This window comes from Clarias gariepinus, chromosome 24 (assembly GCF_024256425.1).
Source record: "Clarias gariepinus isolate MV-2021 ecotype Netherlands chromosome 24, CGAR_prim_01v2, whole genome shotgun sequence".
NCBI classification, from domain to species: Eukaryota; Metazoa; Chordata; class Actinopteri; order Siluriformes; family Clariidae; genus Clarias; species Clarias gariepinus.
In genome coordinates, this window is record NC_071123.1 from 13,785,848 (window position 1) to 14,028,043 (window position 242,196).

Here is a 242,196-nt window from a genome sequence, read left to right on the forward strand (position 1 = left end):
CCTGTGTTTTCTTACATCTTTCTTACAGTAGCTATACATACAATATCTTGTTACAAAAGCAGCTGAAAGTGGGTGTTATATATTACACAGCAAGTGAACACTTTTCCTGAAGTGAATTTTTGGAAGCAGAAAAAAAAATGGGCGAGCATAAGCATTTAGCTGACTTTGACAAGGACCAGCTTGTGATGACTCTGGGTCAGAGCAACTCCAAAACTGAACCTCCTGTGGGATTTTCCTTGTCTCCCGTGGTCAGGACATGCCAAAAGGGATGCCATGGAAGGAAAACCGGTGAGCTGGTGACAAGGACATGGGTGGCCCAGTCTCTGTCACTGATGCACATGGGGAGTGAAGGCTGGCCTGTGTAGTCAAACAGTTCATGCTGGTTGGGATAGAAAGGTGTCAGAATACAAAGAGCATCACTGTTAAGGTGGCAAAGGTGGGACCTGCTTAATATTAGGTGGTCATATTGTTATGGCTGATCAGTGTAGTGTATGTGTGTAAACCAAAGAATTTTGTGTCATGACTTCTGACTCATAAAGGGATAACAGCTTCTAATAAAAAACTTCTTATGAATGCGAGACAAAAAGAAGCATGTTCTGATATAATTTTTCAGATGCAGAAAGTAACATTTTTGAAAGAAATCTCTGAAAATATGTAATACAAGATCTCACACAATAATACAATATTACATAAACAATACTAGATTACTGTGCAATACTTACAAGTGGCCCTGAGTCATATTCTTATGGTACTTACTGTTTTAAGAGTTTTTTTTTTTTTTTTTTTAAAAAAAGATTATTATTATTATTATTTATTACCTTTATTCTTTATTACCTTACTTAGTTAACAACTGTGAGCACCTGTAACCGAGCATAAGCAATTTCCCTCTGGGATTAATAAAGTTATTTGAATCTTGAATCTTGAATCTTGAAACTTTGGTGGTTTTCTCTGCTAAGCCCTCACAGTTCCCGTCTCTTAACATGAAATTAAGCTTTTTTTTTAACCATAATATTTAACCCCTAGACAAAGCTGGCTATTTAACAAGTTTGGATTATTACACATTTGTGACATTCCCGAAGCCCTGCAGATAAATATCTTTCAGTTCAGGTGATCGGTTTATCTGTGCTCCTGAACCAGTGTGCAGTGTGGTGGGTTGAGCAACAGGTGGTGAGCTTTTACTTGTGTCCCAGCATTGGTCTTGTTGATGTTTTCCGTAGGGTGACAGCAGCAGGACTGATCAGACAGACAAGCGATAAGGCTCCAGGAACAGATAAGAGATCTCATGACGAACTAGGAAATATGATGAGGGACAAGTAGACATGACTTTACTAGACTGAAGTTTTGGAGAAAAAGTCTAATCATACAACAGCTGTAACAGCCTTACAACTAGTGTACAATATTTGAAAATATTGAAACATTAGATGACTGGAAACACATCCAGACCTTTATATGGAAGTCCAAGCCATTGCTTTTGACACATAGATGACACTTCTCTTTATTTTTTATTGACTTTAAACACATTTTACTGGATGTGATTGCTTACAGTTAAGTTAAACACAAGCTTATACAATTTATGTTTACCTGGAATATATCATCAGTGGAAGGTGGGTGGTCTAGACAGCTCCTTAGTGAGCTGGGAGTCTTACTAAGTGGGAGAGTGCTGAGAGCGTGGAGGAGGAAGAGGAAATGACAGAAAGACTGCTTTTAGACTTGATTATTTCTCACCCATTGGTTTTGTGTAAAAGCTCATATTAAATCTACTAAGACTTGACTATTTCACTTTTGTGGTGGCCTTTGATAGCTCATGGTAGTCAGACCCTAAATGCAACTGCCCAGGTTATGCTTCCTCTAGATTCCTCGTGTGCATTAGGGCACAAGGCAGGGTGCCAAATCATCGCAGGGCACACGCACATACAAACACTCACACACTATGGGGAATTTGGGAACGCCAATTAGCCTAACCTCCTTAAAAACTTAGATGCACACAGATAGGAATCGAGCCTGGCTGGGAATTGAATCCGGACTTTGGACGTGCAAGGCGACAATGCTAACCACTACACCACTGTGCTGCCTGCTCTAGGAACCAAAAATGATAACTTTCTAAAAGATGTTCTGCTAGCCTAAAATTGTTATCTAGGGAGCTGCCTGGCATGTGACTTGTAAAGTTGCTTTGTGACAATAACAATTAATATAAATAATTAATAATAATTGTTAAAAGTGCTATACAAATAAAATTGAATTGAACTGCCTAAAATGGCATTTTAATATATCAAGCTGCATAGGAAAATTTTTCTTCTTTACTATTTGAGTTAGCATGAATATTTTTGTATGATTGCTTATGCGGCACAGTGGCTAGCAGTTTGGTTTGCACTTCCAGGTCCCGGGTTTGATTCCTGCATTGGGTCTGTGTGCATGTAGTTTGCATGTTCTCCTCATGCTTGGTGGGTTTCCTCTGGGTTCAAAGAAACGTCCAAAAAAAAATGAAATAACAAATACACTGCTCACTGCGTTCTTCAAGCTGTTTCCATTAATACTATTTATATTGTGGTGATAAAATCTAATTTATATTTGCCTAGCTGTCAAACCAGGATATTCTGGATTCTTCTGTGGTTTGACAGCAATGCAAATACAGAATTAATTTTAAAATGGGAAAAGCATTTACAAGTACTCTCTCATAAACATATTTTTATTAACGCTTTTAAGGGGTATTTGATTGTCTGTTGGTTCAACCACTTGCTCTCTGTGGAACCAAACAGCATTTTTGTGGACAGACAGGAACCAAACTGACCTTTTCTAATAAACCAGGCTGTAAATAGTGCGCATGTTACAGGTCATGTTACAAGCTTAATAATTAAAATGTTCCACAATATTTATTGACTTCCTAACTGTATTTAATATGTAAAGCATACAAGCAATAAATGCACTATAATAGAATAGGGTTATCCATAAATTGTAAACTTACTGTTCAATTAATTTAATTAATTAAAAGGATCACTTAAGATTTATCCAAATATAATCATGGCGACATTTGCGGAGTTCTTTTTTTTTTATTATTAAAAAGATTTAAGATTCAACAACACTAGACATTAACAAGATTGAAAGACAGGCATGATGAAGCAGTGCACAAAGTACATCAGGGATCATGACAAAATTACAGTCATAAACAAGTCCAAAACAGAAACAGCAATAACTGCAGTGGTGATGATTCCAACCTTTATGAAAATCAAGTTTTTCTCTTACTTGGCGTCGGAAAGTTATCGACACAGAATTTCACATGTCAAAGACATGCAGAGTGGGCTAAGTGGCATTCTCAAATTGTGTGTGAGCAAATAGTTTGTTTGTACCTATCAGCTATCCAATTACAGACCGATATCAAACCTCCCCTTTATCTTAAAGATCCTGGAAAAAATACTGTAGTAGCGCAGCAACTATGTTCATATCTATATAGGAATAGCATACACAAACTGTATCATTCAGGATTTAGGCCCCACCATCACAGCACAGAGACAGCACTTGTTAATGAAGTAAATGATCTCCTATTGGTCTCTGATCAGGGTTGCTTGTGTTACTTGACCTTAGTGCAACTTTTGACACCACTGATCATGATATCCTCCTTCATGGATCAGAAGGTAGTATGAATTGAGGAAACGGCCCTCTCCTGGTTCAGATCCTATTTGACTGATCACTATCAGTTTGTAGATTTAAATGGTAACTATTATGCATGTTCCCAAGTAAAGTTTGGTATTCCACAGAGTTCGGTTCTTCGGTTCGGCAGTTGCTCAATAGTCCAGGACTGAAATTACACACTACCTGACCCTCCAATAAGGAACTGAACTCCATATTAACATCTGTTATATCCAACTACCCAACACACAGTATGACTGCAAAACAATTCCTGCTATCCGTTATCACCCAAATGAGGATGGATTCCCTGTTGAGTCCTCTCAAGGTTTCTTCCTATTGCCATCTCAGGAAGGTACTACTACTACTACCATTCAGCCGGGAGGGCGAAGACTATCACGTGTTTCCTCCGAACCGCGTGGCGCCAACCGACCACATCTTTTCGAACTGCTCGCTCACGCACCGTTAGGGGCGGAGTAACACATTCAGAGGAAAGCGCTAGCCGCTCCTTCCGCATGCGCGAGCTCATAGACGCCCCTGATTGGCTGTAGAGCCGTGATTAATGTGGGAGCACAAAGTACCTCTCATCCCTCCCCTCTGAGAGAGCTCGGCCAATCAGCTCCCTCTAGACCTCCGGCTGTGAGAGGTAACAGCATCACCTGGATCAAACCGGCGATCTTCAAATAATAGGGCAAGCGCTTTACCACTGGGCCACTCGAAGGCCCCTGATCATTTTTGATTCATACACATTTTTCACATTTCATACAAATTTCTATAATTTTCCTTTGATAGTGTAAAGCTGCTTTGCGGCATTGACCATTATTAAAAGTGCTATATAAATACAATAAACTGTAATTTAATTAAACGTTACAGTTAAATGTTCTCCCCACTGTGCACTAAAAATATGTACAATATAAATATTTGCAATAGGTGCAATATTGTGCAATTTCACTGATATTTATTTGTTAATACCCCACATTCAATTCTTCTTTTTTTAGTATTTTGTTGTGTGTGTTTCTATCATCTATGCAAACTTATGTCACCAAAAAAAAATCCTTGTAAGTGCATAAATACTTGGCAATAAATCTCGTTCTGATTCTGTGCCCTGCGAAGGATTGGCACTCTGTGCAGGATGTACCCATGACCTGAGACCCAAGACCAAAGTCTCCTGGGATAGGCTCCGGGCTTCCAGTGACCCTGTACAGTATAAGCAGTATAGAAAATGAATAAATTAATAAATAACGTAAAAATAAAGCATTTCATAAGTGATCATTTGGGCTTAAGAATACACGATATGGAGGGACACTGAGCACTGAGTCTCTTCCTGTCTAACGATGTCTAACAATGTTGGAGAAACTTGCAGAGAGATAATGTTCTATTAACAGTTTTTCAGTCGAGGACATAATTATTGCGAAATACTGTGTTTCTTTACCCATTTCTGTGTGGATTTTGTTAGAAGTTTTATCTACGGCCCAAATTAAACCTTTTGGCAAAAGTAACAAGCTTTGACGGTAAAATACTGTATCGTTGCACTTCCCCAAATCTACTGGATTAGCCACCATAAAACAGAACTTTTGTAAGAACCTTGGGTTATAGTTAGTAACACTTTCATTCTGTGTATGCTTTCTAAACATGTAGATGTTGTGTTATGACCAAAACTTTTGATCTGACCACATCACACAGGATCATTTGTTATTCTAATGACACTGTGTAAATTTCATATGCCCTCTGGAAAGACTTCTTTCTCGCAATGTTTCCAAATAAATGAAAGTGATAAAGCATGGGAAATGACTTTTTATTTGCATAGAGACAGATAAAATATAAAAATATTTAAAATGAGCTCCAAGCTGTTTGGTGAAATATAGATAAATAGTTTCACATGAGTGGAAAATTGTATTTGGTATAGCTTATTTTATGGTTGCACAGTGGTTTAATGTTTATCACTGTTGCATTACACCTCCAGGGTCAGGGGTCTGAATCTCCTACACCTCCAGTCTCTGTTTTTGTTAGACTTTCTCTGGAGACTCTCCACAATCAGAAGATGTGTTGTTTGATGATTGGCATTTCAAAATTACCCACAGTATATGAGGGGGTGCATGAATGGGTCCTCAGCAATATAACTTCCCCTTAAAGCAATGACTGATGGTAGGAAGTCATGGGTCAATGCAGCTGACCATCCTTCAAGATGATGTGTTGAAATGATGGATGGTTTACTTTACACAATCATTATTGCTCCCTCTCTCTCAGACATCGAAAGGGTGCTTTTCAGAATTAGTGAAACCTTCAATATAAAAGTAACAAAAAATTTTAAGACCTGAAGGTCAAATGGTCTGGAACACTTCTTGCAAGAACAGTATTGTCAAGTGCATTTGCTAAACTTATCAAGTAACAAGATGAAACTGGCCCTAAAGAAAATTCATGCCAGGAAAGCAAGACCAAACCTTTTTATTTATTTTTTTATTTCACTATATAAACCGTTTCTTTATTAATGCACTTATCCCAGTGTTTCACTAGTGCTTGGTTGCCATTGATGTAGAAAGTTTCCTCAGTATGCTGGAGCCATGATCAGACGGCTTGCATCAGGTCTAAAAGGTTTGCCCCATAGGGACTCCTCTAATAGCCCAAACATGAAGAAATGGCTTTGAGAGGTCAGGACCATACAGTACAGTGGATGTGGCAGTAACTCCCAGCCAAGTTTCTATAATGTGTAAGTGGTGTTGGTGAATAATTGTGTGTACAGTCCTCAAAGACCAGAACGTCTGTTCCACAAGTTGGTGACAAGCTTTCCACTAATTTTCAAAGATCAGGCGTTCCACTCACGAGTGTACATGGTAACGATTGCAACGGGCTTTGAGCCAGCTGGAATCGTCATTCCCCCAATACAGCCTTCTTTTACCGTTGCTTTTACCGAGTCTCGTGACTCTACTGTGCTTGGTTACTGGGTGAAAATGAGTGGAAATTTCATGGAGTCTGAATTCTTTCGAATATTTATGCTTAGTTTAATTATAATTGATTTCTTGTTCTGGTCATATTGTAATCATACATCATTGTGTTCATCTTTGTTATAGTCTGTTAGCTGAAATGATCCTGTTATTGTAGATATTGATGGAGTTTGTAATTTTAATCCATTTTTCAAAGAATGACGATGCTATATAAAGTCTGTACACATGTAGGAATTAAGCCATGTGTAAACCCATGCCTGCTGTGTTCTTTGGCACTTATTAAATATTAAATTACTGTCTGTGGTACTGTAATACTGTAATTCCCACCTGTTCCTCCATTCGTCTCACCTCTTTTTCCTTTTGAGGGGCCTTTTGAGGGGTTAGAGAATGGAACAAGGAAACTCTACAAATACTACAAACAAGCCCATTATTATACTAGTGAGCATTTCTTCGTTTAAATGCTCAATTGCTGTTTATTGTGCTTGCACTAGCATTTTCCGTGTGCATTCTCACTGACACTTGTACTGCATGAAGGCAAGTTAATTGAGGAAGGGAAACTCCAAACTTTCAAAACAGAACAAAGGCATTCAAGAACAGATCCTCTTTTTCAAAGTTCAACACGGATGTTTAAAGGAGAAGCTAGGAATTACCCGCTGTCATTTAAGAGTCACATTTTGCAATTCTGAACCATAGTTCAGAGGTTCAAATGATCAGATATTTACAAACAAAAAATGAACAAAGTGTGTGCTTTAATATCCATACAATAATATAGTATCTCACAAAAGTGAGTACACCCCTCACATTTCAGCAACCAATTTATTATATGTTTTCAAGGGACAATACTATAGAAATGAAAATTGGATATACTTTAGAGTAGTCACTTTTGTGAGTGGGTGTACACATACGCATACTGTACACCAAGTCAGAATATCACTGTTACTGTACATGTTGGGAAAACATTTTTGACAGTGTATGATGGTAAAGATGTCCAACTTGTCCAATACAGTACAAATGAAAATGATTAAATACTAGACATATACAAATACAAACCCTTCTAATTGTTATGGTCACATGAGGTTTTTTGTCACACATGCACAATACGAGTGTAATGCAATTATGCCATCTGTCTCTTTATTTGCATTAAAAAAAAAAAACATGCAGTCCTTGTGATACAGCCCACATGACTTTTTCCATAAAGTCTTTATGCTTTTTAGCAAATTGAAGCCTTTTTTTCTTTTTTTCTGATAAGCAAGCCGAGGGTGACGGTGGCAAGGAAAAGCTCCCTGAAATAGGCAGTAGGAAGAAATCTCGTGAGGAACCAGACTTAACAGCATGATAATAGACAGCAGCCATACTGAAATCATACTGTATGTTATGCATCAAGTAGTAAAATATAACAGATGTGTTTAGGTTAATATGGAGTTTTATGCAGTTTTATTATTGGAGGGTCAGGTACAAAACTATAGGAAAATTTGTCCTGAACTAGAGAACAGCTGTCTGCATCAGGACCGTCTTCATGGTGAAGTGAAACTGTCTCCAGTCACTACATGCACCCTAAGCAGACCACATGGGGGCTCTATGCAATAAGATCTCAAACCAGAAGTGGGAAAACAGAATGTGTTAGGCAGATCCAGAGGGCAGAAGCGGTTTGGATCGCTGGCAGCTCAGGAATGCCATGTGTAGCTTGATGGAGAGGTTTTCTTATGGCCACACATGGTCGGTTCTTGCCAGTGAGAACTGCCATAAGACAGTTCTTAAGCCGTCTCATTAGTTGTTTTCTTTGCTTGATGGGGTCAATAATTGAGCCTTCTAAAATAGACATTTCTTTTTTTCATCATCATGTTACAGCAGGTCATTGCTGGAAACCACAAGCTCAGAGGCTTAATGGCTAAGCCACCAAAGCTCATCACTTTTTTATTACAAAACCATACACAATAAAGTGTTTCACAAGCAACTTCCGGTGTCACCATAAGATCTTTATTTCCTTTGGTGTTTGCACGAAAAACAAGTGTGAAATACAGAATAAAAAGCCTGCATTCTTTATGCTGAAAGAACTAATAAGAGGAATGTAAAAATTCTAAATTAAGAGTGCAACTGCTAATTTCCAAATTTTGTGCTTTAACTGGAATGAAAAAAAAATTCTACATAAACTAAAAAAACAAAACAATAAAAAAAACAAAAAAACAAAAACACAATGATTTGAAATACATACTGTAAGCCTATAGGCCAAGAATCAAGACACATGAGAAATGTGGAAAGATAGAAGTTCACTCAAAAATTCAGCTTCTCTTGTTACAATTAGTTAGGAACTACTGATATGTAAAGAATTATGAAATAAATATTACAAATTGAAGCATTTAGAACATAATCAGCGAGTTAGACGGAAGATGTGGATGTGAGCAACAAATTTAAAGATTTGCACACAAAACCAGTTTGAACACAATGAGTATGAATTAGCTACATCAGAACTGTGAGAGGCACTTGGAAAGCCTGATTTTAACTCAAGTTACAGTAAGCTGAAGGTGACCCTGTTTAAACGCATGTAGAAATATGGCATTTTTCCAAGTGTGATGCATCAGTCTCGAATATAAAAGAGACCTCTTAATCCCTTGATGTGTGAAACAAACTATACATTGTCCTGTGATTTAGTGATGTTGTATTAAAATAACAATCACATTTTAACTAAGACAAAACACCTAGATGGGGGGCTGGGTGGGGTGAAATGAACAACAAATGGACGGCTATGAGGTATTTAGACTAGAAAGTTAAAACCTGCTACTGATGCAGTTAGTAAAAGCCTGTGAATCCCATTCCTTTGTTTTTTTTGGACCCTTTCTCCAATGGAAATTCAGAACACAAAATAATAAGAAAGGAAATCCTCATATTAAAAGAGCATGAATAGATACATACACTCACTGCTGTCCACTTAAATAGTGAACACTCGTTAATGCATAAAATCATGCACATACAGGTAACAAGCTCAAGTTTGCTTAAGCTTAGGAATAAGTAAAACTTGCAAGCTTAGTGACTACCCATGCCATGGTTTTGGAGTTTTATTATTGCAGAATCTGTTACTGAAATATTCTGGGAATTTCAACAAAATCTGAGGCCATAATTGACACAAACCCAGAAATTGAATACTTTAGAATTAGAGAAATTGCCACAACTGACAGTTTTCGGGTTACCCTCAGATTCCTGTTTTTTCCTGCTCAGAACGGTTATAAAATGTGGTTACTGAAATTGTATAACCTTTTTGTCAGAAGAAATCAGATGGCCAGTGAGTGTAAATATTCTGTCCCACTATAAAATGGTCTAAAAGTATTATTGGCATTGCCTTACAACTTACATGGCTGGATATTGCAGCTAAAGGTTAGTGATGCATTTAAAAAGTTAATAAAACTAAATGTTTAATTTTAATTAGACTTATCTAGCTAACTTAAAAATAAACTTGTGGAAATAGAGACCTTAATCTTAATTTGAAATTAAAATCTTGTAACATTTTCGGGAATAAAATGGTCTTATCTCACACACTACAGTAAATACATGATCAAATGTTACACACTGCACTGTTAACAAACACGCTTTGTTCATTTTCATGAAACGACCCCATTACAAGGAATAAGTACACTTCAAAAAGACCTACTTCAATATAAATATATACATTTCTTGACTTATAAAAAAGCTAATTAGCAGTTTGAACTCTTCACAGCAAATTTATATAGATATCTCTGTCTTTTTCCAACTTTCTCTTAACCTCAGATTTTCCCTTAGGTTCTTAGAAATGATGTTGGTTAAGGCTATGTACACTTAGCCCGCTAGATTTAAAATAGGTGGGGACTGGTGATCTATACTCCCATAATGCTCTAGGGTAGGCTGGTGATGTCACGTTTTGGTGGAGGACCATCTGGTTTGCAGGCCGGGCTGTTAGCCTTGTCTTCGAACATCATCACCCTGAAACGAGAACGGTTGTTAAGCAAAGTGTGTAAAACAGGACACTGAAATGAAATCACACAAGGTGTGTTGCTGATTCAAAACCATGTGGCAGTTTAGAAGCTGTATAATAACAGAGTGAAAATACTATTTACAGTATTTAACTGGTGACAGAGCAACAAATAGCAATCATGGAAGAAGTGGCCTCAAGTTCTCAGGGACAACATTAAATAACACTTGAATGGCAAAAGCTACAGAGTTAAAGCAAATACCTTTAACATCCCCGCCAAGACAAGTGGTGTGATAATATGGAGGTGGAATGAACCATAAAGAATCATCTGCAGACAGGTGTGCCACAAAAGAACGTGCTGTCTGACTAATGATAAGGAGGATAAGAAGGAGTCCAGCAGTCACTTGAGATGCAGAACACTAAGGCTCATGACGCTTGGAGAAAGAAAAGTTGAACACCAGCCTCACAGTAAAGCATAGAGGTGAGAGCATGATGATACAAGTCTACTTCTCATCACACAGTAATGGGACATTACACATATTGAAGGAAACCTGAATAGCTTGGTGAGCTGGGAAAATTGGAGAATTTAATACCACTGGCTGAGAAGGTGTTTTAGTAGAGAAGATGGAAATTTTAACTAGACACTGGCCCCAAACGTACAATCAAAATAAATAAGGAAGGTCTTGCATGACCTAGCGAAGCTCCTGTCTTACGTCTCTCTAATGCAAGTCCGTCAAAACCACAAAGACCTTGGGGAACTAAAAATTATGTGCTAAAAGGAACAGGTCATAACTGAACCAAAATATAGCACGCTAGTTTCTTGTTTATAGCTAGTAGCATCTTACTGTACATGGCTCAATGTTATGATTGCTACAACAGCTTTGAAAAAAGTTTAAATTTTGCTAATCTGTGGTGTCTAAAATTTTGAATTTTAAACTTATTTTTAAACCTATTTAGATTTAATAAGGTAAAACACATTGTCTGTTTGTAAATTTGGAGCATCTACTCCATATGCAATGGAAGAAAAGCAAAAAAAGTTCTATATACTTAATTTCTCTTCACTGCAATGACTTTAAATCATTCTGTGCAATAACGGTAACTAATCTACTCAATGTTACACCAAAAATACTGTATAGTTAACTTATTGTAGAAACAGCAACTTGGTAATTCTTTCCTATCCATCCAGGAAAAAGAAGGACTGTCACTGACTACATGCGTCTCTTATTGTACAGCAATGACCCTGAAACAAAGTAGCACCCTACTGAGTGACAGAACAGGATATGTGAGAGGGAATGAGTGAGAGAGACACTGACTGTCTAGTGCAAACAAAAAAAAAAGGAAAAAAAAGCTGAGACAAGGGGTTGGCAGGCATCCACACAGTTTGGACCATTTTACTGTAGATAACTATGTTAAACAGATAACAGCAAGATTTGTGGCAACAGTTTGGAGAAGTGCAATGTATGGATGTGATGTACATGATGCATGGTATGGTCGAAAGATTGAAGACGCATATGGCCATCATGTAGTGTAGCTGTTTGTGAAATTCACTCCAATAAAATACCATGTGAAAGTCCAGGTGCCTTCACAGTAAGTATTGCTTACCATGTGAAAGTCCAGGTGCCTTCACAGTAAGTATTGCTCACACACCTTGAGTAATGATCTGAATGTCTGCAATTGCTCTCGCATGGACTAAGAGAGCAATGTAACTGATGATGTGAAGCTTTCTTGACGGATCTATTCAGAGGTGTCTTTACTTTCCCTTTCTGGTTAATCAATGATAATCTCCTCTAAGCGCTTAACAAGCCCTGTATCCAACCGACAGCCAGCAGCATTTATCCCTCTCCCAACTAACATCAATAAAGGCTGTGTTAAGATTAAAGGTAGAAGTCCTTTAATCAAACAAACCCCTTAGTGAAGTATTCTTATTTCGTATATACACCTAGAGTACTAGACAACTTGGACTAAAAATAAGGGCTGTAATCAGAATTTATTCAAGAGTAAATAGTAACCATGAGAAAAGAGCCATATGTCCTGTATCACAGAGCAGTTGAATACTTAAAACTGATATCAACGTTCATAGAAGGAGTCCCCAGTATCAGCGCTTTGTTACAGTCAGTGCATTTCCTGATGTGGAAAATTTGTGCGATTTTGTCATTTCTTATTGGATATTTTTGTCTTTCATATAAACACAGAGAGAGAGAGAGAGAGAGAGAGAGAAAGAGAGAGAGAGGGAACTACTATTTATATCTCTTACAATGCAAGTGATAACAGGAACTGACATGCTTCGAGATTGCTGCACGACATTAAATGTAACTAAACAGCTTAAAAATGTGTTCTTCAGTTAAAATCAGGATTCTTTTCTTGCATCTTGTATAATACCAGACTCCTTATTTTCTCCTAATTATAGCTTTTGTGTCAGTGTTCCTTTAAATCTAAAATACTTTCCCATCGAGCACCGCAGGCCTACTTAAAGCCGTCCTACATTTCTTTTCTGTCCCAGTTCACTCTTCTTAAAAGGACTGACTCCATGGGACCTGACATGATACCTTCATGTGGGTCAAGGGAATGGATTTACTCTTACCAAACTGCTCAGGTGGAAATGATGTCCTTTGGGGTGCTTTCTTGTGCTTACTGAACAACTTCACTGCTGCCTCAGTAAATGTTGAGGGAGTCACAAGGGCAGCACTGTTATTTCATTTGACTTTTGCTGACTTATAAGGAAATATTTTTAGAAATAGACTGCTCAGAATGTTATTAACAGAACTGAATGCCAACACCCAGAATAAGAATAATAATATCTTAAATAATTTTTGAAACCCAAAACTTAGGTTTGTTGCACTACATAATAACATGAGGGATGAGAATGAGTGAAGCTGACTGATTACAGCACTTAAAATCTGACTGCACAATGCAAAGGTTAAACACTGTAAACATTATAACAGCATTTTACCTTTCACATCAACCTAATCTCAAGGGGTCTGCATGAGTCAGACACGATGCAGTCAGAGTAAAAACTATGGTGAGAAACTCTGACAGCCCTTTTACATTACTTTTTTGTCAGTCAGGATTGTTTGAGAGCTTTTGAAATGCATGGAGAAATAAATGTCAAACTGAAGCTCCACTGAAATTCTGCCTGCCCCCAGAGTCTTCCTCTGCACACAAACACACTGGTTCTTACTAGTACAAATAATGTAAAAAAAAAAAAAAAAAAGTTAAAAATGTTTTTTAAAGTTTAAGCCATGTCTCAGAACACAGCTGGAAAACCCCTTCTCCTGTCAAGAGTGTTTTGCTGTATTCGGATTAGTTATTTTATAGACACACCCCCCCAATTCCCCTTCAGATATTCATAAATCAGTATAACGAGAAGCTGCATGTTTAAAGAGATGTAACTTTTACTGCACATAATACTAAAGAAAAAACAAACAAATGCGCATGACATACTGTACTACATACATACACTCAAATATATGCACGTATTTATATATAATCAAACTACTTAAAAATTTTTTGCACATCATATCTTGTATTTTTTTCTTTTTCCTGCTTTATATTTCAAACCTAGCTCTGCAGATGCAATTTCAGTATTTCAACATTACTACAGCTGTGTCCTTTGGCTCTGTTTGCTACCGCAAACACAAAATATGTTTGGTTCACTTTCTGGGTTTATTTAGGGTCAAATTGGTTTTTCACAAGCAACTCAACTCAATCCACAGGAGAGTTTACTTGGACAGCACCTGAGTGTGATTCATAATTGCCCCTAAGCCTGGCACAAACCATGACTTTTTTTCATGGTTCATCTGTATGACTGTAGCTCTCCCGGCTTCTTAGACTCACTTGGCAAAATAATGTGATAAACATTGTATGCTTTGTATATCTAAAGTTAGAGAATGTCTAAAGAATATAGCAAGACTGGCAAACGCTCTTATTAGATACACCCTACACTGCTACAACAGCTGAAGAACTTGGCATAAGTTCACAGTTTTTCTTGTATCAACAAGATCTTTTTTGCAAGCCCAATCATCGCCAAGACTTTATCTCTTCCAAAGAAAACAGAGTAGCCAAAGCCAAAATCTTCTGTTACTGTTGCAGAAAATAAAAAAAAAGGAATAGGGAGAGGGTGAAACAACTTTGGCCAAAATGGAGTGTCTATAACAGCATAAACAAGTTAGAGAATTGGAGAGATATCCGTCTTGCACATAGTTATTAAGAGGATGGACGGCAACCTACTGTAAACTATACTTTAACACCATGTCTTGTTTATTTATGTAAACAAAGAAGATTTTAAAAAAAGGCATCCTAATGTGCCGCAAAAAAGTGTGATTAGACACTACATCTGAGTCTACTTCTACGCATCAACAAACTAATATACTTATACTTACATGTATGCCATGTAAAACTGTGTGCATAAGAGCAAAACGTGTAAAAGTCTTGATAAATGTTGCAATGCGATATTTCTTTCAAAAACTGGACTAGGCCCACACCCCTGTTTGCTTATAAAAAAGTTATGTAATGAAAGATTCACATATGTGGTATGTGGAAAAACGATGATGCATGTCATGACATCCCAGAGATAACGGTTGTGATAAAGGAGCTGTGATCGCGTGAATCAGCAGCAGATTTGCTGACCTGACTAAACATGCGCATTTCCTACAGAGAGCCCTGCCAAGCAAAAACACTCAGCACAAAAAAAAAGTGCCCATGCAGCAGATAAACTTACAGTTTCAGCACAGCTGAGCGCTTCCCCAGCATCATCTTGACAAAATCTCTGTAGTTGATGGTGTCGCTGCTGCCGCCAGTCACCTCCGAGATCATTTTCTTCATCTCCAAGTGAGTCTTAGGCACACCAAGCTTCTCCATCATCCTTTTCAGACCCATCATATCTGCATGACAAAAACAAGGCAGGTTTTTACACAAACCATCCAAGAGTACTTTGACGAAGGTGAAGGAGACAGATACACAATTGCTTCTCAATGAAACATGCAGTACAGCTTTACAAAGTGTAGGGTCTGCAGACTCCTTATAAAAAAATAAAAAAATAAACATCTTTCTTGCAGCTGGAACTACTGTAAGCACAAATGTTTTTGGAGGAAATAATTTAACCATAATTATAACTTTATATATATATATATATATATATATAAATAAAAATACACACACACACACACACACACCTCTATATCTCTGTCTATCTATCTATAAAAAACTTTTTTGAAAAGAAAATAAATAAATTAAATGCCCTAAAATAGAATGGACAGTCTATGATTTATGGCTCTTATTTCTATTGCAATAATTTAAATTGTTTTAATAGCATTTTTCTGCAACTCTACAGAAGGTGCCATTACTGCACTGTGTCTTTATGAAGTTATAGAAATACAATATAAATGCCTGCCTTAATTAATTAGCCATGGCAATGTTCCATTGTCCAGAAAGCAAGAACTTGATAAACATGCTCTACATGTAATGAGTCCTTGGCGGATTTTGAGCAGGACAGCACACACAGACAGGACACACAACCCATTTGTTTGTTTTATAGATCAAGCCATTGTGTTATTAACTTTAAAATGGTTGTCGTGAACAAAAGTTTCATAATTGTTAAATATTACATTCCTGATTATTAAAGAAACAAACATTGCTTCTCTCTTTATGCTTTGCTTTACAACTTTTATGTTTACAGCAAAAAAGATGTAAAAGCTATTTCACCTAATGATGCCTGAGAGCGAAGGTTGCATGATTTAACTGCACTGAGAAACAAATCAAGGTTGCTTTTAATTAGATTTTGGCACAGCCCTTGGTAAAAGTACTTCAAAAACATATGCAAATAAGTCCAAATACAGAACAACCAGATTAAACTAATGTATACTTTCTCTCAAACTCATTGTCTGTGCATATACACGTCAAGAGAAGTGTTGTAAAAGTACACCACTGCAGTTCACCTGAAAGCACAGTGGAAAGATCAGTAAGAAAAAAGTCCACACTTCATCTAAGATCTGGTAAATCTGGACTCATCAGACCACATGATTTTTTTTTCCAGTGCTTCACCAGTCCATACCCTATTTGAAGCAATCTTTTCTTCGGGGCCTCACTGATGAGTGGTTTTCTAAAGGCTACACAGCTGTTTAGCCACAATTCTCTTCATGTGAGTGTGGAAATGCTCTTACATACACTATTTAACATAACTGAATTCTGTTTTTTTTTAATGATTTGAACTTTTATCATGCTCATACAGGATGCTTTTCTGATCACATTTATTAGTTTTAGTCCTTAGCTCTTTTCTTTGCTTGATGCAGGACAATAATTTAACCATTCTGAGTAACATCTTTGTCAGGACCATAGGATGTATCTTCTGACATGGTTGTGTAAAAATGAGACACATTGGCGTACTGCATCAGTTACGGTTAAATAGCTTCCCAGTTGAAAAATATTAATAATTTCAGTAATTATCCAGTGGAAGGCGCTTAACTATTTGCTTAGTTAAATTAAGATTGTGAGGGTTTTTGGCTAGACAGTGTATGTATAATATTTTTTTACCATCAAAGGTGAAAATTTACCTAAAAGATTGTTAACGTAAGGAAACATCTCTGAAAAAAAGCAGTTCATTTGTTTTTATGTACCACAAGATGTTAACTGTCTTTCAATTAAATATCCAAGCCATTTGCATCCTGAAACTAGCTAGTACTTGCAAGTAATTTGTACATATTTAGTTGCAGAGATTAAAAATGAATAAATGCATATACAGTACTGTAAAGACAAAAGCATGTGGTCACCTGACTAGGCCATTTGTGCTTTTTCAGAGATAAAACAATAAATGTGTGGTTTAGCCATTAAAATTTAATGTCGATTTCGGGGAATTTGACTGCTCAAGCGCTGACAGTCGCTTCACAATCATGAAAATAGCAGTGTTCCCTAAAGTGCTTTCTAAACCTTGCTGTCAAGATTCATGTTAAAAGGTTACAGTTGAAGGACATGATGACAATGCAGATTTCACATGTGTGTTTAAACAGTTGCCATTTGCAGCTGTTTTCTTTGGGACAGGTGGATTGTACATGTTGACATGCAACATGGCTGACATCTGCTAGATAACTCCCGTTTTGCCGTGGCAATTGTTTTTTTTTTATGCCGTGATAAAACTGATAAATAGTAAGGTTATCATTCAAATTATGATTACAAATTACAGCTCCATGTCTCATAATATATAAACTTAACTGTGGACAATATATGACAATAGTATGATTTACTGGATTGTGCTAAAATATAAACACTTTATAATAAGCAGAGCAAACAATGTCGGTTTCAATTAAAGTATTTTTTTATATAAAGAAAAACAACAAAAATATAACTAAACAAAAAAAATGTACAGTGTCACAGCCATGGCAATTTTTTTTTTCAAAAACAGCCCTTACACATCCTTTAATTCTTAAATGGCTATAAACGGTGCTGTTACAATTTTAGCACAACTCCCTCATTGTTGACAATGTAAAAGAGGATCGTGTCGTTCCTAACCTAAAATGCAACTGCAACCCATCTTCCCCATTTTACAGAAACTAATTCGTACAACATTAGAATATAAACAAGGTAAAACTTCACTTTTAAGGTACTACTTCTTTTTCTAAACAAGTAATGTCATGTATAAAACAAACACTTATGCTATATATTTTGTTGTACAAGATTGTAAAGGTGAAGAAAATTTCCTAATAAAGGAAGTCATGAAACCAAATGACTTTTGCGACTACAGTAAGAGTCACATCACTTGTTCCTGATATGTTTGGGACGTTAAAGGAGTTCCTGGGAGGCCAGTGTTTCAGATACAAAGGAGGCAGTCCAATCATTACTCTTGCCTACTGAGAAATCTTTTAACCTTGTTCTTATCCAAGTACTTATGAAATGGTGGGATAAGTGCATTAGTGTAAAGGGGATTATTAAGAGAAATAAGGGAGTCTTCATGCTCATAAAAGATTTCCGTTATTCTGTGCAATCCAAAGTCCTGGTTGACCTGGTTAATTACATGTTGGTAGCTAGTTTAATGAAGTGTATTTACAAGGTAAGGTAGATGAATGATTATATGGCTATGGTTATGATTATTTTGTAGCACATCGCATTGGGAACTTGGACAAAAAAAAAAAGTTCATGCCCTTCGCTAATAAGCTATTGTTAAACTATGATGTGACTGCTTGTAGTAAGCAGGATACAAAATTTGTTTGTCCCAGTGAGCTACTACTGATTTGTTCACCCCAGAGACTATACCCGTCTACAGCAGCTCATACCCTATAAATACATACTCATGTCTCACTGTGTCACTTTCACAATGAACATGAAATCTAGACTGTTATTCAGCCTTAATCACACACAAATACACACACACACACACACACACTCACTTACCAATCTCTCCCTGGTCATTCAGGTCAAATTCTGCATATTTGTCTGCAAAATAAATGGAAAGACAGCAAATTAAATAATGCACAATGTCCAATATACTCTCTTTGTAACTATACTCCATCACTGACTCTCTTGCTCACACAAATGCACACAGCTGCCAGTAACAGGTGAGTGCAACAGCCCAGGTCATTATGACAGCTGGAGCTGGGACAGAGAAACGAATTGGAACAGGTGGACCTCAGTGCTGAGGCTAAAACAAAATGGTCAAACTTTTTTTTTTTTACTTTTAAATCTTTCTAGGATTTGGTTTCTGTGCCTTCTTTACTATCTCTACACTCACGCCGTTTTTCCATCTGTCTCAGTCTCTGTCTGCCCCTGCATCACAAAGACAGCGCTGTTGGAGCGGGGATTGTAACGGTGTCTCTGGAAGAGGAGGAGATGCAGTTACAATGGCCCCCCTTGTTAATTCCTTCCCCTGAAACTCAGGACTATTCACAACAAAACTGTGTGGGGAGAAAGAGAAACAGGAGTGGGGGGTAGACACTGAGACAGAAAGGAACAGAGACATGCTAAGTTGATTTGAGGCCCTACAGAGAGCCCAACACTGGTAAGTAATCCTTAAAAACATTGGTTGGGGCAGGAATGCCAAAACCTGCATTAGTCCAATTGATTTATAAGCAACCGACTAAGTGCACAAGATTACTTTATACAACTGTAAAATGAAGTCCAAGTTTTTTTTCAATATTGCTTAAATTTTTCTTCTTGATTGAAAAATAATTCAAAATCAGGGCATCACATGCAGGCAGTCCTGTAGAAAAAAAAATGTAGGGATAACTTTATCTTGCTAGCTACCTCCCCCATACCAGAGATTTAGTAAAACTATAGTGAATGACAGCAGAAAAGGAGGGAGCATGCCATGCCATCCCACCCACCCCAGATAGCATGGCCAATTTTGCTATATTGGAAAAGGAAGAGAGTTTTCATTTGGGGTCTACAAGCTGACTTTCTTTCAATGAACTTGGATTTTGCAGTGGTATGTAACATGCAAAGTACAGCCTACACATGCTTATTACTGGCTAAATCAAACATGCAGGCTATCTTTGGTTCCTTCATATTAATAAAGGCAAATTATTCTACATTTAACCCAAACTGAAAATGAGTGACTGGGAAGGCTTCCAAGCAGTTAGTGTGTGTGTAAATACTAAACAATTTTTAAGTTCCTACACAGTGTAGTATGGTTGATCAGCCAGTGGATATTGTGTTTAGATTATTAACTTATTACAGTTTATTCTGAGGTTTTAACAGCATGCTGTTATCATGCTGATTGTCTTTTTTTGTTGTACAACAGGAAATCAATGGCCCTCTATGGCCATGCTTCCTCATTTTCTCTCTGAGCTGAAAAACATATCTCCTCCCACACACACACCCACCCACAAGTACATGTGGGTCTAACACTGTGGCCAGCACAACGGCTTAGGACATAGTGAGTCCCAAGCGAGTGTATACTTTTGCGAACCATAACTGAAACTAAACAAAGACTTCATTTCAATCTGCCTGGATGTTGTACTTGGTTTTTCTTTTCCTGTTTGATATGAACTGGGCTTTTGCACCGTTTTGTTCTGTAATGATCCATAAGCTTTATTTTTCTAAATCTGTAAATAATCACACAAAGACATGCGCATGCCACACAGTGTCAGAAATAGAGAGTGGGGGTGAGAAAGAACGAAAGTGAAAGAGAGAGGCTTTGACATGACTGAAAATTTTGTTCACATTTTATATACAGTATAATCTCTCTCATCCACAGACCTGCTCAGTTACATTATTTCTTTCCACCAGTATTTATTTAAAATACAAGCATTCCTGCAGAACCAGACTGCAGTGATCTCCACACACACGGCTATGCTTCTATAAACAACTTCACATATGCATGCATACAACACACGTGTGTAGGAACCTCACAGAATGTTTATACGTTAAAGTCATTCATAAAAAGCTTTTAGTCTTCTAGATTCTTACTTTTGAAGGAATCCAGCTTCTCTGCCAAATCCTCCTCATCACGGTACTTCTGATCTTCCATAAACTCCTTCAGAGGAAAAAAGTGATGTAGTTAAACTATTTTCAATTATTGACTAAGGTTATGTCCAAACACATAGCTCTGTTCACAGATGGTAACAGTTTGTATATGCGAGTTTGTTGTCGCAGATTGCCAACATGTCTTTCACATTTGCATGTAAAATAAAATGTAATCCCAGTGACTATGCAAGATAAAAAAAAACAAAAGCCACAATTGTTTCCCAACTTTATTCAACTTGGGGATGACATGATAAAAAGACAAAATACTTAAATTATGTTGTTTATAGTGTTCCTTTAGTTCTCCACTGCAGATTTATTAGTTTATCCCTGAAATCCTACTATCTGATGGCCAAAAATGCAAGAAAACCCCATAACTGTGGTTACATTTTACTCCACTTCAAAAAGAGACATTTGGAAGAAAAATAAAACTTGGGAATATGATGCAAAGTTCCTTGCTGCTTCTGGTAAGTTAAGCTTGTTTGGCTAACCTGCTGAAGACAACCAATTGCAATTCATAATACTGATAAATTTCATTGTAAAACAGGAAGTGGAAGTGATATCGTGTTAAAGCACTTGGCTGACAACAGACAGTAGCATTTGATATAAGCCACATTGCCAAATTGAAAGATTTCAGATAATAGCTAAAACTAGAGAACCTCTAAAAAACATTTATTGGAGCCTTTTATTATGTTAAAGGCAAAAAAAAAAATGTATGAAATTGGAAGAGTATTTATGTCTGGTGTTCTAGCTTTGAAGAAACCCAAGTTGTTAACCACTTCTCCAATTATAACCTGCACTTCATTTTCTACAAGTAGTGATTACAAAACAGAACAGTGCACAGTAAGATGCGGAAAGAAAGGCCAGAAACTATATAACACATTGCCACTGTCAAGAAAGATCTGCCTCAGAGTGTGAAAAGAACAGTACATGGTACATCTTTTTTCATTATACAGTACTAGTTTCTCAACATCGACACACATTTAAGTCTGTGGACTGTTAGTCAAAAGTTCAATTTTAATTTATACAGCACTTAAAACCGATTATGGAAATTGATAAAGAAATAATTTGTTACAAATTTACTTTTACATTTTATTATTATACATAATGTAATAATAAAATGCAAATTATTACCCCACCCAAAAAGATAAGATTTTTAAAAGAAAGGTTTCAAATGCAAACTAGCTCTAAAACAATCATGTTATTAAACTAAAAGGAGTCCAAGCAAAACACAATGGATGTTTCTCTACAGGGAGGTTTTTCAGAATTGTAACTATTTTTAACCTTTGGACATCGCTGACTAGAATAAACAGTATTAGCCAGTGAGATCCAAGCTGGGAAAAAAGAAATCTAGCTAACAGTATAGAGTGAGTGACAGTTTCACTGTTTGCTAGCATTTAACAACCTCTTGTTTAATCAGCTGTTTTCACTTTCACTGAGCTATTGCAGCTTTAACAGGATTTTACATTGGCTTGATTGAGGAGGATAAATGTTGTGCATCATCTAGGAACCAAACAAAAAATTATATCATTTCAGATGGTATGACATAGGAATAGTCACAATTATAAACCCAACTGACATATTATAAGTACGTTAGAAGTCCTATCAGGTGATTAGTCACGGTTGACGTCTTTCATAAATGTCTGTTTATCGCAAGCAGCTCAGCAGCATGACTTATGCGCAGAAAATAAACCTCTACATGTCTATATAGAGCACGGTTTTGCATGTCTAGACATTTTGCACTCTTATTCTAAAGCAAAATGTAGAATATACAGTGCACTTAATACACAATACACTGTGATAACAATGTACAAATTATGCAACCAAATGAAAAGAGTTTCCATGGTAACTGAAGTGAACAATCAGGCACAATTTCAGACTTTTGGAAAGTTGTGTGCATTTGTTATCATGCACACACACCCACTCTCACACACCATCCTGTATGGGGGAAAACAAGTACAAGACAAAGAAAGAACATGATGGGGAAGACTGATAATAAACAAAGTTGAAGAAATAGAAACTTAAAATAATTCAAATTAAGGTCAGAGGAAGTGGGACTGGACCAAACTAGACCTGACCACAAAGCACTACTAAAGTGCTCACTTATCTGATGGCATCATGTAGGCTAAACATTTAGCAGTCAAAGGGTATACTTATTACAAAGGGGTGACAAACACATTGCGCAGCACCAGCCAGGTGAAGGTCCTTATTTATGCAATCACAACTTTTTTTTTTTCTTTTAATTTAAAAGGAATCTTAGGTGCTGAAGTGATCTAAGAAGTGCATTTTGTCTCTTTAACCCAGAAAAAGCTCTGGGCTACTTTCTGCCACCCTGTTATCAAGGCCACCAAAACATGTTCTGGAATTTGACACACAAACGTCCAAGTGATAATTATAGGTAGCAGCTTCAAAGACAACCCCGATGCAGCAGTTATTGATGTTACAGATACAGCTTTATTACTATCTCCAGGTCAGGTCTATATTGTTTAACAATCACTCCTCAAACAGACCATCTTCTTAAGCTTCTTATTTTTTTTCTAATTCTGTTAAACACTAATGTAACACACCTCTGTGAAAATCCAAATTAGAACCAGAAGCATGTTTCAGGGTGTAAACATGTCCAGTTGTCTTTATCGCACCAACTTCGACAAAGAGTGTGCAGAAATATGAATACTAAAGAGGAACTTGTTGAAGCCAAACTTCAATCAATATGGTCAATTGAATTTGGAGACTTTTTAGATGTTGGCCATGTCCTGCACTTGATACAGCTCTCCAGTTCACATCCCTCTGCTGGCTATAATAGTCAAGAACTCATGACCACTCAATGTGTAAAGCTTGATTGATTTGAGAGTGCATGAGTGTTTCCAACGACTAAACACTAACTACTTTTGTTCGTCCCACCCATGCAACGCTTTTTTTTTTTTTATACAGAGTTAGAGTTAAGCTACAACTCGCCTCCAGCCAGTAAATGCCACAGACTAGAAATTAAAAGTGTTTGTTAAATCTGCAAGTCTGGCTATACTACTGTTTTGAGAAAGTAATCATTAAATTAGATTATTTTGAGAGCTATTATGCATATATAGCTACCACTGGCCGGCTTATTCTTAATATGCACGCTATTATCTGCTGTTGTTGCTATGCAACAATAAGTTTAGTCTAAAATGACGCATGAGCGTTTGAAGTTTACTGAAGGGAAAAAAAAAAAAAAAAAAAATAAAAAAATGCACCAATAGCCAGTCTTGTTTTCAATGCTAACCATGTGCTTTAAATAGTTTTCTAGCAAACAAGACACTGCGTCATGGAGACATCGATCCCCCTCCCTTCCACCTAACCAAACCCCCCCCCCCCCCACCTTTACACATCAATGGTGCAAAATTGCGAAATTACATCACTACTACTGGCAAATGACCACATACAAGGAACCCATACTCTTTAAATTTACATGTTTTAAAAGTTATGATAACTTTGGCTCTAAATGATGTATCAGAAAACCCAAATGCATAGTGTTAATGTCTGAAGCCTCTTTAGTCAACAAACACTGGCAGAACCTTTGTATAAGCAGCCATTGACCAATGCCGTGTTGCCTTTTAAGAGGCACTTCCTGGAATTTTTAAAAAACCTGTTCAATACGCAAAATGGTGTTTCTCTGCGGAGGATGTGCAAGTGTCAGACCCTTTATTCTTTTTATTATGGTAGCTGGCATATACTGCATTTACCGCCTTTCAGGACACTGCTCTCACTGTAGCGAAATAAACAGGTACAGGAGTGGGAGAATGAGAGGGAACTGACTGCTACTAGTTAATAGATTGTGGATGGCATCATTCTCCTAGACAGATGAGTAAAAAGGCTGACTGAATATACTTGGGTGGCCATCAGTATACCTGGGCCGAAAAAAAAAAAAAACTTGAGCAAAAAAAAAAAAAAACATTTTATACCTTAAAAATCTGTTTGCTTGGAGTTTACCTGGTTCCTAATTCTCACAATAAAAAAAGAAAAAAATTTATTTTGGAAACAACCTTACATACAGTTTGTTCGTAGCGTAATGATATTAATTAATTGTGCTCTTAATTAATTCGTAACTTTCTTTGGTGCGCCTTTTGGCCCGTGTGCATGGAGTTTGCATGTGCTTGGTGGGTTTCCTCCAGGTACTCCAGTTTCAGAATAATTAATGCTTTTATACACAGCGTCTTTACGAAAACAGAAAAAAAACTTCTCTTTACGTAACAAGTTTTTTTATACGCAAACGAACACGACGACAAAGCATGAATATGCAAATGAGCACGTAACGCCGTACAGCGCCACCTAGCGCAACAGCTACATTACTGCCCACCTGAAGAGTTTAAACAACGGTTTCATTCATTCTGCCAGACACACCTGATCTAAACACGCCGGCGACAGCCATGGAAATGCGCCTCAAATAGGCTGGCTTTATTAAAAACAAAACAAAAAAAAACGACTTGGGTCTGCGATTTGTGCCTTTTAATCGCTTTATAAGGTTTAAGATTTGTGTTTTTTACTATAATAATAATAATAATAATATAACTCCATAAATACAAGCCTGCTCAGACAAAAATACATAACTGATAAAACAAGCCGATACAATAAACGTATTTAATAAAAAAACTATACTACACTTTTTTTTTTAGCTCCATGAATTGTAAGAATGTAAGCTCTTCAGATTGATAACCGAAGGTCAAAGCCAAGTCCAGTTAGCTGAGCTAGCTAACGTTTCCCACCGCAAACAATGTAGAAACAACCGCTATACACCATTCATCCCTTTACCTTGTTCACCTCCTCGAGCTTCTCCCTCTGCTGCTCCTTCAATAATCCAAACGCCTTTCCACCTGGAAAACATAAATAAATCACTCAGCTCCGTTGAACGCGTCCTCACGTCGGTGCACTTGCTGTTGCGGTAATAAAGAGCAGCGAAGAAACAATGTAGCGTTCCAGACCAAGCAGGCGCGCGCGCGTAAAACACACAAAGAATTTGAGATTTAAATAAAATGTATAATAATAATTATAAAAATTATACGACTTACCTTGTACATTCGACGGCATGATTGAACGGATTGTTGCGGGTCGGAGAAACAGCGGGACTCCTGTTCTCTCTTGAGGAGGCGGAGAAGAATAAACGCAAGTCGCAGGAGTTCAGTGAGGGGCGTCCGCTAGTGAATCGCTCTTTGTTTTTGAACGACTCAAAGTGTCGACTCAAGAGAATCGATTCTTAAAATTAAGCTGCTCAAACGTTATCCCAGATAGATTAGATATACTGTATTTTCTCCGCGTTGGCTTTTTTGACGTGACGTACACTTTTATTCTATAGCAGGATTACATGGTTCTTTTTTTATGTTGACAGTAAAATCTGACTGCAGACAATTTGTTATTACGTAGACTGAAATACTTCTTACCAGGATAAACATTAGGTAGATATACATGCAAAACTACAGTGATTGTCATTTCCCATATAGCATTACCTACTTTTTGACCCACACGTTTTAGCCCGTAAAGTTTTAAGATTTCTTTTAAATCAAATCAAAATTCGGCTTGTCGACTCATTTAAACAATACTTTTAACAAGAATTGAATCTTTAAAGTGACTCGTATTTACGGAATGACTAAATGTGTAATTTAATCAAACACTCAGAAGAATCTCGATTAATGTGAACGAGAATCGAATCCGTTAAGTGATTTATAATGTCCGTCGTCTTATCTGTTGGACTCCCTGCGCCATCGTGCGACCAAAAGAGGAATAGCAAGAAAATACAGGTTACAAATATTAAATTCTAATTCCTAATTTTGGATTTAAAAAAAAAATCTGCATTTATATGGAAAATGCATTTAGCATCGTACAGATTAAGGCCTGAACAAAGTAAGGGATAAAATGTAAGAAAAATTACTATATGACTTCCTGCATCATATTAATAGAAAATAAGATGTTTTAATCATGTTGTAACACAATATATTTTGTATACAGGATAGCGGGTAGCTTGGGGCCTACCCCAGGAGACTTAGGGAATGAGGCAGGGAACACACTGGAAAGGTTGCTAAACTATCGAAGGGCACAAACACATACAGTGCACACACTCATTCACAAACTACATGCAATTTAGAAACGCCAGTTTGCCTAATCTGCATCTCTTTGGACTGTGGGAATAAACTAGTGTACCTAGAGGAAACCCACCAAGCATGGGGAGAACATGCAAACTCCATGCCCACAGACCAGAAGGAATCAAACCTGGACTCTGGAGGTGCAAATCTCCAAGTCTCCAGTGCTAATCACTACAACACCGCCACTCAATATACAATTAAACTAAAATGTAATCACTGGACCTGCTTAATGTTTAAAAGACTCATCTGAATTCAATATTTTGCCAGATGATTTTTTTGGTTTGAAATTTATTAAAATAGAACTACAAAATGCTGCTATGTTAGAGAGTATATTTGCATATTGCAACACATTTGCAATGTTTTAATGTATGGACTTTCAATATATTTGAATATATTTGACCATTTGGATGGTGTACTAGAAGATGTTTCTGGGTATAGCTTTACTGACTATTAATAGATTGCTTTTTGCTTTTTTTTTTTTTTTACACAAACTCTATGATCATAGCACTGTACAGTTCTTGCTGGCAATATTGCTCTCCTCTAAAACCTTATATTGGGCTTGGACCAGTGCAGTCTACTCTGCTGATTTTTATTTACCTTTAAGTATGAAGGCCAGAACCTTTGTCTAGACCCAGCCAAAGGGAGCTCATTCTCAATTATTCTGTTCACCCCTATGTAAAGTTCAGAAGGGATGAGCTTATGAGGTTTGTAAACAATGTCAGTGGAGGCTTGGGGAGGTTGATTAAGCACTGACCTCAGTAAAGTAATTCTCAAAGATGTTAGAGGGCACTGTTTGTAATTCAATATTGAGACAGAAGTACTTATCAGTATTATGTGAATTTAATCATTTGTTATATGATGAAATGTGATTTTTGAAATGTGTATTCCCATAGTGGAGTAAATGTGATAAAGTGCAATCTATGGGGCCCCTATAGTGCAGCAAATATGACACAACACAAAGGTCCTCCTTTGTTGGAGCAAACATAAACCCTGCTCCCCTAGGTGCCCTCAAAGTGTCTAAACAATGGAAAAAGATATCAAACTAATGCCCGTCTTAGTAACGTGTAATAAAGGAAGCGTACACAGGTATGTGAGGGTGCAGAGTAAAACAGCCAGAAGTTGATCATTGGTCATAAACATGAATTTCATGGTGATATTGGGCTTTATTATATATATATTTTAAATGAAACAAGAATTTGGACCATATGGTTTTATTCATTTAGTGTTTTTCTGAAATCAACACTGGGTCAAAATTGTGTATACAAGATAAAAAATATACACACACCCTCTTAAACTGGTGCTGAAATGTCTCTTCATTTGACAAGCCAAAGGCCTCTCAACTTTCTGTTAGTGATCATGATTGACGACAACTGATAGCTTTTCTGTACCAACATAAAAAAGGATGTGTTTGACAGCAGTCCCTGGATTGACCAACACGCTACAATGGGAAAGTCCAAGGTGCTTAGTGCAGATTTGAAAAAGAGGATGTTAGATTTACACAAGTCAGGAATGTACAAGTTATTGGGAGCTGTAACCACTTTACCAAGCTTTACCAAAGAGTTTTACATAATCATAGACCATTCTACCACAGACAGAGAAATAACTGAAAACCCAATATTGCCATGAAATTCATGAACTTAATGAGTGTATGAAACTTCTAAATAAACAATCTAGAATGTGGCAATCTGAAATAAAGTGCACCTATGGGTGACCTTTTAGAGAAAGAAAATGTGATAGCACCCTGTATGTGTGAAATGGTTTGAACATGAGGTTTGGTTAGAAAATGTGAGCCACCACTGTAATATCCTTTGCTGCATGTTCTGTTTAGCTTCTAGTAAAAAACAAATGGAAAAATCAACGTGTCTTTAATGTTAACCTACTGACATTCATACACATTGTCCTATTGTCTTCAGGTCAGTGCAGGTCAAATTTTAACATTGATCCTAATGCAATTCGTAAAGTAGTAGGTCCATTCCATAAAAGGGAATATTAGTAGGGCTGCATTAGTAATCTCCATAGACTCGAATTTCTATTATTGTTTACTACTGAATGTACAAACCTTTAGATTTCTCACCTCTGCTCCTCAGACAGCCTGAGCGTCTGCTAAGAGCATGGTCTATACTGTATATATTTCTTAAATCTAAAAAGAGGGCGGTGAAAAGGTAGATACTTAATCCACATAAATATGGACTACTGTTAATTTATTCATTGAAGGTTCACACTTTACAAATTACCCTAATTTATGACTGAATGAATTTTAAACACATAATAATAACATTATTATTAATATTATTATTAAATGATTTCTATTTTGCTTTCTTTATTAAATTAACGACTCAGAGCCTATGATAAAGATACTTTGATTTTCTCATTACAAATAAAAAAAATATAAATTATGTTTGGAAGCTGCTTTTGCAACTTTGTATCATAGACTGTATTAAGACTGCATTTTAGATCTAAGGTTTATAAAGATAAAAAGGAGATAAATATGTTGAGTTAGTATAAAGTGTAAATGTATGTAATGTACTGTAATTATATAAAGAATAAGTGTAAAAAGAACAAAAATAGACACTAGAAAATTTTAAATAAAAAATGACTTATAGTGCATGCTTATACATTTTTTTCATACGTTTACGTTGTAAAAGTTAAAAACTTTTCCCCAAGAGTTTTCTAATATAAGCCAGCAGACATGCATTTTTGACATGCAGACACGCATCAGATATAGCTGGATTTAGTTACAAGACTCTAAATTGAGACTAAAAGTTACACAATTTGGTAGATCATAATAAAAACCAAATAACTAAAAAAACATAAATAAAGACTTTCTCTTTTATTGAATTTCAGTATGGGTTATAATGCATAGGTTGCAATTCAAACATGTATGGTTTAACTGTATATGTAATGTCAGAAACCAAATTTTTATTAGTGCTTGTACACCTGGTTGTGTGACGTGGAACTGCATTAACGATTTTCAGTGAGCACACCTCACCTCCACTAGATCCAGATAATATTTATTCAATCAAATATTTAACAATGAGTATGCCAAAGATATAGTTTGTCTTTTCTAGCCTCTTTTATTTCTCCTCTCTGGGCATTGTTTGGGCAGATTCTGAGCAATATCATTCAGGCTGTCCTGCTCTTCTTGGATGTCCTGCAGATTCTTTTCAAGCTCCACCAGCTGCTTTTCTTGAGCCTCAGCAGCTCCAAGAAGTATCTGGAACTTCTTGGTCAGTGCTGGGCTTTCCACACTGCCTCGGAGTACTCGGAGACGTGCAGCTGTCTCATTCAGCACACGGTCGTACTTTTCCACGTCTATGTTCCTTTCTGCTTGGTGTAAGACATGATTGAGATGCAAGTTTAATCATACAAAAAACACCCAGTGTAGGATGTAAATATGAAGGGAAAAAAGGTGTGCAAGAAAATATTTATACAGAACAGAAAAGAATACAACAAAAAAAGGGTGGGAAAGATATGTTGAATACAGAAGAGTCAGGGACGTCAGAAGAAACGAAATGCAGGAGTAAAAGAAAGGAATGTACAAAAAATGTTCCAAGTTTTGGAATGTACCTATCTGACCAAGCATCTCGGCTAGCATGTGAGTAAAACCCTCCAGCTGGCTCTTGGCTGACTCCATGCTGCCCATCACTCCCTTTAAAGAAATATCAGCCTGTGAAGCAGAAATGAGCAGAGAATTGAGAATTCAAAAACGAGAGTGAAGAGTAAAATGGTCACACAGTGTTAAGTAGCTTTAACTGCTATTTCAATTTCAAATTAATTTCACTTTTACATCAGCATTACTTTACAGTTCATGCACCATACACCAGGGCCAGTATTCACAAAACTTATTAACCCCAAAAGTTGCTCCTAGTGATGAAATTCTTAAAATTATGCCATTTTCTTAGATTTATTAATTTCCCCTTAAATTTAGGACAAAAGTTTAGTAAGATCAACAAACATCAATCTAAAATAGATCACAAGTAATAAAACCAGTATGGTAAATTAACATAAGAACTTAAATTTAGTAACTACTGCATGGAAATTTGTTTGCTTCGAAAGTGTACAATTTTTCAGTATTTGTTTTAATTTAAGATATTTAGCCTATAACACACTTTGCATGAAGTATCCTGCATTCATGAGTATACAATTTCTTCTATTAATTCTATTATCAAAATCTAGTATTCGATTTTCACAAAGAAAGCATTTTAAGACACCTTCTCACTAAGATAAAGGTTTTTGTACTTTCCTTACTCAGTTGCTCTGAGAAAAGAGTTGCTCTCAGAAGTTTTCTAAATCAATTTTAGTCTAAGACCCCCAGATAGGTCTTTTTAGGCTAAGATAGGAGCTCTCTGAGAGAATTCTAAAAAGATTTTTGAATACAAGCCCTGATATCTCATGTCTGTGCCACACTCAAAGTTGTAGAATATTTTATAACAGTTCCAAATGCTTATTCATGAGTGGTTATTATAGCATACAGCACAGAGGATCACATACACAATTTCCAGTGTCAGTGAAAACCCCTTACTCAATGTCCAGCAAATGATAAATCCAAAAGTTGCTCAATATTAAAAACTCAACATCCTTAAAAGGGGCCTTCCTTAAAAAAAAAAATACGTTTGACAATATATAACCAATAACAGCTGAGTTACTGCACATCTTAAACGCTTAACCTAATATGAAGTCCTCTTCGTTTTAAGTTCTGTAGGTTCACCTTGTTGATTGAGATTAATAACGATAATCTGAAAATGTGTGTTTTAATCTGACCAAATCTTGTAGTGTACAAGCTCAGTGGTTAAGGCATTGGACTACGGTTCAGAAGATCCCAGGTTCAAACCCCACAACCACCAAGTTGCCACTGTTGGGCCCTTGAGCAAGGCCCTTAACCCTCAATTACTCAGATGTACTTCTCAAAAAATTGGTCCTGGAGGAACGTTGTTTCGTTTCACTGTGTACTAACTGTATATGGTTGAAGTGACAATAAAGCCAACTTGGATTGTTCCAATATATTTATACCAGAACAGTGTTGAATTCTTGAATTAGATTAGAAAGAATTGGATTAGTCAATTTAAATATAACATTATCATTTCTATAGTAACAGCTCATTCACAGAGATTTGTGCAGCAGATTGATAGAGCTGAATAAATCTGATGATACTTAATATAGTATGTTGTACACTGCCTAGCGTCGGAATGGTCAAACCATTGGCCTATATTAAGCAAAGAAAACAATTAAGAAGACTTTGTGGAAGAAATGTGTTAAAAAAAAACATCATGCATGGAAATCACTTAAAAACCTGGTGCTGTTGCAACAGGGAAAACAATCATATCACGCAGTTTGAATAGTTTTAATGTAGTCCTTTGCTTCATCAGCCGAAAGACAATCTTTCCCTACACCATTGTAGGTTATCCTCAGCCGCGCTGGATAGAACAGGTCGTAGCGCGCGCCCTCAATGCCACAGAGTTGTCGTCGGACCTCATTAAAAGAAGCACACGATTTTGCAATTTTTTCTGTGTGGTCGGGAAAAACAAAAATACTAAATTCCTTAGAATTTAATCTGCCCTAGCTCTCTGGAACGCCGTAAAACATCAAGGCATTCACTGTGGTAGTGAAATCTGGCCACAACAGCTCGAGGTCGTTCACCAGGCTTTGGTACAGGCTGTAGAGTGCGATGAGATCGGTCTAAAGTCGGCTCCTTCTCCAGGTAGAGTGCCTCTTTAAGCAACGCAGCGATACTAGAGGTAGTGCAGTTGTTAGGACCCTCAGGAACATCGATTATGCGAACATTATTACGACGTGGTCTGGCGTCCAAATCTTCGCATTTGTTATCCAGTTTAATTAAATCTGCTGTAAGACGTTGTATCTTACTTTGCATTGCAGTACTATCATCAGTACAACTGGAGAGCGAACGCTCCATCTCACCTACGCTACCCTTTAGCGCAGACAGTCCAGCATCAATGGCGGCCTTGTCATTAGCCAGTTGTGTCTTTACAGCCTGTAATTCTGATTTAATTGTAGACAAGTCATAACCCAATGCAGCACGCAGTTCCGCCTTAAAAATATCCGCGATTTCCTTCCTTAATGAGGACAATATCTCGAGCTTCAGCGCACCCGTGTCAATTACAGAGACTGCCTGGTGAACGGTGGGGTCAGCGCGCGGCGGTGAATCATGCGAAGGTGAGGCCGTGACCTGTGGATTAGGCCTCAGTTGTGACTGCGTTGTGCTACGGGTTTTAGTGTTTTTACCGGACATTGTAACCACCTTTAGAGACAAATGTACAATTAAAACTGTTAACGGGGAAGAATGACAGTAAAATTAATACTGGAAAGCGCAATTTAATAACAATTTTAACAATAATCCTCCGGAGCCTCACAAAACACGTCCTTCTCCATCATAAGCTCAACAGCGCCCCCCAGGGAAAACAATCATGACAATGTTTAATAGTGAAAGTAAAATGAGATGTAGGCTCATAGGCCTGGTATTAAACAGCTGTGTGTAACAAAACCAGAAGGTAATAAAAAAACAACTTGCTAGAGGGCATAACGATCAGACTTTAAAGCAATGCAAAAGTGTCATGTGGTCTGATGAGTCCAGACTGACCGTATTCCAGAGCGATGGATGCATCAGGGTTAGAAGAGAAACGTATAAAGCGATGCACCGATCATGCATAGGGCCCACTGTACAAGCATCTAGAGGTAGTGTGTTGATCTGGGATTGTTGCAGTTGCTCAGGTTTAGGCTCAGTAATGTTATGTATCAATAAAAAGAAATCAGCTGACCTCTTGAATGTACTGAATGACCAGGGTATCATGTCTATGGAGTTTTTGCAAAGAGTGGTTCAACCAGCCACCTCTTCATATCAGTCAGTAATGTTTTTCATATAAGAAAGAAGCTCACAGCTGATAAATGACTGCCATAACTAATTAGCTTTATAAACATTTCACAAAAATAAATGTAGCTACAAATCATTTAAAAAATCAACACCACCAACAACAAAATGTTGTTCTTTGGAAAGTCAATGTCATGTAAAAGGATAAGAAGAACATTTTATGTGTTGTGTATGTAAAGGTTTCTCAAACTATACTAAGAAACTATTCATCGAATTCTATTTATGAAATAGAAACAAGTTATGTAACACATTTGTTTACCTCATCTGGCATTTCTGCTGCCACCTGAGAAGCTAAGACCTCCTGCTCTGTCAGCTGCTGCACTGCTGATATCACACCCTTCTTCAGTTGAGCAGACACCTTCTTTGTCTGCTTTGCTTGTGACAGAGATGCCTTAGCCTCCTAAAAGAGATTAGTGTATGGATTTATCTTCCTCTTACTTTATCTAGATGAAATACGGGTTATAATCCTAAGTAGGTTATTATTACTTTTACTGCACACAAAACATTTTTATGACACATATCCGATCATCTATACTGTACGTGACATTTCAAATGATCAACTGCTGAGGCTTTATATTTTACTCTTTTCATATTTCCATGTATACATAATAGGTGTAGATGATTGGAATTGTGATACCTTGAAAAGGTTAATTTTCTTAATTTAGCTTTAGTCTAATCAGTCACATCCAGCACTCCCTCTAATACTAAGAGCGCTAAGATCTTTGCATATGGGCAAATAAGTATTTTGGAAACTTCTCATTTGCATGAAATACCATGTCAAGCTTACCTTGGCCACAGAATTAGCCGTCTTCTGAGTCTGCAATGCTTTATCTCTTGCTTGCGTTGCATTCCCCAGCGCAGGTCTGAGCACTCTCTCAGCATGCCTCACCTTCTTGTTCAGCTCCGTCAGGATTTTCTTCTCCACAATGCCTTCTCGCTTCAGAGCTTCGCGTGTTGTAGTGCGCAGAACAGGCCACTCCTTCTCTATGCCTGTTTTAGAGATGAAACACATTACAACTTTTTTTTTATTCTATTTAACATTAAGTGTGTTAGCATTTTCTATACAGTATGTAAGGTAGATCATCAAGGTTTCTATGTCATGCAAAAATATGTTGATGTGATGTGGCCTAATGTATAATGACTACTATAAAGTGCTGACACTGGAGACGCCTTCCAAAAATTAAAAATAGACTAAAATCTACAATATAATATAATCTATATATAATCTCATTTTTCTGAAGAGGTAAAGATGTAACTTTTCCAAAATGCAGACGCTAGGATGGAAGGATTTAAGATTTCTTGGTTAGCAAGTGAGTGAACTAATCTGTTTCTCCTGAATGTTCTCATGGAACTATAAATGGATAAAATGTACAACATGTTGTTCTTTATTAAAGGAAAAAATTAAAAAAATAAGTTAGCTGTAATATAAGATAAATGAAAACATCTGTTATTAGTTTAGTGTGGAAACTGTAACTCCACTTCATGCTGGGCTGCAACACGCTGTCACGCATAAGAGTTAGAGCAGATCCAAGTGGAGAGTGAATTTTAATAAAGTGCTTTACAAGAATACATAATCTAAGATGAAAAACAAGAACGGCATTAGCATGGTAACATCACAACGGTTCGTAGCAACAAGAACAACTAACAACAACAGGAATATGATAAAAATAAAAAACATCAATAGCTTTGTGCACTGGTGGACAAAGGATGTTGGAACAGGAAGGGGCCATCATCCCCCAAGCTGTTCCCACAAATTTGGGAGCATGATATTGTCCAAAATGTCTTGGTATGATGAAACATTAAGAGTTCCTTTTACTGGTAGTAAGGGGCCGAGCCCAACTCCTAAAAAACAACCCCACAACATAATTCATCTCCACCTAACTTTACACTTGGCACAATGCAGGCAGACAAGTACCGTTCTCCTGACAAAGGCCAAAACCAAACTCATCTATCGGATTGCAAGACAGAAAAGTGTGATTCATGCTCTAGAGTTCAGTGGCGGCGTGCTTTACACCACTACATCCGATGCTTTGCATTGCACTTGGTGATTTAAGGCTTGGATGCAGCTGCTTCTATTCCATGAAGCTCTCGATGCACTGTTCTTGAGCTAATTTGGAGATCAGTAGCTATTGACTCTGCAGAAGGTTAGTGACATCTGTGCACTATGCGCCTCAGTGTCCATTGACCCCGCTCTGTGATTTTACATGAGAGTTGCTGTTCCCTGTCACTTCCACTTTGTTACAATACCACCAACAGTTGACTGTGGAATATTTAGCAGCGAGTGGACGACTGAACTTATTGCAGAGGGGGAATGAATCTGTTTTTATCTCCAATATATCCCTGCAACTTTTATTCTATTCTATTAACTCTATAAAATATCTTACTCAATCTTATGATAATGTATATAACTGTCAATTCTTTCTTTCTTTCTTTTTTTTTTACATTTCATTCCAGAAACCCTGCTTACAAAATGAAACTGTTGGACATTATGCTAGAAATAACAGTGCGGAGTGTTGTGATGGAATAACAAAGAAATTAAATGTGAATTGTGTGGGGACTGTATGGTTACAAGTTTTACCCTCTATATGTTTATGAAGAGAGGATGCCTCCGATTCTATCTTCTTTCCTTCCACCACTGAAGTGAGGGCTGCCTCTTTGAGCCCCAGGGCAAGATCTGTCAGCTTTACAGAGACAGATGACATGACGGAAAGACAAAATGTTAGCAACTAAGCACAGCAGTGACAAACTTGTCATGAGAAACTTATATAAACTACTATATAAAGCATAGAGCTGTTAGACACTGTGTGTTTTGTAAGATGAATCAGTTCCTTTTGTATTTGTATTGTAATTTTGTATAGTGTTTTATAATATTAGATAATATGGTATTCAATTTAATTGTTAATTTAAGTCCTACCGTAAGATATGCTACAAGTGAGCAACCAATCTAAAATATTTCAGCATTTAGCATACAGATAAAAATAGACAACAACAGTTTGTCTGCTATATGCTAATACATTTAATAAGTATAGAATAAAGAAATAAATTAGTTAATATTTAATGTTTTTAAATAAACATTTAGTTAGTTGGATGGTTTAGATAGTTGGATGGATATACAGTATGTACAGTATACATATATATATATATATATATATATATTCATTACACACAACTGAAGTAGTTCAAGCCTTTTATTGTTTTAATATTGATGATTTTGGCATACAGCTCATGAAAACCCAAAAATCTAAAAAAAAATGAGCATATAATGAAAAGGTTCTCTAAACGATCTATTAACCGAATCATCTGAATCAACGAATTAACACTAAACACCTGCAAAAGATTCCTGAGGCTTTTAAAAACTCCCAGCCTGGTTCATTACTCAAAACCGCAATCATGGGTAAGACTGCCGACCTGACTGCTGTCCAGAAGGCCATCATTGACACCCTCAAGCAAGAGGGTAAGACACAGAAAGAAATTTCTGAACGAATAGGCTGTTCCCAGAGTGCTGTATCAAGGCACCTCAGTGGGAAGTCTGTGGGAAGGAAAAAGTGTGGCAGAAAACGCTGCACAACGAGAAGAGGTGACCGGACCCTGAGGAAGATTGTGGAGAAGGACCGATTCCAGACCTTGGGGGACCTGTGGAAGCAGTGGACTGAGTCTGGAGTAGAAACATCCAGAGCCACCGTGTACAGGCATGTGCAGGAGATGGGCTACAGGTGCCGCATTCCCCAGGTCAAGCCACTTTTGAACCAGAAACAGCGGCAGAACAGCTGACCTGGGCTACAGAGAAGCAGCACTGGACTGTTGCTCAGTGGTCCAAAGTACTTTTTTCGGATGTAAGCAAATTTTGCATGTCATTCGGAAATCAAGGTGCCAGAGTCTGGAGGAAGACTGGGGAGAGGGAAATTCCAAAATGCCTGAAGTCCAGTGTCAAGTACCCACAGTCAGTGATGGTCTGGGGTGCCATGTCAGCTGCTGGTGTTGGTCCACTGTGTTTTATCAAGGGCAGGGTCAATGCAGCTAGCTATTAAGAGATTTTGGAGCACTTCATGCTTCCATCTGATGAAAAGTTTTATGGAGATGAAGATTTCATTTTTCAGCACGACCTGGCTCCTGCTTACAGTGCCAAAACCACTGGTAAATGGTTTACTGACCATGGTATTATTGTGCTCAATTGGCCTGCCAACTCTCCTGACCTGAACCCCATAGAGAATCTGTGGGATATTGTGAAGAGAAAGTTGAGAGACGCAAGACCCAACACTCTGGATGAGCTTAAGGCTGCTATCGAAGCATCCTGGGCCTCCATAACACCTCAGCAGTGCCACAGGCTGATTGCCTCCATGCCACGCCGCATTGAATAATAATAATAATAATAATATCTCAGTTTTATATAGCGCCTTTCAAAATACCCAAGGTCGCTTTACAGTATAAGGCGTGTGTAATGGAAGCATGTAAGGGGGGGTGGGACTAGAGGCCAAAGGCTTCTGTGAAGAGATGTGTTTTGAGGTACTTTTTAAACAGGGGTAGTGAAGGGGCACATTGGACATGAGGGGGTAGCTTGTTCCAGAGAGTGGGGTCAGCTACATTAAAGGCTCTGTCCCCAAAGGTCTTGAGTCTGCTGCGGGGGACGATCAGCTGGCCCTTGGAAGAGGACCGCAGGGACCTCAGAGGGGTGGAGGGGTGGAGGAGGTCAGTATGGTAGTGGGGAGCCAGTCCATGGAGAGATTTGTAGGTGAGGAGGAGGACTTTGTAACTAATGCAGGATTTGATGGGGAGCCAGTAAAGCTGTTTGAGAATGGGAGTGACGTGGTGCCAGGGCCTAGTGCCTGTTAGAACCCTTGCAGCAGCATTCTGGACGTATTGCAGTCTATCCAGGGCTTTGTTTGGCAGACCTGACAAGATGGCATTGCAATAGTCCAGACGGGAGGAGATGAAAGAGTGGATGAGGGTCTCTGTTAGTGAAACAGAGAGTGAGGGCCTGAGTCTGGAGATATTCCTTAGGTGATAGAAGGCAGATTTGGTAATTCCTTTGACGTGGGACTAAAATGATAGGGTAGGATCCAGGATGATGCCCAGATTGCAGACTTCAGGGGATGGAGTGATGGAACAGCCATCCACATCCAGGTGGAGGTCCGCAACCTTCCTAAGCAGTGGTGCTTGTGCCACCACCATGAGCTCCGTTTTGCTGCTGAAATATGCTAATTTTTTAAGATAGGAATTTTGGGTTTTCATGAGCTGTATCCCAAAATCATCAATATTAAAACAATAAAAGGCTTGAACTACTTCAGTTGTGTGTAATGAATCTAAAATATGTGAAAGTCTAATGTTTATCAGTACATTACAGAAAATAATGAACTTTATCATAATATGCTAATTTTTTGAGAAGGACCTGTATATATTTTAAACTCTGGTCAAAATTCACATTCACATACTATAGGCAATTTAAGAACTTCAATTGACATAATCTGCAAGTCAACTGTGGGAGAAAACAGGAGTACCAGTAGAAAACCCACCAAGCACCCCCAAGATGGGATCGAACCCCGACTCTGGAGGTGCAAGGCGACAGTGCTTACCACTGAGCCACCATGCCGACATTACTGATATATATCCATCATAAATAGCGATTTTTGCAGTTATTTGCAATCTACATGTCATTCTCTATAGAATTAAACAATGCACTAGAAAAAAAATTCCAGACAGTCCTAACAACTGGAATTTAATGGCAATTTCCTAGGCTGTTCATACTTTATGTAATGTTATAGTATGTATGCATCATAACTATTATGATGAATTATAGATAAATATATACAATTAGTGATTAAAAGGAATATAATTTTACCTATTAAAACATTTAATACATTAAATGTTTATTTCTTTATTCTATATTTATAAAAAGTAATAGCATAGATCAGCAATTCTCAACCCCTGCACATTTTAGTATTTTATCAGCTCCCAGCAGACCTGATTTAAATAATCAGTGAACTTTCGCAGCCTTTTCTGAATTGAAGTACAGTGATGCAGGGGCACCACTAAAACGTGTAGGGAAGGGGGTCCTTTAGGACCATGGCTGAGAACCTCTTGCGTAGAAGACCATAATAATATAGGCTTGTCAGTGTTTGAAGCATACAGGCCCATGTGAACTGTGTATTTGTTAACTTTTGACTGTAACCCAGTATGTGTTATTTGTCAAAAGGACATTTAAATTTCAAGGTACTTTTCTAAACTCACCTGGTGGAACTCTTCAGTGGTGTTTAGATCATTAAGTGCATTTGCTAGTCTTGGTTCTAACTCCTGCCTGGTCTTATTTAGCAACTGTTCCTTGGACTGGATCAGCAAATCCAACTCTGTCGTCCTGTTAGCCAGGTCTAGGCTCTGAAACCAAAGTGGTTGTTTTATCATAGTTAAAAAAACAGCTGGTTCTGATGGCTGATGTACACAATTTCTGATTTTCCTCTTTCCAGTAAAAACAGTTTTTATAGCACTGTAAAATAATTTAACTTTTCATTGCCTTCTACAAAAACTATATTGGTATAAGCCTTTAATGATTTAGTTTTCTACAGCTGCTTCAGTTAAAGGACTCTTATTAATATTGCATGCGTGTGCAGCTCATGATTCTGAAGGTCTGTTAGGGTGATTAATTAACGTGTTGTGTATTTTGTCCTTCCAAAGTGATATGTGATTAAACCTGGATCAGCTGTGCATCCTGTGTTAATGTATTATCTGCTTCATTGAGCTGCTCTGCAAAGGTTGCGTTCACGGGGTTGTTATTTATGTCCTTGTGCTGCTTGGGGAGAGTGTCGGTAACATTTTGTAAAATGGCCTCTGCTTCTTTGTTCTGCTTCTCCACTGACAGGTAGGTGGCATGGGTCTCATTTGCCTGTCGTGTAAGATTCTCCTTCAGCTGCTGCATCTCTGACAGTCTGATGCAAGCATGTTCACACACACACACACACACACACATACACACACGCACACACACTAAATCAATATGATATTTACTTAGTAAAAAAAAAAAAAAGAAAACACCAAAAACATCATAATGACCCACTAATATACCACTTAAACTGCTTAAATTCTTTTATTTTAAGCAGAACCTTTTCCACAGGCTCAATCTAAATACTGCTGACATCAGGGGCGAGATCTCTATAAAGTGTATCAAACACGAAACCAGACTAACTACAGTAATAATAAGGTAAAATTTCCTGGAAATATTCTTGCTTAAAGTGATGTTTATTCAATGCATTTAATACCTGCCAATCATGGGTACTAATTTGTGCACACACACTTGATAAACCTCGTTGCATAAACACTGGCCTGATTTTGCTCTAAATCGAATGTTCAGTAAGAAAAATTTAAAAAGCAAAATAGACAATGTATTTTAGACATTAAATACACCATAGATGTTGATAAAACATTTTTTTTCATTTGCATGTCTTCAAACAGCCACCATCAAGTCCTGCGTGAGGTGTTAGGAGCATGTATTGTGTGTGTTTAAGCTTTCACTGACTGAAGCTAAAGGTATGGTAAAAAAAAATGTCAGTTCAATTTATTCCAAATAATTCTTGGAAATTCTTTTTAATAAAATGTAAAAAATTATGTAAAATATTATCATATTCTTAAGTATTAAGTGTCAATAAAAATATATTTCCACAATCACTATTTTAGCATGTTTATAATTTACACGCATCATACTCACCGCTCAGTAAGCTCTTGTATATGATGCTCTGTTGAGTTGTCCTCTAGTAGGTCCAGCAATATCAAATAGGTTTTGTTAGAAACTTTTAAAGCCTCTCCTGCTAGCCCTTCAATCTGAGCAGCCATTTTGTTTTGACTGAAAAAAAAAAAAACTCTCAAGATTAGGTATTTCCTGAAAATGCTTATATTCCAATTATTTTAAGTGCTCATTTTTAAATAGCTCATTAATATATAAAAATGTATTGCATTTGTTAACTAAATATCAGTAAGTTAGTATTTTACTAACACCTCTGCATATGTCATGCCTAGATTGCAGACATGCATTTATGCTTGTTTTTTATTTACTAAAAGTGAATTTCAATGTTCTGCCAAAAGCATACTGTGTGTTGCATAGCATTCTATTTTCTCATTGACACCTTGGGGCGAGTTTAAAAACAGTGATACCTTGGATTGCAAGTAACTTGGTCTGCAAGCATTTTACAAGGAATTTTTAAAATAAAGTTTAACTTGTTAAATTAGTGAGGTCTTGATATTCCAGTACTGTAGTATGTCTGTTGTCTGCCAAATGTCACGTGATCACAACTAAGCTAAAGGTTCTCCTCTCTCTCGCGCTGTGGGATTGTGGGTAATCACTGTATAAATACAGATCATTTACTGCTTTCTGTTTCACCCAAATGAGGATGGGTTCCCTGTTGAGTCTGGTTCCTCTCAAGGTTTCTTCCTATTACCATCTCAGGGAGTTTTTCCTTGCCACTGTCGCCTTTGGCTTGGTCACCAGGGACAAACTGACCATTGTGATTCATACAAATTCACATTTCATACAAACTTAAATAATTCTTTTGATTGTGTAAAGCTGCTTTGCGGCAATGAAAATTGCTAAATGCGCTATACAAATAAAATTGAATTGAATTGAATTAATCGTCTCCCATGCTCTGAGTGTGCATGCGTCACCCATATAGTCACATGTGCCCGTAAAGCATTTAAAAAGTTTTTTTTTCCAAGTGTAGTGACTGTTCTCTATTAACTGTATTTCAATAACCGCCCTTGTGAAGATTTTTTTAAAAAGGCTGTAGCAGTGCAGGAGACGGCTTTATTTATTTTTCCTTAATATTTTGTATTAACAATTTTTATATAAATATTTTGAGTTGTGGAATGAATCATCTGAGTTTCCATTATTTCTTGTTGGGAAATTTGCTTTGATATATGATGTATAAGCATGCCTCCGGAACAAATTATGCTTGCAATCCAAGGTTTAACTGCACTGGCATGTACATTCACCCTATCAGCATGCTTTTGAACAGGTTCACAGGGGGGCTATTGAACATAAGAATTAAATGTAAAACTAAAGAACCAGGAGGTATGAGGCAGCAATGCTACACATTGTACTGCCCTGCTTAACAAATTAAACATATAATATTATCAGTACTGTCCTTTAGGCAACTCTTCAGAATCATATTTTATTAGACACTTCTAACATTGGTGTAATTTAATCAGCTAAGAACATGTCACCCTAATCAGTCTGGAGCCTTTTATTAAAGTTGATCTTAGGTCATTTAATTCAAATTGCTGTCTGAAAACCAGGAATAGTCAAAAGAATCTCATTTCTTATTTTTAGCATTTCGAGGCCCTTTGTGAAGCCAGCAGTTTTAAGAGCCCTTATCTGCTTCATTACTCCAAGGCACACATTCCGTTTTCTTCATTAGTCACTTAAATGAATGGTAGACACTAATGAGCTGACATGACTGCATTTTCATTGCAGTTTAATTTCCCAACCTACCTGCTAACCAAAGCTTCTGATTCATTCACAAGGGCATTCCATTCAGTTGGTCCTTTTGGGATAATGAATGGAATTACCTGAAACAAGAAAAGGGAAATTAACATGGATATTACGCTTCACATTTAAACTACATGACAGGAACATGACAATGTTACAAATATTAATTATTATAAAATATTAGAAACAAATATTAATTTAAATTGTCAACACTGTCAGTGACTGCACATTATGATACAATTTGGCAATTTTTGTATGTTGGGACAATAATAGTACTTGATTGTATTTAAAGGTTATAAGTACTTGAATGAAACAATGTTGGAATAATGTTGTCAACATGACATTGGGACATAAACAATGTCCCTAAAAAATTGTTGAGAAAACAAATTTAAAACCAAACTAATGGCCTAAGCAGGTCTCCAAATCCAGAGCCTTTGGTGGGAATGCTGCATGCTAACCACTGGACCATTAAGGAACATGCTGTTGTAAATTGTCCAGTGTGTTCACTACCTGACAAACTGGACCCACTACAGTTCGCTTACCGTCCAAATCGTTCTATTGATGATGCCATCTCTCATCTCCTCCACACATCACTCACTCACCTGGACACTAGAAGGGGGAATTAAGTTAAAATGCTCTTCATCGACTACAGCTCAACATTTAATACTATAATTCCCTTCACACTCACCACCAGGCTGAAGCGCCTAGGACTCAACTCATCTCTGAGCCAGTGGATCTCTAATTTCCTAACTGGCAGACTACAGGCAGTAAAGATGGGCGAACATGTCTCAGCCTCCATCACTCTCAGTGTCACGACACGTCAAGCCACAGCCCCATCATGATCACCTGAGAATCTCCCATTCCATGCTTCCAACCACCTCTTATCTCTTACTGCCTCACTCTCCGCTCTCCACACACCTGTATTTAAGCCCCGCCATGACACCATCATGTCGCCAGATTATTGTGTGCCTTTTTATAGCCCAATTCTCCACAGCATGGAGCTTAACCCGCGCCTATTCTTTAATCCACTCGGCCGGCTCAGTCTGCCCCACACAAGCACTATCACGAACATATCACTTGTCACTCGGAATCACCGGTTTGCCACGCCACGCCTCCCTGCTCCGCCTACCTATGACGAAAATCCAGCCACATGTCGCTCTTTTTTATCCCAATGCTCTCTCGTTCTGGAACTGCAGGCCACATCATTTCCCACAGAGCGCCCTAAGGTCGCCTACTGTACATCATCACCCTTCTCTCTGGAAAGGCGAGAAAGTGGTTTACTTATAAAACTTTTAATGAGGAAATGAGGAGGGTTTTTGATCGTTCCTTCACAGGACATTATGCAGCGAACCAAATACTTCAGTTACGCCAGGGAGCATGTTCTGTCTCTGACTATGCCATTTGGCATCAAGACTTTGGCTCCCTCTTGTGACTGGGACGAAAAAGCTCTTTTCGACTGCTTCCTCCATGGGCTTTCAGACTAAGTTAAAGACGAGCTCGCAGCTCGTGAACTCCCCTCGGATCTGCAGGGACTTGACCTAGCAACACGTATTGATGCCTGCAAGCGGGTTTGCCGATCTGAACGGCAGCCCTGTCTCCAACATGCACCCCTGCACCAGCCTTAGTCACCCCCGAGGCACCCCCCGAACCCATGCAGATAGGCCGCACACGAATCTTACCCAAGGAACATCAGCGCCGCCGAGACGATGGTGCCTGCTTCTGTTGCGGCCAGACCGGTCACACCGTACGATCCTGCCCACTAAAGGGTCAGGCCCCCCCGTAATTCTGGGGATACAGAAGGGGCCAGCTTCCGGTTCGTCCCCGGACCAGCGATCATGTTTTTCAGTGACCTTGACCCATGGTGACCGATTCTATGCCACTTTTGCTCTAGTGGACTCTGGGGCGGACCAGAACTTAATTTCCTCCTCTATTGTCTCAGAGTTTCAGATTCCACTTACACCCCTACACCAACCTTTTACTGTTCAGGCCCTTGATGGTAGCAGGCTAACTCCCATTACTCATCGCACCACCCCCATTACCCTACAGTTCTCAGGCAATCACATTGTAACTATTACATTTCTAATCATTCAGAACGCTCATGCACCCATTTTGGTGGGGCTCCCTTGGCTAAAATTACATAACCCCCACATTGATTGGATAAAAAGGAGCATCCTTGATTGGAGCCCCACCTGTCTCTCCTAATGTTTACACTCCGCTCTCACGGGCCGGACCACGCCTACGCCACGAGAGGAGATCCCCGATTTAACCAAGGTTCCGCCTGAATACCATGACCTGCGACAAGTGTTTAGCAAATCACGGACCGTATTCTTACCACCTCACCGCCCCTACGACTGCGCGATTGACCTCCTTCCCGGCACCACCCCACCCAAGGGGCGACTCTATTCCCTTTCTCGGCCAGAGAGAGAGGCCATGGAACAGTACATTGATGAATCGCTTACAGTAGGGATTATTCGCCCATCATCCTCACCGGTGAGGGCGGGATTCTTCTTCGTTGAAAAGAAGGACAAGTCCCTCAGGCCTTGTATCGATTATAGAGGTTTAAATGAGATCATGATAAAGAATCGCTACACTCTCCCACTGATGTCATCCGGCGTGTCTTCACCAAACTAGATTTACGAAATGCCTATTACCTTGTCAGGATACGGGAAGGCGATGAGTGGAAGACTGCTTTCAACACACCCACGGGCCATTACGAATATCTCGTTGTTCCATTTGGTTTGACCAATGCACCAGCTGTGTTCCAGGCCCTCATTAATGACATTCTTAGAGATTTCCTCAACGTCTTTGTCTTCGCGTATCTAGATGATATCCTAATATTTTCACGCTCTACAAAGGAACACAAATGTCACGTACGCCAGGTCCTGCAACGGCTGTTAGAAAATAAACTGTACGTCAAAGCAGAGAAATGTGAGTTCCATTGTACCTCCACCTCCTTTCTGGGTTACTCCATCTCCCTGGCAGGCATCCAGATGGACCCCACCAAAGTCAAGGCGGCTCCCTGAGTGGCCATCACCATCCTTAAGACGCGAACTTTAACGGTTCTTGGGGTTCGCTAACTTCTATCGTCGCTTCATTTGAAGTTATAGCATGGTGGCGACCCCACTTACTGCACTCACCTCATCAAAGACTCCATTCCGATGGAACTCACTGGCTGATAAGGCCTTCAAGGAACTTAAGCGGCGCTTCACCACGGCCCCAGGTCTCATTTTTCCAGACCCTTCCCTCCAGTTTGTCGTTGAGGTAGACGCACCCGAGACAGGAGTAGGGGCTGTCCTGTCACAGAGAGCTTCGGAGGATAACAAACTTCACCTAAGGCAGCTCATTTTATTCCACTACCCAAGCTTCCGTCCGCCAAAGAAATGGCTGAACTCCTATTTAAACATGTTTTTTGACTCCACGGACTCCCTATCGATATTGTCTCTGACAGGGGTCCCCAGTTCTCCGCCCAGTTCTGAAAGGCTTTTTCCAACCTCATTGGTGCCACCCCCAGTCTCTCGTCCGGTTTTCACCCCCAAACTAATGGCCAAACAGAACGGATGAACCAGAACCTAGAGAAATCGCTAAGGTGCATGCCCTTCCGGGACCTATCCTCCTGAAGCCGCTTTCTCCCCTGGGTGGAGTATGCCCACAACACACTCCCTACTTCCCCCACTGGCATGACCCCTTTCTGTCTGGGTTATCAACCACCCCTCTTTGCCCAAGAAGAGGAGGTGGCTGTCCCATCAGCCCTAACATTCGCCCGTCGCTGCAAAAAGACATGGCAACGTGCCCGCAATCAGCTGCTACGCACTGTAGGCATGTTCCAGCATCAGGCTAACCGTCACAGTTCGTCAGCACCCCGGTATCGCATCGGTCAAAGGGTCATGCTGTCCACACGAGATCTTTCCCTTAAGACCACTTCAAGAAAGCTCTCTCCAAGTTTTGTCGGTCCCTTCACAATCAACCACATCATTAACCCATGCTCTGTCCGACTCTCTCTACCCCTCTCCATGCGTCGAATTAACCCCACCTTCCATGTCTCCCAGATTCGCCTCCCCCACCACCTGACTAATTGATGGGGTCGAAGCCTTCATGGTCCGCAGGCTCCTCAAGTCTCGCCACTGCGGACGTGGCCTCCAGTACTTGGTAGACTGGGAGGGTTACGGCCCCGAGGAAAGAAACTGGGTACCCGCTAGATTCATTCTAGATCGTTCTCTAACCACCGATTTTCACAGACTACACCCCGAGGCACCCGCAAGAATGCCTCGAGGCGTTCATAGGGGGGAGGGTACTGTCACGACACGTCAAGCCACAGCCCCATCATGATCACCTGAGAACTCCCTTTCCATTCTTCCAACCACCTCACTCTTACCACCTCACTCTCCGCTCTCCACACACCTGTTCACTATCAGTCATCACCCATCATACCTATTTAAGCCCCGCCACGACACCACCATGTCGCCAGATTATTGTGTGCCTTTTGATAGCCCGATTCTTCAGCGTTAATTCCATGTCTACCTGACTACCTGTTACCGTCTTCGCCTCGTGCTTGTTTCATGTTTGGGTTCCACGCTCACAGAATTTTGTTATCGACCTTTGGATTTTCCACAACGACTACGAATTCGGATCACAGACTTTCTCTCATCTCTTTGGCTCTGAACCTCGCTTGCCTTCGGCGACGAATAAGCTTCGCGCAATCCGTCACCAACTAGTGTGACATCTCCATTCTCTCACCGGCTCTCCACGTCTCTGCAACACTGCGCGAGTCGCGCTGCACACAAAGCTTCCTCACCGGCTCTTTGCACTTCCGCATTCCTGCTTATGACACACAAGGCGCTCTCGCCGACTCGCTGCGCTTCAGCATTCCTCCCAGGCCCACGACGCACACAGAGCGCTTCCGCATTCCAGTGAGACTCTCTGCTCACACCACAGCACGGAGCTTAACCCGCACCTACTCTTTAATCCACTCGGCTGGCTCAGTCCCACACAAGCACTATCACGAACATATCACTTGTCACTCGGAATCACCGGCCTAATTCTGCGCTTGGATCCATCACGCCCTCTAGCGCCCCCTGACACTCAGCACTGGAGCCCCCCAGGGTTGTGTTCTGAGCCCCCTACTGTACTCTTTGTACACATATGACTGTGTGGCCACTACCAGCTCCACCACCATCATTAAGTTTGCTGATGACACCGTCGTGGTGGGCCTGATCTCTGATAACAACGAGACGGCCTACCTGAAGGAAATTAGGAATTTGGAGAACTGGTGCCAGAGGAACAACCTTCTTCTAAACGTCAGTAAGACAACGGAGTTGATAGTGGACTTCAGCACTAAGCAGGAGAGAACCTACCAGACCCCCATCATCAACGAGAGCCCAGTGGAGAGAGTGGACAGCTTTAAATACCTCTGTGTTCACATCACGCAGGACCTGTCATGGTCCTGTCACATTAACACCGTAGCTAAAAAGGCCCGGCAGCGTCTCTACCTCCTCAGACGCCTAAGAGACTTCAGACTGCCCAACAAGGTGCTTAGGAACTTTTACTCCTGCACCATAGAGAGCATCCTGACGGGAAACATCACAACCTGGTTCGGGAACAGCACTATGCAGGACAGACGAGGTGCGATCAGCAGAGCGCACCATCCGCACCGAGCTCCCTGACCTGCACTCGATCTACAGCAGGCGGTGTATTTATTTTAATTTTTAATTTGATTTTATTCTTTCTTAGTTAAATTTACCTTCTATTTTATTTTTCATATTTATTTCCTATTCATAGTCTTTTATTTTAAGGTCACGAGCAGTTGTCTAAGCATTTCACTGCATATCGTACTGTGTATGACTGTGTATGTGACAAATAAAATTAGAATTTGAATTTGAATACAAGACAGCAAAAATCACAATCATGTTACAGTACAGTAATTTGGAAGCTAGGATGCACATTTATAAGTATTAATGGCACATGCTGTGTGTAGGAAACATGTTGTGTCCACCTTAGTCTCAGAATGTTATTCTAAACCCTGTTAGAAACTTAAGGAACACTGTGTGGATGGATCTTAATCGGCAAAAATGCTCCAAATAAAAGTTTGTTGCTTTGAGATTTTATGTAAAACATGTTGTTTGGGTCAGTCATTTAACATTATCTCAACATCATTTTATTAAAGTAATTTCTAACTTTAAGGCAGGTGTCTTAGTGGTTAAGGTGTTTGGTTACTGGGTGGAAGGTCCCAGGGTCGAATACCAGAACCACTAAGTTGCCACTGTTTGATTGTTGAGCAAGGCCCTTAACCCTCAACTGCTCAGCTGTAAAATAAGATAAAATGTCAATTCTTTTGGATAAGGGCATCTTCCACATGCCATAATGTAAAACTTTCCAAAACAAAATTGTCTAATTGTCTTAATGGTAGGATAGAGTTCATATAGGTAACATTTTCGCCACCAAATTACAATGGTTATTAAACATTAGTGTTCCTGTTGCCAATGGTCAAAAAAGGGAAGATTATCTATATTAGATTCAAGAACAAGAATCTTAGCCTGTCTTAGCACAGATGTACAAAAATTCAAAAGTTCAGGACTGGATAAGACTTTTTCCAGCTAATCTTTAACTCTTTGGCCTTGTACCCATTAATTCTGTGATGCTCAATGTCCAAAAATGTATTTTCATTTGCCAGACAGAAGGCCATTAAAATTACTGTTAGTGATCATGATTGACTACAGCTGGCTTTTTTGCCAACATAAAAAATGGTTTATTTAACAGCACTCACTTTGTCAAGGTTTTGAAAAAACTGAAACGGTCACCCAGAATTTCACATTGGCATTAATTATTACTGTAGGAAGCCAACAAAAAAGAGGCCGCTGCTAAAAAAATCAAGTCCTTTAAGCTCAACTAAGATTTGCAGCTGGCCAAATGGACAAAATAAATAAATAAATTAATTAAAATAACCTTCACATTTTAAATTTTTAAATCATTTCTAGAATTCATTGTAAGTCAAATGAAATTCATGTTCATGATAAATTTTCTGACTACTACTATAAGATACTTGACTTGTATAATTCATATTAGGTTTATCAAGTGTATAATATGACACACACATAAACACAACGTATGTTTCCTACACTCACACAACCTATACTCCTTTTGTCATTTTATTCTTTTATCATCTAATTTTACCTTCACCTACTTTACTGTGATGTCTTTTGTTTTAAATTACTCAAATTTATATTTATTATATTAAAGGCACTGGAACACCCCATGAATGTAACAGAATGTAATATGTATGCTTCACACATTGTGAACACTTACTAGACTGTTAAGGTCTAAGGTCATCTTCTGAAGCTGTGAGTGCGATTGGGTGACAGCAGCAAATGTGTCCACAAGAGCTCGGCACTTATTTATTGACTTCAACGTCATATTGCTTTGCTCACGGCCAGCACTTCCTTTTTCCTTTAGGAGGTTGCAGTTAATTATATTGGCAAAGTAATGCAGCTGCAGCTGTAGGGCTTGTGCAGATGTTTCCAGCTGTGTGAGCTGGCTGATGAAAGCATCTCGTGCCTCTGTACAAAAAAAAAAAACATAATTACTATTGCTTTACTGAGCCAGTTGAAGCTGAACTTTCACAGGGACTTTTTCCCCAATGAGCAAACCCTTGAGACAGTGACATTAAAGTTGTAATCTTCCTTTAATTAATCTTTCATTAATTAATCTACCTTTCATCTTTACAGCTCACAAACCCTGTGAGATAACAGCACAAGTCTAATTGCCTAATAATTAAAAACGCTCCTAGATACACCAGCACACATTTTTCGGGTGAGTGAAAAAGTAGGCAATTTCACCATTTTACCTTTTATGGCTTTTAATTTATTTTACCTTGGATGGCTAGAAAATCCTCCAGTGCATTGGGTAAGTAATCCTCCCCTTGATGCTCATGCAAGTGATTGTCGAGCTTGTGACGCTGTCGTATGTGATTTGGACGCACATAGATTAGTTGCCTCATGCCTGGTCTCCTGCAGTCATAGTTGGAAAGCAGTCTCTCTAAACTGTACAGCTGGCTTTTAAGTTTAGTCACCTGTGGGGTAAAAAAGTTAAATAAATGTGGTGGTGCATTATTACTGTATTAGTTTTTTTAATGCACTGCTCATGTTTAATTGACATCAAATAATCAGCTGCTGCTTGCAGTCCCTTCGAACCATATCAAAATCAAAGATAGATATATTTTTTACAATATTATAACAATATATTGTAGTTACTGTATGATCAGCCTATAATACTGTAAAAGTTAATACTTTTCGAGCAAAAATTAAGAAATATTCAATGCTTTTGTAGCATATACAGTACAGCGCAATAGAAGCAAAGTCAGAGGATGTTAGTTTGAACATTTGCTGTAAATTATATATTTTTTATACAATTTTGCCTATGGATAAAGTCTAAAAATCACCCTGTGTAACATTGATTTTTTTCTTTTCTTTTTTTTTTTTTTTAAAACAATACATAGAAGATAAAAAAAGTTTCCAGAAAGTTCCACAGGGCATCTAGTTAAGCACTTAAAGTAATGTTTTTAAAAATTATGTTAGAATCTGTGAATTAAAATTGCCCCTTATTCCAGTGTTTCAGGGATAGATCAAAGGTTAAGCCATTGGACTACGATTTGGAAGGTCCCAGGTTTAAATCCCATGACCACCAAGTTATCACTTTTGGGTCCTTAACTTTTGGCAAGGCCCTTAACCCTCAACTACTTAGCTGTATAATGAGATAAATTAAGAAATTTCCCCACTGTGGGACAAATAAAGGTGTATCTAATCTTCTAGTGCATAGTTGTACAATTTAAATTGTTCATAAATGTTCATATATCATAAATTCAGACACGGGTTTCACTTGCATGCTGTAACATTACAGTTATATAACAGGGTGATATGATAATGCCCAAAATGAATGGAATTCATTCTTCCAACCCGAAGGTTAATTTTCATTTTTAAAACATGTCCCAAATTGTTTTATTCATGTACCAGAGCAATTTGATAATAATTACAATTTGTATTAATTAATAAAATGCATCATACTTTGTATTTGTTGTTACAATAAATGCTGTGAAATCTTTATGTTTTTCATAAAGTACAAAATCTGTAATTTACTCTGAAATGGCATTGTCCTTCTTTCCAGACACTAGACACTAGAGACTCCTTACAACCCTCTACACATAAAACTTATATTTATATATTTAACCATAACATTAACCATACCTTCTATTTTATGTAATCTTTTTAATTTGTATTCATCTGTTTATGTAAATCATCTACTGTGTGTAGTACTGTAGGTGTTTCTGTAATTACTTCCTTAGATAACATACAGGAATCAATAATTATATTAATAGAAATATTCGCCATACTACCATAGTCCACATACTGTATGTAAAGAGTGAAGGTGTAAAGAAAATGGTAGATCAGTAAAAGAATGTCCCTTTACCTGAGACTTGATTTATGTTCCTTACTTTGGCCTAATTTTAATAGCTGTGTAGTTTCCCTGTTGATAGTTTTAAGCAGAAGATAATTAGATCTGAGGTGAATGTTACTGAGGTACTGTTATTCAGACATGTTAACAGATTTATTTTAGTTCACCTTCCTAAGTCAGTTGGTTGTGAAATACATTATTGCATTCTAAATAGTCATTGAGATGATTGAGATAATGGTGATTAATGATTAACGTTTGGTTTAACACTTTCCACATAGCTGAAGAAACTACATTTATATTTTAATATTAGGAAAATATTTTTTTTTGTTTCACCATCACCCTAAAAGACATTGATCCTTTTCCCCCTCATCATTTTATGCACAATACACCACAATGACAAACTAATAAAAATGTTTGAGTGTTTTGTTAATTCCTTTAAAAAAAATATCATTAAAATAAATATTCAGACCCATCACTTAGTACTTGGCTAAAGCACCTTTGGCAGCAATGACAGCCTTCAATCTGCTTGTGGATCATTCTACAAGCTTGGCACACCTGTCTCTTGGATTGTTATGGTGGCATGCTTCGGATTGCTGTCTTGTAGAAATGTAAAATGTTGCCCTGTCTGAGACCATGAGCACTCTGGAGAAGATTTTTACTCAGGATAGATCTTTATTTTTTAGCATCTTTCTCCCCCTCTGATTCTAACCTCCCAGTCTCAGTTGCAGAAAAAAATAACTTCACAGCATGATGCTGTGACCACTGTAGAGATGTTTGACTGTAGGGATGATTTTAATTAGGTTTTGCACAATGCCTAATTTCCTAATTCATAATAATTAAATGTTTGTGGAATCAGACAAGCTGATTTTGTTTCACATGATCTGAGAGTCTTTGAGGGGATTTTTGGTAGACCCCTAGATGGCTGTCACATGCTTTTACTGAGAACTTCTGTCTAACATCGAGGCCTCTCCCATCTCCACAAGGGTCACTGGATCTCATTTGTAGTGACCCATGGGTTCTTAGCTACCTTTCTGACAAAGGCCTTTTATCCCTAACTACTCAATTTGGCTGGGTGGCCAAATCTGGGAACACTATTGGTTGTTCCAAATCGCTTCTATTTGAAAATGATAGAGGCTATCCTTTCCAAGGTATGAGGCGCCGTATAGGGCTTAAATCAAACTTTATTCATGCACACACATATGAAACACTTGCATACACATATATGAAACACTCACACATACATATATACTACTAACTGCTCAAACAACTACATATGAAATGCGCGCGCACACACATACATACTTTCCGCGCACATACATACATACTTTCCGCGCACACACATACATACTTTCCGCGCACACACATACATACTTTTCACGCACACACATACATACTTTCCGCGCACACACATACATACTTTCCGCGCACACACATACAAACTCTTCTCGCACATTCACCTATGAGATTCTCAGTGTAACCGGAAGGCATTTCAGTGTAACCGGAAGGCATTTCAGTGTAAAAGGAAGGCATTTCAGTGTAACCGGAAGGCATTTCAGTGTAGACGGACTTGTCGCTTCATTCTCCCTGAATGGTAGTACTGGTTTGTATCATCACTGCTCAATCACATATTCAGAACTATCCACATAATGTCTGAATATTTCAGCGGCAGAAAACGCAGGTGATGATTTGCAAAAAGAAAATTAAAGCACGAAATCTGTGGCTAATATGTCGGATCCTACAACAGAAAGAAATACTGTTTTGTGAAATGTGTTTCCTCGCCTTCGCTAATATGAACAACTCATCGGAATCCCACGGGACAAACATTGTTCCGACCCCCCATATCACCCACTTTTGTGGTGATAAATAAATCACTCGTTGTCTTCTAAACTGTCCATTAACGGTCTATTTAAGAAACGCTACTACTAATCAGGGAGAATGAAGTTCATATACATTGAAATGACTACTCCCTACACCCTACTCCCTGCGCAGGAAATGTCTGAAAAGGGAACTTCACTCTACAAAATTCCACCATTCAGAACACCATGCAACGTCACTTCCTCCTTGCGTTACCATGGTAACACAAGCACCTCGGATACCTGCTGCTGTGGAAATTTCACGCTACGGACATTAAATATAGATTATTTATTGAAACAAAAACTGATACCATAAAAAAATATAAAACGTATTATTTATTTATTTATTTTTACAGATTACTAGCCTATATAATACGAATGGTTTCTTTATTAAATCAAAATGTAAATTATTGTGTCCTATTTATATGATGTCCTCGCCTCGATAATAATTATAATAAGAATATAAATTCTTTTTCGAGTAAAATTTTTTCACACTCCAGCGATATGTAATGACTTATAGGAAATTATCCATTCCCTTTTCCGCTAAACTAAAGATCCGTTGTTCACTCGTTCCCTACACCGCTACAGTTGGCTTTGTGCGCGTGCACAGAAAGTATTTATGTGTGTGTGTGCGTGCGTGTGCGCGGAAAGTATGTATGTATGTATGTGCGCGGAAAGTATGTATGTATGTGCGTGAAAAGTATGTATGTATGTGCGCGGAAAGTATGTATGTATGTGCGCGGAAAGTATGTATGTATGTGCGCGCGCATTTCATATGTAGTTGTTTGAGCAGTTAGTAGTATATATGTATGTGTGAGTGTTTCATATATGTGTATGCAAGTGTTTCATATGTAGTTGTTTGAGCAGTTAGTAGTATATATGTATGTGTGAGTGTTTCATATATGTGTATGCAAGTGTTTCATATGTGTGTGCGTGAGTAAAGTTTGATTTAAGCCCTATACGGCGCCTCATACCAAGGTCTGTGTCTTGACACCATCCTGTCTCACCTTCTGTTTTTATGGATTTTCATTTTGACAGGCTTTTTTTCACTCTGACATGCAACATCTATTGTGAGACCTTACAGTGAAGTCCATACATTTTGGAACCTTACAGAGAGGTCCATAGTTTGCCAATTGTCCTCTGTAAGTGGACTTTCAGCTGTAATTTAAATTTCCTAAATAAAAAATTCGGTCATGTTAATTGGTCCAGACTTCAGGCAGTCATTGACTGCATTCATTTTAAGTATTAAAATCAGTCCTTACATTTGTAATTATTTTAGTTTGTTCTATTATTTATGAGCTCCCAAAATGAATGTGTAATAAAAACAGCTGTAAATCTTTTAAATAAAAGCTGAAAGTATTAACTTTTCTGATGTGAGTGTTTAATTTCGAAACCACTGTGGCCTAATGTATTATTTCAAATATTTCTTTCAAAATGTATGAACGTGACTGTAACTGTATATAGTCAGGTGTGCCTTTTCTAATTATGTCCAAAAAATTCAGTTATGCACAGGTGGACTCCAGTCAAGTTGTTTCTCTAGCGTCGTATTCCTGTTTGGCAAACACAAACCACCTTGGCATTGGCTTTCTGTTTGAATGGAGAAATAATCCTACATGCCTCAGTAATTTTCTACTATTAGAAGTAAATTGAGCTTGGTTGGAAAGCACTCTTGGCAAGATATGATAGTGGGATCAGAACAGTAAAGTGGGAAGCTAGAATACACAGGCGGGAGACAGAGATAAAGGACTGAATGCGTACAATGATGGTTCAGAGGTTTTTGCAATACTGTCACGCAGCTTGTATGAGTCACGTTCACGTACAGTACAGTATGGTTGTGTCTAACAGCATCAAAAAATCTGAATATTATCTAAGCTATGAAGCCTGAAAGCTGTAAAAAGGCTTGGAACATGTCATTTTATATACATATTGCAAATAAAATATAGATTTTTTAATTTATGAAATGAGTTTGCATTGTTGTGAGCTTGACCTTCCCTCTCCTCCCACACAAACATTTCATGTAAATTCGGCCCAAATATTCCCAAGAAAAAATATTTTTGCATTGCAACATGGACTGAAGTGTGTTATTTCACTTATACCACAGAAAATTTGCCAACAATTACAGGGTTTTATCTATTAATGACACATAGAGACATCAAGCATTTTAATGATTTATAGTTGGATTTTTAAATAATTAGAATAAATAAAATATTTTAATATCCAATATGCAATGTTCTAGCAATGATAAACAGCCTTGAACACTGCATTAGTTTAGTCATGCCCTTTGACTTACAGTAGAGCAAGAAGAAGAATGAACAAAAATAATGTTTGGGTGTAGTGACAAGAAATATCACTAAACTAAAACTTTATTTAATTATTCATCATTTCTGTTTATTTTAGCATTTTTGGTATTTCATCTGGCCTCTCCAATTAGGGTTTATCACAGTGGATCATTTATGATTTACAGTTTTGATTCGGCACAAGTTTTTTCTGCCAGATGCCATCCAAAGGCAACCCTGTCATTTTATATGGGCTTGGGACTGGCACAAAGAGTGTGTTGGCTTGTGCAACCTTAATGGCTGAGTTTGCTCCATCAGCCAGTAAGCAAACTTATGCCTTTTGCCTGGCAAGCGAGGACAAATGTTAAACCAAAAAACATGCATAATGTTTCCCAGGGGATCGAAAAAAACATGCTACCATCACCACTCTCTTTCATTGTTATATAACACATTGCTTAATCTCTGTTGAAAATTTTATGTTGCTCACTCTTACTGTCATCAACTTTGTCTTTGGGACAAGGTACTGGAAGCTCACAAAAATACAATCTCTTACGGATACAATAACTCACTTGCAACATGCTATGGACTGTGGGTTAGAGAAAATCCTTAACATTAACATTTTACAAGAAAAACCTTGTGATCTTAAAAGGATATAAAAGTTTCTTAAAATCGGCCACTGGCGATATACAGATGTACCAATGTTCAGTATATCTACACTCTTGCTTGTGCAGTACTGCTTATAGATCATATTAAAAATAAACAATTTGTTCGCCTTACAGACTCTGTTTGATATGGAATGTTCAAACATATGGGAATATACAGAGAAATTCACTCAAGGGCCATTTAAATAAGTACAACTTGCTACCTTAGTACTTTGTTGGACCACCTTTTGCCCTCAGAACTGCCATCCTTCATGGCATAAAATTAAAAGGGTGGTAAAAACTGTCCGTAGAGATTGTGATCCATATTAGCATGATAGCATCATGCAGTTGCTGCAGATTTGTTTGCTGTACATTTATTGTTTGAATCTCCTGTACAGGTGCTCTATGGGATTGTGATCTGGTGACTGTGGTGGTCATTTGAGTATCAGTCTGAACCATTCTGACCATTCTCCTCTGACCTCTTACATCAACATGGCATTTTTACCAAGTGAACTGCCACTTACTGGATATTTTCTCTTTTAGGACCATTCTCTGTAAACCTCCCATTAGGTCAGCAGTTTCGGCAAAACTCTTCAGAAAGGCACTTATGGTATCTTTCTTTATTTAACCACAGTTAGTGACAGTTAGTCTTGTAATTCCTATAAATTTCTCTTTATATTTCCATTTATTCTGCTTTAGTATACCAGCTCTGTTAACTGTTAAGTGTTTTTTTGGACAGGCAGCTTCTCTCTCCCCAGTATGGCGAACCCCAAGGAAGGAGGAGTAATACATACCGCTTCTTGCAATAGTATTCATATGCCTTAAACTTTTTCACATTTTGTCACCGTAAAATTACAAATGTAAATGTATTTTAGTGGGATTTTGTTTGTTAGATCAACACAAAGTGGCACATAGTTATTCAGCGGAAAGAAAATGATAAATAGTTTTGATAATGATAAAATTCATCATTTGTATGCATGGGTTAGGGCATTGGCATCAGTGGTTAGGGCATTGGCCTACAGTCCAGAAGGTCCCAGGTCTGAACCTCACCATTGCCAAGTATCTCCTGTTGGGTCCTTTTACCCTTAAACTGCTCGGAAATAAAAACATTAGTTGCTTTGGATAAGGGTGTCTGCCAAATGCTGAAGATGTCTGTATTCAGCTGGCTTTACTCTGACACCCCTAACTAAAATCCAATGGAACCAATTGCCTTCAGAAATCACATAATTAAAGTCCACCTGTGTGTAATTTAATCTTAGTATAAATACAGCTGTTCTGTAAGGGTTTGTTAGAAAACATTAGTAAACAAACTGCATCCTGAATCCCAAGGGACACATCAGATAGGTCAGGGATAGTTAGTTGTGGAGTAGTTTAAATCAGTGTTATGTTATAAAAAAAATCATTTGAACATCTCATGGAGCATTGTTTAATCTATCACCAAATCTACCAAGACAGGGCTGTCCAACTGAACTGACAGGCTGAGCAAAGAGAGCAAAGAGAAGCACCCAAGAGGCCCATGGTAACTCTGGAGAAGCTACAGATATCCACAGCTCAGGCAAAATCTGTGCACAGGACAACAATTAATCGTGCACCAAATCTTGCATTAATGGAATAGTGGCAAGAATAAAGCCATTGTTGAAAGTAAGCCATAAGAACTCCGATTTGCAGTTTGCGACAGGCCATGTGGAGGACACAGCAAGTTGTAGTTTCTCTGGTCAGATTAGACCAAAATGTACCTTCTTGACCAAAATGCTATGGTTGGGGAAAAACTAACACTGTGCATGATGGTGGCAGCATCATGTTGTGGAGAGGCTTTTTTCAGCAGGGACAGGGAAAGCTGGTCAGAGATGATGGAAAGATAGATTGAGCCAAATACAGGGCAATCTTAGAAGAAAATCCATCCAGAGTGCAAAAGACCTGAGACTGGGGCAGACCTTCCAACAGGATGTCGATCCAAAAAATACAAGTTCAAGGGGTTCAAGGGGTATGAATACTTTTTTACTTATTTTAAAAGACCTGCATTTTTTCCCAATTTGCATGTTACACATGTATTTACAAAGTCATACAGAAGTACAGAGATATTTGGCACAGAACCTGCAAACGATACTCTGCAGTGCCAAAAGTGGTTGCAGTCCCCTGAACACTATATTCACATTTACTTTTTAATTCTTTCATTTACAGTTTTATTCCTGTTTAATTTTTTTACTCAATATAGTTGCAATTTCTTACCAATCACCTTATTATTCCTGACTTCTCTGATGATTTTATTACCTGTTCTACATTTATATTTTATACAGTATTATGCAAAGTGTTTAACTATCAAGAGTTGATATTTTTGGTTGTCTGCCTGTGTAAAATTCCTGTTAAAATAAATTTGAATTTTCTCTCCCTCTTCCATCTGATAAGATTCTTATCTTATTTTAAACAATAATGTATTTGTTTTTGTAAAATCTAAGACTCGCATGGACACACATGCATGCACGCATGCGCATACACACACCTACTGTACCTGGTCTCTGATGAGACTGTAGCACACAGGGCACTCCTCACACTGGTGGGTCAATGGGTTTTGGTAGTGATTCAGCTCACACTTGTCACACTTGTAACCCACAAAACCTTGGCGACACAGGCACGTTCCGTTGGCATGGCACTGCATGGACACTGATCCCATTGGGTCACAGTTACAGGCTACAGGAAAGTCCAAAGTAAGAGTTTTAAGATATTTTTGCATAGTTACTAGTTTCTGTCTGAAATGCTTTTCATTTTTACATATACAGTACCAGTTGAAGTTTGGACACACATGATTCAATGTAATGTTAATTCAATGTTTTTTGTTTAGTGGTTAATTTTTTACATTTTAGAAGAACACTTAACCTAAAATTAGGTAATTAAGTCACCTTTCTTTCAAGAACAGAATTACTTCATTGTACTTGCAAAGCTCATCAAGCACCATGATGAAACTGGGTCTCATTTAGACCGTCCCAGGAAAATAAGACCAAAACTTACCTCCGCTGCAAAGGAGAAGTACCCCCATTTGGGGGCCAGGGGTAGCTCAGTGGTTAAGGTATTGGACTACGGTTCGGAAGATCCCAGGTTCAAACCCCACAACCAACAAGTTGCCACTGTTGGGCCCTTGAGCAAGGCCCTTAACCCTCAATTGCTCAGATGTATAATGAGATAAAATTGTAAGTCGCTCTGGATAAGAATATTTTTCTCAACCACAACACAATACAGCACTAATATCATCTCTTTTACATCCAACAGTGGGCATTCATGGACAGTATGGACACACTCATGCACAATTTTTGCACTATATACTTATACTATTCATTATGGACCACTGCACAAAACAGTTTAATAATAAGACACTTTAAGAAGTCAGTCACTTTATGCATATTTGCACACCTCAGCCATTTTTTAAATAACTTATGGACAAATTTCTATTTTCTTCTTTCATATTTCTATATTATTTATATTTTACCAGTTAACTTTATTTTCTACCGTATTACCTTTTATTTATATTTATTCTTATGTTTAAGTTTTTATTTTAAGGTCACTGGTAGTCGAAAAAGAATTTCACTGCATATCGTACTGTGTATGACTGTGTACGTGACAAATAAAAATTTTAATTTGAATTTGAAGTTCATTTAGAGTTACCAGCCTCAGAAACTTTGTGTTATAATATTAAAGAAATAAAAATCAGGAAAGACCATTGATTTAGAGGGTGTGTCCAATCTTTAGACTGGTAGTGTAAGCTGCAGTATACTGCAGTAATGTTCAGTAAAGTCAAAGTATTATTTGAGGAATAGAGACACAAGAGAGAGACACAACAGATTGTGTACCTCTGCAGCCTCTGGATGAAAATCCAAAAAATCCCATGTGACAGGCACCACACATTCTGCCCTCGATACCTGTCCGACACATACACTGGCCTGTGATTGGGTGACACACCTGGGATGAGGAGCCAGTGGGATTGCAGTTACAGCTGTAAAGAGGTAAAAGAAAGCTGTCTGATAAGATGTTCATTTATATTGCTTACAGTACATTATTAAAAGTGATGCAAATCTAAAACAGAACATGACATGTGACATGACATCAGTCCTTTCACATAATATAAGTATGTTTTCGTCACAACCAACACCCATGAACTGAATATTTTATGCTGAATAGGTATTATTGAGTTACTAGATTAAAGGTTTCCCCAAACTGTGTTTTGTGATCCCATGTGGGGACTCTTAATTTTATAAGGGGCGTTCAAGTCGAACTGGGACTAAAATTCTTTGATGAGTGAGGGCGTAAAACCGATTGACATCTGCGAGTAATGATCACAGCCATGTTAGCTCAGAGCCCACTGCAGTACAATGTCTGATCCTTGAAAATGAAGCAATAACCTGGCATCAAAATGAGAAAGAGACATCATGGCTCCGGCGACCATGGCTCAAGCGTACTGAAAAACTTTGAACCTTGATAGTATCTAAGCACTAGTGGAATAAGTGCTTTATTGTAGCAGCGGATTATATGAAGAAATAAAGGTAGTTTCTCCCCTCATGTCTGTCTTCTGTTATTATACACAACCCAAAGTCCCAGGTTGGTTAGAAAAAATAAGAAAAGCTCACAATTTCTTTTTTTATTTTATTCCTTCAAGTAATGTTAGAACTATTAACTACTGATTGTGTGATCTTTTAGTTTAAAACTTTTTTAACTATCCTGAAAAGCTCCTTTCCCTCCAGGGTCTGGGTTCGATTCCCGGCTCTGTGTGCATGAAGTTTGCATGTTCTCCCCGTGTTTGGTGGGTTTCCTTCCACAGTCCAAAGTCATTTAGATTAGGCTAATTGGCGTTCTCAAATTGACCGCATTGTGAGTGTGTGTATACGAGTGTGCTCTGCGATGGATTGGCCTGCCTCGTGCCCTAAGTCTCCTGGGATAGGCTCCAGGTCCCAGTGACCCTGAATACAGGATAAAGCGGTATAGACGATGAGTGAGTGAGTGAGTGAAAAGCTGCACTGGTATACTTGACAAATGTGCTTATACATCAACTTAAAAATACCACTATTGCATCTTAAGTCATATTTTATTCATTATTCTAGACAACTACTGAGATCTTATATTACTGACCCCGCCCTCCTAACAAGGCTTTAAGCCAACAAGCCTTTTTTTTTATCTTCTTCATCTAATTGTTTTTCTTTTTATAGTCTGTGTTATGAATTATAAAATTCTTCTGAATTATAATAACACTTTTTTTGTCACAACTCACCTCTCACAGCCAAGCCCTGGCTTCAGGTTGAAGTAACCAAACTCACACTGTCCACAGTCTCTTCCTGTCACATGCCTCAGGCACAAACATCTTCCTGTGCGAGGATCACACTCATTCACAGACCCCAGAGTGCCAGCCGGGTTACAGACACAGGCTGAAAATTACAGATCACACATGTCTAGTTCAGTTTGACTTTCACCTAAAATTAATATTTACAGTAAGTTATTATTAAGGAATAAAGTAAGGAATAAAACATAACTGGGCATGTTGGTAACAGAAAATAATCAATAATTTGGGGATGAAATCTTATCCTGAATCTGACCCTGAAGTTGAGTCAATACAATATCATTTTGGTTTTTTTTTCTTTTAATACCAAAAACAGTTTGCTATTTGCTATTATTATGGATATATTTTTAAAATAAACATAAATATATTCACACAAATATGAACACACTCACGCAGACATTTTTGTGAAGGATTTAGGGTCCTATCCAGAGCATTTCCGTAGTAACCACTTTGGCATTTTTCACATCTGTCCCCATCTGTGTTTCCTATACATTTGAGGCAGCGTCCAGTCACATGATCGCACACACCCACGGCATTGGGGTCTGTGTTTTCATTACACTCGCACCTTACACACGACCGTACCTCACCATGCCAGCCAAGTGGGTCACCGTAGAAACCATCTTCACATAACTCACATCTCATTCCTTCAAATTCATTGAACCCACATACAAAAAAAAAAAAAAAAAAAGGTTATGGCATTTTGTTAAAAACTAAATCCGGAATTTCCCAACACATGATTCTTTGAGCTGAACAGTGTAAAAATAAACTGTGACTCACCCCTCTGTCCTGATGGGCAATTGGTACATACCACCTCCCCTGTCTCTGGCACCTGGGCACATGTGGTACGGCCTGGGCATGGGCAGGGCACGCAGTCTCCTGGGCTGCCAGTCACTGCGTTCCCATAGTAACCATCCTGACAACGCTCACAAGAGGGACCAGTTGTGAAGTCTGTGCAGTCACAGACACCTGCATCAACACACATATGCATACATTTTAATGTATACACTGCATACACACTGGATCATTACATCCACCCTTTCATGTCCTGGGTAACATTGGCTTCTTACACACACATCAAAAAGAGCTTCAATAATTTATACACACATGCTTCGCAGGAGTGCATAAGCCTCATGAATGCAATATGAAAAAAAGATACATTGTAATCTGTCAGAGGAATGGGTGACCATGTGGCATCCATTTGGGTTCTAACTGCATCCTTGCACACTGTCAGATACCTCTACAGGAAAACACACACACACACACACACGCACACACGCACACACACACACAATCACACCATGACAGAATACATCACTGACAAGGGAATGCTTCAGTGACATTCTCTGCCGACAGATTCAGGGCAGAACGTGTACCTCTTTCTTTCAACAGTAGAGGGCAATGTATCATTACCATCCAAAAAAGTGTTGGGGGATGGGGAGAAAGAGGCAGAGAGACAGAGAAAGGCAGAAGGAGAGAAGCAAGCCCATGTGTGGCCAATTCAGAATCTAAATCCAGTCCGACTGTAATTGCTTTAGAGACACATTTCAAGAAAAAACAAATCTAAGAGTAAAAATGTGAGGAAAAAAAATCCAGATAAACAAGCCGTCATACAAACCTCTGGGGCCAACTGTGTCCCATGCCTGATTCCAATATCAAAAAGTCCTTTAGAAAAAAAGAAATCCCAAACAACATTCTTTTTATAACCTTGTTTGCCTCACTCCTCACGGACAGGGCACTAAAATTGATTTTAAGTCACGTGTTTTCAGAATCAAATCCTACGCTCTGCTAGCATTGCGTACAGTATAGCCCTGAACTGCAGATGCATGAATGACTCACAAGTGACTTTGTTAAGCATCCTAAGAGGGCCAAGACGCTTTGATGGTAGTTCAGTGGTTGTGAGTTTAAATCCCAGGACTGTGATAGAGCTGCTGTTTGGTCCTTGAACAAGCCCCTTAACCCCAATGACAAAGCTAGGTAGGTATATGGCTGGATTGCATTTAACCTAACCTGAGCAAGAGAGAAAGAAACTGCTCCTGGAAAGCATATTTGGTCGATCAACATACAGTAGAAGGTACATAAATCCTGTATAATTCCTGTTTTATTGTTTTACTGTATATAGAGGTCCATTTAAATGGAAACATTAGCAGAAATCTCACACAGCCTGGAATCAAATCTGCTGATTTTAATAGGTTAATATTTCCTGTGCTCATACAGTAGCAACCATCCTTTTATCACATTTACTACCAATATATATATATATATATATTTTTTTTAGAAATAAAGAATATTTAGGTATTGTGTATATGATTGTCCATGTTATTAGAAACGTCCCCCTTATTCAGTCACCTACACTTTTGGAAAAACATTGTCTGGTCTTTTTTCCAATTGAGCCTGTGCTGTATTGTAGCCTTAGATTCATGTTCTTGGCTGACAGGTATGGAACCCCATGTGGTCTTCTGCTGTTGCAGCCCATCTGCCTCAGGGTTTGATATTTTGTGTATTCTGTAGTGGCAATGGCAGTTATTTAAGTTGCCAAAGCATTCCAAAGTTTGAGTCTGCCTGGTCACTTTCATCTTACAACAAGGAGTTTCTGGCAAAAGAACTGTTATGTATGAAAATCCCAGAAAATCAGCAATCAGAGGTTTGAAATACTTAAATTAATCCTCCTGACCGCAACAATAATGCAACTTTAAACGCCATTGAGATAATATCTCCCTTATTGTGATGTTTGACATGAACATGAATTGAAGGCCTTGACCTGTATCTGCATGATTTTATGCAATGCACTGCTGCTGCCAGCAGACTGGCTGATTTGATAAATGAGCAGGATTACACATGTTTCCATTATAGTGACTTAAAAAAAAAATTAGGCCATTCGTATGAAGTATGGATGGGCTATGGCATTAATGGACACCTGGGAGTTCAAAATCAAAATATTATGGAAATGGGTTTAAAAAGTGCGAGGTAATATGTATAAATTATAATTATCAGATTGTCCCTGATGAGCAAGCTAGGAGAGATTGTGGTAAGGAAAACTCCCTGAAATGCCAATAGAAAGAAACATTGAAAGAAACCCAGCTGAAGAGAGAACCCATCCTCATTTGGGTAATATTAGATAGCAACCATTCTCATTGATAATCTTTTTTGGTGGGTAAGTCCTTTTTCCCCCTTGCAACCCTTGTATGGGCATACAGGTAAATGCATTGCCCAAGGGCCCAACAATGTCAACTCAGCAGATTGAACTCCTGACCCTCTAATCAACAACCCAGAGCCTCATCCTCCTGAGTCATCGCTACACCATTATAGTGGCCGGTGAGTGTTTTTTTCTCATAAAATATCTATATAATATCTTTTTTCTATATGTCTTAGCTTCACATATAAGACATACACTACATGTACTAAATGTTATAAATCCTAAAATAAAAAAAAATATTAATAATGATAATGGTGACAACACCCTTACTAACAAATACAGCATATGGCATAAAAAGGAAACAAACAAGCAATGTAAGTAACAAACAATAAAAAATGGTTAAATAAAATATTAGGCTTCAGCAATAGCAATGTCCAAAGTTATCATTTTGTACTCTGACTTTAGCTGTGAACTGTTGGTCTTTTGGCTGCTCCCGGCAAGGGGGTCGCCACAGCGGAATACCCAGTCCGCACTACAACTTGGCACAGGTTTTTATGCCGGATGCCCTTCCTGACGCAACCCTCCTATTTTATCCGGGCTTGGGACCGGCACTGCATCCAGTGGCTGGGGTTTGGGCACTGGCTGGGAATCAAACCTTCCGCATGGCAGGCGAAACACCTACAGTACCACTGAGCCACCAGTCCGCTTTCTGACTTTAGCTGTATATCTTGGGTATAATGATGTGTAGCAAATTGCCTAAAGATTGCTATTAACTTCTTATCCAGAAATCAATCCAGACCCTGCTAAAAAAAACTATATAAAAAAACTATATACATATGTTTTTGTTTAGTAATTTATTTTCTACATTCTACAACAATACTGGGGATTTCAAAACTATAAAATAACACATATGGGATTAGGTAATTACGTAACAACAAGAAAAACAACAGTTAGTTGTTATTTTAAGACACAGAGGTCAGCTTTTCTGTAATAGTTCTTGCAAGAACAGTATTGTCGAGTGCATTTGCAAAATCCGTCAAGCACCATAATGAAAGGCCATCCCAGGAGGGCGAGACCAAAACCTACCTCTGCCGCAGACGAGAAGTTCATTTAGAGTTATCAGCCTGAAAAATGATCAATTAACAGCACCTCAGATTAGAGGCGTTATGAAGTCTTTACAGAGCATAAGTAGCAGAAACTTCTCAATATCAACTGTTCAAAGGAGATTAATGCATTTTCGGACGCCTCCAGCATTCCTTTACAATGTAGAAAGAAAGAAAAATCAGGAACCATCATGGAGTTAGAAAGTGTTCTAAAACCTTTGAACGGTATACAGTGGGGAAAATAAGTATTTAATCCCCTACATCTTTTCTAAGTTTGCCCACTTACAAAGAAATGAAGGGTCTATAATTTTTATCATAAGTTTATGGTAAAGGATTGAGACAGAAAATCAACCAAAAATCCAGAAAAAGCACATGATACAAATGTTATGAATTAAGTTGCATGCGCTTCTTGTTTTAACGCAGAGTGTCACGTATAATCAACATCTGTGCACGTGTGTACTATTTACTATAACACTGTGACCATGTGTGTGTAAAACACATTTTATTTTGTGTCTGTATGCGTGTGTTTGTCTCACACATACACACTTCCAAATATTTTCTTTTCTTTTCTAAAAAAAAAAAAAAAAAAAAAAAATCTTTATTATTATTTTTTTTTTTGTGAAGCTGGTTTGGGACAATGACCATTGTTAAAAGCGCTATATAAATAAAATTGAATTAAATTGAAGTGTGTGTACAGCGCGCGTGATAAATAAAGCAGAAGCAAGTCTCATTAGAGAGACTAAAAATCCATTGTCTCTTTTATTATTTCTTTATGTGTCTTTGTGCACACGCATGTCATTGGACACCGTGCACCCCTAAACACATACACACACACACAGACCCCTCCTACTTTCGCCTTCACGGACACACAGACACTCTTTCTCTCTGCTCCACACAGAAACACTGCTCTGTAGCGATTCTTTTCAAAAGTAAAGTGCAGGTTAATTTGTTTACTTTAGATTCATACACACACACACACACACACACACACACACACACACACACACACACACACAGCGTCTGAGTGCACAAACGGAAACACTTATCTGTCGGGATTTATTTTTATTTATTCTAACTTGGTTTTTAAATATTTTTATCTTCTGACTGTCCCACCTTGGGAGGGTTGTAGTACTGTAGACTTAAAGCACTTTTTCATCTTCCTAACCACACACTTGAATAATAAGCATGACATCTCTAGAACTCAAAATCTCATGCCCATTCCTGACAGCTATCGGTCGGGAGAGAAGAAAGTGGCAGATGGAAGCAGAGAATGTGTGAGAGACCTCCTTTAATGAAAAATAGCTGTTCCACAGGAAGACTTTGGTCTTTAAATAAAGATCTGAGCTTGGGGGGACGGCTCACTTCCCGTTTTCCTGCATCTCCCACTATTTTAGTTTATTTGTTCTGCTAAATTAGATTTATGAGGCATTTGAGTTTTCAGGCATTCAGGAAGTTGTTCTCTACATATGAGTGTGTGCAGACTGCACAAATCCAAACAGCACTCAGGGCAATATATTAATTAAAACAAAGAAATGCCCCAAAGTCAGCACATAATGTACAGACAAAAAACACCAGCAACAACCCTTATTTAAAGGTAGAAAATACAGCAACAGCCTGACAAATAAAACAAATAAAAAATATGAATTCATTCCCAACAAACAGCATATAATGGTGTATTAATTCATTTAAGGTTTACTTGTTAGGTACTGACACTGAACATGAGCTTAGCTGGTGTTTAATGCACCTTACTTTGTACATACTGGGATGAATTTACTGGACAAGCAGGTTAGCTGTTACATGCATAATATCTTTTATATTTTTCGGAAAATAAGCCCTATTATTATTAATCTCCCCCAAATTAATTAAATATGATTTGTATAAAGTTGAATATGGTTTGTATAAAGTTAAATATGATTTGATATGATTTGTATAAAGCTAAATATGATTTGTAAAAATGTAAAGTTGATTTTTATAAAAATATAAATTATTTTCATGATTTTCGATTCATGCATCAGTGATCTCAAGCATGTGAAAGGAGAAGAATAATGTTTTTTTACACAGCATGAGAAGTTGTAAAAGATGTGGTTGGCTGAGTTTGCATCATTCAGAGGAAGTGCATGTCACTCCTCTCTCTCCTGGGTTTGTAGTTGTTATATGAAGGGAAAGACCTTTACAGGTAGGTGAGAACTTGCTAAAACTAAATCAGAGCAAAAGACTTAACATCTGTATTTAACAGATTTTTTTAAACCTCTTTTAACATTTGACCATCTGGCAATTCGTGCATTGCAAACTCCTCATGCTGCCAACCTAAAGGTTTCTCCTAACAAAATCAGGAGTATTTAGCCATTTTTCCAAAAGTGGTCACTCTGTTGCTTAATTACGTAGGTGTTTCAAGATCAGGCAATCTCAACTTCCTGCACGCACATCTTTTAGATCCAGAATGCAAACACATGACTGGTTCTGCATCCACCACAAAGCTTTCCCATACACAGATGCTTGCTGATAAAGACAACAACAACAAAAAAAGGAACCCCATGTACCAGGAGGAAGATATTATATAAAAATCTTTGTTCTCTGTTCTGGTCCCCAGATGGTGGAAGGAACTTCTGAACAGCTGAGGCATTGGACTAAAGATCGACTCCTATACAAAACACTTTAATAAGAAAAAATCTTAAAAAGCTGTTGTTGTTTTTTTGTTAGTTTTTTTTTTAAAAATCTCTCTCTAATATGTTTTTTTTTTTAGCTTAATGGGATTTTTAAGCCCTGACTTATTTGTACAAATTCATTTTTGACTGCAATTCGATAAGTCTCTATGATAATAAGAGAAGGCATGTCAGAACAACGAAATTGATTCAATTATGTGTATCACATATTAATTAAATACATACACTCATTAGATTGATAGTGCTGGAAGTACCATTCATTTCCCTGTATTGAAAGAGACTGATAGAGAGAAGAGAAGGAGTAAGTATGAGAGAGTGAGACAGAGAAAGAAAATGACCCATGCACCTTTGCTTTGTGGGTTCCTTTCTAAAGAAGATGAACAAGGAGATACAGAGAGGGAGAGTCATCACTAAAGGGGAGAAAGAAATGGAGATAAATAGAGAAAGTAGAAAATACCAATTGACAAAAAAGGAGAGATAATGGCCAGTGTACCTCTTATAGAAAGTAACACAGAAACAGTTGAAGCTGCTTCATTTACTTTGAATGTACGAATAAAACTCTTATGTGATTTTTTTTTTCCTTTCTTGGAATTGGTCACCGGTAATACAAGCCATATGTGGTGTTCAATGATGGAGCAGATGCCACACACAAACACACACACAGACTCAACATCTGTGCACCATGGGTTCCTGTTTCCGTTATTTGCTTTCTTTCCCTCCAATCTTGTAACAAGAGCAAAGAAAATTTTAAGAATGTCTGCAAAAAACCCTTCACATGGTCAAATACATATACAGTTTACACATAGTCCATTGGTTATTAAATATAAGTCTGAAAACTACAGGTTTAAAAAAAATGATGGGCAGCTGACTGTGTATTACGGACATTATGACAGAAGGTATCAGATAACTGAATTGATTATGCTGAAGCCTGATGTTTTATACTATGCAACTGGTAAAAGATGATCAAATCATGATAATATCACAGCCTGGAATTTTTTAGACAGACTTCAGTGCATTTACTGCTGCATTTATTAAACTGAAGCTTTTGATCCAAACATGACTCTCAGTGTAAAAATAAAGGATAGCAAAGGGGGAAAAATCAAGTATAGATTTAAAGGAAAGATTTGTCTCATTGTAGTAAAATATTTATATGTACAGTATGTGCTTTCTTCAAGTAGGATGGTCAGGTATATTGTTGAGGAATTAAACTAAAAAAAAATCTCGGCAGAATTTTGGCTTTCTAGAATGTAATAAATGTTGATGTGTACCAATTTTATAATTTTTGACAATTTCTATTAAAAAAAATTAAACTGTATCTATTGATCAGGTCATACATGCACCCCAAGTAATATTGAATTTTGCTTAGCCAAAACAGCACTCCAAATATTAATTAACACAACATGAAACAGGATGCCACCCTCTTTTTTATTATTATTATTTTTTATAATTTTTTATTTTTTTTTACCATTTTAGCGACTAAGCTCACTGGGCAACCTTACTTAATTTCTGACTTTATTTTTCCTTACCTCTCTTCAGGTAGAGTTTATTCCCCTCTTCCCCTTGGTCCCTTCCTGACATTTGTATGTCTCACCATGTTGAATTATTCAGCATATTTTGCATGGTTAAATGTCAGCACTTCAGAACAGCTCCTTATTTTTTGGAGCTCTTTAGGAAGAAGAAATAAAAAATGAGAAAAAGAAAATGTCACTACACGGAAAATGTAGATGAAGACTACAATACAGCCTCCAAGAAGAGTAAGTTGCTCAGGTTTACAGTAAACAGTGGTTGTTTAAGTTACTGTAACCTTCCTAATAGCTTGAACTAGTCTGACCATCTCCTCTGACCTCTATTATCGACAGGAACTGCAGATAGACAAAAAAATATTACTCTTTTTTTTTTTTTTTTAAAGAAGATATACATTTTCCTTTCTATGAATGGATGCTCTACAAGTATGCTTACAGCCCTGAAATGTACAAGTACTTAATAAGTTCTTAGTAAAACAGGTTTCCTTCTATGAGTAGTTTTACTGCACCATACTTTTTACTTTTACTTGAGTAGATTTGTGAGGAAGAAACGCTACTCTTATTCCGCTACATTCGGCTACACTCGACTCGTTACTTTTCTAACCTTTTATTCTACACATGCTGCCGGTAGATTTAACACTTGGCTATTTTACGAATCAGACGCAGCAACAACAATCACATGACTCTGTTTGACCAATCAGCCGCAAAAACAGTAACCATATGTAGTCACATGACCACACCCAAACCGGCAGCACAGCTGGCATCCAAGGCATCATATACAAAGCATGTTTTTGCTTGCAAAATAATAGCTTTATACTGCGGTGTCTTCTCTATCTGCCAAAACAGACACACACTCCAGCATATAAAGCTTCTAACCTGTCAGGACGATGATCACGGAAAGGCGTGATGTCCGTCGGTGCGTAGAGGCGGGTCCAAACGCAGGTGCAGGAACGAGGCGTTGTCTGGTCGAGGATGGACAACTGATGACGCGTCGCAGCTGGGATACGTGGAAAGTGGGGTGAATCCGTCGCATGGACGAGGGGAGAAGTCGTCGGACCGCGCATGGGTTGATTATCCTAGTTATCGTGAAAGGACCGACGAAACGGGGGGAGAGTTTGCGTGAGAGAGTCTTCAAGGGGATGTCCCTTGTGGCGAGCATGACTCGGTCTCCCACACGGTACTTGGGGGCTTTGATGCGGTGGCGGTCCGCCTGTTTCTTGTAAGAGGAGATGGCACGTAGTAAGGTTCGTCTGGCGCGTAGCCACGTTTGCCTGCAGCGGCGGACGAAGTGTTGGGCTGACGGGGTCTCCACCTCTATTTCTTGGACTGGGAAGAGTGGGGGTTGGTAGCCTAAGCAGCACTGGAACGGGGACAAGCCTGTCGAAGCGGAAGGCAGAGAGTTGTGGGCATATTCGACCCAAGGGAGAAACTTGCTCCAGGTGGTAGAGTCCCGGGTCGTCATGCAGCGGAGAGAGACCTCTAACGCTTGGTTCATGCGCTCAGTCTGTCCGTTGGACTGGGGATGGAAACCTGACGAGAGGCTGGGAGTAGCTCCAACAAGCCAGCAGAACGCACCCCAAAACCGCGAGGTGAACTGAGGGCCCCGGTCTGACACGATGTCTGTGGGAAGGCCATGAAGCCGAAATACATGGAGGACGAGTAGTTCTGCGGTCTCCTTGGCGGATGGCAACTTCGGAGGGGGCACGAGGTGCACCGATTTGGAGAAGCGATCCACGATGGTCATGATACAGTTGTGCCCATCGGAAGAGGGTAAGCCGGTGACAAAATCCACCGCAATGTGGGACCAAGGGCGTCGGGGAGCCGGTAGAGGTCTGAGAAGGCCAGCAGTCGGCCGGTTATCCCTCTTACAGCGGGCGCAGATGTCACAGGCTGCCACAAATCTGGGCACGTCCCTCCTCAACGTGGACCACCAGAATCGTTGCTGGACGATGTAGAGAGTTCGAGCAGCGCCTGGGTGACACGATAGCTTGGATCCATGGGCCCACTCCAGAACCTGTGAGCGCAGGCAAGGGGGAACGAAGAGACGGTTGGGTGGGACATCACTAGGTCCGGGCTCCTGGGTCAGGGCCTGCCGAACCTTGCTCTCTATGTCCAGTTCCATGGCGGCGACGAGGCAGTGGGACAGGAGGATAGTATCCTCGGATGTGGGTTCCGGAGAGGGTGAAAGCCCTGGAGCAGTGTCTCCACTCCTCCAGGGCTAGCTTGATGGCCAAGAGTTCTCGGTCTCCCACGTCATAGTTCTTCTCAGCTGGGGTTAGCCGACGGGAGTAGAATGCGCATGGGTGCATCTTGTTATCCTAGGTGGACCTTTGGGAGAGGATCCCACCAACCCCAGTATTGGAGGCGTCAACCTCCACCACAAACTGAAGAGAAGGGTCAGGGATAGTGAGGATGGGAGCAGAGGTGAATCTTTGCTTGAGCCTAGCAAAGGCTTGATCAGCTTCCTTATCCCAGCAGAACCGGGTCTTTGTGGAGGTTAGCGAGGTCAGGGGAGCGGCGATGGTGCTGAAACCTCGTATAAAACGGCGGTAGAAGTTGGCAAACCCCAGGAACCGTAGGAGGTCTCGCCGTAAGGTTGGTGTGGGCCAGCTAGTGACAGCCTGGACCTTGGCTGGCTCCATCTCCAACATGGACGGGGAGATGACGAACCCCAGGAAGGTGGTGGAGGATGTGTGGAACTCACACTTCTCCGCTTTGACATAGAGGTTATTCTCGAAGAGTCTCTGGAGGACCTGGCGAAAGTGGTGACGATGTTTCTCCAATCCTTGGGAGAAAATTAAAATGTCATCCAGCTAAACAAATACAAAGGAGTTGAGGAAGTCGCGGAGAACATCATTAATGAGAGATTGGAAGACGGCGGGAGCGTTAGTGAGGCCGAAGGGGACCACCAGATATTCATAATGTCCCGTAGGGGTGTTAAAGGCTGTCTTCCACTCGTCTCCCTCACGGATACGGACAAGGTGGTAAGCATTTCTTAGGTCAAGTTTCGTAAACGTGTCGGCCCCCTGGAGTAGTTCGAAGGCAGTCGCCATGAGTGGAAGTGGATAGCGGTTCCTGACGGTAATTTCGTTGAGGCCCCTGTAATCTATGCATGGACGAAGGGACCCGTCCTTTTTTTTCACGAAGAAAAAGCCTGCCCCCGCAGGAGAGGAGGATGGGCGGATGATACCGGCAGCGAGGGCCTGTGTGATGTAGGTGTTCATGGATTCTCTCTCTTGGCGAGACAAGGAGTAAAACCGGCCTTTGGGCGGAGAGGTGCCGGGGAGAAGGTCGATGGGGCAGTCGTACGGGCGATGAGGAGGAAGCGACATGGCTCGGGTCTTGCTGAAGACCTGCTGGAGGTTGTGATACTGAGCAGGGACGTTGGCAATATCTGGGGTGTACTCGGCCCTGGCAGTGGTTGGAAGTGTAGGGAGTGCAGAGTGAAGACATGACGTGGCGCAAGAGGGACTCCAACCCGTGATCACATGCTTGATCCAGTCAATCTGGGGACTGTGAAGAGCTAGCCACGGAAGACCGAGAACTAAGGCGGCGTGGGACTTGTTAATAACGAAGAAGGAGATCTCCTCAGAGTGATTCCCAGATGTTCTTAGGGTGAGTGGAAGGGTTCTGTGAGTGATGGCTGGAAGAGGGCTTCCATCTAGAGCTTGGACGGACAGGGGATGATCCAGCGGCGTGCAGGGGATCCGTAACGCCCTGGTCGTCGCAGAGCTGATCAGATTCCGATCAGAGCCGGAGTCGATGATCGCCTGAATGGGATGAGTCTGGCCGCTGATGACTAGGGTTACCGAGAGCAGTGCTAGGGCTCCCAGTCTGACTAGAGGGGGCCTCCTTTTAACGGACAGGCCTTCAGCATGTGACCTGAGCCCCCGCAGTAAAAGCAGGCTCTTTCTAGGCGGCGGCGACGTCTCTCCTCATCGGAGATGTGGGTTCTGCCCAGCTGCATAGGTTCCTCCTGATTAATCTGCGCGCGAGGAGAGGAGGGACGGGGCGCCCTGGGGGGCGAAGGTCTTCTGGTTGGTGGCGACCTCCGGGTTGGCTGCCTTGAGCGAAGGCGCGAGTCAATCCTCCCAGCGAGATCCATGAGCTTGTGGAGGTCAGAAGGAAGTTCACGAGAAACGAACTCATCCTTGAGTGCCTCCGACAGACCTTCCAGGAAGACGTCGGAGAGTGCTCCGGCGTTCCATCCGCTTGAGGCAGCTAAGGTCCGAAACTCGATGGCATAGTCATAAGCGGAACGCGACCCCTGGCGGAGGCGTAGTAGCTTGGTGCCGGCCTCTCTGCCGACGTGAGATCGGTCAAAAACCCTTTTCATCTCTGCAGAAAAGTCAGCAAAAGTGTCACAGCATGGGTCGCGCGCGTCCCAGAGGGCGGTGCTCCATTCCCGGGCCCTACCTGTGAGAAGAGTGATCACGTAGGCGACCCTGGATTTCTCTGAAGAGAAGGTGGAGGACTGCAGTTCAAAAATCAGAGAACATTGTGACAGGAAGGATCTGCATGTACCTGGCTCTCCGCCATAAGTGGGAGGGGCTGGCACGCGTGGCTCTCGTGGAGGGTCCGTGGACCGTGCTACGGGCATCTGAAGACGTTGCATTTGAGCGGTGACGTCAGCGAGCGTCTGTCTGGTAGTGACCAGTTCCTCCTGATGTTTACCAAGGAGAGCGCCTTGATTCTCCAGCGCCTGCCTCATCCTGTCTAATCCTGCTGAATCCATCGTATGGCCAGATTATTCTGTCAGGACGATGATCACGGAAAGGCGTGATGTCCGTCGGTGCGTAGAGGCGGGTCCAAATGCAGGTGCAGGAACGAGGCGTTGTCTGGTCGAGGATGAGTGAAAGCGAGCAGAGCAGAGAAATCTGTCAGCGTGGTGTCTGTGCCGAGACGTGAAGATAAGCCGTAGTCAAGAGAGCGCGCGTTGAGTCGGGAGCCGTGTAATCCGTCAGCGTAGCAATCAAATCAGAATCGAAAGGCGAGGAGGGGAAAAATGAGAATCGGAAACAAACTTGGCAACGTGAGGGCTATCAAATTAAACGCGAGAAAACTGGTACAATGGGACACAATAATCTGGCGAGGATCCAGTGCGCTGCGCTTCCTTATAAGCACAGATAAATCAGCGCTGAATGAGAAACCGGTGTGCAGGCGGGGCGTAGCGGGGGCGTGGAAGTGACATGACAGCGTGGGAAAACAAGGGCGCGTGATGAGGAGCTTGACAGCGTGGGAAAGGAAATGTCAATTGACAAGAGCGGTCTTAGATCAGCGCGGAGCGCTGAGAGCATGACATAACCTGTATATTTATATATATATTTATATATATATATATATATATATATATATATATATATATATATATATATATAATTATCATAATTTCAAAAAATAAATGAACCGGACATTAAGATGAAACTGTTATTTAGTACTTAAGTAGTCTTTTCACAGAATACTTCTTTATTTAACCTTGAGTAATACTTCGGATGACAACTTTGACCTCTACTTGAGTAATATTATTTTGAAGTACAGTTACTCTTACTTAAGAAATTTTTTTGGCTACTCTAAGTTATCCTACACAGTAGCCTCCCTCCTCATTCTCTCCTCTCTTTCTTTCAATCACTACAGCTACTATTCTTTTCAAAGTTAACATGCAGGTTATTTTGTTTTATTTTTATTTATATTTAAATTTTTTAATTAATATTTTTGGGTTGTGAATTATCAGAGTTTTTATTTCTTGTGGGGAAATTTGCTTTAAAATGAGAGTGATTTGATATGCAAGCACACTTCAATAGCGAATAGGAAAGAATTTGTCTGTACATTGGTCAGAATTTACTCTTTTAATGTTATCCTTTTATTTCATACATTGGAGAACTGAAATCATTCTCAAAAAATGTTCTGTATGTCTCTCTATCTGTGCCTTTTTTTTTCTAATTATACCTGCAGAAGCCCAAGGTGAGGGCATATAATACCCGACCTGAGAGCCCAGTGTTATCTGCTAAAATGACCCCCCCAGATTGACAGATTGCCCCCCTACATAATCGCTATAAAATATATATTTTGTCACCCAAAACTGGCTACACAAAATTTTATGAAACTTTGGCAGTACTTGTATATTTGCCTGAAGTTTAACCTACACCATAAGCGAAATTTCAAATAAATGTTAAGTAAAAGCGATGTTATGAACATTTATGTGCGAGACTTAATATTCTCTTGTAATATAAGCTTCCAATAATTTACTTGCTTAATCTAAACAAACACCTGCATCAATAGATATTAATTAGAAAAGCTAAACTAAATATTTTTTCTTGGGATTACTTAATATTTTCACAGCTGAACTTACAGTGTTGATCTGTTTTACAGTATGTTAATTTTAATGCTCTGGAGTCATTTCAAGACAAAACTAAATCTTTCTCCGATCTCCTTTTTTTGATTTCCTCTCCGATTACTGAACAGGAAGTGTATTTGGCTGATGACGAAAGAAGTACAACTTGGCATAAACATGGGCGTAAGAGACTCAACCTTATGAAATTTTATTACTTTGTATTAATAACGACGAGTAATTCTGCTTGCAAATCATAATTTAAAAATTATGTGTTTTGCTTTTAACCTTGAGTAGTTACTCAGTATTCAGTGGTGGCAATCAGTGGTAGGTAATTGGCTGTTAATGAATGATTACTAATTCATTACTGTTCAAAAGTGTAAAATACCCCTAAATATAAAATTATAAACTCAAGTATGTTGTTGTAAATTTTATACCTAAATATTTTAAGGTCTATTGTTCCATATGTAGTTTTCATTTGAAATGAGATATTCAATGCAATTTGCAACGTGGTTTCATCCTTTGAGAATTATACAATGGCTGTTTTAAAGCTGAAAGTTATAAATAAATATACTGTAAAATTTTAGATTTTGTAATTTAATGTTCTGAATCTGTGTTTTTGCCCTTAGATCTAAATTTAAAAGTAAAAATGCAGTTTTCTGAGAGGTTCTTCTTAATTCCAGATCTCATTTTTTTACATGCAAAAGTTGTCATTTAAAATATCACACACTGTGTACATACATATGTACTGTTGTAAACACAAGCAATATGAAACCTCAGTATAGATGTTACATAAGAAAAAATATATTTATACCAAGGCTGGCTTCCAGGATATTATACGACATGACATATTTGGTGGTTGTGAGGGTAAACCACTATTGTTTTTGAGGAAATAAAATGATAAAAAAAATGTTTGGATTATTAGTGTTATGAATGATGCATAAAAGATTTATAATTAAAAAATTGGCTGTTTGGAGATACAGTAAGGCATCTATGTATATTGTGCAACTGCCTATAATTCATTGCTTAATTCTCGTTCACAGACTCTAATCAAATTATTTTGTATGCTCAGTGAGGAGGGAAAAAGAGGAGACTAGTGAGCATGGGGGAATAAAATGGGAGCATGATGCAACCTATTTGTTTAGAAGATAAATGCATGTTTGTACACAGCTGTTAATAAAAGCATTCACACAAGAAACAGTTGCCATTTTTCTCTTTGCTTTCTCTATCAACAATTTATTTCTTGCATCATCCTTCCCCCCAGTCCCTGCTCTGCTCCCACTTTGTCCTCCATACTCTGATTTAATGCAAAGCAAGTCTTAAATGAACAGTTAGGAAGAAAAATACACACCAAGAGATGTGCAATCACTTGCGTGCACATGCATGCTTCTGAAGGACATGCTTGACTTTATTAGTCTCCTTTTTCTGAATAAGTAGTGTCCTGTTTTTGTGTCCCTAAATATTAACCTTTTTTGCAATCTGTTGTGTTGCTGGCAACGACACAATCTGGAGAACTTTTCATAAATCACAATTATGAACATGCTGTGCTCAGCCAGAAACATCACTCCTTTTTACACCCAGTCTCAGCTGAATGAATTTATTAGCTATTATCCAATTAATAGTCAATTACACCCAATTTGCAAGTCCAGCAATTCCCATCTCCTATTCATGCATATAGAAATGAAAAAGTGTTTGCTTTTAGTGCTCCATGCATGCCATAAGCTGGATTTAATACTGTCAAAAGAGCCCCAAAAATGTAATTGGGTTTAAAAGAGTTTGAAAAACTTTATATTTTGCAATACAAGGGAAATGGAAGATTGGCATGTGTATTTGTTAATGCAGAGTGAGGCCATTTTCAGCTGAGATTCATCCCAAGCTTAATTCAATTTACTAAGCTGAAAAGAATGTAAGCAGCTAAATGGCCCAGAACAACCAACCACCATTCGATTGCACATTGAAGTTAAACAGATTCATGAATAAATAAAGACTGAGCTCACTGAGCTCCGCCTTCTCTCCTGGGACGGCATTGCTTTTAGTTCCTACATGTGTATTTATACTTCTGATTCCCCTTCAATCTACTTATACAGTACACCTGCCCTGACCTTTTGTTACTCCTCACCACAATTCAGCTCAAAGTGCTTTACTAAATGCCTCCATGGCTCCTGCCTCACACTAATCTGTCTCTCCTTTTACATACCAGCTTGTGTTTGACATTAATTTAAGGCATAATATTCTTGTACTGAACTAATCTTTTTCATGCTCATAAGCAGGACTAAGAAGGTTTAATTTGCAGCATGTTAAAAGAGTCCGAGTTTCTGGTAAGTGTCAAGAAAGTAAAGGGAAAAACAAACAAGGAAAAAAGAAAGATGACAAAGAACAGGGACCTACAGTACAGTATGTGTCCTGTCTACCAATTCCCACTCATGAGCTACACATGTGAAGTCAACTAAATACTGCTTTTGCTGTATCTCAGGGAATCGTAACTCACCTAAAGGAAAGCTCTATCTGCCCTTTTATGCATACACGAGCTCACAATTGGTTAGTCACTATGATTGAGAGGGAAGAGTGAGTTTGTTATCCTTCCACCCAGAGAGCATGGCCACCTTTTCTCCTGAGACTTCTGACCAAAAATGACTTATGTGTAGACTAGATTAGAACTCTAACTAAATTCCAACAAATCCCATACCCCCCCTCCATTTAGTAACCCAATGGACCTGTTTTAGAAAGTGAAGAAACTATGAAAAGTTAATGCATTATTTTCATCATCATAATGCAAGGCCAAAACAAATTGGCATGACTGAATTCACCTATATAGCACTTGAAAGAGACAAAGAGAAAAAAAAGAGCATTACTTAAATAATACAGTTAATAATATTGCATTTAGAGTGGTAAACTCCAATGACCAGGGTACTATAAATGACCAGGGAAACAATTAATGTATGTAATAATGTATGTAATATTGTATCATTGCAAACAGTTAGCATTGGTAAATGACTGAGGGAACAAGTGTTGTATTCGTGTAATATTGTATTCTTACAGACAGTTACCACCCACATACAGTAGTGTAAACATTAAAGAAAAGAGTTGCATACTGTAATTGTATGGCCATTGATAGAAAGGAGCTCCTGTGGCACTCTGTAGAACACTTAGCAGTAATTAGTCCTCTGGTTGAAAAATCCCACTGAATAGTGGTAAGAAGGATTGTTCAAGATGGATTTTATTTTGGACAGAATGCACCTCTTTGCCACAACCTCAACAGAGTTAAGTTTCATGCTTAGCACAAAGCCAGCCCTTTTAATAATCTTGTCCAGTCTAATTTTGTCAGACACCTTGGTATTGCAACCCTAATAAACCACAGCATAAAAAATGAATAGCCACAACGGATTTATATAACATCAAGAATGGTGTAGTAGACGTTAAAGGACCCGAGCCTTCGCAGAAAATACATCCTGCTCTGTCCTTTCTGGTATTGTACACAGTGAAATGAAATACTTTTTCAGGACCAAGGTTCTGCAGGAAACTGCACCGGACCGCACTTAATTGGATTGTTTACAACACAAGACTACAAAAAATGCATGTGTGCAAACATGCAAACAACGCACAACATTACAATCACTACTAAAAGAAACCAATGGGCACAGTTAAGGACAGTATAGCACCAGATCATATTTGCAAGTTGGTCAGCACATTCTCTGAACCCTTTGCCAGGAACATTCTTAGGTTCAACAGCCTTCCGTGGGTTAACTCTGTAAAAGGTTTTTCTCACGTCAGCTGTGATGAGACATAGTACTTGTTAATTAGGAAGTGAAGTGGTCTTTCTCACCAACACGCCATTCTTAGCCTCAAACCACATGATATGTTTAGTGCCTCTGAAAGGGAGGCAGGTAAAGTTGTTCTGAACGTTGTGACACCCTGGATGCCTTGCCACATGCACCATGTGTCACCACTGTCCTGTAGATTCTTGGGTATTTGCACGCTATGCTTTTCTGAAGCTGTGACACAATTAAGCCATTTTTAAAACATCAATAATGCCTACCCTTTGTCAATAACTTTTTTGTTGATTTGTTACAATATGAATAAAATCCAAGAGATCCTTGAATTTTTTCCAGTTAAAGGGTTAACTTATTAATTTAATTTCAAACTTTTTGACATCCTTCATCCAAGAGAAGGTACATAAACATATACACCAGAACAAGCAGGTTCAGGTCCAGCTTCCTTCCCATAACCATCACACTGCTAACTCTACACTAACACCATTAAACTACTTAAACCACTTATACTGTACCTTTGACCATAATACATCTCACAACGGCATTACTTTTTCTTCTTGTTCTTTTTCCGCCTATTATCCACATTTATTTAAGCGTAGATTCTTATATATCCCTAACTCTCTTAATAAATACACAAATTTTGTCTATATACAGTACATTACATAAAAACACAAAATACATAATTTTGTATTTTTTGTATATTTAATGTATATTTTCTGTATATGCAGTACCTAGATACACACACACACACACACACACACACAAAACTCTACTTATTCAACCCACACCTGATTCTTTATTTCATTGCTGAGTACCTAATATATGCAATGACAAAGTTATACCTACTGTACATACCTGCCAAATTCTATACATCTTTACTACAGCAACATTTGTTATGTACCGTATAGATTAATTTCGTCGATTTGTTTAGTTGGGTGAAATATGGTGCTTTTATTGAAGTAGGTTTACATGAGTTACAAATACTGCAGCACAACAAGACAAAGAAATGGGGCAGGACTTTTAAAGGTTTGCTTAATGTCAGGAAAATAGGGCGACACAATAAGCTCCTTCACAACTCCAGAGTTGCAGGAAGGTTTCCTCTCAACTCCCAAAGGTGGAGTGGCTGATCTAAATTTGATCTAGCTCTGACTGAGTGTGTTTGCACGCATGGTGCCCAGTGATAGACTGGTGTACTCCAGGGTGTATGTCTGTACCCTGTATTCCACTGCAGCTCAGATGAGTATTAAACAGTCACTGAAGATGAATGGATGAAGACAAATGTAGAAAAAAATTATTAAAATGCTCCAACACAAACGGTCTGCATAAAAAAAAAAAAAAATTTCTTGGGTTAAATAAAAAGGAGGCCACATTTTTACCACAAGCCACATTTAAACATGTAGTTTGCATAAATAATACTTTCTTATTTTCAGCATAGTCCTGATGTATTAATATCCAGACTTTATAAATAAAGAACATCTGACACACACACACACACACACACACACGTAATTCAACTTCTGCATTAAGAAACAACTGGTTTTGGACCGTGAATAAACTCACTCTGACTAATCAGCTACACTGGTCGTTTTCATTTGCTTCAGATTGTTTGCAAATGCATATGTTTTAAGAATTGAACATCTTCCACCAAAAAGTGATTTTTCTTTTTGTTCAAATACAGTGTACAGTGTATTAAACAACTTAGAACAAGTCACAATTTGTTTAAACCCATCCAATTTTTAAGTGCTTAGAAATATTGGAACATACAGTATGATGGATGTTTGCCTGGGTGTAACTAAAATAAAATAATAAAAAAAAAACCTACCAAAATGACAAGTGACCAGTCTATCAACACACATTAATCTAACTGAGCATGCATTTAACCCCCTATAGAGGAAACTGAAGAGAAAACCCCACAACACCCAACTCAAACAACATTACTAAACTAGAGAGGTACATTTCCTGAAGAAAATGTGAGTGGTGCTTGCCGTGGCGAAACTGGCCCTCCATATCACTACGACAATGGGATCTTGATAGCAACATGCTAATATAGCTAGGATCAAGCTAGCAGCATGCTAACCAGCTAAACATCATGCTAATCACACTAGCATGATGCTAGGAACATTCTATACATGTTATTAGCGAAATGCCACTAAAGTTAGCATAATGCTAGCGACATGCTAATAGCGTTAGCATCATGCTAGCGATGTGCTGATGAAATTTTGTTAGCATCATGCTAGCAAAATGCTAATCGCGTTAGCATCATGCTAACAGCATGCTAATGAGGGTGCTAGGGGGCGTGGCTTATGAGCATGATGATAAATGCAAAAGAGTGTCTCTACGACAGTCAGATCCACAGTTAAATCAATGTTAAGTCTGTAGGTGGTTAATTGCCCCACCCACCCCTTACAGAAGTCACAGCACCCCGTTCCCGAAAATGGCCCGCACGGTTTGACACCTCACTCATGGGACTCAGTCAAAGTTGATCTCAATGTTAAGTCTGTGGGTGGTTAATTGCCCCCTGCGGGGGCAATTAACCATCCACCCCTTAGAAAAGTCACAGAACCGCGTTCCCGAAAGTGGGCCGCACGGTTTGACACCTCACTCATGGGACTCGGTTAAAGTTGGTCTGAATGTTAAGTCTGTGAGTGGTTAATTGCCCCCTGCGGGGGCAATTAACCACCCACCCCTTCAAACAGTCAAAGCAGCCTACTCCCGAATAAGCCGGACGGTTTGACACCTCATTCATGGGACTACGACGAACGGTGCAAGACTCAGTCAAAGTTGTTCTCAGTGTTAAGTCTGTGGGCGGTTAATTAACCACTCACCCCTCAGAAAAGTCACAGCACCCTGTTCCCGAAAATGGGCCGCACAATTTGACACCTCACTCATGGTACTCGGTCAAAGTTGGTCTCAATGTTAAGTCAGTCACCCACCCCTTCAAACAGTCAAAGCACCCTACTCCCGAATAAGCCGCACGGGTTGACACCTCATTCATGGGTCTACGACGAACGGTGCGGCACTAGTAATTTTTTTAAATTCCCATTATAAGTCAATGGGCAAAGTCACCAAATTCCCCATTCAAATTCTATGGGGCAACTTTGGGGACCTCTCTTGCCCCGGGGGTCGAACTTATCCCCCTGTGCCGGGTATCTTCTGACACAGGCTGCAAACCTCTTCAAATCTGGTAAGTTTGATGTCTCTACAAAATTCACTCTCTGCGCTATAATTCGTCAAAGTTGGTCTCAATGTTAAGTCAATGGGATTTTTGGGGCGGTTAATTGCCCCCTGCGGGGGCAATTAACCGCCCACCCCTTAGAAAAGTCATAGCACCCCATTCCCGTATAAGCCGCACGATTTGACACCTCACTCATGGGTCTATGACAAACGGTGCGGGACTAGTTACGCGCCAAACTTTTGTACGGAAGAATTTTGCAAGATAACAATAGTGATGCTTTGCAAGCACCACTAATAACAATCCAACAGTTTTGGTGACATCAGTGGGTCACTGCCATAATGGACTTATTGCAACCAAATATTGTTGCTGTTATTTGATATAATTTACTTGATAACTAGATTGATAATAAGATAAAATAGTTTTTATGTTTTGCTCATCCAAGAATTTGTAGTCCCCACTAAAGGTGCCAAATCCCAATGTCTTTAGTGTTCATCGAAAAGAAAATAATTGGCCTTGCAACGTCAGTACTTGCAGAGGTGAGGGGAGAATTCCTTGTTTTCCTTTATGGCATATTTCATGCAGAATACACCCTGCTTTTTTCCATACTCATTGCAGCCTAATTTGCACCTGAAAGCAGCCAAAAACAGCTTAACACATTTGGCCTATCTTTATCACTGTCTCTTCTCTCTCATTGTCACATGCTCACATTTGTACAGGTCTAGCCTATATTTGCATTAATTAGCCAGGGGGCTGGTTAACAAAGCTAATGAGAAAGATGGAGGTGGCAATGAACTCTGCCTCTCTTGTGCAGGCAGTCAACTCATTATGCAGTGCAGTAACTGGGCCAGGGAAGAAGAGGGACATGGAGAAGCAAGAGTGGGCAAACTGAAAAATAAATTAGCCTGGTATAGAGGTGTAAATAACTAAAAAGACAATATACAGTATAACATCCTCTTTGTAGAGTAGACACGCCAACACTTAATTGCAATTAACATCTGAAAGACTCTCACTTTCCGGTCTTGTTCTGGACAAACCGACCCATTTAAAAAGTTTTCCTGAAATGAAAACCAAGCTGCGCTTGGTCACATTCTTTCTAATTGCCAAGCAAACATAAGCACTTTAGGGTCACACAGAGATTATATTCATATCATTTTGACCTGAAAGAAAAGCAATTTTAATTTAAACTGTATGAAAAGGTGTAGATTTGTTTTCCCTATGTTATTTCACAGACCTGTTTCAGGATGGCACGTCCCGTGGTGGTTACAGTTACATGGCACACAGGGTGAATATGGACCACCATTAGGATTATCTCGAGTAAAACCTGGTGCACACTGCTCGCAGAATTGTCCAATGAATCCTGGTGGGCATGTACACACCTCAACCCAGGGGGCAGGTGGAGCAGAGGGGATGTAATAGTAGGATTCAACCACTGTTGCAGAGGTCAGTGTCACCCCAGAAAGCTGGGAGGTATCTGTGGGTAAAGAAAAGGATGAGTTAAAGGCGGGTTGCATTGGTCTGAGACCGTTCTTGTTTTCTACTTGTGCCTTCTTAATAGGAGATCATTCAAGGCATTTAAACAGTTTATGTAATAGTGCTGTATAACATTGTATGTAGGGCTAATAATACTGCAAAAAAGCTTTTAATGTTAAATAGGGTACATATGTACAAAGATAATCATGAGCATTGCACAATGAATAAGTTGTGCAGAGAAACTGGTGTATATGAGAACACTTTCACACTTCAAAACTTTAATTCCTGCCTGCCCCAGGTGTACTTTACACATCAAGTACAATTCGCAGCAACTCATGTTTATTTTTAATGACCGCACTCACGGATACTGCTTTGTACACCCTCAGTCAGGGAACCTCACACACGCTATTGTAAAGAACCTCAGTTAAATTACTAACATTTAACCCCATAAAATAAAAATGAACAATACACACACACACACACACACACACACACACACACAAAACAACAAAAAAAGGAAACAATTCCTAACTTTAAAATTTAAAAGTATGTTAGCAAAATGAATAGTTAGAAAAAAGTTTTTTTTTTTTAGACCAAGAACTGCCAGTGCAGGTTCTCTAGCACCCGTGTTGCTGCTTCTGTATACCAGGAGGTATTGTCTATTTTGGTGTTTAGAGTCAAAAGTTTGGCGGGCTGCAGACTATTACCACTAAACTGACATGTTTTTTAAATTCACAAAGATTAATGCCACTCATTTGAAAAGTGGAGTGCAACAGAAAAGTCATTTTATTGTTATTAACAAAAAAGGCTAAAAATAAAAATACCTATTTTTAATATATATCTAAAAATGGTCATAGCATGAATTTTCTGTACCATGTTTAATAAAGTTTATTTATTTAAGTTACAGTATACTGTAATTTTTTTTCTGTAGATAACGTAATAATTGAGGTTTAAATGTCAAACTACTTAAACTGAATAATTAATAATAATTAAAGTGATTGATTGTGTAAAGCTTCCTTGCAACAATGTCAATTGTTAAAAGTGCTATACAAATACAACTTAATTAATTGTTAATCAACTAATACATACATCTGAGTATAAAATAAATAGCAAGGATTTAAAGGACAAAAAAAATAATAACATAAAGTAAAACATAAGTTATCCAAGTTATGTCCTCACTTGCATCAACTCCATTAGATATTTTCCCAATCCTGAGTAAATCAGGCCGGATCTCTTTCCTACTTCCTGCTCATGGAGAATGCAAACATACAACACATGAGGTAATAAAGTTTACATGTTTGGGTATTTTTAGCAGTGTTTATGTATCTGCTTTTACAGTCTTTCTATTATAATATATTTTTTGTAAGAAAACTTATTATTGGTTATAGGGGAAGCTAGGAATGGAGTTTAAAAAATGTAAATATAATAAACAGCTTCAGTATGTAAAGCATGGTGAGAACGAAAACACATTTTATTTTGTTGATGCCAACAGATGTCAACTTCCTTAAGTTTTATCTCTGAGTTACGTGAGTTCACACGTTTTCCAGAAAGAAATTATATAATATTATATAATATAATATTCGGAAATATGAAGAAATTTTATTGCACATACACATTTATACATTGGCCTGATTTACATACCTGGAAAACTTTATCACATATTACAGATGCAGAACTTGAAAACACACACGCACACACGCACACAAACACACAAACACACACATATATATATGTGTGTGTGTGTGTGTTTGTGTGCATGTGTTTTTAAGTTCTGCATCTGTAATATGTGATAAAGTTTCAACATGTATACCATGTTCATCTGCTCTGTACTGTAGGTTTAAATTAAGATTTTCAAAAAAGATTTTTTCTAAATTCCTAACATTTTATTTGCTAGATCTGTACTGTAGGCAAGCATGACTAGAAATCAACTGAATAAAGCAGCAAATATCAAATAAAAAGAAGCAAGAAATTAACAGTGGCCTACACACAAGGAATTTTAAGATGGAAGGACAAAGGTGGGAAAAGGATTTAAGCAAAAAAAAAAAAAAAAAGGACTATCAAATAAACAATCAATCAAAAGGTTCAGACAGTAAAGGGCAGTAAAGCAGCAAGTAGACATACTGTAAAATAGTCCACTAGAGTCGTATGTGGGTGAGCCAACTATACTCAGACAGTGGTTTGAAAGTAAAAATGTAAAAAATAGAAAAGGGCATTCAAAATGAAGAAAAGCTTCCAAAGAGAAAATGAAGAGAATTAACAAAACAGCTAAATCAATAGAGACAGCAAAAATGGCAAAAATGGCAAACTGATGAAAGATCAAACAGCAAAGAAAATACAAGAATAAAAATGTCAGGAAATTCTCCAAATACACAAAACGAGAAGTTAGTATCAGGAAGCTACTGTAACTTCAGAATCCTAGCCATTCTCTTCTACAACATTATTTGCTAAAAACCTTACATGATCCCCAGATATTAGAGATAAATCAACTAATCAACCAAACAATTATTGCCTCGTAAATAGTTTGGTTTGACTTACAAGTTAAAATTAAAAAATAAATCCAGAAATAAGACAACTTAAACAGGTTCCATCAACAAGAAAAATACATTGGGTCACTCTAAATCAAAATAATCTTTTCCTTACACTATTTTGATAAAGAGTGCTTTAATGCTTTATTTTGGCTCCTTTCTATTTATATGTCTACAGTGGTGTGAAAAACTATTTGCCCCCTTCCTGATTTCTTATTCTTTTGCATGTTTGTCACACTTAAATGTTTCTGCTCATCAAAAACGGTTAACTATTAGTCAAAAATAACATAATTGAACACAAAATGCAGTTTTTAAATAAAGGTTTACGTTATTAAGGGAGAAAAAAAAACTCCAAACTACATGGCCCTGTGTGAGAAAGTAATTCCCCCCCTTGTTAAAAAATAACTTAACTGTGGTTTATCACACCTGAGTTCAATTTCTGTAGTCACCCCCAGGCCTGATTACTGCCACACCTGTTTCAATCAAGAAATCACTTAAATAGGAGCTACCTGACACAGAGAAGTAGACCAAAAGCACCTCAAAAGCTAGACATCATGCCAAGATCCAAAGAAATTCAGGAACAAATGAGAACAAAAGTAATTGAGATCTATCAGTCTGGTAAAGGTTATAAAGCCATTTCTAAAGCTTTGGGACTCCAGCGAACCACAGTGAGGGCCATTATCCACAAATGGCAAAAACATGGAACAGTGGTGAACCTTCCCAGGAGTGGCCGGCTGACCAAAATTACCGCAGATACAACTCATCTGAGAGGCCACAAAAGACCCCAGGACAACATCTAAAGAACTGCAGGCCTCACTTGCCTCAATTAAGGTCAGTGTTCACGACTCCACCATAAAAAAGAGACTGGGCAAAAACGCCCTGCATGGCAGCTTTCCAAGGCGCAAACCACTTTTAAGCAAAAAGAACATTAAGGCTCGACTCAATTTTGCTAAAAAAACATCTCAATGATTGCCAAGACTTTTGGGAAAATACCTTGTGGACCAACGAGACAAAAGTTGAACTTTTTGGAAGGTGCGTGTCCTGTCCTGGCGTAAAAGTAACACAGCATTTCAGAAAAAGAACATCATACCAACAGTAAGATATGGTGGTGGTAGTGTGATGGTCTGGGGTTGTTTTGCTACTTCAGGACCTGGAAGGCTTGCTGTGATAGATGGAACCATAAATTCTACTGTCTACCAAAAAATCCTGAAGGAGAATGTCCGGCCATCTGTTCGTCAACTCAAGCTGAAGCGATCTTGGGTGCTGCAGCAGGACAATGACCCAAAACACACCAGCGAATCCACCTCTAAATGGCTAAAGAAAAACAAAATGAAGACTTTGGAGTGGCCTAGTCAAAGTCCTGACCTGAATCCTATTGAGATGTTGTGGCATGACCTTAAAAAGGCGGTTCATGCTAGAAAACCCTCAAATAAAGCTGAATTACAACAATTTTGCAAAGATGAGTGAGCCAAAATTCCTCCAGAGCGCTGTAAAAGACTCGTTGCAAGTTATCGCAAACGCTTAATTGCAGTTATTGCTGCTAAGGTTGGCCCAACCAGTTATTAGGTTCAGGGGGCAATTACATTTTCACACAGGGCCATGTAGGTTTGGATTTTTTTTCTCCCTAAATAAAAAAAACATCATTTAAAAGCTGAATTTTGTGTTTACTTGTGTTATCTTTGACTAATAGTTAAATGTGTTTGATGATCAGAAACATTTTGTGTGACAAACATGCAAAAGAATAAGAAATCAGGAAGGGGGCAAATAGTTTTTCACACCACTGTATACTAAGGAGCAGCTGACAAGTGCAAGGTTCAGAAAGAAAGGTCTTTGATCATGTTAATAGGGTAGATCAATGAGGTAGGAGGTTGTCTCAAGGTACTGGAAGAACATAAACTCCTTGCACACAGACTGGAGACAAGATATGAACAGTCTTGAGGTGTGAGACAGCATTGATAGGCATACATCGATAAATATCAGTTGACCAAAAGAAAATAAAAATCAGTTTTAGTAAAAATTTGTTCTACTACAAACATTTTCATCTGAGTCCTTTGTCTACAAATAGATCAATTTCAAGGTGATAGAGCTGTTGAAACTGCTGTCAATTCTTTTTTGCATATCAGAACACAGAAACATTATGATTCACATGATCAGGGGTCTCCAAATCCAGTCCTGGAGGGCCAGTGACCAGCACAGTTTGTCATTCACCAACACCTAAACACACCCACTGAACCTAGTAATTAACAGATTAGTTAAATCAGCTGTGCTTGAGAAGAAGAATCACCAAACGGTGTTGGACATTGGCCCTCCTGGATTTGGAGACCCCTGCACTAGCGCATCAATGAAGTCAGGTACTTATGTTAGCTGAGTAGGCCAGATGTGCGGTCGACATTCAGTTAATCTCAAAGGTTTTTTTTTTGTGTGTGTACGGTAGTTCTGGTCATGGTTCTGTGTAAGACAGTTTATTTTACCCACTTCAGTCTTGGCAAACCATGTCTTTGAAAAGGGATTTTGTTAATTTGCAAACAAGGGCATTGACATGCTTGAACAGGTTTGAATGGCTTATAGTGCCAGTTCAAAAGTTTTTTTTTTTAGATTTATTTTCTATATTCTAGAACAATACTGCATTTTTTTGTGAACTACGGTATGTGAAAACACATATGGAATGAGGCAACTAAGCTACAACAACAACAGTCAGTTGATATTTTTTGACATGAAGGTCAGCTGTTCTGGAATAGTTTTTGCAAGAAGAGTATGGTCAAGTGCTTTGCAAAAGCTATCAAGCACCACAATAAAACTGGCTCTCATGAAGACAATCCCAGGAAAGCAAGACCAAAATGTACCTTTGCTGCAGAGAAGAAGTTTATTTAGAGATACCCATAACTGCATCTTAGATTAGAGCTGTTGTGAAGGCTTTACAGAGCATAAGTAGCAGACACATCTCAATATCAACTGTTCAAAGGAGATTATGCATATTTTAAGGTATGTCCAAACTTTTAACTATTAGTGTTTTGATTCTAGTAAGCAAATGGGCAAATGCTAAAAAATGATTTAAATGCAAGACACTTACGGTAGTATGAATTTTATGTAATGGGCTTAAAATTCCAGAATGCAAAGGCTGTATGCTCGACAAGTTGGTGAGTGCAATGGACTTAAAATTGACATTACCATGGAAGCTAAAGCTGATCTGGTTGAGCAGCATTAACATGCGAGTTTCCTTTCGAAGGCTACACTCGAGGCTGCATGAAAACGCTAGGGGAACATCTTGTCATGTTGCCGGTTGTGAAGCATGTGTGTGTCAAACACGCCAAATTTTGGCTTATATAACCTCGGTCGGGTAAAGTCATCTGATGAGACGCACCTGCAGGTTATAAATAGGAGTGAGCCAGAAACATTCCTCAGATTCTTTGTCTTCACCGACATTGTGCGCGTGTGCGTGTCAGCATAAAATGCATTTAAAAGACATTTAAAAGCAGAGTGTGAGCACTGTGATGATCTTCTGATGAAGGTGCTTCGCGCGCACCTTGCGTTCTTCAGGGAACCACGAGCCGCACTGCACTCTTGGGGATCACAAGTTGATCTGGCTGAGACACAAGAGACGGAGCCCTTCCTTTCTCTCGCCTTCTCTCCTGATCACAAAGTCTCTCCTTCCACTTCACGAATGCACTTCGGTGCTCCTCGTGGGTGTATGGAAGAGATTCGTTTTCCTGCTTCTGTAGAAATGGAAGTAGCTACCTTAGAACGCTCCTTTAAAGATGATAGGGAGTATGAGGAGTTGCTTGAAGTTATAACACATGCAGTCGAACGACTGCACATTGATTGGCCACAGGAGCTAATCAAAAGTAGACGACAGATTTCTGTCGAGAGGGCCAGGAGAGGGCGCCACAACGCCGCTCTCTTCCCTCTTTTGATGACCTCCATAACGAATTATCTCGTTCTTGGAATAAACCTCTCTCATCCTGTATTTTTGTACCATCGACTTCGTTCTATTCAAACATCGTTGATGCAAAAGCACAAGGTTATGTGGGGATGCCTCAGATAGAAGAGACGCTTGCGGGCTATCTCTCTCCTGGAACATCATCCTCATTAAAGAAGCCAACCCTTCCCTCCAAGCCGTGTAGAACTTCATCTACCCTGGTAGGGAAGGCGTTCCAAGCAGCAGGTCAAGCCGGCGCTTCCTTGCACACCATGGCGGTTTCGCAGGCATACCAGGCTGATCTGCTGAATGATTTGAGCACGAGCGGCACTGTGAACCAGGAAGCATTCACAGAATTACGCCGGGCTACTGATTTGTCCCTACCGCGACTAAACAAACAGCCCGTGCTATTGGCCGTTCTATGGCCTTCTTGGTGTTCCCTGAGAGACACCTATGGCTAAATCTGACAGGCATCAAGGATAATGATCGAACATTCCTCCTTGATGCCCCTGTCTCACCCTCTGGCCTATTTGGTGACGCGGTTAATTCCGTTGCCACCCGGTTTCGAGAGTTTAGGCTATTAACAGGATTTTGGGAAATTTCTCCCACTCAAGAGTCGAGGCTGTCGGCCACCCAGCCTCGACCAGATCTGATTCTTGCCAGGCGAGAGGCGCAGAAGGAGAGCGTTAGTAGCCGGGCACCCCCCTGTAAGGACTGGGGTACGGCTCGCCGCCCTTCACAGACCACCTCTAAAAGAACAGATCGCCCCCGAGGAGGGGCATGTAACTTTCTTTTCCATAAGAGCATGCGGCTTACCAGTGTTGGGTCCTTCCATTTCCATAAGAGCATGCGGCTTACCAGTATCGGGTCCTTCCATTTGGTCTAGCTCTCTCACCCGCACATATATAAAATGCATGAATGTAGTTCTGGCTCTTACGACTCTAGGGTATCTGTATTAGAATTACATACATGACTGGCTGGCCCAGTCTCAATAGCTAGTGCTTCAACATTAGCATGTCGTCCTAGCTCATCTTTGTTTCTAGGATTAAAACCCAAAAGTCGAATCCATTCTCAACACCCTTAAGGAAATCAAGCTAGACCAGAAAGTGACCATCACTTTCAGAGATCTTAGCTCTCATGGCAGCTGTATCCACGGTGACACCTTTGGGCCTTCTGCACATGAGAGCATTTCAGTTGTGGCTAAGACAGGGGATTTCACTCTAGGGCCAATCCCCAATAAGGGTTACGCGCCAGGTGCTTCGTACCCTTCCTATGTGGTTTAGACCCCAAATGTCCCCTTTGCTACTCCCTGACTCTTCCAGCACCCCCCGGTCTGGACACCTTGGCCCATACGTGGCCCAGGTTACGCCTTTATGTGTTTTTCCTGATAGCTCTGCTCCCAGGAGTCTTGGCGCTTAGGCGCAGGAGACGATATTTTAGCTCCGGCCCGAGCTTTGGAACCTTCACGTTTGGTCCCTGAATGGCCAGTGATCAATTAAGTCAAGCTGGTCTTCCAGCCAGCGTAATTAAGACTATTCTAAGTGCTAGGGCTCCCTCCCCTAGAAGAGCTTATGCCCTCAAAAGGAATGTATTTGAAAGTTGGTGCATGACGAAGCAGATAGACCCAGTCCACTGCCGAATTGTTTCAGTGCTAGAGCTTCTGCAGGAAAAGTTGTTCTCTGGCTTGTGCCCTAGTACTTTCAAGATGTACGTAACTGCTATTTTAGCCTGCCACGTCCTGATTGATGGGGTTACTGTGGAAAAACACCCTTTTAGTTACCCATTCTATTTATGGAGCTAAATGGTTGAGGCCACCCACTAGAGCCACGGTCCCTTTTGTGCTCAAAGGTCCAATTAAGACACCTTTTGAACCACTAGAGTCAGCGCCTCAGGTTTCTGACCCTTAAGATGGTTTTTCTAATCACCGTTACCTCTCTAAGAGGATTGGAGATCTGTCAGTCTCCCCATCCTGCCTAGACTTTGCTCCTGGGCTAGTCAGGGCCATTTTGCATCCTGACTGAACTATTTCCCGAAAGTTCCATTCTCAAAATGCACCCTATTGTTTTTGAAGCCTTCTGTCCACCGCCTTTACGCTACACAACCTTGGGTCCAGACACTTGCAGTGCGGCGGCGTTGGTACTCTAGTTCCCATAGCGTTTTCACGCAGCATCGAGTGTAACCTTTGAAAGGGAATGTCTCGGGTTACTTTGTAACCCTGTTCCCTGAAAAGGCGGGAACGAGATGCTGCGTCCCAATGCCGCACTGCCTACATGACCGGATATCTGTTCAGACAAATCAATCTGAGGAATGTTTCCGGCTCACTCCTATTTATAACCTGCAAGTGCGTCTCATCAGATGACAGATCACCCGGCCGAGGTTATATAAGCCAAAATTTGGCGTGTTTGATACACACATGCTTCACAACCGGCAACATGACAAGATGTTTTCATGCAGTATCTCGTTTCCGCCTTCTCAGGGAACAGGGTTACAGCAAAGTAACCCAAGACGTTATACTGTAATAGATGGACAGACTAAAGGCTATACAAGAGTTGCATTATTTTTAGGTACTGTAGATATGAAGCGGGAGCAAAATCCCACTGGCAGCAAGATTTGTAAGGCGCATTGTAGGTTTGTACAGAAGATTCAGACACACATGCATTGAATATCTCCCTGATCACTGTTAACTGTAAAGTATTTGAGTAAAAAAATATATACCCATTGTGCCTTTAAAATTATGTACAGTAATCAATTAAAGAGGATGCTTTTAGAGCCAGTATTAGTTGGTGTGATTGATATTTGAAACTTATTTTAAAAAATTAAAAATACAAATCTGAACATGAGAAAAAAAATGAAATACCTGATGTTGGCAGAAAATTCCTAACAGTAACAGGAATAATAAAACACATTACTGATTATGTTTATGCAGTGCACATATTTGATTTTGACATAAAGGATAATAGACAAGTGAATGATAATTTCAATGATAAATAACAAATGGTTTTTTAAAGTTTGTTTTTGTTCATAGGATCAAGTACACATTTGCTTTTCTAAGCATTTCACTGCATATCGAACTGTGTATGACTTTGTATGTGACAAATAAAATTTGAAATTGAATTAAATTTGAATTTATTGGAAACATTAAAAAATGGAAATCAATGTTTTAACATTCTCTTTCCATTTGCTTGGATGCTAGTTAACTACATTTTGTGCATTTTTTATTTTGCATGTCAATGTCATTTAGTATTCCATTGTCAATAGTCACCCATAGCCTATGCAATTCTGGATTGTTGTTTATTATTTATTATTATTTGCCATTGAGTTTTTTTTATAATGCATTCTATAATTGAGCTTCATTTCTAATTTCCAAATTTCTTTAATTTCCTTTGCAAATCTTAGACCTTTATTAAATAACCAAAAGGCTGTCCCTCTCTCAGTCAGACACTCACCCACTCATCTTCTACAGTATACTACTTTTTTCTGTATACAGGGTCAGGGGGTGCCAATCCATTAAAGGACCAACAGGCTGATTACAAATTCATACAAACTCCCAAGATCCTTCCCCTACCTTCATGCCTTTTTTCTTTCAGACTACTGTTGCTGGTAGAGTGAATTTTGGATATGTATATAAATAAAGGAAGCAGTGATTAATTAAACAGTATAGACTGAAAGGAGCAGAGGAGAAATATGGTGAGGAGAAAGAATTCTTATTCCCCAGGTACCTACGGCTCAAAACAGTGATAAAGTAACACACACACACACACACACACACACACACACACACACACACACACACACAAAACATGCTGCATATGCTTACATATGCCACATTCGTACACATGTATACAGAGCTGAGACATTTTACAATGTTATAAACAATCCTAGACCTGGGGGCTTACGCTTAGCCACTGCTACAGCTACAGGGAAAAGCATATATGTAAGATAAAGCAGCAGCACACTCAGTCCAATGTTCATGCAGCAGTACCTCAAGCTCAGTCAGTGTGTGTGTGTGTGTGTGTGTGTGTGTGTTGCAGAACAAAGCAGCCAAAGTTATAATGGGACATTTGACAAGTGAATGATAATGCCAGTCTAATCCATTTCCAGTGGAAGAGACAGTGCAATGGCACTGAAATTGAAGCTTGCTCTTTGTTGAATGTTATTTCTTTTCCAAACCCTTCGGGTGCCAAGTGACCTACAAGCTTGTTTAGGGATTTATTTGGGACATGCATCATTACCATTGTTTCCTTTTTATAGCCAGGAAATCTGTTTCTGTGCATGTCTGTGTAAAAAAAATAGCTATTTCAGAACATTTAAATTATTGGGCTGCATCAAGCAAAAACAAAACAAAAAAAAAAAAACCAGAGCTAACAACTATGCCAACGTAACTGGAAGAAATTTGGTCAGAAAAAAATCATGAACGACTGTAATTGAAACACTTGGTGAAGTTCCATGGTAAAAAAATACATTAAAACCAACAGTACAAATCATAGCCATGTTTAATAGTTAAAGTAAAAGCATTTCTCTACACACACTATGTGATGAGAACTCACAGGATTGGGACTAAACAGACATGTGGCGATAAGTTAGTGAGGATCATCAGAAAAAAGTCTTCAATTTGCTAGGAAGCAAAAACATTGTACTTTAGAACAATAGAAAAAGGTCATGTGATCTGATGAGTTTAGACTGACCCTATTTCAGAGAAGTGGGTGCATCAGGGTAAGGTAATTAATCCACCTAAAGACTTGGATTCTGCCTTAAGCAGATGTTTAGGTTTACATCAGATGTAGTGACAATGCAGCTTGCGGCATGTTCCTATATCAGTAAGTAAAGCCTTTAACACTAGCTTTGCGCATGCTCAGGTGTATTTTTACCTTTAAGTCTATATTTGCTTGTTGCAATTGCCATGCTGGTGGTTTCTTGCTCAAGACACTGAAAAATGCAATACCCCTGCTATGCTGTGCAGAGCATTCCCAAAACAGCACATGGAATTTGTTTTAGAATCTGGTCATATTTCCAAACTAGAATTTTTCATCTAGGGCTCATTCATTCATTCATTCATACAATTGTCATTTCCTGACAGTGTTCACTAGAAAATAATGATACTGCCAAAAGGTAGGATAATTTTGGACTAATTTCCTCCAAAAGTAAGAATAAAATATGGTTTGTTTTAGTAGACTTAAATGACTAAAGGTATCTATTAGCTCATTATCTAATACTATAGTGCATACTCACTCAGGTTTCTTATTAAATCATGTCATGTAGACACAACCTTTAATTTATTTAATTTTGACATGGTCACAAGCTGACACTTAAAAAGTGATACTCACAGTTTCGTCCTCCTACATTGCTGATGTGTAGTGCAGTCAGGTTGTTGAGTAAACGTTGAAACTCAAATTCGGTAAGTGATGGATTCACCTCTGTTTCGGTTAACCTATGGATAAAATAATAATAATATTAATAAAAAAAACAGGTTCGTAAAATCTGTTCTTTATATAGGCAGGTCTGTAGCTTGTGTAAACATCTAGGAATACAGTAAGTCACAATACATGCATTTTTCTACTAATTGTCATGTCATCAATGTAAGTGTACTGGAGCAGCATATTGATAGTTTAATGAACCCTAACTATTCTATTGCTAATAAGAAAGTAGAACTCATGTAGAAGTTAGTTAGGTTTATCATGCATATGTTTACCAAGCCATCAGTAAAATGGAATAATGGTGCCAATTCTAAGAAGAAATGGAACTTTACCTTATAGTTATTTTTAAACATCCTGCCTAGTTGGTGAAGATACATGTTTTCACTAAGTTAGTGTTAAAAAAAATGTGCGTGTCTGTGCATACCAAAGATTTTGCCTTTATTGGTGCAAACACATAGCAAAAATCTAAATCACAGCGTCAATATTGGCCAATACAGAATTAAAGCCCAGAAACAAGACTAGCAAGAAACAATTAAGCAACAAAATGATAACAGGACAGGTATTTACACAATATGACTTAAAATAATAATAATAATAATAATAATAATAATAATAATAATAATAATAATAACAAAAATAAAAAAAGCACATAAAAAGACAAACTTAACAGGAGCTAAGAAGAAGGCAGCTAAATCAGTCAGTCAACAAACCAAAGACAGGCTAGGATAGGATTGCCTCTATAATCCCCCAAAATTGTTTGCTTCTTGCTGTGTTTAGCCTGACAAACACAGCCATCTGTCCTCATACTGTTTTCCTCCTGTTAAAATTTCTTTATGGAATCAGCTCCTGATCTCAATATTGACCAAAGAGCTTTGTTTATAATTACTTAGCTTTACTGATGGGAGTTGGTAACTATTCTCGACCACCGGTAAACTAATTAATTAATATTCAGTTTAACCACTTGTACTCACTGTTTCCTTAAAATCAACCCCACTGTTTACTAGAATTTCCTTCAGTGGTGATTTACTTGTATTAGTTTTCCTAAAAGCAAAGTATGCCCACATCAGGGCGTTGTTGTTGGGTGGCCTTCTACATTGGTATAATTTACATATCTTCAGCAATTGTGATTCATGCTGTATTTTGACACGCTCTGCTTCCTGCTTATTTGTCTTAGCCATTTCTTCTTTTTCAAGTGACCCACATCATGGCACCCACAATTTTTATTTATTTATTATTTAAAATTTTTGCCTACTTCTTTTTTTTTTTCACCTGCCCTCATCTGTTTCATCTTGCTCATTTTCATCACCCTATTAAAATTAGCCCTAATAACACATTTCCTGTGTCAGGGAACAATACTGTCAATGACGCATGTGTTCTCACAGTCACAGATGTGGAACTGTGAATGCTTCGTTGCACAATCATAAAACCCACACCCTGCTTATAAACAGATTTGTAATAGCAGATAACTAGTATACATCACAAGACTTGTCCAAAATTGTTTATTCTTCGCATTAGGAATTCTCCAAAAATGTTTCTGGAAGTCTGCTCTCTTCCAGACTGAAAAGTCAGGTGTAAAACAGTTTTATGTCATGGCTTGTGGCTAGGAGCAGATCATCCAGGAAGAGACCATTTCCATTTGAACACAAATGTTTACTCATTAGATGAAAATGGACAGTCAGCACAATAACCTTCATAGCATAACAGTCCACTTTATTTATTTATTTTTTGTTTGTCATACGACGGCCCGGTGGTGTAGTGGTTGTAATGGTTGCACCGCCACTGTCGCCGACACCTCCAGGGTTCGATTCCCGGCCAGACTCGAATCCCGTCTGCTTACTTCCTGTACTCATGTTTTTATATAATTTTTCTCTGGGATAAACAAAGTATTTATCTAAGTATACGTATGTATGTATGTATCCATCTATGCATGTGTGTATGTATCTATGTTTGCATGTATCTACAGTATGTATGTATGAATTAATCTACAGTATGTATATATCTATTGTATGTATTCATCCATCTATTCATCGATCCCTTCAGTTTGAGTTTTAGTTCGAAATTAAATTTTTAGTAAATTACCAATCACACAGCATGGGCTTGGCTGCAGCAATCTGTAATGCACTGTGTGTTCTGACTGGCACCTATTAGAACCAGCATTATTTTTTCAGCAATTTGAGCTATGATAGCTCTTCTATTGAATCAGACTACTCCAAATGTACAGACCGATAAAATGCCCTGAGAGCTGCAGTATTGGAATTGCTCTGGCTCAGTCATTTAGTCATCACATTTTTGCCCGCTACGAAAACAAAAAATGCCCAGAAATTCACGTTTTGTGTAATGTTTTCAAAGGGAAAACCAGGCAAAAAAAAATCCACTAAATGTACAATTTCTTTTTATTTTTTCTTCTTTTTCAAGTAGATGGATTTTTCAATTACTGATGTACCCTCCTTTATAATGTATTGAAAAATAAATTAAATTATAATCCTGACGTGTTTGGGTCAAAGTTTATTAAGAGCAAAGTGTGCAAGGGTATTGTAATTTACCAGCTGAGTCAAATGATTATTTAAAAAAAAAAGAAAAAAAAACCCACAGAAAATAGTTATTTTAATTTTGTTCTTTTTCTTGAAAGTATAAATAATATAATAACCTTATAAACTAGCAGCATTTTCAACTTCATTTAAGTTTTTTTTTTTACAAATTATTTTATGACAAAATTAATTTATATTTCATTTGATAAGTGAAGTTCAAAACTTATACATTTTATAAACACCAAAACACATACCTGAGGGTGAAGATGTTACGGGGGGCTTGGCTAGGCACATTATCCACATATTGCTTCGCAAACACATTAGCGCTAACTGACAGTCCAGATCCTTTAAGATCCACAGTCACAATCCTGGGCAACAGCTCACTTGATTCAGCCGTGAACGACAAGGTAAGGTGCTGGCCGTAACTTAGCAGTTGGTTCCCCAGAAACTTTGCTGTTAGACAAACAAAGCAAATATATTCATTAGCTCCTTTTAAAGCCTGATATTTTTAGTTCTCTGATTCTGTGAATGTTATGTGGCTGTAAGCAGGGACCTGATGTGTTAATATGTGTGATGAAGACTTACAAGGGTGTGAAATCCCGTAAGTCACAGAAACAAGAGGAATAAGAGCTAAATCCTTGCTTTCAGATGAGTGGGTGGGTTCTCTGATGCCCTAGCCATGTGTCCGCCCAATTATCTGTGTATGTATAAAAGGATGGTCTTGTAATTGGCTTTCATCTCCTCTCCTCTAATTAAAGACTTCAAAAAGCCCCCACAGAGTGCTCTTCCACAGACGTACACTTTTTTTTTGTCCATTTATCCTTGCTAGGACCTTAACCAAAACTGTTCCCACAAATTCAAATCAATTTCTGTTCTTCTGGGAACATTTGGAATCCAATCTAAGACCTAAAACTTGGCCAAGCACATACTGATGTAACACATTTCATAAAATATTGGCCCTTAACCCTGTCTGCTCCAGGGGTGCATGGCTGACCCTGTGCTCTGACTTCAGATATGCTGAAATATGGGAAGAAAGAATTTCACTCCGTACTGTTTATGTGAGGACAAAGGCTTAACTTAACTTCACGTAGTATTTATAAGCATTGGGTTCACAATACAGCTTTGAGTATATTTATTTTTTTGCTGTGATTGAAAAATAGATTTTCATTAGATTTAATGCCCTGCTTTTATAATGGCATTAAAAGTAATGGAATCAAAAATGTTGTTTTTCAGTCCTCTGCTAACATTCATTTAGTCAGCAATTGGGCAACAGTCACAGCTGGTTAGCACGGAGAGCAGTTAGTCTTGTTGCTTTAACTTACCATGTACATAACAGCTGATTCATTTGTGCAAAAGAAAAGGGGTATTTGCAATAATCCATTTTGTAACATTCTATAGGTTCATAAGTATACAGGATAAGGAATAAAAAAAATATAGTAAGAAAGAGAATGCCATAACATAAGAAGCATGTATTGATCAACTGTATATAACTGCAATAATGGAAGTGATAACAGAAAACATTGTTTCAGACATAAAATACATCATATTCCATATAGTGATCATCATGTGACATCTATGCTTTTTTCAGGTGACACAATACACTAGTCTTGATTTCATTGCTTTTCCTAAGGTCGAAAGGGTGTAATTATTATTAAGTGTTGTGCACATGTCTACACACACACACATATATATAATATTTATTATATTTTTTAATTACAAGTTTCTCCTAAAAGAAGAGCTTATTTTAACAGTAATGGGACTAAAAAGCATCTGTGGGTGTGATGGTCCGGTAACCAACACCTTTTAGTCATTTTTTTCCCATTGTGGTGAGTGTTTCCCACATTTACTCTAACCCCAATTAAATAAATTAACCCCAATTTTCCTACCAAATGATGAAACCGATGTGGAAAATCTTCACGCTTCACGTATTTAATGTAAATCTTTTTGAATATTTAAACAATATGCTGCAAAAAATCACACAAAAACTGAATATTAACCGTTACATATCATACCAATAGTGACTAAATAAATGAATATAAATACTTATACTAAAGTTATAAGCATACCTTGATATCTAAAAATAGGCACAGTTGTGTTACTAGGTCATTAGCATAGAGGCCATTCAATGGGTTTTACATACCACACAGGGAGTGACAGGGATTGGACAGAGTAGAAGAAATAAATTACAGCCATTGTGGTTAGGGGGGAAAAAAAACTGTGTCTGAAAGATAAGAAAATGAAACGGGACCAAAGAGGCCCTTGACTTCTAGAACTCTCTGTTCCTGCTGCTGTTCAAGAACAACCCTGATGAAACACAGGTGCTGACCTTCTCCTCATCACACAAATTAACTGTCACCAAAGTGATGAAACCTGATGACATTTACTGAACTTTGTCTGAGCTAAGCCTGCAATCACACTACCAACCAAAAAGTCATTCCTGTCATTCTCACATTGCCGCTTGGGGGTGAACATTGTTCACTTAATTAATAAATTTATTAATTTATTTATAACAGACTTTTAGCGAAAAGCTATAACTAAAATGATGGCCCCAACCAATGCTTCAACACAATTTACATTCACATTTAAATTATTTTGAGCCTGGAAAATAATAATGAATATAAATATATATTATATATCCTGTCCTAACAGTATAAGCTGCACTTTTGGGGTTTAGATATCTGCTGTTGTGCTGTTGCGACCACAGTGAAAATATAGTGAAAATATTCTCATGCTGACAGGTGAACACACTGTTTTCTTAGCAATTTCACTTAAAATAAAAAAAAAAAAAAAAATGCTAAACCAAGTAGAAATTTTGAATAAAAAAAAAATGCAAAGACATTTAGCACCCAATGGAAATGATCATCTAAATCGAAAATTGTGTAGAAAATGTGACAAGCCGCCATGGCTCTTTAATAACCTATAATTATAAGAATCGTTTTTAATCTTGCTCAAGGAAATATGCAATTATCATTTTTAAACCCCTTCCTCAATAGAAAATTCAAAAACATTAAAGCCACCATGCACACCCCCTTTCCTCACAGTTTTTTTCCCCTTAGCATTTATCTTAAAAAATCATCAGTGTGCAGTTAAAATTGCGTGAAATGTAGCTTTTAGGAAGGCCTTATAAGTATGAAAGGACACTGAATAGCAATCATAAAGGAATATTCATTGTGCATTGTAAATGCATATTAGACCACATAAAATATGAAATTATGCAAATTTCAAAACTTAACATGATAGTACTTAAAATTAGTTTTTTTAACAACACTCTTTTAACAAACATTAAATGACATTAACAAAGCATTGATCCTTGTTAAAATAACAAACTACACTAAATTATATACATAACGATGAGGCATTATCACCACCTGCCTAATATTGAGAACTTTCCCCGCAGAACATTGCCCAAAGCATCACACTGCCTATGCCTGTTTGACTTCTTTCCATAGTGCTTATTGGTTGTATGTCTTCCCCAGATGACATGTCTTATCCTTAAGACCAGGCCACCTTCTTTCATTGTGTTGATAATCAATTCTGTGATTATAGATTTCCGCCTTTCATTTGAAGCTCATGTAGATAATATTACCAGGATAGCATTCTTTCACCTTAGAAATATTGCCAAGATAAGAAATATATTGTCGCTAAACCACGCAGAAAAACTAGTTCATGCTGTTATCACCTCTAGGTTGGACTATTGTAATGCCCTACTGTATTGTTGTTCAGCTAGGTGCATAAATAAGCTTCAGCTAGTCCAGAATGCAGCAGCGAGAGTCCTTACTAGAACCAGAAGATATGAGCACATCACCCCTATCTTATTTTCACTGCATTGGCTCCCTGTGAAATTTCGCATTGATTTTAAAATACTACTCTTGACATATAAAGCATGTGATGTTTGCAGATGACATTGTGCTCTGTAGCGAGAGCAGGGAACAGGTGGACGAAAATTTGGAGAGGTGGAGGTATGCTCTGGAAAGCAGAGGAATGAAGGTTAGCCGCAGCAAGATGGAATACATGTGTGTAAATGAGAGGGACCCAGGAGGATTGGTGAGGCTACAGGGAGCAGAGGTAAAGAAGGTGCAGGATTTTAAGTACTTAGGGTCAACAGTCCAGAGCAACGGAGAGTGATCAAAGGCGGGTACAGGCAGGTTGGAATGGGTGGAGAAAAGTGTCAGGTGTGTTGTGCGATAAAAGAGTATAAGCGAGAATGAAAGGAAAGGTGTACAGGACAGTGGCGAGACCAGCAATGCTTTACGGCTTAGAGACAGTGGCAGTGAAGAAAAGACAGGAGGCAGAGTTGGAGGTAGCAGAGCTGAAGATGTTGAGGTTCTCTTTGGGAGTGACAAGGATGGATAGGATCAAGAATAAGTTTATCAGAAGGAGAACCCACGTTAAATGTATTGGAGATAAAGTCAGAGAGGCCAGATTGAGGTGGTTTGGTCATGTTCAGAGGAGAGATTGTGAATATATCGGTAGAAGGATGCTGAGGTTGGAGCTGCCAGGCAGGAGGTCTAGAGGAAGACCAAAGAGGAGATTTATGGATGCAGTGAGCGAGGACATGAAGTTAGTTGGTGTGAGAAAAGAGGATGCAGAGGATAGGGTTAGATGGAGGCAAATGATTCGCTGTGGCGACCCCTGAAAGGGAACAGCCGAAAGACAAAGAAGAAGACTCTTGACATATAAAGCATTAAATGGGTTTGCGCCGCAGTATCTGAGCGAACTGCTAGTGTCTTACGAACCGCCACGCCTACTTCGATCAAAGGATGCAGGCTGCTTGACAGTACCGGGTATTATAACACAGTCTCAGTGTTTAAGTATAGGCTAAAAACCTATTTATTTAGCCAAGCATTTTTATAAATAGATTTGCCATAGGTAAAGGAGCAGATCTGGGGGACTCATGGACGTAGAGTATTATGGTGAACTGGTATGTTTGGATGCTGTCTTCCTCACTCTCATTGATCACTCAGGTTTGTTGACGGTGAGGTGATTGTTTGCTTTACATCTCAGGAAGCCCTCATGTTTGTGTTTCCTTCTGGCTTTCCCTTTTAGTTATGCTGTCATAGTTAGTCCTGCCGGAGTCTCTGCTTGCACTCTACAGTTAACATACATTCACATTATGCATTGTGTGACTGTGACCATAACTAACTGTTATCTCTCCTCTTCTTCTCTTTCTCCCCCTCTTTCACTTTCCTCTCTCCCCCTGTCTCCCTCTTTCACTCTTTCTCTCTCTCAGTCGAGCTACACATGTCGTTCCTGAGCTGCAGTGATCATTAACTGCTTTCTGTTTCACCCAAATGAGGATGGGTTCCCTGTTGAGTCTGGTTCCTCTCAAGGTTTCTTTCTATTACCATCTCAGGGAGTTTTTCCTTGCCACTGTTGCCCTCGGCTTGCTCACCAGGGACAAACTGACCATTTTGATTTATACACATTCACATTTCATACAAACTTAAATAATTCTTTTGATTGTGTAAAGCTGCTTTGTGGCAATGACAATTGCTAAAAGCGCTATACAAATAAAATTGAATTGAATTGATGCTCACATTCCCACATGGCACATGGGCACACTGACCAGCTTGCAGCTATGAAGTTCCATGTGCAACAAACTGTGATGCCCTACGTGTTCAAGCACCTCTTAAATTCTTACACTTGACCTTTTTTGGCTACCAGCACATACACTTTGGGGAGAAAATGTTCCCTTGCTGCCGGGCACTTTAAGGTAGCATAGGTTAAACATACTATGTAGTGCGCCTATAAATTTCAAAATTCACATGGTCTCTTTCGCCGTATGTCCTCGCTCAGACACCCTAAAACCTGGCAGTAGAATTTGTGATTGATACTTTGATGATTGATGGATTATCATATTAGACACCTGTTACTGATATGTGGAAAATCCCTGGTTTCTGGTTTCAATGCCAATACATTTACAACTACTTGATAGATTTTTCCAATGACTTTCACTTGAGAACGTTTGCATGGATACGAGTTAAGTAGGTATATAAAATAAATGTATGTATTTGCAAGTAATCCTTTTTGTTTAATGTGGCACCAAAGGACATATCAGATGTCACAAAAGTAAAAAAAAAAAGTGAGTAAGCAGACGTACACTGTAACAGCAGGCATGCCTCCTTTGGAGATGGTGTGGCCAGTTGCTAGGTGACAGGTAATCAGTGTACAATGCTTGCCACCTGGCTGTGCCTCTTTAAAACTGCCTCACTCCACATAAGTACATCGTTCTGTGCCAGATTAAAGAGCAGAACCAAACTCTGGTTTCAAAAATTTTATTAAGAGGACTAGTATATTAAGTAATGTTTAGAGGTAAATCATTCTTAATAAGGGATCAACTGAATTAAACTTTTATAATGAGAGTAGGATTTAACTGATTAATATTTTGAGTTAAATCAAACTGGGCTGAGAACATTTGGTGGTAGGAGAGTGTAGAGCTTACACTGAAATCACTTAATAGAAGGCACAGATATACCATAAGGATGAGTTTCACATTTGTGAACATTCCTTGCATATCATCATTCACCCCACTTCAGTAATTGATTCCGTGAACTACTAGTCATCCTCCCAGGCATACATTGGCCACATATTGTGCTTTTTCCATCCTTTGATAAACCCTGTAACATGCATACCTTGATATAATACTTATTTTACATCTCCATGGAGAATAGGAACATTCAAATGTAAGTTAAATCAAAATGGTATTTCAGTAGAAAACAGTCATTTTGATGATGTTGGTCTGAAACCCTGCTGTATAAAAGCGAGGTGGACGTGAGTGAGCCAAACTTTAAATAAATTCCAGGCTTGCTTTCATTTAGTCTGTGCTGTTAACTTTTAAGGCGTAACGAAACCAAAACAACTCAAAAGAAACTGGTTTGTCCTTTACACATACCGTAGCTTTTGCTTCCTCAAGTTCAAGGTTGGTCACAAGTGTGTTTGTTTGTGTTTTTTCATGTCTCAAAAGCCCTGTGATCTATATCCAACTTTCTGTCTAGTGATGGGAGTCACCAAAAGCAAAACAAATTCAAATTCGTGGTTATAATTGGGAGAACTCAAAGCATTAGAGGCAGAAACACAGATGGTGACAGCAAAGGTGATGAAACAAAAATCTGCAAGAGATAAGACAGCTAAGCTTAGCTTTTGCAACATAATGAGAACCCTCAGCAATCTCATTTGTAAAGGGGCTTCTTTTAATCAAGGGTGAAGTGAGGATTGGTGGTAATTACTGCATAGCTTCCAAGTGTACTTCCTCCACCCATTCTGTGGTCATGAGCCTGTTGCTGATCCCAAACATACAGCTGCAGGAGCTTGGGCACTTTCCCTTTAGCACCAAAGCAACAGGCAAGTGAGAAGGTGCAAAGACAAACAGGTGGTATTGACAAATCCTGATGTCACAGAACAGTAAAGGGTCACGCAAAATCAGGGTTAAGGAGGAGCGTAAACTGGAAAGTGCTATCTTGAGGTCCTGGAATGCATGCTCAGTGGCCTTGGTTGAGTGCACTTACTAGGGTTAGTCTTTCTTAGTCATATCGGAGAATGGGGAGGATTTTAAATGAGAAGTTTGACAAAAAAGACCTATAGTACCCTATAAAACCCAGGAAGGCATATACCTATTTTTTAGTGGTGGTTCGAGGATATTTATGGGTAATTTAGATTTTGTGGATGCAACATACTATGACTGACGCAATAGTCCAGGTATTGTGTGCCGGTCAGCCCCAGGTGACATTCTGAGTGGTCACTGTGAAGATGGTCGTCTGACTGATCTATTCTAGACCTATTTAGGGGATGCAATTGAGTCAGGAACACAGTCAAATACATGTGATAGAAAAAACAACGTTGTATATATTTTTTTATTTTCTGATTCTTTTGAAACAGGATTTCTTTTGTATCCAGGGTGTGTAAGAAAGGGATTTATTTAGCTTGGTGCATCATGGATTGTCCTGTAAGAGAGTGTTGTCAGCAGAGTCTGTGACAGAGAACACTGCAAAGCTTAGCTTCAGCAACATCACAACAGTCTGATTGGAGTCCTTTTATTTTCTCCCAGTGCCAGTGAATGGTGTTGATTAGTGGCAACTATGGCATGCCAGCTGAGTGGAGTCTGTGTGTCTGTACCTGATCCAAAACATGGGAAGCTGCGACTTTAAAGTGGCAGGTGAATGACGAGTGAGAAACCGAAGGTATAGACTGATCCCACCATCACATAAGACATATGAAAATTAATACAAAGGAGAAAATAACTAAACTATATAACTACTAAATATGTTCTTTTTATCTGTGTTAGACCATTTAAGCTCTGCTAACCAAAATTTTTTTTCTCTGTTTGTCCCTTGGTTCCTCCAGTTATGATGGTAAACCACCATATCCATGCAAGACATTGTGACAAGACAAACCCAAATGCATGATAAAAGGTGCATTCTGAAGCTGCAATTTTTTAAATCATTTTAAAATGGTGTACCAACTATACAAACCATATTTTTTAAAATCATACAAATCTAATTCTGACCTGTGTAATTTGGTAGAAAAACACCCAATAATGTTACACAACTTTAATTGTAAAGTTGTAAAATTGTAAAACTTTAATGTAATTTTTAACATGATTTTGGCTTCTTTTTTTGGGGGGGCTAGATAGGTGACTCAGCACTAGACTCTTGAGAAGCATCTTCAGAAAATTATATATCAAGGATTCTATGCTGTGCAGCAACTCTTCTGCCTGAATCAGCCTTTTTCCCCACAAGGTCCCGACTGTGATCTGCTTTGGTATCATACTGTCTGTCTTGAGCTGTTCATCTATAACTGCTGCCTCCGCTGCACTGCCTGAAGCAAGCACATAGTCTGGATGCTGCTGTCTCAAACTTAATCTCAAAGAACTCTGACTTACTGACTCAAAGAAAAGATTGGTATATTGTTTACTGGTAGCCGTGTGTTATACTAAAAACCACTTTAATATTATACAAATGTGGCTCAAAAATATCCACAGTTTGGCTGTGGAATTTATTAGAATTAACATAATTTTTTGGTCTTGCTTTCAAATTCCGTAATTAAAAAATGTGTTAGGCATTCCAAGTAAATAATTTCTTTTGGAATAACACTATAAAACCTTAGATTAATATTTATTCTATCACTCTTAACATTTTAGTGAAGTTCATCAACTGCTTTTGTGTTTGCCCATTTTTAACCTTTTAAAGCTGTGCCTTACTTCTAATTATTTATTTATTTATTTATTTATTTATTTATTCATTCATTTAATTTAAGAAAGACATTTCTGCACTTCACTAATACCTCATTAGGAAACAACAATTAAGGTAAATAGCATCCTCATTTTTTTAGCATGGGCAAAATATCAGGGTAAAGTAGTGATTATGTGTATACAGCTTTGGTAATGGACATTATTGGTCCCTTAGGGAGACAGTATGATCACTAATTCTGGTATAAGGGCCCATGGCGTGGGGAATAGGTGATGATTAGTGACATATTTGCAATGCCAAGGATATTAATAAGGATTGGTCACCAAAGCATTACTTCCTTCTAATATACATATCTTGCTGATTTATCCAACATAATGATGCAGTCATTGAGAAGCTTATTAAAAATAAAATACAAAATTACCTACAGTAGGCCATTAAGAACTGTACTGTACGTTGTTGCATAATCTAAGCATATTGGGAAAGCACAGAGTGTGATGGTTACCCATTAAAATGTCTTCTTTAATATTATTGTTTTTGAAAAAAAAAACATTTATTTTGACAATTTAGACCCTCAGATGGCAGTGTTTGTGTCTGTTTTAGACCTCGTAGGGGTAATTCAGAATATAACAGGGCCCACGCATCACAGGACACATGCTTGATTTAATACTGCACCTTATTACTTGGCCTTGTTTCACTTCCCGTAGTCTGGTTTCTGGACAGGCACCATTTTATTCATTGAATCTTATCACGAGCCTAGTGTCTATAAACTCATAAATACCAGAGAGAAGTGTTGTGTTTTCAGCAGAACTACAAAGAAAAACACATTCATTTGTACTGAATCCTTGCCAAGTCTCACTCAGATACAGATACAAATCTATGTAGAAGGTATTACATTGATTTGACATTGCTCTGTCTGCTATGTGCTCTTGTCACACATTCACTGTGTCCATCAACAAGAAACTCAATTTTCCAGACTGTCATGCAGGCCACAGACATGGAAGGCATGGACTACAGAACCCTACAACAATCTTTTCTCCATTCGGTTGTAAATCCTAACCTTGGGGTCTCACTGAAACTTCATTTAATCACATTCAACCTTCTTTTATCCCTTTCTAACCTGTCTAACCCGCCCCTAGCACACTCCTTCCTTTACCCCTTTCTCTCTCTCAGTGTGTGCCGGATTGTGACTAGATTCTGCATGTGTGTGTGTGAAGGTGCTGTCTGCGCACGTTTCTTATGACTCAACTAGATAATTTTTCTACTCTGCTTTCTCACTATGGGGCATATGGGCACACTGACCTGCAGAAGAACATAGACACGTGCAGAAATTGATTTGGCCAGCAGACACTAAAATCTTGGCTGAGATGCTATGGTGTCTCTCTGCCTGTTGCCTTGCTTTGACTGCATCTAAACTGAAGTGGCTTTGCAAGTGTAGAAACATGCTGCTTCGTTTAAAACTCACAAAACCCTCACTACCTGGGCTGTTATTTTATGCCATTACCACTAAAGACTAGTGAATGTATTGTTCATTAGATTGCAGAACTGCAAGAACATACTTTTCCATAATCCCAGCTCAAAAATAAGTGATATGTATATTAGCAAATCAAAGAAAATTAGCTCATCTTGCTTGTTCTTGCCACATGGTGTGGATTACCTCTCTGAGTGCAGCAAGCAACGTTGGTTGAAAAAGGGATAAAAGGGTCGACTGTAGTATAATCTTTGAAGGAAACCAATTTAAGGGGGGAGAAGTGAGCATAAGGGGGAGAGATGAGAGAAAATGTGATTGTTAATGGTAGTATGGTAGCAATTGATCTTCGCCAGTGTTACACGGCCAAAGAAGCACAAATGAAGCCTGTGGTTTAGTGATAAGAAAAAATTTAAGTATTACAAAGTCATCTAAACACTGTTAAACAGGCTGGTGACTTCAAAGATAGATGAGTCTATAGCATGCACACACACACACACACTGACCATTTGCCAAAAGAGTTCTCTTGATCATTTGTCCTTAAAGATGTGCATTAAGGCAGATGCCAAAAGATATATTTTGGTGTTCACATTTTGACAGACATCTGAAACAATGTCTTTGAGTAGGATATGCTTTGGTCATAATTTGAACTAGAAGCTTTAAAGACATGCTGTAACAGGATTGCTCCTACACTGATCAGCCTGAGATGATTGGGGTAAGTGTTTCACGATAACGCTAAATTACACCGTTATACAGTAGGAGCTGATGCAGGGTAGACAAATTTCTTATCCTTTTCAGTGATTTCTAGTACATACTGAGGATAGAGAGCCTTAAAATAGTTCTTTTGGCTAATGTCCATTTACAGCTTGTTTAAGTTTCTAATACCAAGGCCTGCTTGTTGAGGCTTGCACAGCATCCAGTTTATAAAATTAATACAAACAACAATTAAGTAACAAATGGAGACTATGTTAGGGAAGATTTTCAATATATTTTTTATATACACCTCTTTCATAATTTGAACAACTACTGGCTGGGGGAGTTACTCAAGTAAATTCAAAATTTACCACTACAGGGTGATTCACTCATCCCAATAGGTTTGCACTATGAAGACGCGCTGCTCATTTTTTGCTGCTTTGTTCTAGGGAGAGTTATTACAGAATAATCAGGCCTTCTTGCATACCCAGCCCTTGACACACATACACCCACCCTGTATAATTCCTGGAAACAATGGGTTCGGGTTCCACAGAAAAAATGAGAGCAATTTCAATTTGAAGTGGGAATTCTAGTTCTGACAAAAAAAAACTTAAATCTAAAAAAGAAAATACCCTAAAAAAGTTGTATCATATTTTACAGTAATTTAAAAGGTCAACCTCTTATATTCTAAATTCATTACACACAGTGAAACATTCCAAATCTTGTTAGAGCATATATCAGCATATTCCGATGATTACTGTATGTCTTAAATAACAAGCATATGGCTTGATTAACAAACAAAATGCAAAACTTTCTTTCATCTGACAACAGGACTTTGGAACACTTTGGAACAAGATGCTTTTGACCTTGTCTGTGTTCCAGGAAAAGCCCATTTCCTGAAGACATGTGCATGGTAGCTCTCGATGCACTGACTCCAGCCTCATTCCTTTCCTTAAGAAGCTCTGCCAGGGTTTTGAATCAGCTTTACTGGATAATCTTCTCACGACTGCAACCGTCCCTGTTGCTTGTGTACCTCTTCCTGCTGCAGTTATCCAGTTACCTTACTATGAATATGTTTCAATATAGCACTGTGAATGACTGGCCTTCCTGTGGGCCTTCTGGGGCTTACCCTACTTGTGTCCTTGTGAAGGGTATTACTGATCACCTTCTGGATAGCTGCCAAGTCTGCAGTCTTTACCCTTGGTTTTTGTTGTGTGTACTGGACTAAGAGATAACCATCATTAATATTGTATGAATAGTAATTTACTTAAAAATGAAATATTCTAATATTTTGAGATACTGCATTTTTTAACCATTTAAAAGGCTTAAAATATTTCACTTTGTGTTGTGAATCTAGAATATTTGGGAATTGGACATTTTGGATTAAATTATTAAAAACAAAAAAGCAAAAAACTTTTTTAATGATGCTATATACAGTGTATATAGTACACTGTACTTCAACATGATCTTTATTTGATTTAGGAGTTGCATACTGTAAAAGTAGAGACATCTAGTATAAAAGTGAGACACCTAGTAACATTTTTTGGTTAGTTTAATATGTTAATTTGTCGGCTTTAAACCAATAGCAGATATATGTCATATTTTAAAACTAAAATATGAAGTATGAATAGACCAGGTCAGTGCTGTATAAGAGAAATAGAAGATGTGTGCGAGAAATTTATAATCTACTTTAATAGAGACACCTGTATTCTTGTTTATTTATGCAGTTATCCAGTCATGAAATCATTTGGTAGCACCAATATGCATAAATTCATGCAGATACAGGCTAAGGGATTAGCATTAAAGTAATTTTAAATATTTACTGCCCACTCAATTGCCTCAAGAGTGTCAGTCATGGCTGTAGTTAAATTGACAGTAAACCAATTTGCCTACCTGGTGCTTTATAGAAGCCAATGTCCTCCTCACTATAAGGTAGCAGGTAGACTTCTCCCTCTTTCCATATTAAGGAAGCTTCCAGATGTCCTGAGAACTCACCAAGCCAGCCATCGGTGTCTTAGGACACACACACACACACACACACACACAAAGTTTACAATCCAATCAAGCACCTGTGAATCATTAAAAATTTATTTAAAAAAAAACATTTTTTTTTTATATTTCTTTCCAGAAACTAAAAAAAAAAAGAAAAAAGTATAAAGTATGCTCACATTCCACTCCTAAGCTGAATAACTCGTTTTTAATTGTATTTAATTTTTCTTGAAGAGCATGAATACTTTAAAGGCTAATGTGTAACACTTGGATGAACTACAGCAGATTATTCTGAAGCAGATTTAATCAGTCACATATGGCTTTTACAGGAGTGGCTTTAAGATATGTATTTTTATCAGCACAAAATGTGGAGTATAAGCTTTCACAAGCCTAATTATATAATAACTAGACACAGTAAACTTTTTCACATGTGTTTTCTTCTTTAAAAAATAGAGAATAAATAATTTTGCTCATGCCTTGATGGGTCAAAGTTGTTTTGGAGCACAAGGGAAACCTGTACAATGTCAGGCAGGGGTTTTTACAGTATGTTCTGCCCGATCAGTGGTCAACTTTTTTTTTTCTTATGCTTTGTCCCTACATAGCCTTATATCTTCTGATCTACAAGATCTGGCTGGGCCTAGAGTCAAATAGTGAGGTCAGGCTAGGAGGATTTTCTCTTATGTAAGGAAGTGCCTGGAAGAATATTAGAAGCTGAATGCAATCATGATGGATGCTAAACTAAGCTGGAAAAGAAATGATGGGCCACAAGAGTGGAGTTATCACAAGGATAAAGGCTGTCAACCTGAACATCATGGCAGTGCACTGTATGCTGCACTGCCAAGGATTTATATTTAAAGGTATGACACCAGAGCTGCACTGTTTGGACACTGTTGTGACCACTGTGTAATTTATAAAGCATTACAGTCATGCTTGTTTGGTCACCTTTGCTAGAAGGAGGGTGCAAATCATAATGCACCGGCGTTTCATTTTAAAGTGCAAGAGTTTATTAAGAATGCGATGCTGCAAAATATTTTTTCTGACCCGAAATGAGTGTTGAAATTTAATCTGGCGGACACCTAACAACCACAATCTGTCTATCCAAGAAGGTTATACATCTGCACTGGAAGTCACTGACAAGATCACTGCCTTTATTGAAACTTACTGAGCTGTGGAAGGTGAAATTCAAGCAGGTATCTCACACAGAGGTTTGGCAGACTCTGAAGTCCTGAACTGACTTTTAAGGCCATGAAAATATTGCTCCCCTTCCCTACAACTTACCTTTTTGTGTCATCATTCTCCACACTGACTGCAATAAAGACTGAACACACGGCACTGTTGCCAGTGGAAAAACGACTTTAGAGTCTGTCTGTCAAGCAGAACTCAAATAACTGACAAGCTACGTACTGTATGTAACAAGAGATAGGCAAACACATCTCACTAATTTCAAATAATCTATTGTCATTGCAAACGAGAAGAGAGATGAATTTATGCAGGATGTACAGAGATATTTTGAAGAAAGAAGTGTCTTTTGATGTTATATTTATGATGAGCTTCATATAATAGTTATTATAGAGTCTTTCAAAGAAGTTTTTATTCTCTAAAGGATTTCTGGCCTAAAAAGGTTTGATCTTTGTATTAGGATACATAGAACTGCATTAGAATTTTGAACAAGATGGTTAACAATGTGAATAATTCGTCTTGTTCAGGAAAAACTGGGTGTTGATTTTCAGACATTGCCCCATACACAGCCCCATACATGTATAATCCAAGTTTGTAGATAATCTGGTGTAGTAAACCCAAGTGGGAAGCAGTCAAAAGAACAATAATAATAATACTTATGATCAAGGTTTAATCTCATGATACCTCTTAATATATAATTATATAATATTACGATGCTTAAAGCAAATTTTTTACCTTCAAGAAAGCTGGAAGTGATGTTAAATTGGACATGATGATTGGAGGATGAACATGCCAGTGAGTGTCCAAAGCAGAAGCACATCTGACAGCCATGTGCGTTCCCAGGCTGAAGGTTGAAAGAGCCAGGTTTGCACCTAAGCTCGCACACACACACACACACACACCACAAATCACATGCCGTAGGCTACCCAGCAACTGTATCCACTCTTAAACCCGTATTTATTTAGTAAATGTAAAAAAAAAATAGATACATAAATCTGGTGAGATTGTGGGTGATAAAAAAAATCTACTTCACATTTAACTAAATAAAAGTAGCTTTACTCATATTTAAAATCATATCTTGTTTAGCATTGTTGACTGCATTATTATCATTCGTAGCTTAGGAAATAAAAGAAAAAAAACAGTTGATGGTGAATAAGATTTTAGGATTAAACTGTACATTCGTTAAATTATGTGTGTGTGCCCGTGCGTGTGTGTGTCACACCTATCACATGAGTGCCCTTCCACATTGGGTTTGCAGTAGCACCTTCCATCTCCAGCTGAGCACACACCTACACTGCCCCTTTCATCACACTGACACAACCTTTTACCAAACACAAAAAAAATAACCAAAATGTATTACAAACAAATCTACTAACACATTGACCAGATATGGTCTCAGAGAAATACACATGAAAGCATTGTCTGTATTGTGCAAATGCATACATTCTCACATACTGCCTAAAAAAAAAAAGTGGTAATGGCACATTTAACAAGGATAATAAGATGACCGAGGAAACATCACCAGGTATGCTGAAAAGCAAGAATAATTATAAAAAGCTTCTAAATGGATGTTTGGATAAAACCAAAGTTGCATACTTGAGGTACCTTCAAGGGAACCTATTTTTACAAGAATAAATTAGATGTAAGAAAGCCTCTGAAATTGAGGCAGTTGGAAGAAGCTATTTTTATTGCACTTACTGTTACGGTTAAACACCAGAGGGCACCATGCTCTCGGACTCCATTTTGTGTTTTTCTTTAGTTTGAACTACATTTCCCAGAGTGCACCTCGGTCAGGTGATGGGAGCGCACCTGAACCGAGGTAGCTAATTGTTTAGTTATAAATAGTCTTTTGTTCTGTTGCTCTTTGTCTAGCATCTGTTCAGTTAAGTGGGTGTTAATAATCACAGTCCTTGGTGTCATGCCATTTCCATGAAGGTTCCTAGTTCTTCGTGTCATACCTTTTTCCTTAACTCCTGGTTTGTTCTGTTCTTGATTCTGTTCTGTTTATGTACTGATATGATTAGTTCTTAGTCTGTTATGCCTTATGTCCTAGTCTGTGTTGTCTCCTAGTCTTGTTTATATCTCCTAGTCTTGTTTAGCTCTGTGTATTGTTTTCCCCCTTGTCCAGTCTAGCTGTTGCGTCAGTTTAGCCCCTTGCTTAGCTCTTTGTGTTAGTTTAGTTCTTTGTTCAAGTTTAGCCTCACAGTTAGACTAGCCCCAGTTTTGCTCAGTTCTTGATTTGTTTAACTTCTGTTATATTAGAGCTTGTTTGGTTATGTGCTCTTTCCTTTATTAAAGACCCTTCCTAAATGAACCCCTCTGCCTATATATGCCTTATGTTTAAGCCCACGGATAGCACCCGTGACACTTACAGGTGACCACTGACCATCAGTAAGTAACCATAACTACCTCAGTGTAACAGCACACCTATTTAAAGACAAATAGCAACTGCACTCATTCACTCTGGGCATCTTAAAAATGACTTTTTGCCAACGCATTTGCTAGCCAGTTGCGCTAGCCAGGTTGAAAAGAAGATAATGGACATAATACAAATCTGAGTATTTTAAAATTGTGATTAATCGTAATCAGCACTAATATACTACAGTATATACATGCGCATCACAATAAACTAAAATAAAACTGAAAAACCTATTCAAAAGTGAAAGTCATATCATACAGTATATATTTATTACACACAGACTGATATATTTCAAGTGGTAATTGATTTAAATGATTTTGGCTCTTACATTTAATAAAAACCCAAAATTCAGTATCTCAGAATTTTTTTTATATTGTTAAAATGTTCAATGTTGGAGACTCATGCTTTCTTTAATCAGCTCATTAATTAGCTAATTAACTCAAAACACTTGCAAAGGTTTCTTGAGACTTTAAATGGTCTGGTTCCGTAGTCTGACTGTCTACAGAATGCTGTATCCATGGCAATAGATGAAAAGTTGAATGGTAGGAAAAAATGTAGCAGAGAAAGGTGCACAAGCAATAGCAATAACCGCAGCCTTAAAAAGATTATGAAATAAAGCATATTCCAAAATTTTGGGGAGAATGGAATAGACTGCAGGACTGCAGCTGGAGTCGATGCTTCAAGAGCCACCACACACAGACCTACTCCACCACAAATCTTATCTGGGCTAAACACAAAACGACTGGACTGTTTCTTAGTGGGCCAAAGTCCTATTTACAGATGAAAGTAAAATTTGCATTTCATTAAAAAAAAAAAGTCCCAATTTCTGGAGGAAGAACAGGAGTGGAATAGAATCCAAGTTGCTTGAGGTCAAGTGTAAAGTTTGCACAGTAAGTGGTAGTTTGGCAAGCCATGTCATTTGCTGGTGTTGTTCCACTGTGTTTAAGGTCAGTGTAGCAGTCTACCAAAAAGATTTTTGAGCATTTCATGCTTAAATAACCTATAGGGTTTTGTGGAGAGGAAGATGCTGCACACCAGACCCAACAATACAGAAGAACCCGCTATCAGAGCACCCTGGGCCTCCATAACACCTCAGCAGTGACACAGACTGATCGCCTCCATGCCACGTCGCATTGCTGCAGTAATTTATGCAAAGTGGGCCCCAACCAAGTATTAAGTGCTGTGCATGTTCATACTTTTTAGTAGTTCAACATTTCTGTGTTAAATGTTTTTTTATTGGTCTTAAGTGATATTCAAATTTTCCGTAATACTGAATTTTGTGTTTTCATTAACTGTAAACCATAATAATCCAAAATTTAATTAATAAACACTTATATATATCAGTATACAGTGAAACCTTGGATTACGAAGTGGGCTCATATTTCAAAACATTCGTAAATCTAATTTTCCCAAAAGAAATCATGAAAAAATATAAAATCAAATTATTCGTTCTACAGCCTAAAAAAAATTAATACATTAAAATAATTAATACAAAATATAGAGTAAAAATCAAACAAATTAACTTGCACTTTACTTTTGAAAAAGGAAAAATAAATCCTGACAGTAAGTGTTTCTGTTTATGCGGTCAGGTGCTGTTTGTTTGTATTTGTGTCTGTGTAAGAACCTGAAGTAAGAGGAGAGGAGCAATCAGACCCCCATTGCCCCCATCCTCTCCCTGTTATATGTCACGGTGTCCAAAAGAGAGAGAAAATGTATCTTTAACCTCTCTAATGAGACAGTCTTTTGCTTTACACGCGCGCACACACGTGTTATAATAACACATTATAACACATTATGTACACACACGCATACAGACACAAAATAAAATATGTTTTACGTGCACACACGTGGTCACAGTGTTATAGAAAACAGTACATGCGTGCACGGGTGTTAATTATACCAGTAAGAGACGCATACTAAGACTCAGCAAGAGAGATGATTACCCACAATTCCGCAGCGCGGAACGTTTTTTTTTAAAGAGAAAAAAAACGTTGGCTCAGTTGTGATCACGAGACGCTTGGCGTCAAAACAAGAAGCACATGCGTGATACATGATACTGGCGCTCTTAAACCAGGACTTGTTCGTTTTCCAAGTCAAAATTTATTAAAAGTCTTTGCTTGTCTTGCGGTTCCACTGTGTGTGTGTGTGTGTATATATATATATATATATATATATATATATATATATATATATATATATTAAACTAACCTTCTGTCTGACCTAGTTCCTGATCCTGCCTTATGTCTTGGATTTATGTCTGCTTGTGCTTATTAAAATTATGATAATCTGCAATTACATCTGTTAAAGCCTCTCAATCCTGACAAGTTGGATGTAAATTTAACAAGCTTAAAAAGTAAACAAGTAAAGTAAATTCTTTAATTACCGTTGAGCTGAATTTAAGGGTATTACAGATGTATTGTACACAAACGATAATAAAAATCCATCACATTTATGCATTGTCTGGTACACTTTTGAGGTCAGTCAAATAAATCATTTTGATTCTGATAGTAATTAGCATTTGTGTTTTAATAAGTTAGCTATTACTTACAATTTAATTGTTAAACATGTTCTCTCTCTCTCTCTCTCTCTCTCTCCTTGTCAATTTTAATCTGTTCTGCTCTGCCCCACCAACCTAGCCAATTCACACCGCCCAATATTGGCTCACATGGGCCAGAAGAGAGGCAAAGAGAGCACTAAAGCACAGGTGTTTGCATTTGATTTGCTTTATGTGGTGTGCTATAGTTCTATATTGTATAATACATATGTTTAAATGTTAGTACCCCTCTTTTAAATTCTATGTTTTATATGTAAAAAATAATAATAAACATCTTATTTACAAGCTGTTGAATCATGGAGGTACTTATGTACTGTATGTCATAAAAGTACATATAAAGTATTTGTGTATGATTATGTGATTATATGATTTTACATGAAAGAATTAAATTTTCTGGTATAAGTAGTAGCTGCACTTAGCTTATGATGCTCAAATGTGTGGATAGTTTACTTGCGCACTTAAACCTTAGCAATATGGGACCTTAAGTAAACAATTTGGGCATTTAAGCTTCAAGGTTGGCAATGGTCTAGACAAACATACATCTTTAGGAGCCTATGACTCCTGGCTGGAATGACTGTACCGAAGAACTTCTATTGGTCATCCCAGTCTCCGTATCAATGGCATCTGATATAAAGGATGCAGGGTTTGGATAAGCAGGGAGTAAGAAAAAGTCTGAAATATTTTGTTTGGCTTTTTAGTATTCTTGCCTGATGTCAATTTTCCTTAAGTAACGTTAATTTTGGCTGTCTATCCAACTAAGCTACGCCAACCACATCAGTTAACATGGCACTGGGCAAAAGCTACCATAAATAAATTAAAAAACAAAGAAATTATCCAATTTAATTATCCAATTCTATTATTGTGGACAGAGCATGAGAGTGAAGAAGAAAGAGTACAGCAGACTTACTTTCCAGCAACACAAGTGCTTGCAAAATGTTCACGAATGTACAATTGAACGGCTTGATAAACTGTCAAATGTTTGCGAGTGCTCTTGTTATTGAACACAGCCCTGTGCTTCTGCACTCTCATGCTGGGCAGGTAGATGCAGCAGTTGAGAGACTCTATCATAGTATTAATGATTGCTGCATGCCCTTTTAATTTTTCTTTTTTGTTGGGGATGGTTGCCACAAAATAAAAACATTAGGTGCACTATTGACTATATCCATCACCATCTGGTGCCCTGGTTAGACATGCTAAAGAAAGAAAGTTAATAAAAAATGATATATTTATAGGGGTTGGACAATAAAACTGAAACAGTGGCTAATTTGGATCTGTCTTGTGCTTGGATTTGGACTCTGTTGATAATGTGGCAAGGGGGAGGATTCTGTCCAAAATACACGCAATCTTGAACAATCCTTCTCACTCGCTATAGTTCTTTCTGACCAGAGGATCAATTTCGGCCACAGTCTGTCAGATTATGACCAGGTTTTTTACAGAGCGCCACAGGAAATCTTTTCTCCCAATGGCCATAAAATTATATAACTCATCTTTGTTACTTTTTCACTACAGCATGGGGACTGTCAGTAGTAACGGTTCAATAATACTTTATGACACTAAGTGCAATATCTGATTACTGGTACATTTGTGCAATATTCTTTCTGTTCATTTACACTACATTTCAAGTGCAATGTCAGTATATTTATTATTTTTAGTGCAATATGTAACTTACTGTGTGCTATATTTAATTCTATTTATACTTATTTATTTATTGTTGTTTTTCTTTACATTTTTATTTCTCTAATTTTATTTTTTTTCTTGTCTAATAAATTTTTTTCCATTCTTCCCCGTGAATTAATCAAAGCAACTGCCTCAATAACAATAACCACATGTAATCAAATCTTTTTTAAGATTGGGAAATTTGTGTTTCTTGTTCCTTAATTTGCTGTTTTATTAACTTATTTAATTTATTTAATTTATTTTATTATTTGAAAATGTCATTACTACTTTATTTTAACATTTTGTTCTTAAAATAAATAAATCAGACATTTCTTAGTACTTGAGTATCTTTGTACCAAATAGTTTTTTTACTATTACTTAATATTTGTATATTTATAGTATAGATGTGTGTGTGTGTGTGTGTGTGTGTATATATATATATATATATATATATATATATATATATATATAGAGAGAGAGAGAGAGAGAGAGAGGAAAGAGAAATATTTTGAATGACTACTCTTAAGTTCTACTTGAGTTATATTATTTTAAAGTACAGCTACTCTTACTGCATGTTTTTTTCCCTGCTTGGTGGGTTTCCTCCGGGTACTCCGTTTTTTTCCTCCCACAGTCCAAAGACATGTAGGTTAGGCTTGATTGGTATAGAAGATGAGTGAGTGAGTGAGTGAGAGTAAGCTACTCTTACTTAAATACAATTTTTGGCTACTCTGCTCAAATTAAAGCAGTAAAACTATATAGTTTTAAAAGGCTTTTTCCTGAAAATAGTGGTAAACTGACTCATGTAGTGTTTTTTTTTATGTATTAGTATTTTCAGTGGGGAGTAAAAATGACCATAGAGACAGAGTTTGAGAAACAGCAGTGGTTATTAGTGCTGTCAGTCATTTACCTGCAGCCTCCTGGTCCAAGGGAGTGGAAGCCAGGCCTGCAGACATCACACTTTACCCCCATCACACTTTGCCTACAGAGACACACACCTTCCTCATCACATTGGAGACTCACAGAGCCTGGAGAACGGTGGAAAGAGAGAAATGTTTACATGTACATTTACAAATATTTGTATTTGTATTTTAATATCTGTACAGTATTTAAACAGTAGTTAATATAAGGAAAGTATAATATAGTATAGTGTAATATAGTATAGTTCAGTTTAGTTCAGTATAATATATCATTTTGTTATAGGATATAAAGTTCAGATAATAATTACTAATTTTTTTAATAATTAAAAGTGTTGACCAATATGTGGTTTAGATGGATTGTCTTGGAATTTGATGTTATTGCTATTTAGTTACTGCCTACAGCAGAGGTTAAAAGAATATTATTTAAACTCTGTGGGAGCTACTGTGTTCTTAGCTTTCATTATCTGGATCATTTGCACACATTGAAAAGAAAACATTAATATTTTATTGTTGCAGGGTCATTTTGATAGTTCCGTAATAAATTGTGTTTGTTTTACACAGAACACAACTTTTTCTAGGGGGAAAAAGGTATAAACCAGCGTTTCCAAAAAGGCTAAGGTTAAAATACCGGCGAAAAAAAAAGTAACAGGCCAGTGGATAGCTTATACTGTCTTGTGTGCTCGTGCATGTGTGTGTGTGTGTGTGTGTGTGTGTGTGTTGTGGGATAAAGTGTTCCAGTTAAGATTTTTACATTTTATTCTATGGAAAAATTATGTCATTCTTAAAAAGAAAAAAAGACTGTGCTTCTTTACAAAAATATGTTGTAAAAGTTATTAAGGTCAAAGGGGAAAAGAAATCCTGTACATTTATATTTTGTTCAAAAATTTTGACATTGGTGTATTCTGATGCCATTTTTTTTTTTGGTTTTACTTTATTCCTGTGAGATGTTCAGTGGTTTTCTGCTGCACTGCTGTCAAAAGTTGAAATTGCTAATGCAGTTACAGAGGTGTTTTAAATAAGAATATTTCCAGGGAACTCAAACTTACAGGATAGGATATTAAGGGCAATTTTGAAAAGCATGTCTTTGGACTGTAAGAAAAAAACTGGAGCACCTGGAGGAAACCCACCAAGCACAGGGAGAAGAAAAAAACACAATGCACGCAGACCCAAGGCAGGAATCGAACCTGGGTGCTGGAGGTGTAAATAGACAGTGCTAACCACTAAGACACAAATTCCAGTGATCCAACAGAGACTCTATTAAAGAGTTCTAAATCTATTAGTGTGTGTGTGTGTGTGTGTGAAAGTCGTCCTACACAGTAGCACACCTTCTTTTTTCTCTCTCGTCTTGCTTTAACAATAGTAGGTAAGATTTTAGGAGTTTAAAATGGTGGCGGGGCGCATGCGCCGAATTGATTTCTCTTTCCTCAGATAGTAATGCCTGTGCATGTGGCCTTGATGACGTATTTTTGACAGTGGTTAAACGCACAGCATTCGTGGCCGTAATTTAGCAATTCGCCCATGAAACAGAGGAGTTGTAAAAATGAGTTTTGTGTCTGTAAACGGTCATATAGTCGTATATGTTTGCAACAAACACACAAAATCCCGTGTCTGTAAGCTGTCGTGACCGTAGATTTTGGAATCGAACTCAGACAAAAGACAGAATTACACACAAATCTTTTTTTACGCACAAATATTTTTGACAGTGATCTTATTTCATAAGGTGCAGGTTTATTTGTTGTATTTTTACATAAGATTTTGTATTATTTATTGTTACCTAATTATTTTTGAGTTAAATCATTCATCAGAGTTTCCATTATTTCTTGTGTGGAAATTTACATTGATATACAAGTGCTTTGGATTACAAGCATGCTTCTGGAATGATTTATGCTTACAATCCAAGGTTTAACTGTAATCAGTAATACTGTGTTCTCTTTGTTTGAAACTTGTCATAGTTTTAATGGTACTGCTTGCATTTAGCAAGGAAAGAAAAATCACAATAATAATTTAAAATTAAGTGAAGATTTATGTCTGTTTATTTTGTATTCATATGTCTTTTATAAATATTTTGATTGTTTTCATATGCAAAAACTGATTAAAGTGTTGGAAATTTTTGGGTCGCTGGAACAAATTATTTGTGTTTACAAAGTTTTCTATGGAAAAATGTGCTTCACTAAACACTTAATGTCTTCACAACTGATTAAATTTGTATGGCAAGAGTCTTATATCTATTAATTAAACATTAGTGAAGCATGAATAATATTATAATTGATCAGTTTTCACTTTAAAAATGCAGCCCTGGCCATACCATAATCACGTGCGATTTTATATTCATCCTTTTACTGTGTCTGTGTGTGCACATATGTCATCTCACCCATAGTGTTACAACTGCAGTTGTTGCAAGGAAGCAATGGAGAGGATCTGTAGAAGTTTTCTCTGCATCGTTCACAATGTGGCCCTGATGTGTTGTCTCTGCAGCCAATACACCGCCCACCACTACCTGTACTGCGGTATTGCTCTATATCAAACAGGCACTGGTCTGCACGGTCACTGCAGTTACATTCTGGCTCAAATATAAAATGAGAGAGGGATAGGAAGAAGAACAGTCAGAATAAGAAGTGACAAAAAGAAGGCAAAATAGGAAGGAAAAGGAAAAAGGAGAAACAAAAAAAAGGCCTATTAGGAGAAAAATATTGAAAAAGCAATTTTTACTGAATGCTTCATGTCAAACAGCTGGGCCTCAATTTGTCCAAAAGAATTTATCATTCATCAGCTACCTCGGCATTATTGGAAATGACATATTTTATTTCAAATATGGCTTTTTCATCTGCAACAATTGTAGATCAGTCCCTATTGTATTGTAATGTCTGTGCCTGCGGCTGTACTGTTTATTTCTTTTAGGTTTTGTCCCGTACACATGATCAGCAAAATGCAATTTTATAAAAACTGAAGTGCTTTTTATTATATATAATCCAGGAAGTATGATTAAGAAACATAGCTAGGTTCAATGTCCAATAATAATAATAATTCAAATCAACAAGTACACAATGAAATGAAATGCAATAAAAAACAGGAGCTGAAACAGAAACACGAGGGCATATACAGTACTGTACAAACTGATCCAAGGCTTAAAATAACACATTAGGATAATTAACCAGTGACAGGACAGAGTAGAGATTATAATATACAAAGCCAAGAGAAGTCTGAGGCTTCATTGAGTGCAAACCTCTAAAGATACCTGTAAATTTAATTGCCTCCAATTGGCAATATAATTTTAGTGGTAACTTATATTGGCACTAGTAACTTATAGTGACACTTATAATTATAAGTGGTAAATATAATTGCCTCAGAGTGGCACAGCAGTAATAAGCTCATCCAATCACTCGGAGATCACAAGTTTAAATCCTGGGAGATGTTATGGCATTTTGACATCGTCATGGTGATGCTAGCCAATCGTGGGCAACTGTGTGCTCACAGAAGCATAAGGGTTCAATGCTATTCTGTAAAGGGTTTTATGCCACTCCTTACTGTGCATGAGCAATCAGCTCAAAAAGATGCGATCGACAGGTTTCAAGTGCCTCAGAGGAAACATAGGATAGCATTTGCCCTCCCTGGTTGTTGGTTGGTAATTAGGGTAGCTAATTAGGTTCTTTCTTAGTTAGCTAGTTTGTTTTGGGAAATGTATGTTGTACTGTATGTAGCACCTTGATCTTGAAGGAATGTTTTTTGTTTACTGTGTACTGAACTGTATATGGTTGAAATGACAATAAAAGCCTACTTAATTTGACTCGATAGTCTTGATGGGAGACTGCCTCTAGTATAATGCCCCTAGTAGCCCTTGTCTACTAAATCTAGTACATAGATTATGTGAATAATAGTGAACATAATTTACTGTGTCTAAACAAGTCATTCTTAGCTGGTGGGTTATGTCCCAAAAGTGAGCTGTAAGTAACTTAGGATTGGGTCATGATTGCTAGAAAAAGAATACTACAAGCAAGTGATAAACCATAATAAAACCATAGACACTTTAAAAAATGTTCCATCTCCATCACTTGCCTTACAGACTTACTGGTCATTGACAGGTGGTTTTCGCAGAAATGGAAGCAGGCACACTATTGACCCGAGAGGGCTGGTAAATTACAAGATTGCTGACCAGCACTAATAGACAAAGCCAGACTATTTTGTGGATGCCTAGGATCAGTAGCACTCCCAGAGGTAACACTCTTCACTCTGGGGTGGGATCTGTATAATCTTGACCACTATAAGCACCAGGCTACAGTTTTCAGAGAACGGTTCGACTGAAGTGGACTCCATCTCCTACTTACACAATTTTCCAGCTAATGATTCAACACACCTGGATTTTATTACAGTCACTCACACACTTCATAATGTTTAAGGACATTGAAAACACTCACTTGATGCAAAGTAAACATTCATTAAACTGTGATGTTTCCAACCAGTCATTTCCCAACCCCTGTTTTTCTGTTTGTCTACAAGTATTTTGACCCTGTCTCAATTTAACAATTCTTGATTCTGTCCAGCCCAGTTTATGTCTTTTTGCGGTTTGCCTGTTTGTCGCCAGTTTTCAAGACCTTTGCTACCAATATTTGCACCTTAGCATTGTTGATAAGTTAAAGGTTTAACCTATTTGTACCACCATCATGTCTTTAACAAGCAGTATGAGCAATTCAATTAAGTATTTCAGGTGACTTAAAATTACAACAGGAAGTCAGCAGAGGTGCTTTAATACGATATTTAATTTTCTTCTAGTTTTAGCAAGTACTGTAAATACAATTTATGTATGAGAAGAACATTATTGTGTACCTACACATCTATAGGTCAGGCATTGCATTAAATGTAAATGTAAATTGCTTCCCTATGCATAAAAAATGTAAAAACCCGCACAGTCAGAATTTTCAGCCAAAAAAAAAGTTTCATGACCAGTTTCGATTCACTCAAAACAGCTTCCAATTATCATGACAGAAAGAGCTTTGGTGCATCTTTCAAACAACATGTGCATGGGCCAAAACCTGTGCCCATTAATGTGAAGTTGGGAGAAAAAAAAGAGTTTTAAAAAGTGTTGTTCATTTTAATTATACTGTTCAGTCTTATTTTCATTATAAAAACCTACTCTTTTGATTTTAGAGGTGGTTTCATTATAAAAATGATATCTTGGATATCTTCTGAAAAACGATAGTAAATTATGATTTTTTTTTTTTGGCATTTCCATTACATCTTTTTATGTCTAACATCTGGATTACATGATCTTATTATATGTTATATTTATGACATCATTTATGTTTTTCTTTTGACCAACCAACAGATTAAAGTAGAAAATTAAAGATTTCCAGGTACAAATACTTTGTCTTTAATATGAAAAATTTTAAAGCACTGATTATGCATACGTATGATGATCTACAGTAGATATTATGAGTACTTACTAACACACTGATTGGCAGAGTCTCCAGTGGCACGAGCCCATGGCCGGTCCCGGTAGAATGGAGCACATTGTTGGCAATCTGTCCCAGCAGTGTAGTGCTCACACACACACACCAAACGGCCTTGTTTATTTGGTACACACTCGCTGCCGTGCCCATTACACTTGCATCTGTATGGTTTAAAAAGTGACCACAAGGGGAGGTGGGGGTAGAAAAAAAGGTCCCTTAAATAAATTAAGAAATAATGTAGAAATAATGCATTTTTGTATTTGTTGAGAATTTAATGGGAAAAGAGTTGTGCAAAATAGTTTTTTTTTTCTCTTTTTTTTTAATGCAAAAAATGGTAACAAGTACTAATTCTTAAAACTTGTACACATTTGTTTGGCTGTCTAAGCGAAGCGACCACCCAGGCACTCAGACACACACACCCGCATACACATAGACCCATGTCTTCCCAGACTCCACACACAGCATTCCCTTTACCATATCCTGTTTACAATGTAACAAAACTTTAATTGAAACAAGCTTTGTTTCTGCTGCAAATCAGATTGTAGGTTTATAATAAAAAAAAAAAAAAAAACGTCTTTGTTTATTATACGCATCTTAGTATACACAAATGTATAAGTGTGCTGCATGTGAGTGTGTTTGTGTGGGTATTTGTATGTAAGTGAATTTTGCATTGACTCACAGTTTCAATAATATCTCATATTGTTTTGTATGTGTGTGTATGTATGAAATGTACTGTATGAATGTATAAAAAGTGTGTGTTCGTTTGTGCTTCTTTGTTCATCACCTGCCCCCCACAGAAAAGTCAGAGATAGCATAAAAGTAGGAGCGCAGCACTTTGGCGTCCTTGAAGAACTCGTCTCCAAAGGTGTTAAGTCTGTTTAATGAGATCAGTAGGTCTGTAGCTGTCACCCATTCCTGTGGATAGACAAAAAGGGGAAAACAAACAGGGTCACACTTATTCCCAAACTCATTCACAGCAATGGGCATGCACATTTTTGGGAGGCTGTAACAATAGCACAGAAACCAGAGGAAAAACCCCAAAATAGTGCATGCTGAACGCTATTAACCAAAGCTTAAGGTTGAAACCAGCTACACTACTGTGCATTCCTATCATGCCAATTACATCCAAATTTGTTGTGCTGTTTTCCCCCCTTTTTTTCTTAACCTATCCTGTAATGCTGAGATTTTTAATTGCATTTAGATTCATTTTGTTTGTGGGCAATGTAAAAAAATTTCAATATTGAACATCACTGTGGGTTATTAAATAAAAACAATTATGAAACCAGCATCAATTCAAATTAGAAAGAAATTAATTCTGCCATCTTGTACTAATGGTACTGTGATTAGTTACTACTTTTTTATAACATGTGTCAACTTTTTCCTTTGTTTTACTAATCTTGTTTTACCTCTCCAATATCGTCATTATATTTCAGACAATGTATAACGAATGCAAAACATGACCCAAATGTATACCTACTTCAGGCTATGTTAAAGTTATTCTTTTGTATTTTGACCCTGTCCCTGAGAAAGAGGGAGGAATAATATGGGTACTGCTTGTGGTGGGACAGAGAGGTGGGAAGAATGGAGTAATGCCTTATGTTGAGCATGCAAGATTGAAGCCAAAGAAATTAAAAGAGAACGGATGAGATGGAAAGTAACTGTATCAGTCCTAGAGGATAGTTGAAGGATGATTTTACAAATTTATGTGTTAGCACCAAATAATATTAGTTAAACACATAGAAAGATCTCAATCATTAGTCATTACTAGCGTGAGTACCCATCACTGACAAGTAAAGAGTTTCTAGAAATAGTTAGAACATTAAAGCTAAAAAAAAAGAATAACCTAATCAGCTTTAATCTAATCAATGATAGTATTATTTCAGGTTGAAGCCCATGTACATGCCTCCCTGTCTTTCTGGCAAAACTCTAACTTATTAATACAAAGAAACACAATTTTGTAGGTTGAGTATACGCCTTGTTTATGATAATGTTGTACCACTTTTGTTGTCAGCCAAATACACTCCGTTCGGTCATCGGAGAGTGATTTACAGATGAGAAATCGAAAAGGAGATCAGATAAAGATTATGTTTTGTTATTAATTATTGTTATTAAATATAAATTTTAATTAATATTTAACTATAGGTACAAGCATTTACTTAAATTGAGCAAGTCACTTATTAAAAGCTTTTTAAGTAGATTATTAAAACCTGAAGTTTATTTCATTTACTGTATGATGCAGGTTTAACTTCTGGCAAATTAAAAAGTACGGTCTAAGCCAGTTTTGCGTAATGCTGTAACAAAAACTGCCTGGACAGACATAATGACAGAACATTTTCTGAGACTGGATCTAAGTCCTCCAATCTATAAAACAGAAAATGATAATTGAAAAACAAGTTCTGACAAATGTACAGATCCAATCTTTTTTTTTTTTTTTTGACAGAGTCTGCAGTTCTGCTACTGTTGGGTCCACAAGCAAGGCCCTTAACCCGGTCTGCTCCAGGAGTACTGTTATTTGGTACCATTGGAGCAGAACGGGTTAAGGGCCTTAGTCTAACCCTAACCCTAACCCTACTTTTCCTAAATAAGGTTCTTTACTAGAATGATGTACTTTAAATCTCATAAGCATCTCACTTAGCCAGAACAGCAAAGCAAGACCAAATGTACTCCCCTATCTTCATTCTAGAAGCCATAATGTTAACAGGGAATGTGTTCTGGCATATCAACTGCTGAATGGCCACATTTCAAGTAATATTGCTGATTCAAGGGCAAGCCTTTAAAAAGTGAAACCTAGTGACCTAACCATTCCCAGCTGAATATAAGTGTGTGGACCGTGAATGAAGAATTGAGAAAAAGAAAAGCTTCCTTATCACAGCCCGACCTTTTAGCTACTGTATTGTTTTCATTAATGGAGTTTACCCTCAGTTGGGCACGCAGAAATATTAAGGACATTCATATTTCCTGCCAAAGAATAAAAACCAAGGGAGACTAATACACAAAGATTTTTAGGATCTTAATGTGGCCAATTTTTTTTTCAACAATGTGTAAAGACAAAACAATTTTCAGAATTCTTCTTTCTTAACCTTTTTTCTTCCCTGTTGTCAAGAGTGGATTTCAACACAGGCAATAGAGCATTTTTTCTTATTCTTTTATTTTTGCATTAAATATTTAAAATCTCTGTCAAGTTTTCATTATGGCTCAAATCTGAGATGCTGTAAATTATAATTTTTGAGGCTGTTTACTTCAAATAAATTGGTTGGTCTTCCTTTTCTGGGATGGTCTCCATGAGAGACAGTTTCACCGTGGTGCTTGATGGGTTTTGCAAATGTAGTGCTCTTACGAGAACTGTTACAGAACAGATGAAGTTTATGTCTTAAAATAACAACTGACTGTTGTTGTTATTAATCACCTAATGTCACATGTGTATTTTCATAGTTTTGAATCTAAGACTTGACTAGCACCTCAACTCACCATACCACTTTATTCAAGGGCCTTTTATAAATAAAATTTGGGGGATGCATAGACAATGGAAAGGTGTATTTATTTAATAAACTTCTTTATAAAATCAACTTTATTTAATAATCTTCTTTATCTAATACACGTTATTAATTATTAGTATTTAAATTCATTATATTATGTCATACAGTATGTGACTACAGTATGTGTCTCACTTGAAAGGTCACATCATACATTCACTAAATGTTTCATGGTGAATCCCATCACTCTTGGAAGCTATCTGAGGTTCAGAGGACCGTAGTTACATAAAACCACAGCTTAGAAATAAAAGTATCTCCTGATGCATTGTAAACAGGAAAGGTGGTATATTTTTAGGTTCTGAATAACTCTAAATAAAAATAGAAAAAGAAATTGCCTGATAGGATGCTGATGACTCATCTCTGGCTCATAATTTTGCTTGGAGTTTTGTGCGCTTGTGAATCACTATGTGCTGCTGGGAATGGTCCTGCTAGGTGCACTGAAGGTTCCAGTGGATCATACCACTAAGACATCCAAATGATTGCGCTCACCAAACAAAACAATAACTTTTCACCAGATTCAGCCCTGTCATAGTAGATAAAATTGATTTGGACACTAAATATTTCTGCAATTTCGGTCTCCGAGTGGTGCAGTGGTAAAGTGCTCGCCCTATCATTCGGAGATCACTGGTTCGATTTGCGGGTGATGCTGTAACCTCTCACAGCTGGAGGTCTAGAGAGAGCTGATTGGCCAAGCTTTCTCAGAGGGGAGGGATGAGAGGTACTTTGTGCTTCCACATTAATCATGATAATATGAAAAATAATATATTAATCATATATATATATATATATATATATATATATATATATATTTATATATATATATATATATATATATATATACAGTTATATATTTTTTGTATATATGTATATATATAATGATGTTATCATAAAAATTACCTGTGAGTTTTATGCTGTTGGTATTAAATAAAATAAAACACAAATCTGACTTTAATTGAATTTAATCACATCAGTAAAAGATGCTAAACTACATTTACGCCATTTTGCAGACACCATTATCCAGAGCAACTTAAATTTTTACATCCCATTCGAGAGTTAAGGAGCTTAGTCAAAGCTGCAACTGTGGCAATCTGTGACCATCCAATCAGTAGTCCTTAACCACTGAGCTACATCTGTTTCACTTAACTGAAAAATGTTGCTTTTCACCACTGTTAACATCATCAAAATGTGTTGTGAACTTACACCATGTTCATAACAGACTGCATCAAGATAAGAACCGAAAAAAAACTAAAAGCGAATGAAGAAAATAAATCTTTAGTTACTTTGAACCCATGGTTTTGTGTACTTTAAACATTTGGCCAACCAGCTGGATGTAGTTTGGTGCTAATTAGTTGCTAAGAAATCTTTCAAACATTCTTGAATTTTATTCAATTGTCTTCAGACTACCTGTCAAAAAAAGTCTTCCTTTATCTTTTAGTTGAAAAACATCAATATTAAATACTAAAACAAAACAAAAAAAAGAAACAGGCCCAAGTTTTATATGTAGAGTATAAGCACTTTAAGTTCGACACTATTCTAGCAGAAAGAAAAATGTAACAATTACTTGTTAAAAACATTTAATATTGCGGTTAATGTTGAAATACTGTATAAAGAAAATTGAGATGAAGTCTGTGATACCAGGGTCGTGGTCTAGTGCTGTTCAGTGAGACTGTGAGAGTCACATAAATGAAAGGACGCACAGCGGAATTGAAGGTGGCTAATTAGGGTCTGTGTAATCGTAACCTGGAAATGAGACATTGTTTATACAATTTCTGATTCTTAGGCCAGGAAGTGTATAAACTCTTTTACTTAATGTCCTATGCTGAACTCTAGGCTGCAAAAACAACTTTTGAATAGGAATTCCAAGCTAAGGGTGTGTGAAGAAAGTGTTAGTCTTTGATCCTAAGCCTTTGTCTACCATGTAATTCATCTACCATGTCTCTCCTAAAAATGCATGACCTCTGGAGCGCAAAACATGACAAGGAAAGGTTTTGAGAGGGAAGTGGTGCTCTCAGTTCAGGGAAGCATAGTGCTGTGTGAAGAAGGTTGAAAGAGCTATGTCCTCAGTGAAACAACAAGGTGGAATGATGTGATTGGCAAAGCATGGAGATGGACTGATGTCCTCAGTAATGCAAGGGGATGTAACAACTAAAAGGAGTAGGAAGGCGGAGTGACATCCATTCGGAGACAAGTTGTGTAACAACATTCGATTTAAAGCAGCAAGATGGTATGACACTCATAACATGGCTGTGAACAGACGAAGTACCACTCTTTGTGGGAGGTCAAGGGGATGTTCTTGGCATAGCAAGAAACTGGAGAGACATCCTCATGGACAGGTTGGAAAATGACTCTGCCCCGAACAAGGGCCCCTTTCAACATATTTTGTGAGCCATTTCCACAGGGTCTAGTGTTCATATGATTTTGAGGTGAGGTTAGATTCTAGGCAAATAATTTCACTTTTATAGCAATTAAAACATTAATAAAGTAATTAAACCAGACTATAGACATGATGAAGAATATGACATTCACAATTCCTATGGTCTTAAAAATCAGCAATATATGCAACAAAAATGTAAAATGCTTGTCGCTGCTTTTTTCTTTTCCCCTGCTGAATTTTAAATGACTAAATGTTAAAATATTTTTAAATATTGCACAACCTTTCAACCTCATCATTACTAACAGAACAGGTCACAGGTCATTATTATCATAACATTAAACATTAAATATTTGTCCCTTTTCATTCACAGAGTTTAATGGCAACCACTTGAGTGTTCTTCTGAGCACAAAGATGTGGGAGGAATAGTAAAGAATGATGGAGCATGTAAACATACACAAATCTTTAGGGATGGAAAGTAAAAGAATCACATTATGATAAATGTGCAGCATATGGTATCTACTTACAAATTTGCACTTTTAAATGATATGTGAATGAAAAAAATCATTGCACAACTGTTCAAGTATTAAATTATGAGTCAGAGAAATGTTTTTATAATGCATTTACATAACAATAATAACTGTTGCTCGCATATTCAATGGTAAAACGCCATCGCTGAAATATTTAAATGTTTACCTCTTTGTCTGTTTTACACTAAGGCTATGTATTACTCAATTCAGATTATTCACATATTCAGACTTTTATCTGACTCTAATTTGGATGTGTCTGTCCTCTGAAACAGTACACATGCGCACACTGATACGTCTTTGCTCATGCTATCTGGGCTGAAACAAATCATGAGTTCATCCGAACAATCATTAATTTTAAACATTGGATGCAATGTCACCAAAAATATGCTTGGGATTTTTCTCTGCAGGATGGGAAGCTGTTAGTCAGTTGTGCTTGTTGTTGTCCAGAAGAAGGAAGAAAGCGAGACACCTCTCTTTATCTATTTTGTAACACTTTCATTCTCCTTTAACTTAATATTTAAAATTAACCACTTAATTTATCATTTCTCCCTAGTTTTTTGGTAAAGCACCTAATGTACACCGTGCAGAAGCTCATTCCACATTCGAAACTTTATTTATTTATTTTTATTATTTCAGTTTGTGGTGCCTTTCCGTCTTTTTTACACTCTCATTTTCATTCTCCTTTAAAGCTAGCCTTCCAGTTTAACACACAGCTTTTCATGCTCACTCAGGAAGAGAAGAACATACCTGGCAATTTAATAGATTACAAAACAAATCAAATTTAAATTCCTGAAGCAGCTTTCATTTTTGTGTGGATCTTTAATGGAGGGGAAAAAACCTACAATAATGCCATACAAACTGGAAAACAGGTCCCCTTAGAGATATTGAATTAATTCTGCGGAAATAGCTAAGCACTGGGTTACAAGGTGACCGTTTGTTATTCCAGCCAATTTATTTAGCTATAATGAAGTGAGAGAAAAAAATCCCCAATACATTCATGCGTCTACTCTGATATCAAGATAAACAACACTGACTGAAAGAATACCAAAATTCAAAATGATTGCAGGAACTTAATCAAGTAAAATAAACAAATGAACAATAGACTGTTATTAAGAACATAGGGACAAAGTAATTGTGCACGAAGATAAGTGCAGCAAGCAGGCAGGGTAAGTGCTGGTCTGCATCCACCCTGCTCTCCAATGTCTCCTCCATAGACAACAAATATGACTTTATCAAGATACCATGGAGACTTACTCAAGTACTGTACTCAGGCTACTGTAAAGACTGCTGTAAAATGCAGTAAAGTGAAGTGTAATACATGAAATCTCCTATTATTAACACAAATATACAGTGGTGTAAAAAACTATTTGCCCCCTTTCTAATTTCTTATTCTTTTGCATGATTGTCACACAAAATGTTTCTGATCATCAAACACATTTAACTATTAGTCAAAGATAACACAAGTAAACACAAAATGCAGTTTTTAAATGATGGTTTTTATTATTTAGGGAGAAAAAAATTCCAAACCCACATGGCCCTGTGTGAAAAAGTAATTGCCCCCTGAACCTAATAAATGGTTGGGCCACCCTTAGCAGCAATAACTGCAATCAAGCGTTTGCGATAACTTGCAATGAGTCTTTTACAGCGCTCTGGAGGAATTTTGGCCCACTCATCTTTGCAGAATTGTTGTAATTCAGCTTTATTTGAGGGTTTTCTAACATGAACCGCCTTTTTAAGGTCATGCCACAACATCTCAATAGGATTCAGGTCAGGACTTTGACTAGGCCACTCCAAAGTCTTCATTTTGTTTTTCTTCAGCCATTCAGAGGTGGATTTGCTGGTGTGTTTTGGGTCATTGTCCTGCTGCAGCACCCAAGATCGCTTCAGCTTGAGTTGACGAACAGATGGCCGGACATTCTCCTTCAGGATTTTTTGGTAGACAGTAGAATTCATGGTTCCATCTATCACAGCAAGCCTTCCAGGTCCTGAAGCAGCAAAACAACCCCAGACCATTACACTACCACCACCATATTTTACTGTTGGTATGATGTTCTTTTTCTGAAATGCTGTGTTACTTTTACGCCAGATGTAACGGGACACGCACCTCCCAAAAAGTTCAACTTTTGTCTCGTCGGTCCACAAGGTATTTTCCCAAAAGTCTTGGCAATCATTGAGATGTTTTTTAGCAAAATTGAGACGAGCCTTAATGTCCTTTTTGCTTAAAAGTGGTTTGCGCCTTGGAAATCTGCCATGCAGGCCGTTTTTGCCCAGTCTCTTTCTTATGGTGGAGTCGTGAACACTGACCTTAATTGTGGCCTCTCGGATAAGTTGTCTCTGCGCTCTTGGGGTAATTTTGGTCGGCCGGCCACTCCTGGGAAGGTTCACCACTGTTCCATGTTTTTGCCATTTGTGGATAATGGCTCTCACTGTGGTTTGCTGGAGTCCCAAAGCTTTAGAAATGGCTTTATAACCTTTACCAGACTGATAGATCTCAATTACTTTTGTTCTCATTTGTTCCTGAATTTCTTTGGATCTTGGCATGATGTCTAGCTTTTGAGGTGCTTTTGGTCTACTTCTCTGTGTCAGGTAGCTCCTATGATTGAAACAGGTGTGGCAGTAATCAGGCCTGGGGGAGACTACAGAAATTGAACTCAGGTGTGATAAACCACAGTTAAGTTATTTTTTAACAAGGGGGGCAATCACTTTTTCACACAGGGCCATGTAGATTTGGAGTTTTTTTTTCTCCTTTAATAACGTAAACCTTCATTTAAAAACTGCATTTTGTGTTTAATTATGTTATCTTTGACTAATAGTTAACGGTTTTTGATGAGCAGAAACATTTAAGTGTGACAAACATGCAAAAGAATTAGAAATCAGGAAGGGGGCAAATAGTTTTTTCACACCACTGTAACTTGTAAACATACAAATTTGTGTAAACAGTTGCAAACTGGCCTAAATTTCATAAACTCATAATGACTTTTGTTGTACAAAAATATTAACATAGAATTTAATACTCTGATCTGCTATGATACAAACAATCTCACTACCCACCACAGTTATTATCACACATTACATACTGTATGGCCCATTTGCACACAGTCACAAAACTGTAAAACCACATTTGCACATTTTTCTGCATATTCTGCACATTGTTTTGTCCATAACTGGACATGGTTTCTACATTCCACTTCAAATCTTCTTTATTTTATTATATTTTATTGGTTTTTTATATTCCTATTTTTATTTTATCATATTATTATTGGTACATAATGTAAATTTAAACAACTTTTTTAGCTAAAGCTTTTTCTCGATATTTTTCTAAATTCTAATTTGTAAAAAAAAAAAATATTTACATTCTTTAAATTCTTATTGAAAACTATACTTTTCTTATTTTAAAATTTTTAAGTCAGCAGCTGTCGTATAAGCATTTTACTTCATATATGTGTATTACTGTGTATGTGACAAATAAAATTAGAAATTTAAATTTGATTGCAGCAAATAGTGCAAATATCGTTCCCTTTCAAAGGCTACATTTAATGCTGCATGAAAACACTGTGGGAACGCTCTCTGCATGACCAGTTGTTCAAGCTTGTGTGTCAAACACGCCAAAGATTTTGGCATACGTATGTAAACTCGGTCAGGTGACTTCATTTGATTAGGTGCACCTGGAGGTTATAAAATAAGATAAGATATAAAAAGATAAGAGAAACTTTATTTATCCCGAGGGAAATTCTTTTGTCACAAGCATGCTCAATGCAGCCAAGGAACAATAAAAATTAAAATATACATTAAGTAATAATAATAATAAAATGAAAACAGTATACATAAGTACAGTAAATAGTAATAACAATAGTGGAATAGTGCAAATAGATAAAAATAAAATACAATAAAATACAGTAATATAACTATTGGTGCAAATGGTTCTGAAAAGTGACAGTGCAAAATGAATAAAGAGAGTAGAAGTATGTAATAGTGGGATGAAACAAACATTTAATGACATACATATGTGTAATATTGCACGATTTGACTGAGGACAAAGTAGCATTAGTATTTATAATAGGATTTCCTGTGATTTCTGCATTTAGAGGCGATGAGTCTATTGCTGCGTGTGCTCCGATGGCCCATCAGAGAGGCATGCATGGGGTGAGAGGGGTTGTCCATGATACCGAGAAGCTTTTTTAGCATTCTCCTCTCAGTTACCTCTGCCAGGTTCTCCAGACTGACACCCAGGACAGCACCAGCCTTTTTAATCAACTTGTTCAGCCTGTCTTCACCCCACTGTCCCAGCACACAGCAGCAAAGAAAACGACACTCTCTACCACGGAGTGATAGAACATGGTCAGCATTTTCCTACATACTTTGAAAGACCTGAGCCGCCTCAGTAGGAAAAGCCGACTCTGCCCTTTCTTAAAAACAGCATTGGTGTTGTTAGAACATTCCAGTTTACAGTCAATGTGTACCCCCAGGTACCTGTAGACCTCAACTACCTCGACATCAGCCCCCCTAATGATGACAGGGGTGGAAGGAGGAGCCTGCCTCCTAAAGTCCACAACCAATTCCTTTGTCTTTGTGATGTTAAGCTGTAAATGATTTAGCTCACACCACTCAACAAAGCTGTCCACCACACTCCTGTATTCCTCCTCCTGTCCATCCCTGATACAGCCCACAATGGCAAAATTATCAGAGAATTTCTGCAGATGACATGACTGAGCCTTGTGCCTGAAATCAGACGTGTAGAGGGTAAAGAGGAATGGTGATAGGACGGTCCCCTGTGGCGCACCCGTACAGCTCAGGATGTTATCAGAGCAGCAGCTCTTTAGCCAGACATGCTGTGGTCAATTTGTTAAATAGTCCGTAATCCAAGCTACCAGTGAGTCGTTCACCTGCATTTCCGTGAGCTTATTCTTCAGCAGTGATGTTCTGATCGTGTTAAAAGCACTAGAGACGTCGAAAAACATAACCCTCACCGTGTTCCCAACAATGTCTAAATGAGAATAAGCCTGGTCCAGCAGGTAAATGATGGCGTCCTCCACACAGATACTGGGTCGATATGCAAACTGTAGAGGATCCAGCCAAGGCTCAACCAACAGACGCAGGTGTTTCAGGATGAGTCTCTCCAGCATCTTCATGATGTGTGAAGTCAGAGCCACTGGTCTATAGTCACTAGGGGTCGACGGGTCGATTTGTTTGGGGACAGGAACCAGGCAGGATGTCTTCCATAGTGACGGGACCCTCTGCAGTTTCAGTCTCATGTTAAAGATCTGATGTAGAACTTCAGACAGCTGGGCAGCACAGCACTTGAGGGCCCCGGGACTAACACCATCAGGGCCAGCAGCTTTACTGGAATTGAGTCTGCACAGTTCCCTTCTGATGTCATCTGCTGAGAGGGACAGAGAGAGACAGGCTGAGGGAGGAGAATGGAGAAGGTGGTAAGAGCTGAGAGTGGGGACAGGAGACGCAGGGCAGTCAAGTCTATTGAAGTGCAGATTTAGGTTGTTTGCACATTCAACATCTCCATATATCCCAACACCTCTCTTCTGTCTCAGGCCAGTAATGGCCCGCATTCCATTCCACACCTCCCTGGTATTCTTCTCTTGAAGTTTGCTTTCCAGCTTCCTTTTGTAGGACTCTTTTCCCTCTGCAATATTGTCTCTGAGCTCCTTCTGCACCAGTCTCAGTTGTTCTTTGTCACCGCTTCTGAAAGCTATCTTTTTATTGTTTAGTGTAGCTTTGATGTCTTTGGTTACCCAAGGTTTATGCCTCCGTAGCATTGGCATGGAACAGGTCCAATGTTTTATTGTCTCTTGTTTTCCAGTCCACATATTGCTTAAACGTGGGTAGAACAGTGATGAGATTTGTGTGGTTGAAGTCGCCCGTTAAGGCTACAAACGCTGATGGGCATCGATAAAGGCGGTCCGCTGTCGCAGAGCTGATGACTTCACCTGGGCCGCGTTCGCGTCAGGGGCAATGTAAACAATGATGATTATGGCTAAGGAACACTCTCTAGGCAAATAATATGGTCTAAGACAGACTGCTAACAGTTTAATGTGTTTGTTACACACAGCCATCCTCACCTTAACATGACTAGGGGAACACCAGCGGTTGTTTACATAAAGAGCAAGTCCTCCTCCCCTCTTCTTTTCGCTACTGCCAGGGTCCCTGTACGTTCTCACACACGTAAATCCATTTAGATCAACCACCGGATCCGGGATGTTTTTATGCAGCCATGTCTCCGTGAAACACATGACACTGTATTCTCGGAAAACTTTCTCTTTCCTTGTTATTATAATAAGCTTGTCCTTCTTATTTGCTAGCGATCTGATGTTACCGATCACTACTGATGGGAAAGCAGGACGAAATATTTTCTTCTTCAGTCGTCGTGCTTTCCCAGCTCTGCAGCCACGGTATCTCCTCTTGATCTCCGCGGGGATGTCGTGCTGAACAACATCGCGCATCTGTTCTGTCGGAGTCCCAGCAGCTGATCCCGGCTGTAAACGAAGGGGCAGCGTGGCGTCGCAGTCATTGCAGATGAGTTTTTGTTTTCGAAGAATTGCATGTCCGAACCGATAAAAAATTACTTAACAGTGCGCAAAAATTATAAACTGAAAAACTTCAAAGAAAGAGGAAAGTAACTTAAAAAGCAAGGAGCATGCAAGACATGCTGCTGTCCGAGACAGTGACGAAAGTAGCATTACAAATAGAAGCAAATAGGCAGGGAAACATCCTCAGCTTTGTCTTCAGGACTGCATTGTTATGTGTGTGTGTGTGTGTGTGTGTGTGCAAGCACTTTTTCAAAAAGAAAGCGAAAATAGAAAGTGTCTTATTACTCACCAGAAAGATGGCAGAGTTAGACACGAGTCTCTCGCGCTTTCCTCGCCGTCTTTAAAACAAAACCGTGTGCCACGGTGCATTTCTCGCCCGAGCCGGAATCTTCCTTTTCTCTCGCCGGATCATGAGCCTTTTACCGTCCATTTTTTAAGCGCGCCCCGGCGCTTCTTGTGAAGCGGCAGAAAAAACATTTTCTCTCGCTTCCGCAGAGATGGAAACTATCACTTCAGAGCGCTCCTCTAGTCATGAGCAAGCGTATTAATACTTATTAGGTGGTAACACGCGTGGTCGAACGCGTACACCTCGATTCGCCGTAAATAAATAAATAATAAAATCTCCCAAACGCTCAAAGTTAGACGACGGGTTTCTGTTGGGTGGCCCCAATGTTATTTCTTAACGATGGCCCCTCCCCTTCTTGGCAACTTGAATGATGAGTTAACTCTTTCATGGAATAAGCCGTATTCATCCTGTGTTTTTGTGCTATCGACATTGATTTGTTCCAATGTCGTTGATGTGAAAAGTGTGGTTTTATATGATGATGCCCCAGATTGAAGGGACGCTTGTGGGCTATCTCTCTCCTGGGAGCTCATCCGCCCTGTAAAAAAATAAATCCACACTCCCCACCAAGCCGTGTAGACTAACATCTTCGTTGGTGGAAAAAGCTTTTTCAGGCAGCGGGTCAGGTTGGTGCTGCACTGCACACAATGGATTTGCAGGCATACCAAGCTGACATACTGAGAGATCTGAGCATTAGCAGGCCTTAGTGAGATTTTTCCCCCGCCATGCTCAGGGGTCAGGACTGTCGGTCACCCAGTCCTGACCAGGTCCAGTTCTCGCCAGGCGTGAAGCGCAAAAGGTGTCCCGAGCCAAGCATCCCCGGGTAGATTGGGGCAGGACTCGCCACGCCTCGCAGTCAGCTTCATGGAAGCCGTGGTTCAATCTCCGCCACCACTGGTGTGTTGGGGAGCAGCAATCTCCAGTGAAGTGTTAGGTGTTCGGTTCCATTCTGCCGTGTTTCAGGATGCCGAACATCTTATGCCCCCCCCTGAAGGACGCATATTTTCATATAGCAATATTGCCACAACACAAAGTTCCTGAAGTTCGCTTTTGGGTGAAGCCTACCAGTATCAGGTCCTTACATTTGGCCTAGCCATGTCACCCAACATGTACAGATGCAGCCCTGCTAAATGATTCCAGGGCATCCATATCCTGAATTACACAGATGACTGGCCAATTTTGGCTCAGTCTTAGCAGCTAGCGCTTTGACAGCGAGATGTCATCATAGCTCACTTCAAGTCTTAGGATTGAGATTCAACGCCACGGAAAGCGTTCTCTTTTCTGCTCAAGTACGACATATTATGGATGTCATATGAGATTCGGCCGCAATGCGGGCACAGTTGTCTCCTGCGCGTGTTGAATCTATTCTTAATACCCTAAAGGAGATCAAGCTAGGCCAGAAAGTAACTTTTACTACTTTCAGAGAGTGTTATGTCTCATGGCAGCTGTTTCCACGGTGATACCCTTGAACCTTCTGCACATGAGATCGCTTTAGTTGTGGCCAAAAGCCAGGGTATTTCATTCAAGGGCCAATCCGCTGAGGCAATAAGGGTTACGCGTTGAGAGCTTCGTACCCTTTCTATGTGGTTCAGACCCTCGTCCTTGACCCTGGGTCCCACTCTAGGTCCGTGTTGTTGTCGCCAGCTGCTAACGACAGATGCTTCCCTCACGGGCTGGAGTGGGGTCTTAGATGGCCGTCCAGCCCAAGGGATCTTGATCTTGATTCTCACGAGGCACATAAAAGAATACTCTCTTCAGCAGTTGAGAGGATACCATGTCCTAGTGCGGGTGGACAACACTATGGTAATCTCGTAAGTAATTGCCTGGCAGACTGTGCTTGCGCCACTAAGCTAGCGCACCAGATTCTGCTTTGGGGTACAGGACAAGTTCCTGTCCCTCAGGACGATTTACATTCCAGGGCAGATGAATATGGGAGCAGACTTGCCCCACCCCGAAGTAGTCTGTCCTCTAGAAGAACCTATGCCCTCAAATGGAATGTATTAAAAATTGGTGCACAGCACAGCCCCTGGGCTGGTCAAAGCTATTTTGCATCCCTTCCCCCAACCATCTTCCAAAGGTTCCATTTTCGACTATGCACCGAGTTGTTCTCGAAGCCTCTATTCTCCGCCTTTACAGCTCCGGAGCAGAAAATACTTCACACACTGTCTCCACTTCGTGCTCTTCAGATAAACAGTACATCCACTGCACTAGCCAGTGACATAAATCAGAGCAGGTTTTTTTAGACATTGTGGGGACCGCAGCCCAAGGGTGGCCGTCACTGGACAAATGCTGTCACATTGGGTGAGAGATGCTATTGCCCTAGCCTTTGAGGCGCAAGGAAGACTTCGCCTCTAGTAATTAGGGCCCATTCAACCAGGGGGCTTGCCTCATTAATTGCTCTGCAAGAGGCATCACCTTGCAGCAAGTGTGTGATGTGGCAGGTTGGTACTCTCCGCACACATTTGTCAGATTTTATAGTTGGATGTCCATGCAATGCTAGCATCCCAGAATTATGGCTGAGACCCGTTGGGGGACTGTGCGCACACTACACAACCCTGGGGGTCCAGACACTTGCAGTGTGGCGGCGTTGGTATTCTCGTTCCCATAGCGTATTCACGCAGCATCGAGTGTAGCTTTTGAAAGGGAACATCTCAGGTTACTTTGCTGTAACCCTGTTCACTAAAAAAACGAGATGCTGCGGTCCAATGCCGCACTGCGGGTGGGACTGGACGTCCTTTCAGACAAAATTGACCTGAGGATGTTTCCGGTTCATGCATATTTATAACGTCCAGGTGCACCTAATCAAATGACGTCACCTGACTGAGGTTATATATGACAAAATCTTTGGCGTGTTTGACACACATGCTTCAACAACCGGTTACGCAGAGAGCGTTTACACGCAGCATCTCGTTTCTGCTTTTTCAGGAAACAGGGTTACAGCAAAGTCCCAGACTGCACCTCGGTCAGGTGACGTAAGCATTCACCTGAACCGAGGAAGAGTAATTAAGTTGATGACTATAAACAGCCTGACTGAACTTCAGTCAGGCGTCTAGCTTTTGTTATCGTTGTAGTTATTATGATTTATGTTGGTGCTGGTTTTTGTGAAACTCAATAAAAGCTTATATTGAACCGCCAGCTTGCCTCCGCAATTATGACCCCACACAGACACCGATTGAGGAATCATGACGCTTACTTGCAAAAATATCAAGTTAAATTTATACCATCTTTGCAGGAATTGGCTTTAGTTTACTCAATATACAGATGTTTCACTTCTTAAAGCATACAGTGTACTGGTACTGTACAGTTCACTATTTAAGAAAAAAATATTTTTTTTGTTAGTTTTTATGTTTTTTTAAATATATTTTGTACATTTAAGCCCAACTCTGACTTTTATGTGTTCTGAGATTTCAGGTCATTAGGTCAAGAGTGGGAAAATGGATTCATGATAGGAGAAATCTTTAATGTTTTGACTTGATCAGTTTGCTAATAAACAATCTCTCCGTTTTTACAGTATGTCAATAATTATTATTAAATCAAATAATCCATTACACACATACAAAAAATAATGCTTTTTCACATGTTTTATGAGGTTAACATTCCATTTACTAATTGTAATTCAGCTGCATTAACTAACTAAAGAACATTATATTCTGCACACAAATTTCATAAGCTCAATTTTATGAATTCAATAAACCATTTAAGTTCTATGCATTCTATACAAATCCATCATTTTGGAGAATAATACCTTATTTTAAAGTATTTTACTATTTTTAAATATTGATGATTTATATTACAAAAACAATTCTCATTATCTTCTTATTTTTTAAATGTCATTAAAATATTACATTTTACTTTCGTCTCAATATTTTTGACCACCACCATACGTACATAGCAAACTATTACATTACATTTTAAAAAAAGAGGAAAATTTTTATTTTATGTAACAGCCCACATTTTCTATCTCAATTTTTTTTTTCAATTGCTTGTGTTTATGGCAATAATCTCAATGCTTTTGAGCAAGATATTGTCTGAAATCCGGCAACCATGTAGGCATGGACTATGTACAGTACATCCAGGTGAGTTTTATAATATGACAAACCCCCCAAAAAATTATTGAAAAGGCATGTACTATTATTACCATACAACAGACCACTGCAAAGCTAGTTATGTGCACTGGACTACACACATTCATGTACATGGGTGCATATAAATAGTAACTTTTAGTCATGGTTCAGTTAATGGAATAAATGTCCTCTAAATACATATTTCCACTGTAGAGCTCAAAAAGCTGGTTATTGTCACACAAATTCTTAAACTGTTTTTATTTATTCTATTTATTTAAGTACTCTTCTGTTGACCATTAAAATAAAGTGAGTCATTTATACAGACTTTATATTGGAAAAAATTTGTAATTGGAATACAGAGATATAAATAAGATGCACACAAATAAAATTTCCCATGAGTGCTATTAGTAAATCATAATAAAAACTGTATTTTAAAAAGAAATGCAGCAAACATACTGTGTCCGTTGTGAATGTAGCTAAGATTTTTAGGCCATACAATAAAATAGTTCAGTATGACAGACATGACATACTGTGCATGACCAACAAGGGAATGATCAATGGTAGAAGATACTGTAGATTTTTTTTTTTAAAAAAAAAGGGAAAAATATGCCAATAAGTAAGAGAGTAAATGATAGTAAAAATAAATTGTGAAAAGCAAGACAGATAAGGTGGAGATTGAAAGCCAAAAAGAGATGCAAGAGCATGTACTTGTACATGTACTACATACTGTACAAATTTTTTTATGAACCACAATTGAGATTTTTTGTACGCAGAAAAAGATCTAGAAATCTTTGTAGCCTTGTCCCATTCTTTCATAAACTTTCATAAAGACTTTAAGAAACACTGTGTAAGGAATATGATGGAACATTATATAAGGAATAATACATCATGGACTATGATGCTATTATTTTAAAAAAAGATATGCATTGGGGTTGAAGTGGATATTTGTATTTTGTAGAGTCTGGAGTGAATTATTACACTTTTTCTTTAAATTAGGTAATAAATGATGCTGCAGATTTTTACCACTTTTTAGTTTAATATGGTGTCATGGGGCATTAATCAGAAAAGTTTCTGTTACCACAAATGTTTTCAAATTATAACAACACTAATTGAGTTACTCACTAATCATGTCTTTCTCTTTCTCTCTTAATAATTACAAAAACTCACAGGTTCTATTTACTGACAAATTGGAAACTTCTCTTAAGACTTTCTAGTGCAAGGAAACTTTAAAAAGAACACCTGGGACTCCTTCCATAAAAGTTAAATAAATGTCTCCTTCAAACACATTCATAAATTATTAATCTTAGACTATGTGGCGCATCCACCCTATGTGTCCTTGTGCAAGCCACTAATAATAAGGTATTGCAGCCATTACTTGAAATATTTCTTTAAACCTAGAATGATAAGCAAGTACTGTAAGTGTGCTAACCTGAAGCACTGGGCTCTGGTCAAAGTTGTAAGCACTGGGTCTTCCTTCGAGAGTAGAAAAGGCTACGTTTCCTCCTGTCAGGGGAGAGATGTCACTAAACTCATCTGTACAAAGTGCCGTTCTTTCTTCTTCTCCAGGCCGAATGAAGCCCTTGGAATTCCTCCCATAAGTCTTACGACAAGATGCACTATAGTACTGGTATGGCTGCCAAGGTGCTGTCTCATTTGTACGCTTGTAAATGGCAAAGCTCTCTGGGCGGCTGGTGTAGAACTTCAACCGGACGTATGTGATCTCATAGGCTTTACCTGTAAAGAGCAAACAGTTTATTCAGAGGATTCGAGGAGGATATAATTCTGCAGTCACTTAACTCAAACAAGATACCACTGCCTCAGTTTTTAGTGCTATCTCTTCATTGCTTTATAGTACCCTTAATTTGATTGCCTATGGTTACTAATTTTTATTACCTGTAAACCATTTTCAGTTCTAATGAAGTCAATGAAGCAAAGTGCTAATTTAGCTTTTACAATCCAACAAAACTGTGTAATTACATAATTAGCCCAGAGCATTATTTGACTTGTGCTGGCATGTCATGTTCTTTACTTCTTCTTTGTCTTTCGGCTGTTCCCTTTCAGGGGTCGCCACAGCGAATCATTTGCCTCCATCTAACCCTATCCTCTGCATCCTCTTTTCTCACACCAACTAACGTCATGTCCTCTCTCACTGCATCCATAAATCTCCTCTTTGGTCTTCCTCTAGACCTCCTGCCTGGCAGTTCCAACCTCAGCATCCTTCTACCGATATATTCACAATCTCTCCTCTAAACATGTCCAAACCACCTCAATCTGGCCTCTCTGACTTTATCTCCAAAACATCTAACGTGGGTTGTCCCTCTGATGAACTCATTCTTAATCCTATCCATCCTTGTCACTCCCAAAGAGAACCTCAAAATCTTCAGCTCTGCTACCTCCAACTCTGCCTCCTGTCTTTTCTTAAGTGCCACTGTCTCTAAGCCGTAGAGCATTGCTGGTCTCACCACTGTCCTGTACACCTTTCCTTTCATTCTCGCTGATACTCTTTTATCGCACAACACACCTGACACTTTTCTCCACCCATTCCAACCTGCCTGTACCCGCCTCTTCACCTCCTTTGATCACTCTCCGTTGCTCTGGACCGTAATGTCATGTTCTTTACTAAAAACAGAAATAGTACAAGATTCTTCAAAAATTAGGTAAACAAAGAAGTACCCATGCCAAGAAATATTTTGTTGTACCTGGTGACATTTAATGCAGTGTATTTTATGTGAGAGGTCTATTAGAAGTTTTCAAGCACACACATTAAGCTCCCCTGCACAAATTGAATCTTTAAATTGAAGTCAATTAATGTAAACTAAACTACAAGGCTAAATGTATTTGGACACCCCTCCTAATTAGGGATGATTATTAAGCAGATAGCATGTCCTGAAATATACAGTAGCGCTATTCTGGGGCTAATTTGGTTGTATTACTTGTGTGAAAAATAAGTGGTTGCGTGTTACATGGACGTTGCTAGGACAGTTAGAATGTTGGTTAAAAGGATAAACATATTAATCTAATTAATAAAAATAATTTATGGCCTCAAACATAAGAAAGAACATGATAAAGGATTTTGCTTTTTTTCTTATATATTGTTTTTTATCAATGTTTAACTCCATTTCAATGCAAAATATTAAGGATTAAATAGGAAAATGATTTGCCTGTCCTCCCAAGCCTGACAGAATCAGTATTTTCATGATGAGCAATGCAAATGGAAAACATATACAAAACAAGCTCATTCAAAGGCCTCACATTACCCAGGGTAAAACATACAAACTTGAATTTAACGATACAGACAGCTGTTGCCTATGCACCTTGGGGAGCACTGACGATTTATATCATGCCACTTGTCTTTGCCAACCAGTTCACTTATTTTGGAAAGTGGTCACAGAGAAACTTTTTCCACAACTCTAAGATGTAAAATGCACCCATGTCCATCACCCAAGTCTGCTTGTTAATGTTACAGAACTCTTCCAATTAAATATGGAAACCTGCTCCTTATTTCTCTATCACTGAGCAAACAATACTTCTGAACTTAAAATCTAAAATACTGTATCATTACACATCAATCACTGAATTTTAAAATAATATATTACAGTAGGAAAATAATTCACCCACAAAAGTAACATCAGCCTTTAACAATATCTAGAACCCATTAATTATTAATCTCGAATTATACCAGAAACCTGGAACTGAAACATTGCACGTTGCAACAACTCCATAAATTATCCAACAAGAGGTTTATATCACTCATATTTATAGCACTTATATTTTCTATTTATCTGTACAGCTTATCTGTCAACTCAGCAGCTAAATGTATGTGTTAAATATGTGTGTACTGTATAATTGGTATGATTTTTTTTCTCTCTCATAATTTCTTTTCTTTTCTTACCCGACTTTAATCTCCAATCGCTTCCTGATGAGCAAATGTGTGCATTTGTGTAGTGGTGTGGAGGTTGTGATGTGAGGGGTCTGGCAGATGTGTGCCCTGGGCTTTGGTTGGTGCTCGTATTGAGATGTGGTGGAAAAAATGGGTCTCTTTGGCCTTGGCCATGGCATACAGTAGGTGCTTGTACCAGATTGGCTCGTTTTGGTTTCTTGCTAGCTGCAGCATAATGTGGTCTTCTACTGTTGATGTGGCCCATCCACCTTACATTTTGGATGTTGTGTATTTTAAGACAAGCCCAGAAAATGTGATCTCTCAAATGATATTCTAGCCTGCAGTCCTTCCCTTCACAGGATGTGTGTGCAGGCTAAGGGGAATAGCCTTTTTCTGGGACATCTGGCTGACCTGGCTGGTGGTACATTTACAGTAAATGCTGCTGCCTTAAGGGCTAATTCTTATTGGCATCATTATCAACACAGTCATTGTGGAGGAAAGCATAAATTCATTTTGCAGGCCATTGAGTGGTGATTGACATAAGACTCTCTTCTCTATTTGGTTTAGTGCTTTATTTTGTGGGTTTGTATCTCCCCTGACATCATCTTGTAGGAGGGTCATGTAGGTCACATCAGTGGTATTACAAATTGACAGGATTATTCTTCTCTTAACTTCTCAATCTTAAAAATGCAATGAATTAAATTTTATACGTTTACAGCAGACACCTGAAATAACAAAATTCTGTGTTACAAAAAAAAAAAAAAAAAATCATAAGGGCGTAAGACACTAATCTAAGACACGGGCAACAGAAAACAAGAACTTGTACTGAACTATCTGTACAAGAACTGTCTTATTATGTTTCACATTTTAGTCATAAAACTCACACTCAAGTTTAGCACAGTTAAATTTGTAATTTAGTCCCCTAACTAGTACCCTGTACATGTCACCTTATAAATAAATCTCTTACATGATTTACAGATTATCTGAACCATTATTCTTTTTATAGTTACCCTTCAAACACATTTTGGTTTTATTCTCCCAGGCTTCACCGTCTGTTATTGTTATCCATGTAAAAACCTTAAATAAAATATGTAGGGTGGGCAGAACAGATCTTCAGAGAGGTGCTACAGATGGGAAAGGAATGCAGATCATGGTGACTGTTGAGCAGCCTGATGTTTGAAGCCACATTTCAGGAGATTTAACCATGCAGGAATGTTGGTTGAGCCTAGGACATATTGGGATACCATTTACATTACTCACTCACTTACTCACCGTCTATACCACTTTATTCAGTATACAGGGTCGTGGGGGGTCTGGAGCCTATTGCTGGAAACTTAGGGCATGAGGCGGGGTACACCCTGGACAGGGTGCCAATCCATCGCAGGGCACACACATGCACACTCCCACACACTCTATGGGCAATTTGGAAGCACCAATTAGCCAATATGCATGTTTTTGGAGTGTGGGAGGAAACAAGGGCAAGATATCCATCAAGCGCAGGGAGAACATACAAACTCCATGCACACAGAGGTAAGAATCGAACCCGGACCCTGAAGGTGCAAGTCACAAGACAGTGCTAAACACTAAGCCAGCGTGCCATCGGTCTATTTACATTAAAATACATCTAATTGTCTTAAAAGTTATTTTATAAATTACTCCACTTGTGTAATATGTAAATAAAAGAGAAAGAACACACTTATGAAAAATTACATCCATTGCTGGGGTCATAACAAAGGCAGGCAGCAACGTACACAAGAGCTCCTTTTACACAACTTTTTAAGGGATGAATATTGGGCCGTTATTGTGCATGTATTTTCTAATGGAAAGAACAAAGGCAGGGTTGGGGGACATAGCTGTCATTGCCTTTAAGCCAGGTCAGTAGCTTTAAAAAACAGTAAACAGCCAATCCACAGATATCTTATACAGAGTAAATCATATGTTCCCACTGCACCTGATGATTATTAAAGCCATAGTGGATCAAAAACAATTAACCGAAGGATTGAGTGATCAGCACTGCGAATAGTTTTTTTTTTAGTTCACATTAAAAAAACTTTTTAAATGTTTCAAAGAGCAATTGACAGCACTGGGCTCCCTGTTGCATTAAAATTCAATGTAAGATGTAAGAACAACCTTTTTCAGACAAATCCTACCTTTTCTGTCATTGTTGGTTAAAAAAATCGATTGGTTAGCCCATGACAGGCTGTAACATAATAGGCAATCTTAGAGTGCAAAGGCAAAGTTTTTTAGCACAGTTAAGAGAGCGGTGAATGATTTAAATGTGCATGGCGATCAAAAACACCTCACCACTCAGTTCATCTGCCCTTTTTTTTTAAATTAAAGCAACAGTATGCATGGATTTGGCACATTTTATACGCCACCCTTAAAATCTTTAATGTTGTGTTGAACATCACACTTCTTCTAATTGCAGAGGGCTGATAGGCTCCTTAAAAGCTTTGGGCTACCGTCCCTGTCCCATTATACAATTATACATTATTCTACTGGCTGAACTAACATGTTTACATGTTTATAAACTCCAATTTCAGTCTAGCTAACACAGTTAGCATGGACCACCTAATGCCTTGTAAACATACTGGCTGTGTGAATTACATAGGGATATTGCTAATTGAGGGGGTCTTCTTATCAGCCTCACAGTGCAATTTCTGTGTGAAACAGATTTTACCAAGATGAAAGCATTGTTAGACTTTGCACTCTGATGAAGACACAGTGAGGTATAACCAGAATCTTAACATATGTGTTATAATGGATAGCTTTTTGCTTGAAACAAGTACAAGGCGACCAATGGTCATAAGGAAACCACATTTATTTTGGATTTAATTGAACAAATATTTATCACTGAAACATCCCAAATATGTCATAGATAAGTGTTGAAAAGGCATATCTTGAATACATTTGCAAGGGTAATGGTCGCAAACACACTGGATTGTGATGATATAATAATAATAAGTTAACAAAACAAAAAGCTCACATTATTCAATCAAATTATTAAAATATGGTCCTTTAAAGGGGTCATACAGGCCTACATGCACTTTTTTTAAGTTGTTTGGACTGAACTGTGTGTTAAGAGAGTGTGTACACAACCACTCTACGATGATAAAGAGCCGCCCAGTGGTTTTCTTTTCATTTATTACAATAGCATGCCCCTTCTGAAATCAGGCCAATCGCAAACGCCTGTTGATGTGACGCCACACCACAAGAGGCCGCTCCTACACTAGTTGATTGACACTGGTGTTTTAGCAAAGACCCGCCCCGAGTGGAAAGAAGCTGTTGGCCATTGTTGTTCGCCGCTGGAGCAAAATGTCGCCTAAGCGAGTGTTGTGTACAGTTGTTGGGTGTAATAGCGAACACAGCAGTCGTCATTCACTACCGATATCTGAGCCACTGAGGACGCAGTGGCTAAATTTAGTTTTTAAAGCTAACGTCCCCGCCGATCTACCTAAATGCGTTCATGTTTGCACTAATCATTTTTTAACAGACTGCTTTATAAACGCGGGTCAATATAAAGCAGGTTTTACTGGGAAGCAGCTCCTAAAGAATGGATCTGTACTAACGCTTCGTGTAAGTATACTCTCATAGAACATGGTTATGGCTTCTTCTCTATGTACATCCGTCTCTATATAATCCCTAATCGCCCGTTTATAATAAACAATGCATTAAGGTGATTGTCTAGTTGCAAACTGTGTACGTAGTCGGAAAACTATTTTATGCTTACCTTTGTTACTTTAGATGGTTTATAACGATGTCTGGTGAAGATTAAGAAGTCATGTAAACACATCAGTAAACACATCGCGTCCGTATCTCTCTCAGTAAGTTTCTCCGCTTTTGTTGTTGTTGCTTACGGCAGCGTAACAGCCCGTTAATTCATGCCCATGCAGTGATGAGAAAGACAAATCGAGTCGATGCATGTCCATTCTTTTAATTTCTGCGTCGTCAGGCGATATTACAAACTTCCGCGTAGGTTCCGTACTTAAATCAAACCAAAAACGACTGAAGAAAACAGGCTCAGGCTCTATATTCCAGCGTTTTCCAGTTTGGACTGCATTACCCACAAAGCACTGCGTCTCAGCAGAGATCATAAGCATTTAAAGGAACATGTACTGAAATGGGATGCTGAGAACAGAGTTTTTACCAGTTAAAAGTAGTGTTTTTGTTTACACAACCATTGAGAATTTTTAATTAAATATATTACAAACTTTTCATTAGGACCCTAAAGATCATATTAACATTTAATGAAAAATGTTTCTGGATGACCCCTTTAAAGAATACCAATACATCTCTGAACAGGACTAACAAAAAGAAAACATTTGTATGTTTTTTCACTTAGGAAAGTATACAGTGATTTTTTTGGAAATACGAGACACAAATGAGTGGATACAAACAAACTAAAACATGAAGGCCTGAAGGTCATCTTTGACAAACCTACTTCATACATTATTATTATTATTATTATTATTATTATTATTATTGCTGCTACCAACATATAAAATAGCCACCATATGAAAACATACTGTACAAAGAATAAAAAATAGAAGTGAATTAAAAAATATAAATAATTTCACGTTAGATTGTCACCAGGTGTTCTGCTGCCTTTCACTGTACTAAGTATCTGGGTTGTATTTGCCAGGCATCTCTCATGCTAACATGCTCTTCCATCTCTTATGCACCAACATAAATTGCCCAATGACTTGCTGGAGAAGCAGGAAGGCCTGTGCCATAAAGAAATGCATTTAGGTACGCATAGCACATGCAGGGGATTTACACGACATTGTAAATAGAGACATACCATATTGAGACATGACATTTATACTCTAAGAATAAATCAATAATTAAACCTAACAGTATAATCCATACCTAAAATTAATATAAAATTTTTCTACCATGGATTATATATTTGCATTTCTTGTGTAAATGATTTTACTAATTATTTAGAAATAAATAAGTGAAATGTGCGGGCTTGCGTGTTATGATTACAACATCTACCACCACAAGTCTAAACACTAGTGTGTTACTACAGAAGGATGTCTAATTCTTGTTTATGATTCAGTAGACTAAACTATCTTGTGTGTGCAATGAACTTAAGGAACTCAACTACTATATGTCTACGTGTCTTAATTAAGTACTTTCATCCAGACATAGAATTTCTATGAGTGTCACATCCTGGAATATAATATTATTTGAATACATAACCATCTAAACCTCATTCCTGTCTGCCACTTATGGGAAGCTTTAATCATCATCAAATAAAATTTGACTAAGCTCCATCTGAAGTAAGAGTTTCACATCTTCCTCTGCAGACATATTATGAATTCCTATATATATTTAAAAGACATTTATCCACAGAGGGGCCAACATCACTAACAAGAACATCAGGCATATAATGGGGCGAGGGTGGGGGGTGGATGAGTGAACTAAGATGTTTTTATATTTAAATATCAGTCTTTAATAAAGACTAAAAAATGGTCATTATACTTTTATTACTTAATTAAAGAGGAAAATATTTAAATAAATTAATCTAAACAATAACTATACATGGTATACAAATATTTATGTATTTTAAATAAATTAAGACTGCATACTAAAATGAAGTAAACAAAAAAAAAAAAAAACACGATCTACTACCCTGTATTCCCTGAACAAATGCTCCTGAGACGATGTCTGTGGGGCTTACACTCTCAGGGTTGCATAACAAGATACTTCTTTGTGTGAAACCTTCAAAAGCACTGCATGGCATCTGTCTCTCATATTGGTTTCTAGAAGGTCGTTGAGGGAAAACTACAATGAAAACCAGATGGGTGAGGTATTCTTTAAAAGTGTGTGTGTGTCTGTGTGTGTCTGTCTGTGTGGGAGTGTGTATCTGCGTGTGTGTGTGGGAAAGACCTGACCTGAAATCTATGCAAGGGGACCTCTACAGCTTTTTGTGTTTGTCTTCTTCTTCGTAGTGTTTTGTTTACCATCTCTGACACACATGTGTGTGTTGATGCATGTCTGAGCCTAGGAAGTAATTTGTTTGGTTTGGAGGCTAAAGAGCTGAACACAGACCCCTGACTAGAAGCCATCCGGTGATCGAAAGGAAAAAGTAGAAACTAAGATGAAAGAGAAAGCATAACAGACTTCCTTTTATGATTTTCTGTTCAAAGGTTCATGTCTTGGCACCAGGGCTGTTGGTTCAGTAAGTACACCTTACATCAATAGGGGCCTGCTGCCACATGGTATTGCTCGTTTAAAGACAATGTTATGCTATTCAGGATTTATCGAACAAGTGACATTTAACTCTCTGAGAGCTCATTTTCATAACCTTTTTCACAGTAAAAGTAAAGCACACCTTTAATTTTACAACAACAGAATTCCAAGTCTTATACTTTCATACTTTGTCTGTAAAAGACATTTGGAAATTAATATCAAGCCCAGCCAATAAATGTTATCTATTGTAAGGTAATAAGGAAGAATTCTGGCCCAGTTAGTATGTGCACTGATTATCTAAAATAATTAAAGAGACATATACAGAGCATTGTACCAGTAATTTGGACATGTCAAGATTTTCAAAACTATTTAGGGTATTGACTTTATAGTATATAGTTAGGGAACAGTAATGATTTATAATCTGACTACAGTGCTAAACCCATTAGGGATCTTAATAAAAATCTTTATTTGGATTTCTGCAACATTGCTTTGTGACAATGTTCATCATTTAAAGTACAATGCAGCTCTATAACTAAAAAAGTAATTTAAATTATTTTGTTTGGAAAACTATCCTGATGTATATAAAGTAACATTAACTGTTTGTTATAATGTAACTTGTTATAATGGGCTGAGTGTTGTATTCCGATCTTGTGTCCCAAAATATATGCTGTGTGATAAATAGTATGCCAGAACAATAATTGATCCAGAGCCCATATTTTGCAAAACTGGACTCAAGGTGGGAATGCACCAATGCAACCCCTGTCAAATTCAAATTTTTATGTCACATACACAGTCACACACAGTACGATATGCAGTGAAATGCTTATATGACAGCCAGTGACCTTAAAAAGAAAATTAAAGCTTATAGATAAGAAAAAATATAAATAAAAAGAAATACAATAAAAAATAAATTTAACTAGGATAAAAATAGAAATATACTGTAAAAATAACAAAATACAGAAAATATAGAGAAAAAAAGTGTTTATTTTAAGTGACTTATTAAGGTGTTTTGCACAATGGTCCAGAAAGTGAAACCATCAATATGTAAGTGTAAGTGAGCATAAATAGTGTCCATGAATGTCCAGTCAATTTTGAATGTTGAAAAGACGGTATTAGTTCTGCATGGTGGTGTGGTTGAGAGACCTCATCACCTGCGGGAAGAAGCTTCTCTTCAGTCTCTCTGTGTTGGCCTTCAGAGAGCAGAATCACTTTCTAGACCGCAACAGAGAGAACAGCCTATTGTTGGGATGGCTGATGTCTTTCACAATCTTCCTGGCCTTGGTCTAGCACCGCTTGCTGTAGATTGAGGGTAGTTCAGGGAGCTCGGTGCAGATGATGCACCCAGCTGATTGCACCATGCTCTGTAGAGCTCGTCTGTCCTGCATGGTGCTGTTTTTAAACCAGGTTGTAATGTTTCCTGTTAGGATGTTCTCTATCGAGCAGGAGTAGAAATTCCTGAGCACCTTGAAGGGCAGACTGGTCTCTCAAGCGTCTGAGGTGGTAGAGACGCTGCCGGGCCTTTTTCACCACGGTGTTAATGTGACAGGACCATGACAGGTCCTGCGTAATGTGAACACCGTTGTATCCGAAGCTGTCCACTCTCTCCACTGGGCTCCTGGTCTGGTGTTTCCTCTCCTGCTTTGTACTGAAGTCCACTATCAGCTCCTTTCTCTTGCTGATGTTCAGGAGGAGATTGTTCCTCTGGCACCAGTTCTCCAGATTTCCAATCTCCTCTAGGTAGGCCGTCTCGTCGTTGTTCACGAACAGGCCAACCCCAGCCGTGTCGTCGGCAAACTTGATGACGGCAGTGGAGTTGATAGTGGCCACGCAGTCGTAGGTGTACCGTAAGAGTACAGCAGGGGGCTCAGAACACAACCTTGGGGAGGCTCCAGTGCTGAGAGTGAGCGAGGCTGAGACATGTTTGCCGCACCTTACTGCCTGTGGTCTGCCAGTTAGGAAGTTGGAGATCCACTGACACAGAGATGAGTCCCAGGTGCTCCAGCTTGGTGGTAAGTGTGGAGGGAATTATCATATTAAATGCTAAGCTAAAGAGCATTTTAACATAATTCCCCTTTCCGAGTGTCCAGGTGAGTGAGTGATGTGTAAAGGACATGAGAGATTGCATCGTCTGTGAAACGGTTCAGGCGGTATGCAAACTGTAGTGGGTCCAGTGTGTCAGGTAGTGAAAGATGATGAAGTCTATGACCAGGCGCTCAAAGTACTTAATCACTACTGAGATGAGGGCTACAGGGCGGTAGTCATTGAGAAAAGCAGGATGGGGTTTCTTTGGGACAGGAACAATGATGAACTCTTTGAAGCATGTGGGAATCACCCACTGAGATAAAGAGAGGTAGAATATCTATAATACACAGGTGCTAGCTGGTCTGCGCAGGCTCTGAGAATACGATCTGAGATGTCATCTGGTCCTGCTGCTTTCCTGGTGTTCACTCTCTTGAAGGCTCTCCTCACGTCATGCTCGGAGATGATGAACACGCTTCCGGTGCTGGCAGTGTCTTCCTGTCTGCAGCTGTTAGCGCCGCTAGCATTAGCATTGCTAGCATCTTTAGTTGGAGCCTCGAAGTGAGCATAAAAAGTGTTCAGCTCGACTGCCAAAGTCAAGTTCGTCATACCGGTTATTGTCCTTAGTCCCTGCCACAGGCTCTTAGAGTCATTCTGTTGGAGCTGTGACTCTAGTTTCCTGCTGTAGCACTGCTTCGCCTCCTTCACCGCTTTCCACACGTTATAAGACGCAGCCTTGTACAAGTCCATGTCCCCCGACGCAAGTCCTGCATTGTAGTCAGCAGTGCGATATCTCCAAGCATTGTGAATGTTTTTATCCACCCACGGTTTCTGGTTGGGAAACGTTCTGATAGTCTTTTTTCACGGTTTCATCCACTAGTTTCCCGATGAATCCCACAACTGCTTCTGTAAACATGCCGACATCATCGGAGCTGTTTTGGAACATGTCCCAGTCTGCGTCATCAATGGCGTCCTGTAACGTGGCCACCGATTGGTCCGTTCAGCGCGCGACCTCCCTCTGAACCGGAACTTGGCCCTGAGGTCATCGAGCTTGTTTTCCAGTGACTGGACGTTGGCTAGCAGGATGCTAGGCAGAAGTGTGCGGTATGCACGGGCTCTCAGCCTGTTTCTGACGCCGGCTCGTTTTCCTCGGAGCCACCGCTTCGTGTCGCGTTTTTTGTTCTCTCTCAGAATCTCACTCGGCCAGCTCGGATCCAGAGTTTAAAACATTGAATTGTGAGTACATTATATAGCAATAGAAAAGAGGGTCAGAGCAGTCGTGATGGCAGCCGACCTCACCGGCGCCATCTTGGTAATCCGTCAATGTCAGACTGTCAGTCTTATCCAATACATGTACGAGATGCCAGTCATATCTCAATCAATGGGCACTATATATTGGTTTAGACTATAGACTATTTGTCTATAGGTCTATAGTTTTACAAATCATATATGGTGGACAGATTATAGTTTGGGACTCAGTGGACCAGGATGAAACACAATTTTATGTTTTATAATTTTATGTTTAAAATAATTTTATAATAAATATAACACTTATTACTAATTTGGAACCTTTCGTTCCTGCATATTCTCACTTTTGCTGTCTACCATGGCTCTGTCTTTACCATGCAGATCACGCTTGGTGCACTTAAAAAAAGGCAATATAAATAGCATATGTGTATGGTAAGAGACGTAAGAGCATTTGCACATGTACACTGTATTAATATTTGAATTAAAATGTGTAGACAAATACATAATGTGTCTGAAGAAAACCTTACGTTACTTTACAAAAATCCTAAAATAGAGTTACTCTTGGCAAAATGTTACTCCAGTAGAAGTCCTCTATTTACATTTACACTTGGCACACAGATTTGTTAATTCAAGTTCATTTACTTAGTCTGACATTGATAAATATTATCATGAGCAGTCAACACGCAGGTAAGTAATTTATATTAGGATGATTTAAATGGCTGTAAAACAAGATGATTTTCTGCACATGGCTACCATGCCTTCTCTAGATAAAATTATTAATAAAATAATAATAATAATAATAATAATGATAATCATCATCATCATCATCATCATTTTTAACCAAATATATCATTATCAGTCCCCCACTCTTTAATGAAAAAAGGTTTATGTGCTTGGTATGCAGTAAATGTACTGAGGTTCTGGATTGTTTGATAAAAATCCAGTATTTTAGTAGATCCTAATTTAGCAAAGATTATGATCGAACACAGTGGAAGATCTTGATAGCTATCTCAGTTGGATAAATTAGATCTAAACTCATTAGACCTGAAAATTTTTTAGCATCATCAGCTACATGCAAAACTAGTACAACTAGATTTATTTACCCACATCAAATGTTTACCACTTCGTGAGATGAGAGCATTCAACCAATACATTTTTAAAACAACAAATGGCCAGATAGTTAACTAATGGCAATACATAAAACATTAAACTCTAAATGATTAAATCTGCAGCCTGTGTTTCTGATACTCCAGTACTTTTGTTTCTGATTCTCCAGTACTTGGACTAACCCCCCCGAAAAGAAAGAAAAAAAAAAAAACTTGTGTTGGACTAATGGTACTTAATTATTAACCTAGTTAACCCAGTGTAAGTATGTATCCAATGTTGTAAACATTAAAGCACTTTTTGTAAGTCGCTCTGGATAAGAGCGTCTGCCAAATGCCTAAATGTAAATGTAAATGTAAATGTGATACTTTTGGATTTTTCAATGGATTCTTTGTACTTTTTGTGCAGTTTTTTTTTTGTGTGTGTGTTGTAATGCTTTCCTTTCCTATTACTTAGCTAATTACCTGAAGAGGCAAACAACACAACGGTAAAAGTATTTATTTAGGATTTGCTGCTAATATTGCAAGCTAACATTAGATCACCCATTAAAGAAAATAACCACTAGCACAATAATGGGTTTACCTCTATGTTTCTTCAAGCTTAATGGAGAATTGCTTTATGGAGGCATGTCAAAAAAGCATTTGAAAATAAACAATTCTTCTGTTTTTAAAAAAAGAAGAAAAAAAAATGAAATAGGAACATGGGTGTTGAAGTGGCAAGTAAGATTAAAGACTCAATATGCTTAATATTGTAGACTGTTGTATTCTTATAATAACATTCTATGGTGACTTAAAAGCTGTTGGTTGTGCCTTTCAGACGTACCTACCTAGCAAAGCAGACAAAATAAATATGGCACTATACCCTGTCTGGTGTCTTTTTTTCCCACTCCTAAGTAAAAAGGAATGATAGATGTCATGTAATGTAGTAAAACATAAGTTCCCTAAAAATTTAAATAATTACATAGGTAAAGATACTTTAAAAATGTTCTTCAGTAAATTAACAAATTAGTTTTCTTTTGTTAATGTCCACCACTGGTTGAAGTAGGTTTTTTATTTAAAAAAAATATATAAAAAAAAATGCAAAGAATGCAGAAAATGCAAAGAAGATTTAAATAAGTAAGTTTAAATTGAGTCAGGCTGTTTAGTGTAGGATAAATAGAAAGACTGAATTAAAGGGTTTTTGCTTTGTGACCACTCTTTCCAAAAGTCCCATGTAATGGCTCATTTGGTTAGCAAATATATATCTTGTTTACTGATCTTGCAAAATAAAAGCTTTAGCCAATATGACAATGTGCCTATTCTATTCATTTCTTTCCTATACTATCATGATGTCAAGTGCACAGTGCACTGGGAATCAACCAACGTGATTATCAAACCAAAACTCAGTTCTTGCTCAAACATAGAAAAGAACACCCTTACCCAAGTGTAATGTTAGATTCACAGAGTTGGGGTACTGCACTCCGTAGAACATCGACTGGCTTTGCCACCATGTAGGTTCCTCATCACTGTGGAAGTCGTTCAGGTACGTGGCATTGTGGTTTGTCTTAAGGTCTAAAGCATCACAATGCCGACAGGAACGCGTAGACCCTGTCTGCATGCAGTAGTCCTCAGGTGGAGAGCCACACATGTTTGAAACAATTATGGTACGATTGAAGGCGGCATTCTCAAATTTAGGCATACAAACACTTGGCGTGCCTTCCTCATTGTGGCAGGAGTCCATTCCAGCAAAAACATATAAAAATAAGTGGAATAAAAAAAAAAGAATGTAGACAACAGAGGAAAATGTAGTGGAAAACATGGTTTATGCTGCAGTAAAAGTGGTTAAATAACTACAGTGAAAAATTTAGTGGACACAAGAAATAGAGATAGGAAAGGTAAAGTCTGCCTCAGACACATAAAAAGAATTTATGATTATTAACACCATATTTATTGATACAAACACACATTTAGATATATTCACATGCATGCTTGAGCATTTAACCACAATGTTAATATCAGTGGCAAAGTTAAATAATATGCATTACATAGAAATGAGCAGTGCCATGCAGTTAAACAAACTATGCTTGTTAAAGAAATATAAAAAAAAAAAAAAAAATAGAAATATAAAAGAAGCTTTAAAGACTCACATGCATGTTATAGAAACATAAAAAGATGTTAGAAGTTTTGAATGTTTCTCTTTCAAGTTTTGAATGTTTCCCTTGTTCTTATGTGGAGCAATCCTCATTCCTTCCGTTTTTTCTGAAGAGTGAAAAAACATGTTTCCCCTCTAAAACATTTAGTGGGACGAGCACACACACACACAGGCACAGATCAAAGGGAAGGGCAAATTAGGCAAGAGTCAGCATGATGGGGGTGTAGACGAAAAGAGGAGGAGTAAAATAAAATGAAAAATGGGGGTAAAAGGACTAGGGAAGGCAGCGCCTCCTTTTTTTGATGTGGTAGTATTGCAGTTTATGTTTTATATTTTCTTTTTCAATTGTCTACATTAAAAAAAATCCACTATTTATCAAATTGAAAAAGAGAGCTTTGTAGTTCATGAATGTAGTTCATTTGGAAGTCCTTGAATTCATGCCTTAAGGTCACAAAAGACTAAGTGAAGAGTATAGCATTTGCTTTACAGATATTTAAGAATGCTAAAACTTTTACAAAAATCAACATTAGCTATTAGTTGTCTTCCAATTTACTTTTATTATTATAATTATTATTATTATTTAATCTATTTGAAATGAGATCTCCCCCCCTGCCCGTTGCCATTCTTTAAGCATTTCTGAACATAGCAATCACATTCAGGTGCATTGTATACAGAATAATGAGTTGGTCCCAGTCTGCTTCCAAGTGAAATCTTGACATACACTAGCCAAAAATAAAAAAAAAACCACACTGCCACATTTCATTTAATCACTATTAGCTGTGATTACAGCAAACCTTGTCGTAGCCAGTTACTGTTTAAAAAAAAAAATATTCAAAAATCCACTTTTTCACATTTTGGTCTAGGAATAGGCCTAGAAAATGCCCTCAAAAAATAAAAACTCAATTGGTGTGATCACATGGTTATTTAGTACGTTCAAGTCATTAGCTGATTTCATTTCACTGCCACATAACATTGCTGAGCCTAGACCTGACTAACTGAAGGTACCCCAGACCATCAGCTTTCAGCGTCTTGTACAGTGAGACCTATACATGATGGATGCATTGCTTCATTAGGCATCCTTTTTTTAAAAAAATTATAATTTTGTTACATAAACAATCATACACATTATGATATGCATATTTAGGTCATGAACAATTGTATGAAATGTTTATACAATTTTTTGTGACCTACAAATTAGAAAGAAAAAGTAAAATAAAAAGGTAAGAAGAGGCAATTGCACTAGAATTTTTTTTTTAAATATGAAATCTACAAATATACGATATACACTTACAATAAAAATAAAATAAGTCATTGTATAGTATAAACTGTATAAATTATATAAAATGCGCAAAATAAAAAGGGGTATCAAAGGAAAAGATATGACATGTAGGTATGACAATAGCAGTATGAGTGAAACATGGAGTATAAAATGATAATGTGTGTGACAGCATGAGTGAGATTGTACATGTTTTAATGGACTGCTGTTTGTATTCATGCTGTTTATATTATGCATATTATATTAAACGTTGCTAATTTTCCACCACTCTTATCTTTTTGTTTCCTCGGGAAGGGCACTACAGGTGCACGGTGGTGTGAAAGTAAAGGTGAAGCTTTGTCTCTTTTCCTCGCTAGGGAATGATCCCCGCCATATCCTTGTCCAATTTGGACTAGAGAAATTTTCTGTCTTTGGGTGTACAGTACATTGGGGAAGGCTTACAAGTGCTTTGGTACGTGTTGTCAGCCATGAAGAGGACATCTCCACCTCCAGAGAGGTGGAGTAAACCATCAGAACAGCCTTTTGTGCTGGGGAAGCAGAGAAGCTAATGGTGGAAAGTTGGCTAACGTAGCCGTGGTAAATTCCAGATCGATAGCGAACAAGACCTTCATTCTAAACTAATTCTCCACTTCCTGAAAACTAGATTTCCTATTCATAACATAAACTTAGGTAAAAGCTGGTGAGTTGAATTAATTTATTGACATTTTACCAAAGGACTGTACTTACTTTACTTCCCTAAAAACATGTGGGCATGGAAGTAGCGGCTGGTGTTGGACTTCAGCTTTGAACAGAACATACTGTATTAGAATGAAATTATTCTTCTAAAATATTATGCACTGTGTTATAGAATACAAGTACAAAAGTAATTTTCTCCAACTTTTTGGTTTGAATCATGTTAAAATGTGACAATGTTTAAATTCTAGGTTATTTTATTATTCATGTTTTTTGCCCTAATAAGCCATTTGTTGTTAATTTTTTGAACCTCATTGAATCTTTTATCTTGACTAAGTTTGTCTCTGGCCCATATCTCGTTTTATCACATAGACCTTCTGTTGTGAACCTGGAAATTAGTGATGCACTATTCTCTAACCATATGCTTGTACTTTTTGAATTATCACCCTCCTACCAAACTGTAAACTTGAAAGGGTTGGTGCGTCGTTGTCAGATTTTTAATTCTTCCTCTGCTGAACAGTTGGGTGTTGCTTTCAATAATGTCTCTAACTTATTTTTAGAAAGCAACCATTCTGTTAATTTAGATAATTTAATCTTTCTGATGATACCATTTTAGACAACATTACCTTGGGTAAATGATAATATGCTATCTTTGCATGCAATGTTTATGTCACATACACTCCACAAACATTATGAATCTTTGGGGATTAAATAATTTTTGTGCCATTTACCATCTGCAACCAGATGCCTAAAAACATAATTTATATGTTTGTTTACAGTGATGCATGGAATTGAGATAAAAGGCTAAACCCCTGATATTCAAAGTATAAAGGGTCCCATAAGCTTCCAAATGGTTCCAAAATTCTAGAAGTCATAAGGAAAAATCCTTTTTTCCAATAAACATGACATTCAATATGTTCTTAACCCGGAAACTAAACTCCACACACTGGGTCGATTAACACAGAAGAATCTGGTACTGTATATGGACCATCAGTACCAGCTGAATAACGGTACAGTACATGGAGAGAATTTGCACCAAGAGAAAATTAATTAATTTATATAACTAACCATGGTGAATTCACACTTTTTCACAAGATGTCAAGAATCTTAAATCTGTTAAGGGAAGCAGTCCCTGTGCCTCTAGTGATGATAGTTCTTGAGAGAGGAGAACTGGAACCAAAGTTAAGACTCAAATTGTCCAACTAGTATTACCTTGCTCCTCTGTAGTGAACACCTCTTAATGTCACAAACAGCACATGTTTTCGAGTTGCAAACCATGTTTTCCACCGGTCTGTAACCTCTATCTGGTTGTTCTAATCTCACAGAGCACCACATCTAATGTACCTCATCTGGAAGCTGCAGGACAGTAAGTACAGCACCTTAAAGAAAGATTATCTGGCCAAGTAAATGGTCCTCACCCTCCACTACTAGTTGCTAGGAAAAGCCTGGTATCTAGCACTCACAACTCACATCTACTGCCTGCCTCCATGCCAGATATATATATTAGTGGTGGGCATAGATTAATTTTTTTAATCTAGATTAATCTCACTGTAATTTTGGAATTAATCCAGATTAATCTAGATTAAAATGGCTCATTTGAAGTCTGCCGAAGACATATATGTGTGCAACCCAAATAATGACAAAAAGTAAGTCTTTGAGAACGAGAACGGGTTTGCATCACAAACTGCTCGAGAAAGCTGTTCTACTATGATAATTGGTGATGAAAATAAATCATGTTCAATAAGATGTACTTGTGTTTACTAACTGTTTATTCAGTTAAACATGAGTTTTGAACTGTAGGCGTACATATGAGGTCGTGATAAACTGTTTACAGTCAGTGGCTTTGTGTCAATCAGTTCAAGCTCTATTTCTGCTTCATCAACCAGTCACTCAGGCAGACCAGCTTGTTCACATTTTCTGGTGACAAACCAGATCTCCTGTTGTGCCCAATATGGCCTGCTAAAGAAAAAAGTCTCTCGCATGGGACAGTTGTGGCAGGAGTCCCCAAATATTTACGGGCAATGTGGGCCATCTTACCATAGACAGCAGTGTGCTCCCACCACCACTTCAGTGGACACTGATCTAGACTAGCACTCGGCTCCCTCTCTGCTCTGAGCAAGCACTTGAGGTCCTAGAGCAGTCGCCACCTTTGATGAATAAAAAATAATTATTATTGATTGATGAAAATTTCACCAATTTCCAACCTCCATATATTTTTTCATGACTCATTCATCTATTCATTGACCGATCTACTGGCTTAACAGTCTATAATGGTCAAACAATGCAGTTATCTTCTGGCAGGATCATGATCTGAGATTTTCATTGCGTGCTGGAGGTGGCACAGGGCAGGTAGAGCCGCAGAGCAGGATACATACTTATCCCCACCAAGGAGCTCAGTGATGTACCTACACAGACAGACAGACAGAGACACACACACACACACACACACACAGACAGACAGACAGAAAGAGACACACACACACAGACAGACAGACAGAGACACACACACAGACACACACACAGACAGACAGAAACAGAGCAATAAATAATTTATGACTGATTAATTTAACTCAGATTACACATTTTTAAAGTTCTTAATTACATTACATTTAAGGGCACGTTATTCTTAAATACAAAGTGACATTTAAAAAAACTTGTATGACAATTCATGAACATGCTATCTTTGTAGACCATACCTGCATGGCTCCAGCAGTTTCTCTAGCTTTGCCAACTTCTCATATTCAGCATTTGTTGGGAGGGCCAGATTGTGCTCCTGCTGAGACAGCGTTGTGTGCAGTGCATTTTTGTTGCGCCTCACGCGCTCGATCATCTCAAGGGTGGAATTCCACTGTGTTGGAACATCTTGCACAAGTGGCTCCTGAACTTGGCCAAGGGAGGCTTGCTGGACATTTAGCTCGTCTGAGTTGGCCGGACTGTGTTTGAAATGTCCGACCACTTTACTCACTTGGCCAGTGCATAATCAAAACCACCTTTCCGAGGTGACATTACAATAGCTCTTTGTACAACATGCGCCACACAGGGCAAATCGAATGGCAGTATCCTCCCTGCTGCCACCATATTAGGAACGCTGTCTGTTCCAATAGTGCTGATTTTGTCAGCTATCCCCCACTGATTAGCGACGTCGAGAAACTGCCTGGCACACGATTCTGCAAAGTGACGCTCCTCTGTTTTCATCACACCTAATGGACAGACAAAGTAGATCAGAATAAGTTCACTACTAGTAGTAAACAACTAGCAATCATCAAGCAAACATAATGTGGTGGTAATTCATGGTGTCATGGTAATTAATATGCTAAGTAATTAAATTAAATCATATAATTTAAAATTACATAACGTAGCCTACCTAAAGCCAAGGAGTGAAGTTCCCAGCTGGCATCGATGAGGTGTACGGTAACACCGAGGTAGTTATTGTTGTTGACAGATGTCCAGTGGTCCCCAGTCAGTGCTACACACCTCGCCTCTACCATCTTCTCGTCTTTTGCGGCTTTCTCTGCGGCGTGCTGGTCATGTATTCTCCTCATGATAGTTCGCCTTGCAGGTAGTTTGTAAGATGGGTCACCTGTTGCCGCCTGGAGAACAAGCTCGAGCCTATCATCTTCAACCCCGCTGATGGGCCGGCAGCTGGTGGCAATTCACTGAGCGAGGAGATTAGTTAGCTTGGCTGATAGAGCTGTGCTGACGGGCTTGCCTCGGTTGCACTCAAACATAGTAGTTTGACGATGACTCTTCCCCTGTACTACATTAGTGCTTGGCCCGGCATCTTCCGCATTAGCTAAGGGATGCTTTGCGTTTAGGTGGTACTTGAGACTGGAAGAACTCCTACAGTAAACTAATTCCGCATTGCACAAGGTGCAAACAACCTTAGTCTTGTCGAGGTTTCCATTGGGAAGTTTCTTAAAAAAAATGTTTTCCTGAAGCAAACCCGGCGGCTTCATAGCTGCATCCATGTTAGCACGTCACGTGTGATGCGGTAATTCACAGTCGCCCCCTACAGTGCATTTCGGCTAGGTATACATCCGCGCTAAAATGTCAGGATGAAAGTCATCATAGCTTGCGTAGTATAGACACAGCTCCCAACCCAACTTTGTGAATAGATTAACGGCGATATATTTTTTTATCGCCCGATAAGAGTCTCACGTTAACGCAGCACGTTAACGCCGATAACGGCCCACCACTAATATATATATATTAGCACATTCTCCACGTCACACACACACCACACACAAACAGGGCTGAAGCCACTAACCCAAACACCCTTCCCCAACATGATGAACACACAGACATCCCCGCAAGGCATGATGGTCGTCAGCCGCCGCCCCGCCCACGCCACACTGCCCCCACCCGAGCTGTGACCGTCCCTGGTCACCATGACGATGGAGCACAACTCGTGCCCGCCCCGCCAACCGCACCCAGTAGAAGACATCGGAAAGCTGAGCTATTACTGTACAGGGGCCCACCCAGTGGGACATAAGCTTGGCCGAGAGCCCCTTTTTTTCTTCCGGAGGAACACACCCATACCTGCTCTCCAGCAGCAAAATCTCGCTCCCCTGGCTGTGAGTGTCCAGTGCCCCCACCCGAAAGTCTTGCAGCGGTGCTCGCGAGTGCTGGGTGGGGTCCTTCTGCTTGGCGATGAGTGGATCACGGTCCAGCTGTGACACCAGCGAAGCGACTGCGGGTAATGCTTTGAGTGATGCAGTAACTCGGCTGCACGCTGGCTCAGACAGCTGATCATTGCCGGAGAACCTGGAGGACTGCACGGGGAGAATGTTCGGCGTTGAGGGTTCTACGTCGCCACGACGCTTCACTTACCCGCAGTACCGACCACGCGCTTTGCTGCCCGGCCGTCGGGATAACGCGCTGGCGTTAGTGTGTAGGTTTCTGGCGCGGTCTGCTACCAGAAGTTCCGCCCCCTGGGTGTGCGCTACCAACCTGTCCAGCTGTGGCTTGGGTCCCAGCAACCTGGCTACCCCGAAGTTACCACGCAAAGTTCCGCTAGACAAATTCAGCAGCGCACCCCATCTCTCCAGAATGTCCAACCCCAAAATGCAATCCTCAATGTTCCCCACAAAAAAGTCATGAGAATAAGCTCAACCACCCACCTGGACTCGCACCGTGCGACACGCCCATACCTTCACGTAGCCCCCAGTAACGGTGCGGACGTTGAAGGCAGGATCATGCAGTCTGCAGACGCGCTTGCTTTGCCCCAGTAATCCACAGCGCAGCAGCGAAACAGTGGAGCCGGTGTCCACGAGCGCGCGTAGTAAGACGCCGTCCAGCACACAGTCGATGTAAATCCCAGCGCGGCTTCCCAAACGTCCCCCCGGGGCTAGTTAAGTGGCTGCTGGTGTACGCTGTCCCTCAGGCCTGAGGACGTTGCAGCGGTAGTCCCGAGGTCCCATGCCTCGGCATCGCCAGACTTGAAGTTATTATAGATAATTACTGCTATTATTATAACATACAGTATAAAAAGATTTGAGGCTGTATATCTTTTTAATTTTAACGCTATCTTATTTGAATAAGAAGACAAAGAGTGCATCTAAAGACAGTTGATAATAGAGATGAATGAAAGAAGTTGAGAAGCTGAGTGATGAATGAAGGCTTTGATACATAGATAAAATTTCCTGTTCATTTAAAATTCATATGGCAGGACAGAGACAGGAACACTTGTGGTTCAAACAAATGCACATAGGTTTCAGGTAAATTAGAAATCAAGAGATGAAGGGAGAAATTACTTGTGAGGGAGACAATGAGAGCAAGAAAAAAATAGGCTGGATGAAGACAGGTAAAAAAAAGAGGTTTTGTGTGTTTAGACAAGAAAACATAGGATAAATAATAAAGGGAAAATAGTATTAAAACTTTAGTGTCCACCTGCTTTGCTTTATGTACCAGACAATGTTCACACGTAACTCACCTTTCACCTAAGCCACATTTAGCTAAACATGCCAATTTTTATCTTTTTTTTAAACGTCAGCTAGACACTACAGTTAGATTATAATGTGCCTGTGGTGATGTTCAGCGGACTGGCCAAACAAGCACTAACAACAGCTCAAGGGCTTGTAAAAAATTATTTTTTTACTAGGTAATTAAGTTCACTAGCTAACGATTTTATTTGTATAAAGAACAAACTGGTATATAGCTTTTGTTTGTATCGGTTTATTGTTATTATAAAAGAAATTACAATTAAAGACATCAAAATTTAAATATAGAAATAACTGGGACAATAGACCTTTAAAATAGAACATTAAAATAACAATTTTATAATAATAATAATAATAATATAATAATAATATTAATTATATTATATAAATATATAAAATATATAATAATATATATACTTCTATCTTGTATAATATGGTTATAGTATAATATATCTCTTATTTCCATTTAATTCAGGTTGTTGTTCTTGCAGTGTTACTGTGTGTGCTTTTCAATGTCAGACACATTCAAATGCAAATAATACACCCTCCCCAGGTGTGAATAATCTTTTCTCACCTTTACACTCAGAGAAACTAAAATGCACCCCTCCCCACTGTGCATGGTTTCAGCAAATCGGGGAGGATCTTGGATCTTGCTTCAGGCCTCTTCTAAAATTTGTGTAAATTTAAAATCTTCTGTATTCTACATTCTAAAATTGATATTGTTACCGTTTTTAATCCCTGGAATGCGATTTTTCTTATCATAACATGCATGCTTTTAATTACTCTACAATGTTTTATTTTAGATTTTATTTAAAAATAAATAAATAAACCAAATTAAATTATTCTATTTGTATTTACCCTTGTAAAATAGCATTAAAAATGATGGGTTGTGTATCAAGAGATTAAAAACAATACAAGACATGTTATGATAAGGAAACTTTCTATCTCTTCCATTCCAGTGATTAAAAAACGGCTCACCAGCCGTGCCTAATTCCGTCATGTCACGTGTCCTCCTCTTTAATTTACTACGTAGTCTAAATCAGCGTTCAGCCGCACGCAAATAGTTTTCCAGAGGGCACCGGCAAAAGTAGACTAATGATTATGAAAGCGTCGGGAAAACAGCAAGCAGACTGACTCTGACGATTTTAAAAAACGTTTGCGTTTATTTTCTGATGCGCTCAAGTTCACCAAAAACAATACAGAACAACACAGCTTATTTCCTTTCAAACATATACAAAATTATAAAGTTTTTTTCATTATTGTGAGTGTGCTTAAATTAAAGTTGAGTCTTATAAAGGCTATGTAGTCTTATATAGTTTTATCATATAGTTTTTTCACATTAATCAGAGTCCTCATCTGTTACATTTTTTAGCCTGTCACGACGTGCGCCCAAATCAATATCGCTCCTCGCTCACTAGTTAGGCAGCCTGCCCTTCAGATATGCGAAGGAGCGGGGCCGCGGAATTAGGTACGGCTGGTGAGCTATCCTTGCTAATGATTACAGGCTTGCACCCTGCGCTATAAAATACTCGGGGTTTGTTGGTTTACAGTGGATTTTACCACACGGTGCGAGTGCGACACGGGCGCAACAACGCGGAAGTGTGGCATGCAAGCGTGGCAAATGGAACGCGCCCCAGGGACTTCAAAGAAGCGAGAGATGGAAGGGGCCGGCTCGGCCATCCATGGAGACTGCGATCGGATGGAGGCAGGAACTGCTGTCCTCGCGGGCCCCAATCAGGGCCTCTTATTCCTAATAATCCTGGGTTGTTGTTCTTTTAGTGTTACTGTGTGTGCTTTACAATGCCAGACAACATTCAAATACAAATTATTCACCCTCCCCAGGTGTGAATAGCCACTCTGTCCGCTGCCCACCGCTTACCAGCCCGTGCCCGCATGCCAACCAAAGCTGCACGTGCACATTCCTTCCTTTCCATCCTCACTCCTTTAACCCTTTCCTTCCTATTTTTTCCGTGAGACCTCGCCTCGAGTTCGTGCTTCATGGTGCCGCCTGTGCACTTAGGGTCAAACCCGTTACACGGCCCTAATGTAGTCAACAATATAAAAAAATAAAAAAAAAACATTTTATTCTTGCTTTTAATGTTTTTTGCATGTAAACGAAATAGTAATAGCTTAAACCATAAAATTTATATTTAATTCAATTTTCAATTAAATTTTATTTGTATAGCACTTTTAACAGTTGCCATTGTCCCAAAGCAGCTTTACACAATCAAAAGAATTATTTAAGCTTGTATGGAATTTGAATGTGTATGAATCAAAATGGTCAGATAGTCCTTGATGATCAAGTCGAGGGCGACAGTGGCAAGGAAAAACTCCCTGAGATGGTAGTAGGAAGAAACCTTGAGAGGAACCAGACTCAACAAGGAACCCATCCCCATTTGGGTAAAACAGAGAGCAGGAATTGATCTGCATTCATACTGTGTGTTAGTTGGCAGGCAGTTCAGCATAACAGCTGATGTTAATTGATGTTAATATGGAGTCCAGTTAGTTATTAAAAATTTAGGTAGACTTGTATGAACTATCGAACTGTCAAGTCCTCAGAGAAACAGCTGCCAACACCAGTCGAGGCCAGAACCGTCTTCTAGGTAGCGAGAACCACCCCCAGACACGAGACGCATCCCAAAGAGTCACACAGGGCATCCATGCGACGAGATCTCCAACCAGAAGTGGGGCACCAGGATGGGTCAGACAGGTCCGGAGGGCAGAGGGAGTCTGGATCACTGGCAGCTCAGGAACGGCATGTGTAGCTCGACAGAAAGAGGGAAAGAGAAGGAACAGGAAGGAAAGCAGGAGAGGAGAGATAGCAGTTAGGTATAGTCACAGTCACATAATTTATAATGTGAATGTATATTTACTGTAGAGTGCAAGCAGAGACTCTGGCAGGACTAACTATAACAGCATAACTAAAAGGGAGAGCCAGAAGGAAACACAGACATGAGGGCTCCCTAGGATGAAACCAACCAATCACTTCACCGTCAACAAACCTGAGTGATCAATGAGAGTGGGGAAGACAGCATCTAAACATACCAGTTCACCATAATACTCTACGTCCATGAGTCCCCCAGATCTGCTCCTTTGCCTAAGGCAAATCTATTTATAAAAATGCTTGATTAAATAAATAGGTTTTTAGCCTGGACTTAAACACTGAGACTGTGTCTGAGTCCCGAACATTATTTGAAAGACTATTCCATAACTTTGGGACTTTGTAAGAAAAAGCTCTGCCCCCAGCTCTAGTTTTCATAATACGCGGTACTGATAAGCAGCCTGATCGAAGTAGGCGTGGCGGTTCGTAAGACACTATCAGCTCACGCAGATACTGCGGCGCGAGACCATTTAATGCTTTATATGTCAAAAGTAGTATTTTAAAATCAATGCGAAATTTCACAGGGAGCCAATGAAGTGAAGATAAGATAAGCGTGATGTGCTTGTATCTTCTAGTTCTAGTGAGGACTCTCGCTGCTGCATTCTGGACTAGCTGAAGCTTGTTTATGCACCTAGTTGAACAACCAGACAGTAGGACATTACAATAGTCCAACCTAGAGGTGATAAAAGCATGAACTAGTTTTTCTGCATCGTTTAAAACCGGCCTAAAACCAAACCCTGTGGAACACCAAACTTCACTAGAGAACATGCAGAATAATCACCATTTAAGTCTACATACTGATACCGATCGGTCAAATAGGATCTGAGCCAGGAGAGGGCTGTACCCTTAATTCCTACTACATTTTCTAATCTGTGAAGAATACTATGGTAAATGGGGTCAAAAGCTGCACTAAGGTTAAGTAATACCAGCATGGTTACACAACCTTGATCTGAGGCCAATTGGAGGTCAATTACTACTACTACTATGATGAGGCCTAAATCCTGACTGATACAGTTCATGAATGTTATTTCTATGTAGATATAAACATAGTTGCTGTGCTACTATCTTTTCCAGAATCTTAGAGATAAAGGGTAGGTTTGATATTGGCCTGTAATTGGACAGCTGTCAGGGGTCAAGGTCAGGTTTCTTAATAATCGGTTTAACACTAGAAGCGCAGAGCAGCGGTCATTTGACCGCAAGGGGGTGAAAAAAAATATATACTTCACACTCGATCAAATTCCAGGGCCCTCCTTTCATGACTTTTCCTAGTTCCGTGAGCTTAATCACCCTGTATGCTTACATTTTCAAAATCGCACCAGTAAAAGCCAGTATAACCCTATTTTGCTCTTATTTACGTGAAATCGCTGACAGCTGCGCGGCGGCATGACGTTTCCTGTCTTTTCCAACCTGCGATTCTCATTTCGCTCAGCAGATGGCGCAAGGAATCACGCATACTATTTATGCGTCATTCAGTGCGTATATGTAACTATCACAGGTTTCATTCCATATATGCAGTTTACTATATATATATATATATATATATATATATATATATAAGCTTCCGTGAAATATCGACAATTCGCCATTCATTCTGGCGTTGATAATCAGCGATATTTTATAAGACATTTAGGGGATTTCGCTTTACTTAATTTTATAACGTTTTGAGAAAATTCATTAGTCTGTTCATTCTGTTAGAAGCCTCCGTGAAATTATCTCTAAAACAATATTGTTTTACATATTACATATGTAATGACCCCTCCTGAGGATATAAAGCCTCATTATTAAATTTGTATAAATCAGATCTACCACAGCAGATAATAAACTATTAAACTATTATTATATAAACCACGATTATGCCTCCGTTTGTTCAGTCGAAATCGGCGGGAACGTGGTTCACTTTGCCGCGGTGTATTATAAACCTGCGGAATGTTTGACTGCTTATGTTCATGTAATAAAAGCGAGGGAAATGTGGAAGTGATGTGTGGCCACTGAATGAGAACTAAATCAAAGATTTCGGTAACTACACTGTAACATCTGCGTAGTGACACTAAACAGCTGAACAACTTCACTTTTCTGTTTACCTCTGAGAGAAAAAAAGCTGTATTTTGTTTGTTTATATTTAGAATGTTTATAAAAGTACACGAAGTAGGCGCGCACACACACACACTCACACACACCTCCCCTGAGCCCTCGGTCAACATCCAATCACCGTCGATATGCAAATGAGTCAAGACGTAGCCTAACGTGGTGTCGTGTCGGATTTCAGCGGTCACGGAGTGGAAAGACTTTGAAGCAGTTGCAGCGTTTTTTCAGTTACAACAAGCACAGCGGTGAGTCCACGTTGTTTCACTGGTTATGACATAGTGACACTAAACAGCTGAACAACCGATTAGGCTCGTGGTTCGTTGCCTAGCAACACTGAACGAAACGAGGCATAATCGCGGTGTTTGCTTTGGTTATGCAATAGCATAGTTTATTATCTGCTGTGGTAGATCTGATTTATTAAAATTGAATATTGTTTTAGCGATAATTTCACGGAAGCGAGGTGATCATTGGTGAATAGTCTTTTAATGGTGAAACCTGAACATAAATGGTCATCTAGAAAAGGAAACTCACGCAACAGGAACATGAATCATGAGGGACAACAGAGGCTAACCAGGCTAAACAGGAACTAAACACTACAGGCTAGACATGGACTACACGTAACAGTCTAGACATAGACTACACGTAACAGGCTAGACATTGAGAAAACTTACAGATCGGTAACATAAACAGCACAGTAACACAACAGGGTAAACTTGAATGACTCAGGACTTAGGGAAGTGATATGACATCAAGACTTAACTAACAGTTTAAACATGAGTGACTCAGGAACTAAGGGAAGTGGCTTGACACCGAGACTTAAGCTTAACACCCACTTAATTTAACAAAACAGATGCCAGACCATGAACCACGGAACAAAGGACTATTTATCTCTCTCAACTTAATTTGCTTCCTCGGTTCATCACCTGACCGAGGTGTAATCTGGTGTTCCACCGTGACATTACCCCTCCAAAGGCGCTACTCCGGAGCGCCAAAAAATGGGGGACCAGGGCACCCTCCACAAGGTTCAGTGTTGGCCCTCCCGACAGAGAGGCTGCAGCCAAAGTTCCCTGGGCAGGGTTGCAGGGCAGGTATTGAAGCTGGATCGTCGCCGAGTCCAGTCGGCGGAGCGAGGAGCACAGGATCTGAGTCGTTGCCAAGTCTGGGCGGCAGAGCGAGGAGCACAGGACCTGAGTCGCCGCGGAGTCCGGGCGGTGGAGTGAGGAGCACTGGCGCAGGGTCGTCGGCGATGCCGGGCGGCGGAACAAGGAGCACTGACGCAGGGTCGTCGCCGAAGCCGGGCAGCGGAGCGAGGAGAACGGGCGCTGGGGCGTTGCCGAAGCCAGCAGAGGTTCGACCTTGATCCTAGACAGTACGGATCGGGAACTGCACCTCCAGCACCACCACAGTAAGCACTGGGGCCCCACAAGGCTGTGTGCTCAGTCCCCTGCTGTTCACACTGCTGACTCACGACTGTGTAGCAACACACAGTTAGAATCACATCATTAAGTTCGCTGATGACACAACCGTGGTGGGTCTCATTAGCAAGAACGACGAGTCAGCGTACAGAGAGGAAGTGCAGAGACGGACTAGTGTAACAACAACAACCTGTCTCTGAATGTTGACAAGACAAAGGAGATGGTTGTTGACTTCAGGAGGACACGAGGCGACCATTCTCTGCTGAACATCAACGGCTCCTCTGTGGAGATTGTCGAAAACACCAAATTCCTGGGTGTCCACCTGAAGAAGGATCTCAACTGGTCCCTCAACACCAGCTCCCTGCACAAGAAAGCCCAACAGCGCTTTCACCCAGCTTCCACCACCGATCCTGACCACCTTCTATAGAGGGACTATCGAGAGCATCCTGAGTGGCTGCATCACTGTCTGGTTTGGGAATTGTGCCATATCGGACCGCAAAACCCTACAGCGGATAGTGAGGACAGTGGAGAAGATCATCGAGGTCTCTCTTCCCTCTATTGAAGACATCTATACCACACGCTGCATCCGCAAAGCCACCAGCATTGTGGCTGATCGGACACACCCCTCTCACACACACTTCACACTCCTGCCATCTGGAAAAAGGTCCTGAAGCATTCAGGCATACACATCCAGACTGTGCAACAGCTTTTTTCCACAAGCCATCCGTCTTCTCAACAAAAAGGGACTGAACGGATAAACACACACACACACAAACATTATCACTCATCTTAACTTAACTACATCGAAACATCAATACATCAAAACTTTGAGACTGGACTGACAAATCAACAAAAGCGCAGACACAGTGACCTACACCACCAAACTATTGTACACACATCTGTAAATGCTTCACTGTTTATCTCTTTCTTGCACAATATTTATTACTTTTTGCACTAATTCCTCAATTCTTGCTGCTATGTTTACTACCTCAACACCATATTTTATGTTCTTATATGTCGTTGTCGCACTGTCACTTTGTTGTTGCTCATTTGCACATTTGGACGTGCACTTTATGCTGTCTGTTGTCTGTAAAACCTGTGGTTAGTTTTAGTTAGTTAGTTAGTTTTAGTTAGTTTTTGTTAATTTATGTTGTAATTTATGTTAGGACTATCTGTCTTGTCTCTGCTAGCCAGCTAACTAGACCTCTTAGTTAGTTAGTTTAGGTTCTCTGTTAATTTATGTTGTAAGTTTATGTTGCATGTAGCACCTTGGTCCTGGAGGAACGTTGTTTCGCTTCACTGTGTACTAACTGTATATGGTTGAAGTGACAATAAAGCCTACTTGAACTTGAACTTGAACCATGTCGACGAAGCTGGGCAGAGACAGAAACTCAATGTCGTTGAGGTCGACGTAGATGGGCAGTGGCGGAAGTTCACCGTCAACGTTGGGCTGAGGTTCGCCGTCGGCGAAGTAGGGCAGAGGCGGCAGCTTGACAAGGCTGGGCAGAGGTGGCTCGACGGGGCTCTCTGGGACGACTGGAGCCCTCCACGGGGCTCTCTGGGACGACTGGAGCCCTCCACGGGACTCTCTGGGACGACTGGAGCCCTCCACGGGGCTCTCTGGGACGACTGGAGCCCTCCACGGGGCTCTCTGGGACGACTGGAGCCCTCCACGGGGCTCCCTGGGACGACTGGAGCCCTCCACTGGGCTCTCTGGGAGACTGGAGCCCTCCACTGGGCTCTCTGGAACAACTGGGCCCGTAGCGTGGCTGACTGGAGGTTCTGGGCTCTCCTGATTAAGCTGGTCCTGGAGCCGTTTACCCAACTCCAGCAGGGTCTGCATGCGTTTGTGATCCCCTGTGGCTCGGCATGTGCCTATCTGCTCAATGAGCTCGCCTGCCAGTTGTCGAAGCATTTGCCTCTGCCGTAGCTGCTCCACGCCGTGTCCCTTCTGCCGACACACCGACTGGGGTGTTTCCCTACCCCTGGTTTCGTCGTCCTGTGCCCTTGGGGTTACGTGTCGTATTGCCAGCCAGATGTGACCCGCTCCAATCTGGCTGCGTTGCTCGCTTGCCCTCTCCAGTTTCTCTCTGAGCACTGCAGGGCGTCGCTCCTCTCGCTCCTGCGTGCTCTCTGCTGTTCCATCGGATGGCAAGTCGACTACCCACGGGGTCTGCTTGCCCCAACATCACGATCATAGCCCCCCCAAAGAAAATATCCAGGGGAGGCCCCTCCGCTATACTACTGGCATTCTGTAACGGGTGCTACGTGTGGGTTTTTAGGAGGGCATATATGCAGAGGTGATCGTTGGTAAATAGTCTTTTAATAGTGAAACCTGAACATAAATAGACATCTACAAAAGGAAACTCACGGAACAGGAACACGGGGCTTGAGGGACAACAGAGGCTAACCAGGCTGAACAGGAACTACACCTAACAGGCTACACATGGACTACACCTAACAGGCTAGACATGGACTACACCTAACAGGCTGGACATGGACTACACCTAACAGGCTGGACATGGAGAAAACAACAGGGTAAACTTAAATGACTCAGGACTTAGGGAAGTGATATGACATCAAGACTTAACTAACAGTTTAAACATGAGTGACTCAGGAACTAAGGGAAGTGGCTTGACACCGAGACTTAGGTAACATAACACCCACTTAATTTAACAGAACAGATGTCAGACCACGAACCGTCTTTCTTTGGGTGTTTTTCACAGTCAGTAGACAAGTCTCTTTAGTGTCCTGCATTTTTAGAACTGTTACCTTAAATGCCTACTTTCTGTAAGCTGTTATGATCTTAACGACCATTCAACAGGTGCATGTTATTTAATTGATTATGGTTAATTGAACATGCATGGAAAACATTGTTTAAACCCTTTACAATAAAAATCTGTAAAGTTATTTGGATTTTTACAACATTATTGTTGAAATACACAGTCCTGAAAAAGAGGCGTTTCTTTTTTTGCTGAGTATATAATCTTGGTCAGGTGACGTCATCTGATGAAGTGCACCTGCAGGTTATGAATAGAAGTGAACCGGAAACATTCCTTAGATCAATTTTGTCTGAAAGGAGGTCCTGTCACGCAAGCAGTGCGGCATTGGAGTGCAGCATCTCGTTCCCGCTTTTTCAGGAAACAGGGTTACAATAACGTAACCCGAGATGTTCCATTTCAAAAGCTACACTCGATGCTATGTGAAAACGCTATGGGAACGAGAATACCAACGCCGCCACACTGCAAGTGTCCGGACACCCAAGGTTGTGTAGCGTGTGCTCACAAGGGCCAAGGAGGTCTCAGAGCTCGAGGATCCGTGAGCCCAGAGTAGCATGAACATCCCGACTATAGAATCTGACAAATGTGTGCGGAGAGGACCAACCTGCCACAGCACACACTTGCTGCAGGGTAACACCTCTTGCCAGCACAATAGATGATGCAATCCCCCTGGTCGAATAAGCCCTGATTTGTAGAGGCAAAGTGAGCCCATGCGCCTCATAGGCTAGGGCAATAGCATCTCTCACCCAACGTGACAATGTTTGTGTAGTGGCGGCCGCCCTCCCGAGGTTGCAATCAGAACTTCGAGCACGATAGATAAGTTCCAGGAAGGGACAGCGGCTCTAGTGGGCGGCCTCAAACGTTTAGCTTCACGAATAAAACGGGCAACTGGAGGGTGCTTACCTACGGAAACCCTATCAATCAGAACAGAGAATTACGTAAAATCTTTCCCAAATTTGACTGACTACTTCGGGATGGAGTCTTCATTCCCCGTGGGTCACAGCTTGTCTGGATAGCAAGTCTGCTCCCACATTCATATGCCCAACGTATGTTGTCCACCCGCACTATAGGACATGGTAGCCTTCAACTGCTGAAGGAAGTGCTTCGTGGTCCAAAAATAGAGCCATCATTTTGAGGCAATTGATGTGCCATGCAAGAAAATGGCCTCACCTTGGGACGAAGTCCCTGGCGCGTAACCGTCATTTGCCTTTGGGGATTGGCCTTTAAGTGAAATCTTCTGGCTCTCAGCCACAACTGAAACGCTTTCATGTGCAGGAGGCCCAAAGGTATCGCCGTGGATGCAGCTGCCATGAGGCCTAGAGATCTTTGAAAGTGATGAACAGTCACTCTCTGATCTAGCTTGACTTCCTTTAGGATGTTGAGAATAGATTTGACACGAGCTGGAGACAACTGAGCTGTTCGGCATTCTGAACATGGCAGGGAAAAAGCAAAAAACTAACATTTCTTGGAGACCGGACCGTGGCCAAATACGAAATTGTGATCGCTCAATCGCATGCGTTACTTACCTGCGGAAGCGAGAATGTCCTTCCTATCCATTCACAAGAAAAGTGGACTGAAAACTTCTTGATCCGGCGAGGACGCGAGAGAAAGGGGGATTCCCGTCTCGTGCACGTTTGCCAGATTGCACTTTTTAACCCAATAATGCGCCCAAACAACGGTGTGGAAATCGCGCTCCGAAAGAGCAGAGGGACGGATCTCCTAACAAACTTCACCATATCGGTGAGTTAATACTTTTAAATTTGCTTGGACACATCACACGCAAAGACAATATTCGGTCCTTTGAAGACAAAAAGATCTAAGAAATGTTCCAGGTCACTCCTATTTATAACCTGCAGGTGCGCTTCATCAGATGACATCACCTGACCAAGGGTATAAAGGTCCTTCTCAAAAAATTAGCATATTGTGATAAAGTTCATTATTTTCTGTAATGTACTGATAAACATTGGACTTTCATATATTTCAGATTCATTACACACAACGTCTCGGGTTACTTTGCTGTAACCCTGTTCCCTGAAAAAGCGAGAACGAGATGCTGCGCGAAAGCGCTATGGGAAACGATTCCTCGTGACCGGTTGTGAAGCACGTGTGTGTCAAACACGCCAAATATTTTGGCATCTATAACCTCAGGCAGGTGACGTCAACCGATGAGGTGCACCTGGAGATTAGAAATAGGCATGAACCGGAAACACGCTCAGGTCAATTTTGTCTGAAGGATGTCCGGTCACATATGCGCACAGTAAGGAGTCCTAGACCCCGCAAGACATCGGTCAGGCGTCATGGTTGGATGCCAGGCTTGCGGGGTCTAGGACTCCTTGGGGGTACTGTGCGCACACGACACAACCCTGGGGGTCCAGACACTTGACGCATGTGTGACCGGACAGCCTGCCGCATGACATGTTTGGAAGCCCCTCTTGCCGGAGCAATAGAAATCAGGCAAGCTTCCTGGTTGAACGTCCCTAATCACTAGAGGCAAAGTATGCCACGCGCCTTATAGGCTAGAGCACTAGCATCTTCAACCCGACTCGTCTAATGGTGGCGGCCATTGGGCCGCGGCCCCACGACATATGAAACCCTTTTTTTTCTTTTTGCAGAAACTTCCAGCACTGTAACAGTGGCAGTGGACTGGGTCTACATGTTTTATGTCCTGAAATGTAAAAGATCCTGAAGGACAAAATTTGTCCTGTCCTCCTAGGATAGGGCACTAGCATCTCCAACCCAACTCGTCTAATGGCGGCTGCCCTTCGGCCGCGCCCCCAAGACATATGAAACCCTGCTCTAATTTACGGCCCTGGCTTAATGCAGAGGTGCGCTGTAAATTGAAGAGCATGAGCTGGACACAGCGACTGAAGTCTTAACTGCTCCAGAGCTAGCGGCGGAGGACAGAAGGCTTCGACTGTGGAAGATAGTTGGGCTGGAATGTAAAAGGTCCAGAGGGACAGAATTTCTCCTGTCCTCCTAGGCTAGAGCGCTAGCATCTTTAACCCGACTCGTCTAATGGCGGCTGCCCTTCGGCTGTGGCCCCAAGACATATGAAATCTGCTCTGATTTACGCCACTGGCTAGTGCGGTGGTGTACTGTAAATACTAAGGAGCATGAACTAGCATGAACACAGTTAATGAAGTCTTACTGCCCCGTAGCTGTAACGGCGGAGAACAGATGCTTCGAAGACAACTGCAGAAGATAGTTGGGTGAGGATGCAGAATAGCTCTAGCTAGCCAATGGCAAAGCCTAAGCACAATAGAAAGGCTGATGAGGCCCGTGAATAAGCCTGCAACTAAGGGGTGCTTTCCACCAGCCCCATTAGTCAGGACATAGGCGAGGAGCAGCCTGAGGTAAACTTTCTTGCAGAAGCTCCAGCACTGAAGCGGTTCGGCAGTGGACTGGGTCTGCATGTTTCGCCATGTTGTATTGTAGTTTTCTACGCTAGGACATGTTAACCTCCTGACTGCTGGAGGGAGTATTTCAGGGCCAGAAATAGAGTCATCGTTTCGGGGCAATTGATGTACCACACGAGCAGATGACCTCTCCAGATCCCTTGGGCTTGGCGGCCATCTAAGGCCGCACTCCGGCCCCTAAGGGAAAAACGTCTGCCGTTAGCAACTTGCGACGACAGGACAGACCTAGAGTGGGACCCAGGGTCAAGGACGAGGGTCTGAACCACATAAAAAGGGTACGAAGCTCCCGGCGCGTAACCCTTATTACCTCTGGGGATTGGCCCTTGGATGAAATCCCCAGGCACTTAGCCACCACAGAAGCGGTGAAAGTTACTTCCTGCTTAGCTTGAACTCCTTTAGAGTGTTCAAAATGGACTCGATGCGCGCAGAAGACAGCTGTGCCCGCATTGCGGTCGGATTTCACATGACACTCAATGTATGCTTTGTGTGGGAAAAAGAACGCTTTTCGTGGCGTTGAGACTCGATCCTAAAGAAAACGAGGTGAGCTACGATGACATGTTAATGCCAAGGCGCTAGCTCCATGAAGAGGGTACAAAGCTCACGGCACGTAACCCTTGTTGCCTCTCAGTTGCTGGAGGGAGACGTTACCACCTCGCCTAGCTTATACTCCTTTAGAGTATGCTTTAATGAATTCGGAGCGCGCAGGAGACAGCTGTGCCCGCGTTGCGCTCGGATTCCACATAACACTCATCCTCATACCTCGTGTAGGAAGGAGACGCTTTATGGCGTTAGGGCTCCACCCTAAGAAGTGAGGTGAGCTAGGGCGACGTATTGACGCAGACGGAGGGGTGGTGATGGTGGTGGCTGTTAGGTGTTCGGTGTCCTGAAATACGGCAGGAGGAACCCGAGCAACTAACACTTTGTCCTGGGGATACTGGTTTTCCACAGTGCTTCGTGCTCAAGGAGACATAGCTGGCAGTAGGTTCCCCGCTGCCAGCCTATCTAAAGGTGCACAAACTTTAACACCGCGGCTAGATGGGTATGTCACTGGAGACCGCTGCTCTCCGAAACACCAGTGGTGGCGAAGATTGAACCACGGCCTCCTAAGGATGCTGGTCATTTTCATAGCTTCGTACCTAAAGAGACTTAGCTGGCAGTAGGTCTCCCGCTGCCGGCCTCTCTAAAAGGTGCAGCTCTCAGTAGGTGCAGCCCTGCACACAATGGCTTTGCAGGCATACCAGACTGACCCGCTGCCTGAAAAATCTTCTCCCACCAACAAAGATGTTAGTCTACACGCTTGGTGGGAAGTGTGGATTTTTCCCAAGAGGATGAGCTCCCAGGAGAGACCTGGGACATCATTATAAAGGACCGCACTTTTATCCATGACACTGGAACAAATCAAATGTCAATAGCACAAAAACACAGGATAAATATGGCTTATTTCATGAAAAAGTTAACTCATGGAGGTCGCCAGGAGGGGAGGGCCCATCATTGAGGCCCCTCCTCCTCCGGCCACCCAAAAGACACCTGTCGGCTAACCGTGAGCGTTTGGGGGATTTATTTAATTTATTTATTTTTACCGTGAATCGAGGTGTACGCATCAGCTCATCAATAGAGGAGCACTCTGGAGTGATAGTTTCCATCTCTGCGGAAACGAGAGAGAAAGTTCTTCCCCCCCTTCACAAGAAGCGCTGAAGCGCGCTGGAGAAGTGGAAGGTAAAAGACTCATAGTCCGGTGAGAGAGCGAGAGAAAAGAAAAATCCTGTCTCGTGCGCCTCGGCCAGATTGCATGCCATAAATGCGCTGTGAGTCGCGGTTTCACTTTAAGACAGCGAACCCGAGCGCGCGGGACTTTAATAGGGAGAAAATCGCAATACTTACCTGCTCCCTGAAGCCCGAGGATAGCGTGCTCCTCCTTCAAACACTCAAACAGAAAACGCGAAGATCGCCCTCAGCGAGATATTCTTCTACACGGAGGGACGGACTCGTGTCTAACCCGGCCATCTTTCTGGTGAGTATTAAGACACTTTCTACTTTCGCTTTCTGTTAAAAAATGCTTGCACACACACACACAACATGGATCCTGAAGAGATTTTGGCATGCAGCTCATGAAAACCCAAAATTCCTATCTCAAAAAATTAGCATATTTCATCCGACCAATAAAAGAAAAGTGTTTTTAATACAAAAAAAGTCACTCTTTAAATAATTATGTTCAGTTATGCACTCAATACTTGGTTGTGAATCCTTTGGCAGAAATGACTGCTTCAATGCGGTGTGGCATGGAGGCAATCAGCCTGTGGCACTGCTGAGGTGTTATGGAGGCCCAGGATGCTTTGATAGCAGCCTTAAGCTCATCCAGAGTGTTGGGTCTTGCGTCTCTCAACTTTCTCTTCACAATATCCCACAGATTCTCTATGGGGTTCAGGTCAGGAGAGTTGGCAGGCCAATTGAGCACATTAATACCATGGTCAGTAAACCATTTACCAGTGGTTTGGCACTGTGAGCAGGTGCGAGGTCGTGCTGTAAAATGAAATCTTCATCTCCATAAAGCTTTTCAGCAGATGGAAGCATGAAGTGCTCCAAAATCTCCTGATAGCTGCTGCATTGACCTAGCCCTTGATAAAACACAGTGGACCAACACCAGCAGCAGACATGGCACCCCAGACCATCACTGACTGTGGGTACTTGACACTGGACTTCAGACATTTTGGCATTTCCCCTTTCCCCCAGTTTTCCTCCAGACTCTGGCACCTTGATTTCTGAATGACATGCAAAATTTGCTTTCATCCGAAAAAAGTACTTTGGACCACTGAGCAACAGTCCAATGCTGCTTCTCTGTAGCCCAGGTCAGGCGCTTCTGCCGCTGTTTCTGGTTTAAAAGTGGCCTGGGGAATGCGGCACCTGTAGCCCATTTCCTGCACACGCCTGTACACGGTGGCTCTGGATGTTTCTACTCCAGACTCAGTCCACTGCTTCCGCAGGTCCCCCAAGGTCTGGAATCGGTCCTTCTCCACAATCTTCCTCAGGGTCCGGTCACCTCTTCTCAATGTGCAGCGTTTTCTGCCACACTTTTTCCTTTTCACAGACTTGCCACTGAGGTGCCTTGATACAGCACTCTGGGAACAGCCTATTCGTTCAGAAATTTCTTTCTGTGTCTTACCTTCTTGCTTGAGGGTGTCAATGATGGCCTTCTAGACAGCAGTCAGGTCGGCAGTCTTACCCATGATTGCGGTTTTAAGTAATAAACCAGGCTGGGAGTTTTTAAAAGCCTCAGGAATCTTTTGCAGGTGTTTAGAGTTAATTAGTTAATTCAGATGATTAGGTTAATATCTCGTTTAGAGAACCTTTTCATAACATGCTAATTTTTTGAGATAGGAATTTTGGGTTTTCATGAGCTGTATGCCAAAATCATCATTATTAAAATAATTAAAAGGCTTGAACTACTTCAGTTGTGTGTAATGAATCTAAAATATATGAAAGTTTAATGTTTATCAGTACATTACAGAAAATAATGAACTTTATCACAATATGCTAATTTTTTTTAGAAGGACCTGTATATGCCAAAATTTGGCGTGTTTGATAAACACATGCTTCACAACCGGCAACACAAAAAGATGTTCCCATAGCTTTTTCACGCAGCATCGAGTGTAACCTTTGAAAGGGAACAGCCAGTCGTCTATGTAATTCAGGATACGGATGCCCTGAAATCATAGAGCCAGGGCTACATCCGTACATTTTATATATGTGCGGGGTGACATAGCTAGGCCAAATGGAAGGACCCGATACTGGTAGGCTTCACCCCTGAAAGCGAACTTCAGGAACTTTCAGGGTTGTGGCAATATTTCTATATGAAAATATACGTCCTTTAGGTTGATTGTCACAAAGCAAAGCTATGGTTAAAAAAATTAAAAAATAATATATCTGTGGCTTGCGTAGCTCCGCAAATACTGTCGATAGACCTGCCAGTGCTCAGATCTCTCAGTAGGTCAGCCTGGTATGCCTGCAAGGCCATAATAAGCAGTCCAGCCTGACCCGCTGCCTGAAAAAGCGTCTTCCACCAACAAAGTCTACATGGCTTAGTGAAGAGTGTGGACTTTTTCAGGGAGGATGAGCTCCCAGGAGAGAAATAACCCGCAAGCGTCTCTTCAATCTGAGTCATCATCGTATCAAACCGCGCTTTTGCATCAACGACATAAGAACAAATTAATGTCAATAGCACAAAAACTGAATACGGCTTATTCCATGAATTAGTTTCTAAAGAGAGAAAGTTTCTTTCGCCCCTTTACAAGAAGCACCGGAGCGTGCTTGAGAAGTGGACGGTAAAGGCTCATGATCCGGCGAGAAAGAGCAAGAGAAAAGGAAGATTCCGTCTCATGCTTCCACCAGATTTTGCCACGAGGAAAACGCAGCGGCTCGCAGTTTTATTTTAAAAAAGGCGAGCCAAGCTTGAGGGACTTTAATAGGGAGGAGATCGCAATACTCACATGCTCCCTCAAGCCCGAGATAGCGTGCTCTTCCCCCAAACGCTGAAAACAGAAAGCGTGGCGATCGCCCTCAGCAAGATATTTTTTATCCAGAGGCATCTCCTGTCTAATTCTGCCATCTTTCTGGTGAGTAATAAGACACTTTCTATTTTTGCTTTCTTTTTGCTTTGAAAAAGTGTTTGCATACACGCGCACACACACAATGAGGTTCTTGAAGACAAAAAGACATGAGGATGTTTCGGGTTTAGTCCTATTTATTACATGCAGGTGCACCTTATCAGATGACATCACCTGGCCGAGGCTATATAAGTTTTTGGCGTGTTTGACACGCACATGCTTTACAACCGGGCAACAAAGAGATGTTTCCTATAGCGTTTTCACGCAGCATCGAGTGTAGCTTTTGAAAGGGAACAACAATACATGCTTAAATAAATGAAAAAAGAAAGATAAACAAACAGCATGTTGCTATGAGCAGAGCTCTGAGAAAAAGCTTTACATAACAGGTTTGGAATTAAGTCTAATTATTTTATTAGCCTTAAGATAAAGGGTAGGCACAGGCAGTTTCATCTGAGTCAATGTTTTATTCACTTGCTGTTCAAAAGATTAGTTGCTTTTCAGCAGTTTGAAATCTCATATTGTACACATATGCACAGAAGGAACATAATGTGCTGGGCATACTTGCTTTTTCATATTTTTCTCCTCTTACTGCAAAAGACGAAGACACTTATTACACATCCCCATCAGGTGTGCACTCCGTTCTCACCTGATCAAGGAAAAAAATAATCAAAACCCCTGGGAGCTTCTTAAAGATTGTTGGAAAACCATTCCAGGTGACTACCTCATTTGGCTGACTGAGAGAATGGCAAAAGAGTGCAAAACTGATATCAAAGCAAAATGTGGCTATTTGGTAGAATAAAAAAATATAAAACACATTCTGGGTAATTTAAGATGCTTCTGTCGCACTTTGAATGTCTTCAGAATTTGTATACAATGTAAGAAAGCAAAAAAAGAATAAAAATATTGAATAAGTATCATTTGAAATTAAGTATTAACTAAAATAAATTAACTTAATTACTTAAGTGGTTGAGGGATTGTAAAATTATGTACTAGCAACAAATGGGTTTGTTGTTAATTTTTATGTTACAGTATATCTCTATATGTCATTTAAATGTTGTTGTTTTTTGTAAGTTAGGAGAAATCAAAAACAGCGAGGGCTCAATTGTCCCAGGCACCAGAAAAGAAAAGTGCATACATACACAGAGAATCCACAGCTAATTCAATGACAGTGTCAACATAGGCTCATGTGGCAGGCCATTAAATTCTTAGCTCTGAGTGCTGCCAGATCTATGTATGCGTCTCCCATGTTCAAGTGCTTTGTTAAAGTTCTTAATTTTTTACATTTTATGGCCAAAGGAATGTGGAGCTGACCATCACACCAATACATATGTATGTACAGTAAGATGCCTGTGTGTGAGAAAACTGTTACCACAAATTTGAAAAAATGTACCAATGCTAAGTGTCTATAGCATTAGGATTTGCCTTTACTGGCAGTAAGTGGCCAGCACCAAACCTGAATCTGTGCAAAACATACAGTTTGTAAAATTAAAAATAAAATAAATGTGTTGGTGAAGATTATTAAAATGGCAAGCAATAAACATATTCTCCTTTTTCTGCTATACATTATGGTTTGGTAAAAGATATATACTGTCAGTCCAACAAATTTTGCAATTTTGCATGTACAAATTATAAATGCGAGTTCTTAGACCCTTTCAAATTTTATAATTTTACATATCAAACCTATTTTAAAATGGATACAAATCCTTTTCTTTTTCATAATTCTACACAATCTGCCACAATCGCAAGGTAAAAAAAATGGCATTTGGTGTGCTTTGTTATTAAAAAACAAAAAATATAGACAGAAATATCCCATTTATGTAAGTAGTTCCTTGGCACACCTTTCCTACTGAAGTTTCTTCTACTCTTCTTGACAGAATCATTCAAGCTCAACCAGGTTGAATGGCCACAGTCATTTTCATGTTCCTTCAGAGATTGGGTTCAGGTTCAGACTTTGTTTTTTTGTAAAAATGTAAGCCATTGCCTTAGGCCTGATTTGCTGAGCACTCTAGAGAGGGTTTTTACTTCTGAAACTTTATTATTGTTTTGCATCCATTTTTCCTCTACACTATTTTAGTGACACATTATGTAGACAGGGGTATGCCTTTCCTGATCATGTTCAATGAATCTTATCATCTCTAATCACAGGTGGACTCCAATCAAGTTGCAGAAGAATTAAATGAATGATTGCTTAGAGTAGGATTCCCCAGAGTTTATTGCAAATCTCATAAACGAACTGAATATTTATGTAATTGGGATACATCAGTCTCAACAGTCCATCAGTCCAACCACCTGTTTTTACTTTGTCCTTGTGGATTATTGTGTGTAGAATGATAAGAAAACGACACTGTATACATCTGTGGTCCACTGAGCTCAAAAATCAAGCGAATGTAACCAGACAAAGCAAACACAGCTTCCCATACACAAAACATGTATCTCATGTCTCTTGTCTGTTTCTTAAGTGTTGTAGTATTCACTCTCTCTTGAATTTTTTTGAATTTTCTTTCATATCCATAACTGTAAAGTGCACCATGGCTTTGAAATGAAACACAACCTGTGCTTGTGAGAGCTCAAGCTTATTGTAGCAATAGCAATTTTTTAACAAAAATGTTTTGTTATAGACAACCTTGTGTATCTAAGGGAAATAATTAGCTAAATAAAAAAAAAAAGTCATAAAAACATAAAAAAAATTCTCTTTTATGTCAAACTATTCCTATATAAAGAATAAGCCTAAAAACAGAGGCCTAAAACAGAACTGACCACCAAAGTAAACCTTAGGATAAAGACAAATCACCTTTACATCTTCATGTACAAACTGATAACAAACAATCAAAAAAGACTTAAACCTGGAATAAGCTGCCCCTTAACCCCAACAGCATTTTCTACTCTATTAAGAGAGAATTATATGATCAGTGTTGTCAAAAAAAGTTAAGCAATACAAGCAAGAAGACACAACTCTCACCAAAGGCCAGTAGTAGGTCATTTACCACTTTAACTACTATTTGTGACATGATGAAGCATTATTCAATCAGTTATTCTATCAGGAATTTATAAAATGCTGTCTTAAAAGTTTTAAATGCATAGCCTACACTATAGGATTTACTGATTTCTTTTTTTTAATGGTTAGATTGCTTTTGGCATTAGCTAGAAGCATGAAGGCATATTTTGTATGCAAATTGTTTTATAGAAACAATCTGCATACATAATATACCTTCATGTTTGCAGATTGCTTTATAGAAATAAAAAGGTAAGGGATCCAGTACTCAACTTGAATAATATAATTGACTGAAATGGAAACTCAGACAGATCTGAAGACATAAGGATATTTGGGGATTTCAGCAATAGCCTTATGAATTTTATTATGAACACTGCTTACAATTTTGCCTATAAATAAAGGGAAGTGAAGCCCTTGGAAGCTAATTGAGCTGTTCTCTTAACCCCAGGGAGTTGCTGTATTTCTTTCTCACTCTCTCTCACTTTCAACCTCACACACACACACACACACACACACACACACACACACACACACACACACACACACAGAGTCTTCTCTGAATACAAATACCTTGACCAATCTACGTATCCTGGCAACAAATTGCTCAACCTCTAAAGTCCTGCAGTGCTCCTGGAGTCAAGTGAAAAATATAAGGATTGAAATAAAAGGATTAAACTGAAAAAAAGAGTGAATATGTAACTGATTCTCTCTGACTCTGTCAAATGCATCAGATACTCACTCAGCACAAATGTGGTCAAACGTCTTTCTAGTGCCCTAATCAATTAACACTTTTATCCTTCCTTTTTCTGTTTGAAGATGAAATGAATACATCATTGGCTTAGTAAAAAGGAGAGAGGAAAATGCAAAGGTCAAAAATTAATATTATAACGGAAGAACCCACATTCCAGCAAAGAAATTTGATTTAAACTATCATTATCTGAATTCACGAAAAGTCCTATTATATTTAATAAACATAAATTCGATATATATATGTTGCAGAAAATGTACACCTTTTTTTAAACAAAATTTGTTACAATTATAAATAAATCATAAATGTTAATGTAACATTAAATTTTCTGGCACAATTAGTATGCATCCTGCACATGAAATCTTTTGGTTATGTAAAACCAAACATGCACCACTAGTATAACTGTTCCGGATGAAATATGTGTAACAAGAGAGTAAAATCGTAGAGTAGTGGTGAAGTGCACCAGATTATAGCTTCTAAACAGTAGCGGGTGCATGTTTATTACAATTCTATTCTGATTCGCATTTTAATAGTGTTTTTCACTAGTGTGTTTCTATCCTGGATACTATGATTATAACATGTATATCATCAAAATATACAGTGGAACCTTGGATTGCGAGTAACTTCATCTACATAATTTTGCAAAGCGAGTAATTTTTTTAAAATACATTTTAACTTGTTAAATGAGCGAGGTCTGAATACACAAGTAGTATGCATTTGCTTTGTCTGCCGAGCCTCACGTTATCACAACTAAGCCAATAGTTCTTCTCTCTCACGCGCTTCGAGATTATGGGCAATCATCTTCGATGCTCAGTCTCAGTGCGCGTATGTCACTCCTATGGTCAACATCCGTGCACATGTGTTTATTATAACATTATGACCAAGTGTGTGTGTGCGCTCAGGTTAGGCAAAAAAACTTCAGTATATTATAATGGCACTGGCAGTACAAGTTCCTCCAATTAAGCTTCCATGAAGCTCCAGCAACTTTTTAGCAGCTTATGGATATCATGCTGTGTCTCCTCTGTTCATATGATGTTGCCTACCTGTTGATCAACCTTAGCTATTCACTTGTGCAACTGGGAGAAGCACTTTTGCCACCTGCAAAGAGTGCTCAAGGATCTTAGGAAGGCAGGGCTCACTGCTACCCCAAAAAAGTGTCTTTTGGGGCTTAATAAAACACAGTACCTGGGTACTAGGTCAACCTTGGCTTATTAAAGTTCTAAAATACAATGTCTTCTCCTCTGTTGCAGCACCTCTCTTTAATCTAATATTTGGGAAGGGACAGCCAAAGAAAATTTTATTTTTAATTTAAACCTAAAATTAAATTAAATAAATTAAAGAGTACAGTTCATCCTTGAAATGCGAGCATAATTCGTTCTGGAAACATCCTTGTATTTTTAAGCACTCATATATTAAAGCAAATTACTCCATATTAAGTAATGGTAACTCAGATGATTCATTCCACAACCCAAAAATATTTATGTAAAAATAATTAATACAAAATATAAAGTAAAAATTAAACAAATTAACCTTTACTTTAAAAGGAATTACGGCTGAAGTAAGAGAAGAGTGGAGAGTTGGAGGAGTTGGGGTATTACTGTGTAGGACACAGTAAACACAGTGGTATGCAGACACATACAGTACAAACAATGCCATACTGATAAAGTTGGCACGATCGCGTGCCACGATAGCTTAGTGGTTAGCACTGTCGCCTTGGACCTCCAGGGTTTGATTCCTGACTCGCCCTGGAGTTTGCATTTTCTCCCTGTGCTTGGTAAGTTTTCTCCCACAGGACAAAGACTTGCAGATTAGGCTAATTGGTGTTCACAATTTGCCCATAGTGTGTGAGTGTGTATGTGTGATAGATTGGCACCCTGTCCAGGGTGTACCCGCCTCATGCTCTAAGTATCTTGGGATAGGGTCCAGACCTCTGTGTCCCTATACAGTATAAAGTGGTATAGACAATGAGAGAATGAGTGAGTGAGTGAGTGAGTGAGCAATACAGATGGCATCGATGATACAACAACTGACATTATGAGCATGCTTTTCAACTCATCTATAATTTTGAGCAATAGACATACATAGCATGCAACAGGACAACCAAGTTAAACTCTTTCCTTTCTTTCCTCCACAGTGTGTGGCTAAACAGAAGATAATAGTACATTCATTCATTCTTTTTCTCTATCGCTCTTAATAGAATGCCTAATCTCTTTCTATCTGTCTCCTTCTTTCTATGTAGGCCAGTGCAAAGTAGAGTGATTAGAGTGCTTTTACACTTAGAGATTCATTTCACTGTCTGTTACTTTAGGTCCACAGATCATTGGACAGATGGTGTTCACAACCCAAAGCGCATTTGACCTTTTTGAACATAATATCTATGCAATTAGGGCCATATAATGAGTATTACATTGTGCTTGACATGCTGCAACTCTGGTCCCAATTACTGGCTTAAGCAGTGTTGCATAATAAAAAGAATTTGTCTGGAAGAAAGCTAAATTAGATTAGATTTAGATGTAAATAAATTTTTGAGCTATGTAAAGGTAATGGAAAATTATTATTATCTTCTTTTACTCTTATCAAATAAAGTCCAGTTAAATTTCAAGTTCACCCCAGTTAAAAAAAAATTACACTTTAGTGTATTACAAATATATCGAAATCCTCGCTAGTACAGTACATTGCAAATATACTAACAAAAAATTGTACCATAAGTTAATATATAAAAAGTATACTTACATCATGCTTTTACCAAATTTTGGAATTAAATTTTAAATATACTTCATAATAAGTGTATTATAGTACACTTTCCAAAAATATATTATTGAAAAATATACTTTAAGTAAAAGGTTGGTCTAATTTCCAAAGTATACTTATTTAAACTTTTATTATTTTGGTATATTTAAAAAAATGCTTGAAATAATCATTGTACAAATGCACAGGAAGTATACATTAGAATACAATTTTTAATATACAATAGTCTTAGTATATTATCAGTTAAATTCAAATGTACTTATTCATATGTACTTATATTTAGTGCACTACTCTCTCGTGCGTGCACGCTTTTAGACTCGTTTTTTGCACACTGAATCTTTCTCTCCCACGCGTGCTCTCAAACTCGTTTTTGTGCGCTGAAAATCACTTTTGCCCGTTCAAGATAATTTACGTTTATGTATTATGTTTATGGTTACCCTCTCACTCATCTATGCGCTCACTGACATAAAGCTACACTTGCACAAACTGCAGCAGCGTTATAACGCTGCAACTATTCCAGCCAACCAGAGACTAAAATCAGCGCTACACCAGCCAATTCAGATTCAGACTGCCTGATTGGCTCCCCAGTCCCCCGCTTCTAGTTTGAACGGCTGAAGCTGCATCATTGCATGCGATAGTTTGTATCATTATTATTTTATTTTCATCGACACAAGGAAAATTTCATGGTTTTTGTTAGGTAATTTGTAATTAAGTACATACTTTAAGCTATAGAATGTATTGTCTAATGTGGTATTGCTAAATCTTATGTACTTTGTTTTCAGTCTTTGTGTAACAGCTAGAATCAACACACCAGGTTTAAACTAATACTACCTGTAAATTCTAATACTAATGTCTGTCTGTGTTCAGACAACAGTTTAAATTTTAATTTGTGTGTTTGTGAACACATTTTGTTAAACACAAATAAACTATAGTAGTGCTTTTTTGTAACCTGTTGAACTAATAAATCTGCCTCAAAATTACTGATGTAATGCTTTTCAAAAACATGTTATAGTGTAGAAAAAGCATTAAGCATTTGTAAAATATCCTAAACACCTTTAGTGTACTGGTAACACATTTGCAATACTGTAGTATAAAAGGTTGTGTGTACTGTATGATATACAGTAATAAAGTATATTTGTATTACCCACAAAGTGTACTTTTTTAGTATTTGTAATTGACCAGAAGTATAACAGCATGCTACTGCTGCAATAAGAATATACGGAGAATTAATATACTATATAAATATACTATATATTAATATAGGATATTAATCATGTATTTTGTAAAACAGTAAAAAAAAAAGCTGTAATGTACTTATTGTCACGATCTGGGTGTAAAGGCAGGTGTTGACGCCGTGGGCGGAAGGAGCAGGCATAGAGGCAGAGGGGTGGTGTAACCAAAAAAAAAGAGTCTTTTTAATGATAGTTAAACAAAGTATAAATAAAGATACAACCAAAGGAACAAACAAACTTAAATGATACTTAACTTTGTGCTAACAGGAGCTCTCTGGCAAGACACAGACAAGGGGAGACACCTAACACGCCCTGCGGCGAGACACCTAACACGCCCTGCGGCGAGACACCTAACACGCCCTGCGGCGAGACACCTAACACGCCCTGCGGCGAGACACCTAACACGCCCTGCGGCGAGACACCTAACACGCCCTGCGGCGAGACACCTAACACGCCCTGCGGCGAGACACATAACAGGGGGACAAACACAACAGGACATAAACGAGGTGTGGAGCTGAAACGAGACACTAGGGAGAACAGGAGACACAGGAGACACTGGAGACACTGGAGAGGACAGGAGACACGTAACGACGAGACGAGAGACCAAGAGAGGGACAGGACAAGGGCTAAAGACATGGCAATCAGCTAGGCATGGCTTCTAGCTAAACATGGTTAAGCATTGCTTAACCATGGCAGTTAGCTACACATACACCTAGCTAAGCATGTCTTCAGCCCCAACATGCACTAAGCTATACTTACCTACTAGCTTAACCACACTAGGGAATAGGGGCACAGAAACACAGACAAAGACTACCCAGTGGCTAGGCGAGGCAGCCCTCCAAGGCTAAGCGAGGCAGCACTCACAAGCTAGTCGTTACTCCGAAGCCCGGAGGGACCGCACTCTAAACCTAGGCACACTGGGACGCTAGGGGGAGAGGAAACACAGACAAGGGATACCCAGTGGCTAGGCTAGGGGACCCTCAAAGGCTAGGCTAGGGGACCCTCAAAGGCTAGGCTAGGGGACCATCATAGGCTAGGCTAGGGGACCAGCAAAGGCTAGGCTAGGGGACCAGCAAAGGCTAAGCTAGGGGACCAGCAAAGGCTAAGCTAGGGGACCAGCAAAGGCTAGGCTCAGGACACAGCAAAGGCTAGGCTCAGGACACATCAAAGGCTAGGCTCAGGACACATCAAAGGCTAGGCTCAGGACACATCAAAGGCTAGGCTGAGGACACATCAAAGGCTAGGCTAGGGGACACCTAAAGGCTAGGCTCACTGGGCAACTCGGGGGAGAGGAAACACAGGATAGCTAGAGACACAGAAGGGCTATGGCTAGAAGCATGCTAGTACTGTAACTGTACTATAAACTCAACATAGCATTTAGCTAATCATGCTCCTAGCCACACATACACCTAACTGCTTACCTGCTCTAGCTAACCACAAGAACACAGGAGGACAGGACTGAATCAGCTCCACTAACACAGACACACAAAACATACACAGAGACATTGCCAATAGGAGAGCCCAAGTTAACACAACTAAAATCAAAGTACAAATTAAACAAATAAAAACAAACCAAAATGCCCACATAACTGACAGTGGTTTTACCCAAAAAATGCTCGACCCAGTTTCCCAGTCTAAACAGCTATTTATAGATTGGTTGATGGCTACCTCGGTTCAGGTGTGCACTGCATCACCTGACCGAGGTGCCTGCTGGGAAACTGAGTTGGCCAACAAAACTACAAACTAAAAACAGTGACCTCTAGTGGACTTCCCTGGTGTCCCTTCACCCGACCCCGACGGGCTAGCTCCCGTAGTCAACTGTGTGGCGGAGGCAGCACCGGATCGCTGTTGTAGGCCGGGCGGAGGGGGCAGCACTGTATTGCTCTGAGAAGTAGAGCCCCTGAAGACAGTGCTGTGTTGTCCCCCAATCCGGGCGGCCGATGCAGTACTGGCTTTTCCTCCGCCGTGCAGCGGTGGGTGCCCGACATCGAAGCCGGGTGTTAGACGCTGTGCTGGGGTGTCGCTCCGAAGGCGGTGAGCCTTGACTAAGGGCTACTGGACGAAGGTGGGGGCCTCCACATGAGGCCTGCTGGTGTTGCTGGGACCTCCCCGTGAGGCGCTCGACGACGCTGCAGCCGGGACCTCCCCGTGAGGCGCTCGACGACGCTGCAGCCGGGACCTCCCCGTGAGGCGCTCGACGACGCTGCAGCCGGGACCTCCCCGTGAGGCGCTCGACGACGCTGCAGCCGGGACCTCCCCGTGAGGCGCTCGACGACGCTGCAGCCGGGACCTCCCCGTGAGGCGCTCGACGACGCTGCAGCCGGGACCTCCCCGTGAGGCGCTCGACGACGCTGCAGCCGGGACCTCCCCGTGAGGCTCTCGACGACGCTGCAGCCGGGACCTCCCCGTGAGGCTCTCGACGACGCTGCAGCCGGGACCTCCCCGTGAGGCTCTCGACGACGCTGCAGCCGGGACCTCCCCGTGAGGCTCTCGACGACGCTGCAGCCGGGACCTCCCCGTGAGGCTCTCGACGACGCTGCAGCCGGGACCTCCCCGTGAGGCTCTCGACGACGCTGCAGCCGGGACCTCCCCGTGAGGCTCTCGACGACGCTGCAGCCGGGACCTCCCCGTGAGGCTCTCGACGACGCTGCAGCCGGGACCTCCCCGTGAGGCTCTCGACGACGCTGCAGCCGGGACCTCCCCGTGAGGCTCTCGACGACGCTGCAGCCGGGACCTCCCCGTGAGGCTCTCGACGACGCTGCAGCCGGGACCTCCCCGTGAGGCTCTCGACGACGCTGCAGCCGGGACCTCCCCGTGAGGCTCGCGACGACGCTGCAGCCGGGACCTCCCCGTGAGGCTCGCGACGACGCTGCAGCCGGGACCTCCCCGTGAGGCTCGCGACGACGCTGCAGCCGGGACCTCCCCGTGAGGCTCGCGACGACGCTGCAGCCGGGACCTCCCCGTGAGGCTCGCGACGACGCTGCAGCCGGGACCTCCCCGTGAGGCTCTCGACGACGCTGCAGCCGGGACCTCCCCGTGAGGCTCTCGACGACGCTGCAGCCGGGACCTCCCCGTGAGGCCTGAAGGGTGCTGCAGCCGGGACCTCCCCGTGAGGCCTGAAGGGTGCTGCAGCCGTGGCCTCCCCGTGAGGCCTGAAGGGTGCTGCAGCCGTGGCCTCCCCGTGAGGCCTGAAGGGTGCTGCAGCCGTGGCCTCCACGTGAGGCCTGAAGGGTGCTGCAGCCGTGGCCTCCACGTGAGGCCTGAAGGGTGCTGCAGCCGTGGCCTCCACGTGAGGCCTGAAGGGTGCTGCAGCTGTGGCCTCCACGTGAGGCCTGAAGGGTGCTGCAGCTGTGGCCTCCACGTGAGGCTGCCGCTTTAGTCCCAGCCCCCTCTGCTATGCCTTGGTTGGTCGAGCATTCTGTCACGATCTGGGTGTAAAGGCAGGTGTTGACGCCGTGGGCGGAAGGAGCAGGCATAGAGGCAGAGGGGTGGTGTAACCAAAAAAAGAGTCTTTTTAATGATAGTTAAACAAAGTATAAATAAAGATACAACCAAAGGAACAAACAAACTTAAATGATACTTAACTTTGTGCTAACAGGAGCTCTCTGGCAAGACACAGACAAGGGGAGACACCTAACACGCCCTGCGGCGAGACACCTAACACGCCCTGCGGCGAGACACCTAACACGCCCTGCGGCGAGACACCTAACACGCCCTGCGGCGAGACACCTAACACGCCCTGCGGCGAGACACCTAACACGCCCTGCGGCGAGACACCTAACACGCCCTGCGGCGAGACACCTAACACGCCCTGCGGCGAGACACCTAACACGCCCTGCGGCGAGACACATAACACGCCCTGCGGCGAGACACATAACACGCCCTGCGGCGAGACACATAACACGCCCTGCGGCGAGACACATAACAGGGGGACAAACACAACAGGACATAAACGAGGTGTGGAGCTGAAACGAGACACTAGGGAGAACAGGAGACACAGGAGACACTGGAGACACTGGAGACACTGGAGACACGTAACGACGAGACGAGAGACCAAGAGAGGGACAGGACAAGGGCTAAAGACATGGCAATCAGCTAGGCATGGCTTCTAGCTAAACATGGTTAAGCATTGCTTAACCATGGCAGTTAGCTACACATACACCTAGCTAAGCATGTCTTCAGCCCCAACATGCACTAAGCTATACTTACCTACTAGCTTAACCACACTAGGGAATAGGGGCACAGAAACACAGACAAAGACTACCCAGTGGCTAGGCGAGGCAGCCCTCCAAGGCTAAGCGAGGCAGCACTCACAAGCTAGTCGTTACTCCGAAGCCCGGAGGGACCGCACTCTAAACCTAGGCACACTGGGACGCTAGGGGGAGAGGAAACACAGACAAGGGATACCCAGTGGCTAGGCTAGGGGACCCTCAAAGGCTAGGCTAGGGGACCCTCAAAGGCTAGGCTAGGGGACCCTCAAAGGCTAGGCTAGGGGACCCTCAAAGGCTAGGCTGGGGACACATCAAAGGCTAGGCTGGGGACACATCAAAGGCTAGGCTGGGGACACATCAAAGGCTAGGCTGGGGACACATCAAAGGCTAGGCTGGGGACACATCAAAGGCTAGGCTGGGGACACATCAAAGGCTAGGCTGGGGACACATCAAAGGCTAGGTTGAGGACACATCAAAGGCTAGGCTGAGGACACATCAAAGGCTAGGCTAGGGGACACCTAAAGGCTAGGCTCACTGGGCAACTCGGGGGAGAGGAAACACAGGATAGCTAGAGACACAGAAGGGCTATGGCTAGAAGCATGCTAGTACTGTAACTGTACTATAAACTCAACATAGCATTTAGCTAATCATGCTCCTAGCCACACATACACCTAACTGCTTACCTGCTCTAGCTAACCACAAGAACACAGGAGGACAGGACTGAATCAGCTCCACTAACACAGACACACAAAACATACACAGAGACATTGCCAATAGGAGAGCCCAAGTTAACACAACTAAAATCAAAGTACAAATTAAACAAATAAAAACAAACCAAAATGCCCACATAACTGACAGTGGTTTTACCCAAAAAATGCTCGACCCAGTTTCCCAGTCTAAACAGCTATTTATAGATTGGTTGATGGCTACCTCGGTTCAGGTGTGCACTGCATCACCTGACCGAGGTGCCTGCTGGGAAACTGAGTCGGCCAACAAAACTACAAACTAAAAACAGTGACCTCTAGTGGAGGACCCTTACACTTATAATACATTAAATATATACTTACTGTCAGGTATGTAAGTTAGTACACACACATCCATATACTTTAAGTGTACTAAGTATACTTAAAGTTGTCTCAATTTAGCACATAAAAGTACACTAAATACACTTAAAGTTATACTACAACTTAATTACAATTAAAATATATTTAGCATAAAATTGGTATGTTGAAAACAGCACACTTCAAATTAACTAATCATTAATACACTTAAGGTATATTGACAATTAGTATGGCTGCAAATATACTTAGCACATTTTTTCACTAGGGCACTCTGCAATATTAAGTCCTTTGGCATTAAGATAATTTTTTATTAACTTTTTTAACTTTAAAATTTTGCCTCCTCTTTTTTCCTGTTAAAGTTTCCTTATATATGTACACAGATTAGTCATAACATTAACATCACATTACTTTAACACACTGTGGCAGCAGGCATAAAGCCAGCAGACAACTTCACGTTCAACCGGAAAAAGAGAGACATAGCATGCGTCCAGCACCATGGACAGCTATTGTAAACATGAGAAGGGGGTGGAGTGCCTTAACTCACCAAGGGCAGCAGCTTGTTTCCATCTACTGTCCTGCTGTCATCCACTGCCTATTAAATGCCAAGGACCTTTCATCCGGGGAGTGGGATACCATATAATTCATATGTGTCTCCTGTTCCTGTAGACCCTGAAACCTCTGGCCAGCTATCAGAGAAGAGCAGAGCCCTGTGGCCTTGGAAGCGGGTCCTGGATGTGCCCCACCTGCAACTCAAGTATGACTTAAATATTGTTCAACTAGAATGGCTGTCATCCTTGGTCCACCCTTGTGCACACTAACATTGTGTTGATTATTTATGCATTTAAATCACAATAACATTTCCCCCTATCCTTATTTCTTTGAAGTGCATATCAAGAAATGCACCCTTACACGGGTTCACATTAGAAAGGCATAAGAAGTGCACCACAGCACATCGCATCCAGTGTACCAGAGCACACTGTACACAAGGCATGGCAGGCAAAGAGTGTAAAGATGCTGACCCAGCCTCCAAACATCCCAGATATCCAAACAAATGAGAACCCATGGGATGCGCTGGACAAACAAGTCCACGGAGGCCATGCCCTGCAAAGGTAGGTACCTGGTATCGTGCAGGTGTTAAATGTCAAGTCTTTGCAGGTCCTACATGAAACTTGGTAATTACCTCATATCACCAGAGGCCACTGAACGTCCTGAAAATTGTCTCATGTTTTGCCTCATCTTCGAATATGTTAAAAAAATCACTAGAAGTAAATCAGAACATGGCAGGAACCACTAATAACGCTGGTCATACTTTTGATTTACTATTAACCTATGGATTAAATATAGAAAATAGTGACATTTCACAGTCCGAAGTGATATTTATCAGATATAAATACTCACATTTAAAGTGTGTCTTGGTAATAATATATGTGCATTGCTACTCACAATAAACTTTTACATTTATATCAACTACTGCACAAAGCTTTATCAGTGACCTCCCTTAATTATGAACTATGATTAGATCACTATCTGACTCCACATAACTCAGGTATCTGAAAGTTTAGGGTCAGCATTCCATTCTACTGATAATGTAGGTTTAATAAATAAATAAAAAAAATAATTAGAAAAAACCTGATATAATCACGACCTGCCTGCTACGGTTTAGACTTCCTGGTTTTGATCCCCGCTTCCATCTTTCGAACAGGTTCTCATTTCACGTTGCAGTCACTTATCTGCTCTTCGATTCCTCTAGTTCTGCTCTGCCCCATGACAATGATCACACATACACCTTGAGTTATACACTAGAAAACTAGAATGTTAATTATATTAAACTAAATTAGCACTATTTCAAACAGCATGGAAGAAGAGTCCTCAGAAAAAAGCTGCTTTTTACTGCTGCGGCATCAATGTATTTCATTCAAAAGTAATCCTACATTCTTTTTTTTTAACTGTAGGGAAATTAATTAGAAATTAGACTGCAACATAAACATTCACTGGTCTGAAGCACTGCACAGCTACAATAAGTTCATTTATGAAACACTTTTAAGTCAGAGGCTTCTGATGAGCAACTACAGATAGTACTTTGCGTAGAATATAGGAATTACTAGAAGCAATGTCCAGAAAATGTAGAAATGGTTTTCTGTACCATTTCATGGTTTTAGACATACACATGTTTTGCACAGTATTTAATGAGCTGAATGGTCTTCTAGCTCTAGAACAAACGACTCGGACTAGAAGACTCATGTGAAGAACTGCTCAACTCTGTTTCCTTTATAATGCACTGCATAGCGTCTATGAGAGTTATGTGACAAAAGAACAAACAATTTGGACCAGGAGATATAAGAGGTGAGCTGCTCATTCTGTTTATCATAATATGTCCTTAGCTGCATTGTTATGTTTCCATTACTGGAAGCATAGCCAAAATGTGTTAGGGTTAAATCCTAGAGGGTGCCTAACCCCCAAAGACTTCGTTTGCGTTTTTGTTGTGTCCCAGACTGCACCGCCATCAGGTGATGGAAGCACTCACCTTAATCAAGGTGACTCATTAGTTTGATTTCTATAAATAGCTGATTTAAGTTAAGTTTAATTATCTAGCATTTGTTATGGTTGTCACTGTGTGTTTGCAGTTATCGTTGTAGTAGTTATATATATTTTTTATAGCGCTCTAGAAAAGTTTTTTGTTTTAGTTTTTCTTTAATATAACATTAAAGAGAACATCGTTGCCATCATTTCTGCCTCTGAGTTTATGCCACGGCGACACAAGACCCCTGAACGGGACAAAATGTGTGTATGTAGACGTATTGGGGGTCTGTTTACTGAAAATGCAACATTTAGTTTTATTTCTGATCAAAAGAATGAAATGAACTAAATGATTCAAAAAAAGATTTGGTAATTTTGATAAATGAAATTGAAAGAACTGAGTCACTAAAATTATCCAAAGTTCCCATCACTAGTGTCTTTATCTAGATATCATCAAGCTACACTTGCTCGAACTGCAGCAGCATTAGCTCTCTGCCACTATTCCAGCCAACTAGAATAGGAGCAATATCAGTCAATCAGAAACTGCAGGGGGGATTGTTTTGTTATTTCATTTTTATCAGCATTAGGTAAATTTCTTGGTTTTTGTTAGGTAGTTCAATTAAAATTAAAATTTTATTTGTCACCTACACAGTCATACACAGTACGATGTTCAGTACCACCCATGATCTTAAAAATAAAAGGATTTTTAATAGAAAATAATTATGGAATAAAATATGAAATTATATATTCCAATTTCTGGCATCTCTTACAGCAAGACAGGCCTGAAATTTTTGCACATTTTGTGGTAATCTTTCTGCTTAGGTCTGTCCCTTTTGACATGAGATTTGGAGAAAAAGGGGAAATGGGTGACGTAAAAACATTTTATATAGGCAAAATACTTATTATATACACTCTATAGCACCATGTGAATGGGCTTTTGCTGTCAGTAAAGAAGATAAACCAACTAGCCACTGTCCCCGCATGATAGGCTGCTCCTTGCCATTTTAAAAGTATCGGCCCCAAGTATCAATAACCATTTATTGATATGGTCAATACATAGCATTTTTCAGTACTCTTCACAAAACCGCAGCTTGCACAGAAACCAAAACAAAACGACTCTTTAGGTGAGGTGATCAGGATGTTAAATTAAAGTGGTAGGCCATGAGTGTGTACTGCTTTGCTTCTTTGAAATAGAATCTGCTGAACGGGTGCTGTCCACTCTCTACCATTCCGCTGCCAGTGCGAGGAGCAAGCATGTGTGTGTCTGTATGCCCACTATTATTATTTTATTTTTTTTATTTTATTGTTAATAGTGCTTTTAATGCCAGGCTGCATTGGGAAAATAAAATTCAGGTTTCAGTTTCCTTTGAACATAAAAAAAAAAAAAAAAAAAACAATGTGAGTTCTTGAGCAATCCTGCAGGAAGTCATCTTTTAGACTATAAGTGTTCCATCGTGGATTTCAGCAGCACCAACACAAGCTCTTCCCCTACTCTTTTTAATAGGATTCTGGTCAAAGTTACAGGGATAAGGGATTCCATTAAAAACTTTTTGGCAAATGGTCCCTCACACTGGAGAGCAGAAATTCTGAACCTCTGCATTCATGGCATGCCTTTGCCAGGGTTCTCTTCCCCAAAGCAGATGAGAATGGGTTAGTGATCAATAAGTCGATCTTTGACATGGGTACCACCAGAAAGTCACACAACTGTCCAGGTCACTCATTGTGGTAATATAGTCATGTTAAAAAGTTAATACCCCATCTTGTGTCTTCTAAGTTTTTTTAATGTTAAAATGTAGTAAAAATCATCTGATCATAACAGGTCTCAGTATTAGGCAAAAATAAACTTTTGTGGAGAAATCTTGTGGCTCATTCTTCTTTACAAGATTGTTTCAATTCATTGGAATTTTTGGGCATTCGCTTATGCACAGCTCTCACCACAGTATTTTAGTTGGGTTCAGATCTGAACTTTGACTAGACCATTTCAATACCTCGATTCCTTTCTGATGTAGATTTACTGGTGTGCTTTGGACCATTGTCCTGCTGCATGACCCAATGTCAACCAAGCTTTAGCTGTCAGACAGATGGCCTACATTTGCCTCTAGAATACTCTAGTATACAGAGGAGATCATGCTCAACTCAATAACTGTAAGATGCTCAGGTCCTAGAGCTGCAAAAACTTGCCCAAATCATTATCCATCCACTGACATGGATGACAATGGACATGGGGTGTTTCTGCTAAAATGTTCTTTGTTTTTCGCCTATAAGGCCAAATTCCAGTTTATCATTTTCCCATGGGACAAGGTTTCAGAACCCTTGTGGTATGTTCAAAGTCAGTTTTGCAAACTTTGTTCATACCTCTGTTTTCATTTAGACAATTTTTTTTCCTGCCAACCCTTTTAAATAAACCATACAATACTTGTTCAGTCTTCTTTTAATTGTGCCGAAATTGACTTTTTAACATGCTCACTAAGCCCTGTAGGGTCTGAGATGCCCTCTTGTTTTTTGGGGGATTTCTTAAAAAGAAAATTTTAAAAATTAATATTTTTTCATTTATTTTTATTTTTACTTAGTTTTACCAGGGTAGTCACATTGAGACAGTAGTCTCTTTTGCAAGTAAAGTCGTGGCCAATAAAATGTTCACAAAAAAGTAAAAAGACTCAAAAGTGGAGACACAAATGAAAGAGAATTGGAACCTCTTAAAGGGGAATAATGTCAACTCCAGAGGATGAGAGACAGTTTTTTTTTTTTTTTGTACCAAAGCTCTATCCTATTTTAAGAAGCTAAGGAAGCTTTGTGTTTTGTTCACATTTTAATTTCAGTTCCTTTTAAGTTTGAATTAATAAACCCATATTATGTGCTTGGTTAGGTTTTGATTTTTTTTTGTTTTTGATAGATTATTATGTTTCCTCTGTTTTTACATTCTACCTTTATTCTATCCTCGATGCAGTCATCTAATCTAAAGTTTTTAAAAGAGATCAAAAGTTAAGTAAAGAAAGCAAAAGTTACGTTTTTAAACATTAAGACTAGCACCGTCAAGCAGCCAAGCTACCCACTATACAATCCACAGTTTAATCAACATGACACTTAGGCATCTCATCACACTAACTCCATGCAATTTTGAAGATAATTTATATAGAATTTAGCTGCAGGCCAAATTTAAATAATGGAGTTACTTTATATACGACTTTGCATGGTTTTAAGAAATTCTTGTTAATGTAAAAACAACTTCTTTTATATATATATATATATATATAAATGAAAGAAAAAACTCAGAAGCATTACAAAGATTTTTGGAAACCCAACTCAGGGACAGCTTTGTATTTTTTTATATATATATATATATATATATATATATATATATATATATATATATATATATATATATATATATATATATATATATATATAAAAATTGATTTTTAAACCATTAAAGTTTTATTTTCTATACTCACTGAATGCTACAGTACAGACATTAATGACTCATACATTTGTGTGGAGCTGTAAGGTAAGATAGAAGTGGCTGGATGTAAATGCTGAGAACAGCATTTCTTAGAGCTTTTCCAGGAATCAAGACCAGCATGGATCAAGACACAGGCAGACAGGATTAATGAAGCAAAGCTATAGTACTAAACCACAGCACAGTAAAGGGCTGAAAAAAGTATAATAATTAGAAACGTGATAAAATTTTTAACAAACTTCTTAGAAAATGAGAAACAAACAATAGTAAATGCATAACTCATGATCTAATCCAGTGTAAAACAGCTACTGTAAATATAAAGCTAATTTAGATTTCAAAATTTCATGTAACAGATTTTGTTTTGGGTTTTTTTATTGAAAAGATGTTAATGCAGTCTCTCTTGAAAATGGAAAAATGCATACTATTTTCGGCAAACATTGATGCATAGTTACTTCTTATGCCATATATTAAACAAAAATAAAAAATAAAAACATTATTATGGCACAAACATTTGGGCACTCTTAGAGCTCCAAAGTCTCAGATTCTTTTTACAAGGTTTTAGACCTGAATCAGCTCATTAGATCTGATGTACTGCAACAGCTGTCATTAGTAAATGGCAATTTCAAAGCTTTACAAATACTTTGACTTTTCAAACCTGGTGCACACACTTGTGGACAATCATCAACCATGGGTTCTTCTAAGCAGCTGTGTAAGACTGAATAATAATGCAGGAAAAGGCTGCAAGAAGTTAGCAAAACATTGTTAGCTTGCAGTTTCCACAGTGAGAAATGTAATTAACAGATGGCAGTTTAAAAACTGTTATTTATTAATGGGTGCCTAAAGTTTTGAATAAGACTGTATGCTGACAATGTGAGCTCATTGGTTTCATCCACACTGTCGCCTTGCACCCACAGGGTCCGGTTCAATTCCTGGCCAGGGTCGATTCCCACCTCTGTGTGCATGAAGTTTGCATGTTCTCCCCGTGCTTGATGGGTTTCCTCCATGTACTCTGGTTTCCTCCCACAGTCCAAAGGCATGCAGATTAGGCTAATTGGCGTTCCTGAATTGCCTGTAGTGTGTGAATGAGTGTGTTTATATGTGTGTGCCTTGTGATGGATTGGCACATTCTTATCAGGTAGTTAAAAAAGACGTTCTTTCTGCACTGCCTCGCAGATGTTTCTGGTGGCTTTCCATTCTTGAGGACCTCTAATTTCAAACAGCCTGAGTAATCAGTGCAGGCTCTGTCCTGGGAATCCTCAGGGGACAGCCGCAATTGGCTCACAGCGGGCCCTCCACCCCTTCCGCCTGCAGTCCTCCACCAGTTCCAGATACTTTGCCTTTTTCCGCTCAAAAGCTTCCTCAATCCTGTCTTCCCAGGGGATTGTGAGTTCCAGTAGCACCACTTGCTTTGTACTCTCAGATGTTAGGACCATGTCTGGCCTGAGTGTTGTGTTGGTGATGTGGTCTGGAAACTTCAGTTGCCTCCCCAGGTCCACCTTCAGCTGCCAGTCACCTGCTGTGGATAGCAGACCAGCTGGGACCTTTGGCTGTGACTGAGGCTTCTCCCCGGCCCTGACGAAAAAAATTTTTGGCCTTGCTAGGGGCTGGTGTTTGCTTTGCTGGATTTCAGCACAGATGGTGTCAGCTACTGCCTTCAGCACCTGGTCATGGCGCCATCGGTACCTCCCCTCTCCCAGTGCTTTCGGGCAGCAGCGCAATATGTGCTCCAGCGACCCTCTTGCAGAGCACAAAGGACAGGATGGTGCTTCCGCTAGGCCCCAGCAATGCAGATTGGCTGGGCTCAGTAGGACATCATACACTGACTGGATCAGAAACTTAAGTCTTGCTGGCTCTGACTTCCAAAGTTCTGACCAGGTGATTTTCCAAGTCAGTGCATATTCCCAATTGGTCCAAGCTCCCTGCTGACGCATAGCCACCGTTTTACTGCGCCGCTCCTCTTCCACCTCTGCTTTGACCTCGCCCTGAATCATCTGCCGTCTATTCCTCCCCTGCGCTCTGTCATAGCGCGGCGTTTTATGACAGCCAAGTCCTGCTCGCCCAACCGCCACAGACCCTACTAGCACACCATGCCGCAACCTTGCCTCTGCCAGCTGGACTGCCTCCTTCCCCCTCCACTTCCTTCCCGTCCTGACCTCTATGCCTGCAGAGGAGACTCTGGTGTCAAATGAGTCTCTATACAGTAACACCTCCCTGACTCTTGTTACTTTAAATTCCTCTGTGAGGCCTGAGAACAGGAGCTGGAGATTGTTGGTGTGCCCATACAGGGCAATGCAGCTCAGGCTCTTCGGCAGGCCCAGCCACCTGCGCAGGAACTGGCTGATGTTTTCACCGTTGTTATTGGGACCTGGTACATCAACAGTGGCCACAAAAGCCTTGGCAAAATGCCATGCTAATATATCCAGGCTTTAAATTATTTTTATGCATTATTATTATATATATGCTTATTAATATTCACTTATTATTATTTTGTTCAACTGCAGCATAATGCTATTAGTAGCTTGTAAAACACATATCATGGTCACAGCACCTTTGTTGCATTACAGTTGCATTCAGTGCATAGACAAGTGTCTGCATCTCGTTTTTCCAACCTTACTGTAAGTCACACTTAAACCCCCAATTTATCATTACCCTGGTTATCATCATCTAAACATTCTGGAGATAAAGGGGAAAATAAAACTTTAAATTTTATGGCATCAAAACATCTCAAAAAAGTTAGGACAAGACCATGTTTACCACTGTGTGAAATCCCCTCTCCTTTTTATAACAGTCTGCAAACGTCTGGGGAGTGAGGAGACAAGTTGCTAAATTTTAGAAATAGAAATGTTGTCCTATCCTGTCTAATACAGGTTTCTAGTTGTCGACTGTCTTAGGTGTTTTTTGTCGTCTCTTTCTCTTTATAATTTGCCAAATGTTTCCTATGGGTGAAAGATCTGAACTGCAGGCTGGCCATTTCAGTACCTGGATCCTTTTCCTACACAGCCATGATGTTGTAAATGAGGCTGTACAGTATGTGTTCTGACATTGTCATGTTGAAAAATCTTCCCTGAAAGAGAAAAAAACATCAAATATTTTTTTGGTGTGTTCTTTGAAATAAACAACTTTACCAATATTTTGTTCGCTATTTCAATTCTCTATACTCTATACCTTTGTGTATTTAATACAATGGAGAGGCAAAAAAACATTCCATGGCAATCATGTAACAAAAACATTTATTGCACAGTAAAGTTAACACAAATGTCTGCTGTGTTTTGTTCAAGTACCAAATAAGTACACCACAACATTAAAACCACCAGGTGGGTTTAATGTTGTGACCCTGACAGGTCTGTAGCTACACCGTACCATACACAGCAAACTGCCAAGCACTGTGGTTATAATCAGAAAGCTTTAGAACCTACACTGTATTGTTGCTTGCTGCATATGAGACTGTGTATCCTTATACCAATCAGAGCCACATTAAATCCACCTAATGGTTGATCAGTGTATAAACATGTACATTCAAAAGTATGATATAAAGTGCACCGATGTTGAAAATAACATTTTGCACAACTTAAAATAATTTTTTTCCCTAGACCTGCAGTAATCACCTATGGTATGTAGAACCAAGTGCGGGTAGACCATGGAAAGGAGTTATACTTGACACTGCCCATGCAGGAGATGCTGTCACACCATCGCTTCAATCAGAAAAAACTGCCTTATCTACAGACTTCATCTACAAGAATAAGATTTTAGTACTACTAACAAAAGAAAATCTTTCAAATCTATACTTGTAAATAATTCAGGCCGTGTTTATTTTTTAAATCAGAACCACACAGTTGAACGGCTTTGGCCTAAGATTAACAATCGTGTCAACTATCCCTTGAAAACAGCCCTTTTCCAGCTGATGGGCAAAGAGGAGATCGATATGGAGGACAGCCTTGTAAGATACTGTGTGTCCAACCTGACTTGTAGGCTGTGTCACATTAGTCTTGCAAGCGTGGCAGAATCATGGAATGCTCATAGGATTCCACATAAGTTATTCATGATTCAAATAACTTTATTAATCCCAGAGGGAAATTGCTTATATAGTAGGCAGTATACCTTGAGCACACTGATCCTCATGTAAAATGTTTGATACACTTGTTCTTTTGGTTCTTATGCTACCAGGAAAAGGCATACCAAATCACTTTGCCGAACCTGGGTGTAAACAAAGAATTTCATCAGAACTCTTGCCACATTCACTTGGAGCTGCAGACCTTTATAGACAGCATGTGGGATCTACACTGACAACATACTCAACATTTGGAGTTGATCCCTTTACAACAGAACAGGACAAGCTAAGAACAGAGAATAATTTCTCTAAAAAAATCCAGACATTTCACATTTGTTGTATAGAGCAGTAAACAACAACTTTGCTCCATATAAAGAAGCCTTGCTTTATCTGATAAACATAACTCAGAGAAATGCACAAACTGGAGCATTAGCAATTTACAGAACATACTGAACAAAAACAATACATAGATGTAAGGGTTTACCTTTCTGTGGGTAATCAAAACATTACTGTTCAATAAAAAAGGATTTAAAAATGAAAAAGCAGCAGTTAGACCTGCAATTTCTATTGCACTGTAGTTGCACAGTGTGGAGAAGTCTCCTTCCACTGCTCCAAACATGTCTTGCAGCCAATAATGCTTCTGCAGCACAGCGACAGCGTTGGCTCTTCCATAATATCTGCAAAAGTAACGTGACAGAAGACTGTTACGTTTACAGAATATTTTCTTTTCTCCATGTCTATTTATATGCCGATACATGTTTGGTCATGCAGTTATCCCACATATTGATTTGCAAACATTCATCTATTTACTCAGTTTATTGTAAGTGAAAGGTGAATAAATCAAGCCCACTCTGCACAAAGGCTTTTAAAATCAATATCCTAATTGAGGCTTCCGCAGTCTTTTTTTGTTATACGTCTTTGCTGGTCGATGGTCTGTGGATAGTATACAGTGCTGTAAAAACTATTTGCCCTATTTCTTGATTCAAGAGGTCTGGCATTAATCAGGCCTGGATGTGGCAAGTGAAATCTAACTCACCTTTCCAAAAATTGGGGCAAGTACTGTTTCACAGCACTGTACTTCAAAGAGTATTGATAGAAAAAGACAAGAAATACAAAATGTGTACTAAAAGGATGAATTTTCACTTGATTCAACTAAACCAAATTCTGCATAACAATGAGTCTCTAAACTGAAACTGATAAATAAAGAACCTCACTGTTGAAAGATTTAATTTGCCTTGAATGCAATGAATAAAGCTATTCATTAAATTATTTTACAAATGTAGGAAATAATTTAAATCTGTTTAGATGGATTAAAGCAGTGGTTTCCAACCTTGGTCCTTGAGGATTTCTTGCCCTGCACATTTTCATATTTTCCCTGCTCCCAGCCTACCTGGTTCAAGTGATCAGGTAACAAACAGCATTCTCTGAAAAGATTTGTGTATGATAGAGCAAGGAAAACACTAAAATGCATTGGGCAGGGGGATCTCCAGGACTAGGCTTGCTAACCATAGTACAGTAGTGAAGAAAAAGTAAGTCCCTTTTCCACTGCATATTACTGGCTTAACTCTACTCACAATTATGGTTTTCTTCATAGCAAAACCAACTGAAATCCCACCAACACATGCAGCATCACTATGACTATTAATCTAGTAAGTGAAGACCATAGATTATCTGCAGCAGAACCAGAAACACTTCGAAAAGGGTTGAGTCAAGTTGAGCTGGTACTATTTGGTGGAAAGAGGGCAATAGTATCCCAATTTTGTACACACTTCTACAAACCACACAGCTTCCTTAATGGTCTGTAACTTGGGGCAGTGAGAAAGACTCTCTGGGTAACAGCAAGATCAGTGAGCTCTTTGATTGCTGCTGTAACAGCTGGCAGATTTTAAGATGCCATCACCAACTCTTCTATTTTGTCACTGACTTCTTTCAAGCCAGCAGTATTGTCATCATTAAAGCTGTTAAAACAAAACATGAGCAATATAGTAAAAATCAACTGTTTATGGGTAGTGTCAAACAAAAACATTATTGCATATTACTATTCCAAGACACATTCTACTGTACATTACAGTTTTTCTTAAGACTATAATCTTAAAGCATGTACGTTTTTGCAGTTTGTTGCACTGCAAAGTGATAATTTGAATGCATACCTCAATCTCTTACTCTTTGTTCCCTGGAGGCCTTTAAAGTCTTGTTCTGGTACAGCAAGAATTTTTCGTGCATTTTGTTTTCAGTATTGTGACCCTAAGGAATTTAGGTGTGTAAAAAATGTACGTACTGACATTTAAAAAAAAAGGTGAACTGTTCACAAGCAAATGCCTAAAACAAGGCTTAATTTTACAAACAACTTTATATGACAGGTGTTACACCATCTTTTTGTAACAACCTATGTAACATTTATTTATTTTAATAAAGGCTTCTGTGACTGACCTGTTGTACCTTCTGACTCCAGAATGGCATTGCCCTGGGCATCTGTCAAAATTAAAGGGGTTGTAATTGCCAATGGCATCTTGCATGTTTCCTATTATCCCCTGAAGGGAAGCTTCACACTCCAGATAGCATACCACCACCATTCTACTGGGAATAAACCTCCCACTAACCACCTCAGCAAGGTAAAATGATCTGAAAGACAAAACATGATTTTACAATTATTGCAATAGTGGTTTTGTTATTCCTTCTAACTATTCACATTAGCTATTCATGTGTTGGCCTAGAGATTATTTATGGCCTCTTTTTGCTTTTTCTTATAACTAAATTACAAAAACATTAAAAAGAACAATACTCCTACCTCTGAAATGTTTTGGTGGCCGTGGAGGGACAAGTAACCCGCAGTGAAGCAGAACCAGCAGAAGCCGCTGGTGGGTACGCATGAATGCAAAGCGCTGGCTGGTAGAGCTTGCTGGGGTCGAATCCATGTCTTCGCCATGGACCTCATAGTGACCCTTAGGTATTAGGTCTAATGCACTAAAAAAACAGAGACTCATGCAGGGAATAGGGCCACATTTGAATCATCAGTGAGGTAAACAGTATTAGCTGAAACCAAAAAACATTCACTCATTTTACTCACCTAAAAGTCTGAGATAATATTGTGCAGAGGTAACATTAACTGGGAAAGTAAATAACTGTTATCACCTTATGAGAACCCGATAGTTGATTAAGGCAGAGACACGGTTAGGGTCGCTGTGATTAAACTGCGTCTTGTTCACATCGTAACTTTAAAAAACCTCCCTCCTGGTATAAACCTAAATTAATCCACAGCCAAATACAGGAGCTTGTACTTATATACTTAAAGTTACATAAAGAAAATATATTTGCAAGACAACTGGTAATCACCAAATCTGAACAAAGCTGTCAAATTAAAGTTTGCACTCTAGATAAGGCAAACTTGGAATTTGCGGCAAAATTTAAGTTAAACGGGTAACATTTTCTTGGCAGTAATTGACGTTAATTAAAATTACATGGTAAATATTCAAGTTTTTTTTAACCTGAAATATGCGACTTACCTTTTCAACCGTCATGTCCTCGTCCCTGAGTGACACTCTTTTATTGTTCCTGAAAACTGCTGTATATAGTGGTCCATGTTTTGTATCATCCAGGTGAATGTAATAGCGGCAAGAAGGCGACACATTGCCACAAACAACAACAAAAAAAGAGATACTTCTGGTTTTAGAGAAAAAAATGCAGCTGTTTTTTCGTTTCTAGGCTGTAGAACTTTCTTTATTCAAGGTACAGTATAAACGAGAAAAGAAAATTAAGTCTAATTTTTAAAAGGTGTCTGACATTTTAAAATAAAAAACAAATATAATTTTTAATTATTTCTTTTTGTTTATAAAAAGAAACTACAAATACCAAAAAGTACACGGACCATTGCAATTTGGTTTTTATTAACAATTTGTACAGTGTCCCAACTTTTTTGGAATTGGGTGTGTATATAGAAATCTTTGATAGAACATTGCAAATATACTAACAAAAAGTTGTACCATCAGTAAATATATAAAAAGTATACTAACATCATGCTTTTACCAAATTTTGCATTTACACTTTAAACATACTTGAAAATAATTGTATTATAGTACACTTAGTACACTTCCAAAAATACATTATACTTTAAGTAAAAGGTGGGTCTAATTTTCTAAGTACACTTATTTAAACTTTGTTTTTTAAATTATTTTTGGTATATTAACTAGAAGAACTTTAAACAACCTATTTACATATTTATTACATGCCTCTTCTGTAAGTATCTCAAACCAGAATTTATTAGTGGCAGCAATTAAATCTGACCGTATACCAGTCATTATACATGTGAACTGAGGAAAGCTGTGTCCGTGTATCTCTTACACAACTACCTCCCTTTTCAGGGCTTTTACATTTGGAGGCACCGCTGGGATGAGGGAAGTGAGGTTCGTATCCTGAGCTTGAGAAAAACCCCACTTTACTCGTCCCATAAAAATAACCCAGGTGGTGAAGGGTGTAGTTACAGTCGGCGTGTTAGCCAAGCCAAGGAGAGTGTGCATCCTGAGGTGCAGAGTGTTCACCAAGGGGCGCAGCAAAAGTCCAAGGTAACAGGCAACTATACCTTTGCGTAGTTCTGGTCGTTCCTCACCCGCCATGATGAATTCGGAAATTGAGAACCTGCAGTTTGAGATTAAGGGCTCTCTTTTCCAACTCAACAAAGAGCAGTTGATGCAAATAACTTTCTTGAAATTTCAGGAATAGATTGAGATAAGGTAGCTGGCAAGACTTGTAATGCCCTTGTCTCGTATGTTATCCGACACGTTGAACGCGATGAACTAAGTGAACTTGAAGATGACGGCATGTCAGAACTGCTGAGTTTAATGGACATGATTAAAACTCTGCAAGACACTAACAAAAATGTTATACCAGAAACAACAACAGACAGTGTTGAAAGCTTATGGTGCAACAAAAGGAAACCGAAATGCATGAACTAGCTAACAGACAGCATATTGTAATTAATCAAACCATACCAGTTTACACAGCCCCAACCATTGTTAACAGTCCCTCTTGGTGAAGAGATTATAAAATCTCAGGTCAAATTGGCGAACCTGGGCAAAAGGACAGACTCACCTTCTCTAGCCTGGCCCGCCAAATTGAGAATGGACTGAGTAAATGTTACCCTGAATCAGAAATAGTGGACGCTGTTATCAGAGCCATTGTACCGGGACTCCAACTGCGGAGTTACCTGGAAGGTAAAAGCAATCTGTCCCTGCCCACTCTTAGAAGAATTCTCCGCTCACATTATTAGGAAAGGAATGCAACCGAGCTATACAAACAGCTCACCACAGAGGTCCAGAGCAGTAAAGAGACCGCACAGAACTTTTTAATTCGAGCAATGGATTTAAGGCAAAAGATATTGTTTGCCTCACAGGAAGCGGGATCTAGTCTCAAGTATGACCCTGCACTAGTGCAGAGCATGTTTATGCACACCATACTTACAGGCCTACAAAATGACAACATTAAAACTGATCTCCAACCTTACCTTTTGCAACCAGCTACCTCGCATGAGTTACTCTTGGAACGGCTCAATACGGCATGTGCCAATGAAAAAGAGAGGCAAGATAAAAAGAGACAGATCACGCCACAGCCTCACACTGCTGTCCATGCAATTCAGTCTAGTGACATAAATGGAGATAAAAAAATTACAGCCCAACAAACCACTGGCACCTTTCCCCCAGATGTGTTGTCAGACTTGAAGGAAATCAAAGCAGATATAGTACAGTTGAAAGATCTCAAAGCTGAGGTATCACAAATTCGAGAATCCATTCATAAAACAGATATTGTGCCCAAGTTTTATCCCCCTGCCGGCAAAGAGACTGAATACAGGGCAGCCCACCATCCATGCGATTCCCAACCACAGTTTGTGGCATGGAATAAAGAGGGTGCCACGGCTTTTTATCAGCTGAGTGGACCTGTACAAGAGTATCAAGCTGGGAGTGGCCCAAGGTTAATGACAGGAGCTGCCCGGTTTCAGCAAAGATTTGCACCACAGAGATACCCAATGCCACGTCCCCGACCGAGATGTTATTTGTGCCAGCAGCGAGGGAAAGAATATTGCCAGCATTGCTACAGATGTGGAAGTAGTGAACACTACCGTGCTGGCTGTAGGAGGACCACCCAGGACAGGAAGAGGAACCCCTTTAAACGTGTGCAAAACAACTATTGTTCCAGGAAATGTCAGGTTAGTCATTGGTCAGAACATAAGGAAAACTGTGAACCGTTCGCACAGCATAAGAAAAGAGCGGAACAAACACAGTCATGTAAAATGATGACTGATAGAAAAAGGGACATTGTGACAAAGGAACAGTGTAAAGTGACTGAACTTTGAAAAAAATGTCTTGTCCACTGCTATCTACAAGGAAATAAAACCGAAGTACTGTGGGACACTAGCTCACAGGTGTCTGCAATTGATGAGGTATGGAAAATTAATCACTTTCCAAACATTAAGTTGAGAGACAGCAGAGATAGTTGACTCAAATGACCCCCTTGCAGGTTAAGGCAGCCAATGGTACGGAAATGCCATATGTGGGGGTGGATAGAAGTGACCTTTAGACGAGCAGGGCCTGCTGATGAGTTTCATGTCCCCATGCTTGTAATGAGAGGTAGCCAACAGCCATGTCCTATTATTGGCTTTAATGTAATTGAACATGTTGTTATCAGCAGCCAGAACAACCAGACAAACAATGTCAACAAAGAAAAACTGATAAAAACTGTGAAATTGACTTTTTCTAACCTAAAGAAAAGGAAAGCTGAGGCATTTATTAAGGCAGTGAGTATTGAAAGAATGAGTGAGTATTTGGTGAAAACAGCCTGCCAGAGGATGACTATACCAAGTCATTGTGCTGTTCAAGTAGAATGTAGAATCCTTGCCAGATCCTTTAAGGATGGCACTACATTACTTTTTAAACCTGATGGTAACCCCCATTGGCCAGAAGGACTTGAGTTCTGTGACACGTTAGTGCAGGTAAGGAAAGGGACATGACCAAATATCATTCTTAGTGTACAAAATCCCACTGACCATGACATCATGTTTACAGGAAGGGTAGTTATTGGTACGGCCCAACCAGTCACCTTTGCTTATCCACTTAGTCCAGTTAAAGAAGCACATCCATCTGCTGATATAAATAAAATTCAGGCCTATCCTGCCGAACATCAGAGAAATAATACAGAGCTCTGGGACCCCCCTATTGATCTCAGTCACCTGGATGATGGTTAGACGAAAATAGTACGTGAGATGCTGAGGGAAGAATCAAGCTCCTTTTCTCGGTCAGATAACGATATAGGCTGCATTAAGAGACTTCAGTTGGAGATTTCATTGAAAGACCCAGAACCAGTAGTCCGGTCCTATATGTCAGTTCCTAAGCCGTTATATGAGGAGATGAAGAACTATTTGAGGGATCTAATTGCACAGGGATGGATTGAGAAATCCCACTCTTCCTATGCGTCACCTGTTGTTTGTGTACGAAAAAAAATGTGGTTCTTTACGTCTATGCATAGACTACAGGGAACTAAACCGCAAGACTCACCCCAACAGACAGCCAATCCCTAGAGTTCAAGATATCATGGATGGCCTTGGAGGAAATACTATGTTTTCACTATTAGATCAGGGGAAGGCCTACCACCAAGGGTTCATGGCAAAAGACAGCAAACATTTGACAGCTTTTGTGACACCATGGGGGCTGTACGAATGGACTAGGATTCCATTCGGGCTTATGAATGCTCCAGCAGCCTTTCAGCGCTGCATGGAAGAGTGTTTAGAAGGCCTCAGAGACAAAATTTGTGTTCCCTTCTTGGACGACACATTGGTGTTTAGCAAAACGTTTGAGGGTCATGTCATGGATATAAGAAAAGTGTTGCAGAGGTTGAGGCAGAGAGGAATCAAATTAAACCAAGCAAATGCGAGCTATTCAAAAGTGAAATTCACTACCTTGGGAGAATAGTATCGGCAGAAGGAAATAAAATGGACCCGGCTGACACAGCTGCCATAAGGGTGCTGAAAGACAAAACCCACAAAACAGTTGGTGAGTTAAGACAGATTCTGGGGCTGTTGAGCTACTATCGGCAGTACATAAAGGACTTTTCTCGCATTGCCGGCCCCCTTTATGAGCTAAGGTAGGGCCCTGCCCAAGAAGTAAACCCGCAACTGAATGGGAGGAAGGTGCATACAAAAAGAAATGCGAATGTTGTACCATCTTACACACCAATTAAATGGACAGACTCACACCAACAAGTTCTTGAACAACTGATTAGCTGTTTGATTCAACCACCTGTACTGGCCTTCCCAGATTTCTCCCAGCCATTCGTTCTTCACACAGATGCATCTAACAAGGGTTTGTGTGCTGTGCTGTATCAGAGGCAGAATGGAAAATTGCGTGTGATTGCATATGGGTCTTAAACACTGTCAGTCTCAGAAAAAAAAAATCATTTGCACTTGGGCAAATTGGAATTCCTGGCTCTTAAATGGGCGATCACGGAAAGGTTCCGTGACTATTTGTACTATGCCCACTTTTTCACTGTTTATAGTGACAACAACTCCTTGACTTATGTTTTGTCCACTGCTAAGTTAAATGCCACAGGAAGCAGATGGGTAGTGGAATTAGCTGATTTCAATTTCACTATTAAGTATCGCCCTGGTAAAGAGAACATCGACGCTGATAGTTTGTCGAGAATGGGTGGGAGACAGTGGGAGCAACTGCTCAGGCAGTGGAAACACAGCAAGAGTCGAACGTCTTATGGTCGATGGCTATCTCTGTCAAGAGTCTGCTTGTTGATCCAGGTACTGCCATTGTTTCGCTAAAACCAGCACAGATACAAGAAGATCAGAAGGCTGACGTACACATTGGGCCACTGTTAAAGTATAAGTTGTCTGGGGTAAAGCCTTTGTGTAAAGAACTTAAAAATTTCAGCGCACAGAGCCTTTGTCTTATTCGTGAATTGGAAAAATTGGAGACAGATGAGAATGGAGTCCTGTGGAGAAGGACAGTTCACAGAAAACAACTGGTGTTGCCTGACAAACACAGAATCACAGTATTGAAGGAGCTACATGACCAAATGGGACATCAAGGTACTGATAGGACAGTGTCACTAATTAGTGACGGTTTCTTTTGGCCATACATGCAGCAGGAATTGAACAATATGCAATGACCTGTGCTTGTCTAAAATAGAAGAAACCTAGTCGTGAGACAAGGGCTCCCCTTACAAACATTATCACCACACAGCCATTTCAACTGGTGTCAGTAGATTTCCTCCACCTTGATAGATGCAAAGGCGGCTATGAATATATACTCGTGGTTGTAGATCATTTTACACGCTTTGCACAGGCTTACCCTACAACATCAAAGTCAGGAAAAACGGTGGCTGACAAAATATTCAATGATTATGCCCTGAAATTTGGATTCCCAACACGCATCTACCACGATCAAGGAGGTGAATTTGAAAATCAACTCTTTTCCCAACTGAGCAAGTACTGCAATGTGGCCGGATCGAAAACAACCGCTTATTATCCACAGGGGAATGGAAGTGGAACGCTTTAACCGAACACTAATGCAGATGCTAAAGACCCTCACTGATAGAGACAAACTGAGCTGGAAAGACTCCTTGAACAAGCTTATATTTGCTTATAATTGCACACGCACAGAGGTCACAGGCTTCTCCCCATTTTACTTGCTATATGGCCGTTCTCCAAGGTTACCTATTGATATAATGTTTAACTTGCCCACAAAAGCAGGGCGCTCTAGTCACCATAGTTATGCTGAACAGTGGAGGCAAGGAATGCAGGAGGCATATGCTATTGCACAAGAGAATGCGAAAAAATCTGCCCAAAGAAACAAGAGAATTGTCAAGAATATATGATGGCAAGGTGAGAAGATCAGTGCTGTATCCAGGTGACCACGTTTTGGTGAGAAATATGACCCCTCGAGGAGGACCTGGAAAACTACGGAATCACTGGGAAGACACCATCCATACTGTAGTTCACCAAGTAGGAGAGGATCTCCCTATCTATGAGCTAAAGCTGTCAGATTTTACAGTTAGATGTACAAGCAACTCCAGGCTTGCTGTTCCTCAAATCAGCATCCCAGAATTATGTCTAAGACCCCTTTGGGGGCCTGTGTGCACACTTCACAACCCTGGGGGTCCAGACACTTACACTGCGGTGGCGTTGATATTCTTGTTCCCGTCACGTTTTTACGCAGCATTGAGTGTAGCTTTTGAAAGGGAACGTCTCGGGCTACTTTGTTGTAACTCAGAGAAAAAAACGAGAACGAGATTCTGCATTCCAATGCCGCACTTTGGGCATTACTGGACATCCTTTTAGACAAAAATTTACCTGAGGATGTTTACGGTTCAGTCCTATTTATAACCTGCAGGTGCACCTCATCGGATGACGTCACCTGACCGAAGTTATATAAGCCAAGGTTTTTGGTGTGTTTGACATGTGCTTTACAACCGTGGAACAAAGAGACGTTCATAGCGTTTTCACGCAGCATCTCGTTCCCGCTTTTTCAGGGAACAGGGTTACAGCAAAGTAACCCGAGACGTTTTGTTCCAATTCTATGTCCACAAATACCACTGACAACATAAACTTATAAGCCATAACATTAACACTGCTAAATATTAACACTGATTATTAACACTGATTGGCCCTGTTTCACAGACAGGGCTTAAGCCTAGTCCCAGACTAAACTGGCTACTTGAGCTGTCTTAACTTAAAGTGACTTGCACAGATATAGATTAAAATAGTCACAGATTTAGCCTATTCTGGATTAAACAAAGCTGATTGCAAGAGGGAGGATTATAGCTAGTCTATGACTAAATTTAAGCTTAAATTAATCCTTTAAGGAGGCAGGTTTAACTCCTGCTTAGCACTGTTTGTAAGGGGAGCATGGAATATTTGGAATATCTAAATGAAAACCAACATGCACAACAGAGGCCTGCAAGAGTACTTTTGGATAGGAGTGATCCATTACATTACTTTCATGACAGCTTTTCAAGACCTCTTTCGCATGTACAAAGAACATGCATTGGCGACAATATGTTTGCTAGAACCTACACTTTCCTGTCTGTCTCTGAGAGGAAGGTCTTTACCCAGTTCTCTCCAAGTTCTGATCACATTGAGGTTTTTGGCATGCAGGACCTTTCACCGTGAAACTGGTGATTTGTGTGGTGCCAGTGAAGCAACTGTGGTGTATAATAGTTCACACAGTCTGCAGAGCCATTTGCGCTGCGACTTGCCGCAAGCAACATTCGGGAATTTAAATAAATGTGTTGTGCTTCACTGAATATCCACCAGATGGCGCATGGAAGGACTTTATCTAAAAGCCAGACCAAGTACAACGAAGAATTAGTTAGTCTAAAACAATATTGTTTTCAATTAAGTGCCTAGATTGACATTATAAGCCCATCTTAGTACAATCACTGAAAGTAAATGCTACAGATGTTACAGCCATACCAAGACAGGTCAGTAAGTGGCAATAATCGTACTCCAAAGTACACAGGAACTGATTAACTAATTGATTATCCTTCGCTAATTTCTTACGAGTGGGTGGGCAATATTAAATAACAGGTCAAGCTCAGCAATGAAGGAGCACAACCAAATTTTTAAATCAGTTACACGATCGGTCATTGAGGGTGAAATATTATGGCGTTATAATTCTGCCACAATTCTGAGCGATTCTGCGCGTGCGGTGTCTCCCCTGCTCGCTCAACATGTTCTCCGTGCATGCGCGACTTCTCGATTCAACTTTGTCCAGTGTTACAAAACAGCCACAAAACTAGCCAATCACACATTTACATATACATTTACTGTAGGCATTTGGCAGACGCTCTTATCCAGAGCGACTTACAAAAAGTGCTTTAATGTTTACATCATTGGATACATACTTACACTGGGTTAATCAGTCACAAACATCCACACACTACTGCTGATTGGCTGTTCCTTCTCTATCACCTGCGCATCTCAAATCTGGAGAAATGACAGATCAATATCACAGAAACCCGCAGCTTTTACTTTACAAAAAGCGCATAAAGTGTTTGCGCGGGATCCCTTTTCTCGAAACGTGAAACATCCCGCGGGGCGATCTCCACACTTACTGTTTCGATTAAAGTGCATCGCTTGCGGCGTGCATTCTTTAAAGAAAAGCCGTAAGTAAATTCCTAGGGCTTACACGTGCATCCGGCAGATGTGTTCAAGACGGATTTCCTCTCCTTTCTCTCACGCTCTCGCCAGATGGGGAAATTCCCCTGTCCACTTCTCAAGCGTGCCTTGCGCTTCTTGGGAAATGGGCAGGATAGACAGACTCGCTCGCTTCTGCGGAGATGGAAATAGCCTCCAAGCACTCGAAATTAGACGACAGGTTTCTGTCAGGTGGCCGGGGGGCAGAGCCTCAACGACGCTCTCTTCCTTTTTTTAGCAATCCGTATGAAGAGTTAACTCTTTCATGGAGTAAACTATATTCATCCCATGTTTTTGCGCCATTGACTTATTTATTAATTTAAATATATATAGTTAATGTGGAAGCGTGGGGTTATATGATGACTTCCCAGAAAGAAGAGACACTTGCAGGCTATCTCTCTCCTGGGGCATCATCCTCCCTGAAAAGCTAACACTTCCTTCCAAGCTGTGTGGACTTTCATCTTCCCTGGAGGGTAAAGCTTTTTAGGCAGCAGGTCAGGTTAGGTCTGGAAATACGCCAGGCCACAGACTTGTCTCTTCATGCAACAAAGCAGACAGCTCGTGCTATCGGCAGTTTTTTTGGCTGCGATGTTTTCCGCGGAGAGGCACTTGTGGCTGAATCCCAGGGGCATCAAGGATAAAGATCATGCATTCCTCCTTAATGCCCCCATCTCGCCTTTCGACCTGTTTGGTGACGCCGTTAACTCGGTCGCCACTAGATTTTGTGAGGCGTTATATAAACAAGCCTTCGGGAAATTCCTTCCCAGCTGTGCTCAAGAGTCGGGACAGTCTCGACCGGGTCTGACTCTCGTGAGGCGTGAAGCACACAAGGAGAGTGTTTTAAGCCGGACAGCCCCTTGTAAAGATTGGGGTGTGGCGCGCCGTGCGTTTCGCAATCCGCCTTAAAAAAGAAAAGAAGTCCTGAGGCTCATGTGCCCAGGACCGTGGGGGTGGCCCCCCAACGGGGAGAGGCACATAGAAATCCTTTCAAGAATAAAGTGTTCTCCCTCGCACGGTGTTCATGCTCCACCACCACTAGTGTTTTGGGCAACACCGGTCACCAATAAAATGTTAGTTCTTTGGTCTTTTCCTGCCATTTTTCAGGATGCCGGACATTTAAAATCCCCCCCCACCTCTAACCAAGCCGCCAATACTTTTGCCCCTTTCGGTAAAACTGGCAGCGTGGAAGCTACTGCCAAGTATATCTCCTTGGGTACTAAGCACTGTAGAGAGAAGCTACAGGATTCAGTTGTCACATTGCCCAACTGCGTGGTCTCCACTTCCGTGAAACCGGAAAGAGCGCATCTGCTGACTCTGGAGTTACTGAAGTGTCTGGGAAAAGGGGCCATACAACATGTTCCCCTACCAGACAGAGAGTCAGGCTACTATAGTCGGTATTTCTTGGTTCCCAAGGGAAACGGGGGGCTGCGTTCAATTTTAGATTTTCGGGGCTAAACCTCTATCTAAAAAATAAATTAATACAGCTTCAAGATGTTAACTGTCAAAGTGTTAGTTTCTCAAATCCAACCAAGGGATTGATTTGGGACAATAGATCTAAAGGACGCATACTTGCATATAGAAATATTGCCACAACACAGGAGGTTTCTGAGGGTCGCTTTCAGGGGCGAAGCTTACCAGTATCGGGTCCTACTATTTGGTCTAGCTCTCTCCGGCACAAAATGCATGGATGCAGTTCTGGCTCCTTTACCACTCCAGGGCATCCGTATTTTGAATTACATAGACAACTGGCTGGCCCAGTCTCAGGAGCTAGCGCTTCGACATCGGGATGTCGAACTAGCTCATCTTTGTTCCTTAGGATTAAGACCCAACGCCACGAAAAGCGTGCTCTTTCCTGTTCAGAGGACAACATTTTCAGGTGTCACATGGGATTCGATCGTAAGCGGGCACAGCTGTCTCCCACACATGTCGAATCCATTCTCAATAGCTCTATTCTGGTCCTCTTATATATAAATCGCCAGGGCAGACTGCGCTCGCACTGCTTGAATAAGCTAGCCAGGTTCTGCTTTGGGCACAGGACAAGTTCCTGTCCCTTAGGGCGATTTACATTCCAAGGCATATGAATGTGGGAGGAGATTTGCTGTCTAGTTAAGCTCTCACACACGGGGAATGGAATCTCCACCACAAAGTAGTCAGTCAATCTGGGAGAGATTTCATGTAGCAGACGTGGACCTCTTTGCCCTGCAAGAAACAGCAAAAGTCCCCTTTACTACTCTCTGACTCTTCCAGCTTCCCTGGGTCTGGACGCCTTGGCCTATACATGGCCCAGATTACACCTTTATGCGTTTTTTTCGATAGCTCTGCTCCCAGGTGATTCCAGTGAGAAGAGATCTCGTGGAGATTTTTCATTCCCGGCTCGAGCTCTGGAACCTTCACGCCACTAGAAAAACTTAAATAAAGTGTATTTAAAAGTTGGTGCATGGCAAAACATGTAGACCCAGTCCACTGCCGAATCGTTTCAGTGCTGGAGTTTCTGCAAAAAAAATTGTCCTCTGGCTTATTCCCTACTTTTCTTAGAACGTAAGTACCTGCTATTTCGGCTTGTCAGGTTCTGACTGACGGGTTTTCTTTGGGAAAGCACCCTTTAGTTGCCTGTTTTATTCGTATAGCTAAACGGTTGAGGCTGCCCACTAGAGCCACTGTCCCTTCTGGGGACTTATCTATTACCACTTTTGAACCACTAGAGTCAGTGCCTGTTAGGTTTCTCACTCTTAAGTTGTTGTTTTTTTATGGCCACTACTCCTCTGAAGAGAATTGGAGATCTGCAGGCTTTGTCAGTCTCTCCATCCTGCCTAGACTTTGCTTGACTTTCAGCTATTCTGCATCCTCACCTGAACTATCTTCTGAAAGTTCCATTCTCAATCATGCACCCAGTTGTTCTCAGATTTTATATTCTGGATGTTCATGCTACTCCAGGCTCACGGGTCCTCGAGTCAGCCTCCCAGAGCTAGCTTTGAGACCTCCCTGGCCTTGTGCACATACGCTACAAAACCTAGATGGTCCAGACACTTGCAGTGCTGCGGCGTTGGTATTCTCATTCCCATAGCGTTTTCACGCGGCATCAAGTGTAGCTTTTGAAAGTCTCGGGTTACTTTGCTGTAACCCTGTTCCCTAAAAAAAGCGGGAACGAGATGCTGCGCTCCAATGCCGCACTACTTGCGTGACTGGACGTCCTTTCAGACAAAATTGATCTGAGGAATGTTTCCGGTTTACTTCTATTTATAATCTGCCGGTGTGCTCCATCAGATGAGGTCACCTGACCGAGGTTATATATGCCAAAATTTGGCATGTTTAATATACACATGCTTCACAACTGGCAACACAAAAAGATGTTCTCATAGCGTTTTCACGCAGCATCTTGTTCCTGCTTTTTCAGGGAACAGGGTTACAGCAAAGTAACCCGAGACGTTTTCAATCAATGTTCAGGCTGTTTGCACACAAAATTTTGAGTTTACAAACATTGTAATGTGTTGGAAAGGGTAAACTTATGATTCAAGGATTTTTCTCAACTCCTCATTGTGTGCTCAGTTTCAGAGAGGACAGCATAGTGGACTTCTACTTGGTGACAGTGGATATGGTCAAAGTAACTTTTTAATTCATTTCAATTCAATTTTATTTGTATAGCGCTTTTAAAAATTGGCATTGTCCCAAAGCAGCTTTACACAATTAAAAGAACTATTTAAGTTTGTATGGAATTTGAATGTGTATGAATCAAAATGGTCAGATAGTCCTTGATGAGCAAGCCGAGGGCGACAGTGGCAAGGAAAAACTCCCTTAGATGGTAGTAGGAAGAAACCTTGAAAGGAACCAGACTCAACTCAGAACCCATCCTCATCTGGATGAAACAGAGAGCAGGAATTGATTTGCATTCATACTGTGTGTTAGTTGGCAGGCAGTTCAGCATAACAGTTGATGTTAATTGATGTTAATATGGAGTCCAGTTAGTTATTAGTAACTCAGGTAGACTTGTATGAACTATCGAACTGTCAAGTCAGCATAGAAACAGCTGCCAACACCAGTCGAGGCCAGAATCGTCTTCTAGGTAGCGAGAACCATCCCCAGACACGAGACGCATCCCAAAGAGACACATGGGGCATCCATGCGACGAGATCTCCAACCAGAAGTGGGGCACCAGGATGGGTTAGACAGGTCCGGAGGGCAGAGGAAGTCTGAATCACTGGCAGCTCAGGAACGACATGTGTAGCTCGACAGAGAGAGGGAAAGAGAGAGGGGGGAGAGAGGGGGGAGAGAGGGAAGAGAAGAAACGGTAGAGAGAGCAGAAGAGGAGAGATAACAGTTAGGTATGGTCACAGTCACATAATGTATAATGTGAATGTATATTTACTGTAGAGTGCAAGCAGAGACTCCGACAGGACTAACTATAACAGCATAACTAAAAGGGAGAGCCAGAAGGAAACACAGACATGAGAGCAACCAATCACCTTACCGTCAACAAACCTGAGTGATCAATGAGAGTGAGGAAGACAGCATCTAAACATACGAGTTCACCATAATACTCTATGTCCATGAGTCCCCCAGATCTGCTCCTTTCCCTAAGGCAAATCTATTTATAAAAATGCTTGATTAAATAAATAGGTTTTTAGCCTGGACTTAAACACTGAGACTGTGTCTGAGTCCCGAACATTATTTGGAAGACTATTCCATAACTTTGGGACTTTGTAAGAAAAAGCTCTGCCCCCAGCTGTAGTTTTCATAATACACGGTACTGATAAGCAGCCTGCATCCTTTCATCGAAGTAGGCGTGGCGGATCATTAGCTCACTCAGATACTGCGGCGCGAGACCATTTAATGCTTTATATGTCAAGAGTAGTATTTTAAAATCAATGCGAAATTTTACAGGAAGCCAATGAAGTGAAGATAAGATAGGCGTGATGTGCTCGTATCTTCTAGTTCTAGTAAGGACTCTCGCTGCTGCATTCTGGACTAGGTGAAGCTTGTTTATGCACCTAGTTGAACAATCAGACAGTAGGGTATTACAATAGTCCAACCTAGAGGTGATAAAAGCATGAACTAGTTTTTCTGCATCGTTTAGCGACAATATATTTCTTATCTTGGCAATATTTCTGAGGGGAAAGAATGCTATCTTGGTGATATTATCTACATGAGCTTCAAATAAAAGACTGGAATCTATAATCACACCAAGGTTTTTTACTGTTGCACTTGATGGAACAGAAAGGCCATCTAAAGTTACAGAGTGATCTAGAATCTTACTTCTAGCTGTATGCGGTCCTATGACTAGAATTTCTGTCTTACCTGGGTTAAGCAGAAGGAAGTTAATTAGGATCCAATTTCTTATGTCCTGCACACATTGCTCAACTTTATTAATCTGGTTTATCTCATCAGGTTTTGCTGAGATGTATAACTGTGTGTCATCAGCATAACAGTAAAAAACCAATACCATGTTTACGGATTATGTTGCCCAGAGGAAGCATGTAAAGGGAAAAAAAGCAGTGGGCCTAAAACTGAACCCTGTGGAACACCAAACTCCACTAGAGAACATGCAGAATAATCACCATTTAAGTGTGCATACTGATACCGATCGGTCAAATAGGATCTGAGCCAGGAGAGGGCTGTACCCTTAATTCCTACTACATTTTCTAATCTGTGAAGAAGAATACTATGGTCAATGGGGTCAAAAGCTGCACTGAGGTCGAGTAATGCAAGCATGGTTACACAACCTTGATCTGAGGCCAATAGGAGGTCATTTACCACTTTAACGAGTGCTGTCTCTGTGCTATGATGAGGCCTAAATCCAGAAATAGTTATTTCTATGTAGATATGAACATAGTTGCTGTGCTACTATCTTTTCCAGAATCTTAGAGATAAAGAGGAGGTTTGATATTGGCCTGTAATTGGACAGCTGACAGGGGTCAAGGTCAGGTTTCATAATAATCGGTTTAATAACTCCACGCACATCACATCTACACTACATGTTCACGTTTACATTCTGGACCATTACACAAAGTCACTTTAATAACCATTGCACAAAGTCACTTTTTCTATGCATACTTGCACAAAATTATAGTTCTATGTATACAATATATTTCTATTTTCAGGTTCTATTTTTTCTAGTTAAATTTTTATTTAAATTTTTTATCATATTTCTTCTATTGATATTTATTACTTATAAGTTTTAATTCTCTTTTTAAGGTCACTGGCGGTCGTGTAAGCATTTCACTACATTTCGTACTGTGTATGACTGTGTATGTGACAAATAAAATTTGAATTTGAATTTGATAATTTAAAAGAAAAGGAACATACCCAATGCTGAGTGAAGAATTAATTATTCTCAACAGGGGTTCTGTTATTGCTGGTACTATCTGTTTAAGAAAATGTGTCGGTATAGGATCTAATATACAGGTTGATAAGTTTGCAGAAGGGATGAGTAAAATTAGTTCATTCTCTTCAAGGGGAGTAAAGTATTCTAGGTTCCGATCTGACATGGCTAGTTTAACATCAGCATAGAATACATTGTTTGGTTTCAAAGCCTCAATTTTATGCCTAATATTTACAATTTTATTATTAAAAAAGTTCATGAAGTCCTCACTATTACACGATGTTGTGGAGATTTCTGCAGTGGTCTTATTTCTGGTTAATTTGGCTACGGTATTAAATAAAAATCTAGGATTATTTTTGTTATTTTCTATAAGAATGGAGAGATACGTTGATCTAGCTACATTAAGAGCTTTTCTATAGTTCAGGATGCTCTTCTTCCATGCTTTTTGAAATACTAACGGTTTAGTTTGACGCCATTTACGTTCTAATTTCCGAGTGGTCTGTTTTAAAGTGCGTGTATGATCGTTTTATATATATATATATATATATATATATATATATATATATATATATATATATACACACACCAGGGAGTGAGTTTTTTTCATCTCTAATAATTTTTCTTTTAACTGTAGCTACATTATCTAAGGTGTAACGAAATGTCGACTCTAAATATTCAGTCGCCTGATCGAGTTCTGTGGGAGCAGACGGTGATCTAATCAAAGTTGGTAGTTCCGGGAAATTACTGATAAAACCCTGTGTGGTAGTTGATGTGAATGTACGTTTAATAGGGTAGTGCGGCGCTGTGTGTACGTTATTACTTCGACACACTTGAATTGTGACAAGATAGTGATCTGATATAACTTCAGACAATGGAGTTGTAAATAAATATCCTATACATAATCCGAAAAATATTATTAAATCTAAAGTGTGACCAACTTTATGAGTGGGTCCTACTACACACTGATTTACTCCTTCTGAGTCCAGTATGGACATAAATGCTCTACACACAGGGTCTTCCGGATTCTCTAAATGAATATTAAAATCTCCAGCAATTAACGCCTTGTCTACAGAAACGACTAGGTTTGAAAGGAGATCTGCAAATTCACTAAGAAATTCAGAGTACGGCCCTGGAGCTCAACAGAGCATGGTTGAACGCATGTTTGGAATATGGAAAAGTCTATTCCAGTGTTTACGCAATACACTTCGTTTCCGGTTGGAGATGTTGTTGCATGTATGCCACGTGTTGTCTGCTGTGGATGCGGGTGGTGACTGGGGACGGTTTCACAAATGTATTTAGTTCACAATAAATAGTTAAAACACTTAATAGCATTCAATGCTACGTATCAAATCGTTGTCATGCACAGTATAAGTCAAACCGGGCACTCTGTGTACTCACACAACACATCAACACAAAAGGGGAAAAAAAGTAAATTAAAACAATACTTACAAAAAATTACAAAACAAACAGAAATTTCAGACACAGACACACACATTCACACAAGGTGAAACGTGAATACAAGCAGCACTGCACTCCACACAGTTATACTACCACCAGTACTCAGAGCTAGCTAGCTAGCTAGCCTCCCAGCCCAACAGTGCCTAAGGTGGACTAACACAAAATAATATTTAATAATACAATAAACAAAAACATCCAAATTAACCAAAAGAGCACAATATATATATATATATATAAAAAAAAAGGAAATAGAACAAAGTTCTCTTTGCATTAAACACAAAAACAGGAAATAGAAAAAAAGAACAAAAAAAAGACAATTTAACAAAAAAAAAAAATACTAAATAAAAGTTTCAATCTAACTGCTCATTGAATCGGTCATACCAAATTCAGAGTTCTCCAGAAGCTACATTACAACACTCTTCACAAAACAAACACAGCTGCAGATAACCAAAAGCCCAAACAGGCCTTCTAACAGTAGCAGGGCAACTCCGAATCACTTATACAGTTAGCTATTGGTGATCATACTACACGGCCCGATATAACCGGCAGCCAGGGGCAGACCACCGAAGGGAAGAAAACGAAAAACAATAAAGCACAAAGAAAACAAAACACAAGAGAAACTACCCGGAGGAACAGCAGCGCCGTCTGCCGTCAATGCCGAGAGCAAGTACTTCCACCTTTAGTGATTCACCAGCACCACGTCAGACACCCATAGCCCACTAAGAAAAAAAAACTATTACTAAACTAATCTTTTTTTCCATGAACCAGAAAAAAACGAAACTCACTTACCAAAATGAATCGTTGTGCCACGCGAGTTGTACCATTACTCACGTCTCGCAACAAAATACCAGGCAGGAGAACGCATGCGCAGAGGAAGCTCCATGGCTAAGCAGTACACAAACACTGGTTAACATTACCACAGTTAACATTAACATTACCACTTGTAACACTTCACACGGGCGTCAAAAAGCGTTTTTCTTGCGTTTGTAGCGTCCGGTGAGCGCGGATCAAGCGCAGCATGTTTTCTACACATAGGAGTCAATGAGAGTGTTCACACGGGCTTTGGTGACGTGCGTTTGTCCGGCTGCGCGTTTATACGTCATCAAAAAAACGTTGCATGCAGCTTTTTCTTGGCGTTCAAATCCGTTTCTAGTGCGTTTTCTTCACGATCATTTTACGCTTCGGAGGACTGGATATATTCCATGATCCTACATGCTATATATAAGGAAATGCGGAAAAATATACGCGGAAGTTTTCGCATTTCTTCATAAACCGCAAAAAAAACTTCCTTTAATCCGACGTTGTGCAGTCAGAGAGTGAACCCAGTAGCACACACAAACTACAATTTGGGCAGCAGGCTGACATTAGACAGAGACAAACGAACGCCGGTGTAGAAGTCAATCAAGCGCCACTACAAAACGCAACATAAACGTCTAGGACGTTCAGAGCACGTTCGTTTTTCCAAAAACTTAACGCCCGTGTGAACAAGGCCTAAAACGTTACACAGTGGTGCATAATGAGCGTATACCAACCTGACAAAGAGTGGACAGTCTGACTTGGACATTCTGCGCACTAAGGGAAAAAGAAATATCGGAAAATATATATACAATATTTCCAAACTCTTTATGTTGAAAAATGCCGCGTGCACAAGAGGGAGCACGGACGCATAGTAATTCATCTCTCTTTGTGCTAAGTGCACATATAACTTAACCCATCTCACACTTGCTCAATCTTGCACTCCAGTTTAGTGCCCTGTAGTGACAAGAAAAAAAAACACTTTAGCCCAAAGTGCAGTTATCTGGTTGATTGGCAGTAAAAATAATGGCAGTTTTCACCAGCAGTTTTTCTATTGCCCATTATAGGATTAATGGTTGTTAAAAAAAAAAAAAAAAAAAAAACGTGTTATGAAGAGTGTAGCACCATCATTCACTGATTAGAATTTGATGGCTAATTATTTAAACTACTTGGCTGGTGGCTACTTTGTACTAAGGCCCTATGTGGTGAGGCAAACTCCAGATACATACAGTATATTAGTGCTTTCAATTGATTAAAACATTTTATCTGCTTAGTCAAATTCATAGTCTGTGATAAATTCTCAGATTAACTTGTATTATACATGATAAATACATGATATATGCAGTTTTATAATATTTCAAACATTAACATTTAATTAAAATTGCAAAAGGAACCAGCACTGCATGTGATGGCTGGGTAGTATGGGGTGTGGAATTACCTTCATAATATAATTAAGTGGTAGAACCTTACAAAATAATTAATTTACTTTAGTATAACAGACATAAAATATATACAGTGGTGTGAAAAACTATTTGCCCCCTTCCTGATTTCTTATTCTTTTGCATGTTTGTCACACAAAATGTTTCTGATCATCAAACACATTTAACTATTAGTCAATGATAACATAATTGAACACAAAATGCAGTTTTTAAATGATGGTTTTTATTATTTAGGGAGAAAAAAAATCCAAACCTACATGGCCCTGTGTGAAAAAGTAATTGCCCCCCTTGTTAAAAAATAACTTAACTGTGGTTTATCACACCTGAGTTCAATTTCTGTAGTCACCCCCAGGCCTGATTACTGCCACACCTGTTTCAATCAAGAAATCACTTAAATAGGAGCTACCTGACACAGAGAAGTAGACCAAAAGCACCTCAAAAGCTAGACATCATGCCAAGATCCAAAGAAATTCAGGAACAAATGAGAACAAAAGTAATTGAGATCTATCAGTCTGGTAAAGGTTATAAAGCCATTTCTAAAGCTTTGGGACTCCAGCGAACCACAGTGAGAGCCATTATCCACAAATGGCAAAAACATGGAACAGTGGTAAACCTTCCCAGGAGTGGCCGGCTGACCAAAATTACCCCAAGAGCGCAGAGACAACTCATCCGAGAGGCCACAAAAGACCCCAGGACAACATCTAAAGAACTGCAGGCCTCACTTGCCTCAATTAAGGTCAGTGTTCACGACTCCACCATAAGAGAGTCAAAAATAGCCTGCATGGCAGATTTCCAAGGCGCAAACCACTTTAAAGCAAAAAGAACATTAAGGCTCGTCTCAATTTTGCTAAAAAAACATCTCAATGATTGCCAAGACTTTTGGGAAAATACCTTGTGGACCGACGAGACAAAAGTTTAACTTTTTGGAATGTGCGTGTCCCGTTACATCTGGCGTAAACGTAACGCAGCATTTCAGAAAAAGAACATCATACCAACAGTAAAATATGGTGGTGGTAGTGTGATGGTCTGGGGTTGTTTTGCTGCTTCGGGACCTGGAAGGCTTGCTGTGATAGATAAAACCATGAATTCTACTGTCTACCAAAAAATCCTGAAGGAGAATGTCCGGCCATCTGTTCGTCAACTCAAGCTGAAGCGATCTTGGGTGCTGCAGCAGGACAATGACCCAAAACACACCAGCAAATCCACCTCTGAATGGCTGAAGAGAAACAAAATAGAGACTATGGAGTGGCCTAGTCAAAGTCCTGACCTGAATCCTATTGAGTTGTTGTGGCATGACCTTAAAAAGGCGGTTCATGCTAGAAAACCATCAAATAGAGCTGAATTACAACAATTCTGCAAAGATGAGTGGGCCAAAATTCCTCCAGAGCGCTGTAAAAGACTCGTTGCAAGTTATCGCAAATGCTTGATTGCAGTTATTGCTGTTAAGGGTGGCCCAACCAGTTATTAGGTTCAGGGTGTAGCGCAGCCACATAAAAGGGCATTTTAAATAACAGGGAAATGGATTAAGGAGCTAATGCTGCTCACCTGTGCTCGTAAAATTGCCCGATCTGGTTTTATTTGTCCCCATGGACAGTGTTGGTCACAGGGTAAGCTCTCGCGAGCATGCGCGATCGCAGCGCGAGAGAACCCGGAAGCGGCGTCGGGTCACGTGTGCCGGTATAAAGCCGGAACCGGCAAGTGGCTCGGCACGGAGAGATTTACCTAGCGCGCTGTTTTTTCTGAGAGAGAGTTTGTTGGATGGTTCTGAAGGAGTACTTTTCCCCGGTTGGATTATTCCTCATAGACACTAACAATTCACCTCTCGTTCTGTTGCTCGAGCTCCCGGATTTGTCATCAATACCGGTGAGGCCGAGCCAATCTCTCCCGTGCATCATTTCACACACTGCAATATCATTACTAGTGGTTTAATTAAATCCAAGTGCAAACTGAACTGAATCAATGCAAGGAGGATATGGGGGCGCTTACTGACAAAGTGAACACGTTGGAGCAGGATTTTAGACAATCCGTAAACAGCAGTTTGAACAGAGAAACCAGTTTTCGGGACGCAGTGGACGCTAGCTTAGAAGGATTGGAGCGCTACTGCCAAGAGGCCCTGGAGAAACTGGAAAGAGCTGTCACTGACTGTTTTCTGAGACGTGACGTAATCTGGGAAAACCAAATGAAAAAACTACGGCTCACAAGTACGCCCACCATCCAAAGGTTAAAGGCCTACACCCCTGCATCTCCCCAATCTCCTGTTCTACATTCTCCCAGCACGGCGATCACAGCATCTACGGCAAAGGTAAAGCACATAAGCAGTCATGAAACATACGACATTCCTCCTTGTGTCCAACCACACGCTTCTGCTCAGCTTACCTCCTCAGTTTCACCCTCTTCTTCTTCCTTTTATGGCCGACCACACATCTGCCTGGAGTTTCCAGCCTTTGGCGACGCTTCAGAGACGGCGGATGTTCTTAACTTCATCGAACAGTGTGAAAACTATCTGGAGATCAGACCACTGCCCAGCCCAGAACTGTTAGGAACCCTCAGCACAGTACTACGAGGACCTGCTCTGAGCTGGTGGAAGGCAGAGAAAGGCAAGGTGAAGGACTGGAAGTCTTTTAAACAGGCATTTATGGCGGCTTTCTTACCGGATGACTACCTTACAGAAGTGGAAGAAAACTTAAGGTCTCTGGTACAGCAGCCTAGTCAATGCCTTAGAGACTTCGCCTATGACTACCTCGCCCTCTGTATGAAGTGGAAGCCTGATATCTCCGAGGAAGAACTAGTGGGTCGAATCCTGAACAACATCAACCCAAGAGTGGCAGGATGTCTGAGAGGAACAGTGAACACCGTGGAACAGCTGGTGAAGATAGGTTCTAGGGTGGAAAAAGACTGTAAGAGCTCCAAAGACTATTGGCAGAAGGTGGACTCCCAGCACAACAAGGAAAAGAGTCATAAGAAGGCAGGTGAGCGAGTTCCTTCAAAGCACGCAGCGGGACTCTCCATTGCTCAACCTCTGGCAACTCCTTCGCTTCTCCTGGTTCCAGTAACAGTGCAAGGAAGGAAGGTGAATGCTGTGGTCGATACAGGAAGCTCCTACACGTTGATGAGGGAACATCTATGGAGGCAGCTCTGCGAACAGGAAGTCAGGTCTGATGTTTCTTCTCCTCAGAAGTTTGTTATGGCTGATGGGAAAACACACCAGGCGCAAACCCAGAGAAGGCTTCATTACATCTGGCACACTATCGAATGTGACCTGGACACATACGTCATGAGCAACTCTCACCTGGCGTTCCCTCTGATCGTGGGGCTGGACTTCTTAAAAGCCACAGGAGCCACCTTGGACGTCGCACGCGGGGAGTACGGGCTGAAAACAGAAGAGGGAGTCACTTATCATCCCTTCATAATGTCCCAACCCCACTCTGCGCCATCTAAGTCTGCTCAAAGGAGACACACTCATCTCCCGGCTACAGCTAACCTGTATCTAGCCTTACCTGTGACTCCTGATGATCTCCTATGTGCGGAGGAAAACACAAAAAGTGTGACATCATGGGACACCGACAACGAAGAGGAGCTGCTGAAACTAATGGCCGCTTGGCCCCGCACCACCTCCAACATCTTGGGCAAAACAGCATTAAAGAGACACAAAATCACTTTATCTGACGACACCCCATTTAGATCCAGAGCGTACCGAGTATCACCCTTAAAGAAAAAGATTATAGAAGATCAAGTCGACCAGATGCTGAAGGACAACATCATCGAACCTTTATGTTCGTCATGGTCGTCACCTGTTGTTTTAGTACCTAAACCCGATGGGACTTACCGTTTCTGTGTAGATTTTAGAAAATTAAACATCAAAACCAAACCTGATGCATATCCAATGCCTTTAATACACGACATCATTGAATCACTGGATGGCGCCTCCTGGTTCTCAACATTGGATCTGCAATCTGGTTACTGGCAGGTGGAGATGGAGAGAGACAGCTGTGAGAAGACCGCCTTCATCACTACCAAAGGTCTGTTTCAATTCCGGTCCATGCCCTACGGACTCAGAAACGCAACTGCAACGTTCCAACGACTGATGGAGAAAGTTTTGGCGGATTTAAGAGAAAAATATTGCTTTGTCTATATAGATGACATCATTATCTACTCACAATCACTAGAACAACATAGGATGCATCTCAACGCAGTATTTTCCAGACTCACCCAAGCCAATCTCTCCCTCAACATGAAGAAGTGTCATTTCTTTAAAAGGCGGCTGAAGTTCCTTGGTCACGTCATCTCTGAAGAAGGTGTGCAGTTAGACCCGGAGAAAACAAAGGCGGTGGCAGAATATCCTCCTCCGCAAGACTTAAAATCTCTTCAACGTTTTCTGGGTCTCGCCGGCTGGTATCACAAGTTCATTCCCCACTTTGCAGACATAACAGCTCCATTAAATAATTTAAAAAGGAAGGGAGTAAAATGGGAGTGGACCGAAGAATGCCAGAACAGCATGGATGTCATCAAACACGCACTTCAAAACCCACCAGTACTAATACAACTGAACCTAAATCTGCCATTCCAATTGCACACCGACGCCAGCGAAGTGGGCCTGGGAGCCATCCTCACCCAAACTTCAGCACAAGGAGAACGAGCAGTAGCTTACGCCTCACGAATGTTGAGGGGAGCTGAGCAGAATTACTCCACATCAGAAAAGGAGTGTTTGGCCGTGGTCTGGGCTGTAGAAAAATGGAGGCACTATCTAGAAGGTCGTGCTTTTGAGGTCTTTACCGACCATGCCGCCCTGTCATGGGCCTTCAACTGCCCGAAAACCAGCTCTCGTCTCACCCGATGGACGTTACGCCTACAACAGTTCGTTTTTACAGTACATCATAGAAAAGGCTGCTTAAATCTGGGACCAGATGCGCTATCCCGGGCGCCCCCGCCGTTAAAAGTGGGCACCGCTCCATGTCTCGCCATCACAACCTCTAAATGTTCATCTGACTTACCAAACGACCTGTGCGAGATAACTCAAGCCCAACAGGAGGACCCCACCATCACGAAGCTGCTCTCGAAAGACCAGCCACGAAGCACAAGGGAGCAGAGGGTCTTGTTCGAACATCACCAAGGGGCGTTATATCGCCGGGTACCGGTAAGACACGGAGAAAAATTTCAACTAGTTGTCCCCCAGTCATTAATAAAAAACTTTTTACACTACTATCATGACAATCCCTTGGGAGGACACCTGGGGCAACTAAAAACCCTGCTGAGGTTACTAGATGTGGCATGGTGGCTCACGGTGCGGAAAGACGTCTGGCACTATGTGAGAACTTGCAGCGTGTGTCAACAGTATAAAATGGAAAACACTAGACCTAGTGGGCTACTACAGAGCACGGAGGTTCCAGAGCCAGGACACACCGTGGGATTGGACATCATGGGTCCTTTTCCCCGAAGTAAAAGGCAAAATGAATATCTGCTGGTGGTGGTAGATTATTTCACCAAATGGGTGGAGATGTTTCCCCTCAGGGATGTAAAGACACCAAAACTGGTGAAGGTTCTAAGAGAGGAGATCTTTACTAGATGGGGAGTCCCCAAATATCTAGTTTCCGATCGAGGTCCCCAGTTTACGTCTCAGCTACTGGCACACCTCTGCCAAACCTGGGGGAGCGTCCAAAAGCTAACTACGAGCTACCACCCACAAACGAACCTGACGGAACGAGTTAACCGAACTCTGAAGACAATGATCGCTTCATACGTCGGGGACCATCACCAAAACTGGGACCAATGGTTACCAGAGCTTAGATTCGCCATCAATACAGCCCAACAGGAAACTACGGGAAAGACACCTGCAGAACTCACACTGGGTCGGCAACTAAAAGGGCCACTCGAAAGGCTCATAAATCACCCTCCAACACCTGATCACACCGCCTACTCACTACTGGACAGACAACGACTTATCATGGAGGAGGTGAGACAAAGAATAAAACAACAACAGTCCAAACAAGCTAGATACTACAATGCTCGGAGAAAAGATGCGCACTTTAAACCGGGAGATCTAGTTTGGATAAAAACTCACCCACTCTCCTCCGCAGCGAAAAGATTTTCTGCCAAGCTAGCGCACAAGTGGGAGGGACCAGCAGAAATAAAAAACAAAAAGGGACCAATTAACTACACTGTGTCTTGGGGCAATCCACAAAAAACTGATATAATGAACGTGGTTAATCTGAAGCGCTTTTACGGACGTTCTCCTCAGACGCCGGAGGCTTGGGGGGGGGGTCTATGTAGCGCAGCCACATAAAAGGGCATTTTAAATAACAGGGAAATGGATTAAGGAGCTAATGCGGCTCACCTGTGCTCGTAAAATTGCCCGATCTGGTTTTATTTGTCCCCATGGACAGTGTTGGTCACAGGGTAAGCTCTCGCGAGCATGCGCGATCGCAGCGCGAGAGAACCCGGAAGCGGCGTCGGGTCACGTGTGCCGGTATTAAGCCGGAACCGGCAAGTGGCTCGGCACGGAGAGATTTACCTAGCGCGCTGTTTTTTCTGAGAGAGAGTTTGTTGGATGGTTCTGAAGGAGTACTTTTCCCCGGTTGGATTATTCCTCATAGACACTAACAATTCACCTCTCGTTCCGTTGCTCGAGCTCCCGGATTTGTCATCAATACCGGTGAGGCCAAGCCAATCTCTCCCATGCATCATTTCACACACTGCAATATCATTAACTCTGGACAATCATACACGCACTCACACACCCGCATACACCATACACATTGTTTATATTTGTATATATTTTGTATATATTGGTTTTGGTGCACCTTGTTTGTTTGTTTGTTGGTTTGTTTGGTTTAATACACTTTGGTTTGGTTTATATATAGTTATTGTGTCGCGTCTTTACTTGTCCTGTCTTGATTGCGCAATACCGGAAGTGTTGTTTAAAAACCCGTATTTTGATTCTCGACCCCGTAGCAAAGTAACTAGTGGTTTAATTAAATCCAAGTGTTACAAGGGGGCAATTACTTTTTCACACAGGGCCATGTTGGTTTGGATTTTTTTTCTACCTAAATAATAAAAAACATCATTTAAAAACTGCATTTTGTGTTTACTTGTGTTATCTTTGACTAATAGTTAAATGTGTTTGATGATCAGAAACATTTTGTGTGACAAACATGCAAAAGAATAAGAAGTCAGGAAGGGGGCGAATAGTTTTTCACACCACTGTATGTAAAAGCTACATACATTTTTAAATGTATCAAAAAAGCATATACTCATTAGGTGTGTAGCTAATCATTAAGTATTTAGCTGTAGCAATAGTAAATAAATATTATACATTTGCATAATATATGCAAACAATAGTGCTTTTAAATAAGAAAAAAATAAGTTTCCTCTCCAAAGAGATCCAGAGTAGCTGAAGCCATGGTTCCAAATTCCTGTCATGTGCGTGTGAGTACCTTGATTGACATTCCATCCAAGGTGTACACCGCCTCATGCTCCGAGTTGCTTGTTCTGGATTTTTTTCCAGTAATTAGGTGCAGTGTGTGAGAAGTGTGTTTTCCTTTGTATTGGTTTCAAAATCATAAATTTACATGTGCACACACACACACACACACTAAGGGACTGGCTGGGAAGGTTTCTCACTCAGAAGTATAAGATGCAAGTTCAACTGCAATTCAACTTTGTAAAGCAAAGCAATTTATAAAATCACTTACACTTCATAATGCTACTGGACAAACCACGGATCATTCATAATGCTGTAAGCATATAGTGTACTATACACTTTAACAGCCATATTTCATTCTTCTGTTTTGTATAAAATCATTAAGATTAATATATAACCAGTCTACACACCCCAATGTGAAATGGTTAAGTCTGGTCAAGTCTCTCCTAATTGGCACTGGGTAATGTCCTGATGCTTTGAACGCTGGGTTTAAATTTATGTTCAATGTTTTATGTTATTACCACATGATCACATAAACTGATTATATTGTGATACCAAAAAATATAGATGAGTTGACAGCAACATCATCATTTGTCGCCAGTTTTGGAATATCACCAACAAAACCACGTGGGGGAATGTCTGCCAAAAGCTTAAACACAGCAAAACGTATTCGCCACTTAAAAACAACACACCATGAATATCAGTATTAAGCAGCTAAATTTTTAAAGTCGCCCTTCACTTAACTACCTACAGTATAGCAAAAGTCCTTAAAAAACTTACTTTGCAGAGAGTTAAAAGGCAAATATAATATATAAATATAATAATTAAAAGAGAAATAAAGAATTTGGATAAGGACCCCTTTTGCTTTTCCTATTATGGATATTTTATAAAGATCTTATGACCTAAACATCTTTTGAACATGTAAATAATTTTTACAGATAGTACCATGGATTTAATCTGAATCATACAAAAAAATTTTGCCTATATATAGCATTTAGCGGGTATTTCTTGTCTTTTCTTGAATTCACTTTTGTTATTCTTTTTACTAATTTTTAATTTGTTTGAGGTCTTTCTATTTTTCTCTTCTTTGTCTACATTTCTCTTATCCTCTGCAACATATGCTTAACTAGGCTACAAATCAGGGTGGATTACAGAAAATAGCAGATGTTCTTATGCTGTTAATACTCTTAACATCCAAGATTACGTGCCTGAGAGAAATGGAGGCAGGGGATGAACAAGATCGAAGATGGAAGAGAAGATGGATGCGTTTGGGGAGCTGAGTTGAAGAAGAAGCAAGGGTCAAAGAACTAAGATAAAAGACTTTAATTGGAATCCGAAGAAAGGAAAAACATTGTAATCCAAATTCCAAATAAAGTGGATTCCTAGTGATTAGATTGAGTCTACATCCTTTACTCTCTTCTCTCTCTCTCTCTCTTTCTCTTTGTATATTTCAGTATTTCCAAATATTATAACTTGCATTTACTTTTAAGGAGCAATGTCTTTTTAAAGGTAAAAAAAAAATGATGTCAAAAGGGTCCTAATTCGCACTTGAGGCTGCATTTGAGCATGTTCATTTTGCTTAAGTCTATATGAAAATAGCTGTATTTTCTTTCATTTTGTGTCCAAAATTAACTTTAACTGCAGGTTGTTAGTTGCAATTTAAATTGTGGATAATAAATGTTTTATATTATTTTTGAGAAAGGACAGTGATGAAATGCATGCATACCTTCGCAGAGCACTCTACACATTTGTCAACTCTATTTAGTTGGTGTCTCTTTTTTTCTTTCCTGAAATGTATTCACCATACCAGTGGAAACTGATACAAGGTTTATAAATTATATTACTCAGGGGAAATACACTCACCTAAAGGATTATTAGGAACACCATACTAATATGATGTTTGACCCCCTTTTGCCTTCAGAACAGCCTTAATTCCACATGGCATTGATTCAACAAGGTGCTGAAAGCATTCTTTAGAAATGTTGGCCCATATTGATAGGATAGCATCTTGCAGTTGATGGAGATTTTTGGGATGCACATCCAGGGCACGAAGCTCCCGTTCCACTACATCCCAAAGATGCTTTATTGGGTTGAGATCTGGTGACTGTGGGGGCCATTTTAGTACAGTGAACTCATTGTCATGTTCAAGTAACCAATTTGAAATGATTTGAGCTTTGTGGCATGGTGCATTATCCTGCTGGAAGTAGCCATCAGAGGATGGGTACATGGTGGTCATAAAGGGATGGACATGGTCTGATGAACAATGCCCTATTGGCACTAAGGGGCCTAAAGTGTGCCGAGAAAACAACCCCCACACCATTACACCATCACCAGCAGACTGCACAGTGGTAACAAGGCATAATAGATCCATGTTCTTATTCTGTTTACGCCAAATTCTGACTCTACCATTTGAATGTCTCAACAGAAATCGAGACGTCCCTAAATGCACGGAAGCAACTGCCATGTAATTGGTTGATTAGATAATTCAGGTGTCCCAGGTCAAGAACCAGCAGACTGAGGAACAGCTTCTTTCCCAGAGCTGTCTCCTTATTGAACTC

At 39.7% G+C, this 242,196-nt stretch overlaps 2 protein-coding genes across 3 annotated transcripts; both read right to left on the minus strand.

Moving 5' to 3' along the window:
• Window positions 1-8,518: 8,518 nt before the first annotated feature.
• Window positions 8,519-26,141, minus strand: aif1l (allograft inflammatory factor 1-like). The gene is made up of 6 exons (XM_053485351.1): window positions 25,989-26,141; window positions 25,732-25,793; window positions 20,896-20,962; window positions 18,883-18,924; window positions 15,221-15,383; window positions 8,519-10,514 (listed from the first exon to the last, which is right to left on the minus strand). Exons 1-6 carry the CDS (start codon window positions 26,005-26,007, stop codon window positions 10,427-10,429), a joined length of 441 nt encoding a protein of 146 aa, XP_053341326.1. The 5' UTR covers window positions 26,008-26,141; the 3' UTR covers window positions 8,519-10,426.
• Window positions 26,142-29,718: 3,577 nt separating this feature from the next.
• lamc3 (laminin, gamma 3) lies at window positions 29,719-162,080 on the minus strand. 2 transcript variants are annotated; one of them, XM_053485271.1, is made up of 28 exons: window positions 161,236-162,080; window positions 146,798-147,102; window positions 128,770-128,900; window positions 127,980-128,146; window positions 124,913-125,101; window positions 122,532-122,649; window positions 116,218-116,316; window positions 115,731-115,867; window positions 113,721-113,840; window positions 100,739-100,937; window positions 97,867-97,970; window positions 85,863-86,102; window positions 63,714-63,902; window positions 63,329-63,580; window positions 62,871-63,024; window positions 61,459-61,601; window positions 60,126-60,304; window positions 51,269-51,467; window positions 50,705-50,955; window positions 43,409-43,485; window positions 41,633-41,767; window positions 40,622-40,856; window positions 40,165-40,308; window positions 36,518-36,620; window positions 34,727-34,929; window positions 34,199-34,339; window positions 30,624-30,723; window positions 29,719-30,383 (listed from the first exon to the last, which is right to left on the minus strand). In XM_053485271.1, exons 1-28 carry the CDS (start codon window positions 161,612-161,614, stop codon window positions 30,121-30,123), a joined length of 4,956 nt encoding a protein of 1,651 aa, XP_053341246.1. In that variant the 5' UTR covers window positions 161,615-162,080; the 3' UTR covers window positions 29,719-30,120. The 2 variants fall into 2 exon arrangements, with proteins under 2 accessions (XP_053341246.1, XP_053341247.1); XM_053485272.1 differs by having other exon boundaries at window positions 29,720-30,380; window positions 161,236-162,079.
• Between the last annotated feature and the right edge of the window lie 80,116 nt (window positions 162,081-242,196).

What these genes read in the sequence shown, in the direction of transcription:
- aif1l (XM_053485351.1), bottom strand. An exon ending in AGCTCGAGGAGGTGAACAAG is followed by an intron (nt 20,963 to 25,731) that starts GTAAAGGGATGA and finishes TTTCCTCTGAAG; the next exon opens with GAGTTTATGGAAGATCAGAA. An exon ending in CGCTCAGCTGTGCTGAAACT is followed by an intron (nt 10,515 to 15,220) that starts GTAAGTTTATCT and finishes TTCTCGTTTCAG; the next exon opens with GGTGATGATGTTCGAAGACA.
- lamc3 (XM_053485271.1), bottom strand. Translation starts at nt 161,614, where the DNA reads ATGTTTTCCACTACATTTTCCTCTGTTGTCTACATTCTTTTTTTTTTA. An exon ending in TGGCTTCTATAAAGCACCAG is followed by an intron (nt 100,938 to 113,720) that starts GTAGGCAAATTG and finishes TTTGTCTAACAG; the next exon opens with CAAAGTTTCTGGGGAACCAA. An exon ending in GACGTGCCATCCTGAAACAG is followed by an intron (nt 63,903 to 85,862) that starts GTCTGTGAAATA and finishes GTGTTGATGCAG; the next exon opens with GTGTCTGTGACTGCACAGAC.